Source organism: Chlorocebus sabaeus, chromosome 13 (genome assembly GCF_047675955.1).
Source record: "Chlorocebus sabaeus isolate Y175 chromosome 13, mChlSab1.0.hap1, whole genome shotgun sequence".
Taxonomy (NCBI): Eukaryota; Metazoa; Chordata; class Mammalia; order Primates; family Cercopithecidae; genus Chlorocebus; species Chlorocebus sabaeus.
Window position 1 is genome coordinate 50,502,898 of NC_132916.1, and position 288,358 is coordinate 50,791,255.

Below are 288,358 nucleotides of genomic sequence, written 5' to 3' on the forward strand. Positions count from 1 at the left end.
AATGCATGCAAGTTAACCAGGTGAACACTGATGGGAAATGGTTTGTTAGGCAGAGCAGAAAGACCCAAAGAGTGTTTGAGGAACTGAAAGAGTCAATGTGGCTGGGGCTTATTAGAGAAAGTAGACAGGGTGGTGAGAGATGAAGCTCCAAAGGATGGTAGAAACTAAACAATACAGTGTCTTGCAGGTGATGATAAAACTCTTGAAGGGAAGTGAGTGGAGAGTGATTAAGAAGTACTTTGCCTACATTGGATGGATAACCAGGCCTGACCATTAGTAGAGCGAGGAAGAGAGATGAAAGGACAACACTTATGACTTAAATAAAACTTTGAGATAGTCCATGATTTGTGCTTATTCATTTTATACACATTAGTGAATAATAGTTTTAAATCTTTCAAATTGAACACAACTGTAGTTGTTTTTTTGTTTTTTTGTTTTTACGTAGAATATGGTCTGCCTCTACTTGTGACATATGAATCCCTGTCTGGTTTTTGAATTGAATTCAAAAACCTCCTTTAACTGATACATTTTTGGACTTCACATAAAAGTGAAGGAGGATCAAGAGAATGCTGCAGTACTGTTTGTAGTTCTCTGTTTATAAGAACATATAGCAATCAATGTTTGCACCCCCATGAAAATATGGTTTCAATTTTGTCCTTGAAATAAGAGAGGAGATGCGTTGCCAGCACATATTTATTCCTGCCAAGCATCTTCTTCTTTCTAGAGTGTACAGACATCTTATGAAGTTTTGCTTTCAATTTGTTTCAAGTTTAGTTTCATTTTAAAGTGATGAATACCTGATAAATGACAGCACTTGTTACAATGATGAGACTATTAGCTGGGATGATGTGCCAACAGAGATGGTGGACAGACAGCAATTGCCACAAGTCTGCTAAGAATATCAACTGCTGTCTTATTTATTGGGACTTATACTTGAACATACTGGCTAACTCTCAAATCCAGACTTTGCATTGATTAGAGTCAAAACTAGAGACCAGGATTTTGAGTTGGGTGTTTATAATTTGTTTCATTTTGAAGTTTGTAACTTATCATATTGATTTACATAGCAGAAAAAATGATTAATAATCATGACCTTGCAAAGTCATAATAGATATGTCACGTGTTCATTTACCAATAATGTGAAGTCTTAGAGTTTACTTAGACAGACAATATGGCTTGTGGATGTTCATGACAAATGTTAAACAGAGTTTTATTTTCTCAAACCAATAGTCCTTTGTTGGACTTAATGTTCATACTTTTCTTATTTTATATTTAGCATTCATAGAGAAATAAGAGTATATAACCCAGCATTGCCACAAAGAAAACTGAAATATTAAACACATTATTTTGGTGAATTCACACTGGGATACAAAATTTCCTTCATGATAAAGACTCATTTGAAAGTCATCAGAATTGGCCTTGAATATTTTTACATTTCTTCTTACTGCTATCATATTCACTCTTCCCTTTTCTCTTAGATTAACAACACATTTCATTATTCTTTCACTTTATTTATTAAAGTACTCATATCTTTGGAAGTGCCAAAAGAATGTTCCTTACTGCAAATCCTCAAGTTCTCAATAGCTGTATTAAAGAGATTCAGAGAAGTTTAGAATCTGAGTGCATATGAAGGCTTTGTTAAATTTATGCAACACAGTATTTCTTTTTCTTTTTTTTAGCATCTTTTTAAAAAAATTATTATTATTATACTTTAAGTTCTAGGGTACATGTGCATAACGTGCAGGTTTGTTACATATGTATATTTGTGCCATGTTGCTGTGCTGCACCCATCAACTCGTCAGCACCCATCAACTCGTCATTTACATCAGGTATAACTCCCAACACAGTATTTCTTAATATTCCTCCAAGTGTTATGACATTTATATATCTTCACAACTGGAGACTGATTAGTTAAGATTTTTTAACAAAATTCTCATCAAATCTGGATTCTACTACCATTATGCCACTGAAATTTCTTGTATAAAGTTTATTAATAATATTCAACTGCCAAATCCATTGAATTTCATAATTTTTAGTGGCATTTGTTATTGTTGGCCACTTTCCTACTCATCATTTACTTTTCTTCTGCCTCTGCTTTCTCACTTATAAAATAGGGTTGTTATCAGACTTAAATAAGTTGATATATGTGGAGATTTTAAAGCATGTCTAGGACATAATAAGCATACGTTTTTCAGATATCTTCATGATCATATTACTTGCTTTCCAATTGTGTTCTAGCCCACATTTTTAAAAAGCAGAATGTGTAATAACAGCATGCATGAAGGCAGTTTATTGTAACATGACCTTAGGAAGGAAGTGAGGGACCAGATGAGTAAAACAAGGAAGGAGGAAAAACCAACACAGGGTGCATTGTTAAGTTAGTAATCCCTATGGAACTATATACAATGCATTTTGATACTGACTGCTTTGTTAATTGTCTCTCATACTCCATTAGTCAAAGATGGCTCCATGCACATTAATTCCTTCATACTTTCAGATTGGAAAATTGTTAGTATCAAGCTGGTTCAATTCATGACAGAAGGTTAGAAGTGAGAGGGTATGGCCATGAGCATTTTAGGTAGGGTTCAAGAGGTATCCAATGCACACATCCTCCTGAGTTTTCTCATACCTCCTTGGCCACTTTCTCCCCATCTTCTTCACATTTAACTTCCTTGTTCTAATGCTTTTTACTGTTTCTAAAATCAAATTTTGAGGTATAAGTCACATAAAATAAAATGTACACATTTAAAGTATACAGTTGGATGGTTTTGACAGATGTCTATATGTCTGTGTAATCTCTCTTCTAATTAAAGGCATAAAACATACATAAATTCTCAACTGCCTCTTTGTAATCAAGAATGCCTAGCTCTACCTCTAGGCCAACACTGACAAATAAGGATGATGAGTATTGTTTTGTGTGAATGTTGATTATTTTTCTTCTTTTCTGAAATACCTGTTCAAATATTTTGTACCTTTTTCATTATTTGTCATCTTAGTATTAAGTTATAAGAGGTCTTTATGGATTTTGGATTTCAGTCTTTCATCAGAAATATGTATGGTGAATATTTTTCTAATTCTGTGACTTGCTTTTTATTTATTTTTAGCAATGTCTTTCAAAGAACAGAAGTCTTAAATTTCAATGAAGTCTAATTTATCATTCTTTAATCTTATAATTCTTATCATTCTTTAATCTTATAATTCTTATCATTCTGCTTTTGTGTGCAATCTAAGAAATCCTTTCCTATTGTAATACAGTAAATATTTTTCTCCTGCTTTGTACTAAAAGTTATATGTTTTAGTTGTTACATTTAGGTCTACAATAGACTGAAAAGTAATTTTGTATATGGTGTGAGATCAGGTCAAGTTTTCTTTTTAAAATATCGCTATTCTGGCTGGGCGCGGTGGCTCAAGCCTGTAATCCCAGCACTTTGGGAGGCCGAGATGGTCGGATCACAAGGTCAGGAGATCGAGACCATCCTGGCTAACACAGTGAAACCCCGTCTCTACTAAAAAAATACAAAAAAAAACTAGCCGGGCGAGGTGGCGGGTGCCTGTAGTCCCAGCTACTCGGGAGGCTGAGGCAGGAGAATGGTGTAAACCCAGGAGGCGGAGCTTGCAGTGAGCTGAGATCCGGCCACTGCACTCCAGCCTGGGTGACAGAGCGAGACTCCATCTCAAAAAAAAAAAAAAAAAAAAAAAAAATATATATATATATATATCGCTATTCCATTGTTACAATATTATTTATTGAAAAGATTATCCTTTTCCCCATTGAACTTCCTTGGCATCTTTGTCAAAAATCAATAGACCATGTATATATATATGTACATACATACATACACACACCATTATATATACATCTAAAATCATACATATAATTCATATCTATGTATACACATGTATATGGGTTTATTTTTGGATTTCAAAATTCTATTTAATCAATCTATATATCTAATCTTAAATCAATACTATAAGTATTATTTATACTTATAGTATATATAATCAATACTTAAATCAATACTATTAAGTCTATATTATTGTTGCATTGTCGTGAGTCTAAAAATGATGTACTGTAAATCTTCTTTGTTCATCTTTTTCAAAATTGTTTTGGCTAGTCTGCTTATTTTTTATAAAAATTATAGAATCAACTTATCAATTTTTATGAAAAGCCTGCTGATATTTCATTGAGAATACATTGAACTAGTCCATAAACCAAATTGGGCAGCGTTAACATATTAACAATAACTAGTCTTCCTGTCTATATATATGGTATACTGTATTTGTCCATTCTCACACTGCTATGAAGAAATACCCAAGACTGGGTAATTTAAAAGAAAAGAGGAATTAATTAATTGACTCAGTTCCACATTTTTTGCTGGGGAGGCCTCAGGAAACAGCATCATGGCGGAAGGAAAAGGAGAGGCAGGCACTTTCTTCACAGGGTGGCAGGATGGAGTGAATGCAGGCAGGGGAAATGCCAGACGCTTATAAAACCATCAGATCTCACGAGACTCATTCACTATCACGAGAACAGCATGGGGGAAACCGCCCCCACGATCTGATTGCCTCCACCTGGTGCTATCTTTTTCACGTGGAGACTATGGCGATTTCAATTCAAAATGAGATTCAAGTGGAGACACAGCCAAAACCATATCATATGCTGATCTATTTATTTTGCTCTCTAATTTCTCTCAGCAGCGTTTTGAAATTTTCAGGACAGGTTTTTCACATAGTTTGTTAATATTATGCCTAAGCATTTTATAGGTTTTGCTATGATTACAAATAGTGTTTTGAATTTTCAATTGTTTGTTGATAGCACACATACATACAATTAATTTTATATGTTCTTATACTTTTGTATGGGGCTTGTATTATACGGTCTCACTAAATTCACTTATTAGTTCTCACAGTTTTCTTTGTTGATTCCTTAAGGCTGGGCGCGGTGGCTCACACCTGTAGTCCCGGCACTTTGGGAGGCCGAGGCTGGTGGATCATCTGAGGTCAGGAGTTTGAGACCAGCCTGGCCAACATGGTGAAACCTTCTCTCTGCTAAAAAATACAAAAAACAGCAGGGCGTGGTGGCGGGTGCCTGTAATCCCAGCTCCTCCGGAGGTTGAGGCAGGAGAATTGCTGGAACTCGGGAGGCAGAGGTTGCAGTGAGCCGAGATCATGCCATTGCACTCCAGTCCGGGCCAACAACAGCAAGACACTGTCGAAAGAAAGAGAGAGAGAGAGAGAGAGAGAGAGAGAGAGAGAGAGAGAGAGAAGTGCTCAGTTATTTTATTTGTGAATAAAGATAGTTTTACATCTTGCTTTAATATCTGCATGTCTTATTTCTTTTTCTTGCTTTATTTCCCTGACTAGGACTTTCAGTGCAATGTTAATAAAAGGAATAAGAATGAATGTCCTTGGTTTGTTCCTAATCTTGGTGGGAAGCATTTAGTTTTTCATCATTAATATATACTAGCTGTAAGGTTGTTTCTAGATACTCTTTATCTAGTTGAAAAATTTTCCTTCTATTTCTAGCTTATTGATGGTTTTATTATGAATAGGTGTTGAATTTTGTCAAAAATTCAATGGCAATTTATAGGCAATGCTCAATTTAATTATTGACTTTATTTTTAATTAAAACATATAACATTCACATTAGTCAGATACTATTATAACATTCATATTAGCCAGATATTAAGAAGTGCTAAGTACTCTTTCATCTTCCCAGTTCCCACTCTTTCTCCACAAAGAAGTACATTTCTTAGTTTCCAGTATGAGCTTCCTGAGTTTCCAAAATACAAATACCAGAAAATATCAATATATATTCTAATTTGCTCCACTTTTTAACACATAGCATTTTATAAAATAGTTATGCACTTGCTTTTTTTTTTCATTTAATAGATCTTAGAAAGCTTTCCTTATTAGTGTATAGAGAAATTTCTCATTGTTTCTTATAACTACATTCTATTGCATGGATATACAATCACCTAGAAACTAGTTCCCTTTAATGAAAATCTGGGTTGTTTCCAATCTTTGGTTACTACAAAGATGCTTCAGTGGATATCAATATGTATACATAACTAAGAAAATAGAATAATAACACAGTTTAAAAGGTATATGCCCTCGTAATTTTGATGCCTTATTACCAGAAAATAATGAGACTTGTTCAGATGTGATATAGGAAAGCTCTGTCCTACTCTTATCTAGATTCCATTCTTCCTTTTTTATTCTGGTTCCAAATCATGCACTCTTTCTCTTTTAGTTTCAGAAATATATCTTTGGCTAGACAATGTCAGAGTGGTTGTACTATTATATCATGATTTTGTAGTGACTGCAGATAATTCATAATTGCCTTAGTTGCAACTGCTTAGAGTTTAACATCAGTGACGTTCACTTGTATTTTTGAGACTAAAGCTATTATTTTTATCTAGGTTACTATAGAAAAAATCCATACAAAATTACAACACTAAGCATAATTTTATTCTTCTCCAACTCTTGGACTAGAAAATATTTGCTATATCATTCAGTGTCCCAGAAGGCTTCTTTCTTTCTTTGCACTGCATATTTTCTTTGCACTATTTCTCTCTGTTCTAGTTCATATAGGTTCACCGATGGTATGAGGAGGGGGCATGTGGGTAGGAAGAAAAGAACTTGCAAGTTCAGTACTATCTAATTAATTTTCCACAGTTTAGAAAAGGGACTGACTCTATCTTACTTCTATCAAAAACAACTTTATTGACTGCAGCATCAAAGCATGTTTTATTTTACTGGTTTATATACCATGGGTAGAGACCATACCTGCTTTTGTTGTCTAATAAAAAGGAGTTACGAGAATTTTCACAAGTCTAGTAGATTAGGGTTTCAAATATTACTTGCCTATATGCAAGTATAGGTATATTAAAAATGCCAGCTTCGGCCAGGCGTGGTGTCTCACGCCTGTAATCCCAGCACTTTGGGAGCCTGGGTCAGGTGGATCACGAGGTCAAGATATCCAGACTAACATGGTGAAACCCTGTCTCTACTAAAGACATATAAGTTAGCTGGGCTTGGTGGTGTGTACCTATAGTCTCATCTACTCGGGAGGCTGAGGAAGAAGAACGTGGGAGGTGGAGGTTGCAGTGAGCCGAGACCTCACCACTGCACTCCAGCCTAGCAACAGAGCAAGACTCTGTCTGAAAATAAATAAATAAATAAATAAATAAATAAATAAATAAATAAATAAAAATGCCAACTTCATCTTCTTTGTACTCCCTTTGAGAAAGAGGTAGAAATGGCTTTGCTAGAAATAACCCTTCACATCACCAGTAAATCCAAGCCAAATAACAAAATGTGTTAATATATTATCATGCTTTCTCTGAAGTTTATGATAATAGGCCTTTTGCATTTCATTCCTATCTTTTCTATCTTTAGATACACCTCTGAAGAGAGTACAAAATGCAGAAGGGGAAATATATACCACAAGAGTAGAACTCACTGTACAGAAATTAAAGATATGACAGAGTCTCTTGAATGAATGGCATGCAAAGCAGTCTTGGGCAACTTTGACCCAAGAAATGGCAATGCTGTGGAAGTGTAAGTCATCAAGAACATTTACAGAAATGCTATATAAATGTAAAGTATCAAAATATCTCAGATCCTATGATAGATTTGTATTTCTTGCAAATATTTTTGGATGTTGATGTGACTGTTGGGCTGGAGACTCAGTAGAGCAATAAATTCCCTCCTACTGCCTTTGGTTAGGATGCATGTTTTATTCATTTATTATGATATTTTAAATAAAAAAATACTTAATTGGAATCACTTTTATATTCCTTTTGTGCTAATATATTCAGTTAGTTTACTGGTTAGCTGACTTGAAAGAAATACTTGTTAAGAGCATTGTCTTTAGAGCTAGAGCCTGAATTTAAATTCTGGCCTCCCCACTTACTAACTAGTTGGTTGTCTTACATAGGCCTCAATTTCTGAGAGGCACAATTTCCTCATAGGTGAAACAGATATAAGAATACTTACTTTATAAACCCATTGCAAGGATTAAATGAGATAATCTACGTTAAACATTCAGCGCAGTTTACTGGCAAATAATAAATGCTCAATGAGTGATAGTGAAAATGAAAATTGAATACTAGGAAGTATACTTAAAGATGATTACTTTAACCAGAACAATTACATAGATGACAAAACTTTATGTATGTGGATATGTATGTATTTGTATATATGTGTACACACAAATACACTCACATATGTATATATACAAAGAATGGAGGGAAAAACTTTTGGTAGCAAAAAATCACTATGCTTAATTCACTTTTGTATGTTTTAAATTAGTCTAATATTTGTATCCACCTCTATATTAGTACATTCCAAAGGATAAGCAAAATTTCTAGCACTGTGTATTCGGAAAAAACACATCTGCATGTATTTTAAGAATCCATCACGGTGCTAGCCTCCCTGTAGTATAATGCTGTGAGTATAATTTAGGTTGGAAATCTTTCAGGGATAGCATCATAACACATCCCGTGATTTCATGCATTGCAAGGCTGGCATCGTTCCCGGTGGGGCAGGAGAGACACACACACTAACATGGCTGTCAAAACAGGTTAAGATGAATCATCTGAAAATATTTTAAGACTAGGATTAGTGAGGACAGTCTTCCAATTTTCATTTAAGTATTTTGGTTTGTTTGTTTGTTTGTTTTAATTTATTTATTATTATTATTATACTTTAAGTTCTAGGGTACATGTGCATAATGTGCAGGTTTGTTACATATGTATACTTGTGCCATGTTGGTGTGCTGCAGCCATCAATTCATTAGCACCCATCAACTCATCATTTACATCAGGTATAACTCCCAATGCAATCCCTCCCCCCTCCCCCCTCCCCATGATAGGCCCTGGTGTGTGATGTTCCCCTTCCCGAGTCCAAGTGATCTCATTGTTCAGTTCCCACCTATGAGTGAGAACATGTGGTGTTTGGTTTTCTGTTCTTGTGATAGTTTGCTAAGAATGATGGTTTCCAGCTGCATCCATGTCCCTACAAAGGACACAAACTCATCCTTTTTAATGGCTGCATAGTATTCCATGGTGTATATGTGCCACATTTTCTTAATCCAGTCTGTCACTGATGGACATTTGGGTTGATTCCAAGTCTTTGCTATTGTGAATAGTGCCACAATAAACATACGTGTGCATGTGTCTTTATAGCAGCATGATTTATAATCCTTTGGGTATATCCCCAGTAATGGGATGGCTGGGTCATATGGTACATCTAGTTCTAGATCTTTTGAGGAATCGCCATACTGTTTTCCATAATGGTTGAACTAGTTTACAATCCCACCAACAGTGTAAAAGTGTTCCTATTTCTCCACATCCTCTCCAGCACCTGTTGTTTCCTGACTTTTTAATGATCGCCATTCTAACTGGTGTGAGATGGTATCTCATTGTGGTTTTGATTTGCATTTCTCTGATGGCCAGTGATGATAAGCATTTTTTCATGTGTCTGTTGGCTGTATGAATGTCTTCTTTTGAGAAATGTCTGTTCATATCCTTTGCCCACTTTTTGATGGGGTTGTTTGGTTTTTTCTTGTACATTTGTTTGAGTTCTTTGTAGGTTCTGGATATTACCCCTTTGTCAGATGAGTAGATTGCAAAAATTTTCTCTCATTCTGTAGGTTGCCTGTTCACTCTGGTGGTAGTTTCTTTTGCTGTGCAGAAGCTCTTTAGTTTAATGAGATCCCATTTGTCAATTTTGGCTTTTGCTGCCGTTGCTTTTGGTGTTTTAGACATGAAGTCTTTGCGCATGCCTATGTCCTGAATGGTACTACCTAGGTTTTCTTCTAGGGTTTTTATGGTATTAGGTCTAACATTTAAGTCTCTAATCCATCTTGAATTAATTTTCGTATAAGGAGTAAGGAAAGGATCCAGTTTCAGTTTTCTACTTATGGCTAGCCAATTTTCCCAGCACCATTTATTAAATAGGGAATCCTTTCCCCATTTCTTGTTTCTCTCAGGTTTAACAAAGATCAGATGGCTGTAGATGTGTGGTATTATTTCTGAGGACTTGGTTCTGTTCCATTGGTCTATATCTCTGTTTTGGTACCAGTACCATGCTGTTTTGGTTGCTGTAGCCTTGTAGTATAGTTTGAAGTCAGGTAGTGTGATGCCTCCAGCTTTGTTCTTTTGACTTAGGATTGTCTTGGCAATGCGGGCTCTTTTTTGGTTCCATACGAACTTTAAAGCAGTTTTTTCCAATTCTGTTAAGAAACTCATTGGTAGCTTGATGGGGGATGGCATTGAATCTATAAATAACCTTGGGCAGTATGACCATTTTCCCGATATTGATTCTTCCTATCCATGAGCATGGTATGTTCTTCCATTTGTTTGTGTCCTCTTTTATTTCACTGAGCAGTGGTTTGTAGTTCTCCTTGAAGAGGTCCTTTACGTCCCTAGTAAGTTGGATTCCTAGGTATTTCAATCTCTTCGAAGCAATTGTGAATGGAAGTTCATTCATGATTTGGCTCTCTGTTTGTCTGTTACTGGTGTATAAGAATGCTTGTGATTTTTGTACATTAATTTTGTATCCTGAGACTTTGCTGAAATTGCTTATCAGCTTAAGGAGATTTTGGGCTGAGACAATGGGGTTTTCTAAATATACAATCATGTCATCTGCAAAGAGGGACAATTTGACTTCTTCTTTTCCTAACTGAATACCCTTGATTTCTTTCTCTTGCCTGATTGCCCTAACCAGAACTTCCAACACTATGTTGAATAGGAGTGGTGAGAGAGGGCATCCCTGTCTTGTGCCAGTTTTCAAAGGGAATTTTTCCAGTTTTTGCCCATTCAGTATGATATTGGCTGTGGGTTTGTCATAAATAGCTCTTATTACTTTGAAGTACATTCCATCAATACTGAATTTATTGAGAGTTTTTAGCATGAAGGGCTGTTGAATTTTGTCAAAAGCCTTTTCCGCATCTATTGAGATAATCATGTGGTTCTGGTCTTTGGTTTTGTTTATATGCTGGATTACGTTTATTGATTTGCGAATGTTGAACCAGCCTTGCATCCCAGGGATGAAGCCCACTTGATCATGGTGGATAAGCTTTTTGATGTGCTGCTGAATCTGGTTTGCCAGCATTTTATTGAGGATTTTTGCATCAATGTTCATCAGGGATATTGGTCTAAAATTCTCTTTTTTTTGTTGTGTCTCTGCCAGGCTTTGGTATCAGGACGATGTTGGCCTCATAAAATGAGTTAGGGAGGATTCCCTCTTTTTCTACAGATTGGAATCATTTCAGAAGGAATGGTACCAGCTCCTCCTTGTACGTCTGGTAGAATTCAGCTGTGAATCCATCTGGTCCTGGACTTTTTTTGTTGATAGGCTATTAATTATTGCCTCAATTTCAGAGCCTGCTATTGGTCTATTCAGGGATTCAACTTCTTCCTGGTTTAGTCTTAGAAGAGTGTAAGTGTCCAGGAAATTGTCCATTTCTTCTAGATTTTCTAGTTTATTTGCATAGAGGTGTTTATAATATTCTCTGATGGTAGTTTGTATTTCTGTGGGGTCGGTGGTGATATCCCCTTTATCATTTTTTATTGCGTCTATTTGATTCTTCTCTCTTTTCTTCTTTATTAGTCTTGCTAGCAGTCTGTCAATTTTGTTGATCTTTTCAAAAAACCAACTCCTGGATTCATTGATTTTTTGGAGGGTTTTGTGTCTCTATCTCCTTCAGTTCTGCTCTGATCTTAGTTATTTCTTGCCTTCTGCTAGCTTTTGAATGTGTTTGCTCTTTCTTCTCTAGTTCTTTTAATTGTGATGTTAGAGTGTCAATTTTAGATCTTTCCAGCTTTCACTTGTGGGCATTTAGTGCTATAAATTTCCCTCTACACACTGCTTTAAATATGTCCCAGAGATTCTAGTATGTTGTATCTTTGTTCTCATTGGTTTCAAAGAACATCTTTATTTCTTCCTTCATTTCATTCTGTACCCAGTAGTCATTCAGGAGCAGGTTGTTCAGTTTCCATGTAGTTGAGCAGTTTTGATTGAGCTTCTTAGTCCTGAGTTCTAGTTTGATTGCACTGTGGTCTGAGAGACAGTTTGTTATAATTTCTGTTCTTGTACATTTGCTGAGGAGTGCTTTACTTACAATTATGTGGTCAATTTTGGAATAAGTTCGATGTGGTGCTGAGAAGAATGTATATTCTGTTGATCTGGGGTGGAGAGTTCTATAGATGTCTATTAGGTCTGCTTGCTGCAGAGATGAGTTCAATTCCTGGATATCCTTGTTAATTTTCTGTTTTGTTGATCTGTCTAATTTTGACAGTGGAGTGTTGAAGTCTGCCACCATTATTGTATGGAAGTCTAAGTCTCTTTGTAAGTCTCTAAGGACTTGCTTTATGTATCTGGGTGCTCCTGTATTGGGTGCATATATATTTAGGATAGTTAGCTCTTCCTGTTGAATTGATCCCTTTACCATTATGTAATGGCCTTCTTTGTCTCTTTTGATCTTTGATGGTTTAAAGTCTGTTTTATCAGAGACTAGGATTGCAGCCGCTGCTTTTTTTTTGTTCTCCATTTGCTTGGTAGATCTTTCTCCATCCCTTTATTTTGAGTCTATGTATGTCTTTGCATGTGTGATGGGTCTCCTGAATACAGCAGACTGATGGGTCTTGACTCTTTATCCAGTTTGCCAGTTTGTGTCATTTAATTGGAGCATTTAGTCCATTTACATTTAAGGTTAATATTGTTATGTGTGAACTTGATCCTGCCATTATGATATTAACTGGTTATTTTGCTCGTTAGTTGATGCAGTTTCTTCCTAACCTCGAAGGTCTTTACTTTTTGGCATGTTTTTGCAATGGCTAATCCCGGTTGTTCCTTTCCATATTTAGTGCTTCCTTCAGGGTCTCTTGTAAGGCAGGCCTGGTGGTGACAAAATCTCTAAGCATTTGCTTATCTGTAAAGGATTTTATTTCTCCTTCATTTATGAAACTTAGTTTGGCTGGATATGAAATTCTGGGTTTAAAATTCTTTTCTTTAAGAATGTTGAATATTGGCCCCCACTCTCTTCTGGCTTGAAGAGTTTCTGCCGAGAGATCTGCTGTTAGTCTGATGGGCTTCCCTTTGTGGGTAACCCGACCTTTCTTTCTGGCTGCCCTTAAGATTTTTTCCTTCATTTCAACTTTGGTGAATCCGGCAATTATGTGTCTTGGAGTTGCTCTTCTCGAGGAGTATCTTTGTGGCATTCTCTGTATTTCCTGGATTTGAATGTTGGCCTGCCCTATTAGGTTGGGGAAGTTCTCCTGGATGATATCCTGAAGAGTGTTTTCCAACTTGGTTCCATTTTCCCCCTCACTTTCAGGCATAGATTTGGTGACGTAGATTTGGTGTTTGTACATAATCAGACGTAGATTTGGTGTTTGTACATAATCCCATACTTCTTGCTGGCTTTGTTCATTTCTTTTTCTTCCTTTTTCTTTTGGTTTCTCTTCTCGCTTCATTTCATTGATTTGATCCTCAATCGCTGATACTCTTTCTTCCAGTTGATCGAGTCGGTTACTGAAGCTTGTGCATTTGTCACGTATTTCTTGTGTCATGGTTTTCATCTCTGTCATTTCGTTTATGACCTTCTCTGCATTAATTACTCTAGCTATCAATTCTTCCACTCTTTTTTCAAGATTGTTAGTTTCTTTGCGCTGGGTATGTAATTCCTCCTTTAGCTCTGAGAAGTTTGATGGACTGAAGCCTTCTTCTCTCATCTCGTCAAAGTCATTCTCCGTCCAGCTTTGATCCGTTGCTAGCGATCAGCTGTGCTTCTTTGCAGGGGGAGATGCACTCTTATTTTTTGAATTTCCAGCTTTTCTGCCCTGCTTTTTCCCCATCTTTGTGGTTTTATCTGCCTCTGGTCTTGATGATGATGACGTACTGATGGGGTTTTGGTGCAGGTGTCCTTCCTGTTTGATAGTTTTCCTTCTACCAGTCAGGACCCTCAGCTGTAGGTCTGTTGGAGATTGCTTGTGGTCCACTCCAGACCCTGTTTGCCTGGGTATCAGCAGCAGAGGCTGCAGAAGATACAATATTGCTGAACAGCGAGTGTACCTGTCTGTTTCTTACTTTGGAATCTTCCTCTCAGGCGTGTGCTCCACCCTCTGAGGTGTGGGGTGTCAGACTGCCCCTAGTGGGGGATGTCTTCCAGTTAGGCTACTCAGGGGTCAGGGACCCACTTGAGCAGGTAGTCTGTCCCTTCTCAGATCTCAACCTCTGTGTTGGGAGATCCACCACTCTCTTCAAAGCTGTCAGACATAGTCGTTTGCATCTGCAGAGGTTTCTGCTGCTTTTTGTTGTTGTCGTTTAGCTGTGCCCTGTCCCCAGAGATGGAGTCTCAGTTGAAAATGCAGAAATCACTGGTCTTCTGTGTCACTCGCTCTGGGAGTTGGAGACTGGAGCTGTTCCTATTGGGCCATCTTGCTCCGCCCCCCCATTTAAGTATTTTGTTATATCACTTGATGTTGAACGCTGCCTATTCAGGAACATACTACCTGCAAATTCTATTTTTTATTTAATCTAAATAGCTTAACTTTGGAGTAGACAGTGGTAAGCTGAAAAGGATATTGGGAAAACTAGAAACTCCTAAAGACTATGTTTTAAATGAGATGACTGAAATTATCCAGAGAATATTTTTTATCATCAGTAAATATACTTTTCACCCTTTCCTCTTGATTCACATAAATTTAATAAAGAGAGTTTAAAAAATGTGTGCTGGCCTGCATTTTATTATGTAATAACGTTTGCATGGTACCGCTTTTCTGTTTCTCACTTCATCAGTACTGTTTTTCATTTGGTTGGACCTCCTCAGCTGTGACGGTGTTGGAAAAAAGCATCTGTAGTTGTGCAATCATCAACTGAAAGCTGCTCTGTTTCCATATAACTATATGTCTCTTTGAGACCAAATGGGAGATGCTTAATGTTAATAAATAAGCAGTTTCTGCATAAATAAAGACCAGGCCCTGAAATATACAGACTTGATTATTTTTTTTCTGTCCCAAGCCAAATGGACTCATAAAACAAGCGATACAGCTGTGAATTGTACACTTAGTTACAAATGCATTCAGAATAAATGTGGTTTCTATTTGTAAATACAAATATTATAGTGCTATGGGACTCAACCTTAATCCATTACGATAGAGAAAAATACAAATATATGACCCTTGTGCATAAAACACATTAGTACCAAAGTACTATAGCAATGGATAATACATTTGTTTTTGTTTTAAATGCCAAAAATGTGGTTCAAAGTCCTGGAAGATGTGGTCAATTCACCTTTTTTCTGCCCTTCTACTTAACCCCATAACCTTTAATATTCAATATAACCAAATAGGTACATTACATGGTGATTTTCATACAAGCTGCATGTATTTGCATACCTTTGAGAATGTGACATCAAGGCTGGGTGCGGTGGCTCACGCCTGTAATTGCAGCACTTTGGGAGGCTGAGGGATCACCTGAGGTCAGGAGTTCGAGATCAGTCTGGCCAACATGGCAAAACTCTGTCTCTACTAAAAATTTAAAAATTAGCCAGGCGTGGTGGTGCACACCTGTAGTCCCAGCTACTCGGGAGGCTGAGGCAGGAGAATCGCTTGAACTCCGGTGGCAGAGGTTGCAGTGAGCCGAGATGGTGCCACTGCACTCCAGCCTGGGTGACAGAGCAAGGCACCCTCTCAAAAAACAACAACAAAAAAACAAACAAACAAACAAAAAATGGCCTTTAAAAAAGTAGTCGTGCTATCTTTTTTTATTAAAGAAAACGTTTTATAGTTCTATGAATGCAGAAACTGAGGACTTTTATGAAGAAGAGACTATGTTAGCTATTATTTTCTATTGCCATGAGATTAAATTTTACTACTGTTTGAATAATTTGTACAAATACTCTTTTACCGCAATTTTTTCTCATGTCTGTAAAAGAGACCATAAAGTCATGATTGACCATAGTATCCAAAGGTTATCCTAGATCAGACTTTGATGTTCCAAATTCACTGGTTCAACTTTACTTGACAATCAAAATGATGGAGAATTCAAACTAAGAGGAAGCAAAACACTGTTTAAATACACATAGCTCTGGCAGTTGTCTGGGATAACTATATGGATTATGAAAATCATAGGAAAGGTAATGGATATGTGTTTGACAATAGAGTCGTTCAAAGTTATTTCTGTCCTGAATGATCTACTTTACAAAGAGAAAATATGTTAAAATATAAATCATTATATTTGATTTATGGCCTTTCCCTCTATTTAACAAGAAAAGCCACTTTACAATGATACAATTTTGGCAAGCTATTTTCTTACTTTTAAAAATAAACTCATTTAAAATGTGTGTCTAATAATCTTTTTAATTTTAGCTGTATATTTGGAAAATTAATTTTTCAAGACTATTTATAAATAACATTAAAATATAATTTTTTAAATTAATGCGTTATGAAACATGGGGTCCCTATTAAGAAGACTTATGTGCTTTATGAAGTTCAGATAGATTTCAAGTGCTCCAGCTGGCAACCGTCTTCCACCCAGCCTGTATTTAATACTTATTATATTTAATTATCTCCCTTTCAATCTGAATCCAGCACCTATGTTCTTTAACTATATAAATACAGTAGTTATATAGACCCCTAAAAAGTAGGATGGTGACTAAAGTCACTTATGCACCAGTATTAATTTTTAACACTGAAAATTAGATTATATTATATGCTAACCCAGAAGACTTTAAATGCACTTCTCACAGTCAGCTACAGGAGAAAAATCCAAACGTTGTACTTCATAGTATAGCTATTAATTGACTATATTTTTTACCATTTAACATTCACCTTAGGATTTAGTCATACTAAATTACCTGGTTACTGACTTCATCATGCTTTCTCACATCTTCATGCTTTTGTACCTTATATTCCCTTTGCTTAGAATGCCTTATACTCACTTGGCTACCTGGGAAACTCCAGCTGATTATTCAATTCTGAAATCCAATATTATTTCTTCTGTGAAATTTTCTTATTCAGTTTCCCAATTCCATTTCTGTGGAATTTACATACCTATGTAAATTTAAGTCCTCTTTAATTATATTACATCTTACTTAGACAAGCACATAAGTGCATGCATGCGTACACACACACTCACACACTTCCATTAGAACTATAATGACATTTTAATGGGTGTTCTGAATTTGCCTGGTTATTGCCTCTATTTGATCATAAGACTTTTAAGATGAGGAAAATTTCTTATTATTATACACATGTTAATTTAAAAAAATGTGATAGCAAGTGAGTAAATGAATTTATTAACATAGTTAAAATGTCATTGAAACCCCAGATCGAAGATAAGTTACTCATTCAAAAGACTTTCTTTACTCTACATGAACCTGTTTACACGCTCATACTCTAAATTGCACTCAGTAACAAAATGAAGAATATAATTCAGGTCAGCTTGCTATTTAAATATGAAACTATGTTACCTATGTGACAAATGTTTCTAAATTCTGTTTTTTTCTTCACGTTTTAAGTTCAGGGGTACATGTGCAGGATGGGCAGGTTTGTTATATAGGTAAATGTGTGCCATGGTGGTTTGCTGCACAGATCATAAATCGATTTCACCTTTCTGCTTTCTTTTTTTGTTATTATTGAGACAGAGTCTCACTCTGTCGCCCAGGCTGAAGTGCAGCGGCGTGATCTCCGCTCACTGCAAGCTCCGCCCCCCGGGTTCATGCCATTCTCGGAGTAGCTGGGACTACAGGTGCCCGCTACCACGCCCGGCTAATTTTTTGTAGTTTTAGTAGAGACAGGGTTTCACCGTGTTAGCCAGGATGGCCTCGATCTCCTGACCTCGTGGTCCGCCGGCCTCGGCCTCCCAAAGTGCTGGGATTACAGGCATGAGCCACCGCGCCCGGCCTCACCTTTATGCTTTCTATAAAAAGTATCTAAAACTGAAAGTAAATAATAATGGAGATGATAAGATGATATGAGCACAAGATGTCTCATGTATTTTGGAGACTCTTTGAATGGGGTATTAAATTGTTGGAAGGTGGGCGTCCCAAATGCCCTCTTGCTACTTACAGTCATTTTTCAATGAGGTGATAAATAGATAAAAGCAAACATGTATATTTTGGAATGTTTGGATCTAGGTAAGCCATGTATGATGTGTTAATTTTCCTCCCACTTTAAGTATTCTTTAAAAATTAGTGCTCTCTATATATTCTCTTATGTTGTGCTTTTGTTGAGAAAAGAAATCTACATTTTCATCTTCCGACTATGTGTATTCTGTACTTGAACAAAACGATGTCCTCATTAACCATTAATTAGTCTATTTTGAACTTGCTATATTTGTCTGTAGTCCCACCAAAGCATCTAAAAGAACCAAGAGTTAAAACACTTGGTTGTCACAAAATCAGGGAATTGAAAAGATATGCTTTCTTTATTACTACTGTCAATTTATTCCCTTGAATTTTAAATAGTAGAATGTCTTCTTTTATTCTTTGTTCATGTCTTTAGAAGGATTACAGCTAATTTTAATATCAATGCTATATATAGTTGCTATTAAAGTTAGGCTTACTTTTGTTTATTTGGGTTTAAAACATTTTATGATCTTAGGTACGATATACCTTTTGAGAATTAAAAAATCAAGAGCCCATTCATGTTTGATTGAAAATGATAGAAACTGCTTTTAAACTAACTCAAGTGAAAAATAAGATTCATAGAAGAGATGCTGGAGTGGACCACATAAAGGAAGATATGAGGCACTAGGACAGCCTTAGGGGTTTCAGAGACTCTTCACCTCTAATAGTGCTTCTTTCTGGGTGTCAGGGACATAACCGTGGAAGTTCTAGGGTCTCATGCTTTCAGCTTCATAATCAGGGAGAAAAGATAGCATTTTATCATCTCTAGCAGAAAAATCATAGTGAAGAATATGAATTGACTCACCCGGAAGGATAGACCTATTCCTGCACCAATTCCTGTGTCCAGGACTAAAGCTTTCTCTGAGTGGTACACCCTAGGTCACATGATTCCACCTACTGTCAAGATGTGGAACTGTTTTTCAAAGGAGGGTGACTAGGGTGCCAGACCAACAATGGCACTAGCCACTACAAAGAGAAACTAATTATTTTAGTTTATTAGTACTCCATTCTGTAACATTTTAGAGAATATGGAGAGCTGATTTATATCAGGTGCCAAATATTTGTAATGTTACTATCGTTTTAAAGATGGAAATATTTTCTCTGTACATAATTTAAATGTCCCTTGGCTAAGGATCATTATTTAAAAGAAAAAAAAAAAAAAACAAAAAAAAACACAAAACACTATTAAGGCCAGATACCAAAGTGAAAATTTAATTGAAACATTAGAATGTAATGGGTTATGAAATTCTAAAGTGAGATGCAAGACCAAAATGAAAATTTTCAAAGGAAATGTCTGTGAATGGGCTTCTTGACTAAAAATCCCTTTTACTAAAAACCTTTGACTAAAAAAACCTTGACTAAAAAACCCTCTCACTGGGAATATAAATAGTAAAGAGAGTAGAGGGTGAGGAAAGATTTGTAAAGAGGATTATTTGAACAAACCCATGATTGCCTCTTCATCTTAAGTCAAGGCAGAGGATTTCTAACCAATTACTCTGAGAGGCTGAGCAATGGCCCACAGTTAGGGTGTCCCAGAGAAGTACGGACAACAGTGGAGTGGCTAGCTGCATAGAGGTAGAATGAAGCTCTGCTACTGGGGTTGTCCCATTGCCCCAGATATTGTGGGGGTCAAGGATGCCTGAGTGTTTCCTGTACATCATATATGGCCAAGAGAGAGATTTGACATAGATGCTTTATAAGATACTGTGAATGCAGGTCTACAGAGGGCAAGGGAGCCTCAGGTGAAGTTAGAGATGAAGCACCAGATCCGTTGCAGCAGGAAAAGTGAGCAACCACTGAAATGCCATGCCTTCACCCTACTCAGTGGCACTGCACATCAGAGAGCACCTGGAATGGGACATTCCAAAAAATATACAAAAAATTCCCAGAAGAGAAAGTGCAAACTTTCAACATTTGCCAGCCCTTAAAACACACAAGACAACTTAAGATGGTAGTGGTCAAGTATTTAATAAAACCTTCCTGCCCCCAGCTCATCCCTCTTCCCTCCTCTGACACTGGAGGAAAGGTTCAAAACCTCAGTTAGCACGATGTTGGTGCAGGAGTGAAGGTTTAAGGGGAAGTGCAAGACAGAAAAAAATACAAAAATGTACCCTGCCTCCTTTATTGGCCTTTTACCTACAACAGGCCTATGTAAACCAAAAATAAAATTCTAAGCCCCCCAACTGACTGATGGACTCCTCTATCAGGCAAGGCCATTCAAAAGTTAACCTGAAAAGCTAGTTCAGGCCATGATGGGAAGTAGGGGTTCGACATGACTCATTATACCCTCCTCCCTTAGGAATTCAGGCACAACTCACCAACATTAACAATAAAACAGAGATCTTTAGACAGACAAAACAGACATTTAGACTGGCAAAACAGCAACAAGACACCAAATCCCAACCTAACTCTAGATAGCATCACATGACAGACAGCAGGCCCTGAAAGAAATGGAAGTATTTTATCCCAAAGTATATTTCTTTGACATATTTTGAAATGTCCCTAAAACGTTGTTCTTGTAGGGAAACTGTACATTCTGTAGAGAATCTCTTTCTCTTTCCAGGTCTTTTCCCTGATCCAGGAGATAATTAAGAGTCTGGCAACTTTTTAGGTCTGGTAGGAGCTCTGAAGCATTTCTTTCTATTGATTCCAGGTCTTCAGATAATAACTCAACCAACTGTCAATCAGAAAATATCTGAATCCACCTATGACCTGGAAGCTCCCCAACACTCCCACTTCAAGTTGTCCCACCTCTCTGGGCAGAACCAATGTACATTTTACATGTATTTATTGATGTCTTGTGTCTCCCTAAAATGTTTAAACCAAGTTATAGCCTGAGCACCTTGGGTACATGTTCTTAAGATCTCCTGGGGCTATATCACAGGTAATGGTCCTCATATTTGGCTCAGAATAAATCTCTTCAAATATTTTACAGAGTTTGACTCTTTTCATTGACAACTGTAGGCTCCACCTGGGGAAACAAGAATAGCTCTAATTTTGAGTGGAGTTGGATGCTTTGATTATTATCTGAGACTTAACATTTGAAGCTTTGAAACCCATAGTGTTTCTAGTACTTTTTCTTATTGAAAGCTGAGAGCAGTCATGGGGCTACCTGTGCTTTATTGTAAGGTCAAAAAGAAGAGCTCAGACTGCTGAATAAATTGAAAGGAAAGTGGGTGAAAAAAAGTACTTTCTGATCACAACCTTTGAGTTCTGTGATTTAGTTGTTTGTTCTTTAGTGGATACAGTTCCTTAACTAGATTATGAGGTTTTAGGGTATTCCTAACTAACCAATTCTTGCAAAATGGCGGATATTTTCCCCTATTATCAGTTTGACACATGGAAATTTTGTGTACTAGACTATTTGTGTCTATGTATATCAGTGTATGTATATTTTATATTTTTTAATATTTAAATCATCTGGTGTTCCATATAACATCAATTATAGGAATGGCTTTATTGAACTTAAAAATTATTTGAGTCAGACTCATATTATAAAAGCAATAGAGAAAAATCAACCACTAATTGGAACTTGCAAAATGCATTTTTACAGATTAAAATGAAAAACATAATGTCATTTGAATGCTTTAATTGGTTTCAGTTTTACAACTGCAAGCCAGATGGTTTCTTTTCAAGTAGTTTACAATGTCTTTGCTGAATAACTGAATTACTAAAGCAGCTGTGATTATTAACATTTACCTAAACAGAAAAACATGTCTGCTATTTGTTTGTTAAGAAATTACCTGCTTTGCAGTAGTTTGGGAAACAAATCATGATTCCAATTCCTCTAGATAGCACAGTATTTTCATAAAATGAGAGAAAAGATCAATAAGAGATGCACATATTAATTTGTATCTTAAAATGAATGCTGATTTTAAATTTTTGCTTATTGACCCAGTGTTAACACCTTTTGTGGATTCTTTCAATTTTGTGTTTCTACAATTGCATGATTTATTTATATTTTTGATGTGAAAAAGAAACACTTTTAGATGTAATACTCTGTTAATAATTATCTTTCATTCCTGATTAAAATATTATATTCTGGAAGTAAGTAGTCCTTACAGAAATTTGTTTCTGTTATAAGCTGAGGTGTTCTAACTCTATACTTGTGGGAAGTCAGGGACCCTGAATGGAGGGACCAGCTGAAGCCGCGGCAGAAGAACATAAATTGTGATGATTTCATGGACATTTATTAGTTCCCCAAATTAATACTTTTATAATTTTTTATGCCTGTCTTTACTGCAGTCTCTGAACATAAGTTGTGAAGATTTCATGGACACTTATCACTTCCCCAATGAATACCCTTGTGATTTCCTATGCCTGTCTTTACTTTAATCTCTTAATCCCATCATCTTCATAAGCTGAGGAGGATGAATGTCGCCTTAGGACCCTGTGATGATTGCGTTAACTGCACAAATTGTTCGTAAAGCATGTGTGTTTGAACAAGATGAAATGTGGGCATCTTGAAAAAAGAACAGGATAACAGCAATTTTCAGGGAACAAGAGAGATAAGACTTCTGACTGCCAGTGATCCAGATGGAACAGAGCCACATTTCTCTTCTTTCAAAGGCAAATAGGAAAAATATCACTGAATTCTTTTTCTCAGCAAGGAACATCCATGAGAAAGAGAATGCACCCTGAGGGTAGGTCTATAGACAGCTCCCTTAGGGCAACTACCTTTTACCATCGAAGCCGAGGGGATGAAATAAGTTCCCGTCTCCTGTAGCGCTCCCAGGCTTATTAAATTTTGGTCAGACAGATTGTCTGCTCTCAAACCCTGTTTCCTGATAAGATGTTATCAATGACAATGTGTGCCTGAAACTTCACTAGCAATTTTAATTTCGCCCCATCCGGGGGTTCTGTGATCTCACCCTGCCTCCATTTGCTTTGTGATATTTTATTACCTTGTGAAGTATGTGATCTCTGTGATCCACACCCTATTTGTGCACTCCTTCCCCTTTTGAAAATCACTAATAAAAACCTGCTGGTTTTACGGCTCGGAGAGCATCATGGAACTTGCCAACGTGTGATGTCTCCCCCGGACACCCAGCTTTAAATTTCTCTCTCTTGTGCTCTTTCCCTTTATTTCTCAAACCAGCCAAGACTCCTAGGAAATAGAAAAGAATCCACGATAAATATTGGGGGAGTGGTTTTCCCTGATATATACTCTTAGCAAGAGTAAATTTGATACTAAATGTAATCTAGAGTACTGGATACAAATTCAATTCTTGAGAGAGCCAAATAAGGAAAGAAATATTTAGGGGGAAGTAATGGTGAGGCATACTGTTTCAGTTCTGTTTTCAAAAAGATAAATTATTAGGAAAAATTCTGATTAAGTAATGGCATTTTAAACATTCTATCACATCATTTTCTATTCAGAATTATCCTTACTAATATACTATTTTGGTAAAAGGATTGAAACAACTGAGTTTTGCCTTGGAAGTCTATGATTGTCTTGGCATTTTTGTTGATCTAGGTTTCATTCCATGATCTCAGCTGGGCTGTCCCACGTGTCTGTGTGTAGTCAGCTGCGTGATGGAGGGGGCTGGTGGGTGTAGGATGGTCAACCTAGTGACAACTCAGCTCTGCTCCATGTGCTCTTCACATTTTAGCAAGGTAGCCTGGGCATGTTTCGGTTATGGCAAAGGAGCAAGAGCAGCAAGAGAACAAGTTCCTCTGACCAAGAACTTTTGAAACCTCTGGTTGTGCCATGTTTGATAATACTATGTTTGACTGATGCAAGTCATATAGTCGAGCCCAGAGTCAAAGCATGGGAAAATGCCCTGCCCTTGAGAGGGGACAAAGAATTGGGGTCATTAATTGAATCAATGGGACACACATTCTTATAGGTTTACACTATTCTATAATAGTAATCCTGGGTATGATGTACTATAACTTAATTATTCACTTTCCTATTTGTGGATATTCAGGTTGATTATTTTGCAATTGTAATCAATGTTGCAATAAAAATGTACATACAGGTTTATGCACATGTATTTATTTTAAATATTTAATCATGAAACATTTTAAATATACCAAAAATATGGTCTCCCCACTGAGATTATATAGCTCTTTGTATTTTTTTTGTACTTATTAGAGTCTCTTTGAGTATATTGCTTGTTGCTTGTAAGAACCAGTAACATCTAAAGCCCTATCACTTATCTTTCCCTAGCATTCCAGAGGCAACCACTACCCTCAAGTTGGTATGTGTCATTCCAGTGTTTGCTATTTATGCTTATTATACATGCAAACCTTACTGCTTTTTTACATTTGAACTTTTTACATTTGAAATCAGTGTTACCATACTGCATGTAGGTTTCTGCAGATTTAATTTTTATCCAACATTATGTTTTTAAAATGTATCCATATTAATGCAGGCAGACTTATTTCAATCATTTACACAGCTATATAACATTATTCGGCTGCATGAGCAAGCCAGCTAATGGGAGTCAGTTGTATTTTCTTAAGTTTTATGTTTCAAAGAATGCTCAACGGCAATCCTTGTCCATATTTCTTTGTATCTGAAAGTTTGTCAGGGACAGAAATTCGTAGGAATAATTTGTGTTTAGTACAGTATGTATATCACATTTTGCTTTTTTACAATGCCTCCAGAAATGTATGAATGACTCATCTTTCCTGACATCTCACAAAATTTAGTTATTGTCTAACTAATGATTTGGAAATTTATCCCACTGTTACCTAAATTACATTCCCATGATTTTAAGGATATTTTAATATGTTTATTTTTCAATCCAGTTTCTATGCTTGTCCCTTTACTGTTCCATATAAATTTTTGGATCTGCTTGTCAAGTTCCACAAAAATCCTGTGAGTTGAAATTGCATTGATTTTATAAATTAATTTTGGTGAAAATTGTCATGTTTATATTATTTATAGTTGTTATCCATAAACATGCTATTATATTTAAGACTTTTATATGTCTCTGAGTAATGTTTTAGAGTCTGCTCCACAAAGGTTGTTGTATTTCATTTATTAGATTTATTCTCAGGAAATAAATGGTTTGTGTTATTATTGTAGTACATTTAAAAATAAAAAAGTACATTTAAAGCACATTTTTCTGTTCGTTGCTAAAGTATAAAGTATACTCTTCATTTTGTGTACTGAGCTCATATCAAACAAAATTGCCAAACTCTTTTACTCACTGAAATTATTTTTGCAATACTATTCTCTAAAAAGAATGACAAGTTTTTCTTTTTTTTTTTTTTTCCTTTTTTCTTGCTTTTACTCTTTATCATCTATAATTCTCTTTTGCCCTAGTTTACTTGAAGGTCTTCCAATGTGATGTTGATTAGAAGCAGTGATTGTCTATATCCTCACCTTCCTCTGAATTATAAAGAAATGCTTGTATTGTTTCAAAATTGAGTTTGGTAGCTGTAGTGAGTTTTGATAGACAAAATTCATCAGAAAAGGAAGTTCTCTTCTATTCCTACTTTGCTAATAGTTTTCTTTTTTGTTGTTTTTTGTTTGTTTGTTTGTTTGTTTGTTTTGTTTTGAGATGGAGTCTCGCTCTGTCGCCCAGGCTGGAGTGCAGTGGTGCAATCTTGGTTCACTGCAAGCTTAGCCTCCCGGGTTCATGCCATTCTCCCACCTCAGCCTCCCGAGTAGCTAGGACTACAGGCGCCCGCCACCACGCCTGGCTAATTTTTGTATTTTTAGTAGAGACTGGGTTTTCCGTGATAGCCAGGATGGTCTCAATCTCCTGACCTCGTGATCCGCCTGCCTCAGCCTCCCAAAGTGCTGGAATTACAGGTGTGAGTCATCGCGCCTGACCCGCTAGTGGTTTTCTTAAGTTATAAATGTGTAATAAATTTTATCAAAACTGTTTTACTTCTATTGAAATATTCATTTTTCTCTTTTAATTTGTTATTGTGGTGAATCATAGTAATAGCTTTTCCAAAGTTAATCATCCTTGCATTCCTAGGTTAAATGTATTTCTTAATACATTACTGATTTTTCTTTTTGCTAAGATTTTTATTTATATTTTTTATCTACTTTATAAGTAAAATTCTATCATATTTATTCCTTCCATTATCTTTATGTAGTTTTTATGTGAATGTTATATTTATAAAAAATTTCAAGAACTTCTCTTTCATCTTACTCCTCTTAAGACCTCTCCTCTTTCTCACGTTTCTTCAATTCTTCTATGGTGACTGTGTTGTAAATTAATTTATTTTTCCTGCTTGTATTTTAGGAATCTGAGATTTTATATCTTCTGTTGACCCTGGAAAATTCTAAAATATTTAAAAAAGTATTGCCTCTCCCTTGTTCTTTTTGTTCTTTCCATTTGGAACTCAGCTTCAGTTCATGTTAGACATTCTCATTCTATCCCCAACTTGTCTTAATTTCTCTTTAGTAGTCTCTATGCTTTTATATCTCTGTTCCAAGTTCTAGACAATTTCCCTAAGTCTATTTTTAATTTAATAATTCTGTCTTTGGATTTTATGTATTTGATTATTTTAAGATATCAATTTTTGTTGCATAAGGTACAATAACAGTATTGCATCATTAAGTTTCCTGGTTTTAACCATTGTATTATGGTTATGTAAGTTGTGAACATTAGGGGAAATGGGGTGAAAGATATGCATAAACTCCCTATATTATTTTTGTAATTTTTCTGTAAGTCAAAAATTATCTTAAAATAAAAACAAATGCTGATTTTTCAATTCTCCTTCAGATTTTTTGTTCTATTATCTCTTACTCGTGAGCATAATGTTGCTGTGTATACTTTCTCACTTTGGCTTATTCTGCTCTTTTATGCATTTCTTTTTTTACTGGAAGCTACATCTTCTATTCCTCTTCTTTCCTGAATTTGCTTAATATTTTAATATATATAATTAATAAAATATAAAGTAATCCAATAGTTCTATTTTCCTTCCCTTGATACAAGAACATCACATTATTTTATAATGATTCTTTCCTCCTATCTCACAGGTGATTGTTGTCTAGGATTTAACTCTCTCAAATTTCTCCAAATTGAATATCATTATTATTTTAGAGAATCAATGTTGGTTTAGGTTTACTTGCTGTGTTTTACTTTTTACATCTAATTTCTTCTTTATGGTTTTATATTTTTTCTTCATGAAGGCCATACTTGAGACATCCTTTCTGTCAAGGCTATTGATGATAATGATTACTTCCGTTTGTCTGAAAATGTCTTTTATATTGCCCTCACTTCTGAATGATGGTTTGGTTATAAAATCCCAAGTTGAATGTTGTTAATTTTCAGCAGATTAAGTTTTTATTGCACTGTCTTGTGATTTCTGCTGTTTCTATAGAGAATTATTTTCTCAGTTTATTTTTTCTAAATGCTTTCATGATCTCTTCTTTGTCAATGGTATTTGATAGCTTTTTTTTCTTGACATGTTGTAATTCTACATATTTGAGGAGTACAATTTGGTGTTTTATACACATATGTTGTAAAATGATCAGTTTGGGACGTATAGCATAAGCATCACCTCATGAATTTATCCTTTCTTTGTGATGAGGACATTCAAAAGCTTCTCTTTTAGCTATTTTGTAGTTACAATATTTCACTGTTAGCCATCATCACCCTACTATACAATAGAACACCAGAAGTGATTCTTCCTATTTAATTATAACTTTATATCTGTTGACCAATCTCTTCCCATCCTCCCCTCTCCTCTCTCTCCCTTCTCCCTGATATCTGGTAACCACTGTTCTACTCTTTGTTTCTGTGATATCAACTACTACTCTTCTTTTTTTTTAAGATTCCACATACGATATTATGCGGTATTTGTTTTTCCTTCTGGTGTCTGGCTTATTTCACTTAATGTTATGTCCTCTAGGACCATCCATGTTGTCACAAATGATAGGATTCCATTCTTTTTATGGCTGAATAATATTTCATTGTGAATATATATCATATATTCTTTATCCATGTATTCATTGTTGGATACTTGACTTGATTCCACACCTTAGCTATTGTAAAAACTGCAGCAATAAACATGGGAATGCAGACATTTCTTTGACTTATTGATTTCATTTCCTTTGGCTGCATACCCAGTAGTGGGATTGCTGGTTCATAAGGTAGTTATATTTTTAGCTTTTAAGGGAAAAAATTTTAAGCACAGTTTACATAGTGCTTATACTAACTTACAATCCCACAAACAGTATGTAAGTGTCCCCTTTTCACAGATCATCACCAACAACCTGTTCTTTTGTCTTTTTGATAGTGGCCATTCTAACTGGATTGAGGTCATATCTCATGTAGTTTTGATTTACATTTCTCTCATGATTAGCGATGGTGAGCATTTTTTCATGTACCTGTTGGTATTTGAATATCTTCTTTTCAGAAAGATCTATTAAGGTGTTCTGCCCATTTTAAAAATTGGGTTATTTGGTGGGTTTTGTTTTGTTTTGTGTTGCTGTTAGTCGTTTAAATTCCTGATATATTTTGATATTATCTCTTGCTGGATCTATAGTTTAGAAAAATTTTCTCCCATTCCGTAGGTTGTATCTTCACTCTGCAAATTGTTTCCTTTGTTATGTAAAAGCTTTCTAGTTTGATGTAGTCTAATTTGTTTATTTTTGTTTTTGTTTCCTGTGAATTGAGGTCTTATTTTTAAAATCCTCAGCCAGCCTGTTGTAAAACATTTCCCTTACATTTTCTCCTAGTAGTTTCATAGTTTTGGGTTCTACATTTAAGTCTTTAATCCACTTTGAGCTGATTTTTTTAATATGTTGAGAGATAGGAGGCTATTTTCATTCTTTTGTATGTGGAAATCCAATTTTTCCAACACCATTTCTTGACAAGATTGTCTTTTTCCATTTTGTGTTCTTGGCACCTATGTTGAAAATCAGTTGAATGTGAGTGCATGAATTTATTTCTGGGATCTTTATTTTGTTCCATTTGATTTGGAATTAGGAGCTTTCAGATATCTCAAGTCACCTTTGGTTAGGAGAGAAGATTCTACCTGTGTGTGCTAGGGTTCCAATGGCTACCTTGTGATTTTTAACCCTTTGAATCAAAGGAACTTAAATTACTGAAAAATGATAAAAGAAAAGGAGAACAGTTTGAAATTTTAGGTTGTGCTAAAGTTTGTCAATAGTATACTCTGTGACTCTTTAATAAATGAGGATGAAAGTCCATAAAAATAAAATTTTTAAAAGAAAGCAATTTAGCAAAATTCAGATGCTTCTCTTCCACTTAAAGACAGTATAATATATTGAAAAACTAAAACACCTGGGTTAAGGCCTTAACTTTTCCACACAACCTGTCACACTTTGGGCCTCTCAAACTCTCTGATTATTTCCTTTTGTGTAAAATAGAAATTATAACATTCATCCCAACCCTACCAATATACTTTTATTAAGATCAAATAAGATAAAGTGTAGTTTCATTATGGGGATAAATAAAATTATTCCTTTCCTATCCAACTAAAAGTATTCTTTTAAGTAAATGAACTTTTAAAATACGTGTTAGCGTATTTTCATTGTAAAGGCATAAAAATGCAAATAAATTGTAAGTCCTTTTTGAGTCCTGCTTTCTGCCTCCTACTCACCTCCAAAACTTTCAGAGAGAATTACTTGCTAGAATTACTTGTTAGTTTGTTCTAACCGCACTGTCCCATATGACATGACATTCATGAGCTACATGTGGCTATTAAATGGAAACATAAATTAATTATATTGAATAAAATTATTGTTTTAGTTATACTAGCCATAGTTCAGATATTAGCCATATGGACGGCATTACTGTATTGGAGAGAGAAGATATGGAATATATCTATCACTGTAGAAAGCGCTATTGAACAACATTGCTCTTCAATTGAGTCCAATAAGACAACTTGTGGTAGGTAGAATGACAACTCTCTGATAATGTCTATGTCTTAGTACCCAGAACCTGAAAATACTACGTTATATTGCAAAAAGGACTTTTCGGATATAATTAAGTAAAGGATCTTGGGATGAAAAATTGCCTTGTGTTATCTGAGTAGGCCCAGTGTAATAACTATAATTTCTAGAGGAAGAGGGCATGAGGGTCAGAGTCAGAAGAAAAGAGATGTGAAAGTTGTTAGAGTAAATATGGAGTCGCCTGTGTTTGAAAAAAAAATCCCTGACAAACAGAGCTGGGGAAAGTCATGAAGGGAGAATTGTCATGCACAATTGCCTGATAATAACTATCACAAAAGACTACAAAAACCATAACCTCACACAAAGTCCATTGCAACCTTACACAAAAATTACTTCTGCAAGGATATCTTTTCAGCATCTGCCTGCCCAACCTCTGACTGGCACCATAGCCAAGGATAATTGTCTCAAAACAATTATATAAACTTCTTCATTTTTTCTTAAAAACTTTTGTCTTTCTTTATCTCCTAAATGTGCACATAGTTTACTATGACACATGTATATTCCCAGTATGATGCCCTATTTCTTAATAAATATTGTTTTCTTTTAGAGGGCTTCCCTGTTTATTATTTAGGTTGACATAAATGGTATCCAGAAGCAAGACCTGAAGTGTAATCACTTTGGAAAGGAATTGGCAATTCTTGAATTTAGTGTACAGTACTCACTTGAACCCTCTGAGTGCTCTACTTTCATGGCTTGCCATTTCTGTCCTGGTGAATCCTTCCTCAGGCTGAGCCTCCTTCTTTTTGGTAGAGGTGATTTTTTGTTTTTGTTTGTTTTGTTTTTAACTCTTTTGGGATTTGGTTTGGTTATAAGACAATCTTTGATACCGGCTTATCAAAGGCTTTATATACTTCCTGGCGTGATAAAAAAGAAAAAGTCTCTTCTGGCAAGTCCTTGCTGGTATAAGTGTTCCTCTAGTTTGAATACTCTGGTTTCTACAGAATTTATGTTCTCTCTATAGGACATTCTTTTCTGGTTAATTTAGTTTTGCTCTTTTCTGCATGCTTAATTTAATATTTCATTTGATCTACACACCTGGGTTAAAATATTTATGAGCACTCTGATTTTGGTTTTATTTTGTTTTGGTTACATATGTCTGTAAATAATTTGTCTCTTTTTTCTTGTTTGTTTCTAAAAATCTTCCAAAAGCAACACTAAACATTACAAACGGTGGGTACAGAATGGCTAATTAAAAGCCACTAGGGAAATCACCATCATCTAAAACACTGGTATAAACTCCTGACATTCTATTATAGGATCTGTGGGATTTTCTTTGTTTTGAGAGCTTAATAAGAACTTAAATGGACTTCTCAAACATTAAGGTTTACCAGGGTTTCTGGGACTCCAGCTGGCTATAATATAGCCCATTGCTAATTTTTATGCTCATTTTTAGAGTGATGGGCAAATTACAAGAAAAAATTAGAGACCAGATGGTCATAACTTAAATCTCTTTTTAAAAATCCCTGCAGGCTGGGCTCCGTGGTTCACGCCTGTATTCCCAGCACTTTGGGAAGCTGAGGTGGGCGGATCACGAGATCAGGAGATCAAGACCATCCTGGCTAACATGGTGAAACCCCATCTCTACTAAAAATACAAAAAATTAGCAGGGCATGGTGGCAGGTACCTGTAATCTCAGCTACTCGGGAGCCTGAGGCAGGAGAATCGCTTGAACCCAGGAGGCCGAGGTTGCAGTGAGCCGAGATCACACCACTGCACTCCAGCCTGGGTGACAGAGCAAGACTCCATAACAACAACAACAACAACAACAACAACAACAACAACAACAAACCCCTGCAAATACAGACCTAACCTGTAAAATCTTCTACATTCTCTGTTTCTCTATTTTTTTCTTTCTACTTTGAATCTGCTGATACGTCTTCAGGTGTTCAGATAAAATTCACTGCTTTATGGAACTGTAGCCAAGATAGAAAAAAAAATGTCTTAAAGGGCTTTTAATTATGGCTTTATAATTTACAATAGCTCTATGGCAACCATCAACCTAGACCTCTGAGTCATTCCTTTTAATGTAAATTTAGGTTTTCCTGGCTAACAATTGCTTAGGATGATGGAAAAATTAATTGAAAGATTAATATTTTAAAAGAAAAATAATTGGATAAATGTTTATAAAAGTTACAATTTCAGATCAAACAGGTCAAAATTTTAAGTTCCGAGAGATAATATAAGGTATCTCCGTCTGGCATAAAAATTGCCTTGTGTGCCATGTAGGGACATCAGAAAGGCATTAAAATGTGTTCTCTATTGAAAAAACTAATTTTATTTGTATGATCTTATTACAAGGTTGTTTCGAAACATGGATTTAGAAAGGAAATAGAAAGATGGAAAGGAACCAGTAAGTAGGAGAGAGAGATGTGACGATGTTATGAATATGAAGATGGATGTTTGGTAAGAAAAGTTAAAAAGAAAAGAAACAATTTTGTATGAAAAAGAATCTTGTGTGGTTATTTAAGTATAGGACAAATCAGAATGTCTAAGTATGTTGTTGAAGATCTATGCAGGCTGTAAAATGTTCATTAAGAATGAATTTATGAAAGGAATTTTATGTGTAATCAAATGGGCTACAATCAGAAGGAAATTATTTATCTTTTAAAAGATTGATCTTTAATATTAAAAATACATGGATACAAAACTAAAAATTTGTTTCCCTAAAGTTACAACAATACGTTTTCCTTGAAGTATGGATCTGCTCTTCGTAAAATTGCAAGAGGTTTTGATTTAATTTTGAAATTTGTTTCTTCAACAGCCGTCTTCTAAATTGTAGACATTTTTTATTTCTGCCACTTTTGTTCCTGCGATCTGTTTATTCCCCCAAGTTCAGGTTGGAAATGCTGTCTCTTCCATTTGGAATGGTAACTTCATTTCTTGAAGTAGAGTTTTACTTTTGAAGCTTTTCAGATTCATATCTCAGAAGTTAGACTTTTGCCATATCTTGCACATAATTTACAAGTTGTACATCATTGCCTTCAGCTTTTTCTCCTTTTCAGAAGTTAAATCATTTTGCTTGGCAAGGTAATAACTCTGTCTTTGAACTTTCTCATCAGCGTTTGTAACCCTTTCCTCTAGTTCTAACTCTGATGTCTTAACTGTCAATAAAATGTTCTGTCCTTAAGACCTAGAAAAACAATGTTTTCCCCCAGTAAGACTTGATTCTGTAGTCTTGACTTTTCTTGGTGTGTCTGAATTGTTCCATGGAATGAGGACACTTCCCATGCTGTTACTAAAGCCCTGTATTCTCCTGCTCAAGGTACTAGTTTTCTTGTTTATATTCCTCTTTAATGTGGTACACATTCACAACCTTGGACACATTCTGTATGTGTCCGATTGAATCCAACGACTTTTCCATTATGTTTGACTTACAGGTTGTCTAAATGGGCTTTTCCTAAGAGAAAGCAATCACACTACAGAAGGTTTTCTCTTAACCTTTTTAATTAGCCTAAATAAAACCCAAAATATTTTATATTTATCAAGATATTTTCCTGTGTTGTCTTTATTAGATTTTACTGATTATATAGGAAAACTGAGATTCGAAAAGGTTAAGGCTATTACAGTCAAGTAGCTTTCTTTACATTTTCTGATTATCACTCTGGTTAAATAAATGACTATTATTTCACAGTGACTTGTAATTTTGTTTTTATCTGTGTTTTGAACCTTTTGATATATTTGGCAGACTTTCCTGGAATCAAGATTCTAAATTAGGCTATTTTGACCTAAAATTAATCCTGGGATCTTCCAGTTGGGCCCTTGAAGGACCTCAAAAGATGTATCTCTTGTCTTATAGAGATATTAAATGATTAGGCTTATTTGGTAAATTACATGAGAAGTACTGTCAAATGATAGGTGACACTGGATTTTCTTTCATTTATGCTTATGAATATGTTATTAATATGAATGTTCCAAAATTCAAATAGTTACAACATTATGTTTTAGAAATCTAGTATGTCATCAGCCATAATTCCAGTTATTATGTTGCATGCCAAAAAAAAAGACCGAATTTTCTTGTCAATTTCTGGTGATGGTAAACTTCCATCAGATTTTTAACCATAATTATTCTTAAGTTTTTGTCATCTACAGTTAATGTTTTGAAATTTTTCTAAAGAGACCTGCAACTGGATTCATGGAAAAGACTCTAACAAGTACTGTTAAATACAGGTTTCAAAAAACTTTAAGATAAATGGACTAAATGAAAAGTTTTCAGAACTCTCATAAAGAAATTGATTGACTCATGAAACTGCTAAAAAAAATCAAAAATTCATTATATCAACTTGAATAACTGACAAAAATAATAATAACTTTTATTTGAAGCATTGCTGGTTATTTACTTAAATATCTTTTCCAGATTTAAGAAAATTTGTTATCTAGAGTAATTTATACAGCAGTTTGGTTAAGAATACTTCTGTGAATAAAGGTGGAGACATTTGCTTTTCCTTTCTACTTGGTTCTCCCCAAATTTTGAAACTATTGTTGAGTATTCTTATGGCACTATAGTTACTTGCATAAGTTCAATAAAAAATTTGCTCTCTTTTTATATCAAGATACAATTGGAAATGTTGGTTATGTTATCAAGGTTTTGACTAAAGTGTCATATTTGAGAATATGCATAGAATACCTCACTTCAAGGTTTCCCAGACTTACAGTGAATGAATAAAAACTGTCACTTTTTGGCAGGTCCAGGGATTGAAGACGACAAGTTAAATCTAAAGTCTACCTTGGTTTGGCTTCCTAGCCCCAAGAGGTTTTAAAATCTGATTCCTATGTTATCAATATGGAGAGAAAAAGTTACATTTCTAAAGAAAAGCTATACTACACCTGTTATTAGATTGTAGGTTTGTGCATTGCTTTCAAGTTCTTGTTATCTACCTGTAGACTAGACTAGATTCTAAATTCTTCTAGGTTCCTCCAATCCAATTTTCTTCCGTAGAGTTATTAAAAGAGAAACTACTCTCTTCTTGAAGTTCTATAAGTGGAAAGTAGATGAATTTTAAGGAACAAGTCTCATGCCTAATGCATGGGTTACACAGAAAGTTTACCCTACTACCTGACACTATAGCCAGAGATATTCAAACTACAAAGAAAGACAAGGAGTTTATATTTTCATGTGGTAGACAGCTTTTCCAAGATGACAGAAAATGGCTCCATATCATAATGAGACTTTAATTCCTTTTAATGCCTAGTTTTTTCACTTGGAAGACAATGGTCATCGATTTACTTAAACTGGTTTTCCTTAATCCTAGGTTTGTGGCTCAATACCATTATGCAAACTGAGACTGTCATATTAATACTAATTTACCTTATATTTCCCCTTTTTAAGCTGTGTATCTGTTACTTGTTAAATTTGTGCAGCAGTACAAGTACTAACAGAATAAAGCTGACCCAGCACTTCGAGGTGATAGCAAAAGACTATGGAACAGACAAAAATTGAACTTAATAATGGACCACAGGCTTAGCTGGAGAGCCACTCTCTTTAAACCTTTACGTTGTTCAAATCTGGCTAAACGGATTTTGAAACTGATTTTTAGTAGTCACTCACTCCCTCCAATGTCGGACCAGACCAATAACCCAAGATAAGTCCATCCTGGCACCATGGAACAATCAAAACCGAATTACAGGATGATTTATTAGCAGTGCTTTTAGACAAATGTCTTGATTAAAATTGGGAAATATCAAAGTTGTTGACATCAAAATGGACTAATCCATATTTTTAAAAAGTGACAAATTGAGCTGGGCATGGTGGCTCATACCTGTAATCCCAGTGACTTAGGAAGCTGAGATAGGAGGATCACTTGAGGCCAGGAGTTCAAGGCCAGCTTAGGCAACATAGTGATACTCTGTCATTTAAAAAAATATAAAAAATTGGCTGGGCATGGTGGTGAATGCCTGGAGTCCCAGCTAATTAGGAGGCTGAGGTTGGAGGATCACTTGAACCCAGGAGTTTGAAGCTGCAGTGAGCTATGATTGTGCTACTGCACTTTAACCTGTGTTGACAGAATGTGACACCATCTCAAAGCAAACAAACAAGAAAAACACCTGACAAATAGAGCTGGGGAAGGTCATGAAGTGGGGTGGGAGATTAATAAATGCCTTATAACAAGAACTATCACAAAACGGTCTGCAAAAACCAGAACTTTTCACAAAAGCCATTGCAATCTTAACACAAAAAATATTTCTGCAAGGACATCTGCCCAGCATTTGCCTGTCCAATCTCAGACTGGCACCATAGCCAAGGTTCATTGTCTCAAAACAAGTAATCCTCTTCATTTTTTGTTTTAAAGCCCTTGTCTTTCTTGACCAGGCACGGCGACCCACACCTGTAATTCCAGCACTTTGGGAGGCTGAGGCGGGCAGATCACTTGAGGCCAGGAGTTTGAGACCAGCCAGGGCAACATGGCGAAACCCAATGTCTACTAAAAATACAAAAATTAGGCATGGTGTGTGTGCTTGTAGTCCCAGCTATTTAGGAAACTGAGGCAGAAGAATTGAGGATTGCTTCAACCTGAGAGGCAGAGGTTACAGTGAGCCATGATCATGCCACTGCACTCCAGCCTGGACAACAGAGCAAGACTCTCTCGCAAAAACTAAAACCAAAACCAAAACCAAAATAAACCCCTTTGTCATTCTTTACTTCTCTCAGTATGCACAAATTTTACGATGGCATGCATACTCCCATTACAATGTCCTGTTCCTGAATAAATATTATTTTTAAGAAAACCTCTCTGTCTTTGTTATGTAGATTTACAACGTGATGATGGAAACAAAAGTTAGAGTGATGTGCTTTTAAGAGGGAGGAAGGGACCATGGGCCAATGAATGCAGGTTGCCTCTAGAGGTTGGAAAAGGCAAGGAAACAGTCTTCCTTAGAGTCCGCAGACAGAATGCCACACAGTAATACCTTAGTTTTAGGACTTTTGATCTTCAGAACTGTAAGATAATACATTTTTGTTGTTTTAAGCCATAAGTTTGTGATAATTTGTTACATTGGCAAAAGAAAACTAATACATATGACAACATGTGTCTCTATTACCCTCTTAATAAAAGTTATTTGTCTCAAATTCTATTATAAATAAAGCTACAATAAAATTTTTCTCTATGCAGAAACAAACATTAGATGGCAAAAAGTGTTACAAAGAAAAATGAACCACAGAGACGGTTAGGGATTTCAAGCCATTAGTGATATGTATAATTTATTTTGGTAATTGTTTAATAACTTGCTTTCCAGAAACAACAACAACAACAACAATAATAATATCTGAATTTTGGTATTTGCCAATTTCCATGTTGTAAATACATGTACCATCACCAGTCTCTAGCTACCAACATAATACTACTGAACACAGAGCTGGGATGAGATATCAGATTCTGCACATGACTGAATATGTGTATGTATGTGTGTACATGAGCTTCTAGGCATATACGTAGTTACATGTGTTTATACTGTAAACAGAAGATTTCTCTGATACTTGTCAGAGCAAAAACCTGAAAGAGGTGATGAAGCCACCTATGCAGATAAATGGGAAAAGCATTCTTTTTTCTTTTGAGACAAAGTCTTACTATGTTGCCCAAGCTGGAGTGTACTGGTGCCGTCTTCGCTCGGTGCAACCTCTGCCTCCTGGGTTCAACCAAATCTCCTGCCTCAGCCTCCTGAGTAGCTGGGATTACAGGTGTGCACCACCATGCCCAGTTAATTTTTGTATGTTTAGTAGAGACAGGGTTTCACCATGTTTGCCAGGATGGTCTTGAACTCTTGACCTCAGGTGATTCGCCTACCTTGGCCTCCCAAAGTGCTGGGATTACAGGCATGAGCCACTCTGCCTGGCCAAAAAGCATTCTTAACAGAGGGAATAGTCAGTGCAAACACCTGATGGGTGTGTGAGTGTGTTGTGCTGCATGTACTTGAGGTCTGTCTGAAATATCTTAGTCTGTTTGGGGTGATATAAGAAAAATAACATAGATTGGGGGGCTTATTGTCTAAGTTAATTTTCTCTTGCAATTACAAAATGCTTAAAACTGGGTAATCTACAAGAAATGAACTTTAATTTTTTTCAATTATGGAGGCCAGGAAGTTAAAGGTGAAGGGGCTGCATCTGGTGAGGGCCTTCTTGCCAGTGGGGGCTTTCTGCAAATTCCTGAGATGGTGCATGGTATCACATGGTGAGGAGGCTGAGCATGCTAATGTGTTAGCTCAGGACTCTCTTCCTCGTCTTATAAAGCCACAGTTCCCGTTCCCCTCCCATGATATCCCATTAATCCATTAACCCATGGAGGGATTAAATCATTCATAAAGACGTAACCCTGGGGACCCAATCACGTCCTAAAGGCCTCACCTCTCAATACTGCCACAGTGTGGATTAAGTTTCAGTGTGAGTTTTAAAGGGAACATTCAAACGATAGCACTTATAAACAACAGAAATTTGTTTTTCACAGTTCTGAAGGATGGAAAGTCTGAGATCATGGTGCCAGCAAAGTCAGGTTCTGGTGAGGGCCCTCTTTTGGGGTTCATAGATGGTGTGCCTTCTAGCTATGTTCCCAGCTGGTGGAAAAGGGAATGCAGTTCTCTGGGACCTCTTTTATAAGGAAATTAATCCCATTTATGAGGACTCTGCCCTCCACTCATGATATAATCATCTCCCAAAGCCCTTACCTCTTAATATTAGCATATTGATGATTAGATTTCAAAATATGAATTTTGGGGGGACAAAAACATCTGGACCATTGAATCTATTAAGGAGACTAACACAGTTGGTGGAGAGTGAGTTGCTCCATTGTAGAAGATAAGAAAGTTAATTATATATTTGTAAGTGCATGTGCATTTGTAGAGGGCAGGTAAGGCCTCAGGTCATTATAGGGACTTTGTTTTTGATTTTAAGGGAGACAGGAAACAACTAGTGAGGCCTGAGATGACATAATCTGAACTAAATTTAGCTCTTCTGTTGAGAAAGAATAGAAACAGATTGAGACACTCTCAGGAGGATGTTGCAATAAGCCATGTGAATGATGGTGTCTAGGCCAAGTGCAGCAGCAGTGGAAGTGGTGAGATGTGATCAGATACTGCAAGCAGAACTGACAGAATTTGCTGAAAGATTGAATGTGGGGTGAGATAAAGAGAGGGACTAAGGCAGATTCCAAGATTTTGGCTTAAGTAATTGGAAGGCTGGAAGTTCTAGCAGATAAGAGAGAGGGAGAAACATGTTTGGGGAGCAAGGGCAGATCAAGGCCTAATTTTTGACATGGTGTTAAGATGACTTTTAGAATTCTAGTCCATCAGATGAATGGATATACATGCCTGAAGTTTAGGGGAGAATCAGCTGGAGATGTAAATTTAGTATTTAAAGCCATTATACTGGACAAGATCACATGGGGTATGAGTATAGATAGAGGAGAAATCTCAGGACGTGGTCATGGGGTACTCTAAAATTTAGAGATCAAAAAGAAAAGGAAGAACCAGAAAAGGAGACTGAGGTGCTATCAAGTACAAAGAAAAACAGAAGAGAATCATATCCAATTAAATATATTGCTTTATGGAAGGAAAAATCATGAACTCAACAAATACTTCTGATAAGATGAATAAACTGAAGCCTGAAAATTGGCCATAGGACTTGCAAGTATGATGCTATTGGTCATGTTGACCAAGACAATTTTGGTGAAGAGATAGGTAGAAAAGTCTGATTGTACTGGCTTCAACAGAGAATGAGAGGACAGTATTTGGAGACATTGAATTTAACCAACTGTTTCTAGTTCTGTTTTGTTTTGTAGAAGGACAACAGCAAAAGGTAAGTTTAAAAGAGGGTTTTCAAAAACCCGGAGATATTATAAACTGTGTGGATGCTGATGGAAAAAAATTGGCAAAGAAGGAAAATTCATGAAGCAGAGGAGCAAGGAGAATTGCTACAGAAATTTCCTTAAGAAAGGGGAAGGGGCTTGATCTTGGGCACAAGTGGAGTAGTTGGCATCTCATCCATGGGAGCAGGTGGAGACGGATGGGAAGATAGGGTGGTGAAAGCATACAGAAAGTCTCCATGGATTTTTTAACATTTTATTTTGTTGTTGAAGCAATGTCATCACTGGAGATTGAGAATGGGGTAGGTAAGAAAGAATAGAAGGCATGACATAGCTATTTAAGAGAATGAGTAAATGAATGAATGGCTTTAGGAAATATCAAAGGATTGTTGCAGTACTTAGAGCCCACATGAGTGGTCATGAATTTGAATTGAGATCACACATATACCTGTGAGTGTTGTTTTCTTAAGCCAATATTAATACATAGATGCAAGTGTTGAATAGATTGAGATTTTAACTTAAGCAGAGTTGGAATGTTGCCAGATTAGTATGAGGATTAAAGAGAATGGCTAGAAAGTTGTGGAGAAGTACAGGGGAGTATTATGATGATCGATGCACAATGGGCTACAGGAGGGAAGATAAGGCATAGAGTGGGGTGGCAGGGCTGGGGGGTGTGGTGAGAGGAACTGGAAAAGATAGGACAGTAGTCCCAGTAGCATCGAAGAATTGTTGGAGGGAGTAAGTTCAAAAGATAGAAGATACGGTTGAAGAGAGACAACTAAATTGAAAGTGGCAGATCAAACCGAAGGTAAGGTATTTATTTAGTAGTGACACCACGTAGGGTATGACCACAGGCGTGAATAACTCAAGGGTGTAGGAGAAGATGATCGGCAGAGAGAGGTCTTAGAAATGGGAGGTCAGATAGCAGAATGATCATTTGTGTGGGTGAGATCACAATAATATAATATTGAGATCTCAATAGAGATAGTATTAGAGATAATTATAATTAAAATCACAGCAGATCTCAAAGATTGGTCCGCAGACTAGCAAATGCCAATGTCCCTGACTTGTTAGAATTGCAAATTTTTGAGTACCCCCTAGATCTAGTGAATGAGAAACTCTGGGAGCCCGGCCCTGCAAAGAGTAGTTTAACAAGTCCCCTAGGTGATTTTGATGCACATTAAGGTTTGATAACTATTAATACTTCTATAGTAGGACAGATGATAGATAAATTAACAGCTTGAGGAAGTAACAAAAAGTTCAATAAGTTAGCATTAAACTACACCTGAAAGTTGTTGCAAGGTTAAGTGAGAGGAACCTTAAAATTAAAGGGAGCAGATTTGTAAAGAAAAGCTAGAATCATGAAAAGACCTAAGGTAAGATCAAATGAAATTATGTAGAAGTGTAAAATTCTTAACTGTTAGTATCTGAAAATCATGCATTCCTTGCTAGGAAGGCATTGCATTGGTGCTTTAGGAATCCTGATAAAACGTCACAAACTTCTGTTCATTGGTATTAGGGACAGAATAGAGTGAGTGCTTGAAGAACAGCCTTGGCTTACCAATCTCTCTCTCCACAACTTCCAATCATCTCTAGGGAACCTAGCAGAAATAGTTTCACAGAGCAAAAGTTGTAATCCAGAATGTGATGAAAGGAGGAGGCAGAATCTTAATGACGTCATGTATTCCCGGGACCCGCCCACCGTGGGCGTTTTCCACCCACAGCCAGGCGCCTCCGGGGGCGGGGCTTGCTCAGGGTTGACGTCACTACTGAGCGACGGGCGCGTTCCGTTGGCGGCGGATTCGAAAGTTCTGACCCGGGTTTCTCTGCCTGAAGAAGCGTAAGAGGGACCGGATTGTTATCGCTGGCCCAGTGTCCCCGGAGTTTGTGTGCGATACAGAGAGCACCTCGGAAGCTGAGGCAGCTGGTACTTGACGGAGAGGATGGCGCTGTCGACCATAGTCTCCCAGAAGAAGCAGATAAAGCGGAAGGCTCCCCGTGGCTTTCTAAAGCGAGTCTTCAAGCGACGGAAGCCTCAACTTCGTCTGGAGAAAAGTGGTGACTTACTGGTGAGATTCCATCCCTTCTCTGGCTGGGAATGGGGCACGGGAGAGGTAAGGGCAATAACCTCCAGCCTTTGTTTTTCCGCCCCGTGCCAATTTGTAGCTCTTTCAGGCCCATGTTTAAGGCAGTTCCAGCAATGACAGGATACGTATGCCCTACCCTGGCATGTTAGTTCATATTCCTGGCCCTCAGTTGTACCGGGCCGCGCCGAAACGTAAATATCTGTATCTTCTTAAAGGGAGGCTCTTAGTCACGTGAGCTTAACGTACAGTTACTGCTTACAGTTTTTAAATATTGCTGTTTAGGGACACAATCTGGCACCGTGATTAATGTACTTGCAAAGGGTATGAAAGATTCACCCTTTAAAAAATAGATTTTGGAATTCAGTCTGTGCCATTTTTATTTAGCTATTGTAAAAGGCATTGCTCACATGCCTTTTAAGGGCCTCCCTTCTTGCCTCCCTCCCTTGCGTCCCTCCGTCTCTCCTCTATTTACGCATTTAACCAAACATGTTGCCCTATTTCCTCTAGGTTAGGGTGCTTACTAAAGGACCCTGATGGGAAAGTTTATTTGTAGGAATAATGCTCTCAACTGTTAATTCATTTTACTAGACAAATAATAGAACACCTAGTCAGTTTTTAAGCTAGACTACTAAAGCCTGCTTATCTGACTCATAATACCTGAAGCATAATATTCTCCTAATAAGAAGCCACAATCAACCCACTGTATAATAATGTTTCTGTCTTGAAATAAATTCAGTTTGTGTGTTGAATGCTTGGAACACATATTCCTCTGGCACAATGAACGCTGTTTCTCTAGGTTTAAACCACAGGAGGCATGTTCGGTATCTTGTCCTTGGCTCTTTGAGTAAAGGAGCCATTACAAATGGACACATAATTTCCAGGAGATCAAGGTACAGAATTGTGGATAATAAGAGCATACTGCATGAATAGTCTTGGGAATGCATCATCCTAGCTGTTCTTAAACGACATTGGTTTTTCTACCTCCTCTTTACTCTTTTACTTCCCGGAGTTCTCCACTGCTACCGTATCTGTTTCTTCCTTTTTGCTAAACGGCTATAGAATTATCGCCACTTTTCTCCATATTTGGTCTCTGAAGCCAAAACACAACAAAAACACATTTTCCCCCAGAAAAGTATTACTTCAATCTTCTGCCCTTCTTTTTTGTTACTTTCTTAAATCCTGTGAGAAGAGGCAATACAGGCTGCCTTGTGCTTCGACCCCAATTAACTACCCCATGCTGGTGATAGAGGTGGCACAAATGAACGGAATTAAAATGAAATTCACTTGCAAAACATTTTTATGTAGTATATTATGGAGCTTTCACTGGGGCTTCTAAATGGAGGGAGAGGAAATGTACCTGATCAAAGATATCCAGGAGACTACCAACTGGTGCAAATTGCTTAGTCGAAATTTCTCAAGTAGTTAGCATCCTCCCACATCTACCCTTTTCTTCCTCCGAAGAACCCATGGACAGAGGAGCTCCATAGTGCGGTGGGATCCAGGTGGCATGGGAAAGTGGGTGAGTTGAAATTTCAAGCGGTTGCATTGATGGGGTATAGAATGTTCTTTTGGTCACTAGCTTTTCCCAGGTAGTATGCTCGTCGTCTTTGGCTTTCATTAAACAGTTCCCCTTCACTGTCTTGTATATGGCATGGTTTGTAGCTTTCTGCTCACCTTTGACACTTCATAATCTTACCCAGTTCAATGAGTTATTAGAAAGTTCAATGAGTTAGCATTAAACTACACCTGAAAGTTATTCCAAGGTTAAGTGAGAGGAACCTTAAAATTAAAGGGAGCAGCATTTGTAAAGAAAAGCTAGAATCATGAAAAGACCTAAGGTAAGATAAAATGAGATTATGTGGAAGTGTAATTCACTTGCATCCCACATCATCCACAAAGTTTTCTGTAGTTAAGGCAGTTAGTTTTGATCGGTTCTTTTTTCTGAACTTGGACAGCAGTAAGAATATACATCATACAATTGAGCTGTTGCGACTCTTAACACTGTTGTCTAGGAGTTTCATATGTTGATGCCTCCTAGGGCGGTATGCAGCTTCTTGAGGAGAATGAGTAGCTCCTTTTTTGTCTCCCATTATCTTTAACACAAAATTAATCTACTTTTATGCTGCATTTGTACATGATGTTTCTTTTGCTTGAAGAAGTCTTCCCTCTACTTGGCAACCTACAATTTTTTCAAAATCCAGTTTGTATGTTACTTCAGTGAAGCTTTCCTTAATGTCCTTAGAAAGGATCAATCTTATCCTTCTTTCCATCATCTGTTGTCACACATTTGCCTTTTTCTTTATGGGTTTGATTATCCTACTAGTCTGGGAACTTGAATTTGGAAATTTTTGTATTCCTGGTGTTTTGCATAATAGCTTCAACATTCTGAGTCTACAATTAATTTTGTAAATGCAACTGTATGTGGATTGATGTTATTTCTAGCATTTTATTTATAATTTCTTTGTATTATTTTATCATTTTTTCACTAGCTTTTTGTTATTTTGTTTGTTTTATGCCTTATTTGATTGTTTAGCCCCAGGGATGATACTAGGGAGAGAGTTAACATGTTAAATGTAAAGAAATGCTGTGCAAATATCTGGGTGCTTATAGTTCATGTAAAATTCAAAAGTGCTATGACAAAGGGAGGAGGAAGTCAGACTGGCCCAGTCTTTCTGTCAACTGAGACTGTCAATAAGTATTTCTTTATAAATTTTCCTGTGATTTATTTTTAAGCAAGCGGATTTTTAAAAGTAACTTACTGATGGAATAGCTTACCTTTTTCAAGTTAGAATGCCTAGCTAATACCCTAAAAGTAACTTTTGTTCTGACCATTTTAATAAAAACCTTAGTGCATTGGAGTAAGGTTGCTTGAAAGCATATAGGTTGCTTGAAAAAATTTCTGTGAGATCTGAAAAAGTAATACTAATTTGTCTCAGTATCTGTATTAGGGTTTGCTAGAGGGACAGAACTAATAGGATAGATGTATATATGAAGTGGAGTTTATTGAGGAGTATTGACTCACACAGTCACAAGGTGAAGTCCCACAATAGGCCATCTGCAAGCTGAGGAGCAAGGAAGCCAGTTCCAGTCCCAGTCCCAAAACCTCAAAAGTAGGGAAACCGACAATGCAGCCTTCACTCTGTGGCTGAAGGCCCTAGAGCCACTGGTAAATAAGTGGTATAAGTCCAAGAGTCCAAAAGCTGAAGAACTTGTAGTCTGATGTTCAAAGGCAGGGAGCATCTAGCATGGGAGAAAGATGAAGGCTGGAAGACTCAGCAAGTCAAGTACTTTCACATTCATCTGCCTGCTTTATTCTAGCCATGCTGGCAGTTGATTAGATGGTGCCCACCCAGATTGAGGGTGGGTCTGCCCAGTCCACTGACTCCAATATTATTTTCCTTTGGCAACACCCTTACAGACACACCCAGGAACAATACTTTTCATCCTTCAGTCAAGTTGACACTCAGTATTAACCATCACAATATCCATGGCTCATGACCATGAAGAGGAAAGGGTATTCCATCTAGGTTAGTGAATTAAGTCTTGAGACAGTGTGGTTTAATCAAATCTGATTTAAAAAAACCTTTTTTTTTTGCCTTATTTGGGGAGATGTGGTGGGGTCTTCATGCAATAATAATTATTAGCTACCTACTATGTATTAAAAAATATGTTAAGGGACACTGGGGATAGAGTGTTGAAAAGGCTAGGCATAATTCGTGTCCTTAGAGTACACTGAGGAAGACAGCTAAGTGAGAAATTACAGCATGATGTAGTCTATGCAGTGATAGAAGTTCAGAGTGCTGTGGATCAATATAACCTTACATATTGGGGGAAGATGGACTTTTCAGAGAAGTCTATAAACAAGTAGGATGCCTAGAGGCAAGATTGCATTTGAATTCTCAAAGAAATTCAAAAGGCCTAGTGTAGAACTGGAAGCTTAGAACAGTGAGAGGTGAAGCTAGAACCCCAGTCAAGTGGGATTTAGTGTTAAGGAATTTGGAATTTATGCTGAGGGTATGTGGAAGCTATTTACCTTTAGAAGTACAAAGTATAGATTAACAAATGAAATTGTGCCATATTATGGGGTGTTTTTGCTACCAAAATAAATGGGCTATCATTGAAAGTTTAAAAAATAATTGGCACAGTATAATGTAAATAATTGGTATTGGGTTGCTTTACCTCGGAGTTCTTGTGAGAATCAAAGAAGATAGTGCATCAAAAATGTACCAAAAGATTATCCACCTTTTATAGATTGTTCATCTTGTTTAAATTCCCAAACCTCTGTTTTCTCCACATATCACTAGAACATTATTAAACATCTATATAACAATCTATTAAAGATTTCTGCATTATAGAAAGCATTAAAATACCATATTACTAGTTATTTAACATTTGATGAACTGTGGGAGAGTGTTCAGTACACAAGATAGTGAATATTAAGTATTGTGTATAAATTGTTCTTCTAACTGCAAAGATCACTTGCCATGATGTAAATAACAAATCATGTTAAAGACACTATCTAATTGGATCTAAGTTGGTAGTGCCCTCAGGTACCTGGCAGAAGCAAAGGATGGGGAAGATACATCCAATAATATAAATAAGAGTACTACATATTATCCTAGATTGGAGACTGAGATACAACTTTAGCTCACTTCACATTGTCTTCTGCTTGGATTACATGTACTTTAACTTTTTTCCAAAGAATGTGCTTGTAGATTAGGACTTTTGTTGCTTTGGATGGTGATTTTGAGTAAAATACTTAACAAAATGTTATTTTATATGACATATCAGCGCTTGTTTATACATATATGTAATCAGATAATATTGATGTATTATCTGATGATAAGTACATATGTTTTGCTTATGTAGAGCTTGTTTCTGTAAGAATGTACAAGAAAGTGTCAGCAGTGGTTGACTGGGGGATGAGATGGGGAATAGACTTATTTTTGATAGTCTACCCTTTTATAAACTTTGTTGTTTTATATTTTTAAAATAATTATAGACTCAAAAGAAGGTGCAAAAATAGTACACAGTTTCCATGTATCCTTTACCCAGCTTTCCACAGTTCTCATATCTTACATAACTATAGTTTTTTTATAGACTTTTAAATTTTTCAGTCTGCTTATATTACCTATTTTAAATAATTTTTTAAAAGAGGCTTGAAGATTATTAATAGTAAGTATGGTTATTTTATGATAGTTGTTGGATGACAAATAACTTGACCTTTGTGCATACACTTTTCAATTTAGCAGACTTAAACAATTTCAACTATTAACATGTTTTTAAACAAATATTTCAAATTAAATATATCTGTTTAAAAATCTTTGACTTCAGATTGTAGAATAACAACCTAAAATGTAGTTGTTGGTATGTTTTGATTTAAAAATTTCTGGAAATTTTAAATTATGTTATAAATTAAAATCCATTTGGAATCAGAAGCAGGAATATTTGTTACTAAGTGAATCTTACATACATTTTGATATATAATGATGCTTTACAAAATGGCCTTTGGTCTGCCTTGCATAGCTTGTTTTATGTATTGCAGTGACCAAGTCTCTCTGCAGGGAATCTAAGAGGGACTGAATTCTATGTAATTTTAAATAGACTTAATTTACTTAATCACAATGGTAAATAGTATAACAATACATTTTGAGATAATTAATTTTTAAAAATCATTATTTCAGTGCATCAGTATTTGAACTTAAAAATCCACTTGGATTTTCTGTTTTAAAGGTCCATCTGAACTGCTTACTGTTTGTTCATCGATTAGCAGAAGAGTCCAGGACAAACGCTTGTGAGAGTAAGTGTAGAGTCATTAACAAGGAGCATGTACTGGCTGCAGCAAAGGTAAAATCCAGATTTCTTTTCTTGAGCAAGAATTAAACTTCAAAATTACCACTCGTTTCATCACCTCTCCCTGATTTGTATACCTTACTCAGCTTTGTTGATTGAGTCGATATTTGGCCTTTTATGAGTTAATTATTTTAATTAAGGAGTTAGGTTTCCTCCATACGTATATTATTGATTTCCAATGGTAATATTAATGGCCACTGCTTTAGAGGAAACATTCATGTTCCTACAGACTGCTAATCTGTAGACGGAGAAGATATATCACCTTGAAATTTATCAAAACTTACTTTCTTCTTGATCGTTTAAAATTATCCTAATTACCTCATTATTAGTCCATTTTCACACTGCTATAAAGAAATACCCAAGACTGGGTTATTTATGAAGGAAAGAGAATTCATTCACTATCAGAAGAACAGCATGGGGGAAACCGCCCCCACGATCCAATCACCTCCCTTTCTCGACATGAAGGGATTACAATTCGAGATGAGATTTTGGTGGGGACACAAAGCCAAACTATATCATTATTTGATTTCTTTTAACTTTGTTTTGGCAGAGGTTGCAGTGTGCCGAGATGGCACCATTGCACTCTAGCCTGGGCAACAAGAGCAAAAGTGCATCTCAAAAAAAAAGAAAAAAAATATATACAAGTAGAGATGATTGCTTTTTACTGTTATTTTTATGTAATGTTAAGAATATGTTGTCTACGGCGCAATTTTCCAGGTATGTTCCTGAAAATGTTATTTCCAAATGATATTAATCAAGGCCCTACCTTAAACGCTTCTGTGGTCAAATAAGTGTAGATAACCTGGCGTACTGTACTTCCTTGATTAGTCACAGTATTATTGTAGAACTTGTTTCTATAAGAATATGTAAGAAACTGGCAACCACAGTTGACTGGGGATGATAGAGGAGAGAAACTTATTTTTGACAGTCTACCTTTTTGTAGACGTTTTTGTTTTAAATTTATTTTAAAATAAGAAGGCACAAAAAATAGTTTAGAGTTCCCATGCACCCTGTATCCAGTTTCTCATAATGCTAATGTCTTATATAACTATAGTTTTATAAAGTTATGAAAGGCCAAGAGAGAAATACAACAGTAAGGAAACCTGTTGAACTCCATTTAGTATTTTGTAAGCTTATTTGAGTACATAATATACTCAGCATTTTGTAAATTCGTTTGACTATTCAAACTTTCTTTTGAAGTACACATGATATTATCTTGTAGAACAGAGAAGTACTAACCTAGACACAGATTTATTGGATTGTCTTGTGGAAGTCTAGAAGTGTGCATGTCTTGGCATTTTCTAGGGATTTTAAATTATCTTGCAATTATAAACATTTCGACAAATTTCTAGACTGTTAAAGTCAATGTAAATATTTTTCTGCAGGAAAAACAAGGCTTAAGATATTGAAGAATATACACGTATTTTTTAAATTTAGGATTTGTATTAATAAACTGTAGGTTTATTTACTTAAAATCGTAGATAAGTTTTTTTTTTTTAAAAAAAAAACAGATATTCTGACTAATGCTGTCAGTCTTTTTACAACTAAAAATCTCCTTTTTTTAAAAATTTGTACCACAGACTATATATTTTAAAAATAATCTACTTAACAAGTTGTTCAGCATAAGATGACTAGTTTTAGTCCCAAATGATTATAATTCCAGTCCAAATATAATAAATTTAATGTTGCAGTGGATTTGTCCTACTTTATAGTTGTGAAATGTCTGATTTATAATAGACTTTTTGAGTTTTAGAATATTGTTTAACTCCTTAACTGGTATTATGCAACTCCTAATTTAGATAACTAAATTGTATAAAAATTTCAAGTTCGAAACCATTAATCTGAACACTTTTGGCTTACAGTGGAAGAAATTAACATCTAGAGGTAACTAATAAAGCCAGGTTTTTAGAATCTAGGCATGTTTCATATTCATTGAGATAAGACTATTTTTAGAGAAATCTAAGACTATAAGACAAAAGATTCCCTAATCATCTTCCAAATTCAGTTTTATAAAGTCAGTCTTGCATACTATGCACCCAGGACTATTTAACTTTTTGTTAAGGAATGATGTTTTGTTTTTCATAGATATAATATTAATCTTATTTTTTTCCCTCTTACAGGTAATTCTAAAGAAGAGCAGAGGTTAGAAGTCAAAGAACATATTCTTGAAAGTTATTATGATGCCTTCTTTTGGGTGGTAACAGATCATAAAGACTTTTTTACACATCAATTAATTTGGGATTATTAAATATTGGCTATAAGTGATGTGTGTGTTCGTATTTTTTTTCTGGCATGAAATATCTCAAGTAAATGCATAGGACTATTTAACTCTTTTATGGAAATTACTATTATTTTTATTTTAAATGTCCTCTAGTTCAGTTTGCTTTTGTTTTGTTGCTATTACAAATACTTTCTGTATCAAAAATGAAATCTTAACTATATTAAATACTTTAAAAATGTACTTCTTAGAATTACGTTTATATATTTAGATTTAGCCACAGTTAACTATGGAATTTAATCTCTGAAGAAAGACAAATGCAGTCAAATCTAGGTGCACTTTCAATATTTTAACTTTTAATGTCTTTGCAAAGCAAAGCAATCTACTTTTACATTATGCCAGTAGTAATGTTATAATTTGTCAACTGGACAATGATAAACATCAGGTAGGTTTTTCAAAACCTCTCTCCCTCCCAAAATCAAAATAATAGAAATTATAGAGCAAATGACTTATTTTCTTCAGGTCTCATGGATTTAATAGATAATTTTTCCCCCTAAATAAGATAATTTAGAAGTTTATTGTATATCATCAAATAGTTATTACTTTTAACTTGTTATTTAGAAATAATTATAGATTTCAACATGTAGTTGCAAAGATAGTACAGAGAAGTCCCATGTACGGTACACCCAGTTCCCCCAGTGGTTACATCCTACGTGACTACAGTATAATATCAAAACCAGGAATTTCATATAGGTACAGTGTACGTGTGGTTCTGTTGCCATTTTATGGTGTAGATTTGTTTAACCACTACTGTAATTAGAAATGTTTCATTACCAAAAAGATCTCCTTGTGCTATCCTTTTACAATTACACCTTGTTTAAAATGTGTCCTACCCTAGCACCATTCCTAAACCCTGGCAACCATGAACTCTTCTCCGTCTATAGTCTATACTTTTGTCATTTTGAGAATGTCATATGAATGGAATCATACAGGAAGTGACCTTTGGGCAGTGGATTTTTTTCTTGTTACATGTATCAGTAGTTTGTTCCATTTTATTACTGAGTAGTAGTCTGTAGTATGGAAGTACCACAGTTTGCATAACTATTCACTTAAATTGAGGGGCATTTTGGTTACTTACAGTTTTGGTTATTACAAATTGTTGTGAAGGGTCATCTACAGGATTTTATATGGACATAAATTTTAATTTCCCTGGGAGAAATGCCTGGGAGTTTTATTCTTAGTTCATGGAAAGTATAGGCCTAGTTTTTATTTATTTTTATTTTTTTAAGAGACTGGATCTTGCTGTGTCGCTTAATCTGGAGTGCAGTGGTGTGATCATAACTCATTGCAGTCTCAAACTCCTGGGCTCAAGTTATCCTCCTGCTTTAGCCTCCCGAGTAGCAGGGATCACAGGTGCAACTTGCTGTGCTCAGTTGGCTCAGGTTTAACTTTTTAAAAAGAAATGGCCAAATGATTTTCCAGGGTGGCTGTACCATTTTACATTTCCATTAGCACTGTATGAGAAATCCACTTTCTTAATATTCTCACAAATATTTGGTAATGTTACTATTTTTTAGTTTAGCTGTTCTGACAAGAATATGTAGAATTGTGGTTTTAATTTACATTTTCCTGATGACTGATGTCTTAGTTTAGGCTGCTGTAGTGAAATACCATGCACTGAATAGCTTATAGATAACATAAATTTTTTTCTCACAGTGTTGGTGGGCCAAAAGTCTGAGATTGTGGTGCCAGCATCGTCAGGTTCTGGTGAGGGTCTTCTTCTGAATTTCAGACTGCTAACTTCTCATTCTATCCTCATATGGAGGAAAGAAGGCCAGAGAGCTCTCTGCCTCTTTTTAAAGGACATTAATCTCATTTATGAGGACTTTATTTTCATGACCTAATTACCTCCCAAAGGTCGTACCTCCTAATACCATCACACCGGTAATTAGATTTCAACATAAGAATTTTGGGGGACACATTTAGTCCATAATAGCTGATGATGAACTTATTTTCATATGCTTATTTGCCATCTGTATATTGACTTATACATTTTTATACTGTAATGACATCTAAGGGAAAGAATACCTGTGTGGTCAGTCTTGTACAGAAAGCCTCATGGATTCATAGTTCAGCATAATATAGTAATATATATAATATATGTTACTAAATTAGTAATTTTTTAAAGCATTAATGTGAAAAATTTAAATCTTATTTGTCATGTAAGTATACATGTTTAACATAAAATTATATTCTGAACAAAACTAGTTATAGATAAATAGGACTTCTCAAGAAGTCAAATTTACATTTTTGAAAAATTTGAAAAGAACACACAACTAGAATATGTAGTTAATGCTGAATAGTTCTGTAAATGTAATTAATATCAAAATGTTATTTTTCCTTTAAGAGCTGGACTAGGGAATTTTGGTTTTAAGGTGGTTAGAACGAATGTGCTCAGAAGTAATGTCTTTTTTTTTTTTTTTTTAAATGACGTTTTCCCCATCTTTTCTATCTTTTATATAGTGATAGATCATCATAATTATGCAGTTAATCCTACCGCCTTGTCCCTGAAACAGGCAAGGTGGAAAGGGGAGAGGGAGAAAGAGAGAGATTGTGTGTGTGTGTGTGTGTGTGTGTGTGTGTGTGTGTGTATGTAAGTGGAGTAAGATGAGGGAAGTTGGTAGAGTCAGTAGAAGTTGGTGATGGTATCCGTGTGATACCACACAGCCAAAAGCCTCCTTTTGGAGGCTTTTTTGTAGGTAGGAATTTTGCAGTTTTGGTAAAAAATTATAACTCCGGCATTTTCATGTTGGGGAGTTAGAGACTGAACTAAACCAAAGTCAAAATGAGGATAGTAAAAGTGATACGATAAATGTATTGGCTTGTTTTCTATATTGTCTGGGGTGTTTATATGCTACATATGTCCCTACTTGAGTTAGAAAAGATAAAGAGAATCTAGAATGTGGAGTTCATTAGAGGTGGGGAAAGATGTGTTTGTTAGATTAACTGAATGTTGAAGAGAGTGAGAGCTTGAACAAGTAATTTAACTGGAGCCTCAGTTTCCCCATGTGCACATTTAGTAACTACTGTTTTTGGCCACATATTTTCCTTTTTGGGAAAATCAGGATGACTTCAGTTTTGACTTCATGATTATGGGTGATCTATATGTCAACTGTGGGTTTCATTTTTACTTTAAAATCCTCAACCTCATTTTAGGTCTCGATTGCTGAGCATGAGATGGGTATGAGACCTTAAGATGGATATTTAGTTCTTCCTCCTCAGTATTTTAATCTTGACAATCAATATAGTACCTTGTGGCTCTAGATAAGTTTAATAATAGTATACTCCCTAGATTAGTGGCTTTCAAGCTTTACTAAGCTTCAAAATCACCTGGAAGGTTAAAATACAGATTGCTCATGGGGATTCTGATTCTACTTAGGTGGGAGCTGAGAATCTGTATTTCTAGCAGGTACCCAGGTGATGCTAGTGTTGCCATCCAGGGGCCATGCTTTTGAGAACAACTGCTCTAGATCACAGGTTGGCAATATTTTTGTAAATAAAGCTTTATTGGAACACAGGCACACATGTGCCGCTTATCTGTGGCTGTTTTCATACTACAACTTAGGGTAGTGTTGAGTTGTTGCAGCAAATACTGTGTATCTTACAAGCCAAGTTACTTAGTATCTGCCCCTTTACAAAAGAAGTTTGCTGACCCCTGTTAGATAATTCTTGTCCTATCCTCTGTATTTTGCTTTTACTTGAGCCAAACTGGCAAAAGAGGGATTGCTACTCCAGAGGCTACTTTTTGTTTATATTAGCTACATTGAAGTATGACACTTCTACTGATTGGATTTAGTGAGGGATAGAGTTTTGACATACTCCAGTTATCACCAGCAAAACAACTATTTACATTGTTTTCTTCAGATATTATCATCTCTAATCCATGCTGCTTGTATTTCCTTTTTGAAGGAATCTACCTTACTGAGACTTGGTATTTCCTGTTTCCAACTAGCTATAAGAGTTTTGTTTGGTTAGCATTTGTATGATATATGTCTTCCATCATGATACTTACAAACATCCTGCATTCTTTAAAGTGTGTCTCATAATCAGTGTATATTCGGGTTTTGTGTTTTCATCTTATCTGTTAGTAATTGGAATTTGCAGTCCATTTACATTTAATGTAATTAGTGCTACGTTTGGTTTCTATTATACATTTTACTATTTGCGGGTGTATGTGACCCACCTGCTTTAAGTACCTTTTTCTTTTTGCTATTATTTTCTTTTGAATTAAGTTTTATGATTCATTTTATCCTTTATTACTCTAGTTATAGATTCTTGTGCTACGAATGATAACATGCATCATTGACTTGTTATATCCTCTATCAATCTGCTATTTATATAAACTTTTACTAAAGATTATAATCTGCACTGTTGACTATTTCTAGAACCTTAGAAGGCTTTAATGCCATTTACTTGCTGCATTTGATTATTTTAATTTTACATTTGTTGAACCATATAGACACAAATGTAGTATTACTAGTATCGATTGGTCCTGTCACTACTAAGAGAATATTTATATTATCACATTTACCATTTTCTTGGCTGATCGTTTTTCTTTAACAATTTCATATTTCCCTATGGGATCTAGGTTTTTTTTTAAAAATAATCTGAAGAACACTCTACTATTTTCTTGTAGGGACTGTTTCCTGATAGTACGTTCCCTGTTTTTTTTTTTTTTGTTTTTTTTTTTTCTGATGAAATATTTTACTTTAAACTTCAAAGATATTTTCATTAGATATAAAAGTCTAGATTGCCTATTGTAGCATGTTAAAAATGTCATTTTATGTCTTCAGGCTTCTCACTTTTTTTTTCAGAAGTTAGTGAGGCTTATAGAGAGTAATATGTCTTTTTTAAAAAATGTGTTGCTAAAGGTTTTTCCTTCTGGTTTCCAGCATTCTTACTATGATTCATTTTCCTAGGATTTGTCTTTTTTTTTTTTTTTATTATTATACTTTAAGTTCTAGGGTACATGTGCATAACGTGCAGGTTTGTTACATATGTATACTTATGCCATGTTGCTGTGCTGCACCCATCAACTCGTCAGCACCCATCAACCAGTCATTTACATCAGGTATAACTCCCAGTGCAATCCCTCCCCCTTCCCCCCTCCCCATCATAGGCCCCGGTGTGTGATGTTCCCCTTCCCGAGTCCAAGTGATCTCATTGTTCAGTTCCCACCTATGAGTGAGAACATGTGGTGTTTGGTTTTCTGTTCTTGTGATAGTTTGCTGAGAATGATGGTTTCCAGCTGCATCCATGTCCCTACAAAGGACACAAACTCATCCTTTTTTATGGCTGCATAGTATTCCATGGTGTATATGTGCCACATTTTCTTAATCCAGTCTGTCACTGATGGACATTTTGGTTGATTCCAAGTCTTTGCTATTGTGAGTAGTGCTGCAATGAGCATACATGTGCATGTGTCTTTATAGCAGCATGATTTATAATCCTCTGGGTATATACCCAGTAATGGGATGGGTGGGTCATATGGTACTTCTAGTTCTAGATCCCTGAGGAATCGCCATACTGTTTTCCATAATGGTTGTACTAGTTTACAATCCCATCAACAGTGTAAAAGTGTTCCTGTTTCTCCACATCCTCTCCAGCACCTGTTGTTTCCTTTTTAATGATTGCCATTCTAACTGGTGTGAGATGGTATCTTATTGTGGTTGTGATTTGCATTTCTCTGATGGCCAGTGATGATGAGCATTTTTTCATGTGTCTGTTGGCTGTAAGAATGTCTTCTTTTGAGAAATGTCTGTTCATATCTTTTGCCCACTTTTTGATGAGGTTGTTTGTTTTTTTCATGTAAATTTGTTTGAGTTCTTTGTAGGTTCTGGATATTAGCCCTTTGCCAGATGAGTAGATTGCAAAAATTTTCTCCCATTCTGTAGATTGCCTGTTCACTCTGATGGTAGTTTCTTTTGCTGTGCAGAAGCTCTTTAGTTTAATTAGATCCCATTTGCCAATTTTGGCTTTCATTGTTGTTGCTTTTGGTGTTTTAGACATGAAGTCCTTGCCCATGTCTATGTCCTGAATGGTATTACCTAGGTTTTCTTCTAGGGTTTTCATGGTATTAGGTCTAATATTTAAGTCTCTAATCCATCTTGAATTAATTTTCGTATAAGGAGTAAGGAAAGGATCCAGTTTCAGCTTTCTACTTATGGCTAGCCAATTTTCCCAGCACCATTTATTAAATAGGGAATCCTTTCCCCATGTCTTGTTTTTCTCATGTTTGTCAAAGATCAGATGGCTGTAGATGTGTGGTATTATTTCTGAGGACTCTGTTCTGCTCCATTGGTTTATATCTCTGTTTTGGTACCAGTACCATGCTGTTTTGGTTACTGTAGCCTTGTAGTATAGTTCGAAGTCAGGTAGTGTGATGCCTCCAGCTTTGTTATTTTGACTTAGGATTGTCTTGGCAATGCGGGCTCTTTTTTGGTTCCATATGAACTTTAAAGCAGTTTTTTCCAATTCTGTGAAGAAACTCATTGGTAGCTTGATGGGGATGGCATTGAATCTATAAATTACCTTGGCAGTATGGCCATTTTCACGATATTGATTCTTCCTATCCATGAGCATGGTATGTTCTTCCATTTGTTTGTGTCCTCTTTTATTTCACTGAGCCGTGGTTTGTAGTTCTCCTTGAAGAGGTCCTTAAGATCAGAGCAGAACTGAAGGAGATAGAGACACAAAAAACCCTCCAAAAAATCAATGAATCCAGGAGCTGGTTTTTTGAAAAGATCAACAAAATTGATAGACTGCCAGCAAGACTGATAAAGAAGAAAAGAGAGAAGAATCAAATAGACGCAATAAAAAATTATAAGGGGGATATCACCACTGACCCCACAGAAATACAAACTACCATCAGAGAATACTATGAACACCTCTATGCAAATAAACTGGAAAACCTGGAAGAAATGGGTAATTTCCTGGACACTTACACTCTCCCAAGACTAAACCAGGAAGAAGCTGAATACCTGAATAGACCAATAGCAGGCTCTGAAATTGAGGCAATAATTAATAGCCTGCCAACCAAAAAAAGTCCAGGACCAGATGGATTCACAGCTGAATTCTACCAGAGGTACAAGGAGGAGCTGTTACCATTCCTTCTGAAACTATTCCAATCAATAGAAAAAGAGAGAATCCTCCCTAACTCATTTTATGAGGCCAACATCATCCTGATACCAAAGCCTGGCAGAGACACAACAAAAAAAGAGAATTTTAGACCAATATCCCTGATGAACATCGATGCAAAAATCCTCAATAAAATACTGGCAAACCGAATCCAGCAGCACATCAGAAAGCTTACCCACCATGATCAAGTGGGCTTCATCCCTGGGATGCAAGGCTGGTTCAACATACACAAATCAATAAACATAATCCAGCATATAAACAGAACCAAAGACAAAAACCACATGATTATCTCAATAGATGCAGAAAGCCTTTGACAAAATTCAACAGCCCTTCATGCTAAAAACTCTCAATAAATTCAGTATTGATGGAACGTATCTCAAAATAATAAGATCTATTTTTGACAAACCCACAGCCAGTATCATACTGAATGGGCAAAAACTGGAAGCATTCCCTTTGAAAACTGGCACAAGACAGGGATCCCCTCTATCACTACTCCTATTCAACATAGTGTTGGATGTTCTGGCTAGGGCAGTTAGGCAAGAGAAACAAATAAAGGGTATTTAGTTAGGAAAAGAAGAAGTCAAATTGTCCCTGTTTGCAGATGACATGATTGTATATTTAGAAAACCCCATCATCTCAGCCCAAAATCTCCTTAAGCTGATAAGCAACTTCAGCAAAGTCTCAGGATACAAAATTAATGTGCAAAAATCACATGCATTCTTATACACCTGTAACAGACAGAGCGAAATCATGAATGAACTTCCTTTCACAATTGCTTCAAAGAGAATAAAATACCTAGGAAGCCAACTTACAAGGGATGTAAAGGATTTGTCTTTTTTGTTATTGTTTCCCTTTTTATTCTGCTTGAGCTTCCTGCTGAACTTTCTGATACCATAGGATGGTGTTTTTCTTCAGCTTGGGAGATTCTTGGCCATTATCTTTTCCTGTATTGTTTCTGCCCCATTTTCTCTCTCCTGTTCGAGATTCGAATTATGTATTGTTCTTAGACATTTGATTATGTCCCACATATCTCTTACGCTCTTCCATTTTTCTCATTGAATTTTTTCTTTTTAAGTTTGGCTATTTCTGTTGACTTGTCTTTTGTTTCACTAATTTTGTCATCCGTTTCGTCTACTCTCAAACATCTAATGGGTTGTACATTTCAGATCATGTGTATGTGTATTTTTTTCCTTGCATGCCTACATTTGATTATTAAAAGATTTTTATTTATATTCTCTGAGGAAATTCTTGTTTTATCTATCTTTGTTTCTTAGACATATTAATTATATTTATTTTAAGGTAATTATCAATGAATTCCAATATTTGGAGTATCTGTTTTTTGTTTTCTTGATTTTTGATCATGTAGTCCTGTCTTTTGGCATTACTAATAAAGTTTTTTCAAATAATTGGTATTTTGTTAAATTAAAAAAAGATGTTTGCCTCTACAGAGGGATCATTTTTTTTCCCCGCTGTGCAGATAGATGGCTAAGCACCTTAATGTAATTAGTGACTGTACTAATTTCAAGGCTTAGTTGTATTTCTTATGAGACTCACTCGGCCTCTTTTTACCCTTGGCCTTCCAGGTGTTTTAACTGGGAGCTTGCTGTGTTTTTTTGCAGCCCTTCTTCTGGCATGTACCGAATGAATGCTAATCTTTGACATGTGAGAATGCCAAAAACTCTGCTTTACTCTTCAGAGTCTTTGCATGTAGATATTAGATTGGTGCAAAAGCAATTGCGATTTTTGCCACTGCAATTACTTTTGTACCAACCTAATATCTACATCCAAAAAACTGCAATTACTTTTGCATCCACCTAATACAAAAATTCTATAAATATCCTGAAGGAAAAGCTGACCTTTTAGTTAAAAGTCCTAGGTCTCCATAAAAGCTGTTCTACAGTAGCCTGGAGTCTCAACCTCCATTTGCCTAGAATTGATAAATGTCTCCATGGTAAAATCATCAGTAAACATCAGCCCACCTCTTTAAGTGTCTCCCTTTTGGAGTCTTATTTCCTCCATTTCTTGTCACTGTAGCAGATCTTTGCTGTCTTCAATTAAACGGTTTCTGTATATTATCTAGCTCTTTTTGTTTTCATTGGGAACACAGATTAGCCACACATATACTCCAACTAGGGTGACCAACTGTCCTGCTTTGCTCAATCCACCTAGAAATAAAAGTAAGTTTAATTGAATATGAAACTAATATTCAGAAAGGTACTTTTAATAAAACCCATGTGGAAAAGAATTTTCACATTGAAATTGTGTGTTAAATTATTTACTTTAAAACTCTTATTACCATTTTTTTCATGAATAAAAGTGTTCCAGGAGGCAAATGCAAATAATTACTGTTTTACAAATTGTACCTACTAAAGAGTTTAAAAGAACATTTAATTATTATCTTGTTAATCATTCTTAAGCAAATAATTAGCTCTCATTAGTTTTGTTTTTGAAATAGTTTTGAATGTCTTCCTCCTCCTAAAGTTGGAGTTGTTTTTTATAAAACTTGAATTTTATTTTCCCACTTTTTAAAGTTATTTTTTGACTGTAAATTGTTTGCCTATCAACATCTCAGAAACTTGTGCTGTGTTCAGGCTGGCCAGTTTGCCTTATTTTAAGGCAATAACTCAATACTCTGAGGGATTCATAACTAATGGGTACCTTAGAAAAGTGTTATAAAGGCACATTTTATGCTCTTGGGGACAGAAAACTGTGTTCCATAACCTGAAGACAGTTATTTGTTTCACTTGTAGACAGTGTATCTTGTCCTTCCTGTGTTATACTGATATTTTAAGTTTTTCCATTAAATAATGCTACAAAGGTAGATGTGTTTCTTTAAAATATTGAGTTATAATTTTTTAAAAGGCTGTATTGAATATCAGGTACAAGACCCATTTTATTGGCAATTAATCTGTCTTGTGAGAGTACTTGTGCTGTCTTAAATTATATTTTAACTTATTTTTAACTTTTAATTTCACATTTCTTTGGTATTTTGCCATTCAGAATGGAAGCTCTTCTAGGACAAGAGCTTCTGATTCTTTAGTACTCAAAGTCCATGTACAGATGTTTTATTCACAAAATAAGAACTGAATTTTCAACTAGCAAGACTTAATAGAGAGGGAACATCAATTCTTCCAGTTACATGTAGCCAGTAGTAATGCACCCATTACTTTACTTAACTGTAAGGATAATAATCCAAGAGAAAGAACATTGCTGCATGTTTTAAGAAATCTGGATGCCTGTCTTGATGATTGTCACAAACTACACTTAGGCAAAGTAAGTCCATCTCTCTATATAAAATTAAGGATTTGAAGGAAATGGTATCTAACACCTAACTCTAAAAATAAAAAAGACATTAGTTTTTGAGAAAGCTGACATGGTGAATATCCTACTATTTGGATGTATCCAAGCCCTAACTCATGTTATCTTGAGTTTATAAACCACAACGTGATTATAACACTTTTTGTTTGTTTTTGTGTGCTGTGTGATTTTATTTGTAAAAAGTTCAAGCGTAGGTGAAACTAATAGGTGGAACTTTAAATTAGGATAAGGTTTTTCTCTGGGAAACATGGAGAAGGTAATGATTTGAAAGAGATATGGGACAGCGGGATTTGCTATGCTAGTAATATCAAAGATGCCAAAATAAATGTTTGAGACATTTAATCGTTCCTAATTAAACCCCTTAGTAACCTGAGAATATAATTATGTTTTGTTAACAGTGGCTGAACTAATTTACATTCCCATCAATTGTGTATAAGCATTCCCTTTTCTTTGCAGCTTTGCCAGCATCTAATATTATTTGACTTTTTAGTAATAGTTATTCTGATTGGTATGAGATGGTATCTCATTATGGTTTTGATTTGCATTTCTTTGATGATTAGCGATGATGAATACTTTTCCATATGCTCGTTGGTCACTTGTATATCTCCTGAGAAGTGTCTGTTCATGTTCTTTGCCCATTTTTTAATAGGGTTGTTTTTTTGCTTGTTGGTTTAAGTTCCTTATAGAGTCTGGATATTAAACCTTTGTTAGATACATAGTTTGTAAATATTTTCTCTCATTTCTGTAGGTTGTCTGTTTACTCTGTTGATAGTTTATTTGCTGTGCAGAAACTTTTTACTTTTAATTAGGTCTCACTTGTCAATTTTTGTTGTTGTTGCCCTTGCTTTTGGGGACTTATCCCAAAATTCTTTGCCAAGGCCAATGTTGAGAAGGGTATTTCCTAGGCTGCTTCTATGAATCTTATAGTTTTAGGTCATACATTTAAGTCTTTAGTCCATTTTACTTAATTTTTTATATGGTGTAGGGGTGCAGTTTAATCTTTCTGCATACGGCTAGCCAGTTATCCCAGCATCATTTATTGAATAAGAGTGCGTTCTTCATTGCTTTTGTCAGCTTTGTTGAAGAACATATGGCTGTAGGTGTGCAGCTTTATTTCTGGGTTTTCTATTCTGTCCCATTGGTCTATGTGTCTGTTTTTGTACCATTACCATGCTGTCTTGATTACTGTAGCCTCATAGTATAGTTTGGAATCAGGTGGTATGATGCTTCCAGATTTGTTCTTTTTGCTTAGGATTTCTTTGGCTGTTTGTGTTCTTTTTTGGCTCCATGTGAATGTTTTTTCTAATTCTGTGAAAGATAACATTGTTACTTGTATAGGAATAACATAGAATCTGTAAATTACTTTGGGCGGTATGGCTGTTTTTTATGACATTTATTCTTCCATGAGCATGGAACATTTTTTTTTTTTTTAAATTTATTTATTATTATTATACTTTAAGTTGTAGGGTACATGTGCATAACGTGCAGGTTTGTTACACATGCATACTTGTGCCATGTTGATGTGCTGCACCCATCAACCCGTCATTTAAATCACGCATAACTCCCAATGCAATCCCTCCCCGCTCCCCATGATCTCATTGTTCAGTTCCCACCTATGAGTGAGAACATGCGGTGTTTGGTTTTCTGTTCTTGTGATAGTTTGCTAAGAATGATGGTTTCCAGCTGCATCCATGTCCCTACAAAGGACACAAACTCATCCTTTTTTATGGCTGCATAGTATTCCATGGTGTATATGTGCCACATTTTCTTAATCCAATCTGTCACTGATGGACATTTGGGTTGATTCCAAGTCTTTGCTATTGTGAATAGTGCTGCAATAAACATACGTGTGCATGTGTCTTTATAGCAGCATAATTTATAATCCTTTGGGTATATACCCAGTAATGGGATGGCTGGGTCATATGGTACATCTAGTTCTAGATCCTTGAGGAATCGCCATACTGTTTTCCATAATGGTTGAACTAGTTTACAATCCCACCAACAGTGTAAAAGTGTTCCTATTTCTCCACATCCTCTCCAGCACCTGTTGTTTCCTGACTTTTGAATGATCGCCATTCTAACTGGTGTGAGATGGTATCTCATTGTGGTTTTGATTTGCATTTCTCTGATGGCCAGTGATGATGAGCATTTTTTCATGTGTCTGTTGGCTGTATGAATGTCTTCTTTTGAGAAATGTCTGTTCATATCCTTTGCCCACTTTTGGATGGGGTTGTTTGTTTTTTTCTTGTAAATTTGTTTGAGTTCTTTGTAGGTTCTGGATATTAGCCCTTTGTCAGATGAGTAGATTGCAAAAATTTTCTCCCATTCTGTAGGTTGCCTGTTCACTCTGATGGTAGTTTCTTTTGCTGTGCAGAAGCTCTTTAGTTTAATGAGATCCCATTTGTCAATTTTGGCTTTTGCTGCCGTTGCTTTTGGTGTTTTAGACATGAAGTCTTTGCGCATGCCTATGTCCTGAATGGTACTACCTAGGTTTTCTTCTAGGGTTTTTATGGTATTAGGTCTAACATTTAAGTCTCTAATCCATCTTGAATTAATTTTCGTATAAGGAGTAAGGAAAGGATCCAGTTTCAGCTTTCTACTTATGGCTAGCCAATTTTCCCAGCACCATTTATTAAATAGGGAATGCTTTCCCCATTTCTTGTTTCTCTCAGGTTTGTCAAAGATCAGATGGCTGTAGATGTGTGGTATTATTTCTGAGGACTCTGTTCTGTTCCATTGGTCTATATCTCTGTTTTGGTACCAGTACCATGCTGTTTTGGTTACTGTAGCCTTGTAGTATAGTTTGAAGTCAGGTAGCGTGATGCCTCCAGCTTTGTTCTTTTGACTTAGGATTGTCTTGGAGATGCGGGCTCTTTTTTGTTTCCATATGAACTTTAAAGCAGTTTCTTTCCAATTCTGTGAAGAAGCTCATTGGTAGCTTGATGGGGATGGCATTGAATCTATAAATTACCTTGGGCAGTATGCCCATTTTCACGATATTGATTCTTCCTATCCATGAGCATGGTATGTTCTTCCATTTGTTTGTGTCCTCTTTTATTTCACTGAGCAGTGGTTTGTAGTTCTCCTTGAAGAGGTCCTTTACATCCCTTGTAAGTTGGATTCCTAGGTGTTTTATTCTCTTTGAAGCAATTGTGAATGGAATTTCATTCCTGATTTGGCTCTCTGTTTGTCTGTTACTGGTGTATAAGAATGCTTGTGATTTTTGCACATTAATGTTGTATCCTGAGACTTTGCTGAAGTTGCTTATCAGCTTAAGGAGATTTGGGGCTGAGACAATGGGGTTTTCTAAATATACAATCATGTCATCTGCAAAGAGGGACAATTTGACTTCTTCTTTTCCTAAGTGAATCCCCTTGATTTCTTTCTCTTGCCTGATTGCCCTAGCCAGAACTTCCAACACTATGTTGAATAGGAGTGGTGAGAGAGGGCATCCCTGTCTTGTGCCAGTTTTCAAAGGGAATGCTTCCAGTTTTTGCCCATTCAGTATGATATTGGCTGTGGGTTTGTCATAAATAGCTCTTATTATTTTGAGGTACGTTCCATCAATACCGAATTTATTGAGCGTTTTTAGCATGAAGGGCTGTTGAATTTTGTCAAAAGCCTTTTCTGCATCCATTGAGATAATGATGTGGTTCTTGTCTTTGGTTCTGTTTATATGCTGGATTATGTTTATTGATTTGCGAATGTTGAACCAGCCTTGCATCCCAGGGATGAAGCCCACTTGATCATGGTGGATAAGCTTTTTGATGTGCTGCTGAATCCGGTTTGCCAGTATTTTATTGAGGATTTTTGCATCGATGTTCATCAGGGATATTGGTCTAAAATTCTCTTTTTTTGTTGTGTCTCTGCCAGGCTTTGGTATCAGGATGATGTTGGCCTCATAAAATGAGTTAGGGAGGATTCCCTCCTTTTCTATTGATTGGAATAGTTTCAGAAGGAATGGTACCAACTCCTCCTTGTACCTCTGGTAGAATTCAGCTGTGAATCCATCTGGTCCTGGACTTTTTTTGATTGGCAGGCTATTAATTATTGCCTCAATTTCAGAGCCTACTATTGGTCTATTCAGGAATTCAACTTCTTCCGGTTTAGTCTTGGAAGAGTGTAAGTATCCAGGAAATTATCCATTTCTTCTAGATTTTCCAGTTTATTTGCGTAGAGGTGTTTATAGTATTCTCTGATGGTAGTTTGTATTTCTGTGGGGTCGGTGGTGATATCCCCGTTATCATTTTTAGTTGCGTCGATTTGATTCTTCTCTCTTCTTTATTAGTCTTGCTAGCGGTCTGTGAATTTTGTTGATCTTTTCAAAAAACCAACTCCTGGATTCATTGATTTTTTGGAGGGTTTTTGGTGTCTCTATCTCCTTCAGTTCTGCTCTGATCTTAGTTATTTCTTGCCTTCTGCTAGCTTTCGAATGTGTTTGCTCTTGCTTCTCTAATTCTTTTAATTGCGATGTTAGAGTGTCAATTTTAGATCTTTCCTGCTTTCTCTTGTGGGCATTTAGTGCTATAAATTTCCCTCTACACACTGCTTTAAATGTGTCCCAGAGATTCTGGTATGTTGTATCTTTGTTCTCATTGGTTTCAAAGAACATCTTTATTTCTGCCTTCATTTCGTTATGTACCCAGTAGTCATTCAGGAGCAGGTTGTTCAGTTTCCATGTAGTTGAGCGGTTTTGATTGAGTTTCTTAGTCCTGAGTTCTAGTTTGATTGCACTGTGGTCTGAGAGACAGTTTGTTATAATTTCTGTTCTTGTACATTTGCTGAGGAGTGCTTTACTTACAATTACGTGGTCAATTTTGGAGTAAGTACGATGTGGTGCTGAGAAGAATGTATAGTCTGTTGATTTGGGGTGGAGAGTTCTATAGATGTGTATTAGGTCTGCTTGCTGCAGAGATGAGTTCAATTCCTGGATATCCTTGTTAACTTTCTGTCTCGTTGATCTGTCTAATGTTGACAGTGGAGTGTTGAAGTCTCCCATTATTATTGTATGGGAGTCTAAGTCTCTTTGTAAGTCTCTAAGGACTTGCTTTATGAATCTGGGTGCTCCTGTATTGGGTGCATATATATTTTGGATAGTTAGCTCTTCCTGTTGAATTGATCCCTTTACCATTATGTAATGGCCTTCTTTGTCTCTTTTCATCTTTGATGGTTTAAAGTCTGTTTTATCAGAGACTAGGATTGCAACCCCTGCTTTTTTTTGTTCTCCATTTGCTTGGTAGATCTTCCTCCATCCCTTTATTTTGAGCCTATGTATGTCTCTGCGTGTGAGATGGGTCTCCTGAATACAGCAGACTGATGGGTCTTGACTCTTTATCCAGTTTGCCAGTCTGTGTCTTTTAATTGGAGCATTTAATCCATTTACATTTAAGGTTAAGATTGTTATGTGTGAACTTGATCCTGCCATTATGATATTAACTGGTTATTTTGCTCATTACTTGATGCAGTTTCTTTCTAGCCTTGATGGTCTTTACATTTTGGCATGTTTTTGTAATGGCTGGACCGGTTGTTCCTTTCCATGTTTAGTGCTTCCTTCAGGGTCTCTTGTAAGGCAGGCCTAGTGGTGACAAAATCTCTAAGCATTTGCTTATCTGTAAAGGATTTTATTTCTCCTTCACTTATGAAACTTAGTTTGGCTGGATATAAAATTCTGGGTTTAAAATTCTTTTCTTTAAGAATGTTGAATATTGGCCCCCACTCTCTTCTGGCTTGAAGAGTTTCTGCCGAGAGATCTGCTGTTAGTCTGATGGGCTTCCCTTTGTGGGTAACCCGACCTTTCTCTCTGGCTGCCCTTAAGATTTTTTCCTTCATTTCAACTTTTGTGAATCTGGCAATTATGTGTCTTGGAGTTGCTCTTCTCGAGGAGTATCTTTGTGGTGTTCTCTGTATTTCCTGGATTTGAAAGTTGGCCTGCCCTACTAGGTTGGGGAAGTTCTCCTGGATGATATCCTGAAGAGTGTTTTCCAACTTGGTTCCATTTTCCCCCTCACTTTCAGGCACCCCAATCAGACGTAGATTTGGTCTTTGTACATAATCCCATACTTCTTGCAGGCTTTGTTCATTTCTTTTTCTTCTTTTTTCTTTTGGTTTCTCTTCTCGCTTCATTTCATTCATTTGATCCTCAATCGCTGACATTCTTTCTTCCAGTTGATCGAGTCGGTTACTGAAACTTGTGCATTTGTCACGTATTTCTCGTGTCATGGTTTTCATCTCTTTCATTTCGTTTATGACCTTCTCTGCATTAATTACTCTAGCCATCAATTCTTCCACTTTTTTTTCAACATTTTTAGTTTCTTTGCGCTGGGTACGTAATTCCTCCTTTAGCTCTGAGAAATTTGATGGATTGAAGCCTTCTTCTCTCATCTCGTCGAAGTCATTCTCTGTCCAGCTTTGATCCGTTGCTGGCGATGAGCTGCGCTCCTTTTCCGGGGGAGATGCGCTCTTATTTTTTGAATTTCCAGCTTTTCTGCCCTGCTTTTTCCCCATCTTTGTGGTTTTATCTGCCTCTGGTCTTTGATGATGGTGATTACTGATGGGGTTTTGGTGTAGGTGTCCTTCCTGTTTGATAGTTTTCCTTCTAACAGTCAGGACCCTCAGCTGTAGGTCTGTTGGAGATTGCTTGAGGTCCACTCCAGACCCTGTTTGCCTGGGTATCAGCAGCAGAGGCTGCAGAAGATAGAATATTTCTGAACAGCGAGTGTACCTGTCTGATTCTTGCTTTGGAATCTTCCTCTCAGGGGTGTACTCCACCCTGTGAGCTGTGGGGTGTCAGACTGCCCCTAGTGGGGGATGTCTCCCAGTTAGGCTACTCAGGGGTCAGGGACCCACTTGAGCAGGGAGTCTGTCCCTTCTCAGATCTCAACCTCCGTGTTGGGAGATCCACTGCCCTCTTCAAAGCTGTCAGACAGAGTCGTTTGCGTCTGCAGAGCTTTCTGCTGCGTTTGTTATTGTTTACCTTGCCCTGTCCCCAGAGGTGGAGTCTACAGAGACAGGCAGGTTTCCTTGAGCTGCTGTGAACTCCACCCAGTTCGAGCTTCTCAGCAGCTTTGTTTATCTACTTAAGCCTCAGCAATGGCGGTCGCCCCTCCCCAAGCCTTGCTGCTGCCTTGCCAGTAGATCACAGACTGCTGTGCTAGCAAAGAGGGAGGCTCCGTGGGTGTGGGACCCTCCTGGTCAGGTGTGGGATATGATCTCCTGGTGTGCCTGTTTGCTTAAAGCGCAGTATTGGGGTGGGAGTTACCCGATTTTCCAGGTGTTGTGTGTCTCAGTTCCCCTGGCTAGGAAAAGGGATTCCCTTCCCCCTTGCGCTTCCCAGGTGAGGCAATGCCTCGCCCTTCTTCAGCTCTCGCTGGTCGGGCTGCAGCAGCTGACCAGCACCGATCGTCTGGCACTCCCCAGTGAGATGAACCCAGTACCTCAGTTGAAAATGCAGAAATCACCGGTCTTCTGTGTCGCTCGTGCTGGGAGTTGGAGACTGGAGCTGTTCCTATTCGGCCATCTTGCTCCGCCCCCTCCCAACATCTATTTTTTAAAAAAATTTGATTATGGCCATTCCTACAGGAGTAAGGTGGAATCACATTGTGGATTTGCTTTGCATTTCCCTGATCATTAGTGATGTTGAGCATTATTTCATATGTTTGTTGGCCATTTGTATATCTTCTTTTGAGAATTGTCTATTCATGTCCTTAGCCCACTTTTTGTTGGGATTTTTTTTTTTTCTTGCTTTTTTTGGGGGGGGGGGTTCTTTGTAGATTCTGGATATTAGTCCTTTGTCAGATTTATAGATCGTGAAGATTTTCTCACACTTTGGGGGTTGTCTGTTTACTTTGCTGATTATTTCTTTTGCTGTGCAGAAGCTTTTTAGTTAAAGTCCCATCTATTTATCTTTGTTGCATTTGCATTTGCTTTTGGGTTCTTGGTCATAAAATACTTGCCTAATTCAATGTCAAGAAGGGTTTTTCCGATGTTATCTCCTATAATTTTTATGGTTTCTGGTCTTAGATTTAAATCTATATCCATCTTGAGTTTATTTTTATATAATGTGAGAGATGAGGATCCAGTTTCATTCTTCTACCTGTGGCTTGCCAATTATTCCAGCACCATTTGTTGAATAGGGTGTCCTTTCCCCACTTTATGTTTTTGTTTGCTTTGTCAAAGATCAGTTAGTTGTAAGTATTTGACTTTATTTGTGAGTTCTCTATTCTGTTCCATTGGTCTATGTGACTATTTTTATACCAGTACCGTGATATGTTGGCAACAAGGACCTTATAGTATAGTTTGAAGTTAGGTAATGTGATGGCCTTCAGATTTGTTCTTTTTGCTTAGTTTTGCTTTGACTGCGTGGGATTTTTTTGGTTCCATATGAATTTTAGTATTATATTTTCTAGTTCTGTGAAGAATGATGGTGGTATTTTGATGAGAATTGCATTGAATTTGTAGATTGTTTTTTGCAATGAATTTGTCATTTTCACAGTGTTGAATCTACCCATCCGTGAGCATGGAATGTGTTTCCATGTGTGTCATCTGTGATTTCTTTTATCAGTGTTTTGTAGTTTTCCTTGTAGAGGTCGTTCACCTCTTGGTTAGGTATATTCCTAAGTATTTTATTTTTTACTTTTGCAGATTTTGTAAAACGGGTTGAGTTTTTAATTTTATTCTCAGCTTTGTCACTGTTGGTGTATAGCAGAGCTACTGATTTGTGTACATTAATTGTGTATCCTGAAACTTCGCTGATTTCATTGAGCAGTTCTAGGAGCTTTTTGGGAGAATCTTTAGTGTTTTCTAGGTATACGATCTTATCGTCAGCAAACGACAGTTTGACTTACTCTTAACTGATTTGGATGCAGTTTATTTCCTTTTTTTTGTTTTTTTTTTCTTGAGATGGAGTCTTGCTCCGTCACCCAGGCTGGAGTGCAGTGGCACGATGTTGGCTCACTACAACCTCTACCTCCCAGGTCCAAGCGATTCTCCTGCCTCAGCCTCTCGAGTAGCTGGGATTACAGGCACCTGCCACCACGCCTGGCTAATTTTTTTTTTTTTTGTACTTTTTTAGTAGAGGTGGGGTTTCACCATGTTGGCCAGGCTGGTCTTGAACTCCTGACCTCAGGTAATCCACCTGCCCTGCCTCCCAAAGTGCTGGGATTATAGGCATGAGCCATCATGCCTGGCAGGATGCAGTTTGTTTCTTCCTCTTGTCTGATTGCTCTAGCTAGGACTTCCAGTACTATATTGAATAGAAGTGGCAAGAATGGGTGTCCTTGTCTTGTTCCACTTCTCAGGGGACATGCGTTCAACTTTTTCCTGTTCAGTATTATGTTGGCTGTGGGTTTGTTATAGATAGCTTTTATGATCTTAAGGTAGGTCCCTTTTATGGTGTTTTTGCTGAGCGTTTCAATCATAAATAATAAATAATAAATGCTGGATTTTGTCAATTTTTTTTTTCTGCATCTATTGATACATAGTTTTTGTTTTTAATTCTGTTTATGTGTTGCATCACATTTATTGAATTGTATATATTAAATTGTCCCTGCATCCCTGGTATAAAACCCAGTTGATCATGATGGATTACCTTTTTAATATGCTGTTGGATTTGATTAGCTAATGTTTTGTTAAGGATTTTTATATCTGTATTCATCAAGGATGTTAACCTATAGTTTTCTTTTTTTGTTATGTCCTTCCCTGGTTTTGATATTAGGGTGATACTGGCTTCATAGAATGATTTAGGGAGGATTTCTTCTTTGTCTTATAGCATAATGTCAATAGGATTGGTACCAATTTTTCTTTGAGTGTCTGATAGAATTCAGCTGTGAATTCATCTTGTCCTGGACTTTTTTGTTGATATTTTTTAAATTTGTATTTTAATCTCACTGCCTGTTATTGGTCCATTCAGAGTTTCTATTTCTTCCTAGTTTAATCTGGAAGTGTTGTATATTTCCAAGAATTTCTTATCTCCTGTAGGTTTTCTAGTTTATGTGTGTAAAGGTGTTCATAGTAGCCTTGAACAGTCCTTTTTTTTTTTTTTCCTGTGGTATCGGTTGTAATAAATCTTGTTTCATTTCTAATTGAGCTTATTTGGATCATCTCTCTTCTTTTCTTGGTTAATCTCACAATAATCTATCAATTTTATTTATCTTTTCAAAGAACCAGCTTTTTGTTTCATTTATCTTTTGTATTGTTATTTTGTTTCAATTTCATTTAGTTCTGTTCTGATGTTTGTTATTTCTTTTATTCTGCTGGGTTTGGGTTTAATTTGTTCTTGTTTCTCCAGTTCCTTGAGGTGTGACCTTAAATGGACATTTTTTACTATTATTCTGATCCTATTTCTTTCTCACATTGGGTAACCAGAGGAAACCCAGATGACACCAGCAAGAAAATGTAGAAAATTCATGTGCTTTGAGGACCAATTTATGCATATGAAAAATATTATATAAGTACATAGTTTTAACATCTTTAAATTTAAAATTTTGATTTATATTCTATGTTTATAGTTTCAGCTTCTAACATTTTAAATTATCTTTTCAAAATTGCATATCATTTTATTATCTTGCTTTCTAATACCACTTGTGATCTCAGTTGCAGGTAAGCCTTTAAATTAAATGAATGACCCAGAATACTTATAACACTTCTATAATAGGAAATAAATGTAGCCAGATACATTATCAGGTACATTTAGTACACTTTATTCCTCAGACAATATGTGATATAGGTGCAAAATTGTACAGCTAAAAGTAATTAGCCCATGAGATCATGAAATTGCTGAAATATTCCTGAAGGTTTTAAGAATGAGGCCCTAAAGGTACACAGTTATTTGAAATATTTTTTGAACAAGCCTCCAGTGATTCAGAAGGAGTTATAATGTCTAGCCAAAAGATTGAGTCACTGATGAAGTACAGAAAAAAACAGCAATAAACTTGCTAAGTGTCCTTTCTGGAAATGCAATCATTTCATTGCTACTCACATAAGTCCTCTAAAGTGCTTTGGGATATTACGAGTAATATAGATTCTATGCCCTGGAGTAATAAAATAAAATGTTTTTCTTAGTCGTTTGGAATTTTAAATGTTGCTTTGTTTATGGATGCAACTGAGTCATTTTTCTACTTAGCTTTCTAAGGGAAAGCTCAAAGTTATTTTCTTTTCATATTATTATGGTTGAATAACTACGTATTAATGCTTCTTCACATATGGAAAATAATAAATGTATAAGATATAAATGATAGCATAATAATGTTTCAGATTCTGAAATCTTGTAAATGATTTTGTAACAAAATCTGCATTATTCTGAAGCTTCCAGGAACCAAAAGAAATTAAATGAAACTCTAAGGTATTTATTCTGTGGACAAGATATTAAATATTATTTCATAATGTACTATTTTTAATGCACTATGCTTGAGAATGAGAGGCATATAAAACATTAGAACACATTCTGTGTCCTTAAGAAGTTTACAGTTTGAACAAATAACACAGAAAATAACTTGAAGACATATGACAGTTTGCTAAGATGTTAAGCCCTTCGAGCCATAAAAATTTGTGCTTCTAACACAACTGCTATTTTGTTCTATTTTGTTTGTTTATTGCTGCATAACAAACTACTCTAAAAATGGCTTACAACAACTGCAATTATTTCTGTGGACTGGTTGGGGCTATGCTGGGCAGTGCTTCTGCAGGTTCACTTGAAGTTTCTCATACTCTTGCAATCAAATCAAAGCTAGACTAGAATGTTCAAGACGACTTCTTCACTTGCTTGAGTTCTTAGGATTCCTCCAACTGGACTCAGTTTCCTAGAGATGTCTCATCCTCCAGAAACTCTCCATGTGGCCTCTTTGGCCTGCACCTCTTACATCATGGTTGAGACCTCCAAGAGTTAGAAAGTTAAAGTTGGGTTTCCCAAAATACCCCCTTTTACTACATTCTATTGGGCCAGGCAGTCACAAAATCGGCACTGAGTTTAGGGAACGGGATAGAATAAACCCCACTCTTGATGTGAGAAACAGCAGACGGGGAAGGGAGACATTTTTGGAGGCTGTCTTTGGAGAATAGCTACCACATTGCCTGATTAGTGGTCTAGGCCTTAATTGCTGTGGGAGTTCTAAGAAATAAAGAATTCTCTCAATTTGGGTGACTGAAGTACTCTCCAAAGATTAGCTAAGACTTTTTTTCTGCATCATAAAGGCTGGGCATATAGATCACAGGGATTGGGGGGAGAATTATGGGATCCTCTGTCAGGAAGAATAGCATATGCAAAAATGTGCTGGTAGGAAAACAATGTCATTGGATTAATAAGAACTCTAATAAAAGTTTAAAAATTAACTCAAAGTAATAGAGCTAGTATTGCTAGTGTCAATTACTGCAGAAAGTACTAATGAAATTGCATAGGGAATAGATTTTTTTAAAGATCGATGCAATTCTAAATAGGGACCGTGTTCTTTAACAATAGCAAAGCCAGTGGCTTTTTAAAATTGAGCCATCTTTGAGTTTAGAAATAAAATTGCAAAATTTTATTTGGAAAAATTTTCTGTTCTCGTGAGATTTGAGGTTTTTTTCTGATAGCTTGTTAATGCCAGACTAAACCAGTGTGTTATTCGAATATATGACAAGTAAGAAAAGACAGGCATATACATGGCTTGGGATTTTTGCTTCCTTGATAAGTAGAGAACAGATTTGTGGCAACTGAGGTCACATTCGTCAGCACTCAGGTGAGAGCTGACAGCTTAGAGTGTTACAATACATATCTCCTGTGAACAAGTAAGTCTTGACCTTACAGTAGTTATGGTGTGAAGTAAAAGTCTAGAGTGAACTCTTAATAAAGCAAGTAGTTACAATGGCCTCCACTTTGGAATTTAAAGTCAACTCCAAGTATGTAGGAAATAATTCCATTCATTCATTTAACACCTTTGTCAATTACTAGCTATATGAGTAGCTCAATACAGAGGAAATCCAAAGAAACATAAAACTATTCTAATTCTGAAAGTATTGTATTAGACTGAAACCTATTCTCCTCTTACATACATTGGCATTATTTCTGTCAGAAATATCTAGAAAAAGATATTATTCTTTTTTTCCTACAAGATATCCCTAAATCATCTATATAAACAAGCATTCTCATTGCCCAAGTCATCTTTGCTCCTCAGGTTAATTTTATGACAAAGCTTTTATAAGGCTTATTCATTCATTCATTCAGCAGACATTTATTGAGTTTTACTATGAGATAGATACAGTGAAAGTTTTCAGCTGTGATCTCCAATATGAGAAGCCAGCTTTGAGAAGATCTGATGGGAGAGAGTTTCAACTGAGCACAAAGGCCATGAAGAGAAAATAAACCCAGTGTGTTCAAGAAACAGAAAGTAAGTCAGCCTTGTAGCATGCTGAAGAAGAGCTAAATTAGGCCAGATAATGTGTACACTCTGAAACTGTAATGAGGACTTTGCATTTTATTCTCAGTGGGAAGGGAAGGCATTTGAATGTTCTGAGCAGGCATAATCGCCTTTTTACTTTTTATGAGGGTCATTTTAGATTCTGTGTAGAAAAAACTGTAGAGAAGCAGGGGTCAGAAAGATGACAAGACACTATTGCAGTACTCCATGATGATGATGGCAACGTGGATTAGGTAAAGTGGTGGAGTTGGTGTGAAGTTTGATGTTCTCTGCCTCTCACCTTTTTGTCTTTCCCATCTTTGCTCTCCACATATTGCCTTTTCTTCTCCTAATTCAGTGCAATGGCTGGTGAGGGCCTGTCTTGGGCATCACAGCTCTTCACCGGTTTTGCCTTTGGCCCCCTTTTCTCTCCTATTTTACTTCTTTCTGTAATGCTCCTTGTCCATATTCCTCTTCTGTTTCTTTTATATGTCACTCCTTTCTGCTTTTCTTTTTTCTCTCACTCTTCATTACTTTAGTTATATTCAGGCCTTATATAAAGGCCATCTTATTTCCATTCATAGATAGGCCTGAATTTCTAATCCTTTACTCGTTTGAGGAGGCATATGAAGAAGCTAGTTTTTTATAATTTATCCAGCCTAGGAAATTTAAAAGATTTTGAGCTTGTCTCTCTCTTTCCTATGCAGGGGCCCGTCAAACCTGGTTCTCATTATAGCCTTAGTTGGCCATGGAAAAGTCTCAAAATGTAGTTGCTCATCAAAGGAATATATCAATAAACATGACATGCATGTCTTGAAGATGGAACTGGCTGAGACACTAACCCAGTCTTTATTTGGCTATGCCTTATTAATTCATTCACCTCAGCATCAAGCAAGAGTCTTACTTGATACTGAGTTGAGTGAATGAATAAATTAGTGAATGAATGGAAATAAACACTTGGTTCCATAAAGATATTTTGTGTTTCATATAAGCTGATAGCCATTCATCTCTGCATGCATAGCTGAAAAATTTTTATCTTCCTGATAGTCTTCACATGCCAGGTTATCGCTTGGGACCAAATAAGTGTGTCAGGCAGCCCATCATCCTGCTGAGATAAAATGGGCATCAGGGTCAACATGTTCCTGACTTGGGATTCCAACTGTCTCTAGTCTTGTACTGTTTTAAGGACATACCCCTAATATGGGATTGTATTAAAATGTTAGTAACAGTAGGCCTCTCTTGTCATTTCAGTCATTACTATTTAAAGGTAGCAACTCAGGAGGCAGCTAGATCCCCTAATAATAGTAGTAGGGTTGACAGGGCTGTGATTGAGAACAGCCAGGAGAGCAGAACCAGACTAGGTGTTTCAGCTGAAGTCTTGGAACTGGGCATTACTTAGGAATACACATTTGCTAGAATTTCTGTGGCTAGTCACAAATCATGTTTTTAGATGTATTAAAATGTTAAAATATTCCTTAAAGGCAAACTGAACAGCACATAATACTTTCCCTTAATCATAGAATTTGGCACCAAAAAAAAGTGTTCCACATGGTGAATAATGTGCCATTGATTGATAAAAGGAGAGAAGAGCACAGAAGTGTCTTGTGCTAATGGGGTCACCCTGGTGTTCCAGCATGTCAGGTATGGGGCTGTAGTTAGTATGTCGGTTCTCATTTTGACAAAGTCACTCTGAGATGAATTCATCCTGTGTGCACACATCTTTAGGTAAAGGTGATATTCAACTTATCCAGCACATCAATTAAATCATTTCTTTAATTATTTCATTTGTAGATTCTGGGGGTAAGGAAGAGAGCTATGATAAAAGAATGCAGCATCATCTTCTAGTGGTGTGTGGAGAGTAGAGAGTAGAGAGTAGGGAAATAGGGGAGAGCTAGAGAGTCTTTTGACCTAGACCTCTGTTTACATTGGGCATCAAATTTATACTTCTATTTTTTAAATGGAGTTATATAATTACAGAGATCCTCACAATTTAAATAAAAGGATGTATTCTTTTATGAAAATGTATATACCCTAATTAACTGTTCACTACTTTACATATTTAGCAGTTTACTACCCAGCATCCTATTATGAAGAAAAAAGACCAGAATTAGTCACTATAGAATCGAGTTAGATTTGTGGTGTTGCTATTCAAAAACTTTATTTTAGACCTTGGCAAAATATAGTGGCAAAGTGGTATCACTGTCTACTTAATTTTTAAGATGTGATTCTTAAATAAACTATGCATTTGTTACAAGTTTATGAGGAAGGGAGAAACAGTTTCTGCAGTGTTACTAAACTCAGATTGCAGAATGTGATAGTTAAAGGCCTTGTTAGATTTTTTAGCCAATGTGAGTCTGTTGTACCACAAAATTGGGACTGTTAGGGACTTCAAAAAACTCAGACTTTTAAGAAATATATTTTAAATTCGTCTTTTGACTTGTTTTGCATGAGTAAGCCACATGCTAATATACCACTCACTTTGAGAGCATTATCCAAATATCATAAAGTCTCTTCGAAAGTCCAGATAATTTCCAGTTCCTCTGTCAGAGAGCAAGTAACAACAAAAGACTTATTCCAAACACAAATCAACCAGAACCTTGGAGAACCTTCACAGTAACTTGCTTTGCACAACAACTAGAGGAAGTTTTGTGAATAACCCACAGTGGGGAGCACATAACCCCATAATACTCAGAACATATTGCCCAAGTTACACATGATGACAAGGTAAACATTTACTTAAGAACTCTTTCAAAGGGGGAAATGGTATGAAATAACCAGGGGAAGCTCTCCCATCTTTAAAACTCCAAATTAGCTACAGCTTGGCTTTAGCACCCTCAGGGTCTGAGTGCTACAAATTATCTTCTCCTTTAGTTGAAAGAAAACAGAAACTTAACTTTTCCACCAAAATACTTCCAATTGTTGACCTTGCTAGAATAGGTGATAGGTGCTGTTATTTCTGGTTGGCTTGTGCTTTTTACAGCTCGAGTATTTGTAAACTGGCTACTAATGATTTCATACATTGATACAATTATTTATATATTCATTTAGTACTTTTCTGCCTAAGAGCACAAGATAATTGACCACTTGTAGAGTTTTCTATCATGGATGCAATTCCTAGGTTATTGTTATAGTACCATAAAACCATGGTACGACAACTTCATTTTAGTAGTTTAGCCCTCTGCTATAACCACACATATAAGGACCATTAAAGTTAAAATGTCCCTTGAGTTTTTTTTTTTTTTTAACTAGTATAAACTTCCATCAATATAGGCAGAAATAAAAAAAAAAAAAGTAGTGGTCGTGAGCACTCTATCCCCAAATAATGTAAAGCTGTGATGGTAAGACAGTTTATCATACTGCTTTAGAACTTATTCTAGCTGTGATATATTGCCCGGAGCACCTTGGGTTCATAAAGCAGGGAATAGTAATTAATCTTATGTGCAAGGTATAACCTAAAGTCCAGAACAGGAGGATTAGAGCTGTGTGCATACAGTGAGATCCATAGAATGCAGAATGTCAGACATGTTTATGTGACGATTTGAAAATATTTCTAATTCCCATAGCTGCACTCTATAGAGAAAAAGGAAATACATATCATATTCTTTAAGAAAAAAATCATGTAGAAATAAGCCTAAATAAAAAAGCAGGAAAGATTAGCCACTGGCATTGTAAATGGAAATATTGTATATAGAAATTTAAAGAATTTAACCTTCTATTGCATATAGAAAAAATACTACATTGTAAAACATACATTGTATTGTCTCAGCATATTTTTAGGTAGATAATTGGCACTTCAGTATTTGGCCTTCGTGTACTAGTTATAAAATGTGTGAACTCTTATTCCAATTGAAATTTTTTTAAGTTAATGCTGAAAAAATTAGTAAATTATATTAACCAATACATTTATTCAATAAGCATGGGTAGAACACCCACCTTGGACCAAACCCTTTCTGTGAGGAATGTGTCTTATAGACATAGTTTCTGTCTTTAAGGAGCTCCAAGTGCTTTAAACTCACAGTGGAGGTTTTTGTAATCTCAGGAAATATTTTTTCTTTTATTAAGAAATTTTAAGATTAAATTTTAAATGATGAGGTGGAGGCTTTTTTCTTTAACATATATAAGGCATTCCTTCATGGAAAATGGCTAAATTTATTGGAAGAACGCTAGAGGAAATCTTACTAATACTTGAGTATGAAGCCTATGTTATACATGCTTTGGGAATAAAGGAAAGATATTGGCCTCCAGGGCTGTCAGCCTGGCCCTTTAGGTGAATTTAATGCTCTTGATTTTTATTATGCTACTAACCCTCTGCTTCCCCTGAAACCTAAACTGGTTTATTCCAACCAATGTGGTCTGAATCCCATCCAACATTTTACTAATATCTATCAGTGCTAAACTTAGTATTGCTTGATAAGTCAAAGTTGTTGCAAATCACTTCCAGTTGTACAAGTACATTATTTACGTATAACTGGTAAAAACTCCATGCTGTCATTAAATGAGTTGACATGTTCATGTAATTACCTGGACTGGGAGTCCGGGTACATGTGATTATTCTGGAGAAAGAAAAATCAAATGAATTAAAGTATAATTCCATGAAAAGTATAATCTTTGACAGCTATAAAAGTAGGCATTATCCAAAAATGTGTTTCATTTTATTGCAACAACTTTTATTTTTCTCTTTTTATAAAGTTCCCATAAATTTTCTGAGGCTTGGATGAATTTAAATATTTCAATCAAGGTTTGGCAGCTGATAAATTGAACCAAGCTTCATTACCAGTTCCAAATTACCCATCCAGATTAAGTTCATGGGTTGTGCCACCAACCCCTAGAGTTCATCCTAAAGTGACTTGCCAGGGGAAATGCTTGTGGCACAACTCCAATTTGGAACAGAGACTGGAAGTTCATTTAAGCTCGGGAACAGAAGCAGAGTGGGAACCGAAGTCCAAGCTGAAGCTGGAATAAGGCTGTTACAGTACTGAAACATATCCTCTTAGATTAACTGGCTTGCTTTCAAATTGTGTATTGAATTGAAAGTAATGGGAACCAAAGTCCAAGCTGAAGCTGGAATAAGACTGTCATAGTACTGAAACATATTCTCTCAGATTAATTGGCTTGCTTTCAAATTGTGCATTGAATTGAAAGTAATGAGAACTCAGATCTGGTGTTGACTTAACCCTGAAATTCACCTATGACCTTAGTAATGAGCAATGGCTCTGCTGTTGTGTCTAATGTTGTTTATGGCAGAGGGGTCTCCCTGTGCTTTAGGTTGAGCTGTCCCAGAAGTTGTAGAAAGGCTGATGAGAGGTTGCTGAATTCTACTCTAGCATGTGAATCTTGTCTCTGGTATCCCCTTGAAGCCATGGATAGGGAACACCCACTGTCTTAACTCTAGCTTATCACATATTGCATAGTAGACAAAATAAAAATGTTTTATTCACTAATTTATTTAATAAATATTTTTAAAGATCCTATTGGGCATCAAGTATTCACAGTATATGGTAGTGATCTCCACAGACATGATACCTACATCATGGAAGTTGCAGTTTAGCGTTTGTCAAATTTATTAATTTTTAAAACTTTATTTTCTCCTGAAATAATAACAATGACATAGGAGCCTTTAAGGGTCACTGTTAGTAATGACAAAGATTCTCTGTTGATCGAACTTTAGCCAGAATTCTGAACCTTCTCCTAGGCCTGTGTTTGTACTTTCTTGTAAAATCCAGTTTTAGCAAAGAACACTGCTAAGACAGTTTGGCAAGAACCTCCCACCCTTGATATCTGATCACTGTCAACATTTGATCAAGTTCTTTAATCTTTCACCATTCCCCAGGTGATGTCTAACTACTCTGGCCTGTCTTCATGAAGAATCTCCCTTACCCCAGTTCTCCCCCACTGACAAATCCTGTTGCTGTTGTCCCTCAGTGGTCCTTAATGAATCTTCCTTACCATATTTCAACAGTTATTGTTGAATGTTTTTGTTTTTGTCTAACAATGATATTTATTCTTTTTGTATATGTTGTCTTAGGACCTTTACTGGCATCTGAGTCACTTCCGTTGTTGGCAGCAGTATCACCCTTATTACTAGGCAAGAGGACCTTAGCCTTGGGCCTCACATTTCTTTAGAGATGTAGTTGATGACTAGATATCCCAAATGCATGCACATAAACTTTTATTAAACTGTATGTGAGCACCCACCTTTGTTACTCATGATCTAGTGTCCAGCTCTGATAGTGCAACCAGTAACCTTAAATATCCTGAACATCCACTGTCAACACTAACATTGTTCAAGCCCCAGGGAAGTGCTTTTCTACTTTTTTTGCTCTGTGTTCTTGAAACAAAAGCCAACATTATCTGAATGCTCACATGGAGGCTGTCATCTCAGCACCTTCTAACACCCTGCCGCCAGCCAACCAACATGCACCTTGCTGCACTGCTGCTGCTGCTGACATGTGAATAAATATGGATCCCACTGTCACTGCCCTATGAAGTGCTTTGGCTGCCACCACCCATGATAGTATTGTGACCAGTGGTCCAATAGCATCTTGGTCCTGCCAGTGCAGCAAGTTCCTAACCTCGAGGGGCCAGAGCACAAAACCAGGGCTCAATACCAGTCCCCTAAAGTTAGAGCACACAGTTCAGAAGTCCTGAACTGAACCTTGGCTCCCTAAAATCTTGCAGAAATGAAGCTAGTTGACTGAACCCACCTCAGCACAATTAAACCCTGAAGGTCTGGCTGGGCACAGTGGCTCACACCTGCAGTCACAGCATTTTGGGAGGCCAAGGCAGGTGGATCACCTGAGGTCAGGGGTTTGAGACCAGCCTGACCAACATGGTGAAACCCTGTATCTACTAAAAATACAAAAACAAAAAACAACAAAAAACCCCGGGTGTGGTGGCACATGCCTGTAATTCCAGCTACTTGGGAAGCTGAGGCAGGAGAGTCGCTTGAACTCGGGAGGAGGAGGTTGCAGTGAGCCAAGATCGCATCATTGCACTCCAGCCTGGGTGATGAGTGAAAATCCATCTCAAATAATAATAATAATAATACCTTGAAGGTCATTAAATGGGATTTAAAAATATCTAAAGGGCAGGAGCTGCAAAGAGTGAAGGCACATAAGCCCACAAAAATGAGAAAGAACCAGCACAAGAACTCTGACAACTCAAAAAGCCAGAGTTCCTTCTTTCCTCCAAACAATTGCACCAGCTCTCCAGTAAAAGTTCTTAACTGGGCTGAGATGGCTGAAATGACAGAAATAGAATTCAGTATATAGATAGGAACAAAGATAATTGAAACTTAGGAGAATGTTGAAACTCAATCTAAGACAGTGAAGAATCAATAAAATGATAAAGGACTGACAGAAAAAATCAGTATAGAAAAGAATGTAACTGACCTGATGGAACTGAGAAACACACCACAAGAATTATATAATGCAATCACAAGTATTAACAGCGGAATATACCAAGCTGAGGAAAGAATCTCAGAGCTTGAAGACTAATTTCTGAAATAAGATAGTTAACAAGAATAAAAAAAGAAAAAATGGAATGAAAGAAACCTCCAAGAAGTATGGGATCACGTAAAGAGACCAAGTCAACAACTCATTTGTGTGTCTGAAAGAGATGAAGAGAATGGAAAATACATTTCAGGTTATCCATGAGAATATCCCCAACCAAGCTAGAGAGGCCAACATTCAAATTCAGGAAATGCAGAGGATTCCTGCAAAACACTTTACAAGAAGATCATCCCCAAGATACATAATCTTCAGAATCTATAAAGTTGAAATGAAGGAAGCTGCTAAAGAGAAAGAATGGTTATCTACAAAGGGAAGTCAGTCAGAGTAACAGCAGACCTCAGCAGAAACTCCACAAGTCAGAAGAGATTTGGGGCCTACATTCAACAGTGAAAAAATGAAAAGAAATTCCAACCAAGAATTTTATGTACAGTCAAACAAAGCTTCATAAGTGAATGAGAAATAAGATTCTTTTTAGATAAGCAAATTCTGAGGGAATTTGTTCCCACCAGAAATGCCTTATAAGAGCTCCTTAAAGAAGTACTAAATATGGAAAGAAAAGACCATTACCAGCCACTACAAAAACACACTCAAGTACAGAGACGAGTGACATTGTGATGCAACCACACAAGCAAATCAGCATAATATCCAGCTATTCACTTGATGACAGGATCAAATTCATGCATATCAATACTAACCTTGAATGTAAACAGGCCAAATGCCCCCACTTGGAAGGCATAGAGTAGAAAACTGGATAAAGAAGCAAAACCCAGTGGATGCTGTCTTTAAGAGACCCATCTCACATGCAGTGACATCCATAGGCTTAAAATAAAGGGATGGAGAAAAATCTACCAAGGAAATGGAAAAAAGAAAAAAAAATCAGGGGTTGCAATGCTAATTTCAGACAAAACATACCTTAAACCAAAAAAAATTCAGAAAGGACAAGGGCATTACATAATGAAGGAATCAATTACACAAGAAGATCTGACTATCCTAAATATATATGCACCCAACACAGGAACACCCATATTCATAAAGCAAGTTCTTACAGACCTTCAGAGAGACTTAGACTCTTAGAGGGTAATACTGGGAGGCTTCAACAACCCACTGACAGTATGAGACAGGTTATCAAGGCAAAAAATTAACACAGATATTCAGGACCTGAACCCAACAAATGGACCTGATAGACATCTATAGAGCTCTCCACCCCCAAACAACAGAATATAGATTCTTCTCTTGTGCACATGAAACATACTCTGAAATTGATCACACAATCAGGCATAAAACAATCCTCAGCAAATGCAGAACTGAGATCATAGCAATCACTCTCTTGGACCACAGTGCAATAAAAATAGAATTCAAGGTGAAGAAAATAACTCAAAACCATATAATTATATCAAAATTGAGCAACCTGCTGCTGAGTGACTTTTGAGTACATAATGAAATTAAGGCAGAAATCAAGAAGTTCGTTGAAACTAATGAGAGCAAAGATACAACATACCAGAATTTCTGGGACGCAGCCAAGGCAGTGTTAAGAGGGAAATTTGTAGCACTTAAAAAAAATTTATATGGAACCAAAAAGGAGTCTGAATAGCCAAGGCCATCATAAGCAAAGATAACAAAGCAGGAGGCACCATGCTCCCCAATCAAACTATACTATGGAGCTACAGTAAACAAACATCATGGTACTATTACAAAAACAGACATATAGACCAGTGGAATAGAATAAAGAGCCCAGAAATAAGACTACATACCTACAACCATCTGATCTTCAACAAAGCTGACAAAAACAAGCAATGGGGAAAGCATTCCCTATTCAATAAATGTGCTGGGATAACTGGTTAGCCATATGCAGAAAGTTGAAACTGGACCCCTTTGTTACACCATATACAAAAATCAAGATGGATAAAATTCTTAAATGTAAAACTTAAAACTAAAACCTCTGGAAGACAACCTAGGCAATACCATTCTGGACACAGGACTTGGCAAAGACTTAATCATGAAGACAGCAAAGCAATCACAACAGCAGCAAACACTGACAAATGGAATCTAATTAAATGAAAGATCTGCACAGCCAAAGAAACTATCAATAGAGTAAACAGACAACCTACAGAATGAGAGAATATCTTTGCAAACTATGCATCTGACAAAGGTCTAATATCCAGAATCTATAAGGAACTTAAATTTACAAGAAAAAACAACTCCGTTAAAAAGTGGAGAGAGGACATCAACAGACACTTTTCAAAGGAATGCACACATTTGGTGGAGAAGCATATGAAAAACTCAATGTGAATGATTATTGGAGAAAAGTAAATCAAAACCACCATGAGATGCCATCTCATACCAGTGAGAATGGCTATTATAAAAAGTTAAAAAATAACAGGTGCTGGCAAGGTTGCAAAGAGGGAATGCTTATACACTCTTGGTGGGAGTGTAAATTAGTTTAGCCATTGTGGAAAGGAGTGTGACAATTCCTCAAAGAGCTAAAAACAGAACTACCATTCAACCCAGCATTCCTATTACTGGGTATATACCCAAAGAAATATAAATTGTTCTATCATGAACACATGTACACACATATGTTAATCAGAGTGCTATTCACAATAGCAAAGACATGAAATTAACCTAAATGCCCATTAATAAAAGACTGGATAAGGAAAATGTGGTGCATATGCCATGGAATACTATGCAGCCATAAAAAAGAACAAACTCATGTCCTTTGAGACATACTGTTACTTTGATTAATGCAACAAAGAATAAATGAGTAAATATATTACTTAAACTTTACTAAAGAAGACAAAATATTGCCTATTCATTGGTATGGTTAGGCTTTGTGTCCCCACCCAAATCTCATCTTTAATTGTAATCCCCATAATCCCCATATGTCAAGGGAGAGATCAAGTGAAGGTAATTGAATCATGGGGGCCATTTCGCCTATGCTGTTCTCCTGAAAGTGAGTTCTCATGAGATCTGACAGTTTGATAAGGGGCTCTTCCCCATTTGCTTGGCACTTTTCCTTCCTGCTGCCTATTGAAGAAGGTGCCTTGCTTCCCTTTCGCTTTCTGCCATTGTAAGACTGAGGTTTCCCCAGTCTTGCTGAACTATGAGTCAGCTAAACCTCTTGTCTTTATAAATTACTGAGTCTTGACCAGTTCTTTATAGCAATATGAAAACAGATGAATCCATTCATATTGAAAAAAAGGAGAAGAGATTAGTTCAATAGGTAAGCTAAAATTTCAGATAACTAGAATTCAGTTGATAATGCCTAAAATTCATAAACCAAGAGAGTATAAATGTATTCTTTTGAAATATAGAATATTACAAGAGGTATAAAAGGAATTATCCTTGGGAGTGAGTTTCAAGATTAGTAGGAGTTATTTTAAACCATTCTGTACAATTTTAGCTTTTTAGATATGCAGAGGATCAACATTAAGTCCAATTAATATCCACTTGGCCTTCTGTCATTTAAGAGTAAGAGCTCAAATCTAATCCATATGGTCAGGTAGGAAACAAAGGCTACTTTCTTTCCCACTTGTAACATCTACCTCAGTCAGACTATTTACTGTCTTTCAGTTATAACACAAACTCCCCATGTATATAAATGAAGGGAGAATATCTCTGTGAGGGAAATGTTGTCAATCTGCTGCCATGTTCCATCCTCTCACCAAACTAGCAGTGACTGATCTATAACTCACATAGTAAAGTGCACTATTAAACATGCCCAGTACTATTTGACTATATCAGGCTCCTTGCTTGGAACTTAATGGTCATCAGTTCCATTAGTCAACTTTATTGCTCTTTGGATTATGTACACTGTGCCTTCTGCCATTTTAATGGGTTTGTGTTTTACAGGTTGGCACCAATTAGGGTTTACATCTTTAAAGAGATGAAATAGTTGTGCAGTGTGCACTAGAGAAACAGTCTCCAAACTGACCAGCTTCTTTTGTTTTCAGATTTTTTTTTTTTTTTTTTTTGTATATTCAACAACCTTTTTTATTCCCCCTCCACTACTCTACCAGTTAGCTTTTTCCAGGTAGGCACTAGGGGCACAAAGATGAATAAGACGTGGACTTGATACTAGAAGAACACATAGTCTAATTATAGTAAATATATTTTACCTTGATAAGTACTATAATTGGAATAAAGTAGCATGGGAGTGCCAAGGTAGGAAAAAATATAATTAAAAATTACATTCTGTGCTCTATTAAAGTAGACTTTGGAATTTAGTCCATGTAATACCATTAAACATCACTAATTTAAAAATAATTTACTACAAATAAATGGGTTACTTTTAAATGACTAAGTGATTTATTTAGAGAAACTAAGAGTTAACCAACAAGTGAAGTAATAAATCTAGAGTATAAATACTTAATTTTGATTATAAATTAACTAAATTAATTAAGGGATTTTCTAGTTTTTCTTTTCATAAATTCCAAGCCTTTCTGCTTTTCACTGAGAAGTTGTCCTAATTCATCTTTACCTTTATTGTTATTATTATGATCTTTTTTTGGATATGAAATCTACATATCTGCAGAGCAGACCACATACTAGCTACTCTCAAAAATAAATCACAATGAAAAGTGTAAACTCTGAAGTAAGAAAGAGTGGTTAGAAGTATTCAATAAGTATAAATGTGGTGTTTCATATACAGTGTACCTTGATTTGGGAAATTATATCCCAATTTTACAGAGGAAAGTTGCCGTTTTTTTAAACTGTGGTTTTCTAAAAAGCCATAGTAACATTTTTGCCATCCTCTCTGTAATATGCCTTTCAAGTGCAATTAGTATACTTACCGTTTCCTGAATTGACTTCTGAAGACAGAAAGGAAACACTATTCCTACCTTAAAATTTTAAGCCTAACTGCAATATTGTATGGGCAGATGCAAAGAAGACATGAATCAGTCGATATAATTAATTTGTTTCAGCAAGGGGTTAAGTGTCTTCCTAAATCAGTAACTAAGAAGTTTCTACCTCTTGGTAGGTTTACATAAACCACTTTGAGGTTACCAATTATTGACAGGTACCCTTGTCAAAAAGCCTAAATTGTTTCCAAATCAGAGGATAGGCTTGATCAAGAATGATAGTTTATATATAGGCTGGAAAAACTGCCCATGTCCACTTTCCAAAGTGCCAACTGCATGTGTTTTTCCCTTACTACTCTGATGGAATCCTGAATTCTAGACCTTATGAAACATACTAGCCAGAGCCCGACTGACTTTTAGTAAACATAATTGAGTGTAAATAATATTTATGGCCTTGTAGACTATTTGGTTGAATCCACTTCAAAAGATATCTTCATTCTGCTTATACAATGTTTCACCATCTACAGTAGCACAAAAGGACACTCAGACCAAGCCAAAAGGAAAGACAAAAGTGTAATTCACCAAGGAAAGAAATGTATAATGGAAGGTGACTAAACTGAGACTTTATACAACTGTTTATTTGTCATAAAACCATCTATGAGCTAAGATATAAGCACAAACATTAAGTGAATGACAGTTGTTTTATTGTGTTTTCAACATTTTTAGTTGTATCTTAAAAAATACCAGATGCTATTCATATGATGCCAAACATATGGCTTTTGGCCGTGCTCTTGTAATCTGTAGTAGATTGCTATAATGTACAAGTCAGGGGGAAAAAGGCGATTTACAGATAGCACCAGCCTGAGTGCCTCACAGCTGGATCTAATTTTACTGAATTGATGATCTCTTCCCTCCAGCACCTTCTATTTTATCAAATGCCACATATTGATTTTTGAAGTGGTTCTTGTTGTCATAGTGAATACCACAGATGGATGACACACAGGACATTTGGTTGTCAGTTTTCTGACTAAGGTCAGGACCTACTGTTCATGTTTGGGTGGAGGACGTATTTATAGGACTGCCCAAGGAAACTAATGAGTTTCAGCTGTCTGAGAGATAATGCATGAGACATTGCTTACTTGGTTGATGTACTTGGAGGTCGTTATAGTTATTTAGGCTTTAGGTGTGTCTTTGTATCAGTTGCTAAGCTGACATTTCACCTGGAAAGATGAAAAGGGTAAGAAAGAGAATGAATACATGCTAATAATTATTTTATTGCATTGTGATTGCCTATTTACTTTTCTGGCACTCCTACTAGATTTTAAGCTTCTTGAGGATTGAACACTTCTTGTTTAACATCGAATAGTGTATATATAGCTCTTGGGCTGATACATAATAGGGACTGAAATATCTGTTGAATGACTAGATGAAAAAGCAAGCATTCAAAGGGTTTCCATAGATTTGATGATTATGGAGGAAGAGGATGAGTAATCAATGAAAAAAATTGTAGATCTCATTCTGTTTCCTAATTTTTCCACAAGACCTAATTTTTAAAGATCCATCTATGTTGTTCTTTGACACAATCTGTTTTTTTCTAACTGTAACATAATACTCTTGTATGCATTTGCTACATTTTACCTATCACTTTCTAACTGATAGACACCAAGAAAGCTTCCAACTCATTTCCAACACAGGGTAATTTCTAACTATCTCTACTGCTGCCATGACACAGATGTGGGACCACATAGGAGACAATTGCTATCTACAGTTGCAGATGAGTTGGTCACATTTTTAAATTTTACTGTAAGAATACTTTGTTTTTTTTGTTAATAGGGAACATTTCCAAAGGTTTCTACCTCCTTACGCTTCCTTTAGGAAACTAGGCACTGGTTTCTCCCAAACATTTCTTGGGATTCTTTTGTTCAAAACTGCTTTCTCTAGTTATGTCCCTAGAGAAAAGAATCCTTTTCTTTTCCCTTTCTGCAACTCCATCTCATCCAGCCTGTGAAAAATAATTTACATTGTCAGGGCAATCAAGCCACACACACACACACACACACACGTCCAGTTGTATTCACGGCTTTACTTTTTGAGTTCCATGATACTCAGCTCTAGAAATCAAAACCCTTGTTATCCGTGACCTTTGCTCTATGTGTGTGTGTGTGTGTGTGTGTGTTTGTGCCTTCCTCATGGGGTGAAAACCAGGAATTATGTAAAATCCAGTTAAGATCTCTAAATTTTATTCCCACTATATATACATTATCTAATTCAGTGTACATAAATATTTATAGATTTGGAAGGTGAAACTCAGCTTAAATAATGTGCCCAAGGTTTCGTAGTTACTGGAAAGGGACTTTCAAGTAAAAGTTTGACCCCAAATGCCCAAATTCATTTCACTCTGGTACAACAATGGCCTGCAAGTAAAATGCTGCTGCCACAAATGCAAGTTATGATATATGTGTGCATTATAATGACACATACTAGTCTTTGTAGCCACATTTTCTCAGAGGTGATTCATTTTTTAGAATTCATAGGAAAGGACAACATATTTTTGCAAAAGCCAGAAAGAATGCTGGGTTTCAATCTTGATTCATCACTCTTCTTCACAGTCTATAGTCAACCAGTCATCAAATTCTAAATATATTTCAAATCTGTTACTTTTTTTTCCATCTCTAATGCAACCTGCCTAAAACCATACCATATCATCTTTCCTGGACTACTGCAATAGCTTGTTAACTGATCTCCCCATATCTGTTTTTGCCTTCTTATGATCCATTATCCACATTGCAACTAGAGTGTTCTTTTCTAAAATTTTGTTATTTTAAATTTTCGTGGGTACATAGTAGGTGTATATATGTATGGAGCACAAAAGATATTTTGATACAGGCATCCAATACACAATAATTACACAAAGATAAATGGGATATCCATCCCCTCAAGCATTTATCTGTTGTGTTACAAACTAATTACACTCTTTTAGTTATTTTAAAATGTACAATTACGTTATTATTGACTATAGTTACCCAATTGTGCTATGAAATACTACGTTTTATTCATTCTTTGTAACTTTCTTTGTGTGCCCGTTAATCAGCCCCACTTCCCCTACAAGTCCTACCCCATGCACTACCCTTCCTGACCTCTGTTAACCATACTTCCAACCATCTCCGTGAGTTCACTTGTTTAAATTTTTAGCTCCCACAAATAAGTGACAACAGGTGATGTGATGTTTGTCTTTCTTTGCCTGGCTTATTTCACTTAACATAATAACTTCCAGTGCAATTTATGTTGTCACAAATTACATGATATTATTTTTTATGGCTGAAAAATACTCCATTGTGTATATGTACCTCATTTTGTTTATCCATTCATCTTTTGATGGACACTTAGGTTGTTTCCAAATCTTGGCTGTTGTAAATAGAGCTGCATTTAACATGGGAGTAAAGATATCTCTTCAATATACTGATTTCCTTTCTTTGAGGTATATACCTAGCAGGAGAATTGCTGGATAATATTATAGCTGTATTGCTACTTTGTGGAAACCTCCAAACTGTTCTCCACAGAGGTTGTACTAACATACATTCCCACCAACAGTGTATAAGCGTTCCCTTTTCTCCATATCCTTGCTAGCATTTGTTATTGCCTGTGTTTTGGATATAAGCCATTTTAATTGACGTGAGATTATATCCCTTTGTAGTTTTCAAATGTATTTCTCTGATGATCAGTGATGTTGAGCACCTTTTCATATACCTGTTGGCCATTTGTATGTCTATTGAAAATATCTTTTCAGATCTTTCTCTCATTTTCTAATCAGATTATTAGATTTTTTTCCTACTGAATTGTTTGAGCTCCTTATACATTCTGCTTATTAATGCCTTTTCAGATAGGTGGTTGACAAATATTTTCTCCCATTCTGTGGGTTGTCTTTTTGACTTCATTGACTGTTTCCTTTGCTGTGCAGAAGCTTTTTAACTTGTTGTGATCACATTTGTCCATTTCTGCTTGTGGCATATTACTCAAAAGCCTTTGCCCATTCCAATTACCTGGAGAGTTTTCCCATGTTTTCTTTTAGTACTTTCATAGTTTGAAGTCTTAGATGTAAATCTTTAATATATTTTAATTTGATTTTTGTTATATGGTGAGAAATAGGAGGCTAGTTTCATCCCACCACCACTTATTGAAGAAAAAAACAAACAACCCCATCCAAAAGTGGGCAAAGGATATGAACAGACATTTCTCAAAAGAAGACATTCATACAGCCAACAGACACATGAAAAAATGCTCATCATCACTGGCCATCAGAGAAATGCAAATCAAAACCACAATGAGATACCATCTCACACCAGTTAGAATGGTGATCATTAAAAAGTCAGGAAACAACAGGTGCTGGAGAGGATGTGGAGAAATAGGAACACTTTTACACTGTTGGTGGGATTGTAAACTAGTTCAACCATTATGGAAAACAGTATGGCGATTCCTCAAGGATCTAGAACTAGATGTACCATATGACCCAGCCATCCCATTACTGGGTATATACCCAAAGGATTATAAATTATGCTGCTATAAGGACACATGCACACGTATGTTTATTGCAGCACTATTCACAATAGCAAAGACTTGGAATCAACCCAAATGTCCATCAGTGACAGATTGGGTTAAGGAAATGTGGCACATATACACCATGGAATACTATGCAGCCATAAAAAAGGATGAGTTTGTGTCCTTTGTAGGGACATGGATGCAGCTGGAAACCATCATTCTTAGCAAACTATCACAAGAACAGAAAACCAAACACCGCATGTTCTCACTCGTAGGTGGGAACTGAACAATGAGATCACTTGGACTCGAGAAGGGGAACATCACACACCGGGGCCTATCATGGGGAGGGGGGAGGGGGGAGGGATTGCATTGGGAGTTATACCTGATGTAAATGACGAGTTGATGGGTGCAGCACACCAACATGGCACAAGTATACATATGTAGCAAACCTGCACGTTGTGCACATGTACCCTACAACTTGAAGTTTAATAATAATAAATAAATTAAAAAAAAAAAAAAAAGAAATTGTCCTTTCCCTGGTGTATATTTTTGACACCTTTATAAAAAATGAGTTCACTGTAGATGTATGGATTTATTTCTGGGTTCTCTGTTTTGTTCCACTGGCCCATATGTCTGTTTTTATGCCAGTGCCATGCTGTTTTGGGTACTATAGCTCTGTAGCATTATTTGAAATCGGGTAATGTGATTCCTCCAGTTGTGTTCTTTTTGCCTGGAATAGCTTTGACTATTCTAGGTCTTTTCTGATCCCATATAAATTTTAGGACTTTTTTTCTAATTCTGTGAAGAATGTCATTGGTATTTTGTTAGGGATTGCATTGAATCTGTAGATTGCTTTGGGAAATATGGAAATTGTAATGATATTGATTCTTCCAATCCCCTGGACATGAAATATCTTTCTAGTTTTTGTTTCCTCTTCAATTTCTTTCATCAATGTTTTGTAGATTTTATTGTAGAAACCTTTCACTTCTTTGGTTAAATTATTGGTATTTAATTTTATTTGTGGCTATTATAAAAAAGATTACTTTCTTGATTTCTTTTTCAAATTGTTTGCAGTTGGCATATAAAAATACCACTGATTTTTGAATGTTGATTTGGTATCCTGCGTATTTACTGAATATGTTTATAAGTTCTAATAGTCATTTGGTGGAGTGAGGCTTTTCCCAATATAGGATCCTATCATCTGCAAAGAACGATAATTTGACTCCTTCCTCTTCAATTTGGATGCCCTTTATTTTTTCTCTTGTCTAATTGCTCTAGCTAGGACTTCTGGTACTGTGTTGAATAACAGTGGTGAAACTGGGCATCCTTATTGTTTTCCAGATCTATGATGAAAGACTTTCAGTTTTCTCCCATTCAGTATGATACTAGCTGTGAGTCTGGCATATATAGCTTTTATTATGTTGAGGTAGGTTACTTCTGTACCCAATTTTTTGAGGATTTCATTCGTGAAGAGATGTTGAATTTTATCAAATGCTTTTTCAGCATCAATTGAAATGATCATACAGTTTTAGTCCTTCATTTTGTTAGAAAGATGTATCACATTGATTTGCATATGTTGAACTATCCTTGCATCTCTGGGATAAATCTCACTTGGTCATGGATCTTTTTAGTGTGTTGTTGAATTCTGTTTGCTAGTACTTTGCTGAGGATTTTTGCATTGATATTCATCAGGAATATTAGCCTCTAGTATTCTTTTTCTCACGTGTCTTGGTCTGGCTGTGACATCTGCATAACACTGGTCTCATAGAATGAGTTTGAAAGTATTTTTCTCTTTCTCTATTTTTCAGAATAGTTTGAGTAGGTTTGGTATTAGTACTTCTTTAACTGTTTGGAAAAATTCAGGAGTTAAGCCATTGGGTCCTGGGCTTTTATTTGCTGGGAGACTTTTTATTACAGATTCAATCTTATTATTTGCTGTTGGTCTGCTCAGGCTTTGGATTTCTTCATGGTTCAATCTTGGTAGGTTGTATGTGTCTAGGAATGTATCCATTTCTTTTAGATTTTACAATGTATTGGTATATTGTTGCTTATAGTAGCTACTAATGATCTTTTGAATTTCTGCACTATGGGAAGTAATGTCTCCTTTTTCATCTCTGATTTTATTTATTTGGACCTTCTCATTTTTTTAGTCTTGCTATAGATTTGTCAATTTCGTTTGTTTTCAAAAAATCAACTTTTCATTTCCTTGATCATTTGCATTTTTTGTTTCAATTTTATTTAATTTTGCTCTGATATTGGTTATTTATTTTCTTCTACTAATTTTGAATTTGGTTGGCTTTTGCTTTTCTAGTTCTTTAAGATGCACTGTTAGGTTATTTATTTAGTTTTTCTTCTTTTTTGATGTAGCTTATAGGTATAAACCCCTTCCTCAGTAATGTTTAGCTGTATCCCATAAGTTTTGGTATATTGTGTTTCCATTGTGTTTTATTTCAAGAAATTTTTCTATTTCTTTCTTAATTTCTTCATGACTGACTCATTTTCAGGAGCGTATTGTTTAATTACCATTTGTTTGTGTTGTTTTCAAAATTTCTCTTGTTATTAATTTGTAGTTTTATTCTATTGTGGACTGAGAAGATACTTGATATAATTTCAGGTTTTTGGAATTTTTCATGACTTGTTTTGTGACCTAATATAGTCTGTCCTTGACAGTGATTTACATGTATAAATTATATAAGGAGATACATATATGTATTATATATGGATATATATTTATATATAAATTATATATGCAGATATATATTAGTATATGTGCATCATATATTTATATTTGCTATATCTTATTGCTAAATTGACTCCTTTATCATTATATAATGACATTCTTTGTCTCTTTGTATACTTTTCATCTTGAAATCCATTTTGTCTGCTATACATACAACTACTGCTCTTTTTTGGTTTCCATTGGTGTGGAATATCTTTTTGCATCTCTTCATTTTCTGTCTATATGTGTATTTGTAGGTGAAGTATGTTTCTTGTAGACAACAGATCATTAGGTATTTTTAATCCATTCAGCCACTCTGTGTCTTTTGATTGAAGAGTTTGGTCCATTTACATTGAAGGCAATTATTGATAAGTAAGGACTTACTGCGAGCATTTTGTTATTTGCTCTCTGGATGTTTTGTGATCTTCTTTTCCTTCTTCTATTTTTTTCTATCTTCCTTTTAGTGAAGGTGATTTTTTTCTAGTGGTATGTTTTAATTTTTTGCTTTTTATTTTTTTTCTATCCGTTGTATGTTTTTAGGTTTGAGATTACCATAAGATTTGCAAATAAAATCTTATAACCTATTATTTCAAACTGACGACTAGTTTACACTGATTGCATAAACAAACAATTAATTGGCAAAAAGAAACCAAAATACTCTATAACTTTGCCTGCTTTTTAACTCTTTGTTGTATCTATATCTTATTGTACTATTATGTCTTGAAACATTGTAGTTATTTTTGATCGTTTAGTCTTTTCATTTTTCTACTTAAAATATGAGTAGTTTACACAACACAATTATAGTGTTATAATAATATTCCATGTTTTTCTGTGTACTTCCTATTATCAGTGAGTTTTGTACTTTCACATAATTTCTTATTGATTATTAACACCCCTTTCCTTCAGATTGGAGAACTTCCTTTAGCATTTCTTGTCAGACAAGTCTGGTGTTGATGAAATCCCTCAGATTTTGTTTGTCTGGGAAAGTCTTTATTTCTCCTTCATCTTTGAAGGATTTTTATTTTTTCTTTTAAACCAGATACACTATTCTATACTAAACGTGGTATTTTTTTTTTTAATTTTTATTCAATACTTTAAACATGTCGTGCCACTCTCTCCTAGCCTGTAAGGTTTGTGCTGAAATGTCTGCTGCCAGATGTATTGGAGCTCCATTGTATGTTATTTGCTTCTTTTTCTTGCTGCTTTTATCCTTGACCTTTGCGAGTTTGATTATTAAATGCTTGAGGTAATCTTCTTTGGGTTAAATCATTTTGGTATTCTACAACCTTTTTGTACTGGGATGCTGATATCTTTCTCTAGATTTGGGAAGTCCTCTTTTATTATCCCTTTGAATAAACTTTCTACTCCCCCTTCTACTGTTTAAGGGAAATAACTCTTAGATTTGCCATTTTGAGGCTATTTTCTAGAAGTATGCATGCTTCATTGTTTTTTGTTCTTTTGTCTCTTGTCTCTTCTAACCATGTATTTTTGAATAACCTGTCTTTAAGCTCACTAAATTTTTTCTCCTGCTTTGTCAATTCTGCTATTGAGAGACTGATACATTCTTCAGTATGCCAGTTGCATTTTTCAGTTCCAGAATTTCTGCTTGAGTCTCTTTAATATTTCAAACTTTTTGTTAAATTTATCTCATAGAACTCAGAATCCCTTCTCTTTGTTATCTTAAATTTCTTTGAGTTTCCTCAACACAAGTATTTTGAATTCTCTGTCTGAAAGATCACATATCTTGTCTCTCCAAGATTGGTCTTTGGTGCCTTATTTAGTTTGTTTGATGAGGTAATGTTTTCCTGGATGGTCTTGAGGCTTGCAGATGTTTTTTTATATCTGTACATTGTGAAGAGTTAGGTGTTTATTGTAGTCTTCACAGTTTGATCTTGTCTCTACTTGTCTTTCTTGGGAAGACTTTCCAGGTATTCAGAGGGACTTGGGTGTTGTGATCTATGCTGTATCTGCATCAGGAGGTACTGCTAGCCCAGTAACACTGTTGTTCTTGCAGACTCATAGAGGTACCACCTTGGTGGCCTTGGATAAGATCTGTAAGAATTCTCCGGCTTATCCGGCAAAGACTCTTGTTCTCTTCCCTTACTTTCTCCCAAACAAATGGAGTCCCTCCCTCTGTGCTGGGCCACGTGGAGCTGGGGGTGAGGTAACATAAGGCCACCACCACTGGGACTGTGATAGGTCAGACCTGAAACTAGCACAGAACTGAGTCTCACCCAAGGACCAGTGTAACCACTAACTGGCTACTGCTTTTGCTCACTCAAGAATCTAGGGCTCTACAATCATGAGGTGGTGATGCTAGTTAGATTTGTGTCCTTCCTTTCAGGGCAGTGAGCTCCCCTAGACCCTGAATGTGTCCAGAGATGCTGTCAGGAGCCAAGGACTAGAGGCAGAAGCTTCAGAAATCTATATGGTGCTCTAAGCTACTGTGACTAAGCTGATACTCAAGCCACAAGACAAAATCCTTCCCACTCTTCCCACCCCCCGTACCACCCTGCTTGGAGATGAGCCACTCTTCACCACCACCACCTCCTCAGGCCCACAGGGAGCACTGCCTGTCTACTGCCAATGTTTACTCAAGGGTTAAGTACTCTTCAGTCAGCTTGTGTTGAATGCTGCTAGTCCTGAAACAAGGTAGGGAGCTTCCCTCTGTCCCAGAGGAGGTTCAGAAATGTCATCCAAGAGCCAAGGCCTGGAATCAAGGACTCTAAGAGCTTGCTTGGTGCTCTATCACACTGACCAAGATGGTACCTAAGGTGCAAGACTAAGTTACTTTTACTTTTTTCTCTGCTTTTCTCAAGCAGAAGGAGTCTCTCACCATATCCAGCATAGCTGGGAATGTGCTGGATCTCATCTGAAGCCAACATATCTGAGAGTTCCACCCAAGACCAAAGACATGCTTCCTGGGTGTTACTGCTGGTTATTCAAAGTCCAAGGGCTCTTCAGTTAGCAGATGATGAGGCCTTCCAGGACTGGGTTCTTCCCTTAAAGGCAGCAGGTTTCCTTCTGGCCCAGGGTATGTCTAGAAATGTTGGTTTGGATCTAGGGCCTATAATGGGGTCCTCATGAGTCTGTCTTGTCCCCTATTATATTGTGGCTGAGCTAGTGTCTAAGATGTAACACAAAGTTCTTTTTACTCTTTCCTGTTCTCTCCTCAAGCAGAAAGTGGGAGTCACTTTTGTTTCTGCAAGATGCATACCTGGGGTTGGGGTATCGGTGGTGCAAGTACTTCCTTAGTTACCTTTTCTGGTGTTCACTTGGTGTCTCCAAGTCCACTTGACTCCAAGCCCAGCACAGCGCTAGGACTTGCCCAGGCAATGCAGTTCTTGTAGCCTAGACTGCCTTTCAGGTTTATTTAGGAATCCAGAGTGCTTTAGCCCATGGTGGCAAGGCTTACTGAAACTCAAGTTTTAACCCCAAGGATGGACAATTCTCCTCTCCCTAGGGCCAGCCTAAATGCTCCCTCCATGGGTAGGCATTGACTGAGTTTAGCCTGATTTTGCTTTCTGCTGTGACAGGGAAGCACTGAACTCAGTGCACTGGCTCACAGGACTCTGTGTTCTTCCTCCTCTAAGCACTCAGATTCTCTTTCCACACCATGTGGTTGGTGCCAGGGAATCAGGGAGAGTGACTTCAGTGATTCAAAAATGTCTTTCCTACCCTCTTCAGTGCTTCTTTCAGTAATATAAAATTATTACAAAACCAGGTATTATGATTGCTCATCTTGTTTTTGATTCTTATGAAGGTGATTTTGTGTGTGTGTGTGTGTGTGTAGATGGTTATCAAATTTAGCATTCCTGTGGGAGATAATGGACAATCAGTGGAGGCCTCTATTCAGCCACCTTACTCTGCTCCTAGATTGTTCTTATACAAATACACACATGCTTATATCATTCTGATGTTTAAAACCCTTTAAGGTTCCCCATTGTTCGTGACCTGTTCCCTCTTACATTATCAAACTTACTTATCTCATTACTTTCATTCTAACTCTAAACTTGAGCTACATTGTTCTTGTTTCAATTCCTCAACCTTGCCATACTTTCTCTTGACTCAGACACTTTTCACATCCTATTCCATTTACCTGTGCTGCTCTTAACCCTCTTTTATCTCTGTAGATAAAAGATGTATACCTTCTGCAGAGCTGATTTCATATATTACTTTTTAAAGACCTTTTTTTGTTGACTCATCAAACTAGGTTTGATTTCTTACAAGCCTGCTTGGTCTCCTACACCTTGTGTGTGTATCTGTGCATTCCGGTTTTTCTCAGACAGTCCTGATTTACTCCTATTGTGCAGACATAACTACCAATAGCACCTCTTTTTGATCTTAAAAATGTTGAGGTTTGGATTTCAAATTATGGTTTCCCTACTTGTATATAACCTTTATTGTGCATACACAATTGCAGTTAAACACTTACTTGTATAATTAAATTTTAATTGTCTATCCCATTTCAATTTAGGCTTCATAGGAAAGACCTGTGTCTGTTTTGTTCACTGAAGCATCTTGATCCTTAGCATCATACCTAGTGCTTTGCAGGTGCCAAATAAATATGTGTGAAACCTATTAATAAACAAAATATGCCCTGAATTAAATACAGTTCTCCCTTGGTATCCATTAGGAATTAGTTCCAGGACCGAACTCCCAACATACACCAAAATATAAGGATACACAAGTTCCTTATATAAGATTACATAGTATTTGCATGTAACCTATATACATCCTCTGATATGCTTTAAATCATCTCCTATAAAATTACTTATACTATCTAATACAATGTAAATTCTACATGAATAGTTATACTGTGTTGGTTTTCAGTTCTATTACTTTTATTATTTAAATTATTTTATAAGTGTATTTTTTATTTCAACTTTCATTTTAGGTTCAGGGGATACATGTGCAGATTTGTTACATGGGTATATTGTGTCACACTGAGGTTTGGGGTAGGAATAATACCATAACCGAGATATTAAGCGTAGTACCCAATATATAGTTTATCAACCTTTGCCCTCCTTTTCCTCTAACATCTAGTATCCCCCAATGTCTATTGTCCCCATCTCTATGTCCATGTGTAGTCAGTGGTTAGCTCCCACTTATAAGTGACAACATGCAGTATTTGATTTCCCATTCCTGTGTTAATTTTCTTAGGATAATGGCCTCCAGCTGCATCCATGTTGTTCCAAAGAACATGATTTCATTTATTTTTATGGCTGTGTAGTATTCCGTTGTGTATTTGTACCATATTTTCTTTATCTAATTAACTGCTGATGGGCATCTAGGTTGATTCCATGTCTTTGCTATTGTGAATAATGCTGTGTTGAAGATATGAGTGCATATGTCTTTTTGAAAGAACAATTTATTTTTCCTTTGTGTATATACCTAGTAATGGGATTGCTGGGTCAAATAGTTGTTCTGTTTTAAGTTCTTTGAGAAATCTTCAAACTTCTTTCCATAGTGGCTGAACAATTTACATTCTCATCAACAGGGTATATTATTTTGGTTGAATTCATGGATGGGGACCAGGGTATAGGGAGGGCCAGCTATATCAAATGACAAATGAGAAACAGCAGTTGAAGGAGACTGTGCTGGCACAAGGGCAGAGTGGATGGTATGTAGTATTTCACCAGGTATTGACAGAATAATTATAAGTTTTAACTTTGGCTTTAAATAGAAAATCTACTTTAAGAAGTTGATCTTCATGCTTATTATTATGGCCATTTTACATCTGTTTTTCTTTTTTATTACTTTAAATATATACAATTTTTATTTGTCATTTATATCTTAAACCTTTTAAAAACTATTACAATGGTGCTTTTATGAGTTTCTCTTTTGATTTTTTAGTGTTGAGTATATAATAGAGATTTAATTTATGTAAAGTTCTTAAATTTCAGTGAACAGTTCAATGAATTTTGAGCTATGTAATCATCAACCTGATCGTAAGTTAGAATATTTCAGTCACCTCCAAAGTTTCTTGGTGCCCTTTCTAGTAAATATCCCTTTACTCTTTTCTGATTTTTATTACCATAGGTTAATTTTGCCTATTCTTAAAATTTATAAAAACAGAATCATAAAGTATTACTATTTTATCTAGTTTGTTTAGCCACCAAATGATGTTTTTGTATTTAATTCATGTGGTGGTGTATACCAGTTCTTTTCCATTTTAATGCCGATGGACGTTTGGGTTGCTTCCATTTTGGGGTTCTTAAAAATAGAACTGTTATGAACATTCTTGAACAAGTTATTTTGAAAGATACATATATTCCTTTCTTTTGGTTATATATTTAGGAAGGCAAATGCTTGGATACATCTACGTTTATATTAGAGTGAGTAACAGTTTTTCAAAGTAGTTGTATTATTTTGCACCCCCCACAGAAATGTATGAGAATACCAATTACTCCACATCTGCAACAGCAGTCTTCTCAGTTTTAATCATTCTGTTATCTCATCATGGTTTCAATTTACATTTTCCTGATAGATAATGTTGTTGAGCACCTTTTCTTATTATTAGTTATTCATGTATCTTCTTTTGTGAGTTCTCTATTCAAGTTATCTGCCCATTGTTAAATTTATATTGTCTTTGAAAAATTTTACTTGTAGGATTTATTATTTTACACTTGGGATAGCAGTCCTTTATCAGATATACATCTGTGTTTCTTGTTGTCGTTGTTAACTCAGTGAAGTGACATCAAATTTTTGGTATTTATCCTGTGTGTTGTTCTCTTAGCTACCTGAATCTGTATCTTAGTGTCTACAATTACATTTGAAACTTTCTCAGACATTATCTCTTCAAATATTCTTCATGTTTTATTTTGTTTCTTCTGGAGTTTTGGTTATATATTTATTAAACTATTATTGTAATGCAAATCTTGGATGTTTTGTTATTTTATGTGCTTTTTTCCTCTTTAGGTTTTCACTTTAAGTAATTTCTTTTGAGCTACGTATGAGTTTACTGATTCATTCCTCACTGATGTCACATCTACTGATGATCCCACTGAAGGTACTCTTAATCTCTCTTATTACCTTTCTCATTTCTAGCATTTTCAATTGATTATTTCTAATAGTTTTTAATTCTCTAAATCAGAAATTCTTGATGTGAATATCTGATATTGTCCAACTTTTTCTCTAAAATCTTTAGCATATTATTTTAGCATATTATTTTCAGTTATTTTAAATTCTCTGTCTTGTAGTTTGAAACATCTGGGTTACCTCCAAGTCTGGTTTTGTTGATTGCTTTGTCTCTTTACATCCTGTCGTTTTTCTCTTACTTTTTTTTTGTCCCCAAATTTTTGTCTGATATTCAGAATCTTGTGTAAGAATAACTTAAGTAAAGTTATCTATGCTTGGAAATTGGGGGAGGAAAAGGGTGTTGAATCAGTTTAGCCAGCAATTGAGCTTGGTTTAGGTTTTGTTATTGCTGCAGTCCAGATTCCTCTAGCATTATTTTTAGAGTGCAGGCTGGTTTGCCAGAAGGTTTTTCAATATCTGTGCCACCTCAACTTTAGATTTTTCCTTTGTACTTGGGCTTCAAAGAGGGTGTCTCTCTTGCCTCCTCATGCTTCTACTTGCTACTTTATGCTTGCTAGCCTGGTGAAGTGGGTGTGGTTGGTGGATGGGATTGTCCTGTTTTTCTGTTTTAGCCACAGTCTTAGGTAGGGGGCTATGATACTGAGTTTTAGGAGTGGATCCTAAGTGATTCTTCCCTTTCCCTCATCTTCAGGGATTTCTAATGATATTTCCCACAGGAGCAGAGGAATTGTTTTTTCCCTTGCCTTGCTCTGTTGGATTTTTTAAACTTGTGCCTTGAGGGTGACAGAGTTTGTTGCCCTTCTCTCAGTGGCTTAAGGCTTTTGTTCCATATGTGAGATAAAGGAGATGGATTTGGGGTTGGGCATTTGGGTTTTTCCTGTAGCAGATGCTGAATCCGTCCCCAAGCCCTGTACCACAAAGGAAGTCTTCTCTTTCTCCCTCACTATGTCCTGTTTTTCTGATGAAAACCTAATAAGTTCTGTGGAGAAGAGCCTGAGAATTAGAGTGGATTCCTCTTATGTCTGGGTCTCCCAGGTGTTCTATACTATCAGCTGGTCCCCACTTTACTCTTAGCAATTCATTAAAAAATTTATCGTAATTATTCTTAGCATTTCGTATGCATCCCATGTTAACCCTCAGTAAGCAAGTGCCCTCGTCGCAGCCTCTCATTGGCAGCACCTATTTTCTTTTCAGGTTAGTTGATTGCCCTGGAACCTGGACTCCATGATGGGTTTAAGTTAGTTTGAGATTTTACAGATATCTCAGTTTTTTAATGTTGTTTTCATATTGTAAGTTTTGTACTTCCTATGCAGAAGCCAAAATCTGACACCTATTTTTAACAGGAAAATTGAGCAATTATTTCAACAAATATTCCCATCTAGATTACCCTCTCTTCCCTTTATTTTCTTTGTTCTTTCTTTTCATTTCCCCTTTTATTTCCTCTTTTTCTCTCCCCTTCCTCCATTCCTCTCCATTCTCTCTCCTCCCTTCCTTCCTCTCTCCTTTCTTCTTCTTCCTTCCTTTCTTCCTTCTTTCACAGATTTATTGAGATATAATTCACATACCATAAAATTTTCACATTATTGTACAATAATCACTACCATCAATTTTAGAATATCTTAATCACAGCAAAATAAACCCCTTACCCATTAGCAGTCACTCTCTATTTTCTTCCACCCAGCCGCCCACCCACTTATCTACAGACATAGGCAACTGCCAATCTAGTTACTGTTTCTATGGATTTGCCTGTCCCAGACATTTTATACAAATTGGATCATTTGATGTATAGTCCTTTGTAACTGCTTTATTTAGCATAATGTTGGCAAGGTTCGTGCATAACGTAGGGTATATCAACACTTCATTCTTTTTAATACTGAATAATATTCTATTGTATGGATATACCACATTTTATTTATCATTTGTCAGTTGATGAACGTTTATTTCCTCTTTTTGACTATTATTAATAATGCTGCTATGAATATTCATGTACAAAACAGGCTCACCTTATTTTATTGTGCTTCACTTTATCGTGTATCACAGATATTGCATTGTTTTAAATTAAAGGTTTGTGGCAACCCTGTGTGGAGCAAGTCTATCAATGCCATTTTTTCAAGAGCGTGTGCTTATTTCATGTCTCTGTGTCACATTTTGATAATTCTTGCAGTATTTCATGCACAATATTATTATGTCTTTTATGATGATCTGTAATCAGAAATCTTTGTTGTTATCATAATTGTTTTGGGACACCACAAGTTATGTCCATACAAGATGGCAAATTTCATAAATACGTTCTGACTGCTACATCAATCAACTTAGTGTTTCCCCATTTCTTTCTCTCTCCTTGGGCTTCCTTATTCTCTGAGACATAACAATATTGAAATTAGGCCAATTAATACCTTTACAATGGGCTGTAAGTATTTAAGGAAAAGAGAAGTTGCATATCACTTACTTTAAATCAAAAGCTAAAAATGATTAAGCTTTAGTGAGGAAGGCATGTTGAAAGCTGAGATAAGCTGAAAGCTACGCCTCTTGCACTAAATAGCCAAATTATGGATGCAAAGGAAAAGTTCTTGAAGGAAATTAAAAAGTTCAAGGAAGCAAAACAGCCATATTGCTGATATACAGAAAATTTTAGTGGTCTGAATAGATAAAAGCAGCCACAACATTCTCTTAAGCTAAAGCCCAATCCAGAGCAAGGCTATAACTCTCTTCAATTCAGTGAAGTCAGAGAGGTAAAGAAGCTGTAGAGGAAAAGTTTGAAGACTAGCATAGGTTGATTTGTGAGGTTTAAGGAAATAAGACATCTCTGTCACATCAAAGAACAAGATAAAACAGTAAGTGTTGATATAGAAGCTGAAGTACAAGATGAAACTGTAAGTGCTGATAGAGAAGCTGAAGCAAATTATCCTGAAATCTAGCCAAGATAAGTGATGAAGGTTGTTACACTAAACAAAACATTTTCAATGTAGATGAAATAGATTCACATGGGAAGAAGATGCCATGTAGGACTTTCATAGCTAGAGAGGAGAAGATAATGCCTGACTTCAAGGACAGACTGACTCTTCTGTTAGAGGCTAATACAGCTGGTGACTTTAAATGGAATCCAAGGCTCATTTACAGTTCCAAAAATCCTACGGCCCTTAAGAGCTACGCTACATCTACTCTGTCTGTGCTGTTATAAATGGAACAACAAAGCCTGGATGATGACACATCTGTTGACAGTATGGTTTACTGAGTATTTTAAGCCCAGTGTTGAGACCTACTGCACAGAAAAGATTCCTTTCAAAATCTTATTGCTCCCTGACAATTTACCTGGTCATCCAAGAGCTCTGATAGAGATATAAAAGATTAATGTTGTTTACATACCTGCTAACACAATATCCATTCTGCAGCCCATGGATCAAGGAGTAATTTTGGCTTTCATATGTTATTATTTAAGACAAACATTGAATAAGGCTAGCGTTGACATAGTAATTCTTCTAATGGATCTGAGTAAATCTTTGAAAATCTTCTGGGAAGAAATTTTCCATTCATCTGTTAATGGACACTTAGATTGATTCCATACCTGGCTGCTGTGAACAGTGCTGCAGTGAACACAGGAGTGCAGATAGCTCTTCAACATACTGATTTTCTTTCTTTCTTTTGGATATATAAACACTAGTGAGAGTGCTCAAACATATGATAGTTCTATTTGTAGTTTTTTGAGGAACCTCCATGCTTTTTTCCTAATGGATGTAATAACTTAACATTTCCACCAACAGTGTATAAGAATCCCAGAAGAAGACTGTATGCTCACCAAAAGTTTTAGTTTTTTGTCTTTTTGATAATAGCCTTTCTAACTGCAGTGAGATGATATTGTGTTTGTGATTTGCATTTCCTTGCTTAGTGATGTGAAGCATTTTTCGTATACCTGTTGGCCATTTGTATATTTTCTTTGAGAGCTGTATAGTCAGCTCATTGGTGCATTTTTAAAAGCATTTGGATTTTTTTTTTGTTGTTATTGTTACTGAGTTGTATTTCTTGTTTGAATTTTAATCTTTTCTTGGATAAATATGTTGCCAATATTTCCTCCTATTCTGCAGGTTGTCTTTTCACTCTGTTGACTGTTTCCTTTGCTGTGCAGAAATTTCTTAGTTTGATATAGTCTCATTTATCTATATTTGTTTTTGTTGTCTGTGCTTATGGTGTCGAATAAGACTGGTGTCCTGTTTTCTTCAAGTAGATTTAGAGTTTTAGGTCTTACATTTAAGACTGTATTCAATTTTGGTTGAGTTTTGTATATTGTGAAAGATTGAAGTCTAGTTTTTTCTTCTGCCTATAAATATCCAGTTTTCCCAGCACCATTTTTTAAAAAGACTATCCCTTTCTCAATATATTAATATGTTCTTGTCACCTTTCTCAAAATTAAGTTGGTTGTAGAGACATGGATTTATTTCTGGGTTCTGTATTCTGTTTTATTGGCCTATGTTTCTGTTTCCATGCCAGTACCTTGCTGTTTTGGTTGCTATAGTTTTGTAGTATATTTTGAAGACAGTAGTGTGATGCCTCCAGCTTTGTTCTTTACCTCAGAATTGCTTTATTTGAGGCCTTTTTTACTTCCACACAAATTTATGGATTTTTTTAAATTTTATTTTCATGACAAGTGACATTGATATTTTGATAGAGATTGCATTAAATCTGTTTATTGCTTTTGGTAGTATAATCATTAGAAAAAAAATTTTGTAATACGTGAACATTAGCTGTCTTTTCATTTTTTGTGTGTCTGCTTCAGTTTCTTTAATTGGTGTTTTACAGTTTTCATTATAGAGAATTTTCATCTCCTTAATTGTCTGCTACTAAGTTATTTTTTAGCTGTTTTAAATGGGATGGTTTCTTGATTTCTTTTTCTCCTAGTTCATTATTTGTGTATAGAAATGCTACTGATTTTTGTACATTGATTTTTATATCTTGGAACTTTGTTGATTTTGCTTACCAATTCTAAGATATTTTTGTGGGAGGTCTTTAGGCTTTTCCATATATAAGATTATACCATTTGCAGTCAGGGACAACTTGACTTCCTATTTCTCTGGTTAGGACTTTCAGTATTATGTTGAATAAGAGTGGTGAAAGTGAGCATCCTTGTCTGGTTCTAGTTCCTAGAGGAAAAGCTTTCAACATTTTCTTATTCAGCGTAACGTTAGCTGTGGGTTTGTCATACATGTCCTTAATTGCATTGAAGTACATTCTTTCTATATATAACTTGTTGAATGTTTTTATTATGATGAGATGTTTAATTTTCTCAAATGTTTTTTGTGTCTATTGAGAGGATTATATGGCTTTTTTTCTTTGTTCTGTTGATGTGATATATCACATTTATTGTTTGTAAATGTTAAACCATCCCTGCTCCCTGAGATAAGTCCCACTTGATTATGGTGTATAAACTTAATGATATGTTGTTGAATTTCATACTATTATTTTATTGAGTTTTTTTGATCTATGTTCATCAAGGATATTGAACTGTATTTTTTTCTTTCATGAGTGTATGTGCTTTCTTTTTCTTTCTTTTTTTTTTTTTTCTAATTTGGTTTTGGTATCAGAGTAATGCTTGTGTCATAGAAAGAGACTGAAAAAATTTCCTTCACTTCAATTTTCAAAAATAGTTTGAAAATAATGGGTGTTGGTTGTCTTTTAAAAGTTTGATAGGCCAGATGCAGTGGCTCATGCCTGTAATCCCATCACTTTGGGAGGCTGAGGCAGGAAGATCATAAGGTCAGGAGTTCGAGACCTGCCTGGCTAATATGGTGAAACCCCATCTTTACTAAAAATGCAAAAATTAGACAGGTGTGGTGGTGGGTGCCTGTAATTCCAGCTACTTGGGAGGCTGAGGCAGGAAAATTGCTTGAACCCAGGAGGTGGAGGTTGCAGTGAGCCAAGATTGCACCCCTACACTCCAACCTTGGTGACATAGCAAGTCTCTATCTCGGGAAAAAAAAAAAAAAAAGTTTGATAAAATTCAGCAATGAAACCATTCAGTCCTGGGCTTTCCTTTGCTAGGAGTCTTTTTTTCAACTTTAAGTTCCAGGGTACATGTGCAGGATGTACAGGGTTATTACATAGGTAAATATTTGCCATTGTGGTTTGCTATACAGATCAATTCCCATCACCTAGGTATTAAACCCAGCATCCATTAGCTATTCTTTCTGATGCTATACCCACCACCTCCCCAACAGGTCCCAGTGTGTCTTGTTCCCCACTATGTATTCATGTTTTCTCATTGGTCATCTCTCACTTATAAGTGAGAACAAAGTGGTGTATAGTTTTCTGTTTCTTCATAAGTTTGCTGAGGATAATGGCTTCCAGCTCCATCCATGCCCCTGCAAAGGACATGATCTAGTTCCTTTTTATGGCTGCACAGTATTCTATGGTGTATATGTACCACATTTTCTTTATCCAGTCTATTTTTGATGGGCATTTGGATTGATTTCATGTCTTTGCTATTATGAATAGTGCTGCAATGAACATGTGTGTGCATGTATCTTTATAATAGAATTATTTATTTTCCCTTGGGTATATGCTCAGTAATGGGATGGCTGGGTCAAATGGTATTTCTACTTCTAGATCTTTGAGGAATTACCACACTGTCTTCCAAAATGGTTTAATTAATTTACATACTCCCACCAATAGTGTAAAAGCATTCCTTTTTCTCCGCAACCTTGCCAGCATCTGTTTTCTTGACTTTTTAACAATTGCCATTCTGACTGCCATGAGATGGTATCTCTTTGTGGTTTTGATTTGCATTTCCTTAATGATCAGTGATGTTGAGCTTTTTTCATGTTTTTGGTTGCATGAATGTCTTCTTTTGAGAAGTGTCTGTTCATGTCCTTTGCCCACTTTTTAATGAGGTTGTTTGTTTTATTCTTGTAAATTTGTTTAAGTTACTTGTAGACTCTTGATATTAGACCTTTGTCAGATGAGTAGATTGTAAAAATTTTTTTCCCATTCTGTAGGTTGTCTGTTCACTCTGAGAGGTTTTTTGCTATGCTGAAGCTCTTTAGTTTAATTAGATTCCCTTTGTCAGTTTTTATTTTTGTTGCAATTGCTTTTGGTGTTTTCATCATGAAATCTTTGCCTGTGCTTATGTCCTAAGTGGTATTTGCCTAGATTTTCTTCAGAGTTTTTATAGTTTTGGGTTTTACAAGCAATGGGGAAAAGATTCCCTATTTAATAAATGGTGCTGGGAGAACTGGGTAGCCATATGCAGAAAGTTGAAATTAATAAATGGTGCTGGGAAAACTGGCTAGTCATATGCAGAAAATTGAAACTAGACCCCTGTGTTAGTCTGTTCTCAGCTGCTAATAAAGACATACTCAAGACTGGGTAATTTATAAAGAAAAAGAGATTTAATGGACTCTCAGTTTCATATGGCTGGGGAGGTCTCACAATCAAGGTGGAAGATGTAGGAGGAGCAAAGGCATGTCTTACATGGTGGCAGACAAGAGAATGTGTGTAGAGGAACTCCCCTTTATAAAATCACCAGATCTCATGAGACTTATTCACTATCAAGAGAACAGCATGGGGACCTGCTCCCATGATTCAGTTACTTCCCACTGGACCCCTCCCATGACACTTGGGAATTATGGGAGCTACTCTTCAAGATGAGATTTGGGTGGGGACCTGGCCAAACCATATCAACCCCTTTCTTACACTTTATACAAAAATTAACTCAAGATGGACTACAGAGTGAAATGGGATACTTTTTATTACAGGTTCAATCTCAATAGTCTTATTGATCTGTCCAAGTTTTGTATTTCTTCCTGGTTCAATCTTGTTAGGTTGTATATGTCTAGGGATTTTTTTCTTTTCCTATAGATTTTCCATTTTGTTGTATGGTTATTCATAGTCATCTCTAATGATCCTTTGTATTTCTGTGGTATCAATTATATTTTTTTGTTTCTAATTTATTTGTGTGAGTCTTCTCCCTTTTTTTCTTAGTCTAAGTAAAGATTGTCAATGTTGTTTATGTTTTCAAAAAGTCAACTTTTTTCATTTTCTTGATTTTTTTTTTAGTTTTATTTTATTTATGCTTTTATTTTTAATATTTATTTTTCTACACTAATTTGGGCTTTGGCTTGTTTTTGCTTTCTCTGATTCCTTGAGATACATCATTCGGCTGTTTACTTGAAATCTTTTTACTTTTTTCGTGTAGGTACTTATTGCTATAAACTTCAACTTATTACTATATAATAATATAGTTATATATATAATAATATAGTTTTGCTATATCCCATAGGTTTAGTTGTTTTAAGAACATTTTAAATTTCCTAATTAATTTCTTCGTGGACTCATTGGTTGTTCAGGAGCATATTGGTTAATTTCCATATATTTGTACCTTTCAAAAGTTTCCAATTATTGATTTCAGTTTTAGTTCATTGATACAAGAAAAGATACTTGATAATTTCAATTTTAAAAAGGATTTGTTGAGACTTGTTTTATGACCTAACATGTGGTTTATTCTGGAGAATGTTCCATGTGTTCATGAGAAGAATGTGAATTCTGCAGCTGTTGGATGAACTGCTTTGTAAATGTCTATTAGGTCTAATGTTAAGTTTAAATCCAATGTTTCTTTGTGGATTTTGTTTCTAGATTATCTATCCAATGCTGTGAGTGGCATGTTGAAGTACCAATCTATTAATGGAGTGTGTCTCTTCCTTTATATCTAATAATGTTTGCTTTATATATCCATGTGTTCTGGTGCTTCATGCATATATATTCACAATTGGTATATTGTATTTATTTATTTCTGAATTTATTTCTTAAGTATTATATAATGATCTTTTAGTCTTTTTTTTTTAGTCTTTTACTTAAAGCTTGTTTTATCCAATATAAGTATAGTAGCTACTCTTGATTGCTTTTTGTTTTCATTTGAGTGAAATATTTTTTACTGTCGTTTCACTTTCAATCTGTACGCATCTTTACCAGTGAAGTGAGTTTCTCATAGGTAGCATATAGTTGGGTCATTTAAAAAAATCCATTCAGCTAGACTGTATCTTTTAAGTGGGGGATTTAATCCATTTATAAATTATTATTTTTTGGTGAGCAATTACTCTCATCATCTGTTAATTGTATTCTGGTGGTTTTGTATATTCTTTGGTTCTTTCTTCCTCTCTTATTGTTTTATCATTGTGATATGATGGTTTTTTATGGTGATCAGATTTTATTATTTTGTCCTTTTCTTTTGTGTATTCGTTCTACCAGAGCTTTGTGTATTTCTCCATGTTTTCATGATAGTAATTATCATATTTTTATTTCTAGATACAGGGCTACCTTGAACGCCTCTTGTAAAGCCAGTCTAGTGGTGATGAATTTCTTCATTTATTGCTTGTCTGAGAAAGATTTTATTTTTTCCTCATTTTTGAAGGATGGCTTTTCTAAGTATTGTAATTTAGTTGGCTTCTTTTTTTCTTTCAGCACTTTAAGTGTATCATCATATTTTATCCTGGCTTATAAGGTGTTTACAAAGAAATCTGTCAGTCAAGGAAGAATTTCCTTATATATGAATTGATGCTTTTCTTCTCTTGCAGTTTTTAGAATTCTCCCTTTGTGCTGATTTTTGACAATTTGACTATTTTGTGCCTTTAAGAATCTCTTTTTGGGTTGAATCTATTTTGGAATTTTTGAGTTTTCTGGTTATGGATGTCCAAATTTCTCTTCAAATTTGGGAATTTTTTAAGATGAGATTTGGGAGGGGCCAGGGGAAAAATGATATGGTTTAGCTCTGTCCCCAACCAAATCTCATCTTAAATTCCCACATGTTGTGGGATGGACCCAGTAGGAGGTAATCAAATAATGAGTGTGGGTCTTTCCCGTGCTGTTCTTATGATAGTGAATAAGTCTTATGAGATCTGATGGCTTTATAAGGCAGAGTTTCCCTGCACAAGCTCTCTCTTTGCCTGCTGCTATCCATGTAAGATTGTGAGGCCTCCCCAGGCACTTAGAACAGTAAGTCCATTAAACCTCTTTCTTTTGTATATTGCCCAGTCTTGGGTATGTCTTTATCAGCAGTGTGAAAATGGACTAATACATTTGGCAATATGAAAAGATATCAGATCCGTTTTCTTAGAAGTCATCAATCATACCTAAAACATTTTCAAATCCTTTATGTCTGTTAAAGACATGTATCCAGAATATATAAATAACTTTTAAAATTCAATAATATAGGTGACTCAAATAATAAATGGGCAAAGGACATTTCTCTAAAGAAAATATAAAAATGGCTAGAAGCACATGAAAAATGTTCAACATTGTTAGCTCTCAGGGAAATACAAATAAAACTTTGGGATACCACTTCATACCCAGTAGGACAGCTGTAGTCAAAAAGACAGATAATAGCAAGTGTTGGAAAGGACGTGGGTAAAGTGAAGTTATTATACACTGCCAGTGAGAGTCTAAAATGGTGCATCTACTTTGTGCAGTAGTCTGGCATTCTCTGAAAGTGTTAAATATAGATTGGCCATGTGACCAGACAGTTCACTCTTAGGATAAAATCAAGATACGTAATAATATATGCTCACACAAATACTTTTACGTAAATGCTCATAGCAGTGCTATTCATAATAAAAAGTGGAAACTTAATACTCCATTAATCAGCTGATGAAAGAATAAATAAAACATGGTATGTCCATACCACTGGGAATATTTTCAGCAAAATAATTTTTATATTTTGCTGCAAAAAGTAAAACTACAAAGACAGTAATAAGATCAGTGGTTATCAGGATTTTGGGAGAGGAAGGGGTAAATATAACACAAGAGATTTTTTGGGAAGTAAAATTCTTCTTTATGATACTTAGGGTGGATACATGTCATTGTACATTTGTCAAAACCCACAGGATGTACAACACTAAGTGTGAATCTTAATGTAAACTTTTAAAAAATCCAATAAACTCCAGATAAAGTTAGGGCAACTCCATCATCATTCTTGCTGTTTATAGCTCTAAAAATAATCATGTCACCTCTGGGGTTAATATTATACGTGGAGGTCAAGATAATCCAATTAGTAACCAACAGCATGTGCCTTGGCAAAGAATTACAAATATCAAGGTAGGTCATGTCCTTATGAGAGTGCTAACTCAGGATGAGAACGAACATATTTTTAGTACAGGAGAATCTAAGTTACAACTGTCCTCCGACACTGAGATTAGAATGATCAATGTACTTTTATCTTTATCAAACATTTCTTTTTTCACAATCAGAAAGCATAAAGGTTGTCTAGGGACATAGCTCTTTGACAGACAAAATGCAAAATTTGCACATGATAAACAATTATTCACTCAATTCAACTTATTGAGTGCCTATTATATATTGCTCTAAGAATGTAAACAGTGAGTGTAAAAAAACAAGGCTCTTGTCCTATGGCGTTTACATTCTAGTATGGGTAGACAGATGATAAATAACAAATAAATAAAACAAGAAAAATGTCAGGTAGAGTATTAGTATTCTACCACTGCTATAATTTACACAAACAAATGACTTAAAACAACACAAATTTATTACTTTACAGTTCCGAAGACTAGAAGTCCGAAATTGGTTTCACTGGACTGAAATCAAGGTATTAGCTGGGCTGTGCTTCCTCTGGATTTAGGAGAGAATCCATTTCCTTGCCTTTTCTACCTTCTAGACACCTACTGTATTCTTTTTTTTTTTTTTTTTTTTTTTGAGATGGAGTCTGGCTCTGTTGCCCAGGCTGGAGTGCAGTGGCCGGATCTCAGCTCACTGCAAGCTCCGCCTCCCGGGTTTACGCCATTCTCCTGCCTCAGCCTCCCAAGTAGCTGGGACTACAGGCGCCCGCCACCTCGCCCGGCTAGTTTTTTGTATTTTTTAGTAGAGACGGGGTTTCACCGTGTTCGCCAGGATGGTCTCGATCTCCTGACCTCGTGATCCGCCCGTCTCGGCCTCCCAAAGTGCTGGGATTACAGGCTTGAGCCACCGCGCCCGGCCCTAGACACCTACTGTATTCTTTGGCTTGTGGTCTCTTTCTTCCAACTTATGCTGTCATCGTCATATGTTTTCTCCGTGCCACTGATTATCCTGCTTTTCTGTTATAAGAATCTTAATGATTATATTGAGTCAATCTGGAAAATCCAAGATTATTTCTTCATTTCCAGATCTTTAACCCAGTCACATACGAAGTCTCTTTTGTCATGTAAGGTAACATATTCACTGGTCTAGGAATGAAGATGTGAACATCTTTGGAAACCAGGATTCTGCCTAGCACAAGTGGTTATAAATGAAGTGCAGAAAATGAACACTGTTGATGTCATAAAGAACAGCTGACTTGCTATTTTAGGTGGTCATGAAAAGTCTCTTTGAGCAGGAATATTTAACCTGAGATCCACAGGATATAAAGGAGCCAAACCTGGGATAGTCAGGTAGTATAGCACTCCAGGCAGAAGAAAGGGAAACAAATTTGCTTTGTCAGGAAAATAAAGAGGCCAACGTGGCTGGATGTGAGATGGCCTAAGAGCTAAGTGGTACAAGTAGGAATGGGAGAGATAGGTTGGAGTCAGATTATGTAGGATTTACTGAACTCGGGTAAGCAAGCAGATAAATATCTTTGCATCAGGTATCTTCTTTAAACACATTTCAAAAAAAAAATGGTAGTTGCTGAAAAATAAACTACAAAATTAGGGTTAAAATTATATGTTAAGTAACCTGATGCAGCATAGCTACTGGAAATTGAAGTTGGTGTTGGTATAGATTGAGACAGGTAAACTTACTTTGTCTTGACAAAGAAATGGCATGGCTCCCCAAGTTTATTTACTGGGAGAGTCTGTAGGATCTAGACTAAATTATCTGAAAATATTTTCTGGTTGGTCAGTCAGGAAAGAAGAAATTGACTTTAGAAATAAATACCTGGTGATCTATGTCCTCAATAGGAAGCAGCTTTGAAGGAAAGTTCCTTTTTGAGGTGAAATGGGGAGTATGGTAATTTCTACTGAAGGAAAGGACTTCCAGTCAAATGGGTCCTACAAAGGGAAAGATGCTTAAGTGAAAATTGCATTAAAATAGGGATATGTTGGGGCGCACCCAAGATGGCCGAATAGGAACAGCTCCAGCCTCCAGGTTCCAGCATGAGTGACACAGAAGACGGGTGATTTCTGCATTTTCAACTGAGGTATCGGGTTCATCTCACTGGGGTGTGTTGGACAGTTGGCGCTGGTCCACGGGTGCAGCCCGACTAACGAGAGCTGAAGCAGGGCGAGGCATCCCCTCACCTGGGAAGTGCAAGGGGGAGGGGAATTCTTTTTCCTAGCCAAAGGAAATTGAGACACACAACACCTGGAAACTCGAGTAACTCCCACCCTAATACTGCACTTTATCAAGGGTCTCAGCAAACAGAACACCAGGAGATTATATCCCACACCTGGCCCAGAGGGTCCCATGTACACAGAGCCTCCTTCATTGCTAGCACAGCAGTCTGAGATCTAACTGCAAGGCGGCAGCGAGGCTGGGGGAGGGACGCCCGCCATTGCTGAGGCTTAAGTAGGTAAACAAAGCTGCTGGGAAGCTCAAATTGGGTGAAGTGCACCACAGCTCAGGAGACCGGCCTGCCTCTGTAGACTCCTTCTCTGGGGACAGGGCATAACTAAACAAAAAGCAGCAGAAACCTCGCAGAGGTAAATGCCCCTGTGTGACAGCTTTGAAGAGAGCAGTGGATCTCCCAGCATGGAGGTAGGGATCTGAGAACGGACAGACTGCCGGCTCAAGTGGGTCCCTGACCTCTGAGTAGCCTAACTGGGAGACATCCCCCACTAGGTGCAGACCTACACCTCACACCTCACATGGTGGGGTACACCCCGAGATGAAACTTCCAGTATAAGAATCAGCAACACTTGCTGTTCAGCAATATTCTATCTTCTGCAGCCTCTGCTGCTGATACCCAGGCAAACAGGGTCTGGAGTGGACCTCAAGCAATCTCCAACAGACCTACAGCTGAGGGTCCTGACTGTTAGAAGGAAAATTAACAAACAGAAAGGACACCCACACCAAAACCCCATCAGTACGTCACCATCATCAAAGACCAAAGACAGATAAAACACAAAGATGGGGAAAAAGCAGTGCAGAAAAGCTGGAAATTCAAAAAATCAGAGCACATCTCCCCCTCCAAAGGAATGCAGCTCATCGCCAGCAATGGAACAAAGCTGGACGGAGAATGACTTTGATGAGTTGAGAGAAGAAGGCTTCAGTTGATCAAACTTCTCAGAGCTAAAGGAGGAACTACATAACCAGTGCAAAGAAACTAAAAACCTTGAAAAAAGGATGGATGAATGGATAACTAGAATAATCAGTGCAGAGAGGACCTTAAAAGAACTGATAGAGATGAAAATCATAACATGAGAACTACGTGACAAATGCACAAGTTTAGTAACTGACTCGATCAACTGTAAGAAAGGGTATCAAAATTGAAGATCAAATGAATGAAATGAAGAGAGAAGTGTAGAGAAAAAAAGAGTTAAAGGAAGTGAACAAAGCCTCCAAGAAATATGGGATTATGTGAAAAGACCAAATCTACATCTGATTGGTGTGTCTGAAAGTGACGGGGAAAATGGAACCAACTTGGAAAGCACTCTGCAGGGTATCATCCAGGAGAACTTCCCCAACCTAGTAAGGCAGGCCACCATTCAAATTCAGGAAATACAGAACGCCACTAAGATACTCCTCAAGAAGAGCAACTCCAAGACACGTAATTGTCAGATTCGCCAAAGTTGAAATGAAGGAAAAAATGTTAAGGGCAGCCAGAGAGAAAGGTTGGGTTACACACCAAGGGAAGCCCATCAGACTAACAGCAGATCTCTCAGCAGAAACTCTCCAAGCCAGAAGAGAGTGGGGGCCAATATTCAACATTCTTAAAGGAAAGAATTTTCTTTTCTTTTCTTTTCTTTTCTTTTTTTATTATTATACTTTAAGTTCTAGGGTACATGTGCATAACATGCAGGTTTGTTATCTATGTATACTTGTGCCATGTTGGTGTGCTGCACCCATCAACTCGTCAGCACCCATCAACTCATCATTTACATCAGGTATAACTCCCAATGCAATCCCTCCCCTCCCCCCCCTCCCCATAATAGGCCCTAGTGTGTGATGTTCCCCTTCCAGAGTCCAAGAGATCTCATTGTTCAGTTCCCACCTATGCGTGAGAACATGCGGTGTTTGGTTTTCTGTTCTTGTGATAGTTTGCAGAGAATGATGGTTTCCAGCTGCATCCATGTCCCTACAAAGGACACAAACTCATCCTTTTTTATGGCTGCATAGTATTCCACGATGTATATGTGCCACATTTTCTTAATCCAGTCTGTCACTGATGGACATTTGGGTTGATTCCAAGTCTTTGCTATTGTGAATAGTGCCACAATGAACATACGTGTGTGTATATCTTTACAGCAGCATGATTTATAATCCTTTGGGTATATGCCCAGTAATGGGATGACTGGGTCATATGGTACTTCTAGTTCTAGATCCTTGAGGAATTGCCATACTGTTTTCCATAATGGTTGAACTAGTTCACAATCCCACCAACAGTGTAAAAGTGTTCCTATTTCTCCACATCCTCTCCAGCACCTGTTGTTTCCTGATTTTTTAATGATTGTCATTCTAACTGGTGTGAGATGGTATCTCATTGTGGTTTTGATTTGCATTTCTCTGATGGCCAGTGATGACGAGCATTTTTTCATGTGTCTTTTGGCTGCATGCATGTCTTCTTTTGAGAAATGTCTGCTCATATCCTTTGCCTACTTTTTGATGGGGTGTTTGTTATGTGTGAGCTTGATCCTGTCATTATGATATTAGCTGGTTATTTTGCTCGCTAGTTGATGCAATTTCTTCCTAGCAACGACGGACTTTACATTTTGACATGTTTTTGCAATGGCTGATACCTGTTGTTCCTTTCCATGTTTAGTGCTTCCTTCAGGATCTCTTGTAGGGCAGACCTGGTGGTGACAAAATCTCTAAGCATTTGCTTGTCTGTAAAGGATTTTATTTCTCCTTCACTTAAGAAACTTAGTTTTGCAATAGATTCTTGCAATAGCTGCAATAAAAGAATTTTCAACCAAGAATTTCATATCCAGCATATAAACAAACCCAAAGACAAAAACCACATGATTACCTCAATAGATGCAGAAAAGGACTTTGACAAAATTCAACAGCCCTTCATGCTAAATATGCTCAATAAATTTTGTATTGATGGAATATATCTCAAAATAATAAGAATATTCAACACTCTTAAAGAAAAGAATTTTAAACCCAGAATTTCATATCCAGCCAAACTAAGTTTCATAAGTGAAGAAGAAATAAAATCCTTCACAGATAAGCAAATGCTTAGAGATTTTGTCACCACCAGGCCTGCCTCACAAGAGACCCTGAAGGAAGCACTAAACATGGAAAGGAACAACCGGTATTAGCCATTGCAAAAACATGCCAAAATGTAAAGACCATCGAGGCTACAAAGAAACTGCATCAACTAATGAGCAAAATAACCAGTTAATATCATAATGGCAGGATAAAGTTCACACATAACAATATTAACCTTAAATGTAAATGGACCAAATGCTCCAATTAAAAGACACAGACTGGCAAACTGGATAAAGAGTCAAGACCTATCAGTTTGCTATATTCAGGGGACCCATCTCACATGCAGAGACATACATAGGCTCAAAATAAAGGGATGGAGGAAGATCTACCAAGCAAATGGAGAACAAAAAAAAGCAGGGGTTGCAATCCTAGTCTCTGATAAAACAGACTTTAAACCATCAAAGATCAAAAGAGACAAAGAAGGCCATTACATAATGTTAAAGGGATCAATTCAACAGGAAGAGCTAACTATCCTAAATATAAATGCACCCAATATAGGAGCACCCAGATTCATAAAGCAAGTCCTTAGAGACTTACAAAGAGACTTAGACTCCCATACAATAATAATGGGAGACTTCAACACCCCACTCTCAACATTAGACAGATCAACGAGACAGAAAGTTAACAAGGATATCCAGGAATTGAACTCATCTCTGCAGCAAGCAGACCTAATAGACATCTATAGAACTCTCCACCCCAAATCAACAGAATATACATTCTTCTCAGCACCACATCACACTTATTCCAAAATTGACCACATAATTGGAAGTAAAGCACTCCTCAGCAAATGTACAAGAATAGAAATTATAACAAACTGTCTCTCAGACCACAGTGCAATCAAACTAGAACTCAGGACTAAGAAACTCAATCAAAACCACTCAACTACATGGAAACTGAATAACCTGCTCCTGAATGACTACTGGGTACATAATGAAATGAAGGCGGAAGTAAAGATGTTCTTTGAAACCAATGAGAACAAAGATACAACATACCAGAATCTCTGGGACACATTTAAAGCAGTGTGTAGAGGGAAATTTATAGCACTAAATGCCCACAAGAGAAAGCTGGAAAGAGCTGAAATTAACACTCTAGCATCAAAATTAAAAGAACCAGAGAAGCAAGAGCAAACACATTCAAAAGCTAGCAGAAGGCAAGAAATAACTAAGATCAGAGCAGAACTGAAGGAGATAGAGACACAAAAAACCCTCCAAAAAATCAATGAATCCAGGAGTTGGTTTTTTGAAAAGATCAATAAAATTGATAGACCACTAGCAAGACTAGTAAAGAAGAAAAGAGAGAAGAATCAAATAGACGCAATAAAAAATGATAAAGGGGATATCACCACCAACTCCACAGAAATACAAACTACCATAAGAGAATACTATAAACACCTCTATGCAAATAAACTAGCAATCTAGAAGAAATGGATAATTTCCTGGATACTTACACTCTCCCAAGACTAAACCAGGAAGAAGCTGAATTCCTGAATAGACCAATAGCAGGTTCTGAAATTGAGGCAATAATTAATAGCCTACCAACCAAAAAAAGTCCAGGACCAGATGGATTCACAGCTGAATTCTACCAGAGGTACAAGGAGGAGCTGGTACCATTCCTTCTGAAACTATTCCAATCAATAGAAAAAGAGGGAATCCTCCCTAACTCATTTTATGAGGCCAACATTGTCCTGATACCAAAGCCTGACAGACACAACAAAAAAAGAGAACTTTAGACCAATATCCCGGATGAACATCAATGCAAAAATCCTCAATAAAATACTGGCAAACTAGATTCAGCAGCACATCAAAAAGCTTATCCACCATGATCAGGTGGGCTTCATCCCTGGGATGCAAGGCTGGTTCAACATATGCAAATCAATATACGTAATCCAGAATATAAACAGAACCAAAGACAAAAACCACATGATTATCTCAATAGATGCAGAAAATGATGTTGACAAAATTCAACAGCCCTTCATGCTAAAAACTCTCAATAAATTCAGTATTGATGGAATGTATCTTAAAATAATAAGAGCTATTTATGACAAACACACAGCCAATATCATACTCAATGAGCAAAAACTGGAAGCATTCCCTTTGAAAACTGGCACAAGACAGGGATCCCCTCTCTCACCACTCCTATTCAACATAGTGTTGGAAGTTCTGGCTAGGGCAATCAGGCAAGAGAAAGAAATCAAGGGGATTCAGTTAGGAAAAGAAGAAGTCAAATTGTCCCTGTTTGCAGATGACATGATTGTATATTTAGAAAACCCCATTGTCTCAGCCCAAAGTCTCCTTAAACTGATAAGAAACTCCAGCAAAGTCTCAGGATACAAAATCAATGTGCAGAAATCACAAGCATTCTTATACACCAGTAACAGACAAACAGAGAGCCAAATCAGGAATGAACTTCCATTCACAATTGCTTCAAAGAGAATAAAAGACCTAGGAATCCAACTTACAAGGGATGTAAAGGACCTCTTCAAGGAGAACTACAAACCACTGCTCAGTGAAATAAAAGAGGACACAAACAAATGGAAGAACATACCATGCTCATGGATAGGAAGAATCAATATTGTGAAAATGGCCATACTGCACAAGGTAATTTATAGATTCAATGCCATCCCCATCAAGCTACCAATGAGTTTCTTCACAGAATTGGAAAAAACTGCTTTAAAGTTCCTACGGAACCAAAAAAGAGCCCGCATTGCCAAGACAATCCTAAGTCAAAAGAACAAAGCTGGAGGCATCACGCTACCTGACTTCGAACTATACTCCAAGGCTACAGTAACCAAAACAGCATGGTACTGGTACCAAAACAGAGATATAGACCAATGGAGCAGAACAGAGTCCTCAGAAATAATACCACACATCTACAGCCATCTGATCTTTGACAAACCTGAGAAAAACAAGAAATGGGGAAAGGATTCCCTATTTAATAAATGGTGCTGGGAAAATTGGCTAGCCATAAGTAGAAAGCTGAAACTGGATCCTTTCCTTACTCCTTATACGAAAATTAATTCAAGATGGATTAGAGACTTAAATGTTAGACCTAATACCATGAAAACCCTAGAAGAAAACCTAGGTAATGCCATTCAGGGCATAGGCATGGGCAAGGACTTCATGTCTAAAACACCAAAAGCAATGGCAACAAAAGCCAAAATTGACAAATGGGATCTCATTAAACTAAAGAGTTTCTGCACAGCAAAAGAAACTACCATCAGAGTGAACAGGCAACCTACAGAATGGGAGAAAATTTTTGCCATCTACTCATCTGACAAAGGGCTAATATCCAGAACCTACAAAGAACTCAAACAAATGTACAAGAAAAAAACAAACAACCCCATCAAAAAGTGGGCAAAGGATATGAACAGACATTTCTCAAAAGAAGACATTCATACAGCCAACAGACACATGAAAAAATGCTCATCATCACTGGCCATCAGAGAAATGCAAATCAAAACCACAATGAGATACCATCTCACACCAGTTAGAATGGCAATCATTAAAAAGTCAGGAAACAACAGGTGCTGGAGAGGATGTGGAGAAATAGGAACACTTTTACACTGTTGGTGGGATTGTAAACTAGTTCAACCATTATGGAAAACAGTATGGCGATTCCTCAGGGATCTAGAACTAGAAGTACCATATGACCCAGTCATCCCATTACTGGGTATATACCGAAAGGATTATAAATCATGCTGCTATAAAGACACATGCACACGTATGTTTATTGTGGCACTATTCACAATAGCAAAGACTTGGAATCAACCCAAATGTCCATCAGTGACAGACTGGATTAAGAAAATGTGGCACATATACATCGTGGAATACTATGCAGCCATAAAAAAGGATGAGTTTGTGTCCTTTGTAGGGACATGGATGCAGCTGGAAACCATCATTCTCAGCAAACTATCGCATGATCAGAAAATCAAACACTGCATGTTCTTACTCATAGGTGGGAACTGAACAATGAGATCACTTGGACACAGGAAGGGGATCATCACACACCGGGTCCTATTGTGGGGAGCCGGGAGGGAGAGATAGCATTAGGTGATATGCCTAATGTAAATGACAAGTTAATGGGTGCAGCACACCTACATGGCACATGTATACATATGTAACAAACCTGCACGTAGTGCACATGTACCCTAGAACGTAAAGTATAATGAACAACAACAACAAAAGGAAATTAAAAAAAAAAAAAAAGAAGTGAAGTGAAGGACAACAATGTATATGTGAACTGAAAATGCAACAGACAGGCAGATGAAATTAGGAATACTTCATTATTATAAGGTATTGCACAGTCTGTGAAGTGGTAGTTTTATTATGTTATTTAAAAGCAGTCTTGGACTGCTTGTAAATGTAGATTGCAAACTCCAGGGTAACCACTAAAAAAGTGAAAAAAAAACCGTATAATTGATATGCTAAGAAAAGAAAAAGGTAATCTCATAAAGTGTTCAATTAAAACCACAATGCCGGGCACAGTGGCTCATGCCTGTAATCCCAGCGCTTTGGGAGGCTGGGGTGTGTGGATCACCTGAGGTCAGGAGTTAAAGACCAGCCTGGCCAGCATGGTGAAGCCCCATCTCTACTAAAAATCCAAAGGTTAGCCAGGCAAAGTGGCGGGCATCTGTGATCCCAGCTACTCAGGAGGCTGATGCAGGAAAATCGCTTGAACCCGGAGGTGGAGGTTGCAGTGAACCGAGATCGCGTCATTGCACCCCAGCCTGGAAAACAAGAATGAAACTCATCTCAAAAAACAAACAAACAAACAAACAAAACCAAAAACAAACAAAAAAGAATCTATATGTCCCAGAGAGGTGCCAACAAATCAGACTCATAGGTACTTTCTTTCACAACCACTAGGATTGTTTTTACATATTAAGTTACTTCATCATCCATATTATACATGATGAGATATTAGGATCTCACATTCTAGTTACTCGGTGTCCTATTGTAGAATGCTCTTTCACTTAGACTAGTTTTCCAAAATAAATTTATTTACTTATTTTAAAGATAGGGTCTCACTCTGTCACCCAGAGTGGAGTGCAGTGGCATGAACATGGTTTGCTGTGGCTCCAGACTCCTGGATTCAAGCAATCCTTCTGCCTTAGACTTCTGAGTAGCTAGGATTACAGGTACACGCCATCACACCCTGCTAACTTTTTAAAATTTTTTTGTAGAGATGGGGGTCTTGCTATGTTGCTGAGGCTAATCTCAATCTCCTGGCCTCAGGAGATTCTCTTGCCTAGGCTTCCAAAAGCGCTGGGATTAGAGGTATGAGTCATCTCTCCCAGTTACCCAATAAATTATTTCTTTCATATTTTATTCAAAATTGAACTTTTTCAATAAAAGAAAAATAAGTAATGTTCTTGGGTCCTCTGGGATCTGGATTAATTTCATTAACTCTGAGGAATATACAACAGATTTTGTCCTCTACCACCTATGAGGATATTGTTGGTTCCTTTTTAGCCAAACCTTTCAAATTATTTTTATTCGTCCAATAATCCCTGTGACCCTGAATATGCCTCAATAAAATATATGTTTAAACAACAACAACAAAAATAGGGACACGTCACCACAGTTGAAGGCCAGGTTCAGTTTCTAAAGTCTCCAGCCTTTCTAAAATGTCAGCTTGCTTTTTTTTTTTTTTGAAAATAGGAAAATAATTTAGGAACTTATCATCAGATTCTTTCAGTCAGAAGGCTTCTGTGTGGGGATTATATATGATCAATAATTGAGAAGGTAGTCATTCTTTGTTTAATAAACATTTGATAAGTATCTGTTTGAAAGATCCTTAGAAAGATAAGTGGAAGCTACTTTCCAGTACCAAGGAATTGGGAAGACATGTTCTCTTAACTTTCTGTTACTCTTGTTTTGTATAAAATTGATCCTCCTAAAATCCACGTCATACTGTCAATCCATGTCATACTTATATTGTCCTCTACTCTTCCACACTGTCATATATTGATGATTTACGGATTTCATTAAAACTTTTAGTATATAGCTTGCAGTCTTCCTTTTAAACTCTTATTATGCCATTTTTCTGCCTGTTATTACTGTCTATGTAGATGACAACATTCTTCATGTCTATCTTAAAGACCTTTATTTTCCTCTAATTGAGCCACTATTACCCCTGGCTATATTATGAAATGTGTTGCTACAAGAAACTATTTCATTATTAAATCGTAAACTCTAATGTGCCACTCTGATTACCGCTTTTAGCTGTCATTTCATTTACTTATTCCCTCCACATCCATTCTCCAACTTTATTAAGACTTTTTTTCCCCGCTAATTTTCCCAATTAAATAGCATCTTTTCTAACACTTTCTTTTCTGTTTTTTTTTTTTTTTTTTTTTTTTTTTTTTTAACACCACGTAAACCAGGTTGGATTTGTATTAGTCTCTTGTCAAATTACTTCCATTTTTTTTCCCTAGTCTTTCTGCTGTAATTGCCTAGCAAAACTTCAGTCTTGGGTAAATCTGTCTATTAAGTTGGCATCTCTATCAGTCGAAGATTGTAGCTGAATGAATGCAATAGATAAGTACAATGGCTTAACCAAATAAGATGTTTATTGTTTTAATAACAGTAGCTCTACTACATCATTAATGTTTTGAGCTCATTCTATCTTTCTTCTCCACTATTCTTTTTATTTGGCTTTAATCATCATGGTTATCTAATGAATGCTTCAAGGCCATGAGCGATTTGCCATGTTCTGCCTCACATCCAAAGAGCAGTCAGGAAAAAAAATAAAGGAAGTAACCAGAAAAAAAGTGACAGTACCTATATTTGGAAAGCAAATCTGTTTCAGAAATATCTCAGTGGACTTCTTTGCTGAGAACCAGTGTTAGCTTTAAGAAGAACTGTATATGTGTGTGTATATGTGGGTGTATGTGTGTATGCAAATATATATTTTCTCGCAAGGAAAAGGATGAGAATAAACAAATATTGAGGAGGCCACTAACAGTATTTGCCACAGCATCATTACAAATTAAGTTTTCTATCTTAACTCCACAAGTAATCCTATGTTAACCTAGTTATATACCTCTTTTTATTAGTTGACTAGGGTTGCCATAATATAATACAACGTATTGGATAACTTAAACTACAGAAATTAATTTTCTCATAGTTCTGGAGACTGGAAATCTACGATAAAGGTGCTGGCAGGTTTGATGTCTCCTGGGGCCTTTCTCCTTGGCTTGCCCATGGCCACCTTTGTCTTCATCCTCGTATGGCCTTTTCATTATTTGTGTGCATTGCTGGTGTTTCTTCCTCTTGTTATAAGGACCCAAACTTATTAAATTAGGACCCCACCCTTATGATGACAGGACTTAAACATGGCTTTTGGCGGGACACAATTTAGTCTACCACCGTCTTCCATTACCTGCAAAAGATATTTGAAACTTCATCGCTCTTTACCATTCAGCTACACACTATTTCATGCCAAAAAATTTGATCTGCCTTCACTCTAACTCAGAGGAAGTAGAGACTATTGCATAAGACTTCTTCAACCTTCTCCCTTTTTCCTTTTCACCTGAAAACTTGACTTTAACTGCTTTCACACATCCATTGTTTCTTCCCCTTTTAAGTTAGGTACTTAACAACAGGAGTCTTAATTATTTCAGAATTAAAGCAGGCCTGTAGAATGAATGGGGCCTTCTGAAGTAATAAAGCTAGAACAATGTCAAGTAACCACAATGAATTGTTTTCCCCAGGTTGTTGGATAATCTTTTCAGCAGATCATAAGAACTTTAGCTTGCTAAAGGAGCTGTTTTGTCACCATTTTCAAGGTAATGGTGACATATATATTTTCATCTTCTTGCACAAATCTTTTTTTTTTTTTTTTTCCCCGAGACGGAGTCTCGTGCTGTCGCCCAGGCTAGAGTGCAGTGGCGCTAGCTTGGCTCACTGCAAGCTCCGCCTCCCAGGTTCACGCCATTCTCCTGCCTCTGCCTCCCAAGTAGCTGGGACTATAGGCGCCTGCCACCACGCTCAGCTGATTTTTTTTTGTTTTGTTTTTTTGTTTTTTAAGTAGACACGGGGTTTCACATTGTTAGCCAGGATGGTCTCGATCTCCTGACCTCGTGATCCGCCCGTCTCGGCCTCCCAAAGTGCTGGGATTACAGGCATGAGCCACCGCGCCCGGCCAAGCACAAATCTTTCTTTTGAATTTTATTAGACGTATGGTTGCCCATCAGTATTTGAATGACATCACAATGACATCTAGTGGCTGTAGAAATTTTTTTTAATCTCCAAGAAGTACATCTTTAATTATACAAAGATCTTTCTAAGCTGGAAATAAGAAAGGAGAATGAACCATTGTAAGTTAGTTGTTCTCTTTCCAATATGTGTTGCTTTTGAACCTGATTCTTTTCCTCTCTCTTCTACATTTGTTCTAAACAGAAACAGAAAAAAGCAGAAAAATTTGACACTTGCTTGAAATTGACATATTGATGTTCAGTATGACACTTCAGGGACTCTCTTTTGAGTCTGCAGAAATGAGATGTTTGATACAAAAGCGCTGCCAAATATTCAATAGTATTTTTTAGGCAAGAAGCCAAAGTCTACATCCATATGATTTAGACAATTTTAATAAGAAAACCAGGTCAAAGTTACCTTTCGTGTCTTTGTTTTACATAGACAATGAACAACAGGAAAATGTTGGCAATGGTGAAAGATGTTATGTGTGGTGGATGGTGGTAGTAGTGGTGTGTAACATAAGACTTTTTGGGGATGGCGTGGGGCATATAGAATTTTCCAATTAAGGAGTCATGGGAAGCATTCATAGAACACTGCTATTGGTAAAAGGCAAAATGTATTTGGGGTATTTGTTTAATCACCCTGAAGAAATATGTATTTTAAGTTGTTACTTTTAAATAACTAATACATTTAGATTTTATAGACAAAAATTACGTTGAGACATTTTTTAACTTTAGAAAAAATTTTGTATTAAAAATTTATTTGGATCCTTTTACTTTTTATAGTGTGGACTTAGATTCTTAACCTACCAACATCTATTGTCTCAAAAACACTGACCAAATAAGATATTCTTCAAACTTTGATGTCCTTTTAGAATAAATAATACTTCATTTTATTAGGGTCTTATCCTGAAGACCACACATGGAAAAACTGAATTCCATTTATTTTATAATTTTAGAGAGGCAAGAGGCTGCATTAGTCATGACATATTTGAATATATAGTTTTAGACCACTAAGACCTCTTATTTAGCTAGTATAATATACTAAATTACTGCTCGTTTTTTCCCACTGGAATGTTGAGATTTAGAGTACATGGTGAAAGTAATTGGGTATTTTCTCACAATTCAGAAACATATTTGAAGAATGGACTAGGACATGTAGTGTCCTGTGTGAACTTGAAATAATTTGTGGAGAAGGGATTTAAGACCACACAGTTAGCCTCAATGCTTACTTCTCTTTGTGGCAATTCTTCAGCTTGAGCCGGAGGATAGACCGTTATCATCTGAGGGAAGAAATCGATCGAGATCTGTACCACTGTTCAGGGTGCTGTGCTCATGTATTGCATTTTTGGAGGCAGCTGTTTTTCTGTTCTTTTGTTGGATGGTCATGGGTTGGATCATTTGACTGGATGGTGGCTATGCAACAGCATTTAAGACTCTGAAAGTTATGCATTTGAGCTCTGCATCGAAAACAAAGACTAAGGGAGGAATTATCAGAGTTTGCAGCCCTCATCTAAGCCAGGATCCAAGAACACTAATTACCCCTCAAAACCAGATCCCATTCCCAATCCCTAAGCACCTCTAGCATCTGATACAGCGGTATGAGCTAGTTATCTAATTTCATATTTTCTTTGTTTGTCTCCTGAATCTGCTTAGTAACATCAAAGATCTCAAAAAGGTTTGTAGGAATAAAAGACAGTACATATCTAACATGGCTCTATTTTGAACTACTGCTCATTCAATTTCATGAACATCTTGGGAAAGCAGTTTTATGACTTAAAGATATTTTGTAGTTCTCTTAGTCAATAGCATGTAGGATTCTTCTCACTTCTGGAGTCTTTCATAGAGGATAAAAAAGAAATGCTTGGGGAAGAAGAAAACTGTTTGGAATTCTCTTGCAGAGGTTAAAATTTGTACCCTCCAAATCTATAAAAATACAAAAAAATTATTTGGCAGGAAAAAATTTGGACTTCATTGAGGTCAAAGTTTTTCCTTTCCATCTATAGTTAAATCACCCACATCTTTATTTCTCTCTTCTTTCTTCTCTCACTCTTTTACTCTCTCTCAAGAATAGCCAAGAGCCAAATTGACCCTTATCTTGAAGGTAGACACCAATTTACTGACATAAAAATCCTGTCTGATTTAAGGGCAGTAGCCAATAGGAGTTTGAGCTGAGTAGTAGATTACTAATCATTAAGGACCATAAACTCTTTTGGCCAAAGACTTTTATGACGTTGTCAAATAGTGTTGCAATGGTATTTTTTTTTTCCATTCAATAAGAGTAGTACTGCACCACACAATCCCTTTTTTATTACAGAGATTATCAAAGAAATCTAAAGCAAAAGAGCTTAGTGTTGAGGATAAGTAGTGCTTCTCTTTGTAAGGTATATAAAAGTGAGATAGCCACCAAATATCATCTGTACATGAATTCTTTCCTAGTCTTATTTCTGTAAAAGTTTGGTTATCAAAGCTAGCTGTCAAAACAAAACAAAAGAAAACAAAAAAAAAACCCGTCAAGTTTTGTTTTGGTAGAGACAAAGTTCATCTCTAAGGTACAGCATGAAAAAGGGCCTTAGGATAATTTTTTTTTTTTTAAGTCAGTTATGGTAATTTTTCCCCAAAATTTCTTTTACTGTAAATACCCAGGAAATTACCTTATGTGTTACAAAAAACAGAGACTAAAGCAATGCCACCCAGTTTCCTGTAATACCAGATCCTTATAATACATGACTAAATGTGCATCCTTAGTCACTCCCTGGTAAAAATCCAGTGCCTGGCTAGTTTTCTAAGGATTTGGATAAAACATATAGATAAAACATGAAGTGACTGAGGATGTAAAAACCAATACTAAAGAGAAAGACGATAGTTACATGTTTATTTCAGATATCATAGTTAGATGTTAGCTCTGTTAACAGCTTAGAACCTTAAACTAGCAAAGAGGAAAGGAAAAACAACCAAGAAGGAAAATGGAGAAGGAAAAAGGCAAAGTGTGATAATCTGTAGTTGTGGCCTCTTGTGGGTCTTGAGTGAAAGCTCTTTTTTCCTGTGGTTGTCTACTTGGTCTCAGGCCTTTAAAAGCTACTAGTGCCTCCGGAAAATTGTTTATTTATGAAAGATTCCTAAGAATCTTCACTCTTTTATCTCCCAGTTGGAGACCACTCCATGTATCAGAGGGTAAAATATGGTATCTTTTTTTAGCTGAGAGATATGAATCAATAATCAAGATATACATGTCATAGGATAGATATATAGATCAATGGAGCATACTACATAGTCAGAAATAGCTAACACATATATAATCAATTGATTTTGTACAATGATGCCAAGATAATTTAGTGAGGAAATCAATAAATCATTCAGGACCAATGAGATTTTCATAAGGATAAAATGAACAACCTCTACTGTTACCTCAAACAATATACAAAAATTTAATAGAAATGGGTAATAGACTTCTAAGTCCATTAAGGCTACAAAATGAGCTATTCAAAGGAACCAGTGGCTTATGACCTCCTCCTTGTCACACTTTTACAGTTTTGCTAGGATTATGCTAGTAACAGATGAAGCATGTACCAGTGACATCCACAGTAAGTTTATAAAGCTTTCCTCAGAAGAATTGATGTAATGCAGTTCAACTTTTCATTATTCTGGTGAGTAATTTCACATAAAAAATTGGAAAGCTTTTCTTTAAGTCTTCTGGCATCATGATGCAACTGTGCTGAAACACAGTAGATAATCGCTATACATTTTGCCACCTGATTTGTTTCAGTATATCTTTTCTGACTATGGAGCTAATCATCAATATTCTGTACTCTCCTCTTTGCACATTTCCAAGGCTTTGACCTGTTGGAATATCATGGGAGGTGAGGGTTTTAGTGAGGGTTCGTGTGTGGCATAATCCTCAGCTGGGGCACTGGGCTCACCTTCCAAGTGGTTATGCCTCATCGATTAAACTGTCTCATTGCTTGTATATCATTGATAAGAATTGTGTTACATGGCCATCTTTTGCTTTGAGTGTATTTTATTTTTTTAAAATTTTCTATGGTATAGGTAAGTAAAAATAGGAGGTCAAAATTACATGGCAGAAGAAGCAACTTAGTGTCTGTCACACAAGCTTACTAGCCATAGCCAAATCTCTTTGTTATGAAAGTGTGAATTTGTTCTAAATTGATAGGATTTGAGCACCATATGAATTTTACATTTCCTAATTATGTGGACACCTAAAACATCTACCAGCTACATCAGTTTACTGTGAATTATAAGCCACATCTGTCTACATTTAGTGTTATAACTTCTAGTCCAATTCCAGATAACCCTCCTTCCACTACCTCACAATAACTCACAAGTTGCAACTCTTCAGATATCAACAAGAAAGCTTCAGATCATTTTTCAAAGTAAAATATTATCTTTATTATAATATTATGCATTTTTAATCTATTGAATGAGTGTTACTATTTTTGTTAGGTTTCTGTTTTTTTAATATGCAATCAACAAAGTATTCAACTGTTGTGTGACTAACCCCATTTTCCACAACAAACAAAGTATTCAACTGTTGTGTGACTAACCCCATTTTCCACATAAGTCCTATGTTTGTGATATACAATTCTGCATAGTGAGTGTTAGGAACACAGACGTATGTTACAGCAGAACTGATTGTACACATGATGTCTGGACTTTGTTAAAATCTATGTTTGCTTTCCATGAAACTATCTGGCTCTTTTAACTAGTGAAAGTTAAAAATGAAACTCTGCTTTTTAACTTATCTTCCCTTATTATTCTAAGAGAAGAGCAGAGACCTTTAAAAACTAAACCATATTGGCATGATCTCACCTCTCATAATGGAGTTACCAAATGCTCTGAACTTGCAAAATGATGTCTCACCCAAAAGAAAAGCTTACCTTTTGTTACCTCTTGGCAAACTAAGATTTTTCAGGAAAATCATGTTTTTCCAAAATGATTATTTGTATATTATTTGCCACAAGGCCCTGATCAGAGTTAAATTTATTTTTGCACATATCCACATATAGTACACATGTATCTTGACATTTATTTCTTAGGTGCTAAACCCACTGAAACTATACTTCCTCTGTAATCAGTAAACTACAGGACTTCTTAAATGCTGATAAAATTGCAGAAGTGTTTAAATATCATTAAAAAATACCTTGACTATTATTGTCATTTTCAATGCGTTTTAACGTCATTTCATAAAGAACTGAAAATATTTTCATGACTTTGTTGAATTTGATTTTGTATTTTGCCGTGGTATAGGTGTAGATATACTCTAGCAACTACAAAGATTTAATATGTTCCTTTGTATCCCGAATACAGTGGTCTAGTAGAGGGTAATTTTGCAGAAAAGAGAGCTCCTGGAAGATTCTTTTCAATTCTGGGTTTGGGGGCAACACATTCACATGGGAGCACTCGCTTTCCTGTCTAGAGTGATTGAGAAAATGAAGGAAGACAATAACTTCACACTACAAGTGATTATTCTCCAGGGAAAGAAAGTCTAAAGGTTTCTTCCTCTTTTAAAAATTTTCTTTTACTGGCAGAAAGAAAATTGTGCTCACCACTATAAAGTGCTTTGCTCTTGTTCCAATGTAGGACCATCCAACTGTGCCTTGTTTTTTTTGGTAAAGTTGGATACATAATTTTTCTTGACATAAAATCATTACATGCTCATTTTAGAAAATGCAGATGAACATAAGAAAATAACTATAATTATATATGCCACCTAGAGATAACTTTTACTACTGTTTTTGTATGTATTCTATTAGTTCTGTTTCTGTATACATTGTACATAGACTTCACTTTTTTCAATTAATACAAAGAGCACACATAAACCATCTCCATAATTATTTAATATGTTGAATACATATTTCATTTTATGTTTGTACAATAACTTATTTAACATGTTTCTCATTATTAGACATTTAATTTTTCCCAAGTTTTTTTTACTTGTAAATAATGTCTTGATTAATCTCTTTTGTTATTATATCTTCTTGTAGGCTAATGATTATTCCTTAGGATACATCTCAAGAAATATACAAAAATGTCTATGTCTATCTTTCCACACCCTTGCTAAATCAGAGTGTTATTGTTCTATTTCTTTACTTGGTAAGTGAAAAACAAATATCTTTTTTAAATTTGTGATATAGTTTGGATATTTGTTCCTGCCCAAATCTCATGTTGAATTGTAATCCCCAATGTTAGAGGTGGGACCTGGTGGGAGATGTTTGGGTCATGGGGGTGGATCCTGCATCCCTTGGTGCTGTCCCTTCAATAGTAAGAACTTGAGAGATCTGATTGTTTAAGTGTGTGGCACCTCCCCCCAACTCTCTCTTGTTCCTGCTTTCAACATGTAATGTGCCTACTGCCACTTCACCGCCTGCCATGAGTAAAAGCTCCCTGCTGCTTCCCCAGAAGCTAAGCAGATGCCAGTCAGCACCATGCCTCTTTTCTTTATAAATTACCCAGGCTCAGATATTTCTTTACAACAATGCAAGAATGGCGTAATACAATTTGCATTTCTTTGCTATTCAGTTAGGCTGAGTTTTAAAATATATTTATTAATTATTTAGAGTTTTTCCTTATAGGTGTATTATGTTTTAGACAATTTCTACAGGGATCTAAGAATTCCTTAGAGTACATTGAGAACAAAAAGTCCTCAAATGCCCCTCTACTTTTTCCCCAAAGTTGTTTCCTCTCTTACAAGGCAAACAAGAGACATTTTAATTTTGATACAGTTTTTTTTCATTCCTTTATGCCTTTGTCTGTGTTTGTCCTTCTTCCTCGGATATCCTTCCCCACCTAAGAGAAAACATGTCCTCAGACTCCAAGGTCAGCTCAAATGTCTGTTCTCCCACAGTATTCTGTGGCATCTGTTAGCTCACTTATCATGGAATGCCTGACTTTAGGATTAGTGACCCATGTCTGTGTCTGGAATAGATTCTGAGCTGTTTTGTGTACTGACTGTATCTTATAATTTCTCTCTGTGTCACTCCCCACCCTTGATTTATCCACATCATGTCTTGAACATATCAGGTGTGTGGTACCTAGTAAATTTATATTTACAAACAAGTGATGAAGGGAAATACTCATCATGTCTTGAACATATCAGGTGTGTGGTACCTAATAAATTTATATTTACAAACAAGTGATGAAGGGAAATATAGGTAAAACACAATTTGGCTTTGTAACTCTCTTAAGTGAAATGAGCCAGTGCTCAACATAGAAAAGAATGATTTGCCTTGAATAGATTTAAACTTTAATTTAGTATATACGACTGCTTACATATGATCCATTCAAATAAAATAAAAAAGATATATATATGCCAGCATAATTTAAATAATTACACTTTTCATTGTCTGTATCTTTGCTATACATTGAACAAATGGAGCAGGCAGAGAGTTGTTTTGCACATGGGTCTGACAGATTTCCTCCCCCGTGGGTCCTGGTCTGATGGGGTTGTGATGGTCACTGCTTTGGGAAGAGTTTTGAACTGTTTTCATAGTAGTGGGTGCTAGGAAAGGTCAGTTGTTGATATCTATAAAGATTATTATTGAATCCTGACTGAGCGCAGTGGTTCACGCCTGTAATCCCAGCACTTTGGGAGGCCGAGGTGGGCAGATCACGAGGTCAGGAGATTCAAGACCATCCTGGCCAACATGGTGAAACCCCATCACTACTAAAAAAAAAAAAAAATTACAAAAATTAGCCATGCATGGCGGCGCTTGCCTATAGTCCCAGCTACTAGGGAGGCTGAGGCAGGATAATTGCTTGAACCTGGGAGGCAGAGGCTGCAGTGAGCCAAGGTGGTGCCACTACACTCCAGCCTGGGCGACAGAGCAAGACTCCATCTCAAAAATAAATAAATAAATAAAATAATAATAACATTAAAATTTAAAAAAAGATTATTATTGAATCCAACTAGTGAATGTTTTATAAAATAAGAAAGACCATATTTTCACTTCATCTTCCTCACCACTATCCTACACACATGCATACAGACATAGTCAAGCCAGCTGAAATCATTACTTCAAGGACAGGAGAATTTTCTTCCTATTTTATCCTAAATATCTCTAGGACAGCCAAGGAGGCTGTTAAGTATACTATTTTGATTTTATGAGATAAACACCTGTTGATTTAAAAGTACATAAACTTCTAGTCCATTGGACGATTAGAAGGAAGACCTGTCTTTTTTACCTCCTGAATGCTCTGACCCCAGTGCATTTTTGCTTGTTTGTTTTAATCTGCTAATGTTGGATTGCATTTTAAAAGGACATACAATTGAACAAGTGAAGTAAAGCAGAGCAATGGCTGAGATTCTCTCATCCTTCAAGGATTTTTCCTGTCTAAGCACAATGTATGAGATTTGGGGATTGTTTCTCCAAACATACACTAAACCTGATTATATTGATGAAACCACTTCAAATGCATTTCCTCTTAAGAGTGTTTACATTTTCAAGTAAAGTAAAAGAAGCAGTTTTCTTTACCCCCTGCTTCACAATGAAGCTGGTGAGTTTTATCAAACAATTCGTTATTATGAAATTCTAACAAACTACTTGCTGTGGGTGGAAATGCAAACAATCTGATTTTTCCTGAGTTCTTAATCTAAACTACTTCTAGTCCTATCCTAGCTTATATGTATAATAAATATGCAAATCATGTTATTTCATGCCACAGCAACCTGGAGGAGAGTGTTATGGAGATGGGTTATTAGAAATGAGCAATATTGGCTGGGTGTGGTGGCTCACACCTGTAATCCCAGCACTTTGGGAGGCTGAGGTGGACAGATCATGAGGTCAGGAGTTCAAGAGCAGCCTGGCCAACATAGTGAAACGCCGTCTCTACTAAATATACAAAAATTAGCTGGGCGTGATGGTGCGCACCTGCAATCCCAGCTACTTGGGAGGCTGAGGCAGGAGGATTGCTTGAACCCGGGAGGTGGAGGTTGTGGTGAGCCAAGATTGCACCACTGCACTCCAACCTAGGCAACAGAGTGAGACTCCATCTCAAAAATAAAAAATAAAAAATAAAAATGTTTCCTTGGTTCTCATTTTCATCTCCTGTTTTGAGACTTACTTCAATTCAAAGGTTTTCTTTTATCTGGGAATTATGCTGCGTGGCATTCATGTGCTCTCAAATTCTCAATGTCCATAAATACCCATGGCACCTGTCACCCATACTGTCTACTCCCTACACCCTATGTTCCCAATACCTTTGCTCTTAGAAAATACTGTGAGTATAAACAATTGGCTGTGGGCTGCAACTCACTGCCCATGGAACTGGGGTATGGCTTATATCCTGTACCCTACAATGCTGCAAGGTCATTAGCAAGTATGTCTCTGTTGTCTTCATACTGCTATCCCCTCTCTAGGGGTATATACCAAAGAATTGGCTTGAACCTCAGTATCTTACAGTGTTTTTTTTTTTAATCAACTTTTTAAGGTTTTTTTTTTTCCCCCCATTGTAATTTGCAGTCTCCATCTCCTTAAAACTCAGATATCGGGTTGAGTCAAGAGACTAATCTGATTAGTAGTAGGCTCCTTATTATACTGACTATCACACTTAGTACCACTCCTGCTCATCAACCCAGTTGTTTTTATTGGCCCAAGTCTATGAACCTGATTCTCATCCATTAAAATGATCTGTGTCCATTCTAATGCCTCTCACTCAGATAAACATCTGTCTGGGTTGCCTGTATCTGCCAGACCTGGACACATCTGTCTGAATCCGAGCTGTGCACATCACTTAGACTTGGGACCTTCCACACTATGACAGTCTCTCTCTCCAAACACAGTCATTGCCCTAAATCTAATTCAAACTTCATATCTAAAATACCAGTTTGTTCTACTACCCTAGATCAGGAAGTATTTTTTTTTTAATATGGCCTTCTTATGATTAAAACCCATTTTTAAGAAAACTTTGGGGTAAGGAGTGGCAAGCGCAAACAGTGATTTTGTGCTAGTTGTCCTGGATTTCTGTGAACTGGCCCAGTCTGCTCAGTGGAGGCCTGTCAGTTCTGATTCTTTGATTTGAGGCTTATCTCTATGCAAGTGATATATAGGAGTCCATTGTCTTCAAAAATTTATATTTTTAAAGATTATGCATAACACATTTCATTTAGAAACACATTTTAGTTATTAAAAACTGTTATTTCTACTACATTTAGTAGTTTTAAAGATTCTAGAAAAGGTATTCCTATGTTTAATTCTGTCCTTCCCTCATTTTACTATATGTTAGGCCTTGTGCTAGAATCTATTTATCATGGTAGTTTAAAATGCCCAGGGCTACCTGGTAAGCTGAATAAACCTTGACTGGAGAATACTCTGTATGCATCAGAAACCCAGTGACTGTGTAAGAAGAGAATAAGCATTAGCTGCTTATACGATAACTAAGTTTTTTTCTCAAGTTAACTTGATTTTATCAGACCATTGGTGTAGTATCTCAGAAAGCAGTGGAGCTTTTCTCTCAGCTTTGTTGTTGCTTTTCAGGTATCTTAAAACTGAAGTGTAGAGAATATGTTCAGCAGGGAACAAGAGGATTCTTTTAGAAATAAGAGGTACAAGGTGAGTAAGAAATTGAGCAAGTTGAAAGAAATTTAAATATATGTAAACCAATGTTCTAGTCAGATAGTTTAAGAAAATGCAATGTAAAATAGCTTTTAGCCAAACCTCTTTTTGGGAAAAAGCATAAAATATTAATAGCAAGTTTTAGTCTTAAGTCTCAACCTTGTCTTGATTATGGGATTTATGGGTAAGGGGAATGATTGAATTTAATGAAAATTTGCATAGAGGATGATGATAATTATTTTATCACTCTAATCATTTGCTATTTTGGAAGTATGCCTTTATATATACATAATAAATATGTTTTATTCTGTTTTATATGAAAGAATATATCATTTTAAGCTGACTAGTGAAGTGACCATTTTACTTGAAGTTATTTTCTCTCTGAATCCATCAGGAAACATTTGAATAGACTTTCTTCCAAGATAGGCAAGCACTTGTAGGAGCAAAGCAAAGTGCTGGTATGCAATTTCAGAAATCTGTTGACTACATGTTCCCATATGTGTTCCAGGAAATTCACATTTGGATTTCAGTACAGCTCAGAGTTATGGTAGTGCTATCCAACAACTTTTTTGAGTGGTAGTTTGCTTGATACCAACATGAAACTTGCCAAACCCAGCAGGCCAAATCCTAGTTTTGGAATATGTGGGAATCAAGAAATCAGCAGTTAAATGATGAGGGCTGTATCACTTTCAGTCCTGTAAGGAAACAAATTCTACCTAATGGTGTAGAAGGTCATTTTGAATATAACCAATAATCTTTTAAAAATGAAATGTCTCTTTTGTGGCATATCATAATACATATAACATTTAATAATAAAAACCTACTCTATTACATTTCTTCTTGTGAATACTGTCTGCAATGTTTCAGCTTTTCAGACTTAATTATAGCTGGCTAGACATGTACAATTATGCTTACCTCTAGAAATGAAAACACAGTAGTATTCATTGTGTGTATGAAAACTAAGTTACAAATTCACCTTACAGCTACTCTGTTTCAAAACTGCCCCAGTTAAAGTGAATAGATTGGCATTAAACTCATTGAATACAGAGCTTCACATCTTCTAGTAAAACATTGCTATTAACTTGGCAAAAAAATGATGTGTTAAAATTACAATACATATAATAAAATAAGAAATTATAACCCACAGTTGATCAGCCTGTTTCTGTTCCTGAGAATAAGCTATAAAATCTGAGTTCTGGAGGAGACATCAAAGATCAATGATCAAATGCCCAGGCTTTATTTAGCAAAGGTACAGCCAAGTCATTCAATGTGAATTGCTGTCTGTTCTATTTCTATTTCTGAAGATCCAGATTATGTTGTTTCTTCCTTGTCTGTTTCGATGCCTAACCACATAATGAAAAATTATACAATAACTCTAATTATGGCCCCTCCTGCTAAGGTTTACAAATATTCCTTGTAATGTTTTTAAAATCTTTCATCTTGTCATGACATAGAACAATTGGTTAACATTCTCCTTGTAATAACCTTCCACTCTAAGAGAGTAGATAAAGCATCCACTTCTTTGTCTTAAAACATCCCACTTCTTTGACAGTATGTTGTAATAATTGTTTTTCCTCTTTTTAATAGTTCTTTCTTGGCCTCTGGAAATTTCATTTTAATAACTCTTTCAAAAGTGGAAAAAATATTTTATAATGCTCTTGAATGAAAATGTGAAAAATGGCAGGTACATTATTTTCTGTCCTCTTTACATAAATCTGTACATTTATGGTTATATTATGCTTACTTTTTCCTATTAATAGGTTATTTAGCCTCTCAGCCATTGTGATTGATATATTTTTTTTTTTTTCTACCTTTCTGGTGCTGTAGTAGACTTTATCCATCTTATATCTGTTTATATAGAAGGAGAAATTCTGGATGCTTTAGTAAAACTTTGTGACTTATTAGTATCCTATGTCTGTTGTGAAACTTAGGTAATTTAAGGCTCATATCCTTCTGTTAAGTAAAAATGTGAATTTAGCATCTTTGTAATTCCTACAATCTATGTTACTTATGTAATTAATTTTCTCAGATAACCATTATTATTCCAATTTTACTGCTTAAAAATATTAAATGTAAAGCTGAGTCACTTGCTCAATGTAATGTCTTATTAGATAGAGGCATCTGAAAACCTTTGGACCACTGCCCTTCCCACAAGACCACATTGCTAATATTTCACTTTATTTGTGTGGATAAAGCCTTGGGCTCTTAATGCTTCACGGTTTGTTTTTTTAAAAGTATGCTATCAAATGCAGTGCAAATTTTGGAGAAATAAATATTACATTATATTTTTTAATGAAGTAAAAATAATGTTTCAATGCTGTTATGCTTTCATTAAAAGCTTGGCCTATAAATGATTGTGTGCAGTCAATTGAGGGGATTCCTTTTGGGACCAATCTTATTATCCAGAGTTTAGTGTTCCGGGGTCAGTGTGGGTAAGAAGGTTTATAATGACATAAAAAAATATTGCCTGGCAATGAAACCTCTGAGACTAGAGCTTATCATAATCGATTTGATGTATTTTCTGTATTTTTCTCCCACCAGTTACATTTACTAGATAATCTAGGTGTAATCCTTCCTAGAATCAGGGAAGTGTACTAATCACCTTTGAAAGACTTTTTAGTCTATGGTTTTGTAAAGCTGAGTAATCAAGGACATGATAATTTTAATAAAATGCTTTTCAGTCCACCAAAGTTATTTGTTTCCAGGATGTTAGTATTATGTGACATGATGATAAAAGAAAGTGATCACAAATCTGTTAGTTGAGACATCACTTCTACAGAATCTATAGTGTCTTTTGAGGTCCCAGCTTTAGTGAGGACTGTGGACACAACTCTACTTATTAATATCACCCAGATATGATATTTGCTTCTAAATATGAGACATTGATGGCATTGCAGGGAGATATATTTTAAATACTTCCACGATGTTAAGGATGCAGTTTGGGGTTCAAGCTCCTGAAATATGAAGCACAATACCAAAGATGAAAACTTTTAAAACTATTTTAGATCAATGACCTCACAAAATTTTTCACTTTCCTTCAGAATGTTTAAAATCTATTTATTTTTTGTTAATATCTAATCATAACTCCCCTTTTCACCATGTGTCATTAGGCTAAATAAATAAAAATAAATCAGCTGAATTTTGTTTGCTAATAGAAATAAAAGAAAAATAGAACTTATAGATATGCCATCTGATTTCTTTTAGGCATATGGCCTGGTTTCTTTCTGGCCCTAGATTAATGTATTAGTTCACATGGCTGTTATTTATTAAGATGTATGAATTAATAGTTTACATTGGAGAGTCAGTATTCTAATGCCACATGAGGAAAAGTTCTGTAATGGGCATTGAAGCTTTTTTTTTTTTTTTTGCATTCATAGGGTGTGACTTGCTAATTGGTAAACTACAGTCAACCTGTATATGAGTCATTTAAAAGTTTTCATTGATTACGCACAACAGAAGGAGGTCTATAGACAGTAATTTTTATTTTAATGCCAAACTAAATGGCTTATTTCTTTTAAGCAAAGTTTCTTAAACAAATGTGTTTAAAATTTCCTGGCATGAAAAAAGGAAGCTAAATTTGTCAGAAAATTAAAATAGAAAGTAAAGCCAGTTTACATTTAGATATTTCTCAAAATTAATCTTTCCATACCGTATGTTCTTATATAAAACAATCAGATATATCTGTATCATGCTCATTTTTGACTCTGGCCCAGTTGAAATTGGTTTTCCACCAACTCTGCTGAAGGCCAAGGCCATGGCCCTTATAACTTAAGCCAAATCAGACAACGAGCAGCCTCTTTGGCTCCTTGGTTGGTGGAAAGACTTTGTAACGTTATAACCTCAGTTTGAGCAAAAATACAACTTGAAATTATAGTGTCTTCTGGATTTCTTCACCCAGTTTTGTCTACAAATGGAAATAAATTTATATACTTACTAAGTAATGGAGACATACTTTAAGAATGTGCTTTTTAATGTTTCCAAGAATAAAAAATTAATAATTGTATGGAAGTTACTATAACAATTTCAAGCTCATTGACCTTTTATTTTTTTCAAATTATTAATTTTAGTTTTGTTCTACTCTCATTTTATTCCCATATGGGAGCTAGGGCCTGAAATGCACATTTTCTAGTGTTGAGTGTTTGGTTTATAGTGCTAATATTTCTGCAAGGTCAAAAATAAAGTGAAATCAGTTGATAGTAGAAGGTTAGCTTTAGAAAACATTGTGCTAATTGTCTCTATTTAAGGAGCTAGTGCTGGAGTGTAGATTCCGTAAATAGAATTAAAATATAAAAACACTTTTCTATAGTGAATATTTATTGATCAATTGGAAAACAATGGGAGATTGACTTTTTTTTTTCTTCCAACAGAGAGACCTTTAACATTGCCATGACTTTGTATTATTCTCTCATTATTAGTAATCACCCTGGAAGAAAATGTGATGTTAATGCCCAGTAAAATGTAGTCTCTCCCACTCTCTCTCCCCCCTTTTCAGACATTCTCTTTTTATTTACTTTTCACACTTTATTTTATAAATTGCAAATTAAATACCTTTCTTAAGGGCTTTTCTTATTATATAAACCTAAATTGGGCTTAACAAATTAAGAAACATATATGAAGTATTTCATTTGGATATAAACCTTAAATAAAAATGTTGCTGAATGATATGTGACCGATTGAAAACTAAATAAAGTTAGGGCTCCAAATGACTAAGGTAAAGTATAGAAAGGGAATTATCTGATCTCAACATGACACAGGAAGAAATCTATTTGTTGATAGAAAAAATTAATCACATATTAACATCTGGACTTCATGTGGATACAGTGTTTGTTTAACAATTAGCAACAGTGCCTGTTCAGCTACATTCCTACATCTGGGAACAAAACAACATAGGAACTAAAAATAAAGACAAGGAGAAAATAAAAAATTGCCTGCTGTAAAATAGCACAGTTACTCTACATTATAAATTAAAGGGATCTTGTCACCTTCTTTAGGAGTACAAACACACTTTCTGCAATAGATACACCCCAGATACTACCCAGAGATGCCCTATAAACTGATATTTATTATATATTCAGGGGAAAAGATTATAATTTTATATCATGATGAAATGAGATAGGACTTAAAGATTCATTGAAAATGTTTTAAAGCACTTGCATATTGATGCACTTTTAATTAAACAAAATATAGCAATATCAATTGATAGAATAATTATGTTTCTTTAAGACATAGTACACAAGAACTGTTTAAACTGTATTACATACTTTGAAGAAGGTAGCTTACATAGATACAAAAGAGTATACATTGGTAATTTATGGCTAGCAACATTGGTAATTTATGGTAATTTATGTATTTTTGTTATGTTTACAAGGAGAAAAATTATACCAACTACACTGGATGATCTGGATTTTTTTTTCTCCTATTAAGAAGAGCAAAATAAATATTTACTTATGCCTAAGAACAATCTTATACTGGCAGTTTTCCTGAGACTGTAATGCAGGTTTGTATTCTCTGTTAAATTGTAGATTCTATGGAAGATACATTCTATAGTTTCTCCAAAGTATTGTAGAATATGTACCACATGTTTTCTGATGCTGCTTATCTTTTAATTGGCTGGAGAATAAGCCCATATGGTAAACACAAGCATGGCCTATAGTTCATCGTAGGGATGAAAATATTCTCCAGAGATTTGAACTTTGCTTGTCAGATGCCTCTGGGCCCACTTGAAAGAGGTTGGTTATTGCCTCTGACATTGGCCCAATAACCTTAGAGCAAGAAGGAAGCCTGAAAACTTTGGCCCATAATACTTGGTTATGCATGTATGAGGGTTTTCTCTGGGACTTCTCAGGGAAAGAGGAGTTTTTTCCTCCTCCTTGGTTTTAGCTATTATTTCTTTATTATATTGAAAAGTTTCAGTCTATCAGTCATTACTGTTGTGAACAACTGATCACTAATATTTATACATGAATGTTTGTACCAAATTGATTATTTTTCACTTAAAGATGACTGTAGTTTATCAAAGCTAAGAAACTTTGAAATATACCTGCTTTAGGCCAATGGAGCCAAAGATTTCTAACCACTCTCTCTAGGCTTTCTTATACTTCAGGCCATTTCCGAATTCTATAGCCAAGATCATGGTGTTCCCCTGGAATCATTAAACTACTTGTTCTTCATGACTTTCCATATCATATTCAAACCATTCATCCATAACTTCAAGTAATTCCTAACCTCTACCTTCATCTCTTTCCACACTTCCCTATTCTTCAGCTCATAGACTTTCACAAATTTTATTTTTCCATTTGATTTCTTTACCATTTTGATTGCAAACAGAATTATGAAATGTCTAAGTCAGATCATTTTTGGTAGTCAACCTTTGATGAGCAGATGCATTTATTAACACATCTACTTCTAGAAGACAAAAGTCTCTCACTCTTCATTGGGTCTACTTATATTTAAATGATTTTACATGTATGTATGTATGACTGCCTAGTAAGAAGGAAGAAGAGTTTTAAGGAAGGGGGATTCATTCATAGGTGACAGCGTGAATAAATATAGTTTGTGTAATTTCTTAAGCTCTAAAAGTAGCCATAAGCAATATATAATTTGTATAATTCCTTAAACTCTAAAAGTGGCCATAAACAATGAACATTGAACTAAAAAGAGAAAAGACAGTATACCTTCTGTCTCAAAGAATGGGAATTTCAGAATCTGACTCTTTTGTATTGCAAGTGCCACTGGGGGTTATTATTTCATTAAAAAGTAATTTAGTAACATTTATGTTGTTTTACCCTTTTTAAAAGTAGTATCTAACATATTCTAAATATTCATCAAAAGATAATTATTTTTCTTAATTTTAATGAATTTAAAAGGTAATTTAGAATTCAACTATAGATCTAATTAAAGAGTATATGCTAATATATAGAGAACATGTTATAGATGTCTACAGAAAAGAGCATCATATCAAACAAATTGAACAGGTATCTGCAAAATCAACTTATTTTCATAAAGGTCAGAATATAGTGGGGTATTTTAGCAGATATATACCTTCTAAAAAAGTCATCCTTCTGCTATATTTGGCATTAATTAGATAAATTTGATTGTAGGGCCTAGCTTAATAACGTTTTAATGGAGGATTTGAAAGGACTGGAGAATCCTAGTGAAGATGATTAAAGGTATTCAGAAAGAATGGTCCATTTGAGGAGGGTCAGAAGTGTTAGCTGTATTTGTATTAGAGAGGGAAAACATAGGTTGCTTTTAAGTACTTTGGAACACAATGGAAGATATTTATTTGAGTTTACCTAGTAAGAATTTGACTCCCTTCTAACATAATTTTTGTACAATAGAAACTAGAAGACTAATGTCACACTCCTCAGAATCCTTTGCAGCATGGCAGATTCTGTTCATGGTCTACATTCTACCAAGCAGATATACCCAATTAAGATTGGCAGGTGAAAGTGAGCGGTAGTGGTTATGTAAATGAGATCTGATCAGCTGGCAGTCCTGATGGTGCATTTAGTTCTGTTATGGCTAGCAATGATCTAAGTTTCTGGTAACCAGTCCCTGGTGACTTAGGTGTTAAGCAGCAAGATGATAGCTGTTTAGCTGTCATGTGGACACTAGAATAGCCTATAGAAATTTGGGCATTTTTCCTTGGATGCTCTGTTCCTGACTCTAGTAACCAAACAGAATTTTTTGTTCTTCCAGAGATTCTGTAAACTTCCTAACTTCACTCTATTCCCTGTCACAATAATCCCCTTTCTTCTAAAACTGGGATAGTGGATTACTTAAAAAAAAAGTTTAAAAATTTCTATAGGTTTTGGGGGAACAGGTGGTATTTGGTTACATGAATAAGTTTAGTGGTGATTTCTGAGATTTTGGTGAACCTATCACCCGAGTAGTGTACACTATGCCCAGTTTAGTCTTTTGTCCCTCACCCTTCTCCCACCCTTTCCCCCAAGTTCCTAAAGTCCCTTGTATCATTCTCATGCCTTTGCGTCCTCATAGTTTAGCTCCCACTTATGAGTGAGAAAATATAATGTGTGGTTTTTCCATTCCTGAGTTACTTCACTTAGAATAATTGTCTCCAATTCCATCCAGGTTGCTGTGAATGCCATTATTTCGTTCCTTTCATGGCTGAGTAGTATTCCATGGTATATATATGCCATGATTTCTTTATCTACTCATTGATTAATGGGCATTTGGGCTGATTCCATATTTTTACAGTTGTGAATTGTGCTGCTATAAACATGCATGTGCTAGCATCTTTTTCATATAATGATTTCTTTTCCTCTGGGTAGTACCCAGTAGTAGGACTGCTGGATCAAATAGTAGTTCCACTTTGAGTTCTTTAAGGAATCTCCACAGTATTTTCCTTAGTGGTTGTAGTAGTTTACATACCCCCTAAGTGTAAAAGTGTTCGCTTTTTACCACTTCCATGCCAACATCTATTAATTTTTGAATTTTTGGTTATGGCCACTCTTGCAGGAGTAAGGTGAGATCAAAACCACGTTGTGGTTTTGATTTGCATTTCTCTGACAATTAGCGATGTTGAGCATTTTTTCATATATTTCTTGGCCATTTGTATAGCGTCTTTTGAGTATTGTCTATTCATGATCTTAGCCCTTTTTTTGATGCGATTGTTTGTTTTATTCCTGCTCATTTGTTTTAGTTCCTTATAGATTCTGGATGTTAGTCCTTAAATAGATGGGACATAATTACACTAAAAGCTTTCTGCACAGCAAAAGAAATAATCAGCAGAGTAAACAGACAACCCATAGAGTGGGAGAAAATCTTCACAATCTATACATCCAGCATGGATTACTTTTCCTGTGAGTAAGTTTTCTGCTTGTTACTACCATTAATCAAATTTCTTTGTAATAATAACTAATGAATATTTTTTACATGTCACCATTTAAAATATTATCGCACTTAATCTTTACATCTGCTTTATGAGCTTCTAAGTTTCCCCAAAACACCCAGTGGTTACTTACAAAAAGATAGTCAGATCCAGGTCTCTTTTGATATGACCACTTCTAAGAAGGATGAATAAAGAAAGTGGGTTCAAATGTAAGTCAAAAAGAGGTCATTTTAGGCATAAAAATAAGCAGTTTAATAGAATACTAATTGTATCTATGGAATAGACTAATCAGTGAACTCAAAGTTTTATCACTGAACATCCTTAAAATGACAGGGTTGGGGCCAAGGAATCGTTTGTTAGACTAGACCTCATTTGACATACTTTTTTAGCATTTTGGTTCTTTACTTTTATACATAGAATTTCTAAATTTCTATTTGATCACTGTGATCTGATGTTATTGTCTTCATAGTGACAATGTAATTTTATGACAATACGATTATTTAATAGAATTATGAGATTTTTATAGTCAGCTGTTTATTTTTTCTAAGAAACAGAACTACAAAATATTTAAAATTTTGTAGTAATTCCTTAACATCATTATATATCCAAAAAGTGTTAAAATTTTCTCAATTGCTTCATCAATTTTTTAAGAATTAGTTTTTTCAAATCAGAATTCAAAGTATATATATTACAATGTTTTGACATGTATCTTGAGTCTCTGTTGATCTTTAAGCCTCCTTTACTCCTAATTCCTCCTTGCAATTTATTTGTAGAAGAAACTGCATAATTTGTCCAGAAGAATTTCCCACAGTCTGGATTTTACTCATTGCATTCCTCTAGAATTATTCAATATGTTCTTCTTTTCTCTATGTTTTCTGTAAACTAGTGGGATTTAGAAACTTTTTCAAATTCAGGTTTGATTTATTCTGCATAACAAAAGCACTTCATAGATGGTAATGTGTACTTTTATCAGGAGGCCTGGTTGTTTCTCTTAGATCCTTTATTTCATTAAGGATTGGTGATATTCTAACTCTGTGGTACCTTCATTTATTATCTAACAACTTCTCTAAGGTAACTAGTATGTTTATTCTATTTTCTATATTATCTTTTCTTTCTCCCTGCACTTCTTAATAACTGTGCTATATCAACATTATCATGACATATAGCCATTATATACTATAATGCTTTCCTTGCATTTATTATTTAACCTTGGTTCTATAGGTAAATAAGAATTTAATTATTACTACTGCTCCTTATGTGTGATCCTTATTGCCTGCTCTCCAGTCATTTTGGTATCTGAAGTTTGTTCTGCAGTAGAATACTGTGGACGAGCTCTATGGGGCAATATTTCTTGAGTTCTTGTGTGTTCACAAAAAGTTCAACACTTTTATTTGTAGGTCACTTAAACTGCATATAAAGTCCTTGGCTCACGTTTTCTTTCCTTGAGACTCTCAAATATGTTAAGATATTTCATTATCTTCTATCATAAAGCATTTCTCTTAAAAAACATGACGTCAATCAGGTCTTTTTTTTTTTTTTTTCCCTGTATCAGTGACTTGGTCTTTTTGTTTAGACACTGAAAGGATCTTAATTTTTTCTTAAAAGTTGTTTTTACTAGAATATGTTTCCCTGTGTTCTCTTCTGGTTAATTTTTTTCTAGGTATATGGTTTGTTCTTTCTGTATATATGTAGCTTGAACTTTTTATTTATTTCAGAAAAGTTTTCTTGAATTTACATTTTGGTCTGAATTCTATTCTATTGCTTTAGGTCTCTTCTTTGGAGACTTCTACTACATACGTGTTTGATTTTTTTTTGCCTTCTTCTATCTCTCATTACTTTCTTTTAAGTTGTTTTTCTCTATTTACTTTTATATTTTACTTAAATTTCCCTTTTTCTATATTCTGTTTTATAAGGCATTATCCATGTATCCAAATGCTTTTTTTCACTATTCAAATCCATTTATTTGTTCTTGTATTCCTTTAGGTTTAGTCATCATTTCTGAAATGATTTTTCTTTTATTTCTAAGTCTTTCTTGAGTTTTGTTCCCTTTCTTTACAAGTATATTTTTTTCTTCCCTTCAGCTCATTTCTGTTTCTAATTTTTCTGCTATTCTTTCATAGTTTCTATTATTTTACAAAATTCTTTTAGATTGTTTTGAAATATTAGGAAATATTTTTATCTGTTTTATGGGATGTTTCCTGGCATGCCTCTATTATTTACATGACTATTATCCTTATTTCCTTACAAAAACTTTACATGTGATCTGTCCACAATACATTCCTCTTGCTGATTTTAAGTGAGAAGTGTTTTCTTGTATTCAAAGAGAGGGAGGGTCAGATGAGCCTTCCCAGTTTCATGGCTCTGGACTTCTTCTCCATACTTCTATCCTGGAGCTTCTCTTTTCTTTGCCATTAATGTTTCCACCCTGCTTCTACTTAGATTTTCCTCCAAGGTATTTCTTCTTAGGTTGAGCATTTGTTTTGAAAGGGTCCTTTTACAATAAATTATGTTGGTCGAGACTCCTCTGCATGATCTTTCTGTTCTGTGGTCCCTTGAACTCACTCATGAATTGTAGCCTTTGAATGCCTTCAAATGGACTCACTGAGCTGTCACCACTAGAGAGGACACTTTATTTTGAGGGTAAATATCTGTTAGGAATTTGGTTTCTGGATCTCAAACTCATCAGAAGTACTTTTCTCTTCTCCGCTTTCTCCCATACAGGAGCTGATACCATGTGGGCCTGATACAAGGTCAAGTTTTGGTATTGCAGGAACACCCTTTTTGTGAATTCAGCCATAGATATTGACATAAAATTTTGTTTTGTCATTCTAGCTTCTTTGTTTTATTGAAGGTTTGGAAAGATTAAAATACCAGGCCAGTATAGCCTATACTATCCTGCTAGAAACCAGTAATCAGTTTATTCTTAATCTTATTTCATGACTCTAAGAGGATTTGAACTCTTTTCCTTGAAGATTTAATTAGCAATCATTTTGCATATTCAGGGCAGGAGTCTATAAATTTAACTATCTGCTTTTTTGAGGTCTTTGCCATTGTTATATCCTACTATGCAATTTAGTTACTTCAGAAAAGCAGTTACCTAAATAAATTCTTAATAGAAAATGTGCTCTTTGTAAATGTGTATGTATACACAAAAATTTATAATATATAATACATATCTATGCAGTATGTATGTTAATAAAAACACATTAAAATTGATTTAGTTTACAAATTATTTTAAAGAGTTTCTTTAAATTAAAAAAATGTGAATTTATTTTGCTTATAAAAGACTCAGGAATGCATTCCCATTTTAATCGTTTTGCTTTTATCCTAAATGTTTTCTTCTCACCTAATAAAAAGGGGAAGGAATGTTTTGCCAAGCTCAAGACCCATTTGGATATGTGGTTTCTAAACATCAAGCCCAAATTGAACACTTTGGAGTTTAACCTTGTTTGATTTTAGCTAAAATGGCTTCCTGTTTCTAAGAAAGGATAAAAAAAAAAAAAATTCCAAAACTCTATTGAAACTATGACAATTATTTTCTAAAACCCAGTGGCTCACATGACAAAACACTTTGATGAATTAAGTACAAATGAACTGGAATATGTAAATTAAATTTACCTGTAAAATATAGTTGGTTTTACAAATTCAGAAAGGGAGTAGTAAACTGAGACAAATGTCCTCGGGAAAAAGGCTGCTAGGACTTGGCCAAAGAGTGTTTGAAAAACACTGCTCCTGGAGATATTATAATGAATCCAGAATACGTGCAGTTTTCGTGTTTTTCCTTCGTGTAATTTTGTTGTACTTATTCCCACAGCCAACTTCAAATGACCCCCTCCCTACCCCCCCAAGAAAAAAACAGGGCAGCTGAAAAGTTTGCTTAAACGTCTTAATACTTTTAATCCTTACTTGTTATAATTTGATTACTGAGACAGATTTTCTCTGTGGGCCTCCTATTAAATCACTTTCAAGTTGAAACAAACCAGAAATCCTTTTAAATAACAGAGCTAGTATTCACTTTAAGCTGCTCAGAATTTATACAGAAACTGTAGAATGTCTCTTCTAAAATGTTGTAAATATGCCCAGAGGCTACTGTGATGGGTTTATCCTTCCAACCTAACCAAAAATAAAATAAGTAAATGAAGATACTTGATGTTCTGGGTTATAAAGTAGAGGATGATGTTACTCAGGCTTATATCTGATTTTATTTATTTCCATATTATTAGATATCAACATAGATAAAGTTACTTCAAATTAACATTGTAGGTAGTTTTTTCTCTATGTACTCAATAGTATGTCTGTTTGGTTTGATATTCTGAGGATCTGGTTCAAAACAATCTTTATATTATATATTTTAACATGGAAAATAAACTGTTTAATCATGTTTAAATGATTTTTTTCCTCTCTATTTTGGGGTAGTGTCAGATCAGAATATCCAAGTTTGATATTGATCTTATGCCTCTAAGAAGCTATTTTGAACTATTCACCTGGAAGGAGTAACCCAAACTAGAAAATTTATAACAGCTGAGGCCTACCTGCTGTTATAGGGGGACAGGGTGTGGAGTGGAAAGAACAGTAAGTACAGTAATTCTCAACTTTTTGTGTGCATAGATATTTTCAGGAGGACCTCTTAAAAATACAGAGGCTTAGCTCCAGAGATTCAGATTCAGTAAGCTTAGAATAATGCCCAGGAATCTGCATTTTACATGTGTAATACTGTAAGTTGTCTTCAGACCTTAATTTGATAAATAACTTTATTAGAATTTTAGATGCCAGGTAAAGAATCCAAGCACAATTTGTGAACTTTAGTGGTCAGGAGAGAATTGTTTTTTGAAAAAGAAAATTATCAATTGTGCTGTAAACAGTGGCAAATAGAAAGTTGGGACAAATAGAAGCAAAAATTTTGAAAATGACAGGTAGCTTGATGGTTGAAGAAGACTGATTACATACAGAATGGAAGTATGTATGGTAAACAATAAGGAACTCACACTAATTTCACATGAAACAGAAAGAGGGATTTGTAGGTATTAGTACTGAAATAGATACAGTGTTTTAAATGTCCATGTTCACTTCACTCAGTTCTTCCAGGTATGATGTCAGACCAGCCACTACAATATCCAGTTGGGCCTTTGTCCTGAGCAGCTTGCTCTGACTGCTTTATATTTGGCTTGTCACTCCATGTTTCATTTCTCTACCAACTGCTCTGGCTCTATGATTGCCATCCATTGCCTTGGTCAGATCCTGCTCCCTCTATCCACCACTCCCGAACCAAGTAATACCTTGAAGAGCTAGGCCTCCTGGAACTGGAGTCAAGGTTGGTCCTGTTCCTATGTGTTTACAACTACCTCTTATCTCCACTCACTGTTCTACTTCTTGTGTTGCTCCTCTGGGCATTGACTGAAGGAAAACTTTGCTTTCATGAAAATGTATTATTTGCTTGCTGTTCCAGGGTCAGCCCCCTATATATAGCCAGGCGAGTCTCTATTGAATTTTACGGTCTTCAAATTTTTATGTTCACTATAATTATCAGCAGAGTATGTTAAAAATAAGATTGCTCAGACTAGCAGTTATGGAGAGCAAAGGAGATTAGTGTTACCCCAAGTGTCATCCTTAGACAGGTAGCATCAGCATCACCTGGGAGCTTGTTAGGAATGTAAATTCTTGGGTTTGATCCAAGACTTACTGAATTAGGATCTGTGGGGGTGCAGCCCAGCCATCTATGTTTTATCGAGGTAAGCCCCAGCCTAACTTACTGATTCTGAGTGATACCAGTGCCAGCCTCTGGTACTTAATATGTAGTCTGATCTCAGACCTACTGAAACAGAACCTGTATTTTAACAACGTATGTGGGCTTTCAAAAGTACTGGCCTGATAACTGTGTTTTTAATAAGTTGCTTCCGTGGATTTAGGCATCAGAAAGTTGGAGAACATGTGTACTAACACATGATCTACAACCAAGTGTGGGGCAGTACTGTTCAGTCTCAGCTTGATGTTTCTTGAAACATTTTCTGTTTAAATATATTTATCCTAGTGCCCCATGGTTCATAGCAACAACTCTGGGTAATATCCATGTTTCAGAGCTGATCTGAGGCTTGACTACTTAATACCTATAAAACCTGTGGAGATCTTCCGGTAAATCCTAGGGTCAAGGAAGCATCCATATATTTGAAGCTTTGCTGTCACTGGTACTGTAATAGGTTTTTTACCATGACATTCATATAACTCCCTGCAAAGGATAAATCCACTCTCAAATCAGGTTCTATGACAAAAGAAATAAACCAAAGAAATAGAAATAAAACAACACTAAGCCTATACCCACCTGTCTCCCCCAAAAGTAAGTTAAGAACCAATGAAGTGGTCATATATATTCTTTCATTATTCATTCAAACTAAATATTCAAACTTAATGTTCATTCAAACTATCTTGCTGCTAACCAAGAAGCTCTGCTGTTTGCCATGTCTTATCTGCCATTACCATAAATTCCCAAACACAAACTATAATTTCTGAATAATAGGTCAACTGATGCCATGTTGTCTTTAGAGATATTAATACAAATATTTACCTCACAATGTATGTAAAAAAACAAACCTTCTTTGATCTCTTTTAAAGATATCTAAACCTTTTATTACATTTTCTTAAAAACAGAAATGAGACCAAATATACTCCGTCTCCACTGGGTGCTGTTTGGGTGAGTAGACATATTCATTTCATAAGAGATGATATTAAAGTTATAACCCTTATCACACCATCTACCTTGTAATGTAATTACTTGTGCATGTATCTGTCTTCTCACTAAATTGTTAGCCTCTAGAGAACAAAAACTGGGACTTATTTATATTTGAAATTCCCACTGTCTAGTGGTGCCTTGCAAAATCTTGATAAATATTTATAGAATGAAAAAATGAATGATCTCCTTACTCCTTCCTAATACTGGAAATTGGTTCATTCTGTGTCTCTTTAGTGTATTGCCAACCAAACTTCTGGCTAACCAGTAAGACAACTCAGAGCTCAAATCTTAAGAAGCTACTTGATTGCTATGATAGGGACCAGTTAATTCCTGCAGATTTATCCATTTTTCTCTGCTCTGTCAGAAGAGACTGTGGATTAGGTGAAACTAGTAAATAGGTTCACAAAGAAAATAACTAAAAAAAAAAAAAAAAAAAAAAGAAAGAAAATAACTAACATTGATTTTTATCACCAGCACAAACATAACCTTCTCAACTCTTAAAATTAATGACCTAAAAACCTCATAATAATTTCCTATCCATCAGGCCTTCTATAAATATCCTTGCTCACAACATAGGGAATAGTACAGAAATACTGAAAAGAATTATGCCAACTAATCTATGGGAAAGGGTAAACTAAAAGAAAATGACCTTAGTTAAACAATAGGAAATTGCAGTTTTGTAGTTGAAAAATGATTGAATATTAACAGTTTCCTATGTTTCAACCTAAAAACTTTTTGCACTTCCCAACCACATTGTATTTGAAATTTCCACAGTGCCCAGTAATGTTTTTCAAGTAAAAGTAGTTCTTTCAAGTAAAAGGTTCAATTTCTGTCAACTCTAACTGTTCAGGAGATTCATGAGTTTTGTAAACCAAGGTTTAAAGAACTGATAGTTAAAAGCTCTGTGGATTAAAAATTGAGTTCTGCTTTTATTTGTTTTCTAATAAAAAGGCTCAAGATAAGACCAAATGGAAATTGGAATATTTTACTATATATTCTAAGTTGTAGTTGTTAAACAATAGGTATTAAATCACTTTTGGCATTTGTTAAAATGTAAATTTGTAAGACTGAGTTACTGAATCAGAATCTTGGGGTAAAGCTCCTGAAGTCATAATTTTTACTAAGTATTAAAGATAAATCTTATACCAAATCTGGTGAGAAACACTGAATTATAGAGCAACCTTTCCATCGATGAGATAATTGAAGTCGGAAGACATTAAGTGATATATTCTGATGTCATACAACCAGTAAGTACTAGAGTTGGTTTTCTCATTCAGACCTTTTGATTCATAGTTCCATTTTTTCTTCTACCACATGAACTAAGCAGAAAAAGGTTTTTGACTTACTGATTTTTCAGATATCCTTTGCTTTTTTTTTTTCATTTTGTTGTATTTGTTACACTCTAAATGAAAATGAGAAGCAGCTTACGGAAAGGCATGCTCATGTAGTTATTTTTCCTGTAAAGGCATGGATTTTCCACAGTATTATTCAAGTTTGTTTACTATTAGATTTACAGAATGTTATATATTAATTTACATAATCCACTTTGTAGTTTTAGTGGCTGCATCTAACAATTGTCAAATTTATTTTTCTCCTTAATAGGTAAGGAGAAAAACTTATAGGTAAATTTTAGAAAAACTAACAAGACAACATTTAACCTCGAAAGTTTTAATGGTGAATTCCCATGTTCAGTGAATGAATAATTCATGTTATTTGAACTTCAGAAAAATGAAATATATCAAAAACAGTATACAAAGCTGCCACAATTCTATGTAAGCCAGAAGAAAGAAAAGAAAACTATGGAAGCAATTATACTTAAGAGCATAAATGCAATATTTCTAGTTAATATATTAGTAATTCTGTTTCAGCAAATATTAAGAGAATAAAATGCACCAACTTTGGGATTAATATTAGGAGTATAGTCAAAGTTAAATATTAGAAATTTTTCTACATCTTTCTTTTAAAATTTAATGGATTCTGCTTTGGAGCACAATAGAGTAGGCACACCCTACCTGTCTCTCCCACTGATAGCAACTGTAAAACTTTGATGGAATGCATGGAAAATAATTGAGTACTCAGAAGGAAATATTAGCAAGCAGAGTAGGAAAGAAGACTAGAATTCAATATACTAAGAAAAAGCCTACAGGTTTATCATTTTTCTCCCATTGGTGTTCTCTGGCCTAAATCTACATCCTGAAACCTGGATGTGGGCATATGTGCAGAAAGAGAGATCTCTAGGAAAAGCCCTGTAGTTCCAGCTCAAGGAAAAGGAAATTAAACTTCTTAATCTCAGAAAGATAACGTAAGATTCTTGAGTTATTTGTTCTCTTTTTTCCTGCACACTGGTCCCCAGGCAAGCTTGTAGGGTGGATAAAGAAGCTTCAGTGGGAACCTGCAAGGAGACTAAATTTGGGAGAGAGGAAACTTCTGATCAGTGGAGGCATGACCTCCAAGATGGTGGGATAAACACCCCCCTCCCCTGTTGCTGTCTTCTCCCCTTTCCTCTTGCCACTTAGCTCTACATGTGGTTCAGTCACATAAGTGTGTGACAGAGAGGAGTAAATACAATTTCAGCTTTTTAGTAGGAGGTGTGAAAAGTGGAGCCCAAGAAATTTGGTTAGTATTGTGGCAATCATGGGGAAGATAGAGCTCAGGGAAATTAGTCCACAAGTAGAACATTAATTCCTGAACTCATCTTTGAGATGCACATGTGTGGATCTGACCCTAATAACTATACTAAAGACTTTGAGACACGAACTAACCAATAGACCACTACCCAGGTCATAGACTGATACTGGTTGTTGCACATGTGGAACAGGTACAAATGGAAATGCAAAGGCTTTGACAACTGAAGTGACATTGAAATCATAGACTGCAGAAGATGGGTTAGAACTTACAGCCTAAACTTAACCAAATTGATTTCCTACTGAAAGAAGAATATCAACATTTTCAATAAGATTTAAATAGAACCTACTATCTCATAGTGTATTATTCAGAACATCCAGGATTTAATTCAAAATAACGTGATATATGAGAAACTAAGAATATTTCAACTTGCATGGAGAAGAACTGAGATTCCAGAACAAATGACACAGGTGTTGGAATCATCAGACAAAAATTTAAACATTTTATTGTAGAAATGCTACAGCAAGCAATTGCAAACACTTCTGCAATGAATGGAAAAATAGAAGATTTTACAAAAGAAATAGAAGATATACAGAAGAACCTGTTAGAAATGTTAGAGCTGAGAAAAGGGTAGCAACAACAACAAACCAAACCAAATTCTTAATGAATGGGCTCAAGAACAGAATGAAGATGACAGATGAGAGTCAGTGGACTTGAAAATGGGTCAATAGGAATTATATAAGTAGAACAACACAGGAAAAAGATATTTAAAAAAACTAAGAACAGCCCCAGGAACCTGTGGAACAATGATAAAATGTCTAAAATTTATGCCATCAGAATGCCAAAGAGAGAAAATGTGCAGTACTGAAAAACTTTTTGAAAAGTAATGTCTAAAAAATTATCAAGTTTGGCAAATGACATAAACTTGCAGATTTAAATTTAGGCAACCTCAGGCATGATGAAGCCAGAGAAATCCATGACCAGACACATCATAATCAAGCTGATGAAAACTAAAGACAAAAATTATTAAAATAATCCAGACAAAAATGATCCATTACTTATAGAGGAACAATGATTTGACTCTCTGTAATTTCTCATCAGACACATGACAAGCCATAAAGAAGTGGGACCACTGGTATTTAAAGTGCTAAAAGAAAATAAAGAAAATAATTGTCAACTCAAACTCTTTATTCAGCAAAAACGTCCTTCAGATATGAAATTACAGTAAAATAGACATTCTCAGATAAAGAGAAACTAAGAGGTGAAGAGAAAGCAGGCAACTTAGAAAACATATTTGAAGATATCATTCATAAAAGTTTCCCCAACCTTGCTAGAGAGGTCAAATTCAGGAAATGCAGACAACCCCTGTGACATGATATGGAAGATGACCATCCCCCAGACACACAGTCATCAGATTCTCCAAGGCTGAAATGAAGGAAAAAAATGTTAAAGGCAGATAGAGAGAAGGGACAGGTAGCCTACAAAGGGAACTCCCTTCATGCTAACCATGGACCTTACAGCAGAAATCCTGTAAGTCAAAGAAGATTAAGAACCTATCTTCAGCATTCTTAAGAAATTTCATTCAAGAATTTCAAATCCAGCCAAACTAAGCTTCATAAGGGCAGGAGAAATAAGATCCATTTTAGACAAGCAAGTGCTAAGAGAATTTTCTACCACTATACCTCCCTTGCAAGATGTCCTTAAGGGACTGCTAAATATGGAACAGAAAGACTCTTACTGGTCACCACAAAAACACACTTAAGTACATAGACCAGTGACAGTATAAAGCAATCACACAAATAAGCCAGCATAATGACCAGGTAATGATGTGAGGACAGGATCAAATCTATACATGTTAATATTAAGCTTAAATATAAAGAGCCTAAATGGCTTAATTAAAGGGCACATATTGGAAGGTTGGATAAAGAAGCAAGACCTGATGATATGCTGTCTTCAGTGATCCATGTTACATGCAATGACACCCATAGGCTCAGAGTACAAGGATGAAGAAAAACCAACCTATCGGGGGAACCAGCCCCCAATATTTCAATGTATGTTTTTTCTCTTTTCCCTAAGTGTTGGCTGGTATGAGAAATAAAGAGAAAGAGTACAAAGAGAGGAATTTTACAGCTGGACCTCTGGGGGTGACATCACATATAGGTAGGTCCGTGATGACCCTGAGCTGCAAAACCAGCAAGTTTTTATTAGGGATTTTAAAAGAGAAGGGGGTGTATCAACAGGGAGTAAGTCACAAAGACCACATGCTTCAAAGGGCAATAAAGATCACAAGGCAAAGCCAAAATTAGAATTACTGAAGATCTATGTCCCACTGTGCATGTATTGTCTTGATAAAAGGGCTTGAGAGCAGAGAACTGGTCTGACCAAAATTTACCAAGCTGGAATTTCCCAATCCTAGTAAGCCTGAGGGTACTGCAGGAGACCAGGGTGTATTTCAGTCCTTATCTCAACCGCATAAGACAGACACTCCCAGAGCGGCCATTTATAAACCTCCCCTCAGGAATGCATTCCTTCCCCAGGGTATTCCTTGCTGGGAAAAGAATTCAGCGATATCTCTTTTACTTGCACATCCATTTATAGGCTCTCTGCGATAAGAAAAAATATGGCTGTATTCTGACCGACTCCCAGGCAGTCAGACCTTATGGTTATCTTCCCTTGTTCCCTGAAAATTGCTATTATTCTGTTCTTTTTCATGGTGCACTGATTTCATATTGTTCAAACACATATGTTTTACAATCAATTTGTACAATAGTGGTCCTGAGGTGATGTACATTCTCAGTTTACAAAGAGAACGGGATTAAGAGATTAAAGTAAAGGCAGGCATAAGAAATTATAAGAATATTATTAGGGAAGTGATAAATGTCCATGAAGTCTTCACAATTTATGTTCAGAGACTGCAGTAAAGACAGGCATAAGAAATTATAAAAGTATTAATGTGAGGAACTGATAAATGTCCATGAAATCTTCATAATTTATGTTCTTCTGCCATGGTTCCAGCCAGTCCCTCTGCTTGGGGTCACTGACTTCTTGCAACATCAGCCAAGCAAAGAGAAAACAGAAAAAAGCAAGGGTTGCAAGTCTAACTTCAGAAAAAAGAGACTTTTTAACCAGCAAAGATCAAAAACAACAACAACAAACAAAAACAACATAAAGAAGGGCACTACATAATGGTAAAGTGTTCGATTCAACAAGAAGACCTAACTATCCTAAATAAATATGCATGAGCACAGGAGCACCTAAATTCATAAAGCAAGTTCTTAGAGCCCTACAAAGAGACTTAGATAACCGCACGATAATAGTGGGAGACTTCAACACCCCACTGACAGTATTAGGTACATCATCAAAGCAGAAAACTAACACAGATAATTGAAAACACAGCTCAAAACCTGACCAAATGGACCTAATAGACATCTATAGAACTGTCTACCCCAAACCAACAGAATATAGATTCTTCTCATGTGCACATTGGCACATACTCTAAAATTAACACATGATCAGCCATAAAACAATCTTCAGCAAATTCAAAAACACTGAAATCATACCAAACACACTCTCAGACCACAGCTCAATAAAAATAGAAATTAATCCTAAGAAAGTTGCTCAAAATGCTAGAATTACATGTAAATCAAACAATCTGCTTCTGAATGACTTTCGAGTAAACAATGCAATTAAGAGAGAAATCAAGACATTCTTTGAAATTAATGAGAACAAAGATACAACATACCAGAATCTCAGGGAGACAGCTAAAGCAATGTTAAGAGGGAAGTTTGTTGCACTATATGCCTACATCGAAAAAGTTATAAAGATCTCTAATTGATAACCTAACATTACACCTAGAGGAATGAGAGAAACAAGAGGAAACCAATTCCAAACTTAGTAGAAGAAAAGAAATAACCAGAATCAGAGCTAAACTGAAGGAAAGTGAGACACCAAAAAAAAATCATACAAAAGTTCATCGAATCCATGAGTTGGTGTTTTGATAGAATAAATAAGATTGATAGACCACTAGCTAGACAAATAAAAAAAAGAAAGAAGATCCAAATAAACACAATTATAAATGACGAAGAGGACATTACTATTGACCCCACAGAAATAAAAAACAACCCTCAAAAGTACTATGAATACCTCTAGGCACACACATTTGAAAGCCTAGAAGAAAAGATAAATTCCTGGAAATATACAACCTCCCAAGATTAAATCAGGAAGAAATTGAATCCCTAAACAGACCAATAATGAGTTCCAAAATTGAATCAGTAGTTAAAAAATCTACCAACCAGAAAAAGCCCAGGACCAAATGAATTTACAGCCAAATTCTAGTGGATGTATAAACAAAACTTGGTACCATTCCTATTGAAACTATTCCAAAAAATTAAGGCATGACTCCCCCCTAACTTATTTTATAAGGCTAGCATCATCTTGTTACCTAAACCTGGCAGAGACATAAAAAAAAAAATCAGGAGAATATTCTTGATAAACATAGATGCAAAGATTTTCAACAAAATACTGGCAAACTGAATCCAGCAGCACATCAAAAAGCTAATCCACCATGATCAAGTAGGCTTTACTCTTGTGATGCAAAGTGTTTCAACATATGCAAATTAATAAATGTAATTAATCACAAAACAGAACTAAAACCAGAAACTACACAATCATCTCAATAGACACAGAAAAGACTTTTGATAACATTCAGCATCCATTTTTGTTAAAACCCCTAAACAAACTAGGTATTGAAGGAACACACCTCAAAATAACAAGAGCCATCTGTGAGAGACCTACAGCCAGTATTATACTGAGTGGGAAAAAGCTGAAAGCATTTCCCTTGAAAATCAGCACAAGACAAGGATGCCCACTTTCACTACTCCTATTCAACACAGTACTGGAAGTCAAAGCCAGAGTAATCAGGCAAGAGAAAGAAAGAAAAGCATCCAAATAGAAATATAAGAAGTCAAACTATCTCTTTTTGCAGATGACATGAATCTATACCTAGAAAACCCCATAGTCTCTGCCCCCAAACGCCTAGATCTGATTTAAAAAAAAAACTTCAGCAAAGTTTTTGGATACAAAATTAATATACAAAAATTAGTAGCATTTCTAGATGCCTACAATGTCCAAGCTGAGAGTCAATCAAGAATGCAACCTCATTTACGACAGCCACAAAAAAATAGGAATTTATCAAACTAGGTGAATGAAAGATGTCTACAATGAGAATTACAGAACCCTTCTCAAAGAAATCAGAGATAACACAAATAAATGAAAAACATTTTATGCTCATGGATAGAATCAATATTGTTAAAATGGCCATATTTCCAAAAGCAATATACAGATTCAATCCTATTCCTATCAAACTACAAATGGCATTCTTCACATAATTAGAAAAACTTCTAAAATTCATATAGTACCAAAAAAGAGCCCAAATAGCCAAGGCATTCCTAAGCCAAACAAAGACGGAGGTGTCCTGTTACCTGACTTCAAACTATACTACAAGGCTACAGTAACCAAAAACACATAATAGTGATACAAAAACAGACATATAGACCAATGGAACAGAATAGCGTGCCCAGAAATGAGGACACACACTTACACCCATCTGATCTTTGACAGAGTCAACAAAAACAAACAATGAGGAAACAATTCCCTTTTCAATGAATGGTGCTAGGGTAACTGGCTAACCATATGCAGAAGATTGAAACTGGACCTCTACCTTACATCACACACAAAAATCATTTTGAGATACATTAAATATTTAAATAGTAAACCAAAACCATTAAAATCCTGGAAGATAACCTAGGAAATACCATTCTGAACGTATACCCTGACAAAGATTTCATGACGAAGATACCAAAGCAATTGCACCCAAAACAAAAATTGACAAATAGGACCAATCAAACTAAAGAGCTTCTGCACAGCAAAATAAACTATCAACAGAGTAAGCACACAACCTACAGAATGGGAGAAAATATGCAAACTATGCAACCGTCAAAGGTCTGATATCCAATAGCTATAAGAAACTGAAACAAATTAAAAGCAAAAAACAACCCCATTAAATATGGGCAAAGGACATGAACAGACACTTTCAAAAGAAGACATACCTGTGACCTAGAGGCACATGAAAACGTGTTATGCACTACTAATTTGAGAAATGCAAATGAAAACCACATATGTGATACCATCTCACACCAGTCAGAATGGCTACTATTAAAAGTAAAAATAAAACAAAACAAAACAGAAAAACGGATGCTGGCAAGGTTGCAAAGAAAAAGGAATGTTTATACACTGCTGGTAGTAATGTAAATTAGTTCAGCCGTTGTGGAAAGTAACGTAGTGATCTCAAAAAACTCAAAACAAAATTGCTATTTGACCCAGCAATCCCATCATTGGATATATACCAATATAGGAGTATATACCAATAAAGGTATATAAATCATTTTCTTATAAAGACACATGCACATGTATATTCATCGCAGCACTATTCACAATAGCAAAGACATGGAATTGACCTTAATGCCCACCAATAGTAGACTCAATAAAGAAAATGTGGTACATATACACCATAGAATACTATGTAGCCTTAAAAAGGAACAAGATCATGTCTTTGCAGCAACATGAATGGAACTGGAGGCCATTATCCTAAACAAACTAACATGGGAGCAGAAAACCAAATACTGTATGTTCACATTTGTGAATGGGAGCCAAACACTGATTACACATGAACACGTACAAGGAAACAACAGACACTGGGGCCTACTGTAATTATTCTGCTAATAGCAAGATCTAGCACTCAGAAGAGGCTTTATCAGCTGTCATGACATTCTCTATATTTTTGTGTCTGACCAGGAAGCTCATTTTACCGGAAAGCAAGTACAGCAATGAGCTCATGTCTATGAAGTTAACTGGTATTATCACGAAAACCACCGCTTGGTAGTGGCTGGCCTAATGGAAAAGCAAAATGGCTTATTGAAAACTCAGGGCATCAATAGGAAAACAACACTCTGAAAGGATGGGGTTCTCTCTTACAAGAGGCAATATATACTTTAACTCACGGATCGTTCTATGGTATGGTCCCCCTCATGGTAGAAATATTTGGGCCCCAGAATCAATGATGGAAGTACCATCCAATAATCTAAACTTCAGGCATGGGACTCTGTTTATCACCATCATCTGTCTAGCTCTCACCTTCTAGAACCTTTACCTCAACTTACTTTTGACTTCATTGAGAATGCCAGTCTATATTATCGTCTCATTGTCTTCGATTTCTTCTACTGAGCTTACACTTTCTGATCAATGATAATCATTTCCTTGGATATGCTTTTGGCTTTCTTTCACTTTTACTTTCCGCTTCTGGCAAAACTGAACTCCTGTTTTAATCCAGTTCTCCACCCATTTCCCATCAGCACATGTACAGCTGAATGTGCTGATCTCAGGATAATTAATGGCTATGATCCTCAGAGGGGATCTTACTGCTTTTAGGCAATCATACTATATGTTCCTAGTCAGATTGCTCTCTCACTCTTCCCCCAAAATATTTCATATATTCCCCTCTGTCCTCAAACCACAGCAGTTCTTCTTCCTGTTTTTATTCAACTTTCTAATTTACTGAGAATATTGAAACAATTAAATGAGAATTTTTCCAGGCTTCTACCACCACATCTGCCATTTATCACCATCTAGAGTTTTTCTACCAGCCTGTTACCATTGGTGAGCTTTCCATGCCCCTATTTAAGGGTAATTTCTCTATTTGTGTACTGAGGAAGAAAGTAATGAATTTTCAGGAAGACAATGAGAATCTTTGTGGAATCAACCTACTGAGGGAATAAATTTGCTTATAATGAATACTTATTTATGACATTGCCTATATCATGATAGAAAGGAGGTCCACCTAGAGAAAGGAGTCATCATCAGTTTAAAACAATTATTAAAGACAACTACATGTAATAATGTAGTTTTTGAAGATTTTAAGTAACAGATCTTGATGTCTCAGGGAATTAGAATAATAATAAAATGTACATTATGTGTCTTGCTTAATTGTACATTCCCAGATCCCTTTTGGTCTGTGTAGGAGGTAACAAATGATCTATTTTCTTTACCTGTGTGAAAACCTCCCTACAATTTCTTCATGGACCAGTAAAACTAAGTTCTCTAGGGCATTTTCTCTGATTATTCTAGTATGCAGTCATCTTCATCATGTATAAATTTCAAGTTTTATTATCTGTACCATAATTTTTGTCACTTATTTATAAATAATCTTTCATTGTTATTTAATTATTTCGTATCTCACCTCCAATGCCTATTTCTGTTCTGATTTTCATTGATTCAATGCTAATGGATTTTTTAGCTTCTCTGTGACCTGCTATTCTCCATTCAGATTTTTGATCATTATGTGAAGAAACTTTGCTAGAGAGTCTATATTTTAGATAATTACTAACAATGAAAAAGAAAAGAAAGAATTAATAAACTCCAGAATGATGAGAAGTAAGGATTGAAAGGTTGGTAATAATTTGTAAATGCAAATACGATTTATCTTAAAAGATGATTTACAAAATAAGGTTGGAAAGTATCTATTATAGTTAATGTATTTAAGGCAGAATGACAATTGTTTACCTTACAAAAGGATTTGTAAACACAGAATTCACATAGTAATTTGTGAATTGAGTTATCAAGAAAATATTATCAAAAGTGAAATTATTTTTGAGGTAACACCAGTTGGGTAAAATATGGCATGATGTCTTAAAAAGTATCTTGTATATTAGCTTGCAACATTACGTATTAGAGGAATCAAATGTCTTGGTGTTTTCAAGAGCAAGTCAGTGAATTAGCTGCATTGGAAAGAAAATTAATTTTAAAAATCAGTATTAGAAGAGATCACTCAACATATCATTAAACAGCTTCTTTTTCTCGCTAACTTTGTACTCCTCACTAATTCCCTTGTAATTCGGGGACTTTAGGATGGTTATCTCTTAGAATGAAACACTGTTTGTAGTATTAACAACTGTTAGATGTCTCAAAATAATGTACTGACAATGCTTTTTCTTCCTTTTTTTTTTTTTTTTTTTTTTTTTTTTTAAGGAAAGCCCTCTTTCTTTGGTGATTACATTTTAATTATTTGTTTTTGAACAAATAAATTCTATTCTTGTGGGTAATTTTGTGTTTTAAATAAGCAAAGATGCAGGATTGCTGTTCACATTCAAATTGGGGGGAAAAATGTACTCAAGTGATGACAATTCTCATTTTAAAGCTTACACCAAATTTTCGGTAACTTAGTTCATTATTTATCTTTAAAGTCTCTAAGCCTGCAACCACATGTGTTAATGTGGAAACAATTTGGATCAGGGGGTGACGATTTGTTTTAAATTTACTTGAAGAAGAGAGAATCTTGAATCACATTTGGGACACTTAATTTAAGATTTGTAAGTATTTCCTGTCGAGTACTAATATAAACAATATTGTTCACTAATACTCAAATTAAATTGCTCTCAATTTGATACGCAAATTGATGGTTCTGAGAACTTAGTCTGAAAATCATGGGATTTTTGACTTTATTATTCATGTTTGCACAATTGCTTTCCTGTGTAATGCAAGCACTTTAAAGAAGGAGAGCATTCTATCTTTTTAGACTCAAGTGTCAACGCTGTGCCCTAACATCTTACCCCCTCCTGATTTCAGTGTCCTTAAAAGTGCCATGATTCTCCCTCATCACTTAAGTTATTACTGTGTCCATGTCTTTCTACTTACTAGTGTTAATGAAAACCAGAGCTGGACAGTAGTTAAAGCAGTAAAAATAAATTTTATTCAGAGTTATTGCAATGGGGGAAAAGAGACCTCAGTATAGAACTTGGCTCAGTTTCTAATGCAGCATGGGCAAGTAGGGATTTGTCACCAAGAGAGTGACACGATAGTATCAAGGGTGGGAAATGGTCTGTAAGCTAAGTTGGCAAGATTTGTACTACAACTGGGCCATGCAGGCCCAACAAGGCAGACATAAATGTTGAAGACTAGAGGGCTTAGAGAAGCCTGACTAAAGTTTAGTCAAGGAGAAAGTCTGTGTCACTAGACAGGGGATGACTTAAAGGCACGGAGTATATCTATTTTCTGTATTCCCAGCTCTTAACATAGTGGCTGGCAGAGAGAAGATGTTCACTAAATATTTCTGAAGTTATATATTAGGGGGAGGGTGTCAGGTGATATGACCCAATATGGTTTGACTCTGTATCCCCACCTAAATCTCATTTTGTAGTTCCCATAATTACCACGTGTTGTGGGATGGACCTGGTGGGAAATGATTGAATCACAGGGCGGGCTTTCCCATGCTGTTCTCATGATAGTGAATAAGTCTCATGAGATCCGATTGTTTTAAAAATGGGAGTTTCCCTGCACAAGCTCTCTTGTCTGACCTCCCCAGACATGTGGAACTGTAAGTCCAATAAACCTCTTTCTTTTGTAAATTGCTCATTCTCAGGGATGTCCTTATTAGCAGCATGCAAATGGACTAATACATGTCCCAAATACTAAGTTATTTCAAAGAAAAAGTGCTAGCCTTGGAGTCTTACTGAATGCTAAGTGTGTCCCAAATACTAAGCTATTTCAAAAAAAGAGCGCTGACTTTGGAGTCAGACAGAAATGGGTTTGAATCTTGAATCTAACACCAGTTGTGACCATGTGCAATTTTCTGAGGATTAGTCTTCTCATCTTTAAAATGAGAATAGTAATGTTTAGCTAAAAATTTTGATGTGAGAAATAAATATACATAATGCCTTCCAGTGTCTGTATTCTAGTCACTTTACCATATTATGTCTTTTGGCACATTTTCCATTATGTAAGGCTTCTTCCCAAACAGAGAATGATGATACAGCTTTGATGTATGTTGTAAGTAATAATAGAGAATTATAATGCAATAAAAAGTGTTCAATATGTGACATTAAAATAGTCTCTTAATATATAGATTTTCTCAATTATAAAATTAGAAGGTCCAACTAGATAATCTCTAAGGTTTCTAGTGATAACAATCCTGAATTATACTCTTTAGGAATCATTGTCTAGAAGTAGGTTAATTTCTAACAACATTGTAAGGTGAGTAAATTGATCAGTAAATTACTTCTCACAAAAATATTAGAAACTTAGTATGCTATTCTCCTACAAAAATTTTTCATTTAAAAGGAAAGTTGGAATATTGAAAACATAGATAGAGTGGATTGTTCATAAATATTGAGATATCAGTTGGGGAAATGATTTTGAGCAGGAAGGTCATCTTTCTTTTATCTTTATTTTTTATCATATGTATTTAAGGTGCACAACATGATGCTTTGATGTATTTGTACACAGTAAAATAGTTACAGTCTAGCAAATTAACATATCCATCATCTCACAAGGAAGGACAGCTTTCTAGTGTTCCTGTCATGCCACTTTACTTATGTAACTTATAACGAACTTTAAACTGATAGACATACAACCCAATAATTATTAGCTTTTCTTAATATATATTTTAGTGATTTGGTTTAGATTGTTTAGAAAATTTAAAAACATTGTTCAGCTTTTTTTTTTTTTTTTTTTTTTTTTTAGTTCAAGTAGAAAGCTGAGGAGAAAATGATAACTTTTATCTCTTGTTCCCTCATTTCCTTCACCTCTTCTCTTCTCTCTCCCCCCATCTCACACACACACACACACACACACACACACACACGCGCGCGCGCGCACGCAAGTTCTCTTACTCTCTTGCGTTTTCCATTCCTTTAACTTACATAGATAGTAAATTCCTTTGAGCACTACCACACATAAAATAAGACTGTGTCCCAGACTGAGACTAATATACAAAATACTCTACTACACTCAAAATTATGTATTTTAAAGAAAACAACAATAATTACCCTTCTTTTGTAATATATACAGGCATTGGTGTCTTTGCCTGTGACTGATGTAATGAGCTCAGCTATGTGGCAGACTTGAAAGGACAAGTGCTTATAAAATCAACTGCTGGATTAACTGGCTGATGTGTATTTAAATAGACAGCCTATGAATTGAAGGCATAAAATACAATTTTTAAAATTTGATAAATTTGTATTATTTTGCAAATTAGAATATTGATTTATCTAAAACATGTCATTTTGGAGTAGGATATTACATTTAGTTCATGCTATGACAGCTTAATGGGACAAGTTTAGAAAATAGCATAATATAGTGAAAAGAAGATTAGGTATAAAGTCTGGAATCATGAATTTTAACTGTGGCTCTGTTCCTAATTTACTGCATGACATTATACAGGCACATTCCTCTCTCATGTTAAATTGCATGATCTTTGAATCCTTTTCTTCACTGACATTATTCTACATGGGAGTGCACCCACAAGAAGAGCAAAGTCCTGGATGTTTGTAGAGTGGTTTCGAGACCCTAGGATATACCTAGAGGCAGGGAGGCTTTCTATAAATTATGAAAAATGTGTCTTCTTATTGATGAAATAAGTCTGACTTTTGGAATCACAGTTGAGGAAATAAGGATGAGATAAGCCATTTCGTTTAAAAGACTATAGATTGTTCATTCCCATCTTAAGGAAATGAAAATGTAATAATTAAACCCAAATTAAGCAAAACGAAGAAAATAACATCAGAGAACAAATCAATGAAATAGAAAGCATAAAGACAATAGAGAAAATCAATAAAACCAAAAGCTGATTCCTTGAGGAGGTAAATAAAATTGATAAAGTCAAACTGATCAGGAAAAAAAGGAGAAAACATAAATTACTATTATCAGGAAAGAGAGAGATTATATTACTGTGATTTACAGATCTTAATAGGATAAATACTTGAGCAATTTTATGCCAATAAATTAGACAACTTCAAATGGATGCCTGTGAAAGACACAAATACCAAAAAGTCACTCAAGAAGAAACAGAAAAGAAGAATAGCCTTATACCTATTACACAACTTGATACTGTAGTTAAAAACTTTCCATAAAAACCTTTGGGTCCAGATGGCTTCACTGGTGAATGTCACAGAATATTTAAGTGCCAATTTTTCATAAACGCTTTCAAAAAGTTTTAAATAGAGATACTTTTTAACAGAATTCTGGCCTATTCTATGAAGCCAAAATTACCATTATATCAAAACTAGACAGATATTATAATATCTTTCTTGTAAGAAAAACAAACTACATACTGATAATTCTATCAACATATATGTTATTGTTATCAAATTGCAAACAAAATTTTAGCAAAATCAAATCCAGTGATATGGTAAAAGGATAATATATCACGATAAAGTGGGATTTACCCTAGAAATGTAGGGTTGGTTTAACATTTAAAAACAATCAGTACAACTCTCTATATTAAAAATTATAAAAAGAAAACCACCTGAACATCTCAATAGGTGCTGAAAAAGCAGTTGTGATGTGAAATGTCATATTTATGCCTGATGAAAACTCTCAAAGAATAGAAATGAATTTTATCTGATAAAGGGCACTATGATGGTTAATATTGAGTGTAAACTTGATTGGATTGAAGGATGCAAAGTAATGTTTCTGGGTGTGTCTGTGATTAAAAGAGATTAACATTTGAGTCAGTTCTCTGGGAGAGGTAGACCCACCCTCTGTATGTGTACTAGAATTGAACAATTAAGTAAATCTATGGTGAATAGTGGAGACCAGATTTCTCATTTTTGGAATCGAGATTTATGTATAAGCAGGGCAGGAGATAAGAATTATCCATGTGGTAATGGTATAAAGATGGAGCCATTGGTATGAACTCATGTTTAATTTAATATAGATACAGACATTTTCATATAGATGTATTTATAGGTGTGTGCATGTGTGTGTGTGCGCATCCATATATTCCTTTGGGTTTTACATTTAAGTCTTTTATCCATATTGAGTTGATTTTTGTATGTAATATAGGGAAGGGGTCCAGTTAAACACCATAGTCTTGGCCCAAAATTTCCTTCAGCTGATAAACAAGTTCAGTAAAGTTTCAGGATGCAAAATCAATGTACAAAAATCACTAGCATTTCTATAGACAAACGAGACAAACCAAGAGCCAAATCAGGAACTCAATCCTGTTCACAATTACACAAAAAGAATAAAATACCTAGGAATACAGCTAACCAGACAGGTGAAAGATCTCTACAATGAGAATTACAAAACACTGCTCAAAGAAATCAGAGATGACACAAGTGAAAAAATATTTCATGCTCATGAATTAAAAGAATTAATATAATTAAAATGGCCATAATTCCCAAAGCAATGTACAGATTCAGTGCTATTCCTATCAAACTACTAATGACATTTTCCACAGGCTAGAAAAAAACTATTTTAAAATTCATTTGAAACCATAAATGAACCCAAATAGCTAAGGCAATCCTACACAAAAAGAACAAAGATGAAGGTATTAAGTTACCAGACTTCAAACTATACTACAGGGCTAGAGTAACCAAAACAGCATAGTACTGGTACGAAACCAGATACATAGACCAATGGAACAGAATAGAGAGCCCCAAATCAAGGCTGCACACTTCCAACAATCTGATCTTCAACAAAGCTAACAAAGCAATGGGGAAGGTATCTCTTATTCAATAATGGTGCTGGGAAAACTAGGAAGAAGAAAATGCTAAAAAAAACTTAAAAACAAACAAATAAATACCACAAAACCCAGAAAGATGGGAATATGTCAAAGGGAAACAAGAGCCTACTGAAAAAGTTTCCAGTGGCCAAAGCTGGAACAATTTGATCAGCGAGACAAAGTACATTGGATTATAATGTAAATGTAAATTAAATATTCATGAGTCTATATTGATAAAAATCATTGAATAAATAAATATATGTGGGAGATGAGACAAATCTCCCAGACAGAAAAAATGTAAATAATTTATGCAGATACTCCATCTTCAAGTGGCATAACTTGGTAAGGTGGGTTGCACACAGCGACTTTCTTCCAAAAAGTATAGTATAAAAAGGGGCAAAAATGTAATTTTATAGTGGGGAAATCTGACAAATATTAGCTCAACTGTTGATCAAAATCGACACCAATAGTAAGTATGTTGATAATACACACCCTTGATACAATGTAATGAAAATTGTCCTTTACCTGTGTGATTTTCCTCCCCCAAACTGCAATATAATTATAAGAAAAACATGTGACAAATTCCAATTATGAAACATTGTACAAAATACACAACCAGTACTAAAATGTCAAAATGTCCAGGTCATCAAAATCAAGGACACTCAAAAAGAAGAAACTGTCACAGCCAAGTGGAGTCTAAAGAGATAGGGCAACTAGTAAGAAATGTGGTAACTTGGGCCTGGCACTGTGGCTCATGCCTGTAATCCCTTTGGGGGATTACACTTTGGGAGGCTGAGGGGGGGGTGGGCAGATCACCTGAAGTTGGGAGTTTGAGACCAGCCTGAACAACGTGGAGAAACCCCATCTCTACCAAAAATACAAAATTACCTGGGCATGGTGGTGCATGCCTGTAATCCCAGCTACTTGGGAAGCTGAGGCAGGAGAATCACTTGAACCTGGGAGGCAGAGGTTGCAATGAGCTGAAATAGTGCCATTGCACTCCAGCCTGAGCAACCAGAGCTAAACTCCATCTCAAAAAAAAAAAAAAAAAAAAAAAAAGAAAAAGAAAAAAGAGAAAGAAATGTGGCCACTAAATATGCATTATTTTAAATAGAATCCTGAAACAGAAAAGTAACATTAGAGAAAAACTAAAGAAATCTGAATAAACTATGGGTTTTAATTAGTGATAATATATCATTATTAGTTTATATAATATAATAAATGTACCAAACTAATGTAAAGATATTAATAATAGGGGAAACTGGATGCAGAATGCCTGGTAACTCTCTATACTATTTGCAATTTTTCTGTAAATTTAAAATTGTTCTAAAAATTCTTATTTTAAAAATACAGTGAGATATTGTAAGACTTACATTGGAATAACTATAACGTCAAGATGGAATATGGTATAAATTGTTGCTGAAATATGGAGCATATCCTTTTTTATTTCTTGAGGTGGAGTCTCACTCTGTCACCTAGACTGGAGTGCAGTGGTGCGATCTTGGCTCACTGCAACCTCCACCTCCTGGGTTCAAGTGATTCTCCTCCCTCAGCCTCCTGAGTAGCTGGGACCACAGGCACACACCACCAAGCCTGGCTAATTTTTGTATTTTTAGTAGAGACGAGGTTTCACCAGTCTAGTCTCAAAGTACTGAAATCATGTGAGCCACCCACCTTGGCCCCCCAAAGTGCTGGATTACAGGTGTGAACCACTGCAATCAGCCAAGCATTTCTATATCTATGGCTTTATGATATATCGTTTGGCTCTGTGTCCCCATCCAAATTTCATCTCAAATTTTAATCCCCATATGACAAGGGAGGGACCTGGTGGGAGATGACTGGATCATCTGGGCCATTTCACCCATGCTGCTCTTGTGACAGTGAGGGGGTTCTCACGAGATCTGGAAGTTTAAAAGTGGCAGTTTATACTGCATGCAGGCTCCCTCTCTCTCCTGCTACCTTATGAAGAAGGTGCCTGTTTCCCATCCATCTTCTGCCATGATTGTAGATTTCCTGAGACCTCCCCAGACATGCAGATCTATGAGTCAGTTAAACCTCTTTTGTTTATAAATTATCCAGTCTCAAGTAGTATCTTTATAGCAGTATGAAAACAGACTAATACAGAGTATTGTTACTAACCGAGTGGACTTCTACTACAAAGGTAGCCTGAAAATGTGGAAACAACTTTGGAACTGGGTAATAGCAAGAGGTTGGAACAGTTAGGAGGGATCAGAAGAAGACAGAAAGATGTGGAAAGTTTGGAACTTCCTGGAGACCTGTTGAATGGCTTTGACCAAAATGCTGACAGTGATATGGACAATGAAGTCCAGGCTAAGGTGGTCTCAGATGGAGATGAGAAACTTCTTGGGAACCAGAGCATTCTTGCTACACTTTAGCAAAGACAATGGCAGCATTTTGCCCCTACCCTAGAGATCTGTGTAACTTTGAACTTGAGAGAGGTAATTTAGAGTATTTGTTGGAAGAAAAGTCTAAGAAGCAAAGCATTCAAGAGGTGACCTCACTGATTTGGAAAGTGCTCAGTCATATGCATTCACAAAGAGTTGGTTTGAAATTGGAACTTATATTTCAAAAGAAAGCAGAGCATAAAAGTTTAGAAAATTTGCAGTCTGACCATGAGGTAGAAAGGAAAAACCTATTTTCTGGGGAGAAACTCAAGCTGGCTGCAAAAATTGGTAAAATAAGGAATCAAATGTTAATTGTCAAGGCAATGCAGGAAATGTCTCCAGGGCATTCCAGAGATCTTCAAAGCAACTCCTCCCATCACAGGCCTGGAGGCCTAGGAGGGAAAAATAGTTTCATGGACAGGGCCCAGGTGCCGGCTCCTCTGCGCAGCCTTGGAACTTGATGCCCTTCATCCCAGCCACTACAGCTCCAGCTGTAGCTAAAAGGGGCAAACATACATCTCAGGCCATTGGTTCAGACACTGCAAGCCCCAAACCTTGGCAGCTTCCATGTGGTTTTGGGCCTGTTGGTGTGCAGAAGATAAGAGTTGAGGTTTGGGAACCTCGGCCTAGATTTCACAAGACGTATGGAAATGCCTAGATGTCCAGGAAGAAATCTGCTGCAGGGGTGGAGCCCTCATGGAAAACCTCTACTAGGCAATGCAGAGGGGAAATGTGAGTTTGGAGTCCTCACACAGAGTTGCCACTGGGACACTGCCTAGTGGAGCTGTGAGAAGAGAGCCACTGTCCTCCAGACCCCAGAATGGTCGATACACTGACAACTTGCCCTGTGCATGTGGAAAAGCTGCAGACACTCAACACTAGCCCATAAAAACAGCCACAGGGGCTGTGCCTTGTACAGCCAGAGGGGCAGAGCTGCCGAAGGCCTTGGGAGCCCACCTCTTGCATCACTGTGTCCTAGGTGTGAGACATGGAGTAAAAGGAGATTATTTTGGAGCTTTAAGATTTAATGATGGCCTCACTGAAGTTTGGACTTGCATAGGGCCTGTGGCCCCTTTGTTTTGGCTGATTTCTCCCATTTGTAATGAGAACATTTACCCAATGCCTGTACCATCATTATATCTTGGAAGTGCCCACTTGCTTTTGATTTTACAGGCTCATGGGTGGAAGAGACTTGCCTTGTCTCAGATAAAACTTTGTACTTGGATTTTTGGGTTAATGCTGGAATGAGTTAAGAGTTTGGGGGACTGTTGGGAAGGTATGATTAGTTTTGAAATGTGAAAAGGACATGAGATTTGGAAGGGGCCAGGGACTGAATGATATGATTTGGCTCTGTTTCCCCACCCAAATCTTATCTTGAATTGTAATCCCATGTGTTGATTACTATAAAATTACTACCTGAGACTGTTTTTATAAAGGAAAGTCTCATAGTTCTCCATGGCTGTGGAGGCCTCAAGAAACTTACAATCATGGCTGAAGACAAAGGGGAAGCAGGCACCTTGTGGGAGGTGATTAAATTGTGGGGGCCATTTCCCCCATGGTATTCTTATGATAGTGAGGTAGTTCTCATGAGATCTGATGGTTTAAAAGTGACAGATTCCCTGTGCGCACTCTCTCTCTCTCCTGCCACCATGTGAAGAAGGTGACTGTTTCCCCTTTGTCTTTTGCCATGATTGTAAGTTTCTTGAGGCCTCCCCAGCCATGCAGAATTATGAGACTTTCCTTTATAAAATACAGTCTCAGGTAGTAATTTTATAGCAGTGTGAAAATAAACTAATACACTATGTATCCTGAATACATGTCATCAAAATATGTGTACCAAAATGTACATAGCAGCACTATTTTAAATGTCCAAAAATTGAAAACAATCAAAATGTTCATCAACACTGGAATGGATAAATATATATTCTTACCATTGAAAACACGGTAATCAGAATAAACAGTCTAGAACTAATTACAAAAATATGACGAATCTCAGAAATATAAAGTTGGTAGAGAAAACCGGATATGTGAAAAGGTACATCCCATGTTATTTATATATTGTACAATGGGCAAAACTACTGCATGGGGAAAGGGCGCAATAATTGGGAGGAAGCAAGAGGGGGACCTATGACAGTTTGGTAATGTTCTGTTGCTTGATCTGGGAGTGCTCATCACATGGGTGTGTTCAAGTTTATAAATTTTTTTATCTGTGTAAATTGGAATATAAATATATTTTGCACATGAATCTGATGTCAGTTATTGGGCTATAAATCTCTTTGCTACATTTGTGTTTTCAATTTCTTTATATTTTTCAACAAAAGCTCATTTTAAAGTAACTATTAATAGTAAAATTTTTTCAAATGTACCCAAAGGGAGATAATATGATGAAACCTGTGGACTTATCATAAAGCGTCAATAATTATAACCTTTGCCAATATTATTTAACTTTCCTTTTTCCCTGGTATATTTTTAAAGCTCTTTAGTATGTTACAATTGGCTTACAAGAAATTGCACATAATTATTGTATAAAATTTGATAAGTTTTGACATATGTATACACCCATGAAAGCCATAATACATAATCAAGAAATGTAAGTTTTCCTCACCACCCTAAATTTTCTTGTGCCTGTTTGGAATTTTCTCTGCTCTGGCCCAACCATAACTGTTACTACTGATTTGCTTTCTGTCACTGTAGATGAAATTACATTTTCCACAGGTTTATATGAATGGAATCATATAGTATGTACTCTTTCTTTGTCTGGCTTCTTTTACTCTGCATAATGAATTGTGATTTACCCATGCTAGTGCATGTATCAATAGTTCATTCCTTTAAATTAACAAGTAGCTTTCCATTGTATAGAAATGCCAAAATTTGCTTATCTATTCCTATGCTGAGGGGCATCTGGATTGTTTCCAGTTTGGGCCTATTAGAAATAAAACTACTATGAGCACTTTGTATAGACATAGATTTCCTTTTTTCTTTGATAAACACATAGGAGTAGAATGAGTAGACTATATTTACCATATAAATTTAAATCTATACACATTTAAATCAATAAGAAACTGACAGGCTGTTTGCCAAATGTTTTACCACTTTACCGTTGTTCAGCATATGAGAGTTACAGTTCCTCCACATCCTTGCCAACACTTGGTAAAGTCAGTATTTTATCATATTAGTCATTCTACTAGGGGCACAATGTTATCTCTTCATGATTTTAATTTCTATATCCTTAACTTTAAAAAAATTAACAAAAGATTTGAGTAGAATTTTTACCTAATAGAATATGCTAGTGGCAAATAAAGACAAGAAAGATGCTCAACATTATTAGACATGTAATTGAAATACTGTAATATTCTTCCTTTTCAGATTGGCTTCTTTCACTTAAGCATTATGCATTTGAGATTTCTCTGTGCCTTTTCATAGCTTGATAGTTCATTTATTCTTATTGTTAAATAGTATTTCATTGTATGGTTATGCCAAACTTGCATATTCATTCACCTACTGAAGGACATCTTGGTTGTTTCCAGCTTTTGGGAATTATAAATAAAACAACTATAAATGTTCACATGTAGGCCTTTTTGTTTTGGTGGATGTAAGTTTTTGAATGAGATTGCTGGATTGCATAGTAAAACTATGTTTAGTTCTATAAAAAATTGGCAAACTTTCTTCCATAGTGAATATGATATATGACTTTTAAATTATAGAATTCTAAGTATTTTTATCTTAGCTTTTTTTCCTCTTAAACCCGTGCTATTTAGAAATATCTTTATAGGCCAGGCACAGTGGCTCATTCCTGTAATCTCGGCACTTTGGGAGGCTGAGGCAAGTGGATTATCTGTGGTCAGGAGTTCAAGACCAGCCTGGCCAACATGGTGAAACCCGTCTCTACTAAAAATAAAAAACTAGCTGGGTGGTAGTGGCACATACTTTTAATTCCAGCTACTTGGGAGGCTGAAGCAAGAGAATTGATTGAGCCTGGGAGGCGGAGGTTGCAGTGAGCCAAGGTCACACTACTGCACTCCAGTCTGGATGACAGAGCGAATATCTCTCTCTCTCTCTCTCTACATACACATACACACACACACACACACACACACATACACACACACACACATATGTATTTATGGTCAGTCTTTTATCATTTTAGTCATTCTACTGGGGGTACAATGAGAGTAGAATATTATATATATATATAGAGAGAGAGAGATATATATACACATATATATCTTTATAATTACTATATGGACTTAATTTTTTTCTTTTTCTCATTAATTTTTTATTTAGTTAGATTGTGGCAACAGAACTTGAAGCTTCTTTGAAATTTATTGGGAAATGTTTTACAAAATAGTATGTGGTAAATTTTTATAAATGTTATGTGTGTGTATATTCTAATCATTTATAGAATTTTATATATTCTGATCATTTGGTATAGAATTTCAATACCATGTAGTATATATATATGGTGTTGAATCAAGCTTGGTACTTATACTAAATACCATATAATATATATATGGTGTTGAATCAAGCTTGGTACACCATATAATATTATATGTGTTGTTGAATCAAGCTTGGTACTTACGTGTTTTCATTTTTTATATGCTTACTAATTTCTAAAATCTATGTCATCTATCAATAATCAGGAGATGTGTTTTGAAACCTAATACTATAAAGGTAGATTTTCTAATGTCTCCTTAATGTCTTTTACTATTTCAGTATTAGTAATTTATTTCAAGCTATTTTCACTGGTGCACTCTAGTTTGGAGTTATTATATTTTCTGAGGAGCTGACCTTTAAACATTATATAGTGAGCATATATTTTTCTAATATTTTTTCCTTAGTATTTACTTAGATCAGCAATGTAGCCAGTTTGGCTTTCTTTTTGTTAGTATTTTCCTGTTATATGTTTCCCTACTTATTTACTTTCAAATATTTTATGTCCTTATGTTTAATGTATCATATGAAAGCATATAAATGGATTTTTTCACCTTAACTAATAATTCTTCTTTTCAAATGTAGTCAATTTATAATTTTTGTGGCTATTTACATATTTGGATGTATCTTCTATTTGTTGTTTCTTTCTTTTTTCTTTTCCTTCTTTTTTTTTTTTTGAGACGGAGTCTCGCTCTGTCACCCAGGTTGGAGTGCAGTGGCCGGATCTCAGCTCACTGCAAGCTCTGCCTTCCGGGTTTATGCCATTCTCCTGCCTCAGCCTCCCGAGTAACTGGGACTACAGGCGCCCGCCATCTCGCCCGACTAGTTTTTTTTGTATCTTTTAGTAGAGACGGGGTTTCACCGTGTTAGCCAGGATGGTCTTGATCTGCTGACCTCGCGATCCGCCCATCTCGGCCTCCCAAAGTGCTGGGATTACAAGCTTGAGCCACCGCACCCGGCCTTTGTTGTTTATTTCTATGTTGCTCTCTCTCTGCTACAGTATTGTTGTTTATTTCTTTCCTTTTATTCTGAATCAATTGCATTTTATTTTTATTATGTCTATTCCCTTTTTCCTCCATACTGGTTTAGAATTTGCACTTTATTTCAGTCCTTTCCATGGACACTATTGAAAATTTACTGTCCATATTAAAGACTGGCCTAATCCAGGGGTGTCTCAGGTCCAAGGCTCAGTATCCTAATTGCTCTGTTGCTACAATAACTGTGGTTATTGTTCACTACCCCTAGCTCAGGCCTCAGTTTATAGAATTATCTTGGACTAGTTATGACACATTATTTGCCCAGATTTTTTTTTAAAGAAAAGAGAATATCTTATGAAGGTGAGTATGGGATCTTGCCAATTCCCCTTGAACATTTGATACCATTCAGAAGAACATTTACTCTGAGCAAATGAAAACTCAAGCAACCATACCTCAGCAAAACTGGTAAGCAACATTGCATTCTGCAGTGTTTCATTAGTTAAAGGTAGTTTTATTAGGGACTGACTCTTGGGCAAGCCACCATGTGCTACTAGAGATGGAAGCAATTAGTAGATGCTTTATTACATGGCGTTTGTGCCCTTCTCAATTAACTGTAGACATTCTTGATTGAAGAGAACTTGGTCATTAGCTGTGAAACTACTTGACTTTTTTTCTGCCAATATTTATAGCGTTTATTTCTTTTTCTTGTCTAATTATATTAACATTTCCAAAGCAATGTTAAATATTTGTGTTGATCATGAGTATCTTTGACTTGTTCCAGATTCTAGAATTATCATTGATATATATACTGTTGGCTCTTGGCTTTAAACTAAATATAATATTAAAAATGTATGATTTTTAAGTAGGAGACCATTCTTGACATTTATTTTTGTGCTACTTTGGTTACTTTTTAATTTAAAAAATCAATTAATTGATTATTTTTATTGTGGTAAGAACATTTAACATGAGATCTACCCTTTCAACGTATTTTTAAAAATATAAAACAGTATTGTTAACTATAGGCATGATGTTGTACAATGGATCTCAAAAATTTATTCATCTTACCTAAGTGAAACTTCATACCCACTGCATAGTATCTCCCTGTTTACCCCTCTTTCCAGCCCCCAGCAACACCGCCATTCTACTCTCTCCCCTAATTCTACTCTCAATAGACTCTATGAGTCTATTTTATTTCGCATATAAGTGGAATCACACAGTATGGGTCCTTCTGTGACTAGCTTAGAATCATGTCCTCTAGGTTCATTCATGTTTTTGCATATTATGGGATTTTCTTCACTTTAAGGCTGAATAATATTCCTGCATATGTATGTACCATATTTTTAAAAATCAATTCACGACCAGGTGGTTTCACTGGTAAATCTACCAAACGTTTAAGGAAGAATAAACACCAATCCTTCTCAAATTCTTCTAAAAATATTGAAGGATAGAGAATACTTTCAAACTTATTTTATGAGGCTAGCATTATCCTGATACCAAAGCCAGATAAAGATACTAAAAGAAAACTATAGGTCAATATACCTGACTAACATAGATGCAAAATACTCAACAAAATATTAGCAAACTAAATCCAACTGCACATTAAAATCATTAGGCACCATAATTAAAGAAGATTTATCTGAGGGCAGCAAAGATTCTTCAACATAGGAAAATCAGTTAATATGATATACCACATTAATTGAACCCCAGAACTACTCATTAGCTCAGTATATGCAGAAAACATTTGGAAAAATTCAACACCCATTCATGATAAGAAGGAAAACCTCTCAATAAATGAGAAATGGAAGAAAATTACCTCCACTTATAAAGACCATATATGAAAAGCCCACATCTGACATTATACTCAATGGTGAAAAACTGATAGCTTTTCCTATAAAGATTGGGAACAAGGCAAGAATGCCCATTTTCATCACTTTTATTCAACATGGTACTGGAAGTTCTATCCTAAACAATAAAGCTCTTGTTTTTTTGTTTTGTGTTTACATTTCTTGCTAAGGATTCAGAATAATAATAATTTTCCCCATGTAAACCTTGTGGGTTTAAAGGGTCAGAAATTTAGAGAGGGCTTGAACCAATTACTGGGCACCCACATTGTGACCTGAGGTTCTTTCATATTCCTGAGGACATGGAGGTTTGCTTATATGTGACCAAGGGCAAAGAGGTTTAGAATATTTTAATAACAGGTAGTTCCCAAAAGAATTATTAGGGCCAATGGAAAGTTTTCATCTTTTATCTACTATGACAATTATCTCTCTGAGGTTCTACTTCTGCTGTAAGCCACTATCATTCTTAAATTGACCAGAATATTTTATCACCCTTTGAAGCAAATACTTTATAATGTAAATCATATGCAAACAATATCATTACCCTTCAGCACACCAGATCTATTTCCTCTTATTCACTGGTTTTACTCTCAATTCACCTGTGATCTCTATCCCAGGGTGGAACATCAAGATTTCTAAAAGTAAATGTGGAATCCATTGAAGATTTTATTAGTTTTTGCCAATAAAATAAAGTAGTTTGAAATAACGACACTGTATCATCCAGTTCCATAAATTTTACTTTGCTACATATGAAAGCAGATTTTAGGTGCCTGCTATGAAAAGAAAGGTTGTATTACACCAGCGTGTATGTCTCACAAGGCTCATAATCACATTACATGTGCATGTGGAAGGTAAATACTTTGAAACAGCCACCAGTTAGCTCTTTTAAACTTCTCTTTCTGGAAAAAAAAGTTAAATGTTCTGAATTTAAAGATCTTTAAAATTTCTTATTTTTATTTCTAATTTAAATTTTAATAACTTTTTTTTGAAAATTCAAAACTTGAGTGTCACCCCAAAAATAACCAATTATGTAGACAGTCACCTTTATATTAGTTACAATTATTACCAGGTGATTTTATATCAGGGAACAAAAAGTTGCTTCCAAATCTTAGCTATTGTGAACAGTGTGGATAGTGGATTGTTTGTAACTCAAATTATAAGTGTTTGAGGGGATGAATACCCCATTCTTCATGATTTCACATTGCATGCCTTTATCAAAACATCTCTTGTGCCCCATAGATGCAATTTAAAAATTTTTTAAATAATAAAAAATTATAAAAATGAAAGGTTATATGAATTTATGAATTTCAGTTCATTTTCATTTTCTCAAAATATGAAGGCAATAATATTCATTTTTAGTTAAGTCTTATAAACAAACCATAACCTGGGTAAAATATTTGGTTTGTTGAAAAGAACAATGGCTTTGCATCTAGGAGTCTCAAGTTTAAAGCCTGGTTTTGCTACTTACCAGTCATCTCTGGTAAGTCACTTAACCTTTCTTATGTTTACATTTCCTCATTTGTAAATGTGGATGATGAAAACTACTCTGCAAATAGTTTAAAACTTTATAATAATATATGTAAACATTGACATAGGGTCTTTGAAAACACTGAAAAATACTGTTATTATATATGTGTTTATAATATCTGAGGTTGCTTATGCATTCTTCAGTTTACACCACTCTTGATAAGTTTGACATCTTTATACATGGAATGCCAGCCCTAAAAAAGACCTTCAAAATTATTGAGTTGCCACTAACTCCATAATATTTCAGTTGGGAAAACTGTCTCTATCTCATCAGAGCTATTGAATGCCACTTATAGTGAATTAATGCTACTGCTAGTAGTAGTAGTAGAACTCAAATCCCTGGCTCTAATTTCTCCACCCTTTCTACCTGACTGCCAGTACATTTTTCTAGTTTTCCTATAGAATAAAAAAAAATCAGGTAATTAACTTTTTCCCCTCATAGCCTCCACTCTTCCTACCTAGTGGAATTATGTTCAGGTCACTCAGTAGGGACAGTTGACTATTAGCTAGAAGATAGTTTTGTGTTTGTTTCATTGTTTTGTGTGTTGTGGTCAGTCAAAGCTCAAAGATTACGTTTTGTGATCATTTTCCTAGTTTTACTTTTTCTTAAAATATTAATTTGGAAGAATTTAAACATGACAAAGATCAATATGCCCTCTAGCTTTCTACTGAAAAAGCATTAGTGATCAATTTTCTAAAATTTCACTTTGAACTGAAAATCATGAGAAAATCAGTGCTTTTATTCAAGATCTTTAGTGTGGCTCATCTAGAGATAATACTTTATTACTGTGTGTTTGATTTCATAAAGTTAAACCTGCAATGAAAATACAGTTTGTCCTTTTAGTAGAGAAGTCACATTATGTGTTGAGTATTACAAAATGGCTTTTGTTAGAACCCTATTTCTATTCCGAAAGACCTTGTAATTCTGATTTGAGATTGTAAGGCTTCCCATCTGTTTGCTAACTCATTGGAACACTTGCAATATCTATGTATGAGAGAATATCATTGCATATGAACCTTTTTGAAGGAGACATATCACAATTAGATAATCGTTTCCCATTTATAAAGACAGATGATCTGAGAGGTTGATTGTAGCTGTCCTTATATATCCAACTGTGTGATCATAAAGAGAAGAACTGTGGAAGTGTCCACTAGATGGATTAAAGAATGTGAACTGAGTCTTACCAGTTTAAATGGGTGACTGTTCTAACTTAATTCTCCATATATAGTAAATGAGTAAAGGAAATATACTTCATTAAAAAACAAACAAATCTAAGTTTATTAGAGAAATAAAAGCTAAAGAAATTAATATTACCACATTCAAAACATGAGGATAACACCATATTGGAATTCAGAGAAAATTCAAGTCTACCATTAATAGTTTGGATCATATTTCTTACATTAACCTTAATTTTGCTAACATACTCTGTCTCCAACATATTATTGAAGAAACACCAGTTGCCTATTAACATTAACAATGTTAATATATAGTTTGCTTACTTCCTAATAGTATCACTGATAGAATCAAAAACTAGATCAATGGTAACTATTAACATTAATAATATGACAGAACTGTAAATCATTATAGCCAACAGAGGTTGGCATGAGAACAAATGTAAAAAGAGCTTGAACAAATTAAATTTTAACAGGGTTTTTTAATGCTCTAATTTTAGCCTCTGAACTGATGACAATCACATTCACCTGAGAAAATTTATAATAGATTGTTGAACCAAGCATTTTTAAGAGATCTCTGTCAGCAAATAATGTATTAATCTCATTTAATTCTCACACACTCTGTGATAAGCACTATTCTACTTTACAAATAAAGGAACAGACTCAAAGAGCTCAAATGATTTACTCAATTTTGTGCATGTAGGATTTGAGCAAAGTCTAATGAGCTCTGTAGCCCAAAGAGTAAAAGTTTGAATTATGTGAAGAAAATAACTGTGATAGTAAGATGGCAAGAAGTTTAACTTTTAAGTGATAGCTTTTTAAAATTCCCCCAAATTCCAGCAAATTGTCTTGTTATCTTGAACATTCTTTTTGCATTCTTTTCTTTCACAGCTAAGCTTCTAGATTTCAGAACATGTCCTGTCTAGTGTTGTTTTCACTTCCTCAACCGGTTTACTCCTCTTCTTATTGCCCTCCGTCTTTTTGCTTCTGCCATGACTTGAAACTGCTTCATCTGCAGATGAACAGTGATCATTAATTTCTGAATTCTACCAGCTCTTTTCAATTCTTATTCTTGCCTAACTTGACCCAGGTAGTACTTAACTCTTGAGATCCAACTTCCTCTGGCTTCACCAGACTGTGGACACCAATTGGTCAAATTTATGACAGTAATCTCTATTTCATTTCTATACATTTTATACAGGATTTCTTCTCCCTTATTCTGATTACACCAAAGCTATTTCTTTGGTGGAATAGCTTCTCCCTGACTTCATTGACTTAGGGAGTTAAGTTTACCCAATCAGACAATCACAGTGATTGGTCTAAGAAGTGGGCAATCTGAGTGAACTGGTGTTTTCTTTGAGATTTTTAAATAATGAAGCAAAAAGGCCTCATTTTTCCTCCAGGCCACTAAGCTGGAAAAAAAGTCTAGGTCTGCCAACAGTCATCTGTCACCACTCCCTCCAAATAGAAGTCTCTCTCTCTCTCTCTCTCTCTCTCTCTCTCTCTCTCTCTCTCTCTCTGGGTGTAAGTATAAAGAAAGCCATTTGCAGATAAACAAATTGAAGCCAACATATAGAGAAAGCTGAAACTAGAATTGTAGGGAGAGTAAAAAATGTGCTTTGGACGCAGTATTTGGCCCTGAATCCTTTTCTGTCCATCCCAGTTTTGTCAGTGACAAAGCCCATATTTGTTTAAACTGGCTACAGTTATGTTTCTTTATTTGTATTTTGAAGAGATTTGACTTCCCTACCTACTACTCACTGCTATTGGTGTCCTTCTTAGGCCCTTGATATCTGTAGGAAGGTGATAGTCCCAAATATCCTAGAACACTAGAACTGCTAAAAATGATGCCCCACAGCTATGCTGTGATGTGTGAAGGAGTAGGAGAATCTTCTTGGCTCTTTCCCACTCTCTTATCTAGACACGAAAAAGAAACAGTTGGGTTCTCCTGTTTTAGAGTTCCTAATGAAGAAAACTTTGGCTTCTGTAGCTGCCTCTCTTGATAGGGTGCATTTGTGAAGAAAGACTTCTTTAGCCAAAGTCTTGGATAAGCCTTCCCATATACCTCCCTACCAGACTCCTCAGAGAGTCCTGCATACATTTGAGTCCCGGTCCTGCTACAAAAAAATTTATTCTTTTCTCCTTCTTTAAGCAATCCTCCTTATGTTTATGTGGCACATTACTTGGTTTTATCTCTTTGTTCTCTGGGTTCTTCTTTCTAGAGAACTATAGTCTGTTCTTTCATTGCTTTCCTTTAAAGGCTGTTGTCCCAGGGCTCTGTGTCTTTAATCCATTTTTATTCCCACTTGACCTCCTAGCCAGGCAAACTCATTGTGCTCTGTGTTATTAGATACTACCTATAAACAAATATCTTATACATTTTTATCTACAACTCAGGTCTCTGTCCTGAGCTCCAGACCCTAAAATATACCTACTTGCTGTACATCACTTCCTGAGTATTCTATGAGTACCTTGATTCTACCCTCATTAAAAATGAGATCATCTTCACCTTCTTTCTGTCAAATTCCCCCTCCCACCAGTAGACCACACAATTCATTCGAAACAAAACAAAACTTGAGGGACACATTCTGGATTTTCTTTCTCCCTTCAGATTCGTAGTCTATGTGTCTCAAAAATGCATCTTTTTCCTGACTATTCTTCAGCATATTAAGAAAGGCTGGTGGTGTGGGAGGTAAGGGATCACAGATGTCTTTCACATATATTTTTAAATCCCATTTTCTAGATTAATTTTCTTTTTAGCAAGCAAGTGTTTACATTTGGATCTTTAATTTCTCTCAGTTTTTGCTATAATATATAACCTTCCACTTGTTATATGAGAACACTATAATTTTAAGAGGCATCTTGCAGATTCTATTGTTTTATTTTGCTTTTACTCTTTTTTTTCTTAACATTCTGGGAAAATTTTCCCAATGCTTTTCCTAACTGCTACATAACCACTTAATATATGGCTTTCCATGTCTTAAAAATAACTACTCTTCTAACCAAACTGACCTCCCACCATGCATGGAGGACATGGGTGTGAACCAGAAGCCCAACCCAAGTGTATAACGTTTAGTGCATGTTGTAGTGCTCTTCCCACCCTCCTACTTCCCCTTGCCTTATTTATAGTGCAAAATTTGGGCAAAAGACATAGTTTATTATTTAACTTTGTTTTTAAGAGTCTTTTATCTACACACACACAGAGAGAGAGAGAGGGAGAGAGAGAGAGAGAGAAATAAAATAGGAATAATGTTAATATAAGAAATTCTAGAGGGTCAAGGAAAGGGTTAGAGGAAATAAAAAATGTTATTTTACTTTGCAATACTTAATTTCATCATTTTGGGTTATGAGGCTTGGTGTTGTGGTCAATGAACATCGGACAGAGAATAAGGAAAGTTTCTTAACTAATGCTGGCTTTGAAAATGAACTCTGTGGGTGGCCATGGACAAATTACCTGATATCTTCATTTCACTTACTTTATGACTTCTAGTCTACTTGGAGATCATTAATTTAATTGACAGTGCAGCTAAATAAATAATACACCAAGGGTTAGTTGGAAATCCAAGAAATGCTGAGATTTTTGGAATCATAACATATTTCATTTGTTATTAATAGATCACCTCAAATACCACAAAATGAATGGGAAGATGAACACTATGCAAGTACCCATTAAAAACATCCCAAAATGCTGGAGAAAATGCCATGAAATTAAGGAATAACTTCTTTGTGGTAGAAAATTTTTATTTCAGAGTATAGACACTGCTTGTGCTGGGTTTCTTAATTTTACTGGATATTATAATTTTCTTGGGCTGTTAGATTTTCTCAATGTAACATTTCTGAGAGCAAATATGATCTGCTCAATTAAATATCTTCTAAAGCTAGATAAATACCTTCCAGCAAGCACATTAACATTCAATATGCTATATTTTACCAGAGGTAAAACATTTGTATTCTAAAACATTTTATTCTAAAACTTTTTACCCCAGGGAAAAGAAAATACCAAAAATCTGAACTACCACACACAGCTTTGGAATAAGATCAATGGGCAAATGGAATCAGCTTCAGTTTGCACTAATCCTACATATATGTATTAAGGATATGTCTAATGAACTTTAGTCATAACAAATTATAACTAATTTATTTTATCAGTTCACTACTATTTTTCTTTCTTGTTTGCTTCTCCTCTTGTCTTCTCTTAATATTTGGTAGAGTATAGGTTACTGAATATCTAGTTTCAGATTACCTGAGCTCAAACATGGAATTTTGACTGTTGAATACTTTTGATTGTGTAGTGTATATAACTAAGCACTTGTTTTCTTATTCAGTGCATATTTAGAATGTAATTTCTGGATCTTTTGATAGGCATATTGTTTTAGTTTGTTTTCTGCTGCTATAACATAATACTGTAGACTGGGTAATGTATGAAGAAAAGAAATGTATTTCCCTCAGAGTTCTGTAGGATGAGATGTCCAAGATCAAGGGGCTGCATCTGGTGAAATCTTTCTTGCTGTGTCCTATATGTTGAAAAGCATCACATGGCAAGGAAGCATGCTTGTGACAGAAGGAATGAGAGCTGAACTTCATCTTTTTATCAGCAACTGACTCCAGCAGTAATTAACCCAATCCCACAATAATGGCCTTAATGTATTCATGTGGGCAGAGCCCTTATAACACAATTATCACCTCTTGAAGGTCCAACTCTTAATGCTGTCACAATAGCAATTACATTTCAACATGAGTTTTGGAAGGAGTATTTAAACCATACCATATATGTTTGCTATAAAAATGCCAGTTTTCCAAGTGAATGTACTCATTTTTTAAACACCCACTAGAATCATTTGAGAGATCTAATTGTTCAAAATCTTACTACACTTGGTATACTCAATTATTTTAATTTTAGAACTATAATGAATAGTGATACTAAATTTGGTATTAATTTGTGTTAATGACTAAAAATTAGATAACAAATGATATTGAACTTATTTCCAAATGCTTATTGATCATTTGGATATATTTGTGAAGTTCCTTTTGAAGCCTTTTGACCATTTTTTCTTTGTGTTGTATTTATTTTCCATACTCATCAAAAACGTCCCAAAATGCTGGAGGAAATGTTCTATAATTCAGGAATAACTTCTTTTGTGGTAGAAAATTTTTATTTCAGAGTATAGACACTGCTTGTGCTGGGTTTATTAATTTTACTGGATATCACCATTTTCTTGGGCTGTTTGATCAAGTTTGATTTTCTCAGTGCAATATTTCTGAGAGTAAATATGATCTGCTTAATAAAATATCTTCTAAAGCCAGATAAGTGCTTTCCAGAAAGTACAATTTTCCTTCCAGCAAGTATAATGCCCGGTTTATAGGCATTACATATATTAATATTATTATTTTGTCAGATAGATATAATAAAAGTTTAATATGTCAATCTTTTATGATAAGTGCTATTTATATACTGTTTAAGAAAGAGGCACCCATCATGACAATAATGTTCTATATTTTCCTGTGAAAGTCTTGTTTTACATTTCACATTCAGGTTTTGATTGTCCTTAAATATAACCTTAAATATAAGATTTTTATACATGATATTATATATGGATTTAGGTTAATTTATTTTTATATGGATATCCAATTGACCCAGAACCACTTATCAAAAAGACATCCTTTATACATTGAATTGCAATAGTGTTTTATCAAAACCAGCTAAGTATTTTTGAGTATATTTCTGAACTCTCTGTTTCATTTGTTTACCTTTTGTTGTATTATTTTCTCACCATCTTAATTATTTTTAGCCTTATAAAAGCTTTGAAATTTGGTAGTATAAGTTTTCCTGTTTAGTTTTTCTTCTGTAATATTTTCTTGACTACATAAAGTCCTTGCATTTCTATGTACATTTTAGAATAAAACTGTCAATTTGCACAAAATAACAGGCTGGGATTTGGATAGAGATTATGTTGATTTGAGGGAGATTGGCATTTTATCAATATTGTGTCTTTCAGTCAACGATGCCCAACTTGCCAAATGGTGCATTCTTCATCTTCTACAGGAGGAGTTAATCCTCGAGGATTGGAACCCAATTCTCTTTGGCAAATGGATGTCACACATGTTCCCTCTTTTGGGAGACTAACTTACGTACATGTATGTGTGGACACCTTTTCTCACTTTGTCTGGGCTACATGACAATCAGGAGAGTCTTCTGCCTGTGTTAAACATCACCTTTTGCAGTGTTTTGTGGTTATAAGCATTCCAGCTTCTATTAAAACAGATAATGCCCCAGGCTGTACTAGCCAAGCTCTAGCTACATTTTTCTCTATATGGAATATTAAACACATTACTGGCATCCCATATAATTCTCAAGGACAAGCCATAGTGGAAAGAATGAATCTCTCCTGAAACGACAATTGCAAAAGCAGAGGGGAGAAATAGAGACTATGGGACACCCCAGATGCAACTGAATCTAGCATTATTAACTTTAAATTTTTTGAGCCTGCCTGAAGGCCAGATGTTATCAGCAACTGAACAGCATCTAAAGAGACCAGCTGCAAAGACAGATGCAGAACAACTGGTTTGGTGGAGAGATCTGATAATGAAAAGTTGGTAAATAGGTAAAATAATAATTTGGGGTAGAGGTTATGATTGTTTCTCCAGGACTGAATCAGCAGCCGATTTGGATACCATCAAGACACCTGAAACCTTATCATGAGCCAGATGCCGAGGAAGAGATTCTGGGAGGATTCTGAGGACCCCCCTGGTTGCAACCATGTTGAGACTGACGCTGAGTAGGACGCCAACTGTCACAAGCAAAAACCGTCGAACACAGCCACCCACCTGGGGACAGATCAAGAAGCTGTCCCATATGGTGGAAGAAAACCTGAGGAAAGTGGGACAACCAGTCACAATGAATAATCTAATTGCAGCTATGATAGTGGTGATCACCATTGCCGTGAGTTTTCCTTCAACAAGGGCTGACACAGGGAACAATTGTACTTATTGGGCATATTTATCAGTCTTGGCTGGCAATAATGCCTGGATGTAATCGCTCTATGACACATTTATACATTCTTTCTGATTTGCCATAATAAATCTGCTCCTATAATTGAGGCATACCACCTTCAAAAACCTGTTTGTAAACAGAATTGGACCTGGCCAGAAAAAATGAACATGCTTGTTTAGGAAGATTGCATTGCAGAACAGGCAGAGGTGCTGCACAATGATTCCTATGGAATCATTATTGATGTGTCCCCTAAGGGGATGTAGCTTGAATTGCACCTCTCAGTCTGCATGCCATGGCCACACTATGTTCAGCTGGTCTGAACAAAATGGTCAGATGGCAGAAACGGTAAGAAGTATGGCAAGAGTTTCTGTTACCTGGAAACATGGCGGTATAGTGGCACCTCAACCTCAAATGTTATGGCCCATTGTAGGAGCTAAACATAAGGATTTGTGGAAACAATTAATGACTCTTACTAAGACCAAAATTTGAGAAAGGATAAAAAAGCATCTAGAATGATACTCTACAAATTTGTCTTTGGATATTGCAAAATTAAAAGAACAAATATTTAAAGCATCCCAGGTACACCTGACCTTAATGCCAGGAACTGGAGTGCTTGAAGGAGCTGCAGACAGATTAGCAGTTAGTAACCCATTAAAATGGATAAAAACACTTGGAAGCTCTGTGATTTCAATGATGATTGTGTTATTAATCTGTGTTGTTTGTCTTTATGTAGTCTGCAGATGCAGATCCCAACTCCTGCAAGAAGTAGCTTGCTGTGACAAAGTTGCCTTTGCTTTTATCACTTTACAAAACAAATAAGGGGGACATATTGGGAAAAGTCCCCAAAATATGGCCATAAACTGGCCCCAAAACTGGCCATAAAGAAAATCTCTGCAGAACTGTGACATGCTTGTGATGGCCTTGATGCCCACGCTGGAAGGTCGTCAGTTTACTGGAATGAGGGCAAAGTACACCCAGGGCAGAAAACCGCTTAAGGGGTTCTTAAACTACAAACAATAGCATGAGAGATATATGCCTTAAGAACGTGTTCATGCTGCAGGTAACTAGTCAGAGACCATCCCTTTATTTTGGCCCATCCCTTTATTTCCTGTAAGGAATACTTTTAGTAAATCTTATGACTGGCTTGCTGTCAGTAAATATGTGGGTAAATCTCTGTTCAAGGCTCTCAGCTCTGAAGGCTGTGAAACCCCTGATTTCCTACTCCACACTCTGTATTTCTGTGTGTGTGTCTTTAATTCCTCTAGCACCACTGGGTTAGGGTCTCCAAGAACGAGCTGGTCTCAGGACACACACACACACACACACACATACACACACACATATATATTATTTATTCTTATGTATTTCACAACTTATTATACCAATAATGTAAGGATGGTTCAACTTTAGCAAGCATTTATACTAAAACCCTTCACAATACATTAAACGAGAAAAACCATATGATTCCTTCAATAGATGCAAAATTTAAAAAATAAAGTTCTACATTTGCTTAGATTAGGAAAAAACTTTAAATTAGGATTAAATCAAAACTTTCTTAATCTGATCAAGATTTATCAAAATCTAGGAGAAACCATTATATTTAATGATGAAGCATTAGAAACATTTTCAAGAACAGAGCTCTAGGCAAAAACAAAGGTGGGATTCTTGCTGTCATTTTTTCTATAAATATTGTATTATAGGTCATAGCTAAAATAATAAAAGAAAAACAAAGCAAATAAGGAAACATAGGAAAATACAAGTAAAAGCTACATAGAAGATACAAGAGAACTTACAACAAGTGCAGAAACCTAATAAGGGAGTTCAGCAAGATTGCTATATGTAAGATCAACATTAAAAAGAATCAGGATTCCTAAACACTAGTAATGATTAATTAGAAAATGTTATAGGTAAATACAGTATTCACAGTAACAACAAAACCTCAAGATATTTTATAGAAAAATTTTAAAATACTATTGAGAACATTAAAGAAGACCTGAGCAACTGGAGAGCTATATTATTTTGACAAATTGGAACACTGAATATTCTAAAGATGTTAGTTTTCTCTATATTAATATAAACTTAATGTAATTTCATTTAGATCCCAAAAGGAGTTGTTTGGGAAAAAATGATAAGCTAATTTTAAAGTTTATAGAGCTAAGAATGAGGAATAGCTAAAGAAATTTTGAAAAAAAAAAGAACCAGGTCAGGATACAGCATGATAAAATACCAAGAGTTTTATGAAGGGATTCTTTAAAAAATAATGTGAACCTAAAATATTAAAACTTTTGACAAATACAAGATTAATACCTTTTTAATATTCTGTATTGAGTATGGAAGCACACACTTGAAAAATATCTTGAATTTAAAAAATTTTTAAATGTATTTGATGAAAAATATAATAAACACACTTAAGAGAAAAGCCACAAACTATAGAAATATATTTATAATACATATAACCAAACAGGAACTATTACACAGGATACACAAGGACATTCTTACTGAATTGTCCCTTGGAAAACAGCCAATAATGTGGGGGTTGGGGGTGGGCCAAGATGGCCAACTAGATGCCACAGCAATAGGAGGCTTTCATTGAAAAGAACTGTAACAGCCTGCAAATCCTGCACTGGCAACCAAGGTATCCAGGTTCTGTCATCAGAACTGATTAGGCAGATGACTTGATCCACAGAGAAGAAGGAGGAGCAGCATGGTACAGAGGCCCACCTGAGAGCCACATGGGGCAGGGGAGCCCTCACCACCCAGCCAAGGAAGACAGTGAGTGAGCATGCTACCCAGCCTGGGAAACTGTGCCTTTTCCATGGAACTGTGCAGCCCATGGATTAAAAGATCCCACTTGTGAGCCCATGCCACTTGGGCCTAGGGTCCCAACCATGGAGCCATGCAGATTCTCAACAGCTGCTCAGCTAGAATCTGCTTAATTCTGCAGAGTTCCCAAGAGTGAAGGATGACCAGCACCACAGCTGCAACTGCTTGCTGTCTAAGCCATTTGAGTTCCTTGGGGCAGGGGTAGCAGCCAACACTGGGATTGATAGCTGCCTAAGATCCCAGGGTGGGGAAAGGGTGACAGCCATCTCTACAGCTCCAGGCCATGCTTTTCCCCTGCTGGAGCCAGTGAGGCTAGACAGATTGGTCCCAAGAGGTATCCTCCACAGCCCAACACACTGACTGTGGCAGACTGTGACCAGAGGGCCTCTTCAGGCCCAACCCTGACCCATCCCTCCTTACTGGGCAGGGCCTCCCTGCAGGAACTTCAACAACTCTAGCCAGGGACACAGGGACAGAACTCTGATCTCCCTGGGCATGAGCCTATAGGGGGAAGGTTGGCCATCATATCCACAGACCAGCATAGTTAGTCTTTCCTCCTGCTAGTTCTGAGGAATCTGGGCAGCCCAAATGACTGGGTTTCCCCCCTCCCCACCCCCCCGAGTGAAGCATACCCCCTCCACCAAGGGACAGGCAAAGTGCTTCATTAAATGAGTCCTGCTCCCATGCTACCCACTGGGTAAGACCCTCCAACAGGTGTTGTCAGACACCCTATATAGGAGCATTCCTACTGGCATCAGATCAGTGCCCCTTGAGGTCAGGGATCCCAGAGGAAGGAGCAGGCACCCATCTTTGCTGTTCTCCAGCCTCCTCAAGTGACATATCCACATGCAGGAGTGAACCAGATGAACAGGACCTGAAGTGAACCCCCAGCAAACCAGTAGCTCTACAGAAGAGGGACCTGACCATTGAGAGAAAAACAAACAGCAGCAACAGCAGCATCAACAAAAAAAGTCCCCACCAAAACTAATCCAAGGGTTGGCAGCCTCAAAGATTGAAACTAGACAAACTAATGAAAATGAAAAAGAGTCAACGAAAAAAACACTGAAAACTCAAAAGGCCAGAGTGCCTCTATTCCAAATGATCACAACACCTCTACACAAGGGTGCAGAACTGGACAGAGGATGAGATGGATGAAATGACAGAAGTAGGCTTCAGAAGGTGGGTAATAACAAACTCCACTGAGCTAAAGGAGCATGTTCTAACCCAATGCAAAGAAATTAAGAACCTTGATTAAAGGTTACAGGAGCTGCTAACTAGAATAACCAGTTTAGAGAGGAACATAAATGACTTGATGGAGCTGAAAAACACAGCAAGAAAACATTGTGAAGCATACACATGTATCTATAGCCAAATTGACCAAGCAGAAGAAAGAATATCAGAGTTTAAGACTATCTTGCTGAAATAAGTCATGTAGACAAGATTAGAGAAAAAAATAATGAAAAGGAACAAATGAAACCTCGGAGAAATATGGGACTATGTAAAAGGTCTGAACTTATGATTGATTGTAGTGTCTGAAAGAGACTAGGAGAATGAAACCAAATTGAAATCACATTTCAGGATATTATCCAAGAGAACTTCCCCAAGTGAGAAACACAGGCCAACATTCAAATTTAGGAAATTCAGAGAACACCACTAATACTCCACAAGAAGATCAAACCCAAGACACATAATCATCAGATTTTTTAAGGTCAAAATGAAGGAAAAAATGGTAAGCACAGCCAGAGAGAAAGACCAGGTCACCTACAAAAGGAAGCCCATCAGGCTAACAGCAGACCTCTCTGCAGAAACCTACAGCCAGAAGTTAATGCAGGCCAATCTTCAACATTCTTTATTTATTTTTTTTTTTTTTTGTAGCTCAGAAATTTATTTTTCTCTCAGTTATTCTATATATTTTATACAGCATTAACTGAGAAAATGTTGATCTCAGTAAATGACAAGTAAAAATTAAAATATATTCTATTTTTTTTCACATGAAAATATAAAATATATTTTATAACTGACTATACAGTATACAAAATTATTTAACTTTTGAAATGTTTAGTTCTACTAATCAGATGGTATTATTTGATAGCAATAGGAATAATATAATAAAGTTCATAGTTTTTTCTGTAATATGATGCTATTACTTATTTATAAAGAAATTTACACACGTTTTCAAGAAAGATACGGTGTGAGCTTGCATAGATACAGGCAAGAAACGGGTGGTCATATAATTCAATATTAGAAAAGGCTAAACTCTTAAACAATTAATGTGTGCCCTAACTTACAGATTATATTTTTCAGAAATCAAAATAGAAGGTATGCTAAATAATATTTTTATCTACTGACAATAGATTTAAACACAATGTGTATTTATGTCTATTTTCCTTTCTATTTTTTCCCTTGAAAAGCTCAGGAGAGAGCCAATACAAATTTTGTACAAGTTTTATGGAAATCACAGAAATGTCTATCTTCACGAAAGTCTCCTGATATTTGTAGTTTAATATTTATTGGGCATGTTAGGTACATATTCAATTATTCATTTTAAATAATAGTTTATTTTGATTTTATACCAAATAAATATTTCAAGTTAGACAATTTGTGAAAATTTAATGTATCAATCATTAATACATCATAGTTTTATGTTATTATTTTTTCCTTTTAATTAACTTTTTTCAGTAATTTTTACCAGCATTTATTCTATTTACTAAGTTGACAAAAATTCTAAGACTTTTAAAAATCACATATTTTCAAAAACACAATTGTAAAAATAATCAATTGCTATTAGTACCCTAAAATAATATTCTTTGTAAAAGTGCAGTTTTCTTTATTGTTTCTTTAAGGTTTTGGAATGTAATATATAATAATGCATGAGTATCAATTTGGAAGTGTTAGTGGCTCCTGGCAATCTTGATAATGAATTATGCTTCATTGTTCTCCATAATCCAGAGAAAAACTGAACACTGAAGCAAAAGAATGGAACCTAGTACCTGTTCACACAGATATGATCTATTTTTCCTCTTTTCTGTAACAATAAATTCTCATGTAAAAACCTGCTATAGGGGCTGTGTGCAGTGGCCCATGCCTGTAATCCCATCACTTTGGGAGGCCAAGGCAGGTAGATCACCTGAGATCAGGAGTTTGAGACCAGCATGGACAACATGGTGAAATCCCATCTCTACTAAAAATACAAAAATTAATCGGGTGTGGTGGCACGCACCTGTAATCTGCTCAGTAGGCTGAGGCAGGAGAATCACCTGAACCTGGGAGGCAGAGGTTACAGCAGTGAGCTGAGATCATGCCATTGCACTCCAGCCTGGGCAACAAGAGTGAAATTTTGTTAAAAAAAAAAAAAAAAAAAAAAAAAAAAAAAAACACCTGCTATAAGTTTAGTATCATTCTTCATAGAATCTTTTAACTGAAAATATTTCATGCTCTTTATCCTTTTCACATTACAAGCAGCCTATTTGCACTTCATATGAACTGAGGGTAAGCTATATTTTCCTCTGAGGATATTTAAGTTTATATATTAATATATTTGCATATTACCAAATAATAAAACAGTTTTATAAATTAGCAAGCATATAATTAATAAAGTAAAAATATCTTAGTAAATTATACAATGACAATCCCATAAAACATTAAGAGGATGGTAATTGCATAATAAATGTGATTTTACTTTTTGTTTTTACTGAATATGAATGAAATTGTACTGTATTATACACTCATGGTTTCATTACATCAATATTCTGCAAGTACAGAAGTAAAAAATCTAGTTTGCAGTTGGTTTGTACTGTTTTTTTTTTCTTGCATAAATGCAGGTTATATATGTATACTTGTGTCATGTTGGTGTGCTGCACCCATCAACTCGTCAGCACCCATCACCTCATCATTTACATCAGGTACAACTCCCAATGCAATCCCTCCCCCCTGCCCCCTCCCCATGATAGGCCCCAGTGTGTGATGTTCCCCTTCCCGAGTCCAAGTGATCTCATTGTTCAGTTCCCACCTATGAGTGAGAACATGCGGTGTTTGGTTTTCTGTTCTTGTGATAGTTTGCTGAGAATGATGGTTTCCAGCTGCATCCATGTCCCTACAAAGGACACAAACTCATCTTTTATTATGGCTGCATAGATTTCCACGATGTATATGTGCCACATTTTCTTAATCCAGTCTGTCACTGATGGATATTTGGGATGATTCCAAGTCTTTGCTATTATGAATAGTGCCGCAATAAACATACGTGTGCAGGTGTCTTTATAACAGCATGATTTATAATCCTTTGGGTATATACCCAGTAATGGGATGGCTGGGTCATATGGTACTTCTAGTTCTAGATCCTTGAGGAATCACCATACTGTTGTCCATAATGGTTGAACTAGTTTACAATCCCATCAACAGTGTAAAAGTGTTCCTATTTCTCCACATCCTCTCCAGCACCTGTTGTTTCCTGACTTTTTAATGATTGCCATTCTAACTGGTGTGAGATGGTATCTCATTGTGGTTTTGATTTGCATTTCTCTGATGGCCAGTGATGATAAGCATTTTTTCATGTGTCTGTTGGCTGTAAGAATGTCTTCTTTTGAGAAATGTCTGTTCATATCCTTTGCCCACTTTTTGATGGGGTTGTTTGGTTTTTTCTTGTACATTTGTTTGAGTTCTTTGTAGGTTCTGGATTAGCCCTTTGTCAGATGAGTAGATTGCAAAAATTTTCTCCCATTCTGTAGGTTGCCTGTTCACTCTGATGGTAGTTTCTTTTGCTGTGCAGAAGCTCTTTAGTTTAATGAAATCCCATTTGTCAATTTTGGCTTTTGTTGCCGTTGCTTTTGGTGTTTTAGACGTGAAGTCCTTGCCCATGTCTATGTCCTGAATGGTATTACCTAGGTTTTCTTCTCGGGTTTTTATGGTATTAGGTCTAACATTTAAGTCTCTAATCCATCTTGAATTAATTTTCGTATAAGGAGTAAGGAAAGGATCCAGTTTCAGCTTTCTACTTATGGCTAGCCAATTTTCCCAGCACCATTTATTAAATAGGGAATCGTTTCCCAATATGTTGTTTTTGTCAGGTTTGTCAAAGATCAGATAGCTGCAGATGTGTGGTATTATTTCTGAGGACTCTGTTCTGTTCCATTGGTCTATATCTCTGTTTTGGTACCAGTACCATGCTGTTTTGGTTACTGTAGCCTTGGAGTATAGTTCGAAGTCAGGTAGTGTGATGCCTCCAGCTTTGTTCTTTTGACTTAGGATTGTTTTGGAGATGCGGGCTCTTTTTTGGTTCCATATGAACTTTAAAGCAGTTTTTTTCCAATTCTGTGAAGAAAGTCATTGGTAGCTTGATGGGGATGGCATTGAATCTATAAATTACCTTGGGCAGTATGGCCATTTTCACGATATTGATTCTTCCTATCCATGAGCATGGTATGTTCTTCCATTTGTTTGTGTCCTCTTTGATTTCACTGAGCAGTATTTTGTAGTTCTCCTTGAAGAGGTCCTTTACATCCCTTGTAAGTTGGATTCCTAGGTATTTTATTCTCTTTGAAGCAATTGCGAATGGAAGTTCATTCATGATTTGGCTCTCTGTTTGTGTGTTACTGGTGTATAAGAATGCTTGTGATTTTTGCACATTAATTTTGTATCCTGAGACTTTGCTGAAATTGCTTATCAGCTTAAGGAGATTTTGGGCTGAGACAATGGGGTTTTCTAAATATACAATCATGTCATCTGCAAAGAGGGACAATTTGACTTCTTCTTTTCCTAACTAAATACCCTTTATTTCTTTCTCTTGCTTGATTGCCCTAGCCAGAACTTCCAACACTATGTTGAATAGGAGTGGTGAGAGAGGGGATCCCTGTCTTGTGCCAGTTTTCAAAGGGAATTTTTCCAGTTTTTGCCCATTCAGTATGATATTGGCTGTGTGTTTGTCAAAAATAGCTCTTATTATTTTGAGATACATTCCATCAATACTGAATTTATTGGGAGTTTTTAACATGAAGGGCTGTTGAATTTTGTCAAAGGCCTTTTCTGCATCTATTGAGATAATCATGTGGTTTTTGTCTTTGGTTCTGTTTATATGCTGGATTACCTTTATTGATTTGCATATGTTGAACCAGGCTTGCATCCCAGTGATGAAGCCCACTTGATCATGGTGGATAAGCTTTTTGATGTGCTGCTGGATCTGGTTTGCCAGTATTTTATTGAGGATTTTTGCATCGATGTTCATCAGGGATATTGGTCTAAAATTCTCCTTTTTTGTTGTGTCTCTGCCAGGCTTTGGTATCAGGATGATGTTGGCCTCATAAAATGAGTTAGGGAGGATTCCCTCTTTTTCTATTGATTGGAATCGTTTCAGAAGGAATGGTACCAGCTCCTCCTTGTACGTCTGGTAGAATTCAGCTGTGAATCCATGTGGTCCTGGACTTTTTTTGGTTGGTAGGCTATTAATTATTGCCTCAATTTCAGAGCCTGCTATTGGTCTATTCAGGGATTCAGCTTCTTCCTGGTTTAGTCTTGGGAGAGTGTAAGTGTCCAGGAAATTATCCATTTCTTCTAGATTTTCTAGTTTATTTGTGTAGAGGTGTTTATAGTATTCTCTGATGGTAGTTTATATTTCTGTGGAGTTGGTGGTGATATCCCCTTTATCATTTTTAATTGCGTCTATTTGATTCTTCTCTCTTTTCTTCTTTACTAGTCTTGCTAGCGGTCTATCAATTTTGTTGATCTTTTCAAAAAACCAACTCCTGGATTCATTGATTTTTTGGAGGGTTTTTTGTGTCTCTATCTCCTTCAGTTCTGCTCTGATCTTAGTTATTTCTTGCCTTCTGCTAGCTTTTGAATGTGTTTGCTCTTGCTTCTCTAGTTCTTTTAATTGTGATGTTAGAGTGTCAATTTTAGATCTTTCCTGCTTTCTCTTGTGGGCATTTAGTGCTATAAATTTCCCTCTACACACTGCTTTAAATGTGTCCCAGAGATTCTGGTATGTTGTATCTTTGTTCTCATTGGTTTCAAAGAACATCTTTCCTTCTGCCTTCATTTCGTTATGTACCCAGTAGTCATTCAGGAGCAGGTTATTCAGTTTCCATGTAGTTGAGCATTTTTGATTGAGTTTTTTAGTCCTGAGTTCTAATTTGATTGCACTGTGATCTGAGAGACAGTTTGCTATAATTTCTGTTCTTGTACATTTGCTGAGGAATGCTTTACTTACAATTATGTGGTCAATTTTGGAATAAGTGTGATGTGGTGCTGAGAAGAATGTATATTCTGTTGATTTGGGGTGGAGAGTTCTATAGATGTCTATTAGGTCTGCTTGCTGCAGAGATGAGTTCAATTCCTGGATATCCTTGTTAACTTTCTGTCTCGTTGATCTGTCTAATGTTGAGAGTGGGGTGTTGAAGTCTCCCATTATTATTGTATGGGAGTCTAAGTCTCTTTGTAAGTCTCTAAAGACTTGCTTTATGAATCTGGGTGCCTCTATATTGGGTGCATATGTATTTAGGATAGTTACCTCTTCCTGTTGAATTGATCCCTTTACCATTATGTAATGGCCTTCTTTGTCTCTTTTGATCTTTGATGGTTTAAAGTCTGTTTTATCAGAGACTAGGATTGCAACCCCTGCTTTTTTTTTGTTCTCCATTTGCTTGGTAGATCTTCCTCCATCCCTTTATTTTGAGCCTATGTATGTCTCTGCATGTGAGATGGGTCTCCTGAATACAGTTTCTTCATAGCCTCGATGGTCTTTGCATTTTGGCATGTTTTTGCAATGGCTAATACCGGTTGTTCCTTTCCATGTTTAGTGCTTCCTTCAGGGTCTCTTGTGAGGCAGGCTTGGTGGTGACAAAATCTCTAAGCATTTGCTTATCTGTGAAGGATTTTATTTCTCCTTCACTCATGAAACTTAGTTTGGCTGGATATGAAATTCTGGGTTTAAAATTCTTTTCTTTAAGAGTGTTGAATATTCTTAAAGAAAAAATTTTTCAATCCAGAAGCTTCATAAGCAAAGGAGAAATACAATCCTTTTCAGACAAGCAAATACTGAGGAATTTCATCACCTCTAGGCCTGCCTTGCAAGATATCCTGAAGGAAGCAATAAATATGCAAATAAAAACCAGTACCAGCCACTGCAAAAACATACCTCAGTTTAAAGACCAAAGATATTGTAAAGAAACTGCATCAACTAGTGTGCAAAATAATCAGATAACATCATAATGACAGAATCAAATTCACACATAACAATATTAACCTTAAATGTAAATGGTCTAAATGGTCCAATTAAAAGATACAGACTGGAAAATTGCTTTAAGAATCATGATCCACTGGTGTGCTGTATTCAGGATAGCCATCTCATGTGCAAATACACACATTGGCTCAAAATGAAGGGATGGAGGTAAATTTGCCAAGGAAATGGAAAGCAGAAAAAAGCAGGGGTTGCAATCCTAGTTTCTGACAAAACAGGCTTTAAACCAAGAAACATAAAAATAGACAAAGAAGGGCCTTACGTATTGGCAAAAGGATCTATTCAACCACAAGAGCTAACTATCCTAAATATATATGCATGCAACACAGGAGCACAATTGAAAGAGCTAGAGAAGCAAGAGCAAACAAATCCAAAAGCTAGCAAAAGACAACAAATAACTAAGATCAGAGCACAACTAAAGGAGAGAGATACACAAAAAACCCTTCAAAAAAATCAATGAATACAGGAGCTAGTTTTTGAAAAAAATAACAAAATAGACACTAGCTAGAATAATAAAAAAAGAAAACACAGAAGAATCAAGTAGACACAATGAAAATGATAAAGGAGATACCACCACGGGTCCCACATAAATACAACATACCATCAGAGAATACTCTAAAAACCTGTGTGCAAATAAACTAGAAAATCTAGAAGAAATGAATAAATTCCTGGACCCATACATTTTCCCAAGACTAAGGAATAAGTTGAATCCCTGAATAGACCAATAAGAAGTTCTGAAATTGAAGCAGTAATTAATAGCCTACCAGCAAAAAATGCCCAGGACCAGACAGATTCACAGCTGAATTCTACCAGAGGTACAATGAGGAGCTGGTACCACTCCTTCTGAAACTGTTGCAAACAATTGAAAAGGAGGGACTCTTCTCTAACTCTTACTATGAGGCCAACCTCATACTGATACCAACACCTGGCAGAGACACAACAAAAAAGAAAACTTTAGGCCAGTATCCCTGATGAACATTGATGTGAAAATCCTCAATAAAATAGTGGCAAACTGAATCCAGCAGCACATCAAAAAGCTTATGCACCACGATCAAGTTGGCTTCATCCCTGGCAAGGCTGGGTAACATATACAAATCAGTAAATGTAATCCATCACATAAACAGAACCAATAACAAAAACCACATGATTATCTCAATAGATGCAGAAAAAGCCTTTGATAAAATTCAACATCTATTCATGTTATTAAAAAAACTCTCAATAAACTAGGTATTGATGGAACATATATCAGAATAATGAGTTGTTTATGACAAACCCACAGCCAGTATCATACAGAATGGGCAAAAGCTGGAAGCATTCCCTTTGAAAACTGGCACAAGACAAGGATGTCCTCTCTCACCACTCCTATTAAATATAGTATTGGAAGTTCTGGCTAGGGCAGACAGGTAAGGGAAAGACCTAAAATGTATTTAATAGGAAGAAAGGAAGTAAAACTGTTTCTATTTGCAGATGACATGATTCCATATTTAGAAAACCACATGGTCTCAGCTGAAAAACTCCTTAAGCTGATAAGCAACTTCAGCAATGTCTCAGGATACAAAATCAATGTGCAAAAATCACAAGCATTCCTTTTCGCAAACAATAGACAAGTAGAGAGTGAAATCATGAATGAACTCCTATTCACAATTGCTTCCAATGGAATAAAATACCTCAGAATATAGCTAACAGGGATGTGAAGGACCTCTTCATGGAGAACTACAAACCACTCCTCAGGGAAATAAGAGAGGAAACAAACAATTGTAAAAACAATCCATCCCCATGGATAGGAAGAATCAATATAAAAATGGCCATACTGCCCAAAGTAATTTATAGATTCAATGCTATTCCCATCAAACTACCATTAACTTTCTTCATAGAAGTAGAAAAACTTTAAATATCATATAGAACCGAGAAAGAGCCTATATAGCCATGAAAATTCTAAGCAAAAAGAACAAAGCTGGAGGGATCATGCTACCTGATTTCGAAGTATACTACAAGGCTACACTAACCAAAGCAGCATTGTATTGGTACCAAAACAGATATGTAGATCAATGAAACAGAATAGAGACCTCATAAACAATACCACACATCTACAGCCACCTGATCTTCCACAAACCTGACAAAAACAAGCAATGGGGAAAGGATTGCCAATTTAATAAATGATGCTGGGAAAACTGGCTAGCCATATGCAGAAAACTGAAACTGGTCCCCTTCCTTACATCTTATACAAAAATTAACTCAAGATGGATTAAAGACTTAAATGTAAAACCCCAAACCATTAAAACCTAGAAGAATACCTAGGCAATTCCATTCAGGCCATAGGCATGGGCAAAGACTTCATGACTAAAACACCAAAAGCAATAGCAACGAAAGTCAAAATTAACAAATGAGATCTAATTAAACTAAAGAACTTCTGCACAACAAAAGAAGCTATCATCAGAGTGAACAGACAACCTACAGAAAGGGAGAAAATTTTTGCAAGCTACCCACATTACAAAGGGCTAATATCCAGAATCTACAAGGAACTTAAACAAATTTAGAATAAGTAAACAACCCCATCAAAAAATGGGCAAAGGATGTGAACAGACACTTCTCAAAAGAAGACATTTATGCAGCCAATAAACATATGAAGAAAAGCTCAGCATCACTGATCATTAGAGAAGTGCAAATCAAAGCCACATCATTCTTAGCAAACTATCACAAGAACAGAAAACCAAACACCGCATGTTCTCACTCATAGGTGGGAACTGAACAATGAGATCACTTGGACTCGGGAAGGGGAACATCACACACTAGGGCCTATCATGGGGAGGGGGGAGGGGGAAGGGATTGCAATGGGAGTTATACCTGATGTAAATGACGAGTTGATGGGTGCTGACGAGTTGATGGGTGCAGCACAGCAACATGGCACAAGTATACATATGTAACAAACCTGCACGTTATGCACATGTACCCTAGAACTTAAAGTATAATAATAATAATTTAAAAAAAAGAAAATTGTCAGCCCTGGAAAAAAAAAAAAAGATACCATCTCATGTCAGTCAGAACAGCAATAATTAAACAGTCAAGTAACAATAGATACTGTCGAGGCTGTGGAGAAATAGAAACACTTGAACATTGTTGGTGGAAATGTAAATTAATTCAACCATCGTGGAAGACAGTGTGGCAATTCCTCCAGTATCTAGAACCAGAAATACCATTTGACACAGCAATCCCATTACTGGGTATATACCCAAAGAAATAGAAATCATTCTGCTGTGAAGACACATGCACACGTATGTTTACTGCAGCAGTATTTACAACAGCAAAGACATGGAACCAACCCAAATGCCCATCAATGATACACTGGGTAAAGATAATGTGGTACATTCATACCATATAATACTATGCAGCCATAAAAAGGAATGAGATCATGTCCTTTGCAGGGACATGGATGAGCCTGGAAGCCACCATTGTCAGCAAACTAACACAGGAACAGAAAACCAAACACCACATGTTCTCACTCATAAGTGGGAGTTGAACAATGAAAACACATGGACACAGGGAGGGGAAAAACACACACAGGTGCCATTCAGAGGGTGAGGCTGGAGGGGAGGGAGAACATTAGGACAAATAGCTAATGTATGTGAGGATTAAAATCTAGATGATGGGTTGATAGGTGCAGCAAACCACCATGGCACACGTATACCTATGTAACAAACCTACATGTTCTGCATTTGTCTCTTGTAACTTGAAAAACATTTTGTTTAAATGGGCAAAAGTATATGAGCAAGCAATTCACAAAGAAAAAATCTGGAAAGCTAATAATTATATTAAAATATACTTAATTTCATTGGTAATCAGGAAAAGACTAATTTATTTATTTATTTATTTTTTAAAATTTATTTATTATTATTATACTTTAAGTTGTAGGGTACATGTGCATAACGTGCAGGTTTGTTACATATGTATACTTGTGCCATGTTGGTGTGCTGCACCCATCAACTCGTCATTTACATCAGGTATAACTCCCAATGCAATCCCTTCCCCCTCCCACCTCCCCATGATAGGCCCCGGTGTGTGATGTTCCCCTTCCCGAGTCCAAGTGATCTCATTGTTCAGTTCCCACCTATGAGTGAGAACATGCAGTGTTTGGTTTTCTGTTCTTGTGATAGTTTGCTAAGAATGATGGTTTCCAGCTGCATCCATGTCCCTACAAAGGACACAAACTCATCCTTTTTTATGGCTGCATAGTATTCCATGGTGTATATGTGCCACATTTTCTTAATCCAATCTGTCACTGATGGACATTTGGGTTGATTCCAAGTCTTTGCTATTGTGAATAGTGCTGCAATAAACATACGTGAGCATGTGTCTTTATAGCAGCATAATTTATAATCCTTTGGGTATATACCCAGTAATGGGATGGCTGGGTCATATGGTACATCTAGTTCTAGATCCTCAGAGCAGAACTGAAGGAGATAGAGACACAAAAAACCCTCCAAAAAATCAATGAATCCAGGAGTTGGTTTTTTGAAAAGATCAACAAAATTGACAGACCGCTAGCAAGACTAATAAAGAAGAAAAGAGAGAAGAATCAAATTGACGCAATTAAAAATGATAAAGGGGATATCACCACCGACCCCACAGAAATACAAACTACCATCAGAGAATACTATAAACACCTCTACGCAAATAAACTGGAAAATCTAGAAGAAATGGATAATTTCCTGGACACTTACACTCTCCCAAGACTAAACCAGGAAGAAGTTGAATTCCTGAATAGACCAATAGCAGGCTCTGAAATTGAGGCAATAATTAATAGCCTACCAACCAAAAAAAGTCCAGGACCAGATGGATTCACAGCTGAATTCTACCAGACATACAAGGAGGAGTTGGTACCATTCCTTCTGAAACTATTCCAATCAATAGAAAAAGAGGGAATCCTCCCTAACTCATTTTATGAGGCCAACATCATCCTGATACCAAAGCCTGGCAGAGACACAACAAAAAAAGAGAATTTTAGACCAATATCCCTGATGAACATCGATGCAAAAATCCTCAATAAAATACTGGCAAACCGGATTCAGCAACACATCAAAAAGCTTGTCCACCATGATCAAGTGGGCTTCATCCCTGGGATGCAAGGCTGGTTCAACATTCGCAAATCAATGAACATAATCCAGCATATAAACAGAACCAAAGACAAGAACCACATCATTATCTTAATAGATGCAGAAAAGGCTTTTGACAAAATTCAACAGCCCTTAATGCTAAAAACGCTCAAGAAATTCGGTATTGATGGAACGTACCTCAAAATAATAAGAGCTATTTATGACAAACCCACAGCCAATATCATACTGAATGGGCAAAAACTGGAAAAATTCCCTTTGAAAACTGGCACAAGACAGGGATGCCCTCTCTCACCACTCCTATTCAACATAGTGTTGGAAGTTCTGGCTAGGGCAATTAGACAAGAGAAAGAAATCAAGGGTATTCAGCTAGGAAAAGAAGAAGTCAAATTGTCCCTCTTTGCAGATGACATGATTGTATATTTAGAAAACCCAATCATCTCAGCCCAAAATCTCCTTAAGCTGATAAGCAACTTCAGCAAAGTCTCAGGATACAAAATTAATGTGCAAAAATCACAAGCATTCTTATACACCAGTAACAGACAAACAGAGAGCCAAATCATGAATGAACTTCCATTCGCAATTGCTTCAAAGAGAATAAAATACCTAGGAATCCAACTTACAAGGGATGTAAAGGACCTCTTCAAGGAGAACTACAAAATACTGCTCAGTGAAATCAAAGAGGACACAAACAAATGGAAGAACATACCATGCTCATGGATAGGAAGAATCAATATCGTGAAAATGGCCATACTGCCCAAGGTAATTTATAGATTCAATGCCATCCCCATCAAGCTACCAATGACTTTCTTCACAGAATTGGAAAAAACTGCTTTAAAGTTCATATGGAACCAAAAAAGAGCCCGCATCTCCAAGACAATCCTAAGTCAAAAGAACAAAGCTGGAGGCATCACACTACCTGACTTCGAACTATACTCCAAGGCTACAGTAACCAAAACAGCATGGTACTGGTACCAAAACAGAGATATAGACCAATGGAACAGAACAGAGTCCTCAGAAATAATACCACACATCTACAGCCATCTGATCTTTGACAAACCTGAGAGAAACAAGAAATGGGGAAAGGATTCCCTATTTAATAAATGGTGCTGGGAAAATTGGCTAGCCATAAGTAGAAAGCTGAAACTGGATCCTTTCCTTACTCCTTATACGAAAATTAATTCAAGATGGATTAGAGACTTAAATGTTAGACTTAATACCATAAAAGTCCTAGGGGAAAACCTAGGTAGTACCATTCAGGACATAGACATGGGCAACGACTTCATATCTAAAACACCAAAAGCAACAGCAGCAAAAGCCAAAATTGACAAATGGGATCTCATTAAACTAAAGAGCTTCTGCACAGCAAAAGAAACTACCATCAGAGTGAACAGGCAACCTACAGAATGGGAGAAATTTTTTGCAATCTACTCATCTGACAAAGGGCTAATATCCAGAACCTACAAAGAACTCAAACAAATTTACAAGAAAAAAACAAACATGAAAAAATGCTCATCATCACTGGCCATCAGAGAAATGCAAATCAAAACCACAATGAGATACCATCTCACACCAGTTAGAATGGCGATCATTAAAAAGTCAGGAAACAACAGGTGCTGGAGAGGATGTGGAGAAATAGGAACACTTTTACACTGTTGGTGGGATTGTAAACTAGTTCAACCATTATGGAAAACAGTATGGCGATTCCTCAAGGAAAAGACTAATTTAAATGATTGGCGAGACTAATATGTCCATTAACTTCACTTATTGGTAAAAAATATAAAGTATCTCACACTCAGAGTAAGATTCTGATTTAATAAACCAAATATACACAGAAATAAGTCAGTTTTTCTGAAGTTAATATTAGGACACTAATTTAATATGCTTGTACCTTTTGTTATTTTGAGTTGAAGCTCAGGCATATAGTTACAACTATTTTCCGAAATAAAATGTCATGTATCAGTTAGAATTCATATATTCAAGATGTAAGATTCAACCTGGAAAATAATAAAATTATAACATGTACAAAAATTACAAAATAAAGTTGAAGAAATTATATAGTTTACTGAAAATTCACAAATGTATAAGCATGCAGAGGGTCACACTATTAGGCTGAGAAATGCAAATAACTCTGTGTAACTGGTATATCCCTCCATTTATTCAGATCCACTTCTATGCCATTTTTAAGATTTTAAATTTTTTCTCCATTAATATTTTTGCTAGATCAGTTTGCAGATATTTTTGTTGCACTAGAGGGTGGTATAATATTTTCTGTTCTATTTTTAGGTGATAGAAAGGGGCATTAATAATTGTGACTGGATTTTTTTAAGCTATCTGCACTATCTCTGTTGATTCACTTTAATTTCCCCAAATCAACTTTCACTTGTATTTGTTTCATTAGATTTATTATTCTTTTAATGACTGTGTTTGTAGACATCTTCTGGTTTTTCATTTTGTATTTTGTTAATTTGGATTATTTTGTTCTCTATTTCTAAAGTACATTGTTTAGTTTTCAGTGATTGTAATTAATGGCAAACAGTCTTTATTAAAAATATTTTAATTTTGCATTCAATAGTAGATGATAATTTATTTGGCTACAGAATTCTAGGTTGATAGGGATTTTATTTCATTGCTATAAAGCTACTTTTATTATCTTCTGGTCTATAGTGTTGCTATAAGGAATTGGTTATTAGTTTAAATGTTATTTTTAATGTATAACCTTTCTTTTATCTTGGCCTTGTTTTTAGACCTTTTTATTTTTGGTCTAGAAAGAAATGTATTTATTATTACACTATGTCTAGAAAGAAATTTAGTTGTGTTTATCTTATTTAGAGCTTATGATTCATCTCAAAACCAGGCTATTATCTAATTGTGTACTGTCTTTCCTACCATTTGTCTATGCTCTCCTTCTGTAAGTCCTATCCAAAGCTGGCCATCTTGTCTTACCCTTTATATCTCGCAAACTCTTCTTTTTGCTTATCATTTATTAATCTTTCTATACTTCATTCTGTGTAAATTTTCTGATACTTTTTTTCTAGTTTATTAACCCTCATTTTACCCACATCCATTCTTCTATTTGTCCTTACATTTCAATGACCATATCTTTCTTTTGTAGAGTTTTCTTAGTTCTTTTCACATCATATTGCACCAATGTCTGACTCACGTTATGCGTGTGTACTTTATTTTGCTATTTACTTACTTAAAACATATTTTATATCAGATTATTTTGCCTCCTTAAATTCTTGGGTGTGTAATCCTCTTGTTTGTTTTTTCTGCTAACTCTAGCTTCTGATAAATTGTTTCTTCATACATTTTGTAACTTTTGATTGTGAACTCATCTTCATGGTGACTCTATCAGTAGAATTTGTGATTTAAGTTAATGGTTTACCCTGCCGATGTGGTTGCACATTCTGCCAAGTGCTTCATGGAATAATCAACCAAAGATAAATTCTTAAATTTATTTCTTGACTTGAGGGCTTTCAGATCATAAACAGGTTAAAATTTAAAATGTACATGAGGCAAAAGGTAGAATCTTTAGGGAAGCTTTTAAAAATTTGTTTGTTTTTGCTCATCCAGAGTTCTGACAGAAATATTTACATCAGGAACTCTCCGTGGTGGTGGACAGAATTTTTCTGTTCCTAAAACAAGAGCATGGCCGTTTGAGGGTCCTGACTTTATTCGTTTGTGCCAACTGCCCCTTTATGAGAGGAGACGTTCCCCTCTATTTCCACACAGAGTTTAAAACTAGAGTCCTTGGGTTATAAATATTGGCTGCCCCCTCAGAGCTAACCTTTTCACCCTGCATTTCACCTTGTATTCACAGAAGTCACAGATTTAGCTAATTTCTATTGCGTTCAGGTCTCTTTTCCTCTAAATCTCCAACTTATTTCCCTTTATTTATTGAAAACTCTGTAAAATACTCAAAATCCTTTTTATATTACTGTTTTTCACATTTTTATGTAGTTTTAGCAGAATAGTTTTAGGGACAGTTCTGTTTTGCCATAAATGGAAACTAGGAATTTTCCATCATACCTTTCCTTGAACTTTGTTGATCCTCAATTTTTAAATAAATCTTCATCATAATATCACATTTCTCCACTTACAAATGTTTTGGCTTTGATTATTTTCTCTTTCTGCCTCTGAATTTTCTGTTCTTTGACTTCCTTCTTGGTTTGTTTTTCCATTTGTATTTAAAAATGTTTTGTTTTTCTCAAAACAAAGATTAGAAAGATGTTTTCCAAATTACTGTACTATCTTCAACAATAAAGATTTTTTAAAGCATTTAACAAATGTTTGTTTGATGGCTTGTGTGGGAATTGAAACAGCATATATCTGCAGTGCACAGGACCAGTACTTTAATTTCAATACTTTCATGACTTTAAAAGAAATTACCTTTGTAATTCTTCTTAGGAAAAATGCCTGCCAAGCTGTGGTGGCTAAATGGTTAATTTATTTGGCCCTACAGTGGGACACTTTGTTTTTCAGGGATTCCCAGGAATACCAGCTTTAAGTTAATTGGTCTATTTCCTTCTTTATTCTTGACAATTTCTGTGAATTATTTTTATTTTTATTTTTTTATTTTAATTTTTGTTGCTACAAAGTAGATGTGTATTTTTATGGAGTACCTAGAAAGTTTTGATACAAGAATGCAATGCTTAATAATCACATCATGTAAAATGAGATACCCATCTTCTCAAGCATTTATCCTTATCCTTTGTGTTACAAACAATCCAATTATACTCTTTTAGTTATTTTAAAATATACAATTAAATTATTATTGACTATAGACACTCTGTTATGCTATCAAATACTAGGTCTTATTCATTATTTCTAACTATTTTTGTACTCATTAACCATCCTTACCTACCCCCCTACCTCTACTACCCTTCCCAGCCTCCGGTAACTATCATTCTATTGTTTATCTCCATGAGTTCAATTGTTTTGATTTTTAGATCCCACAAATAAATGAGAACATGTGATACCTGATTTTCTGTGCCAGGCTTATTTCACTTAACGTAACGACATCCAGTGCCATCCACGTTGTTGCAGATGACAAGATCTCATTCTTTTTTTTCTTTTTTTTTAAGACTGACTAGTACTTCATTGTGTGTAAGTACCACATTTTCTTTATATATTCATCTGTTGGGGAACACTTAGTTGCTTCCAAATTGTTGCTATTGTGAACAGTGCTGCAACAAACATGGGAATGCAGATATCTGTTCAATATACTGATTTCCTTTGGTTTTATACCCAGCAGTGGGATTGCTAGATCATATGATAGTTGTATTTTTTTTTTTTTTTGAGGAAATTACAAACTCTTCTCCATAGTGGTTGTAATAATTTACATTCCCACCAACAGTATACGAAGGTTACTTTTTTTCCACATACTCGCCAGTAATTGTTACTGCCTGTCTTTTGGAAGTAAGCCATTTTAGCTGGGCTGAGATAATATCTCAATGTAGTTTTGATTTGCATTTCTCTGATGATCGATGATGATGAGCACCTTTTCGTGGGCCTCTTTGCCATTTGTGTGTCTTCTTTTAATAAACATCTATTCTAATTATTTGCCCATTTTAAAATCTGATTATTAGACTTTTTCCTACAGAGTTGGTTGAGCTTCTTATATATTGTGGTTATTAATCCCTTGTTAGATGGGTAGTTTGTAAATATTTCCTCCAGTTCTGTGAGTTGTCTTTTGACATTTGACAAATACTTTTAGTATTTGTTTATTGTTTCCTTTGCTGTGCAGAAGCTTTTTATATTAATGTGATCCTATTTGTCCCATTTTGCTTTGGTTGTCTGTGCTTGTGAAATATTACTGAAGAAATTTTTGCCCAGGCCAATGTCCTGGAGAGCTTCCTCGAAGTTTTCTTCTGGTGGATTCATAGTTTGAGGTCTTAGATTTAAGTCTTTAATCCATTTTGATTTGATTTTTGTATATGGCGAGAGATAGGGATATAGTTTCATTCTTATGTGTGTGAGTATATCAAGTTTCCCTTCGTGATTCATATTGGTAGGTTGTATATGTCTAATCATTTGTCTAGTTCTTTTAGATTTTTCATTTTATTGGCATATTGTTCGTCATAGTAGCCACTAATGATCCCTTGAATTTCTTCAGTGTCAGCAGTAATGTCTCCTTTTTCATCTCTGATTTTATTTGGATCTTCTTTTTTCTTAGTTTTGCTAAAGCTTTGTCAATTTTAACTTTTCATAAAATCCAAGGTTTTTTTCATTGATCTTTTGTATTGTTTTCTTCATTTCAATTTCATTTATTTCAATGAAATAAATTTTAATTTCTGCTTTGATCTTTATTATTTATTTTATTCTACCAATTTTAGGTTTGGTTTCCTCTTGCTTTTCTAGTTTTTAAAGATGCATTAGCATTGTTAGGTTGATCCTTTGAAACTTTTCCTCTTTTTTGATGTAAGCACTTTTAGCTATGAACTTCCCTCTTAGCACTGCTTTAACTCTTTTTCATAAGTTTTGGTATGGTATATGCCCATTATCATTTATTTCAAGAAATGTTTCAATTTTCTTGTTAATTCCTTCATTGACCCACTAGTCATTCAGAAGGACATTGTTTAACTTCCATGTGTTTGTGTATTTTCCAAAATTCTTCTTGTTTTTGATTTCTACTTTTAGTTCATTGTGGTTGGAGAAAATATTTGGTATTATTTCAATTTCTTAAAATGTTTTAAGACTTATTTCGTGACTTAATACATGGTCTATCCTTTAGAATGATCCTTGTGCTAAGGAAATCGATGTGTATTCTGCAGCCATTGGATGAAATGTTCTGTAAATATCTGTTAGATTCATTTGGTCTATAGTGCAGATTAAGTTTGATGTTTCTTTGTTGAGTTTTCTCTCTCAATGATTTGTCCAATTCTAAAATTGGAGTGTTGAAGTCTCTAACTATTATTGTATTGGGATTTATCTCTTTTTAGCATAATAATATTTGCTTTAAATATATGGATGCTGCAATGTTGGGGTGCATATATATTTACAATTGTTACATCCTCTTGCTGAATTGACCTCTTTATCTTTCTTTTTGAGACAGAGTCTCACTCCGTCACCCAGGCTGGAGTGCAATGGCATGATCTTGGCTCACTGCAACCTCTGCCTCCTGGGTAAAAGCAATTCTCCTGCCTCAGCCTCCCAAGAAGCTGGGATTACAGGTGCCCATGACCACGCCCAGCTAATTTTTTGTACATTTAGTAGAGATGGAGTTCTGCCACATTGGCCAGGCTCGTCTCGAGCTCCTGACCCCAGGTGATCCACCCACCTCAGCCTCCCAAAGTGCTGGGATTACATGCATGAGCCACCATGCCCGACCTGACCCCTTTATCATTATATAGTAACCTTCTTTGTCTCTGGTTATTAGGTTAGTGAAAAGTAATTGCAATTTCAGAATATGAATCTTAAATCATTAAAACTAGGCTCAAGTACATCTTTATTAATCAAAATAGAAACCATTGCAATCAACGTATTTTTGCCAGTGAAAAATAAGTTTATTTACTCTTATAGCATAAAGATTCATGCTTCAGGATTTGACAAACTATTGGAAAGCATTTTCTTCATCCTGCTGGTTGTGGAAGCATTTTCCCTGCAAGAAGTTGTTGCAATGCTTGAAGAAGTGATAGTTCCTTGGTAAGAGATCAGATGAATACAGCAGATGAGGCAAAACTTCATAGGCCAATTTGTTCAACTTTTGAAGTGTTGGTTGTGCGATGTGCGATCGGGCATTGTCCTGCAGAATTGGGCCCTTTCTGTTGATCAATACCAGCGCAGGCATTGCAGTTTTGGGTGCATCTCATTGATTTGCTGATCACATTTCTCAGATGTGATGATCTCACCAAGATTCAGAAAGCTGTAGTAGATCAGACTGGCAGTAGACCGTCAAACAGTGACCATGACCTTTTTGTGGTGCAAGTTTGGCTTTGGGAAGTGCTTTGGAGCTTCTTCTCAGTCTAACCATTGAGCTGGTCATCAGCAATTTTCATATAAAATCCACTTTTTATCATATGTCACAATCTGGTTGAGGAAATGGTTTGTTGTTGTGTAGAATAAGAGAAGATGACATTTCAAAAGGATGATTTTTAAAATTTTCAGTCAGCTCATGAGTCACCCAGTTATCAGGCCTTTTCACCTTTCCAATTTGCTTCAAATGCTAAACAACTGCAAAATGGTTGGCCTTGAGTTCTTTGGCAACATCTTGTGTAGTTGTAAGAGGATCAGCATCGATGATTACTCTCAACTAGTCGTTGTCAATTTGTGATGGCCAGTCACTATACTTGTCATCTTCAAGGTTCTCATCTCTGCAAAACTTCTTGAACCACCACTGCACTGTACATTTGTTAGCAGTTCCTGGGACAAATGCATTGTTGATACTGCTAGTTGACTCCTCTACTTTATGACCTATTTTGAACTTGAATAAGAAAATCACTCGAATTTGCTTCTTATCTAAGATAATTTCAATAGTCTAAAATAAACAGCAAGTAATAAGTCATTAGAAAAAAAACAAGAAATGGCCATTAAAATAATGTATAACCTAATCACATTTATTTAAGAATGTATTCCAATATCAAACAGCAAGTCCCAACAACGCAAAAACTGCAATTCCTCCTGTACCAACCCATTTTTGTCTTGAAATCTATTTAATCTGATATGAATGTAGCTACTCTTGCTCTTTTGTGGATCCATTGGCATGAAATATCTTTTTCCATTCCTTTATTTCTCATCTATGTGTCTTTATATGTGAAGTGGTTTTCTCGTAGGCAACAGGGCAACAGATCATTGAGTCTTTTTTAAAAAAATTCATTCAGTTGTATATGTTTTGATTGGAGAGTTTAGTCAATTTTCATTCAATATTATTATTGATAAGTAAGGACTTACTGCTGCCATTTTATTACTTGTTTTCTGGTCTTCTCTTCCTTTTTTTCTTTCTTCCTGTCTTCCTTTTAGTGGAAGTGATATGGTTTAGTTTCTTACTTTTTATTTCCTGTCTATCTGCTTTATGATTTTTAGTTGTGGTTACTATAAGCCTTGCAAATACTACCTTATAACCCATCATTTTAAGATGATAACAACTTTCTATTCATGTAAACAAACAAGCAAATAGAAAACTAAACTAATAAAGACTCTATGCCTTACTTCATCCCCCTGCTTTTTAAGTTTTATTGTTTGTATTTACATCTTCTTCTACTTTCTATTTCTTAAAAAGTTGTTGTAGTTGTTATTTTTTACTGGTTCATTATTTTTACTTAAGGGTACTTATTTTACACACCACAGTTACAGTGTTAAAATATTCTATGTTTTTCTGTGTATTTACTATTACCAGTGAGTTTTGTACCTTTAGATGATTTATTATTGCTGATAATGTCATTTTCTTTCTGATTGAAATACTTCATTTAGCACTTCTTACAGGAGAGGTCTGATGTTGATGAAATATCTCAGCTTTTATTTGTCTGGGAAAGTCTTTATTTCTCCTTTATATTTGAAGGACATTGCCACCAGATATACTATTCTAGGGTAAAACACATTTTCCATTAACACTTCAAATATGTTATGCTACTTTATCCTGTCCTGTAAAGTTTCCACTGAAAAGTCTGCTGCCAAGTGTATTGAAGCTGCATTGTATATTATTCGTTTCTTTTCTCTTATTGCTTTTAGAGTTATTTCTTTATCCGTGACCTTTGTGAGCTTGATTATTCAATGCCTTGAGGTAGTGTTCTTGGGTTAAATCTGCTTGCTGTTCTATATAACCTTCTTGCACTTGAATATTCATATCTCTCTCTTGGTTTGGGACATTCTCTGTTATTATCCCTTTGAATAAACTCTACCCCATCTCTTTTTGTACCTACTCCCCAATCTTTAAGGCCAACAAATTTTATGTTAGCCCTTCTGAGTCTATTTTCCAGATCCTGTAGACATGCTTCATTGTTTTTAATTTTTTTCTTTTATCTCCTCTGACTGTGTATTTTCAAGTACCTGTCTTCAAACTCACTAATTCTTTCTTCTGCTTCATCAATTTTGCTATTAAAAGACTGATGCATTCTTCAATGTGCCAATTGAATTTTTCAGCTCCAGAATTTCTGCTTGTTTTTAAATATGTTAATCTCTTTATTAAATTTGTCTGCTAGAATTCTGAATTCCTCCTCTGTGTTATCTTTAATTTCTTTGAATTTCTTTACAATAGCTATTTTGAATATTCTGTACAAAGGTCACTTATCTTTGTTTCTCCAGTATTGGTCTCTGGTGCTGTAATCAGTTCATTTGTTAAGGTCATGTTTTCCTGGATGGTCTTGATACTTGTAGATGTTTCTCTGTGTCTGGGCATTGAAGAGTTAGGTATTTATTGTTGTCTTCTCAGTCTGGGCTTATTTGTATCCATCCTTCTTGGGAAGGCTTTCCAGATATGCAAAAGGAGTTGTGTCTTGTGATCTAAGCTGTATCTGCTTTTGGGAGCACCCTAACCTCATTAACATTGTGGTTCTTGCAGACTTGTTAAAATACCACCTCGATGGTCTTGTACAACATCCAGAAGAATTATCTGGATTACCAGGCAGAGACTCTTGTTCTCCTCCCTTACTTTCTCCCAAACAAATGGAATTTGTTCTGAGCCACCTGGACCGAGTGGTGAAGTGACATAAGCACCCCTGTGGCCACCACTATTATGATTGTGCTGGGTTAGGCCTGAATCCAACAGAGCACTGGGTCTTGCCCAAAGTCTCCTATAACCACTCCCTGGCTATCACCTACGTTCACTCAAGGCCTTGGGGCCCTACAATCAGCAGGTAACAAAGCCAGTCAGTGCTGTGTCCTTCTCTTCAGGGTGGCAAGGTTCCTTAGGCCCTGGGTACATCCAGAGATGCTGTCTGGGAGCCTGGGACTAGACCAAAAAACCTTAGAAGTCCCTCTGATGTTCTAGTGTACTTAGTCTGACCTGGGACTCACACCACAAGATGTAGTTCTTCTCATTCTTCCATCCACTTTCCAAAAGCAGAGGAGCCTCATCCTGTGGCCACCTCTACCACAGGCCCATGGGGATTACTGCCAGACTACGGCTGATGTTCCCTTAAGGCCCAAGTGCTCTTCAGTCAGCTCGTGGTGAATGCTTTCTGTCCTGGGATTTTACCTTCAGGGAAGTGGGTTCCCCTCTGGCCCAGGGCAGGTCCAGAAATGCCATCCAAGATCCATGTCCCGGAATTGAAAACCCTCAAAGCCCACTTGATGCTCTATTCACCTGTGGTTGTGCTGGTACCTAAGGTAAAAGACAAAGTACCTCTTACTTTTCCCTCCAGTTTTCTCAAGTGGAAGTTATCTCACCCCATAGCTACAGCTGGAAATTTGCTGAGTCTCACCTAAAACCAGCAAGTCTCAAAGTCTCCCTCAAGGCCATCTACATAGTACTTGGGTATTGCTGCTGGTTATTCAGGGCCTAAGGGTTCTTCACTTAGCAAGTGATGAATCCTGCCAGGATTGGGTTCTTTTCTTCCAAGAAGCAGATTCCCTTCTGGTGCAGGTCATGTTTAAAAATGTTGTTTGGAAGCAATGGCCTGGAAGGAAAACTGCATGACTCTGACTGGTGCCCTATCCTGTTGTGGCTGAGCTGATATTCAAGATGCAGGATGCAGTCCTCCCCACTCTTCCTTCTCCTCTCCACAGGTGGAAGGAAGGGGTTGTTTTAGGAGCCACAAGCTGCGTAGCTTGGGGTTATGGGAAAGGTAATGCCAGAACTCTCTTAGCTGCCCTCTGCTGGTGTCTCAGTAGGCTGAGCTTGCCCCAGTCCACTGGCTGGGAGTGGCACTAGGACTCACTTAGGCATTGCAGTACTTGTGGCCTAGACTGCCTTTCAAGTTTAGTTAGAGCCCCAGAACACTTTAGCCCATATTGATGAGACTTGCAGAACTCAAGTTCAGATCACTGGGATGGCAATTATCCTCAGACTAGGGCTGGTTTAAATGCTTCCTCCCTAGGAGGGCATTGGCTGAGTTTGGTCTGGTTTTGTTTTCTACTACAACAGGGGAGTTTCATACCTTAAAATTGTTGTTCTCCATCTCCTCAGTGCACAAAAACACTCTGCGCCAGCCACTGATGCTGAGAGGGATGGAGAAGACGTGGTGTTGGAGACTCAAGACTGTTTTTCCTACCTCTTCAGTGCCTCTTTCAGCAACATGAAGTTAAAACCTGGTGCTGTGAGTGTTCACCTAATTTTTGGTTCTTATGAAGGTTCTTTTTTTGTGTGTAGATAGTTGTTAAATTGGAGTGTCTTGGTATGGGGGGATGATAGGTAGAACTTTCTATTCTGCTGTGTTGCTCTGCCCCCAAATATTTTTAGATATATGCATTTACCTTAGTTCCATATATAAAGAATCCTCTTCAAATTATACCATCACAATCACAAAACATACTAACATCTGAACTGGAATGTTAAAAGACAAACAACAAAAAAACCCTACATCCTATTTTCTCTTAATGCCTCTCTCTGGGCTGCTAGACTGGTTGGATCATACATAATAGTTCAGTATTTTAGAATGACACACTATAATTAAACTTTAATAATTCTTTAATAGCTGTGCAAAATGCATGACTGAAAGATAATGATATTGAGGTAATGATAAGATAAATATTGAGATAATGATAAGAGATAATGACTAAGAGATAATGATATTTGATTCTGTGAACTTATGATTAAATTAAATACTACATGTTATTGGGTTCCCTATAGAAGACAATTCAATAATGGGTGATCAAATGATAAAGAAGTGAATGCAAATAATAGTTTCTAAAATACAGTATACACTTTCACAAGGACAAAAGGTTAAAGCTGTTTGTATTGATAGAAAGTACAAAAATTTAAAAGGACATTTATTTCAAAGGTAAAAGAAAAATGAGCTTTACCTTGAATTCCCATGCTTGACAGAGAAATGTACAACGAGAAATTTTAAAAGCAGCATGTGCTTCAGAGCTTGGTTATATTATTTAAAAATAATTAATTAAATATTTTAATTGACAAGCAACAATTGTACATATTTATTATGTACAATATGGTGTTTTGAAATATGTATACCTTATGAAATGGCTAAATCTAACTAATTCACATATGTATCACCTCACACACATCATTTTCTTGTGATAAGAACATCTAAAACCTATCCTCTTAGTGAAATTTAAGAATATAATACATTGTTATCGACTATAGTATCTATGTTATATAATAGATCTTTTGAACTCATTCCTCCTACATAAGAATATTTTGTATTATTTGACCAACATCTCCCCAAAACCCTCTGCTAGATTCTACTAACCACCATTCTACTCTCTGCTTCTATGAGTTTAATATTTTTATATTCCACATATAAGTGAGATCATGTGATACTTGTCTTTCTATGGAGATTTCCCCTATGTTCTAGGAGTTTTACAGTTTCAGATCTTATGTTTAACTTTTCAATTCATTTTAAATTTATTTTTATATATGTGTTAGATAAAGGTCTAATTTCATTCTGCATGTTGATATCCATTTATCCAAAAACCATTTATTGAAGAAAATGTCCTTTTCCCATTATATGTATACCTGAAAGCTTTGTCAAATATCAATTGACCATAAATGCATAGTTTTGTTTATAGGCTCTCTATTTTGTTCCACTGGTCTATGTGCCTGTTTTTACACCAATATAATGCTATATTGATTACGATAGTTTTGTAGTATATTTTAAAGTCAGGTGGTATGATGCCTCTTTGTTCTTTTTGATCAAGATTGCTTTGGATACTTTGGAATCTTTTGTGGTTCTATACAAATTTTAGGTTTGTTTTCTTCTATTTCTATGAAAAATGTCATTGGTATTCTGATAGGGATTACATTAAATCTGTAGATAGCTTTGAGTATATTACCATTTAAAAAATATTAATTCTTCCAATCCATGAATACAGGATATCTTTCCATTCCAGGACTTGTTTTTAAAAGTGTTGTAATTACTGCCATGTCTTTGGTAAAACCTTGCTCAATGATTGCTATGCCATGTCCCAAACATTGTTCTTATAAAATGAAGGAATTATTTTATTTCATATTATATTTTTACAGACAAAACAATAACAGCTTAACCCAGTAAATGCTGAATATTAAATCATATGGTGCACATTGTTATAAGTTTATGTAACTGTAACACATTTAATTTGTTTGGTTTTATTTTGTGAGTGACAATGATTGCTTAAATTCTACTATGGATTGATCAAAGATAGTGAAACATGATGTTTACAATTCTCCCTCAATCAACATCAGACTTTTGGTAAAAGACATAAAACTGAATTATTTCATTCATAAAATTAGATTCAACTTATACAGTTTGAATTTAGAAATCCTTTACAAGAGACATGACTGATTATATGTGAACATTATCTTGTTCTTAATAAGTTAATTTTTAAAATTAGTTATTCAGATGGACATTTGAGGACTCTTTTTATCAAAACTGCCTTTAAAAATGTTGTCTTCGTCAGGTATAAGCTTCAGTTATATAGAAAATTCAACTAGATATTAAACACTTATTTTTCCAGGAGTGCTTGGGAGATTGAAGCAATACTTTATGCCTGGCCGGGGGGCAGGGCGGGGGGGAACAAAAACAAAACTGTTTCTTAAAATGAATTCCTGTTTGCAAGAATGAAGAGAAAACAAATCATAGGAAATGCAGCCAGTGTTGATCCCATTTCTTAGTCATTAAGCTGTTTTTGAGACTGTCTAATGAGAAAATATGTCAAACATATTTAATTTTTCTCCATATGAACAACCAGAATACCAAATAATTAAACCTCTGTGGTGGGCCTTGCACACAGATCAAGTTTTCACATCATTTTTTAAGAGAGCACCTTCCCCCAAAATGTTTTTTGAGCGAAATAGTCAAGGTAAGGAAAATTTCCTTGCCAGCCTTCCGTGAGCATACTGAAGGAGCAGTAACAGAAATGATTGTACCAGCCCTTTCAATGTGTAAATTCAAGCTGTAGTTCAGAGAACATCAAAGGGGTCAAAGGGATAGTAGGGGTTTTTGTGTCCCAACTTGTCCCTATTCTTTTTGTGGTAGCTGATCCCATCTGTCTCCAAGAGCTGATTGTAGCTTATTCTTTGTGAGTGTTGTTCACAAGTCACCTAACTAAAGATTAAAGTTGTGGCTCCTTTCCCATATGTTCAGTCCAGTGTTAAAATGTAAAAACAGCTATCTATTTGTACAAGCACACAGTCATAAATAATGTGAATCTGTAATACAGAATAAATTATTTAAATTTAATATATGAATATTTGAGATATTTTATGTTTTTATACTTTCTAATGATTTTAGAGATTTAGGTAGCCAAATTAGGCAAATAAAAGCTACTCTGCAGGGTGGTTATGAAGCTGGAGGTTTCATCAACCTGCAGAAAATACTGAGTATAGTGAATGACAACCAACAAATAATATTTATGAATGATCATTACTGAACTTCAGGCCATAATGAGATTCATTAGCTGAAGAAAGCTGCTTTCAATGGGAGAGGATATATATTTTTATATTTTCTAAAATCTTTATCTATTTTCTAATTTCTCCTTAAGCATAAGGATGACAACTTCTATATGAGCAACGCCCATGTCTAACATTTTGTTGTTATTGCTTTACATTCATGATGTTGTGACAGATAGCTTATAATACAATTCCCCACACCAGAGAATCCAGATACTTAACAAAAAAAAAGCAACATGTATAATTGAGAAACAATTGATCATTAATTCTTAGGCTTGGTTTTAGGGGAAACAGAGTTAACGCACTTTAATAAGTCTTCCTGTGGTACATATGTGTTGTAAGAGAGCTCTAGAGACTTAAAGCACATAGGAGGTGTCTAGTGTGAATTAAACTACATTTCTAAACATCATTTTTCTGACTTATTTATAATGATTAAATATACTCGATTATTTTGCCCATAACCCAAGAATTGATTGACCTGGGCATTTAAAAAATACACACACACACACACACACACACACACACACACACACACATATATATGTATTTTTTTTTTCAATTAAACAAAACAGATAAGTTAAATTGTTTTTATGTTCTGTGAACACTCTAGCTTTGTTCATTATAGCAAATGGGGGAAGTACAAGTCATTTGATTGTTCTTTAACCTTCCATTATATCGACAATCTGTTATTGCCTAGCATCAATCCCATCCTTCTCAGAAGGTGGCTTGGCATTTTTGTGGTATTTTCAATCTAGGGAAATAAATCTGCATCTCCATCTGGATTGACCAGATGAGGCTCCCTTCAGAGCCAATTAACACTTTACCAATGGGGTCACCTCAGCATGGTAGGAGGTGCTTTGCACCTCCAGGGCGACCATAAACTGTCTCCACAATGCCTCCAGATGCTCCAGGTCTGGAAACCAATCAATCTTTTACATAAGTGGTTAGTACACCTACCCCAGGGCCCTAGAAAGACACACCAAAAGATCTGTATAGCTTTCCAAGACAGAACTTTTTGTATATTCTTTTGTTTGGCTCTTCATGTATTTACAATGACTGAGAAGAATACTCATGACACACAGAAAAGCAAATCAAGCTTGGTACGCAAGGCACAAGCCCCACTCCTGTTAAATTTTATAGTCACACATATGTTTATCACTTCTTAGCTAGTTTGACTAGAGATTTCTCAATAACCTCATTTGTGACCATTGAAAAGCCATAAATCCATATGACAAGTCTTCCAGTGCCCCGTTCAGGGAGAGAGTTACAGGTCACACACCTGTAAAAATGTTTAAAGCATGGCCAGGGCAGCTTTGATGCCACTGTGGACTGCCTAAGGCACCTCTTTGTGGTACCTGGTGATACCTGAGAGATCTGTGGTTAATTTTTTTAGGAGCCCAGACTTAGTTCACAGATATCTTCAGCTTTTCTGCATAGGCATCTCATTTAATGAAGCAATTTCGTTAACTCTGGTTTAGCTGGGAAAGAATGCAAATTAAATATTCTTTACTAGAAAGAATGGGAGGGGTGACAAGTGAAGGAGAAAAAAGAAAAAAAAGACACGGGGAGCACAGTGGAGCCACGAAGTTCCCTCAGGTGGCTGGCTAACTAGCTTGGCCCTTTGTGTAGACACTGTCTGCCTGTGGGATGGAGCTAAAAGACAGAAGAATGACAGTCTGGAGGAAGAAAGAAGACAATAATTATGGGATGCGTGCGATTAGTGCGGTAGCCAGAGAAATTAAGCCACAAGTCCTAGGAATCTTCCTTTCTGTATGGTACCTGCAGGGGAAGAGAAAAGACCTCACTACAGAGTTCAGTTGGAATCTACTCCCTGCCAGCTCAGCTTGATTGCTTTCTGGGTTACCTACTGTGGAGGTTCAGCAGCTCGACCTTCCTTTCAGTAGAGCTATATTGTCCTGCTCTGAAAAAAGGCAGATTAAGAATTTACAGGGATCCCTCCATCACTGGCCTCTGACAGGAACACTCAGGGAGCTGATTTTTCATGGTTCAATTTGCCTGGGGCCAAGATTCTAATCGAAATGTATTCTATTAATGTAAAGTGCCACTGCAGTTTTAAGAAATATCTAACTTTCTATTAAACTTTCTCTCTCATTTCTTTACTCTTCCTCCTTTTGTTTTAGTGTTGGAAATCTTTCCTACTTTATTTATTATTATTTTTATACTTGGAGGAATATTTGCATTTGAATTCAGGTTTGTAGGTGAAGAATAAATCATGTCAGTTGAGAAGTTTATAATTATTTTGTAGGTAGGTAAACTGTATTCTAACTGCCTCTTGAATCTGAGATATTCCCAGCTATAATTCAGATCATCCTTCAGTTGTCTATTTTGATTTAAATACCTTAATTAAAAACTATATGTTTGCAGAATAATTGAAAAGGACTCTTTGGTAACATGAAAGCTATTTAATTTTGTCAAGCCAACAAGAAAGAAAAGATATTCAATCTCTTCTTAGTTTAATACATATTTTTGAGAGCTGTTTCAAATGGAGGAGGGGAGAGGTTAGTCAGATTTTGAGCCAACAATCTTTTCAGCCTCTGCATGTGTATTATCTTAGATAGTTCTTATTAGGTCTGAGTATTGCTATCATTTTTATTGCTTCTTTTTTATTATGAGTGACTTGAGATTAACCTTTTTAGCATATATAATTATATTAATATCTCTGCTAAAAATTTGAGGTTATGCTGGTAAATGAAATAATTGTACTATACTTGGTTTTGTGACTTCAAAAACAAGAAGTTCTTTAATGCTGTATGTTTTGTTAACAGGGCAAGTGAAAAACTGGAAATCACGTTTATTCTACTAGAGATGAGAAAGCTTAGCAGATGGACTGTAATGATTTTCCAGGAGGAGGAAAGGAAACATCTTTGTCTCCTATTCAGATTAGTTTCACCTGGCATAGTCAGACTCAGCACAGAAGCCTCCACTAGTTCACTGAGCAACAATGCCTCTTGCCTATTTGTGATGTTTGATATAATAATTTTTGATGCACTGTATTTTGTTATATATTTTACATCTTTAAAATAAGTAGTTTTGAGAGTTACTCATTGAAGACCATTTGTTTAAAATGTTCAGTATAAAACATATACATGCTCCTGTTCTATGTAGGCTTACCTTATTCTAGAGAGATCTATCTCATGTTCTGTCCTATTACAAAATCCTTAAAAAAGATCTCCACCCCTATTACGAGATTCTGGTAATGTTGGGTCTAGGAAATGTACTCTGGAAATGCAGAATGATGATTCCATTGCCCTACCATTTCTTCTAGCATCTTATCTCTTTAATCCTCGTTCTCCTCCTCACAATCTTACAGAAATAAAAGGGAGGAAGATTGATGCATTGTTTGATATCTCTGAATGACTTTATTTTTAGAGCTATTTATTAGTGGTTTATAGTAACTTCAAATGAAAGATCTGTATTCTTCATTTTAGTTATTTTCTAATATTCAAATAATAATATATCTCAGAGATGCAATATGTATTCTCAATAAGTAACATTTTATTTTTTGCAACAAAACTCTATCAATAGGTCAGGTTATCCTTCTCATTACCCTCTGGCAGGCAGAATTTCTAAGACCTTACTCTTTTCAGTGGAAAATTTTCAATTTTATTCTCTTGATATTATTAGAAGAAAATTTTGTTTTAAAACTTTCCAAAGCATCCAGCTATGGCATTCTTCTAGCAATGGTTTCTTAAATGGGATGGATGGGGTGGGGAATCTACTAAATAAGAGGACAGGATAAGATTTGAAACTGAAAGTGAGTTGGTTGTAGTATATCCCATTAAGAAGACAAAATAGGCGAGGTACGGTGGCTCACACCTGTAATCCCAGCACTTTGGGAGGCCGAGGCGGGTGAATTGCTTGAGGCCAGGAGTTCAAGATCAGCCTGGCCAACATGGTAAAACCTCATCTCTACTAAAAATGCAAAAAGTAGCCAGGCATGGTGGCACATGCCTGTAATCCCAGCTACTTAGTAGACTGAGGCAGGAGAATTGCTTGAACTCAGGAGGCAGAGGTTGCAGTGAGTGAAGATTATGCCACTGCACTCGAGCAAGACTCTATCTCCAAAAAAAAAAAAAAAAAAAGAAAAGAAAAAAAGAAAAGAAAAGACAAAATAAGTAAGGTGGTTAAAAAGACCAAAATGACTTGAAGACATCTGTCTGATGCTAAAGAATCATGTTAGGAAAACTATCCAAAAATCAAGTTAGAAAAAGTTATAGGAAATGATCAATTGGCTAGAAAAAAGAAAGGTGAATGAATTGCTGCCAAGGCTAAGTGAAGGATGACTATCACCTCCAGATTAATTACCTGGGACAGGAAACTATGTTGAGATGCACAACAATGTCAAAGAGAGTACTGAGCATGTTGTGATGTTACCACTGTACAGCAGAGTGTGCTAGCATCATTAGGACCAAACTACACAGTAAGCTTAAGTCTGTGTTAATGTAATAAGCAAGGAAATCAAAAGCACCAAGGGAGAAAGGACAAGTAAGGAAACTGGCTGTTGATAGCTTGCACACACTTGTATGCCATAAGGATCTTTTGAAGTCGCAGCAGAAACAGTCCCTGTGGACCAATGATAACAGGAGAGACAGACATTGATGTGTAAATGACATCATCACCCAAAGCCACTTCCACTCAAGCAGAGTCCCAGATCATATTGGGGTTCAAAAGGACTCTAATCTTACCCTACTCATTTTTTTTTCCTCCTAAACTCTTGCCAGAAATGAGGGAAACACAGAGATGCTTGTTCATGTTAGCTTTTCTAACTTGACCTGGAAAATGAGAGTCATGTAACAAGACAAGGGCTGCCCAGAGTTCACAGATTTAAGGATCAAGTTTGTGAAGACATTGGCTTAGATAAAAGGACAGTAGTTAACATTAGCATTACATAAGCTTGAACTACTATCTCTAGAGATATCCAGTACTTTAAGAGAAACATGAAATTGTATCAACAGTTTATAAATAATTGTGAATTTATAATAATACTGCTAGAACTGTCTGTGAAAGAAAAAGGCTGACCTTCCTGTCTTGAAAATATTTTTCCTTTCTGAATAATTTACGGCTGGACAATTTGATCTTTTATAGGTCATACTAATCAACATTTTGCCATTCTTCACTAGACGATAAGCTTGTTTAGCAATATGAGGAGGGTGCCTCCACTTTCTGAGGGCCATTAGTTAGAATTCCTAGGGATAATCATGGTTCAAAGAACTGGATATTAATGATAGTTTCACATAACATTATATATAGTATAAATAACATGCCTACTCACTGAGAGTGGTACAGAAATCAAGAGTCATGAAACCCAGTATGGGAAAATTAACATTGAAAGTACAAATCAAACAATGATATGGCCAAATCTTATCCCCTGTAATAAGAACCATAGATTTGTGAGAAGTCCCTAAATGCAAATGATAAAGCCCTTTCTCAGTATAAAGTGTTTATATAGCACAAGCTAATTAGTATTAGAAATATCTGCTTTATTTCCTTTTCTGTGGAGCTTAGACATCTATCTGGGAGGAGGCTGAGTACATCAAGTGTTCCTTTCAGTGTAAGCAATAAGTAGTTCACTTCCTGTACTTTCCATGAACTTTGTAATGGTTAAATAAAGCTATATTCAACATGAACTTGTGAATACCTCCCTTTCAATTTTTTTTTTTTTTTGGCTAGGATTGAAACTTCAATATAAAATAGAAACTCTTTGACTTTCTGTTCTAACACCATAACAGATTCTTTAGTAGGGTGGTAATATTAATCAGATGTGGCAAATTATTACCATTATAAGTTAAGTGAGCACTTTGTCACTGTAGAATGTTGCATTAGGTTCATGCTGTTACATATTCCTCAGCTGTTAAAATATTGTAGGATATTTGTGGAGGTCTTTAGAAAACTTTTCACAGTAATTATTTAAATATTAGACTGGCTTTAGTTTATTCAGTGAGAGTCTCTGGGGTGCTGTCCTTGGTTATATTCTGAAGAAGACTGCCCTATAAAGTGAACGTGTTTATATATGCTAATTTGAAATGGGTATATGTTTGGCCAGAATTCTGGTTGGCAATTTGACAATAAGATAAAGGCAAGACACAAGGTTTATGTGTAACAACTGGTGAACAAAGATATTAAAAGGGGAAGCTGAAAGTTAGCATAGAGTAGTTGGAGGAAGCTAGCTTTGATAAGTCCCAAAGGGATTGTATTAGTCGGGGTTCTCCAGAGAAGCAGAGATAATAAGATATATAGATATATAAGAGAAAATATAGGAATTGGTTCTTACAGATATGAAGGCCAATGAAGTCCCATGATACGTCATCTGCAAGTCAGAGATCCAGGAAAGCTGGTATAATTCAGTCTCAGCCAGAAGGCCTGAGAAACAAGAGTTCTGATGTCTGAGGGCAGGAGAAGATAGATATCCCAGCTTAAGGAGAGAGAGAGAGAGAGAGAGAGAGAGAGAGAGAGAGAGAGAGAGAGAACAAAATTCACATGTCCTCCACCTTTTGTTCTATTTGGGCCCTCAACAGATTGAATGATGACCACTCTTATTGGTGAAGGTGATCTTCACTCAGTCTACTGATTCAAATGTTAATCTCTTCTGGAAATAACCTCACAGACACACCAGGAAATAATGTTTGCCAGCTATCTAGGCTCCCCTTAGCTAAGTCAAGTTGAAATATACTATTAACCATTACATGAGTGATGTGTGCAAACATGATCCCTTGCCTCTCCCACTTATTCCTTCACCCTTTGACCTGTACTATCTTCGCTTCTGTATCATCTTTTGCATTTTTCCTGTTAATGAGCTTATCCATGATACCACTACTTCCAGGATATTCTCCCACTCTCTCTTCTCATTGGCTCTCCTTTACTCTCCCTTCTTCATCCGTGTTCTGCCAGATTTAACCCCTAAAACATTCCTTGAATCCCTGTACTCATCTGCAAGTCTTCTCTCAGTGCCTTAATTCAGCCACATCTTTCTGTTCTTGTCTAGGCAAAGTTAGTTAAGCCCTAGTCTCCCTATTTTATTTATTTATTTATTTGGAGAAAAGTCTCACTCTTTACCTAGGCTGGACCACAGTGGCATGATCATGGTTCACTGCAGCCCCAATTGCCCAGGCTCAAGTAATCCTTCCACCTCAGCCTTCCGAGTAACTGGGACTATAGGCATGTGACACCACTCTCGGCTAATTTGTGTGTGTGTGTGTGTGTGTATCTATATATATAGTAGAGATGGAGTTTCACCATGTTGCCCAGGTCTTGAACTCCTGAGCTCAAGTGCTATCCACCCACCTTAGCCTCCCAAAGTGCTGTGATTATGGGCATGAGCCACCATGCCCAGCCTAGTCTCCCTATCTTTAGTCTGTCTACTACGCAACAGACAAAATGTTCTATCTATTCCGTCCCTGTCACTTTCTTTTCTAAAATAGTTCTTCATTGTCTAGAAGATAAAATCCAGTCTCTGTTGTTATATTTTAAGGCCCTCCATAATCTGGTTATTGCCAATCATTCTAGCCTCATCTCTGCCTATTCCTGCCTTCAAACATCCCTGCTTGCAAAACACTTCTCCACAGGGCATAGATAGATAAATAATTGAAGTGGGCTGGGTGGAAGAAACCAGGAGTTGTGGGAACTGTGACACTCTGAAATATATAAGGCCCACCTAAAGAATTCAACTTTATTTGTATTAGGGCAATAAGACAAGTCTTCAGGACACGTGGGCCCTGGATTACCTGTTTATGACCTGTGCTAGTAGTATCAAATATTTGTCTGCTCTGGCATCATGGTATTCTTTTTCCTTCCACAAGTCATTTGCCTATGCTGTTCTCCTTTGAGGGTAGTGCTCATCCACAGTATGTTCCCCCGCCACTTACCTCATCCTTCTCAAGTTATCACTTCTCCTTACTTAAGATTTAAACCAAATAGTAGTCATCTTCTTCAAAAATCCGTGCATGATCTCTATTTATTTCCTACATGTTTCTGTAAATTTTCTATAGCACCTACTGTGTTTATTTTAATTAAATACTTACCTCTCCCACTATATTAAATGGAAAAAGATATATTGTATTAATTTCTGTATCCTCAGGGTATCGTGGAGAGCCAGGTTATATAGTTAGTACATAGTTAGTACTCAACAAAGGCATAAAAACAATGGTGAGTCAAATAGAATTGTGGTTCAACATCTTAGCTTTGCCTTAGAGTCTATGGCTATGGAAATCTATGGAAGTCTTGAGGAGTCATTTGACACCAGCAAGGGAAGAAAATGGCAAATTCCATCTTATTAATCTTTCTACCAGTGGAACCTAGACTTTCATCTATCACACTGTGGAAAGAAAAGGAGAAGGATGAAAGACAGGAAGAAAATAAAGAAGGAAGGGAAATATTTATGTTCTTAATGCAGAAGTGCTATGGAAGAGGGAGTGGAGAGGTAGGAAGATGACTTGAGCTGAAGTGAAGAACTGAAACAAGGTCCATTTTACAAGAATTAGAAGTTTCGAGATAGCCACACAAGAGCAAGTCTGTACTGAGAATGGGTTGAACCCAGAAAGTGTTCAACTGCTCTGAGTTATACTTCATAACACCCAGGACCTAGCTAGATTTTCTTTCAATTCTTTAAAACAATCTCCCCTGGAATAAAATGTGTGATCAGATATATTTTATTCATGTAGCAACTTTTTGATTTTTCCCTATTCTTACTTTGAAAGATGATGTATGAGAAAGGAGAGGGGATGTTCTCAAAGGACATAGTCTCTAGGAAGGTGTTCACAGCATTTGGCAATAGGAATAACAGTGAAGATAAGTCATCTAAACATGGCATTTTACCACAGTGGCATTGCTCGTTTGCCTGGTCATCCCCTAACATCAACCAGGATCACACTTCGGATGTTTCTGACAGATATATCCTACAATCACCCTTGGTAAATCCAAAATTCTTAGCAATATGCCACCATTTAAGGATCTAACTTTAAGTTCTGAAGGCTGTATGTCTGTTCAATTAAGTGTACATAGTACTAACAGCAGGTGGTGGCTTAAAAATGTCATATGATATTTCTGGTTTGAGTGGAGTGATTTTATAGGTCTGCCTGCAAAACACACAAAATAATGCTTTTTCCCTATTATGGCAAACACAATGAGAATGGACAAGACAGAAAGCACCTAAAAGTCTTTCCTCGGAAGAGATAAATGCAAAGGAGAAGCTTCTTCCAATTTTCTTGTAATCTTTTTTTCACAGGGCTGCCAGATGACTGTACTGTTTGCCTCACACCAGGGGTGTGTCTATGATGTATTTTCACAAGTGCTTCAATACTGAGATAAAAAGTGTAGTGTGAGTGTCAAAGGTGGACTAAAATATAAAACTCCATTACTTGCCAGTTTTCACTGAAGATAAAATAGTTTTGATTTGTTATAACAAAGGAAATCCATATCTCCAAGTTGGTTACTTTACAAATCAGGAAATGGTTCTCAAGGAGGCCCCAGATCAGAGCTAACGTGGCCTGATGGTGGGTGAGTGGTGTCATTCTGGTACAGAAGACAATGTATTATATAATTCTAGCATTTTAAATAAACTTTTGCAGCTTGGCTACCCTTACCAATCTGGTTTAGGAATATAGTCTTAACTGAACTCTCTTCAGTATAGAATGACCATTTTATTTTCCACCCTCAATTCACTTCAGGCCTTAGATTTGAATAGTAAATAGATAGCAAAATATTATTATGAGTTAAAACTCATGGCAAAATATTTTCATTATTTAAGTGCTCAGAATTGCTGTAGAGTTATAGGCTATAAAGACATAAACTTTGTAATTTGAGGCCCATAAAGGGATAAAAATTAAAAAGAAAACTCTTGGAATTCAGAAGAATACAAGAACAACGAATCCTTTGATAGTGAATGTTATCTAAAGGGGTTAAAAGAAATCAGACTTCCCTGTGGGCTGTGCATGGGGTATGCATTATGTGCTGTCATTAAAGTATTCTTTTCTCTGTTAAGCAAGCATCCCCTGCTGGGACATCTCTTTGATTTTGTGGGAGTCTGGAGTTATACATGAAGTGTGTGCTATCAGCTAGAAATTACTCCCACATAAAAATTTAACCTTATTGTTCGAGTTATTTTTCAATTAGTGCATATGTTCTATTCACATGATTTGAATTATTAAATACATGAATTATAACTCTGCAGTAAAATATGATCAGAGTTGTTTTTTTGCTATATTATGACTAATGAAAAACTATGAACAACAACAAAAATGAATATAGTTGAAAGAAATCAAACCTTACTGTTGGCAATAATTCTGAGATGCTGAATATCTCAGATTGGTTAGTTTAAGGCTTTTATTTGAATCACCTTGAAATTCTATTCATAGTGTTCAATCACCACACCTTCCTTTTTGCTTCCAGTCCCGTGTTTAAATCCATCAATGTCATGGAGCAGTGCGGTTTAAAAAAGTATTTGGAAGGACACCAAGCCTGAATGTTTTGAGAGCGCTAACCAAGATACACACACAGGACTAAATGTATTTTCATGGAGATTGAAACAGATTTTTTCTTTTTTAAGAACATTATTAAAGAAGAATTCTGGCTACTTTCAGAGGACAGTGGAGCCAGTCAATATGTAGGGTGTCTTTGCTTAATTAAATTCATATCTCTTTTTAAGGCTTCTAAAACATAGTAATCACTGAAAAGTCCTTGCAGTCTCTTTTGTGGTATGGTATATTTATTTCCTTCGTTGTAAGACAAGCTATAACTGTTTTTTCATAGCATATGTATCTTTAAAGGGAAGTAAGGCTGTGAAATTTAAAAATGAAATTGGGTAATCTGTTGGAGGTTATGCTGAAATCAGACCCAACATTTAGTTACATTTGTGCCACTCTTTCTGTTCTAGTCTAATTCATGCTTTTGTTCAGAATTGGTATATTAAATATCTCTGGGAAAAATATAATTTTTGTAACAGGTAACTCCTTTGTTTCACATTTCTCAGAATACTTTAAGACTATTGAATGTTTTTCAACAGCTAGAATTTAATCTAAAACTAGTTTTAGGCAAATTTATTTTTCTTAGTTTTCCACAAGTCAAATGAATAATAGCTGGATATTTGGATCTTTTTATTTCTTCAGAATTCGCTTTGCAAAGAGACAGATTAATTAAAGAGGGAATCCTCCAGAGATATATTATTCCAATATCTCTCTCAGCACCCCGTATATTGATCTATTTAACATCTTCTTCACGTATAACCAAGAATAACAATTTTGAGTCTCTAATAATATAACATCAATCAATGCTGCAATTAGAATTTTGTCAAATGAATTGATAGACAGATGCAGACCTAGATATGGTTTATGATAAAGTATTTTAAAATTGATCAACTCAAATTGATTATCTCCCCCAATATATGATTACACATACTCTTTTGTCCTTCTTGCATAATTATCAGTGACTAAAATGTGTGTGTGTGTAATGTGTGTGTTTTGTGTTAGATGTGTGCAGGTATTGGGAAGGCAATGTATTATTCTTTCTTTCTTTTTATTTAAATGTTCTTTTATTTCTTTTGAGAAATTAAATACAGAGGAGTACAAAAGTAATTTAAGAAACATGCTACTACTGTCCCAAATTACCAACTGAGTATTGCTTTTTTGGTTCAGATAAAGTTTCAATTTTCTAAAATATGGATTCTATAAGCACAAATTAATAATAAGTGAATTCTAGCTTTTCATCCCATATTTCCTTACTCATGAATATTGAGATTTAATGAGAGATCTAGAAGAGTCTATAATATGAATCCTAATAGATTTCTGCAAGGAAAATTCAATAAAATTGGTCATGTTGGTAGATTTGGGAGCACTTCCTTGGAAGATAACACAGAGAGCTCTTAATTTGGAAAGTTTAGCACACTGGCATAGAAGAAAATGTAAATCAGTTTGCATGTTGCCACATGTCTTCATGATTTTATTTCTTTCACATACTTTGCTATATTTTTGGAAGAATTTTTCTATATTGCTTCACTTTACTTTTTCTGGTGAATCTATGTCTTACTTAAAATATAAAAGTACTCAAATAAATATGATACCTTTTAATCCTTAATAAGATAATTCTGGTAGTTAGGTGGTGGGAAACTAGTCTGAATTTAAAAAAAAAAAAAAAAAAACAAGAGTCTGTGAGACTACTGGTCCAAGTCAAATTTCATTGTTCTCTATTTGGAAGAAGAGAGAAGTAATTTTGCCAACTTTATAATACAGTACACTCAAAAATTGTCAGCTCTAGATTTGGAGCACATCTCAGAATTACTTTGGCTCAACTCAGCTATGTGACTTTTGGTTTGCTTTTACATTCAATTCTCATGGTAGTTTTGAAGGAAAGAATGAATTTCACGAAAGGAATCTTGTTTTCACATTGTAAGCTACCTTTTTATAACAAAAAGTAGTTGCGTGATTTATGTTTTCCCAGAAAAGAAGAGACCTAAGTTAAAACTGCAAAAAAAGTTAAAAGTTATAAAAATATATAGTGGTTTTATATGGAATTATAAAGATAGTTCAAATATGCTATTTAATTGCCATTATTTTAAGCATTCAAATTCTCAGTGTTGTCCCTTATATTTACAATGGCTGTGCAGCTGCTGCTGTTATTATTGCTGCAGCTGACATTATTTTTCATTTGTATGAGGGAAAGAGATTGGAGAATCTCCTTTCCAGTTTGAACATAAATAAATGAACATGTCCTTTGGTTCCTTCTCTGTAATTTTTATAGTGGGTCACAGGACTTTTTTACCTGATTAGATCTCCCTCATCTTCCCCACCCTCCCCCAAGGCAGGTGGTTTCCTATGTTTCAACAAAACTGAACGAAAACCTAATCTTGTTGTCAGCTGCTAGATCATTAAAAATAGTTTTTGATGATAGATCACCATGTGATTTTTGGCATGAAACGCTGACAGAGTTCAAAGAATTTTGTGACAGTTCTATAAAAATAGCCTTTCCCTTCCTACGTCCTTATTTTAGCAACAACTTTTCCTAGTGCTACACTTATAAAAGTGAAAATAAGATAGAATTATGATGTTCCCTGTTTTATCCTAGCAAAACTGATGTTTATTTATGTAATAATATACCAATCGAAAAAACCTATCTTATCTATGACACTGAGAGAGTCATTTCCAGAAAAGATTTATGTTTAATATTTTTTGTTAAAATTTGTAATATAAATATGATTTTTGCCAAATTTCATACTACTCTTAGTATTAACTCAATATATAACATTTATTTTAATATTAGAGACTTTAAAGACAAGGGAAATAGATTTCATTACTTTCTATTTATATACTTTTTGTCAAAGAAGTGTTATAGTAACAGGAGACTTCCACACATACAAATAGATGAGGTAAAATTATGTTGTGGAAGTGGGATCAAAATAAGCTCTACACAAAATACTAGCAATGTGAAACTTAAATATGAGCCTATCTACCTTTATGTAAACAGATGATAGTTGGTATTTGTCAAAGCATATATAGGTTCTAGTAGAGAACAAAGTATGCTAGGTTCTACTGTATATGTTTAAAAGAGTGATGCAACAACTTTATTTTAAAAACCATATTCTATTTTCCAGAAATCATATTCTTTGCAAATATTTAAATTTATCATGACTACTTTAGATCTTAAAAATATGTGAAGGGGGTCATTTTCAACATTCTTTGGGGTTTATAAACAAAAGAATGCTTGAGTACTACTATTCTGTACTAAATTCCAATCAACTTGCCTGGAGTTTTGCTATTTGCTTCACTCTTGTCCATCCTTTTCATTCCATCACCATAGATCATGACTCAGGCCTGAATCACTGTGGATTAATCACCCTTCTTTGGACATTGAAATTGGTAATTTCTCGTATTGTCTCTTCAGTTCATACCTATCCCTCAGCTATAAGGTGCTGTCCTCTGTTCAAAGTCTAGCCCTCTTTTAAGCCCAAGCTAAAAGTCTGCCTCTTCTTTGATACTGCTCATAGTTATCCCAGCTGGAAGAAATTTTTTTTCCTCTGCACCTTTTAAAGAACTAGTTTGTATCGGTTGTATAACTCTTATCTTACACTGCCCTTTAGATAGAGCCTAAACATTTTTCTCTTCTACGTGAGTATAAACTTTTACGTGAAAAGACCATGTCTTTTGTGAGCTAATTATGCTCCACAGTGCAAAGTACAGAACCTCATACCTAGTAGGCTCATTTGTTGAATGTATGCCTGAATGAGTTAGATATATTAAAAGGAAAACATTTTCTATTATTTCAAAGATTCTTTGATGTGGCTTTCTTGTAACTTCTGCCTTAGAAGTCCTGGGTGGGGGATATTGAAATCAGCCCAATGAGGGAGATGGGATTAATGCTGAGGAAGCCATATTGGGAAAATTTTTCTAGATAGTTAAATATTCTGGGAAGAAATGAAAACAGGCAAAGTATGAATGGAAACAAATAGAAACATTTTAAATTTTATATGCTACAAAATCCTGTAGGAGTGATTTTGAACATGATGGGAGAAAAAATGAAGCACTGACCCCTTAAGTAAACATATTGGGGGAAACAACATCAAAGGGGATGGAAGGAAGCAAGAGACTATGTCAACAGAATTTTTGTTTTTTGTTTTTGATTCAGCTTGTAGAAATCTTAGGAACTGTACGGCCAGAACAGCTGTACCTTTAATTATTTTATTAGTGTTTTTTTTTTTTTTTTTTTTTTTTTTACATCATGAGTTCCAAAATAATCAAATTACTTAGACAAATATAAAGGGTTTTTTTCCATCCTATTTTATCATAAATTTTTTGTTTTGTTTAGTTTTTATTGGAGGATAAAATATTTCCTAACTTTCTTAAATTTTAAAATAATGTTTCAGAGGACAACTATCTATAATTTAGAACCTATGAGTTATTTCATTCCTCAAGTAGTGCTTTTAATGGTCTCATAACGCTTGAGCCCATGTGATTCCCAGAGCCAGAAGTCCAGTGTTGCTTAGTAATGTCTTCAGGAAACCTATTGATGTTGGGTTTTATGTTTTAACACATAGGGCCTAACATTCTGATGTGAAGAGTGTATTTTGGGAGCTACCCTGTAATACATTCTTACATTTTTTTTTGTTTTGTTTTGGAAGAGGGTAGTGATTATCTTAGGATCAGTTTTGCTTTCTTACTGATAATGTATTCTTGAAATGCAGTATAGTTGGCAGCTGTTAGCAAAAACCCAAGAATTTCAACAGAAAATTTAATTATAAAAATGGCTAAATAGAACAAAATCTTGTGAGGCGTTTCCAGCAATTATATAACTCTTATAAGGAAGCAATAACAATTAACTACTAATTTCTGAGAGGAAAAATTGCCTTGGAAAAATATATTTAAGTTAAACTCTGCCTTTCCTGGAATATGTAGAATTTATACTGAGATTTCAAGGTTTTAAAGATCTGTATTTTAATAGAGAAGCATACGTTCCCCTCTTTGCCATACCCCTGCAGAAATGGAAGACCAAGAAGAGGGAGAAATGTATTTATTAATAAATGGAAGACCAAGAAGAGGGAGAAATGTATTTATTAATTATTATTTATAATGTATTTATTATAATATATTTACTTAATATTTAAAATGAAAATATTTAAATCTATACTAATCTATCATCTCTCTATATAATACATGTACACATGCACAATTCTGTCTCTATGAACAACTTTTAGTTTAGATGATGGAATGATAGAAATCAAAGTGTCCCATGCATTTGGATATAACTAGAACTTCACACATGCATTTGGGTATGACTACTAAGTTATGGACACTCATCAAGATAGTCTTGTTCTAATAACATACATCAGTTTGGCATGATTATGAGAAACAGTCTTTCTAGGAGGATTGTATCAGGAAAAATAAAATATATAGGCAACATTTTTATTAATTTAAAATAACAATAGCTTAACTGAACCCTAGCAGGGGGGTTGGAGATTATACTCATAACTAATAATACTTGATTTATTTAATAGAAGAATGTAAATAACAACTGATATTCTTAAAGATCATTGATGAATTTAAAAATGATTAATTGAGCACCTACATATACAGTATTATATGTTGGATGCTGTTTTAGTCACTGAACAAAACTGACACTATCTCTGTTCTTTGTAGCCTATATTCTGGATTCCAGGTATTAAACAGATATAAGTCAAGTGCAGTGGTAATAAACACTATGAAGAATTAAAAAATCAGGACAAGGAGGTAGTAAGTTATGGTACCAAATGAATAGTTTTTTTCCTATGGGTTTCATCAGGGAAGGTGTCCTCCTATCTGTGGACAGGATGAAAATCAAAGTCTTGGAAATATCTGGGGGCCAAGATTTCAGCAAGCAGTAGTGAGGGCATACCTGAGTCTGTATTCTGGAAAAAAACCCAAGAGGCCAGTAAGTTTGGAGTCAAGTAGCAAAGGAGAGAACTAAAGGAGTTAAGGCCAGAGTGGGAGCCAGGAGGAAGATCACAGGTGCCTTAAAGGAAGTGAGTAGGGCTTTAGAGTTTATTTAGAATGCACTGGAATCATTGAAGAATTGTGAACAGACGAGTGACTTGATCAAACTCCTTGCTGTGTAAAAAATAGACTATGAAGCAAAACGAAAGCAAGATACTTGTGTAGGAGCCATTATAATTATTCATATGAGAGATGACAGGGACACTGGCCAGGATGACTGCAGCAGAGGCAGTAAAAAGTGATAGCATCTGGATAGATTTTGAAGGTTCAGCCAGTGTAATTTTGAGGATGTGAGAGAATACAAAGATTATTTTACTTATGTGCTACTTCTGAGGAAAATATGCCTCTTCTGAGGCATACTTGGGATAAACTCTAACAAGCAATAAATAAAATCACTATGGCTGCTCTGAGAAGAGTGACTTAAGAGAGACAGGTGAAATAGGATGACTCATTAGGAAGTTACTAAGATTAACCTGGTGAGAAATAAAGGTTACAAAGATCAGGATTTCAGTGATAAGTATGGTAAATAGTATGCAGATGCAATTATATTTTGAAATGAGTGTTAACAGGAATTCTGATGGAATGGCTGTGAAAGATAGAATCAAATTCATGCCAAAAATTTTGTTTAAAGAATGATGTTGAAATCTTAACAGATTGATAATATTTTCCCTAAATTAGGTATCTCTCCATTTCTGAAAGCTTGAATGCCTACCGATTATTCATTACTGCATCTTAACACAGCTGTACATTGAATAACTTTCCATACATAATACGACTTTTGACTCTTGAAACAACTGTGTAAAGCAGGAAGGAGAGATATTTTATTTCAGTTTTGGAGATAAAGGTGATAGATTTGGGAGAGAATACGCATCTTGCCCAAGAGTACAGTTCTAATAATGGGCAGCGTGTGAGTAAGAATCCAGACTGGTTGACCATAGTCATAAAGGACATATATTGTCTAAAAAACTAACACTGTGTTTTTGAATCTGTGCCATTTGTAAGATATTAGATATCTCACTGGGTCTATTTTGTTCTCTGATGAATCCCAAGAGCCTAGAATAGTGCCTGGTACAGAGTAGTTTGACACTGAATCAGTATTTCTTGAATGAAAACAAAAACTGCAACCTTGCCTTATATTGTTGCTATGCTTAGATCAAATGAAATTTGATAATTAAACTCAGTCAGAAGTGGTTCTCTCTTTAAAGGAGAAATTAAAGGAGATTAATTGTTTTCATAAGGAAATTAAAATAGTTTTTAGTCACAGATTAGAAAGGCCCCAGTACATAGACCTCTGCTCTAACCTTCTAGTTCTTGTTTTAATAAGTTATTTTATAATAATTATATTAGTGCTATGAATTATATGTGAAAAAGGAAGTCATTTGATTACAAAAACTTTATACACCTCATTCTATAAGGTAGGTTATACTGGAAGATAGCTGCCCAGCCAGTAATTCACATTTACTATTGTATCCAGGTATGGCCATGTGACTTGTTCTTACCATTGGAATATGAGAGGAAATAGTGTGTGCCATACCGGGCCTGGGTTTTAAGGAGCTGGTAGGGCATCTTCGTATTGTCTTGTCCTGCCTGCTAAGAGAACCACTTGATTGATAAGATCAGTATAAAGATTTCCCATCTACAAGGAATTGGAAAAAGAGTGGGAAATGAATATCTACTGTCAGTAAAATTATTTTTTATTATAGCTACTAGTATTACCAAACCAAATTGGCATTGGAAGTGGGATTGCAGCTTCCAAAAAGCATAAATATGTAACATTGACCTCAAGACTGGATGATGATAAAACAGATATTGGAGATTGGGAAAATGAAGATCCATGTTTTACAGTGGCAGACCATTGATAAAACAGTTGCCAGTGATAACTTTGAAGTTAGGCCATATGCTTCCAAGGCTGTGACTCTAGAAGCAGGAGTTGGAAAACAGTATTATGTTTTGTGTTTATTGTTACTTGCTACATTTTATAAGATATTACAAGAAAGAGATGAATTTAGGCAAGAATTGACTGCTTTGAGAGCATAAATAAAAGGAAGTAGATTAAATGTAAGGCCTCACAAGGTTGAAAAAGCTCAAGGTCTGGACCACAACTGGATGAGATTGAAAAAAATTCTCATTAAGTCTTCAGTTAAACAGTGGGCTCAACTCTGTAATGAAGATAAAAAAAACCTTTGGGTGTCATTATTGACACTTGGAATTCACTAGCAGCAAACAGCTCAGAAGCCTCGTAACTTTGAAATAATTGATTGGCAAGGAAATTTTGATCCCAAGTCTAAGAAGAGAGCTTCTATCATGGTGTGGGTAAATAAAGATCTTCACCATGTCTGCCTGACAGAATTTCATTATTGCTGTGGACCAGGGACTGACATATGTTTCCTATTCTTTCCCTCTCCCAGTGGGAGTGTTTATGGTGATTATTCTATTTCTGCTGCCACATTGTATGTTGGGTGTCAGAAGAGTCAGGGAAAGACAACTTGACTTTTAGTTCATGGGTCACTGGACTATAAGGTGCCACATATGGCTAGAGGAAATAACTGTGTATCACTCAGGACTCCTGGATTTTGAGAGGGATGCCATAACTGGATGGAACTTTTTGAATACAGTCTGGGGCAAGAGTGAGTGTATATTGTGGGAAAGAAGAGTGCACAAAGATATTTAATGGCCAAAGGAAGTGACTGTGGCACAGATAGGTAGCTGTCCACATAGAATTTGTTACCTCTTCTATATTGTTGAGTTATCACTAGAAAAAAAGGTATTTCACCAGGAACTACATTGCCAGGTACCTTTACACCCACATGTGTCAGCTGATTAGTTTTATATTAGGGAATATCTATAAAAGTGATCATTGTTACCATGAGACCGGGTTTTTAAAATAGTGGCTAAGGCGTTTCAACTCTCTATTTCCTTTTTTGATTTTTGACATAGGTTCTTGCTCTGTTGCCCAGGCTGGAGTGCAGTGATGTGATCTCAGCTCACTGCAACCTTTGCCTCCTGGGTTCAAGCAATTCTCATGGCTCAGCCTCCTGAGTAGCTGGGACTAAAGGTGCACACCACACCTGGCTAATTCTTTGTGTTTTTAGTAGAGACAGGGTTTCTCCATGTTGGCCAGGTGGTTCCAACTCTTGGCCTCAAGTGACCCATCCGTCTTGGCTTCCCAAAGTGCTGGGATTACAGTCATGAGCCACTATTTTCCTTTTAGATTGGTTAGGGCAGGGGACTCATCAACCGTATAATAATTGAGCCACAAAATTGAAATAACTTGGGTTATGAAGTTACCATAATGAGAAAATCCACTCTCTAACAAGGAAATTTGCATTGGATAGTGCAACATAAGCTTCCATATGTTAAGCCACTAAATTTTCAGGCTTACCTGTTACTACAGTTAATATAACCATAATTTATTCAGTATATTATTGATTATAAAAAACTACTTTTTATTTGGTGCTTATTATGTGCCAGATATTCTAAGGAATGTCATATATAGTCACAAATGAGATAATTTTCTTTTTAAAGGCTGTATAGCATTCCATTATATATATACCACATTTTCTTTATCTATTCTTCCATTGGTGGACAATTATGTTGCCTTTAGATCTTGGCTGTTTTGAACAATGCTGAAATTAACATAGGAGTGCAGAAATTTTTTCAACATATCAGTGTCAGTTCCTTTAGATATATACCCAGAAGTGGGATTGTTGGATCATATGGTAATTCAATTTTTAGTTTTTTGAGAAATCGCCACACTATTTTCCAAAATGGCTGTACTAATTTACATTCTCACCAACAGTGGATGTAGAAGAGTTCCCTTTTCTCTGCATCCTTACAAACACTTGTTATTTTTCATCTTTTTGATAACAGTGTTGAATAAACCTTTGATTTTTAAATAACACAGGAAAGATTTATCAGATAATTTTATATAAAAATCATCCTACTAAAATTATGTTACTTTTCAAAATCTAATTTTTTTCAAACACTATATTTTCTCAATGACAGGTGCAAAAGATATACCCAACTAAAACACAAATGACATGGAATAAAGTAATTCTTGATAATGCCTTACATGTTCTGTTTAAAAACAGTTCTGAAATAAACTATCAATTAAAAACCGACATTCTGCTCTCCAAAAACTTTGAAATGGTTGCCTCTCCTGAGTTCCATTAAATTTGCTGAGAGACTTATCTTTAATGAGGCTCTCTAAATTAGATTTAGATGATAACCTTGGCAGTGAACCTGAGACTGTGTATGCCTTTTCTTGCTTTCCTGTTTTGACCCTCAAAATTATTTATTAGCACTCATATTGTTTAATACATTTGGCAGCCATGGGTTTGAAAAAAAATATTTAATTAGGAATTTGCAAACACAGATCAACAGTGTTAAAAATAAGTTACACATTGACATATAAGCACATTACATTGAAACATAGGAACATTACATGATTATGATTTACTTTGTTAGAAGAAATAATTATGACTTACTTATAGGAAATGGTAGTGTGAAAGGAAAATAAATCTTGGAACTCCTAACTCATTAAGCCAAAGGGAAAAGTTAAGCTAGGAGCTGAGTTACACAAACTTGCCTCCCTTTGGTTCCTAAATAAGATGGCTACTAGATGGAAAGCTACATGCCTCCCCCATATTTTGCCCACAGTGGAGTTCCTAGTGAGCTCCAAGACCTTTACCCTAAGGTGTTTCTGTTAAAATTTCACCACAGCAATATTATTGATAGCTTATCTTTACAGGTGCATTTACTCCCCTGCCCACCAGACACGAATGCATGTCTGATTGTTCCTCTGCCCCATTTGTCTATGTCATCTTATGTAAAAAAAAAAATAATAATAATAAAATAAAATAAAATACAGATTCACTGAGCCAGACAACGGCATGAATGACTATTTTTCTCTACCTACCTCTTCATGAAAATTGTATACTACTCAATATGCCACCCTTTTCCCTTTAAATCTGGAGTCCTCAAAATTATCTTTGGAGAAAGACATAGGCCTGTCTCCTAGGCACACATCCTTAACTTTGGCAAATAAACCTCCTAAAATGATCAAGACTAGTCTTGTCGTTTTTCTCTACTGACAGTGGTTTTAAAAATTTCTTTACTTTTTGCCAGGTAGAACAATGTTTTCAACTTTTCTGGACTTGCCTTCTATGGGTAGGTTCTCTATTCTTGCATGGTGTTTGCGAGAAGAGAAATATTTCCATGGAAGTTTCAGCAACTGAATATGGCTCATACTGCATACCTTTCCTGAAAGTTGATTACTTTTTACCATTCAAAAGTTATTTTGTTTTGAAGTAGCCATCACAATGCAACCTTCAGCACATTGTGCTAACACAAGTATTTCTGTTGTTTTTTTCAGCTCTTATGGGAACTGCCATGTCCCACAGAATCAACATATGTGTGTTCTGAGAATGTTATATCACTGATTACAAAAATTGCCAGTACTCCTAGGAAATTTACTGTCTTTGTTTTCAGAAATTTTCCTGATTTTTTGTTATGAGGTTTTTTTAAAAAATGAGGCTGGTTTGGGCTGAGTTTGGTTTAAGGCTTTGGATACCAACGATATAATGTGGGGAGGAGTTTCCTTTTTGTTGTTATATATTACACTACAAAAGTTATCCTGTTTATAGCAAATCTGTATTTTGTTTGGTGTATGTTGGGAGAACAGCCGGATAAAATGTTTCCAAAATGAATGGATTTTGGCAAGCACATGACCTGAATATCATTACTAGAGAAGGAAGAACTTACTCTGATATTACACTGCTTTTTATGAGAGTCCTGTTCTTCCTAGTCACCTTTTGTACGTGTCAAAGTAGCCCTGTTTGAGACATTGAATGGAAACTTTGGGTCATAAAAAGCAGAAATTCCTTTCTCCACTTGTTAGATATGTTTATGAAGTAAAATTATTTAGTGGGCTGCTAGTTTTCATTACATATAACATATAACTTACTCGAATTGATACATGAACTTAAATAGCACTTGGGTGATTGCCCAGGTGTGATGAATCCTTTGGGATTAAGGGTGGATGATGCTAAATTCACAGTAAGCTTTGTCAGTTGAAAGGAAGTGTTAATGCCTCAGGATGCATTCCTAAGTCTGGTTAGGAACTAGTTTGTCTTGTTAATAAACAACTTCAACAGATTCAGAGGTTACACTTGAAAAACAACTCCCCAAATTTAGCACTCTTTATCTTAACACTGATCTAATCTTCAGATTTGTCTGAAGCAATCATTTCTGCTTCTTCCTAAGTCCACAAAGTATTATTAAAGTTCTTTAAAAAGTGAACCTCTTGAGGCACAATTAAAGTTTTCTTGACAATTCTGTCCTTGCTCAAGAATCAGTGAGATTAGAATGACAATGAGGACAGAATTCATCTATGAAGCAGAGCCCCACTGAGTTTTTCAACATATGTGATTCTTTCTAATTCATATTGTTATGTGACCTCTGTATCTTGCTTTTGTGGGCAGAAATCATCTGTGTTCTTTTTTAAATGACTAGCTTATTTTCTTTTGGGCATTTTCTTCACCAAAATTCAAATTAAAACATACTAAAAATTGTGTTTTATTAAATCCAACATTGCTTCTTTTTTTGTAACATCTATAGGGATACCAGTCTGCCAGGACCATAGTTTCTTTTTGGTAAAACTGTACCAAATAAATGAATAAATAAATAGAACTAAAAGAAAAGGTGTGGTAGTCGGGCAGTTTATGTGTGGTTTAGATGTGGGGAAAGCTCAGAGGTCAATGTGAAGAATGTGAAGAGAGAAATGCCCCTCTGTAGTGGCAGGGTCAGCAGCTTTTTGGTAGATGGTATAGTAGCTGGCACAGGGCCAGCAGTAAAGATTCAGATAGCTGAGAAGGTAGCCGTGACATAGTAGAAGGAGTTGAGGCCAGTGTCCAAAAGGATAGAATGTAGTGGGGTTTGAACAGACAGTGGTAGAAGTGCCGAGGGTGTTATAGCAATGGTGGTAGCTAAAAAAAGCTTAAGATAATGACGAAGAAACCAATGCTTCTGCCATAAGCCTATTATGCCACTGGTATTTCTTAAAAAAAAAAAAAAAAAATCTGTCAGTGAATTGGACCACTGTTGAAGTTTGCTGCAGAGAGCCAATCATAGAAATAGTCGTGGAGAGCTCAGAGTAATAGTTCCCATTGGCTCATATGGAAATCCCTGGTTTACTCTGCAGAAGTAGATCATCCTCTCCAGGGAGACAGGAAGAATGTCTGGTTCATAGAAAACATTTCTTTTGCCTTCAACGGTCCAATTCTCTTTAAGACTAGATGAGACCATGTGACCTGAGGCAATCAAAGGATGTTCTGAGCTACTGTGAGAGAATTAGGCAGAAAAGTGCTTGTTACACCGTTTTTTCTCTCTGGGAAAAATCCCTGGCAATAAAGACCAATCCTGTTGCTTTTGAGCTACTGTCTGAGGACTCCTTTTTCTTCTATTTTCGTTTGTCCCTCAGGTTGTTGTGTTTTTACCCCCAGTGTTTTCACAGCTGATAGTTTCTTAGCTTAGCTCACCACTTCTGGTTACTTGCTGCTGACACTTAGTTATTGAACCAATGTTCATTTGACATCTGTAGACTGCAACATCCCTCACTTTATAGAAATGAGAAAAAAAGGTTTTTGATTCACTTACTGTATCAATGATAATTATTAAACATTTCAAATTGGTTCCAAAGAAAAACATTCAAGGCAAATAAATTTTGAATCTAGATATCTTTTGAACATTTTATTTTGATCACATTTTGACTATAATTATAGTCCTGTAGGCATCATCATGGTTTGAATATCAAAGCACTTTCAAGATATTATGAATCTGATAATTGAAAACTCTTAGAATCTCAGAAACAGAAGCTAGTCATGAGATTTCATTGTAGCTTATTAAATTTTTAGAAAGTTCTATTTTTAGAAGTTCTTTATTTCCTTTGAGCCTAAATCTATCTTTAAAACTTTATACATTAATTCTGTTTTAGCTTTTGGAATACACAGAATCTAATCGCAGGATTAATTTTCAAATATTTGAAATTTTCATATTCTCCAGGATATTTTCCCCTAAACTTAATAATCTATACTTCAGACATTTATTTTGTGACGTATTTTTTTCAGGAGTTTTACCTACATTTACTCTTAAAATCACTCCAGTCTATTATTTTTTTCTAAATATATTTCAACAGAACTGAATGCCATGTTTTAGTCAGTGTAACATCACATCCCTTGTTCTGGATATTCCTATTAATATTAGGGATGAAGCCTAACCTTGCATTTATTAGTTTGTTCTGGTTCTCAGGAGCAATACTATTATTTGGCTCATGTTGATCTTGTAGCAAATTTTGTATTTTTGGAAGCGCATTCAATCAGTTGGACTTTCTTCATCTTCAAGAGATGTTATTGTGCTTTTCAAAATATAAGCTCAGAACTGGTGTTTTAATCAATTATTCGCTCGTTCATTTCTCTATTCAATAAATGTCTACTATGTCTCAAGCACAGAACGTAAAAAGTTAAGCCAGAAAGATAGTGCATTCTTTACCTCACGAAGCATTTATACTTGTTTCATGTGGTTCGGTTCACTTCCTGACTCTAGCCCAGGAGTTCTCAACTCAGGGAGATTTTGCTCCCAGGAGACATCTGGCAATGTCTGGGAACATTTTTGATTATCAAAATAGAGGAGAGGGGAGGCGATGTATGTCAGTAGCTTGTCTCGGAAAATGTACCTCCTTATATTTTATCGGCAAATATAATGGACCTGTCTCCTATGTCTTTTCTCAAGTAGCTGATAAAAATGCTTACCAGAAAACCATAAGCACGAAACTGAGTGACAAACACTAGACAGTTCATTCCCCTGAGTTTTCTCCACTAATCAATACTCATAGGGCACTGCCTGCAATCAGACCCCAGTTTAGTATTGAAACAGAAGAGTTCCCCTATACCCTTTGCAGGTCCTGTGACAGGGGTGTGGCTGCTCCTTTGGTCATCCTGCTGCCCTCAAATCCCCAGGGGGGAGCATGCAGATGGGCAGGTGCAGAGGCCATAGGGATCGCTTTTGAGCTCTGGACCCACAGCAGTGTCTAGGGGTGGGTGTCTGTGACTCCTAAAGCCCAAGAAGGTGTGTGTGACAGTGTGCTCTTTCAGCTTTTCCATCTACAGATGGCTTGTGTTGATCAGCTCACTAGACCTTCTGCTTTATCACAAGGACAGAGGGCCAGTGCAACAGCTTTCTATATCCCAAGCTCTTTCCTAGTGTACCAGAAGAATTGGATCACGCATGGGCTCAAAGGATGATTGCAAGGTTTTATTGAGTGGTGAAAGTTGCTCTCAGTGAGATGGATGGGGAGGTGTAAAGCGGGGGATGGAGTGGGAAAGTGGTCTTTCCCTGGAGTCAGGCCGCACAGCTGCCAGGCTCTTCTCCGACTGCCTCTGGCTGAACTCCCCTCATTCAGATGTCCTTCCTCTTCTCTCTTTCTCTGCTGTGTTGTTCTGTTGTTGCTGGTCAGCTGGTGTCTGCTGGTCTGCTCCTCTGCTCCTTTTGATGTTCAGCCACTTGTGTCTGTGCCCCCTAAGGTCTTGTGTTTATATGGACACAGGATGGGGGCATGGTGGGCCAGAGTGATCTTGGAAAATGCAACATTTGGGCATGAAAACAGGAGTGCCTATTCTCACTTAGGTCCATGGGCCCAGGTTCGAGGGTTGAGCCTTTGCTAGGGACCCTGCTCTTCTCTACCTAGCACCTCCCTGCCCCCTTCCCATGTCAGTATCATCATCATCCTGGCCACATTTCTTCCTTTTGTCAGTTACATCTTAAAAATCTTTTTCAAACTCTTCCTAAAATCAAGATATGTGGAGTTTACCCTCTTAAAGAGCAGTAATAATAAAATGTAGTTTGTATACACCATTCTTTTGTAGTGAGCTTGTAAGTTCCTGGTGACCACAGTGTTCTTTAGAAGTGCCCTAAAGGTGTTTATTCCAGAATCTCCAATGGACTAATGCAGAATTTACTGATCTAGAAATATCTTTTATATCTTCTGAAAATATTTAATCACTTTCCATATTTTGGTAAGCTTTCATTTCTCAAAGATTTCCACTGATTACTTACAGTATTTTTCCAGTGTCGGTTCCTGAACTGACATATATGCCTGGCTCAGTGCTTGGTTTTAGAAAAAGATAATTAATACGGGGTCTTTATTTCCACACCATCTATGAAACAGTCAACAACATTTTAACAACTAACAAAAGGGAATAATGACAAGTGTTGTAACATACATATAAATTAACAGTGGAAGTCCAGAGATAGAAAATTTTCTGAGACTATCAAGCAAAGTCCCTAGAGGAGAAGATAGTTGAGTAGATCATTAAAAGAGGAGTGGATTTCTTTAGGTGAAGAAGTCTTTTTGCATTTCATGGATAACAAATGCCACAAACAAAATTAGAATGGCATGATGTTGTAAGATATGTTTGGGAAGTATCAGACAATCCAATGTGGCTAGAGGATGTGGGTTGCAGAGATGGTGGGAAATGCAAATGTGGTTGTGACACATTCATGAATGGTCTTGATGGCAAGCCAAGGAGTTTGAGCATTATTCTGTAATGTGCCATTTCATTTTGTGATCAGTAAAGGATCAAGGCAGTTAAATTTACATGTAACTCCAATCTTCAAACCAACACTTTAAAGTCATTAGCCTCAGTTGTATAGATATATAAGCCAGAATTCAGTAAGAGTGATGGACTTTCGTTTTTGTTGTTGTTGTTGTTGTTGTTGTTTTGGAAGGCGGGAGGAGGAAAGAGGTTCACTCTTGTTGCCCAGGCTGGAGTGCAATGGCACGATCTCAGCTCACCACAACCTCTGCCTCCCAGGTTCAAGCGATTCTCCTGCCTCAGCCTTCCGAGTAGCCGGGATTGCAAGCATGCACCACCACAGCTGGCTAATTTTGTATTTTTAGTAGAGACAGTGTTTCTCCATGTTGGTCAGGCTGGTCTCGAACTCCCGAGCTCAGGTGATCTGCCCACCTCAGCCTCCCAAAGTGCTGCGATTACAGATGTGCTGCGATTACAGATGTGAGCCACTGTGCCCAGTCAGTGATGGACTTCCTAAATTTATGTAAGTTTTAATGATATATTGAAAAGTTAGGTTTATCTAACCAAAAGCCTGTCGATTTGACTAGATTTTCTTTCTGGGAAGATAATTTTGATAAGGATGTTTGGGTAAACTAGAAAATATTTTAGCGTCAAGTAGGAAAAGGTCACATTTTTATTTAAAAATATATGTATAAAACACTGAACAAATGTTTCAGTTTTGATGCTCATTTTGTAAATATTTAAATAGTTTTAGTTGGAGGAAATTGATCCAAAATCTACTCCTTAGAAAAAGTTTGGATTATATTTTGGAGAAAATATCAGGTAAAGTTTATAGTAAAAGCATCAAAATTTATTGCCTCCCCATTTTCTTACTCCAGAGCAACACTTAGAAAAAATATAAACATAATACTTTTTAAATAAAAGGTATAAAGGCTCCAATACCTAGACAATATAGAGAGAAATATGGAAAAAAAATTTCTTTATTTTTGATATCAAATCCTATATTTAAATGTTAGTATTTCTGATAAAGTAACATTCTGTCCTAAATGGTACAATAATAGGAGCTTGTGAAACCTTTTGAATAAATACTGAAATTCAGAATCAGGGCCCCTGGAAAAAGATGGTCATGTATATTTTGGGAAATTTGCCTAGATGCCCGTAAAGGTGACACATTGGAGGACACATTCAGATAAATACAGTGCCTTCAACAGCTTGATGTGTATTAACTTATAAATGCATTTGAATGGTAATTTGATGTGTAATAGACTAGCACAAGCCTAAATTTATTCCCATTCTTGCTAGTTAAGGTGTCTCTTTATTCTATATGTCCACTGGTATGGTAGCCAGCCTTCAAATGACCCCCAAAAATCCTGAATGTTTTCTGATATTTACAACCTCGTGTTGTTCCTTTCTACAGTAAATATGGTTGACCTATGTAATAAAAGGATATTGACAAAATTAGAGTTTGTGATTTTTGAAGCTGGCCGTAAAAGACACTGCAGCTTCTGCTTTGCTCCTTTGGATCAGTTTTTTTGGGGAAACCAGCTGCCAGGCCATGAGGACACTCAAAAAGCCCTGTGGAAAGGTTTACATGATGAGAAACTGATGCTTTCTACTAGCAACCAGCACTAACTTGCCAGGCATGTTGAGTGAGCCGCCTTGAAAATGACCCCTCAGCCCCAGTCAAACCTTCAGATGTCTGCAACCCTGGCAGACATCTTGTCTACAGCCTAAAGAGAATAAGAGACCCTGAGCCACAAACACCTATGTAAGCCGTCCCCACTTGCCTGACACGCAGAAACTGTGAGCTAATAAAAGTTTCTTATTTGTAATCTGTTAAATTTGAGGGTAATTTGTTGTGCAGCAATAGATAACAAATACAACTCTTCTAACTTTTTGGGCTAGAACCTTGCACAGAGGTATTCACTTTATACTAAAAGGGTTTAATATTAAATTAAAGTTGTTCACTGCTTCCAAGTTTGTATTTTATGTAGAAAATGACTCAGATCAGCCAACAGTCTCCTAACTGCTTCAATCTGTTTCTCAATAATAATAATAATGCCATTTGCTAAGGTGTTATTATTACTTAAAATTTCATTATGTTTTATGTGATGATGGATTTAAAGCAAAAATATTACTCTTATATTTAGAAAATGTGGTCCCTGTTTTCATGTTATTCTAATCATTATATCATGGATATTTCCATACAAGTCTTATAAACAGATGCTGAATGCCTTCTTCACTCTTATGGGTCCTTCTTGACTTATAAATTATTTCACCTTTCTTTTTCTTGGATTAGGCCCAGATCACAGTATGTATGTTAGAAAAAGAGATATGATTTTCTTTGTACTATTTCCAGTGAATATACATCTATACACACACACACACACACACACATACATACATATTTATAAAAAATGCTCTGAAATGGCTTGTTACTTTAGAATTGTTCCAAAAACAAAGGAAAACATACACACACATCTGTGTGTGTGGGTGTGCATGTGTACGTGTGTGTGTGTATGAGTGTGCACACAGGCAGGCGTGTATGCGCACATGCACATACACACTCCCATAGAATTGTGAATCACCAGAGCCTACCTATTTAGTTTTACAAATGATCAGCCCTCAAGTCCAGGAAGGTAAAAGTTACTTTGGAAAATATCATGAAACTAATTAAAACCATTAATAAAAAAATTATGTGGGTAGCATTCTGATAATGGTAGAAGAAACTAGGTGGTTTTTTTTTTTTTTTTTTTTTTTTTTGAGACAGAGTCTTGCTGTGTCACCCAGGCTGGAGTGCTTGGAGTGCAGTGTTGTGATCTCTGCTTACTGCAACCTCTACCTCCTGGGTTCAAGCGTTTCCCCTGCCTCAGCCTCCTGAGTAGCTGGGACTATAGGCGTGTACCACCTGCCTGGCTAATTTTTGTATTTTTAGTAGGGATGGGGTTTTGCCATGTTGGCCAGGCTGGTCTTGAACTCCTGACCTCAGGTGATCCACTGGCTTGGCCTCCAAAAGTGCTGGGATTACAGGCATAAGCCACTACACACAGCCAGGAACTAGCTTTAATAACCTATAATTAAACATTAGTTTGAGTGAAAGGAAAGATTTAATGTGGTCTGAAACAAAAGTCTCTTTCTCTGTAGTCTTTGGTTTCCATTTTGGCTAAGGAGGGTATGGAAGAGAGATGGGTTGGGTTCAGCCAGGTATTTCATTCAGTACTTATAATTTCCGGTAACAAGGTACTCACAGTGTGCAGTATGGGAAGGAGCTGAAACGCTCAAATGTCTGCATCTCTCACTCCATGAAATGCCCCGAGGACTGACTCCTGGAGCATTCTACTCACAATGTTACAGGAGCTTTGTCCCTGACTGCATGCTGATTGGAAGCAGATCCATGGTTCAGCATCAATGTCCATTTTTTGGCTATTGCTACTAATGTAACACCAATAAAATAGAAAGATAAATGACAGGGCAGCTGTCTAATGCAGTGAAGATTAAGGAGTGTTAAACTGTGGTAGATATCTCTATTTGCTGGTGTCAAATTATGCTGCCTGCTCCAAGTGCTCTCCTCATTAAAGGCTCATGCACTGTGTTGTTCTTAGGCAATTTATGGAATCTAAGAATGGCCTGTATGCCTGTTCTTCTGTGAGGTGGGCTGTTTGCAGCCCTGTCAATAGCAGCCCCATAATAAACTACGATTAGCAGCAGTCCAAACAATTCGTCTTCCCCATTTGCCCCCTTGCAGAGACCCCATAATCTTTTTCTTTCCAGTCAGCCATGACTTGTCATATTGTTGGTTGACATGTCCCTAAAACAACAAAGAGTCTGGTACAGATGTGTTGAAACAGATTTCTCCCACAGCATTCTTTCTTCTTCACCATAGACCTGACTGGAGGGGAGAGAAGCATTACATATATTTTTCTCCTGTATCAAAGATGAGAAGAACAGTCATCATTCCTGTTAGCAAGTTGCCAAATAAGGAGGAGTTTATTTTTATTATTCAACATGTATTTATTGAGCTTCTATAATATGTCAGGTGTTCTGTATGTAGTGTTTAAATGACACATATGGTCCCTGTTTTTTTAAGTTTTGAGGTGGTAGAAGAGACATAGTACAGGTCTAATAAGTTGACAGAAAAATTTAGGATGCTATGTGAATAGATGTCAAAGGGCAAAACCTATGCTAGGAGATTCCAGCATAGGAATATTAAGTCCAGATATTAAGTCAAGTGCTACCTCTTTCATTTTTATTTGATTTCTTCCTTGTTTTTACACATGCAAGGGAATCACAATGGGGTGGTGATATGATGGTTACGAATATGCCAATTGATATGTTTTATAAAAGACTTTGAAATGATTAAGAATGCCATCCTATGTTTGGAAATGTTTATTCAAACCAAGGGGCAGTGCGGCATGCTTCCAGTAACAGTTTTAGTAATGATTCTCAATCTTGGCTGCACTTAAGAATTATCTGGGGAGCTTTAAAAAATCTGATGCCTAGGCCACCCCCAAAAGCAATTAAAAAAGAATCTCTAGGGGTGAGACCCAGACACCACTGCTCTTTAAAACTCCCCAGGTGATTCCAATGTGCAGCCAATTTAAGAACCACTGTGTTATAGGCTTCCTATGTTTTCCAAATTCCCTACAAGGACTACAGCTGCCAATTTTACCACTTACAGAGGAAAAAAAAATTACCAGGTGCAGGAAGCTTCTCTTTCTCATCCTAAGAAGTTTTTAACTTCATTTTTAAAAATGAAAATATAGTTACATAACAAAATGTACAAATCTTCAGTACAGAGTTCTGTGAGTTTTGACAAAGTATGTACCCAAGTAACCAGCATGTCAATTGATATATAGAACATCATCATCACCTTAGAATGTCCCATAGTGTCCCTTTACATTGTTGCTCTCCACTGAATGCAGAAATTACTCTAATTTCTGTTCCATAAATTAGTCTGGGCCATAATTGGGCTTCATAAAAATTAAGTCACACAGTATGCAGTCTTTTATTCTGCCTTATTTCCCTAAGAATAATGTTTTTGAGATTCATCTATGAGATTGGATGTATCAGTAGTTTGTTCCTCTTTTTTGCTGAGTAATATTCCATGGTATGGATATACCACAATTTGTTTATTCTCCTGTTGATGGACATTTGGTTTGTTTCCAATTTTTGTTAATATAAATTAACTACAGTGACCATTCTAATACAAGCTTTTGTGGACATACATTTTAAAAAAAATTATAAATAGCCAAGAGTGAAATTACTGTGTCATAAGGTAGTTGCATATTTAACTTAAACTGCCAGTTTTTCCATACACATTTTATACTCCTGCTAGCAGCAATGAATAAGAGATCCTAGCTGTTTTGCATCTTTACTAATGGTTGGTGTTGTAAATTTCTTTTAATTATTGTTTAAATTTTAGTCATTCTCTCAAGCATGTAGTAGTAACTAACTGGTTTGATTTGCAGTCCCCTGGTGGCTAATGATGTTGAGCATTTTCATGTGCATTTATTGGCCATTTATACATTTTTTTTTTTTTTTTTGTGAAATGTCTGTATAACACTTTTTCTTATTTTTGTATTTGTTTGCTTGTCTTTTTATTATAATTTTTATAATTTCTTTAATCTTGATATGAGTTGCTTTTCTGAATATATTTTCATCTTGTCTGGGGATTGCTTTTCATTTCTTTCAAGGTGTTTTAATTAATAGTAGTTTTTAATTTTAATGAAGTCTAATTTATATTTTTTTCTTTTATAATTATAGATATTTGTGTCTGTCTAGGAAATCTTTGCCTATCTCCAGGATAAAAAGATGTGTTCCTATGTTTTCTTTTAGAAGCATGTATATTTTTTGTCTTTACAATTAGGTCTGTAAGCCATTTAGCATTAATTTTGTGTATGACATTAGGTGTGAATCAAGTTTCTGTTTATTATTTATCTAGTTTTCAACATCTAGTGGTCTACCACCCCTCATTTAAAAGATTTTTCTTTCTCTATTGAATTATGTTAGAAGTTTTGGCAAGAAAAACATTTGTTTGTATATGTATGATTCTTTTTCATTTCTATTCTGTTCCATTGATCTATTTATTTATTATCTATCTTTATGCCATGTTGTATGAATCACTATAACTTTATAGTAAGTATTGAAATCAATTGGTACAAGTTTTCCAAATTTGTTCTTCTTTTACAAAATTGTTTAGACAAATTGAGACCAATAGATCTTTATATAAATGTTGGTATGAGCTTGTCAATATCTAAAAAAAGCCTGCTGGGATTTTTATCTTAATTGCATTATGAGTAGTTTAGGAATAATTGACATCTTTACAATATTGAAACTTCCAACAACACTAAACTTTCTCAACAATGCTTTGTTCCTTTATATATTTTTCTAAATTTATCCCATATATTTTATTTACTTTTGATGCTTTTATGAATGAAATTAATTTTTTAAATTACATGTTCTATTTGTTACTCATGTATGGAAATAAAAATAACTTTTGGACAGTGGGTGGCAATATGGCTAAACAGGAACAGATCTGGTCTGCAGCTCCCAGTGAGATCAATGCAGAAGGAAGGTGATTTCTGCATTTCCAACTGAGGTACCTGGCTCATCTCATTGGAACTGGTTAGACAGTGGGTGCAACCCACTGAGAGCCAGCCGAAGCAGGGTGGGGTGTCGCCTCACCCGGGAAGTGCAAGGGGTTGGGGAACTTCCTCCCTTTACCAACAGAAGACGTGAGGGACTGTGCCCTGAGGAACGGTGCATTCTGGCCCAGATATTATGCTTTTCCCATGGTCTTGGCAACCCACGGACCAGAAGATTCCCCAGGCTGCTTACACCACCAGGGTCAGCTCTGTAGAGAGCAACAGATCTCCCAGCACAGCACGTGAGCTGTGCTAAGGCACAGACAGCCTCCTCAAGTGGGTCCCTGACCCCATGCCTCCTGACTGGGAGACACCTCCCAGTAGAAGTAGACAGATACCTTATACAGGAGAGCTCTGACTGGTATCTGGCAGGTGTTCCTCTGGGACAAAGCTTCCAGAGGAAGGAACAGGCAGCAATCTTTGCTTTTCTGCAGCCTCTGCTGGTGATACCCAGGCAAACAGGGTCTGAAGTGGACCTCTAGCACACTCCAGGGGACCTTTAGCAGAGGGGCCGGACTGTTAGAAGAAAAACTAACAAACAGAAAGGAATAGCATCAATATCAACAAAAAGGACAACCACACAAAAACCCCATCCAAAGGTCACCAACATCAAAGACTAAAGGTAGATAAATCCATGAAGAAAAGGAAAAACTCGCACAAAAACTCTGAAAATTCCAAAAACCAGAACACCTCTTCTCCTCTAAAGGATCAGAACTCCTTACCATCAAGGGAACAAAACTGGATGGAGAATGAGTTTGATGAATTGACAGAAGTAGGCTTCAGATGGTGGGTAATAGCAAACTCCTCCGAGCTACAGGAACACATTCTAATCCCATGCAAAAAGCTAAGAACCTTGAAAAAAGCTTAGATGAATTGCTAACTAGTATAACCAGTTAGAGAAGAACATAAATGACCTGATGGAGCTGAAAAACACAGCACGAGAACTTCGTGAAGCATACACAAGTATCAATAGATGAATTGATCGACCAAGAAATATGGGACTATGTGAAAAGACCAAACCTACGTTTGGTTGGTGTACCAGAAGGTGACAGGGAGAATGGAACCAAGTTAGAAAACACTTTTCAGGATATTATCCAGGAGAAGTTCCCCATCCTAGCAAGATAGGCCAACATTCAAATTCAGGAAATACAGAGAATACCACAAAGATACTCCTCGAGAAGAGCAACCCCAAGACACATAATCATCAGATTCACCAAGGTTGAAATGAAGGAAAAAATGTTAAGGGCAGCCAAAGAGAAAGGTTAGGTTATCCACAAAGAAAAGCCCATCAGACTAACAGCAGATCTCTCTGCAGAAATCCTACAACCAGAAGAGAGTAGAGCCAATATTCAACATTCTTAAAGAAAAGAATTTTCAACCCAAAATTTCATATCCAGCCACACCAAGTTTCATAAGCAAAGGAAAAATAAAATCCTTTACAGACAAGCAAATGCTGAGAGATTTTATCACCACCAGGCCTGCCTTACAAGAGCTCCTGAAGGAAGCACTAAACAGGAAAAGGAAAAACCGGTACCAGCCACTGCAAAAACATGCCAAATAGTAAAGACCATCGACACTATGAAGGAACTGCATCAACTAATGGGCAAAATAACCAGCTAGCATCATAATGACAGGATAAAATTCACACATAACAATGTTAATCTTAAATGTAAATGGGCTAAATGCCCCAATTAAAAGACAAGGAATGCCAACTTCGATAAAGAGTCAAGACCCATCAGTGTGCTGTATTCAGATGACTCATCTCGTGTGCAAAGATAAACATCGACTGAAAATAAAGGCATGGAGGAATATTCACCAAGCAAATGGAAAGCAAAAAGAAGTACAGGCCGGGCGCGGTGGCTCAAGCCTGTAATCCCAGCACTTTGGGAGGCCGAGACGGGCAGATCACGAGGTCAGGAGATCGAGATCATCCTGGCTAACACAGTGAAACCCAGTCTCTACTAAAAAATACAAAAAACTAGCCAGGCGAGGTGGCGGGCGCCTGTAGTCCCAGCTACTTGGGAGGCTGAGGCAGGAGAATGGCGTAAACCTGGGAGGCGGAGCTTGCAGTGAGCTGAGATCCGGCCACTGCACTCCAGCCTGGGCGACAGAGCGAGACTCCATCTCAAAAAAAAAAAAAAAAAAAAAAAAAAAAAAAGAGGTACAGATGGCAATCCTAGTCTTGGATAAAGCAGACTTTAAACTAACAAACATCAAAAGAGACAAAGAGGGTTATTGCATAATGGTAAGGGGATCAATGCAACAAGAATAGCTAACTCTCCTAAATATATATGCACCCAACACAGGAGCACCCAGATTCATAAAGCAAGTTCTTAGAGACCTACAAATAGACTTAGACGCTCACATAATAATGGTGGGAGACTTTAATACCTCACTGTCAATATTAGATAGATTACGGAGACAGAAAATTAACAAGGATATTCAGGACATGAACTCAGCTCTGCACCAAGCAGATCTAATAGACATCTACTAACTCTCCACCCCAAATCAACAGAATATATGTTTTTCTTAGCACCACACTGCGCTTTTTCTAGAATTGACCACATAATTGGAAGTAAAACACTCCCCAGCAAATGGAAAAGAATGGAAATCATAACACACAGTTTCTCAGACCACAGTGCAAATTAATTAGAAATCAGGATTAAGAAACTTACTGAAAACCACACAACTATATGGAAACTGAACAACCTACTCCTGAATGACTGCTGTGTAAATAACGAAAACAAGGCAGAAATAAATAAGTTCTTTGAAACCAATGAGAACAAAGAAACAATGTACCAGAATCTCTGGGACACAGCTGAAGCAGTGATTAGAGGGAAATTTGTAGCACTAAATGCCCACAGGAGACAGCAGGAAAGATCTAAAATCAACACCCTAACATCACAATTAAAAGAACTAGAGAAGCAAGAGCAAACAAATTCAAAAGCTGGCAGAAGACAAGAAATAACTAAGACCAGAGCAGAACTGAAGGAGATAGAGACACAAAAATACCTTCAAAAAATCAATGAAACCAGGAGCTGTTTTTTTGAAAAGATTAACAAAGTAGACTGCTAGCCAGACTAATAAAGAAGAAAAGAGAGAAGAATCAAATATACACAATAAAAATGATAAAGGGTATATCACCACTGATCCCACAGAAGTACAAACTACTATCAGAGAAAACTATAATCACATCTACTCAAATAAACTGGAAAATCTAGAAGCAATGGATACATTCCTGGACACCTACACCCTCTCATGACTAAACCAGGAAAAAGTGGAATCCCTGAATAGACCAATAACAATTTCTGAAATTGAGGAAGTAATTAATAGCCTACCAACCAAAAAAAGCCCAGGACCCATACAGATTCACAGCCAAATTCCACAAGAGGTACAAACAGGAGCTGGTACCATTCCTTCTGAAACTATTCCAAACAACAGAAAAAGAGGGACTCCTCCTTAACTCATTTTTTGAGGCCAGCATCATCCTGAAACCAAAATCTGACAGAGACATAACAACAACAACAACAAAAATTTCAGGAGAATATCCCTTACCAACATCGATGCGAAAATCCTCAGTAAAATACTGGCAAACCAAATCCAGCAGCACATCAAAAAGCTTATCCACCACGATCAAGCCAGCTTCATTCCTGGGATGCAAGGCTGGTTCAACATATGCAAATCAATAAACGTCATCCATCACATAACAGAACCAATGACAAAAACCACATGATTATCTCAGATGCAGAAAGGGCCATTGATAAAATTCAACACCCCTTCATGCTAAAAACTTGCAATAAACTAGGTATTGATGGAACGTATCTAAAAATAATTAGAGCTATTTATAACGAACCCATAGCCAATATCATACTGAATGAGCAAAAGCTGGAAACATTCCCTTTGAAAACCGGGACAAGACAAGGATGCCCTGTCTCACCACTCCTATTCAACATGGTATTGGACGTTCCATCCAGGGCAATCAGGCAAGAGAAATAAATAAAGGTATTCATATACGAAGACAGGAAGTCAAATTGTCTCTTTTTGCAGATGACATGATTGTATATTTAGAAAATCCCATTATTTCAGCCCAAAATCTCTTTAAACTGATAAGCAACTTCAGCAGTCTCAGGATAAAAAATCAATGTGCAAAAATCACAAGCATTCCTATACACAAAAAATAAAGAGCTAAATCATGAGTAATTCCCTTTCACAATTGCTACAAAGAGAATAAAACACCTAGGAATAAAACTTACAAGGGATGTGAAGGATCTCTTCAAGGAGAGCTACAAACCACTGCTCAAGGAAATAAGAGAGGACACAGACAAATGGAAAAACATCCCATGTACATGGACAGGAAGAATCAATATCATGAAAATGACTATATTGCCCAAAGTAATTTATAGATTCAGTGCTATCCCCATCAAGCTACCATTGACTTTCTTCACAGAATTAGAAAAAACTTCTTTAATTTTCATATGAAACCACAAAAGAGCCCATATAGCCAAGCCAGTCCTAAGCAAAAAGAACAAAACTGGATGCATCATACTACCTGACTTCAAACTATGCTACAAGGCTCCAGTAACCAAAACAGCATGATACTGGTACCAAAACAGATATATAGACCAATGGAACAGAATAGAGGCCTCAGAAATAACACCACACATTCACAACCATCTGATCTTTGGCAAACCTGACAAAAACAAGCAATGGGGAAATGATTCCCCATTTAATAAATGGTGTCGGGAAAACTGGCTAACCATATGCAGAAAGCTGAAACTGGATCCCTTCCTTACACCTTATACAAAAATTAACTAAAGATGGATTAAAGACTTAAATGTAAGAGCTAAAACCATAAAAACCCTAGAAGAAAACCTAGGCAATACTTTTCAGGACATAGGCATGGGCAAAGACATCATGACTAAAACACCAAATGCAACAGTAACAAAAGCCAAAATTTACAAATGGAATCTAATTAAATTAAAGAGCTTCTGCACAGCTAAAGAAACTATCATCAGAGTGAAAAGGCAACCTACAGAATGGTAGAAAATTGTTACAATCTATCCATCTGACAAAGGGCTAATATCCATAACCTCCAAAGAACATAAACAAATTTACAAGAAAAAAACAACCCCATCAAAAAGTAGGTGAAGGGTATGAACAGATACTTCTCAAAAGAAGACATTTAAGCAGCCAGCAAACATGAAAACAAAACAAAACAAAACAAAACAAAACTCATCATCATTGGTCATTAGAGAAATGCAAATCAAAACCACAGTGAGATACCATCTCATGCCAGTTAGAATGCCAATCATTAAAAAGTCAGGAAACAACAGATGCTATAGAGGATGTGGAGAAATAGGAACGCTTTTACGCTGTTGGTGGGAGTGTAAATTAGTGTCAACCATTCTGGAAGACAGTGTAGTGATTCCTCAAGGAACTAGAACTAGAAATACCATTTGACCCAGCAATTCCATTACTGGGTATATACCCAAAGGATTATAAATCATGCTACTATAAAGACACACGCACACATATGTTTATTGTGGCACTATTCACAATAGCAAAGACTTGGAACCAACCCAAATGCCCATCAATAATAGACTGGATAAAGAAAATGTGGCACATATGCATCGTGGAATACTATGCATCCATAAAAAAGGATGAGTTCATGTCCTTTGCAGGGACATGGATGAAACTGGCAACCATCATTCTGAGTAAATTATCGCAAGGACAGAAAACCAAACACCGGATGTTCTCATTCATAAGTGGGAGTTGAACAATGAGAACACATGGACACAGGGAGGGGAACATCACACATCAAGGCCTGTCAGGGGTTGGGGTGCTAGGGGAGGGATAGCATTAGGAGAAATACCTAATGTAGATGACGGGTTGAGGAGTACAGCAAACCACCATGGCACATGTATACCTATGTAACAAACCTGCACATTCTGCACATGTATTTTCAGAACTTAAAGTATAATAATAATAATAATAATTTTTCTACAGCATGTGCCACATAACCATATTTTGGTCAAGGATGGACCACACCTAAGAGACTGATCACATAAGATTCTAATACAGTATTTTAATTGCATCTTTTCTATGTTTACAAGTGTTTACATACACAAATACCATTGTGTTACAATTGCTTGCAGTATCTAGCATAATATTATGCTTGCTCTACAGGTTGTAGCCTAGGAGCACTAGGCTATACCACATAGCTTAGGTATGTAGCATGCTATATTATCTAGGTTTACGTTAAGTACACTCTTTGATGTTTGCATAATGATGCAATAATCTAACAATGCATTTCTCAGAACATACACTTGTTGTTAAGTGACTTGTAACTGTATTTGATCATGTATCCTGAGACCTTCATGAATTCACTCACTGGATCTGTGAGAAGTGAGAAGTATGTTTGTTTGTTGGACAAATTCCCTTGTATTGTACATATGCTGTCACATAATCTATGAATAAAAGTAGTTTAGCTTCATTTTTGTGATATTTATGTCTTTTATTTCTTTTTCTTGCCTTATTTCATTAAGTGGACCCACACAGACAGTGTCAAATGTAACAGAAACAAAGTACACGCATACCTTGTCTGATTTCCAATTTTTGAAATTAAAAATTTTAGACATTTTAACAGTTCACCATTAAATATGATGTTCACTGTACATTTTTTCAGATTAAGTTCCATTCTTGGTTTGCTGAGAGGTTTTGAAAACCATGAATAAATGTGGGATATAATAAAATACTGATTTGTATCTATTCAAAGTTATATAATTTTTCTTCTGTAATCTTATAAAGGTATGTTTTTTTTTTTTTTAATAACCACAAACTTCCTACTTTAAAATTCTAGATTATGCTTGTTTTCTTACCAGAAGGAATTAAGTAGTCAAAACAAAACAGAACAAAAACAACTAAAAAAAACACAACAAAAATCCCTGTGGAACTGAACTTCAATTTTCCACATAGTAAGTCTCCCAGCAGGATCAGTCTAAGGCCTGTTTCTGCGGTAGGAAAAAGTGAGACCTGTGCATGGACCATGTGTTTTATAGATAAATTTTTATGTAGAGAAACCATAAAGTGTACCATATCTAAGTAAAAAGTTGTATTTAAGGAAAATATATTCATAAGTTAAATATCAGAGATATTTAAGGGAATCACTTATTTCCTTTCCGTTCCCTGCTGTTCTCAAACCACTGTCTGTGCATTGTAAGTTTGGGATGTGTAGAAACTCTTACTGAATTATGTTCAATTTTCAATTTGGGGAGCATTTGCATTTAGGACCTACAGATTTTATCAGATTAGCAAAGGAATATATAACTCCAAACAGCATATAGCCCTTTTCTAAAAGATTCAAATCCAGCCAAGAGGAAGTTGATCTTGCTTTGCATAGCTCAGGATTTGTTTGATCTGAAGCATCTATAAATGTCCTGGATTATCACTCATTGGAATTATTTTAGGTATCAGTAAACTAATAGGGGGGAAAGTAGGCTTAAATTAGACTTAAAATTGTCTCAGTTCTCTGCTATGCATTCTAATTGTAGACAGAGAGAAACATCTATCATTGGTTATAAAATTTTCAAGAGTCTCAGCCTGGCCAAAGAGTAGCAGAAGTAGAAGCCTTCACAATGATTATTGTGGAGAAGATCAGAGTTGAAGTTCAGAGCTTATTAGCTGCTTCCTTGATCTGATACATTGCATTTTATTAGCCATATCAAAACTGTATCATTTTTGGTTCCTATTTGCTATTGAACAGTTTCTGGTATAAACCCTTGAAAGTTGATTCCTGGGAGCATTTAAAAATCTCTAAATGAATAATTATTATGTAGTGGTTATTTTCTCACTTCAATTATGACAATAATTTTATTAAATTTTAGATATAATTTTTATTATAATTCTAGAAATACTGTAATAAAATCACCTAAACAAGTTTTCTAGGTGATTAAGAAGATTGGCTAACCAATGTGAGGCTAAGATGTTATTAGATTTGCCTTTATTTCCTGTTTTGACCTAGTTACAGAATCTAAGTTACATTCCATCTCCAAAAGGTCTTTTATTATATATTGTGTTTTATATCAAAATAGATTTGAAAACATTAGATACATTTTCTATTTTTGTTTTCTTTTGTTTTAAAGTTGAGGTCTCACTCTGCTGCCCATGCTAGAGTGTAGTGGTGCAATCATAGCTCACTGCAGCATCAAACTCCTGGGCTCAAGCAATGCTCCTGTGTCAGTCTCCCAAGTAGGGATTACAAGTGCAACCACTGCACTCAGCTTATTCTTCTAGGTTTTAAATTTGATCCTAACACTAAAGGATAGAGAATAAAATTTGAAGCAGAGGTGAAAAAATAAGGACTGCAGAGGAGAAATTTACTCTGGGGAACAAATTTTGGAAAAGAGCTAATGAATGATTTTTTAAGGAAAATAAAACAGATGAAATGTTAATAGACAATATTTTCAGATAGGAAAAATCAGTTGAGATGACAAGTCAAAACAAGGCTTAATGGACTATTTTACTTTGCCAGATTTGCTATGTAATAATATTAAAAATTAACAAATGGCATAAAAGGGTTTTTTTCTTTATGTTAAGCTAAAGATTCCCATTAAAACAACAACAGCAGATACAAAAATCAGTAGCATTTCTATATGATAACAACAAACAATCTTAAAAATATAGAAAACAATTTCATTTACTATAGCAGCCAAAAAATACTTTGAAATGAATTTAACCAAAGGAGTGAAAGACCTGTGCATTGAAAACTATAAAATATTGATGGAAGAAATAGAAGATACAAATAAATGGAAGATATCTCATGTTTGTGGATTGGAAGAGGTAACATTGTTAAAATGATCATACTACCCAAAGCTATGTACAGATTCAATGCAATCCCTATCAAAGTACCAATGGTATCTTTTACCGAAATAGAAAAAAAAATTCTAAAATTCACATGAAAACCCAGAAGACTCCAAATACCCAAAGCAATCTTGACCCAAAATAAAAAAACTAGAGATATCACACTATCTGACTTCAAAATATGCTAGAGAGTAATCAATACAGCATTGCACTGGTTTAAAAATATGCCATAGTAATCAATGCAGCATTGCACTGGTTTAAAAACAGACCTATGGATTAATGAAACAGAAGAGAGAGCCCAGAAATAAATGCATGCAGTTACAGTCTGTTGATTTTCAACAAAGGTGACAAGAACAAACAATGGGGATGGACAGTCTCTTCAACAAATGGTATTGAAACAACTGGATATTCACATGCAAAAGAATTAAATTAGTCCCTTTTCTCACACCACGCATAAGACTCAACTAAAAATGAATTAGAGACATAAACATAAAAAGATCTGAAACCACAAAAATTACTAAAAGAAAACAGGGGAAAGCTGCATGACATTGGTTTGGGTAATAATCTGTCTGAATGTGACCCAAAAAGTACAGTTGACAGGAACAAAAATAGACAAATAGCATTGTATCAAACTAAAATGCTTCTTCACTTCCAAGGAAATAACAGAGTGATGAGACAACTTATGGTATGGGAGAAAACATCTGCAAACCATACATTTCATAAAGGGTTAATACCCAAAATATACAAGGAGTTAATATCTAAAATATATAACTCAAACAATTCAATAGCATTAAAACAAATAACCCCATTTTTTAAATGGGCAAAGGGCTTGAACAGCTATTTCTCAAAAGAGGACATACAAATGGACAACAGGCATATGAAAATATACTCAATATCACTAGTCATCAGGGAAATGCAAATTAAAACTATAATGAGATATCACTTTACACTTGTCAGGATGGCTAAGATAGTAAGTTTTGGAGAGGATGTGGAGAAAAGGGAATACTTGCATATTGTTGCTGGGAATGCTAACTAGTGCAACCATGGTGGAAAAGAGTATGGAGGTTCCTCAAAAAGTTAAAAATAGAGCTACCATATGAGCCAGGAATCCTGCTACTGGATTTATATCTAAAGGAAATCAAAACAGTATGTGAAAGATATATCTGCATTCCCATGTTCATTGCAACATTATTCACAATAGCCAAAATGTGGAATTACCCAAAGTGTCCATTAATGGAAGAATGGATAAAGAAAATGTGTATATATACACAAAGGAATACTATTCAGCCCTTAAAAAGAAGGAAATATGTCATTTGCTAAACCATGGTGAACATGAAGGATATACGTTAAACGAAATAAGCCAGACACAGAAAGATAAATATTGTATGATCTCACCATGTGTTATCTCAAAAAGTTAAACTCATATAAGTAGAGAGTAGAATGGAGGTCACTAGGGGTAAGAGGTTTGGAGAGGATTGGGGAGATTTTGATTAAAAGACACAAAATTTCAGTTAGAAGGAATAAGTTCAAGAGATGTGTTGTAAAATATGATGACCATAGTTAATAACAATGCATTGTATTCTTGAAACGTGAAGCTAAGAGTATAGATTCTAAATGTTTTCATCACAAAAAATAAGTAAGGTAACACATATGTTAATTACCTTAATTTAGCCATTCCACAACGTCTACATATTTCAAAACAACATGCTGTATATGATACATATATATTTTATTTTTCACTAAATCAATAAATGAAAGTAAAGCAAAAACTTAAAACAACAACCAGAGATGATTGGGTAAAAATGATGAGACTACTGATTGCCTGAGATGTTAGACAGTTTTTCTTTAATTGTTTTCTGCTATTAACTAGTTATTTTATTTACTATTGGTCTATGACAGTGACTCCCCTTTGTAAAAACAAAAGCAGATAGATATCAATGTTCTTAATGTGAGAACAGTAATAACTGCCCTTTTAACCTTTGCATCTTTTCTTTAAGGATGTAAATAAAACTAAGGAAAGAAATAGGATCTTTGGTATTTTGGTAACATAGGACAGGTTTAGACAATAGGATAATCCTTTTTAAAACTTCTTTGCCTGGTGTTTCACTAATGGGTGGGTGAAATACCTTTAGTGTGAGAGGAAACAAGATAAACCCTTTTAAGCTTTTGTAAATCTATACTGAATGCCTATGTTAAATAACATAATAGATTAAGAAAAGCTGGCTTGGGAAATATAAACACTACATAAGTGTAAGGTATTCTTATTATATCAAGTCTTAAATTATGGATTATAATTGTTGCGATAGCCTGAAGTAAAATACCTATACTTTCAAAGTAAGTAACTTAGTATATATGTGTCCTATTTTGTCACATCCAAAAGAAGACATTGTTAATCTGGCCAAAAAAATGAAAAACAATATGCCCCCCACAGAAAATTTAACAGAACCAAGAGTAAGTAAATCATATCAATACAAGTATTTATAACCTGATATCAGTAGAAGTATTCATAATCAGTTGGCATTAATTTGTACTCAGAAGTCATCATCAAAGGTAGACCAAAAACTTAAGTATTGCAAAAAAGATTCAGGACAATCTTTCTTCATGTGCATAACATGCTCAAATTATAAAAGAAATTCAATTCTATAAACTAGAATCAAATCATATTTATAGTTAATATAAAACCCATCTACATTAACTACTTTTGTTATCTGGTTCTGCCAAATGTAAGTACTACATCATTTTTTGATATGTAAGAGGATTTATGTTCTGATGAAAACACCAAGAAAGAGTCTTGCTAGTGTGAGAGGTAAAGGATTTATGTTAGAAAGCCTTTATCTGGCATCAATAAAAAATTAACTAGGTATCAATAAAGCCCTATGGGGCCTTATAAGAACTATGGATTCTCAAGTGTTCCTGAGACCTATGTAGAATAAACATTTCTTTTTCACATAGACATTGAAATATTGCAATCAGCAATTGTCTTCCCTAACATCTTTTTCATGCCATCTTCTCCAAGAAAAAAAATGGTAACATCTATTTCTTAATTTAAATATAATCCAGAAGGTATCAAAACAAGGGATTTTTTAAGAAGAAAAAAATTATAAGCAAGCAGGTTAGAAATGTATATACATCATCAAGTTGTAGTGGGCTAGGGAATGGCTATCCAAGGACACTGTTCTCATTAAAAATAAGTAACTCAGCTAGAGTGGTGTGTATAAATTATGTAAGTTTTTATGGTAGGTGGGGATATTTTTATGTAAGTAAAATCAATGAAAATTAATTGGTACCTACTATATTGATAGTTTAAGTCAGAAAAAAATCCTTACATGAAATAAACTATGATTATCCAATGGAACGTGCAGAAACCAACATCATCCGCATCATCTGGGTGCTCATTGGAAATGCCAAAGGAAAAAAAGTAAGGCACTATCCCATGCCTATTGAATCAGAACCTGCATTTAAACAAGATCCTTAGGTGATTTGTACACTCTAATGTCTGAGAAGCAAGGCTTTCACTTTCTTATTTGCATTGGACAAGACTTTCAAGCCTTCTACTCAACTCTCAAACCTTCCTCATAAACTCAATTTGTATGGCCAAATTTGGAAAGTTCGTGCAATGTATTTACTTTAGAAAAAAATTTAGCTTGCCTTGTTTCAAAGGGAAATTAGACCTCTGGGAGTAATGAGCTTTTATTCTGTAGAATAACAAGGGTTCACCATCAGAGCAGAAGAAGGCAAGGACCCAAAGGTCAGAGAAAATTTGTGCTTACTTTCCAGTCCATGTCTCAGCCCCATAATTCATCATTTGGATCAAGAACATGGTTCTGCACACTCTAGTAACTCAGGTAATCCCCACTTTAAGAAATGACTGTGGTCCATTTAAAAGTTGGTGATTTGAAACTCTGAATGTGTTTACACATAGAAATAGTGTTATACATAGTAGGTAGGTTTCTAGGCAGTTTTCAGAAATCTGTTTAATTTATAATCTACTAAGAAGTAAAGTGTTGGGAGGCATTGGGTTAAAGCAAGCATATTAGAATGACACATACCCAAGTTCAAATTTTGGCTCTATCACTATCCAATGCTTCACCTCGAACATTTATTTAACCTATTTATCACACGTAAATATAATAATAATTGCCTCACAAAGTTTTTGTAAGAAATGAAATGTGTATTAAGTCATCTGATGTTGAACTAAGTCATTTTGCCTGGCTGGCCATGTAATAAGAATTTAAAATAAATTTTGTCAAAAAGCACTGTTGAATATGGATTAGGATACTTGATCCATGAGGAACGGGAGTATGAATCTCAGGGAGGACTTGCTTAGAGAAAATGATGCCTGGAAGAGTGAGAGCATCCGTATGTGGCATTAGCTAGAAGTTTCAAAGAGGATATTCTAGGCAGGAATCATGACTTAGAATTAAAGATGTATATGGGGTGCAGAGTAGCAAGGAGGGTGTTCAATGGATTTGGGCTAGAGACTTTAAGAAAAGAAGTACTGCTGGCATTTGCCTTTCTTTTTTTTTTTTCCTTTTCTTCCTTGCCTCCATATCTTTTGATATTGCTAATCTACAAAAAGCACATAGTAAGATCAATAAGAAGTGAGACCAGTATGAAGTGCCCAGCAGCAAGGAAAAAAGTAGGGATAAAGAAAACAACTGTCAAGAGCAGAACATACATAGGCTCAAAATAAAGGGATGGAGGAAGATTTACCAAGCAAATGGAGAACAAAAAAAAGCGGGGGTTGCAATACTAGTCTCTGATAAAACAGACTTTAAACCATCAAAGATCAAAAGAGACAAAGAAGGCCATTACATAATGGTAAAGGGATCAATTCAACAGGAAGAGCTAACTATCCTAAATATATATGCACCCAATACAGGAGCACCCAGATTCATAAAGCAAGTCCTTAGAGACTTACAAAGAGACTTAGACTCCCATACAATAATAATGGGAGACTTCAACACTCCACTGTCAACATTAGACAGATCAACAAGACAGAAAGTTAACAAGGATATCCAGGAATTGAACTCATCTCTGCAGCAAGCAGACCTAATAGACATCTATAGAACTCTCCACCCCAAATCAACAGAATATACATTCTTCTCAGCACCACATCGTACTTACTCCAAAATTGACCACGTAATTGGAAGTAAAGCACTCCTCAGCAAATGTACAAGAACAGAAATTATAAAAAACTGTCTCTCAGACCACAGTGCAATCAAACTAGAACTCAGGACTAAGAAACTCAATCAAAACCGCTCAACTACATGGAAACTGAATAACCTGCTCCTGAATGACTACTGGGTACATAACGAAATGAAGGCAGAAATAAAGATGTTCTTTGAAACCAATGAGAACAAAGATACAACATACCAGAATCTCTGGGACACATTTAAAGCAGTGTGTAGAGGGAAATTTATAGCACTAAATGCCCACAAGAGAAAGCAGGAAAGATCTAAAATTGACACTCTAACATCGCAATTAAAAGAATTAGAGAAGCAAGAGCAAACACATTCGAAAGCTAGCAGAAGGCAAGAAATAACTAAGATCAGAGCAGAACTGAAGGAGATAGAGACACCAAAAACCCTCCAAAAAATCAATGAATCCAGGAGTTGGTTTTTTGAAAAGATCAACAAAATTGACAGACCGCTAGCAAAACTAATAAAGAAGAGAAGAGAGAAGAATCAAATCGACACAATTAAAAATGATAAAGGGGATATCACCACCGACCCCACAGAAATACAAACTACCATCAGAGAATACTATAAACACCTCTACGCAAATAAACTGGAAAATCTAGAAGAAATGGATAATTTCCTGGACACTTACACTCTCCCAAGACTAAACCAGGAAGAAGTTGAATCCCTGAATAGACCAATAGCAGGCTCTGAAATTGAGGCAATAATTAATAGCCTACCAACCAAAAAAAGTCTGAATGGGCAAAAACTGGAAAAATTCCCTTTGAAAACTGGCACAAGACAAAGATGCCCTCTCTCACCACTCCTGTTCAACATAGTGTTGGAAGTTCTGGCTAGGGAAATCAGGCAAGAGAAAGAAATCAAGGGTATTCTGTTAGGAAAAGGAGAAGTCAAATTGTCCTTCTTTGCAGATGACATGATTGTTTATTTAGAAAACCCCATTGTCTCAGCCCAAAATCTCCTTAAGCTGATAAGAAACTTCAGCAAAGTCTCAGGATACAAAATCCATGTGCAAAAATCACAAGCATTCTTATATACCAGTAACAGACAAACAGAGAGCCAAATCAGGAATGAACTTCCATTCACAATTGCTTCAAAGAGAATAAAAGACCTAGGAATCCAACTTACAAGGGATGTAAAGGACCTCTTCAAGGAGAACTACAAACCACTGCTCAGTGAAATCAAAGAGGACACAAACAAATGGAAGAACATACCATGCTCATGGATAGGAAGAATCAATATCGGGAAAATGGCCATACTGCCCAAGGTAATTTATAGATTCAATGCCATCCCCATCAAGCTACCAATGAGCTTCTTCACAGAATTGGAAAAAACTGCTTTAAAGTTCATATGGAACCAAAAAAGAGCCCGCATCTCCAAGACAATCCTAAGTCAAAAGAACAAAGCTGGAGGCATCACGCTACCTGACTTCAAACTATACTACAAGGCTACAGTAACCAAAACAGCATGGTACTGGTACCAAAACAGAGATATAGACCAATGGAACAGAACAGAGTCCTCAGAAATAATACCACACACCTACAGCCATCTGATCTTTGGCAAACCTGAGAGAAACAAGAAATGGGGAAAGCATTCCCTATTTAATAAATGGTGCTGGGAAAATTGGCTAGCCATAAGTAGAAAGCTGAAACTGGATCCTTTCCTTACTCCTTATACGAAAATTAATTCAAGATGGATTAGAGACTTAAATGTTAGACCTAATACCATAAAAATCCTAGAGGAAAACCTAGGTAGTACCATTCAGGACATAGGCATGGGCAAAGACTTCATGTCTAAAACACCAAAAGCAACAGCAGCAAAAGCCAAAATCGACAAATGGGTTTTTATAGTATTACGTGTTAGCCAGGATGATCTCAATCTGCTGACCTTGTGATCTGCCCACCTCAACCTCCCAAAGTGCCGGGATTACAGGCGTGAGCCACTGCGTCCGGCCAAGACAATTATCTTTATATCAACTGTCTTTGAGTGAGGAACTTGACCCAAAATGAGAATGTAAAACGTTGATTGGTAATTGTTTTTTGTGTGTTCTCTAATGCATTAAAATTTGGTATTTTAGACAACACCAATATGAAAACATATGTTTAAATTGTATTAAGCCATACAATGTACTGGAAAGTAAAATATTTAATTTCACACATCAAATCACAGTGACAGATCTATATACCCAGGGACATTCATTTTATATATATATATACACACACACACACACATACACATATATATATATGTATATATATATATTTGAGACAGAGTCCCACTGTATCTCTCAGGCTGGAGTACAGTGAAATGATCTCGGCTCACTGCAAACTCTGCCTCCCGATTCAAGCGATTCTCCTGCTTCAGCCAACTGAGTAGCTAGGATTACAAGTGTGTGCCACCACACCCGGCTAATTTTTTTGTTTTTAGTAGAGACGGGGTTTCACCATGTTGGCCAGGCTGGTCTGAAACTCCTGAGCTCAGGTGATCCACCCACCTTGGCCTCCTGAAGTGCTAGGATTGCAGGTGTGAACCACCATGCCCAACCTCAATAAAGATTTGATAACTGACAAAGGAAAACATCAAAAACAAATAGAGAGTTTTCTATGAAGTTTCTTTAAGCATATTTGAACAAAAATACTGGATTCTTTTGGTTAAGATTTAAGAAAATCAAATACCATTGATGGTTATGGTCTTACCTGAGAGAATGACTGAGGGTGCCATAAGATTGTTTATATCTACCTGAAAGTAAAATGGCAATATTTGTGTGTGTGTGATTTTTTCCCCTAAAACTCTCATGTAATTTTCTCTTATGGAATGCATGAGGTAAGATCATTTTATTTTGTGACACCAGTATTTATTCATATTAATAATTAGAGTTTGTATTTAGATAATGTAACAGCTTTGATGAAGCACTTTGACATACATATTTATTATTGGCATGTATTATTACTGAGTGAGTTATACTTAACAGATATTGTTTTCCTCTTTTTATCTATACATAAACCTCAAAAAAGTTTAATGACTCACCTAAGGTAATATAGGGGCTCAGTGGTGGATTGAAAACTCAGACTTTCTATTTCCCAGTTCAGTATACTTTCCATGGTACCACATTGCCTTTCAGTGTTTCTACAAGAAGACAAGAAAAAATATACTATCATTTATTGATAAACAATGTTAAGTAAAAAGCTACATCAGGTAATGGACACTGTTAAGCACACCAAGTTCCTACTTTAGGATAATAGTAAATTTTATTTCTGGTAAAATGGAAGACTAAGTAGCCTAGTTACATACAAATACTGAAAAAATTAATTGAACTTTGGTTTTTAAATGTATAGCAAAAGAGTAAGCAGATTTTCAGACTTAATAAGAAAGCACAAATTCAGAGTGGTAACATGAAAGATGTGAGTTTCTCTCAGCCCATTCTTAATAGGCAAGATTTTTAGTTTTAATTAACCATGCTTAAGTAACAGGAGAAAAACTAGATTCTGAGTGAGGTGAAAAGTCATATCAGAGAAACCTGTGTAAATCTAGCCCTTCTGAAAGGGTAAATGACTTAGCAATCAAATAAACAAATATACAACATAAAACTCCACCTCCCGAAGAAAGAAACTTGTGTTTATCATGGCTGAGATGTAGGAGCAGGGTAGAGTTTCCCAGAGAATTTGGAGTATAAAACAGGCTTTCAGTCAGGCTTCCTGCATGATTCCAAAGTCTAAGCAATAAATTCAGCATGATAGTTCTGTCCTTGGGCATCTAGAAGGCACTAACACAAATCCCCTTTAGAGGGATATAACATAAAGCCAGTACTAAAAATTGCTGTATGTAATATTCAAATAAACTTGAACTCACAGTCAAAAATCACAACACAAAAAAGGAAACAAAAAACTATAAATAAGAGTCAGAAGAAACAAATGCCAGAATCAGACCACAACAAAGAATATATTAATAGTTATAGAGACTTCCAGATAGAAAATACAATACAAATATACTTAGTAGGCTTAAAGAAATGATATATCAGAAATAGGACTAAGAACAGGAAACCATCAAATATAAGCACACATATTTTTAAAAATCCAGCAAATGGAATTTTTGTAAAACCTGTATAATTGGGTTTAAAAACTAGGTGGAGAAGTAAAGTGTCAGATTAAAACAGCTAAAAAGATATTAAGAGACTTAGAAGATACAATGAAGATATTTTTATAATCAGAAAACCAGAGATATGTAATAGAAAAAGTGAGGGGAGATAATACTTTAAGAAAAAAAAAAAAAAGCTGAGAATTTTCCAGAAGTGATGGAGGACATGAATCATCAGAAACAGAATGCTAAGAAAAACCAAGCCAAAGGAAATCGGTACTTAGCCAACTTGTGAAACTGTAAAGCAACAAATTTAAAAACAGATTATCTTTGTAGTGGACATTGTTATGTGCCACAGGGTCCCTCTTTAGGATTAAAAAATTTATTCCCTGTTGGTGTGCTGTTGGCTGTAACTATCTTTGGAAATTTTTATTCACTGAAGAGAAAGTTTTTTACCCACAGTCCAATTTCTGCTCAATCCTACAGCATTTCCTTCTCTTCCAAAAGCATTGGTCCCAAGAGTATTCCTTAATAAACTTCCTGCACACTGACTATATATCAGAGTTTGCATGCTGGGACACCCAACATACAATGGTTGGTTTGAAAGTCCAGCTGTATAGAACATTTATGAAATTATCTGGAAATTTTTGAATATAAACTGAATATTAGATGATTTGAAGGACTTTTTATTAATTTTACAGGTGTTATAATGTTATTTTGGACATAAACAATTTTTATTTCTGATAGATGCATACTGAGTTAAAGGGAAAATAATCTTGTCCGTCTGCATTTTATTTTAAAATACTTCATCAGAAAAAAAAAAGTTAATTTTTAAAAATTGAGTGCTACCAAAATTAAATCATGTGTTTAAGTATCAGTGTATTTAAGTCAATGTGTTTAAGTCGTGCATGTGTGTGTGTGTGTGCATGCCTGGGTATACATAGCTTATTGGTTCTGTCTCTCTGAAAAACTCTTGACTAACACAAAAGCAATACAAAAGTTTCCAGGGGGCAATTACATAGTTTTATAGGTTAAGTCAATTTAACTAGATTAAGTAGCTATTAATATCTCTTTTTTTTGTAAAAAATTTGTCTATCCTGGACATTTTATATAAATAAAAGAATATAATTTATAAACTTTTGTGATAATTTTATTGAGATATATTTTATATAAGAATATTTAATCCTAATATTTAAGAAAAACACATTTCTGAAAGTGAGGGGTTTTGACATTATCATTTTCCTATATGTACTCATTTTTTTTCTGTATCAGTCCTGTGTGACAATAACTAAAGTAGAGAGTTCATACATATTGTCCTAAATTTTGAGTTCAGAAGAACTAATCAATGAGATTGAGTATTGTTATAGTATGCTTGGAACACTGAGAGATACAGAAGCCTTAGGATTTCTGCGTTTCAAGTCACTCCTTTCTTCTGCCTCTGTTTTATGTGGACTACTGTGGTGTGATCCGCTGATACCTCACCACCTGCAATCTCAGTCTTACCCCAATTTCCTGACCCATTTGATCAAGATAGGATGGAGATACATTACCTTGGTTCCAAATGCTAAGAATAGTCACTCACACTTGTATATGGTTTTCAATGTCTCTTTGCTGTCTCTCAGTTCCTGTGTCCCAAGTGTGGCTACTTGGGTACTTTATTACCCCATTCCCATGGGATGGCTCACCCTTCAGGAACAGGATACCACCTCAATACCTACTTCTAGCTGTTGGCTACATACCCAGAATTCTTAGTTCCTCCTGAGATTGGAGCTGTTTGAGGGCCCCAGACTGTAGAATATAGCCAGTCCTTTTTCCTACGGGAACTGGAAATAAACAACATAGATGTTTACGAAATATAAATGAATTTACTTTCTAACTAAGTCAGATGTACTAAAGAAACAGGGTACCTAGTGTGCTTGATGGTCCATCTTTTCAGGGATAGTATTTGCATAAAAAGTACAGAAATAACAGAAGGTCATACTTGAGTAATTAGACCATGTTTCAGCTACTATTCATAATAGCTTACAACGTCTTATTCTCATTTTATTCTATAATGCCCAAAGTGATCTCACTTTTTATTTATCTAGTCTCCTGATTAACTTTCAGAAATACGTGGCATCCTTTAATAACTGCCAGCTGATCTTGTAAACTAAACAATAAAGTTAAAGTAAAAGATCTACATGATGTATTGCATGGTATATCCTCTCTTCCAATTTATGTAATAAGTAGGAGATAAAGTCTTAATTGTAATTTTAAAAATTGGTTTTAAATTAGACTTTTAAAATGATATAATGATCATTATTTTAAAATTCACTGCACAATTTTGGGTCCACTGAATTTGCTGAGTTTAGTGACTCAACATTCTTCCACATCCTACCTCCATTACTTGGGAGTAGGGAGGCTGCCCTGTCACATCCAGGGTCAACTGGAACCAGCTCTGTTTGCTCACTATTCTTAATAAAAGTGATTAATACAAAATTTTGCTTCAGAGATCTATCAGTTTATGGAGGTAACTATTTATTCATTAAGTAATATTATAAGTACACTTTTGCACAACTCCATTTTTGTTAGACATTAGGCTAAGCTCTTTGGGAGTGAAAAAATTAATTAGAGGGAAAAAGTTCCTTTCTTCAAGGACCTTAAAATATGATGGGAGTGATTAGACAATACTCTTAAATAATTATAGTTATAAAGCTAACTATAATTAGTTTTATATTTGCTTGATGCTTGATGAATTGAAGCTAGGCTTCAACCTCAACATGAGGATGCAGCATGCTATTTAGTTCTGCTATACAGTTTTAGTGTCATTTTTACCATCTTGTATATTATTAGTATAGATTGATCCAGTGGTTTACAGCTATATCTAATTAGCATAACACTACAGTAATACAAATAAAGCATATCATTCAAATCAATTGTTAAGTGTTAAAGAATCATTTTAAAATACAGGTAAGGATTCCATATACAACTTTGAGTATAAATTTCTGCATGTGCTTTATATGTTTAAATGCTGTCATTCAACAAAAATATAAATACTATTTTATTAGTGCAATGAAAAACTGGTGCAGTTACTGATGATTAAAACTATTAAACATATATATATAAGCAATTATTAAAAATTGACAAAAAATAAAATGTGTGAAAATAACTTCACAGGATATATCATAAGAAAAGCAACATTAGATAGTTTTGTAAACATATTTGAACCAAAAACGTTTTACAAAATTACATTTTAATATAAGGCAGAATAAGAGAGACTGTGGTATTAAAATCTTATAAAAATTGTGTATTCATATTTATATGAATGATTTCAATTTTTAATTGTAGAGTTTCTTTTTTGGATACGAGTAACTCAAGTTTTATCTGAGATTGTGTCATATCATGTAAGGATGAATTAAAAGCTGAACATCAACATTGCCACCTCAAAGTTTAATTTTTAAAAAATCTCAAAATTGGGGGCGGAGCAAGATGGCCCAATTGGAACAGCTTCAGTCTTTAGCTCCCAGCGCGAGTGACACAGAAGACAGGTGATTTCTGCATTATCAACTGAGGTACTGGGTTCATCTCACTGGGGAGTGCTGGACAATCAGTGCTGGTCAGCTGCTGCAGGACGACCAGTGAGAACTGAAGCAGGGTGAGGCATCGCCTCACCTAGGAAGCGCAAGGGGGAAGGGAATCCCTTTTCCTAGCCAGGGGAACAGAGACACACAACACCTGGAAAATCGGGTAACTTCCAACCCAATACTGCGCTTTAAGCAAACAGGCACACCAGGAGATTATATCCCACACCTGGCCGGGAGGGTCCCATGCCCACAGAGCCTTCCTCATTGCTAGCACAGCAGTCTGTGATCTCGCGGCAAGGCAGCAGCGAGGTTGGGGGAGGGCCGCCCACCATTGCTGAGGCTTAAGTAGGTAAACAAAGCCCTGGGAAGCTCGAACTGGGTGGAGTTCACAGCAGCTCAAGGAGGCCTGCCAGTCTCTGTAGACTCCACCTCTGGGGACAGGACACAGCTAAACAACAACAACAACAACAAGAAAAAGCAGCAGAAACCTCTGCAGACGCAAGCAACTCTGTCTGACAGCTTTGAAGAGAGCCGTGGATCTCCCAACATGGAGGTTGAGATCTGAGAATGGACAGATTGCCTGCTCAAGTGGGTCCCTGACACCTGAGTAGCCTAACCGGGAGACATCCTCCACTAGGGGCAGACTGACACCCCACACCTCACACGGTGGAGTACACCCCTGAGAGGAAGCTTCCAAAGCAAGAATCAGAGAGGTACACTCGCTGTTCAGCAGTATCTATCTTCTGCAGTCTCTGCTGCTGACACTCAGGTAAACAGGGGCTGGAGTGGACCTCAAACAATCTCCAACAGACCTACAGCTGAGGTTCCTAACTGTTAGAAGGAAAACTAACAAACAGGAAGGACACCCACACCAAAACCCCATCAGTGCGTCACCATCATCAAAGACCAGAGGCAGATAAAACCACAAAGATGGGGAAAAAGCAGGGCAGAAAAGCTGGAAATTCAAAAAATAAGAGCGCATCTCCTTCTCCAAAGGAACGCAGCTCATCGCCAGCAACGGATCAAAGCTGGACAGAGAATGACTTTGATGAGATGAGAGAAGAAGGCTTCAGTCCATCAAACTTCTCAGAGCTAAAGGAGGCATTATGTACCCAGCACAAAGAAACTAAAAATCTTGAAAAAAGAGTGGAAGAATTGATAAACAGAATAATTAATGCAGAGAAGGCCATAAACGAACGGATAGAGATGAAAATCATGACACGAGAAATACGTGACAAATGCACAAGCTTCAGTAACCGACTCAATCAACTGGAAGAAAGAGTATCAGCGATTGAGGATCAAATGAATGAAATGAAGCGAGAAGAGAAACCAAAAGAAAAAAGAAGAAAAAGAAATGAACAAAGCCTGCAAGAAGTATGGGATTATGTAAAAAGACCAAATCTACATCTGATTGGGGTGCCTGAAAGTGAGTGGGAAAATGGAACCAAGTTTGAAAACACTCTTCAGGATATCATCCAGGAGAAATTCCCCAACCTAGTAGGGCAGGCCAACATTCAAATCCAGGAAATACAGAGAACGCCACAAAGATACTCCTCGAGAAGAGCAACTCCAAGACACATAATTGCCAGATTCACCAAAGTTGAAATGAAGGAAAAAATCTTAAGGGCAGCCAGAGAGAAAGGTCGGGTTACCCACAAAGGGAAGCCCATCAGACTAACAGCAGATCTCTCGGCAGAAACTCTACAAGCCAGAAGAGAGTGGGGGCCAATATTCGACATTCTTAAAGAAAAGAATTTTAAACCCAGGATTTCATATCCAGCCAAATTAAGTTTCATAAGTGAAGGAGAAATAAAATCCGTTACAGATAAGCAAATGCTTAGAGATTTTGTCACCACCAGGCCTGCCTCACAAGAGACCCTGAAGGAAGCACTAAACATGGAAAGGAACAACCGGTACCAGCCATTGCAAAAACATGCCAAAATGTAAAGACCATCGAGGCTAGGAAGAAACTGCATCAACTAACGAGCAAAATAACCAGTTAATATCATAATGGCAGGATCAAGTTCACACATAACAATATTAACCTTAAATGTAAATGGACTAAATGCTCCAATTAAAAGACACAGACTAGCAAACTGGATAAAGGGTCAAGACCCATCACTCTGCTGTATTCAGGAGACCCATCTCACAAGCAGAGACATACATAGGCTCAAAATAAAGGGATGGAGGAAGATCTACCAAGCAAATGGAGAACAAAAAAAAGCAGCGGTTGCGATCCTAGTCTCTGATAAAACAGACTTTAAACCATCAAAGATCAAAAGAGACAAAGAAGGCCATTACATAATGGTAAAGGGATCAATTCAACAGGAAGAGCTAACTATCCTAAATATATATGCACCCAATACAGGAGCACCCAGATTCATAAAGCAAGTCCTTAGAGACTTACAAAGAGACTTAGACTCCCACACAATAATAATGGGAGACTTCAACACCCCACTGTCAACATTAGACAGATCAACAAGACAGAAAGTTAACAAGGATATCCAGGAATTGAACTCATCTCTGCAGCAAGCAGACCTAATAGACATCTGCAGAACTCTCCACCCCAAATCAACAGAATATACATTCTTCTCAGCACCACATCACACTTATTCCAAAATTGACCACATAATTGGAAGTAAAGCACTCCTCAGCAAATGTACAAGAACAGAAATTATAAAAAACTGTCTCTCAGACCACAGTGCAATCAAACTAGAACTCAGGACTAAGAAACTCAATCAAAACCGCTCAACTACATGGAAACTGAATAACCTGCTCCTGAATGACTACTGGGTACATAACGAAATGAAGGCAGAAGTAAAGATGTTCTTTGAAACCAATGAGAACAAAGATACAACATACCAGAATCTCTGGGACACATTTAAAGCAGTGTGTAGAGGGAAATTTATAGCACTAAATGCCCACAAGAGAAAGCAGGAAAGATCTAAAATTGACACTCTAACATCACAATTAAATGAACTTGAGAAGCAAGAACAAACACATTCAAAAGCTAGCAGAAGGCAAAAAATAACTAAGATCAGAGCAGAACTGAAGGAGATAGAGACACCAAAAACCCTCCAAAAAATCAATGAATCCAGGAGTTGGTTTTTTGAAAAGATCAACAAAATTGATAGACAGCTAGCAAGACTAATAAAGAAGAAAAGGGAGAAGAATCAAATAGATGCAATAAAAAAAGATAAAGGGGATATCACCACCAACTCCACAGAAATACAAACTACCGTCAGAGAATACTATAAACACCTCTATGAAAATAAACTAGAAAACCTAGAAGAAATGGATAATTTCCTGGACACTTACACTCTCCCAAGACTAAACCAGGAAGAAGTTGAATCCCTGAATAGACCAATAACAGGCTCTGAAATTGAGGCAATAATTAATAGCCTACCAACCAAAAAAAGTCCAGGACCAGAAGAATTCACAGCTGAATTCTACCAGACGTAAAAGGAGGAGCTGGTACCATTCCTTCTGAAACTATTCCAATCAATAGAAAAAGAGGGAATCCTCCCTAACTCATTTTATGAGGCCAGCATCATCCTGATACCAAAGCCTGGCAGAGACACAACAAAAAAAGAGAATTTTAGACCAATATCCCTGATTAACATCGATGCAAAAATCCTCAATAAAATACTGGCAAACCGAATCCAGCAGCACATCAAAAAGCTTATCCACCATGATGAAGTGGGCTTCATCCCTGGGATCAAGGCTAGTTCAACATATGCAAATCAATAAACATAATCCATCATATAAACAAACCAAAGACAAAAGCCACATGATTATCTCAATAGATGCGGAAAAGGCCTTTGACAAAATTCAACAGCACTTCATGCTAAAAAGTCTCAATAAATTCAGTATTGATGGAACGTATCTCAAAATCATAAGAGCTATTTATGACAAACCCACAGCCAATATCATACTGAATGGGCAAAAACTGGAAAAATTCCCTTTGAAAACTGGCACAAGACAGGGATGCCCTCTCCCACCACTCCTATTCAACATAGTGTTGGAAGTTCTGGTTAGGGCAATCAGGCAAGAGAAAGAAATCAAGGGTATTCAGTTAGGAAAAGAAGAAGTCAAATTGTCCCTCTTTGCAGATGACATGATTGTATATTTAGAAAACCCCATTGTCTCAGCCCAAAATCTCCTTAAGCTGATAAGAAACTTCAGCAAAGTCTCAGGATACAAAATCCATGTGCAAAAATCACAAGCATTCTTATATACCAGTAAGAATCAAACAGAGAGCCAAATCAGGAATGAACTTCCATTCACAATTGCTTCAAAGAGAATAAAATACCTAGAATTCCTACTTACAAGGGATGTAAAGGACCTCTTCAAGGAGAACTACAAACCACTGCTCAGTGAAATCAAAGAGGACATAAACAAATGGAGGAACATACCATGCTCATGGATAGGAAGAATCAATATCGGGAAAATGGCCATACTGCCCAAAGTAATTTATAGATTCAATGCCATCCCCATCAAGCTACCAATGTTTCTTCACAGAATTGGAAAAAATTGCTTTAAGGTTCATATGGAACCAAAAAAGAGCCTGCATCTCCAAGACAATCCTAAGTCAAAAGAACATAGCTGCAGGCATCACGCTACCTGACTTCAAACTATACTCCAAGGCTACCATAACCAAAACAGCATGGTACTGGTACCAAAACAGAGATATAGACCAATGGAACAGAACAGAGTCCTCAGAAATAATACCACACATCTACAGCCATCTTATCTTTGTTAAACCTGAGAAAAACAAGAAATGGGGAAAGGATTTCCTATTTAATAAATGGTGCTGGGAAAATTGGCTAGCCTTAAGTAGAAAGCTGAAAGTGGATCCTTTCCTTACTCCTTATACGAAAATTAATTCAAGATGGATTAGAGACTTAAATGTTAGACCTAATACCATAAAAATCCTAGAGGAAAACCTAGGTAGTACCATTCAGGACATAGGCATGGGCAAGGACTTCATGTCTAAAACACCAAAAGCAATGGCAACAAAAGCCAAAATTGACAATTGGGATCTAATTAAACTAAAGAGCTTCTGCACAGCAAAAGAAACTACCATCAGAGTGAACCGGCAACCTACAGAATGGGAGAAAATTTTTGCAATCCACTCATCAGACAAAGGGCTAATATCCAGAACCTACAAAGAACTCAAACAAATTTACAAGAAAAAAACAACCCCATCAAAAGTGGGCAAAGTATATGAATAGACATTTCTCAAAAGAGGACATTCATACAGCCAACAGACACATGAAAAAATGCTCATCATCACTGGCCATCAGGGAAATGCAAATCAAAACCACAATGAGATACCATCTCACTCCAGTTAGAATGGCGATCATTAAAAAGTCAGGAAACAATAGGTGTTGGAGAGGATGTGGAGAAATAGGAACACTTTTACACTGTTGATGGGACTGTAAACTAGTTCAACCATTATGGAAAACAGTATGGTGATTCCTCAAGGATCTAGAATTAGAAGTACCATGTGACCCAGCCATCCCATTACTGGTTATATACCCAAAGGATTATAAATCATGCTGTTATAAAGACACATGCACACATATGTTTATTGCAGCACTATTCACAATAGCAAAGACTTGGAATCAACCCAAATGTCCATCAGAAACAGACTGGATTAAGAAAATGTGGCACATATACACCATGGAATACTACGTAGCCATAAAAAAGGATGAGTTTGTGTCCTTTGTAGGGACATGAATGCAGCTGGAAACCATCATTCTTAGCAAACTATCACCAGTACAGAAAACCAAACACCACATGTTCTCACTCATAGGTGGGAACTGAACAATGAGATCACTTGGACTCGGGAAGGGGAACATCACACACTGGGGCCTATCACGGGGAGGGGGCAGGGGAGAGGGATTGCATTGGGAGTTACCTGATGTAAATGATGAGTTGATGGATGCTGACGAGTTGATGGGTGCAGCACACCAACATGGCACAAGTATACATATGTAACAAACCTGCATATTATGCACATGTACCCTTGAATTTAAAGTATAATAAAAAAAATCTCAAAATTATATACAATAATATCCATAATAAATTATCATGATTTCAAACATAAGGAGTTTGAAGAAAAGAAAAATAGAAAAATGTATTAAAAATACCTTTTGTTCCTACTAATTGAAACTAAAAACAGATACAAGAGGGATTATTTGAGATATATTTTATTAGTTTTGAATCTATAGAGGCTAAATTTTTAAACAGAAACCTATGTAAATGTTTGCTATAGAATGGCAACCAGGAACCATATTAAGCAGGCACTATAAAGATGGAATGAGATTTTTTACCTTGAGGATATACAGTATAGTAACAAACCTGCACATTGTACACATGTACCCTAGAACTTAAAGTATAATAATAAAATATATAGATAGATAGATAGATAGATAGATAGTTAGATAGATAGATAGATAGATAGATAAGGTAAAGAAGCATAGAAAAGTGCTAAATACCATAAGGAGAGACAGAGCATTAGAAACTTCATGGAATATATGGTCATTTATATGAACCTACAATGTGTTCTTATATGTTATGTAATTAATATTATTCACAACAAAAATATAAGAAAAAATTATTTTAAAAGGAAGTATTAATTACTCTTGCTTCCACTGCTATTGCACTGATTCTTAAAGACTGAAAAACAGCTAGGAAAGAGAGTTTCAAGCAGAGGACACTGTATGAAGGTAGGAACGATCATGATAACATTAGGAAGCCGTAAATGTATTGTGAAGACCGGATATGCAAAGGGTACCTGTTGTCTAAATTGGTAGACCAGCTTATAAAGGTAGACAAGAGCCAGATTTTGAAGGAAATTATAAGTCATGCCATGAAATTTGGACCTAAACTTTATAGTTTATTGGCCATAATTAAATTATTTTAGTTGAAGGAGCAGTAAAATATACTGGTTTAGAATTGTTTTTCTTTCTAAAATGAGGTCTAAGGTCTAGATTTCATAAATTTTAGTTCAATGCTTTGCTAATATATGTAGTTCATGGGAGAGATTTGGATTGATAATATAAATTTGAGAGTTTAAATACTACATATGTTTGAGGCAATGAGACTGAAAGACATGACCAAAGCAGAGAAAAACAATGAGGTCTGCAAAATACGTCCTGGTTACTCCAACATCATAAGGTAAGGGGAAAAAAAGATACTACAGAGAAGGAGAATAAGAGTCTTGAAAATTATAGATATTTTCCTTCAATATGGGCATAATGAAATATTAAATATGATTGTAGATTTTTTATTGAAGTAAAACAATTTAACATGAGATCTACCCTTTTTAAAAATGAATTGTTACAGATTTAATTCTTCCCAGTCTTCATTTACCTTGAATATCCTTCTACCATTATTCAACAAGTGAATGTCTTCAATCTGACTTTTTAAAAAAACATCTTTTGGGCTATTAAAAAGGAACGTCATTTTCTGTATTCCTTAGATATGTCTTTACAGATTTGTTTTCTTCAACTTTTATTTTAAGTTCTGGGTTATATGTTCAGGATGTGCCCTTTTGTTACATAGGTAAAGGTGTGATATGGTGGTTTGCTGCACGGATCAATCCATCACCTAAGTATTATGCCCAGCATCCATTAGCTATTCTTCCTGATCCTCTCCCTTCCCTCACACCTCCTGACAGGTCCCAGTGTGTGTTTCCCCCCCTCTCCATGTGTCCATGTGTTCTCATCATTCATCTCCCACTTATAAGCACTTATAAGTGAGAATATGTGGTATTTGGTTTTCTGTTCCTGTTAGTTTGCTGAGGATAATGGCTTCCAGCTCCATCTGTGTCCCTGCAAAAGACATGATCTTGTTTCTTTTTACGGCTGCATAGTATTCCATGATGTATATGTACCACATTTTCTTCATTGATGGGCATTTGGATTGATTCCATGTCTTTGCTATTGTGAATTGTGCTGCAATGAACATACACATACATGTATCTTTATAATGGAATTACTTACATTCCTTTGGGTAAATACCTAGTAATGGGATTCCTAGGTCAAATGGTATTTCTGCTTCTAGATCTTTCAGGAATCACCACACTGTCTTCCACAATGGTTGAACTAATTTACACTCCCAACAGTGTAAAAGCATTTTTTTCCACAACCTCCCCAGCATCTGTTGTTTCTTGACTTTTTAATCTCCATTCTGACTGGCATGAGATCTACCCTTTTAACATATTTTCCAGTGCACAATACAGTGTTGTTAACTATAAGCATAATGTTGTATAGCAGCTCTCTAGAACTTATTCATTGTGTATAACTGAAATTTTGCCATTCAGTAGATATAATGACTTTATTCAACTATTGCTCAGGGTTCTTCAGCAAAATTTGGGTTCACGTGCATCTCCTCAATAATAATACAGTTCACATTAGTATCTACATACACAGTATAATTTAAAGACAGAGGGCTACTATTTTCTTCTAACTCTAACTGTGGCTGGAATGGTGATGTTATCCTTGTTGTCATCAAGTACATAGTTGGTAGCCTCAAGACCAACCACAGGTTTGTCATAATCCTTGATGATCTCAAATTGTTCTGTATTTCTCTAATTATCTTGTTTACTTTTTCTAATTTTAAGTTTATGCTTCAGGCTTTCTGATTTTAACCACTTTGAACCAAAAATCCATGTTTTCTTTGGTTCCAAGTGTTTTATATATGTGATATATATATATATCACATTTACATATATATCACATATATATACATAGACACTTTAGGCAACTAAAGAATATTTTATACTTTAGGCATATATACTTTAGGCAACTAAAGAATATTTCTAAGATCATGAAGAAAACCAGAATTTTTATTATTTGGGGTGATTTTGTTACTTGTGGTGAGAAATAGAATTAAGTGCATTTTCATAGTTATAAATAGAGCAATTTATGGAGAGCAGAAAGTTGTAGTAATTTGTGAGAGCTATTTTTTTTCTTATAAAAAATTAAGCTAGGTGTGATGGCATACATCTGTAGTCCCAGCTACTCAGGAAGCTGAGGCAAGAAGATTGCTTGAGGCCGGGAGTTTAAGGCTACAGTGGGTTATGATAATTATACCATGTATTGCCCTTGCACACCAGCCTGAGCAACATGGCAAGACTCCAGCTCTTAAAAAAATAATTAATTTAAAAAATTACACAAAACTAACAAATCGCATCCACTGATTCCTAAAGTGGTGCTTTGTTTCCCTCCCTCCTTTTCTCCTTCCCACTCTGTCTCTTTCTCTCTCACCTTCCTTCCTTTCCTTCCTCTTTCCTTCCTTTTGTTTTTCAGCTCACTTTCTTTCTCTCTCTGTCTCTCCTTCCTTCCTTCCTTTCTTCCTTTTCTTTGTTTCTCTTTCTCTTTCTTTCTTTCTTTCTTTCTTTCTTTCTTTCTTTCTTTCTTTCTTTCTTTCTTTCTTCTTCCTTCCTTCCTTCCTTCCTTCCTTCCTTCCTTCCTTCCTTCCTTCCTTTCTTCCTTCCTTCTCTCATTTCCTCTCTCCCTCCCTCTATCTTTCTCTCATATATATATGAGTGATGAAGTATATATAGCACTGGTGTGTGTGTATATATATATATACAGACACACACACATATATATACACTATACATCATGAAGTATATATATGAGTGATGAAGTATGTATACTAGGTTATAAACTTAGAAGATATAATGAATTTCATCAAGTTGTGGTATTAACTAAAATTTTGTTGCTTAGTACATTATTTATTAGGTATTACATATGTCTAATAAATGGTGTTTCAGATTTCTTGAGTCTAGACTGTCTTCTTGATTTGAATTCCTCCTCCTCTTCTTCCTCCTCATCCTTCTTCTTCCTCTTGTTCTTTTTTTGTGCACTGGCTCTTTCAGTCCAAGTCTACAGTTCTATTATTTTATTCCCTTATGATTCATAGTTTTTAGTCACGGATGCTCTAAAAACTTATTTTTCTTTTTTGTCAGCTTGCATTGGGCTCTCCACACTCCCCAACTTTTGTAATAAAGCCTGAGTGCCTTAACTCACTGGTAAGTGCAGCCTTTTGGAAACAATGATAGATAAAAATCACAAAGCAGACATGTTATGCTTGAATATAAGTAAAAAAGTTAGCTGGGAAAGTACTTTTTATTTACCTTAAAGCAGTATCCAAAAAAAAAGAACTACATTTTTCTTGATAATTCTTTGTTTTAAACTCATTAGTTTGAAGCATAGTGTTTTGTAATGTAAATCGATTCATTATGTGTTAATACTTTCCCAATGTGTGGTTAAGGACAACTGACTACTTAATTTATCTTTCCTCATTGCTGGCTCTTTCTCACTGGCTTTTGCTGATAACTCTTCTCTCTGACCTCTACATTTTACAGTGTTCTAGTCTCAGTCCTTTTGACCTCTTCTCTCCTGTCTTCATTTGCTATTTTGTCAACTCATCTAGTCTCATGGTTTTAAACATCTTATATAAATCCTTATATATGCTGACAAATCCCAGTATCTTCAGCATAGTCTCTGTCCTAAACTGGATTTCATATCAACTGCCCATTTATAATCTTCCCTGAATTTCAACAGACATTTCAAACCCAATAATGAGCTTCAGAATTTTTCCTCACAAAACCAGTTCCAGTTTTTCCTTTCTTAGTATGCGTTGACTCAATCTTCCCAAGTTCCAGTCCAAAAAATACCTTGGGATTCACTCTTGATTCCTCTTTTTCATACTTCGCAGTCTATCCACCAGCAAATCTCTTTAGCTTTATATTAAATATTGTGTATATTATACTATAGCGTCTTCTCATCTCTTCCACTATTTCCACTTTCATCTCCTACCTGGATTACCACTATAACCTCTAAGCAGGTCTCCTGGCTTATACTCTTGCCCTTCTACTACCTATAATCAACAAAAGTGCTAGAGTGAAGCTTTCAAAAATGATATCATATAATGCCATTTCTCTAATCAAAATTGTCACATGGCTCTCTATTTCACTGAAGTCCTATAATGGCCTATAAGATCCTTAGCTGCATCTTCATGTCTTAGTATTTACATCATAACCTAAAAGTGAAGAAGTTTTAAAATAAGGTGTGTAGCTGGGGACATATATGCACAAATACCCTCCAACATTATATGTAGGTAGGCAAGATGAATATATAAATACATAATTATATATAATATAAAAATTATATATTTTAAAATTTTATATAAAGTTTACATATTAAAAATTTTTAATTATATATAATTTAAAATATAAAAATCTGATTGGCTAAGTTTTATGTGAACTAATATCTATCATTTTTATTACTTAGCTTTTCTTTATTTGAAATTTTATGCTACTTTGTGTCAGCTCTTTAAAATAGGATTTTTTTTCACCCTCAGACTCTATCAATAGTTGCATAATTTAACACAGATAAGCAGCCCCTTTTTCCTCTTTCTTTTGTCTAAATTATTCATATAATTAGAATAGTGATTAATATACCTCCTGAATTTCTCAGATTGGGTAGAAATTTGAAATCTATCAAATATTTTCAACTTCATTTTTTACTGGCATAATTTTCTCTTGGTAGTATAACTTAGATAAAACAATACAGATCCTCAGCAACCTCCTAAAAGCCATCAGCATCTTTATATAAAAATCTGTAATTCCAGGGTCATTTTCTGTTTAATGTTATCTAAGTAAGTGACTAAGTGAATCATTTCCCTTCTCAGAAATAGTAATGGTTTGTAATTCTCTATTGTCTCAAATACAATGCCTTTAAATTAATGCACTAAAGACCACCATCAGTTGATTTTTCTCTTTCAGCTACCCTATTTACCTTTCAACTTTCGACTCAGATTTTCTAATATGTGTAGAGAAAGCCATCCTACTTTCTGTTCCTTGCACACAAAACAATTCTCCTCAGCATTTAAATTCATCTAAGTACTCAGCACTGCACCTAGAGTGAAATCCAAGCTCATGTTTGGTTATAGAGGTCCTCAGGATCCATGCCTGCCTACTCTCCTTCCTAAGTTTTGACTAGTCTACCCATTACTGGCTTTCTCTTCTTCAAAATATGCCATAATCATTTCCCCCTTTAGTTTTGCCTTAGCATTCTCTTTGTCTGGAATATCATTTCCTCATATAGTAGCACTAGTAGGTAAGATAATATTTATTTAGCAGACACTATTTGCCAGACATGTTTCTAAATTATATACATACACACACAAACACACACACACATATACATACACACACACACACATACACACATAACTTCTAGCAGCCTGGATAGATAATATTGTTTTGATTTCACAAATAAATAAATAATAAACTGAGGCATAGATACCTAAGTATCTTTCCAAAGATATATATTTGGTACATAATGGGAGTGGAATTCAAGTAGATGCTTCAAACCTGGGAATTTAACTAATATACCATACTGTGTGATATTCACATACCTGGCAACATCATTGATATCCACATTATCCTAGCTATAGTTTCTGCCACTAGGAACCTTAAAAAAAACTTTATGAAGTCTATTTTTACCTGTATTGAATTTTAGGGATCTAAATGTTGCCAAAGACTTTATTATACCTTACATTTTGGTTGATAATAATGTTAACTTTTTCATTTTTAGCTATTGCCAACTTTATTTTGTATTGAATTATTTCTAGTGGTTAAAGCATGCTTTGGATTCATTTGTTTTTATAGATTTAGTCAGTACAAGTGTTGTTTTGTTACGTGGATATGTTGCATAGTGGTCAACTCTGAGCTTTTAGTATAGTCATCACCTAAGTAATGAACATTGTACACATTAAGTAACGTCTTATCCCTCACCCCTGTTCCTAACCTCCCACCCTTCTGAGTTTCCATTGTCTATCATTCCACTTTCTATGTCCATATGTACAAATTAGCTCCCATATATGAGATCATGAAGGATTTTCTGAGTTATTTCACTTAAGATAATGTCCTTCAGTTTCATTTATGTTGCTGCAAAATACATGATGGCTGAATAGTACTGGTGTGTGTGTGTATGTGTGTGTGTGCGCGTGCACGTGCACGCGTATTTAATAACTTTATCCAATCATTCATTGATGGACACTTACATAGATTCTGTATTCTTGCTGTTATAAGTAGTGCTGTGATAAACAAACAGGTACAGGTATCTTTTTGATATAATGATTTATTTTTCTTTGGACATATACCCAGTAGTGGGATTGCTGGACTGAATGATAGATCTATTTTTAGTTCTTTGAGAAATGTCCATACTGTTTTCCATAGAGAGTGCACTAATTTACATTCCCACCAATCATGTATAAGTGTTCTCTTTTCTCCACATCCTCACCAACATCCTTTTTTTTTTCTGCCATTTAGTAAGTGACTGATGTAAGATGGTCTCTCATGGTGGTTTGCATTTGCATTTCTCTGATGATTAGTGATGTTGAACATTTTTTCATCTGCTTCTTGCTCATTTCTGTGTCTTCTTTTTCAAAATGTCTGTGTGTGTTTGTCCACTTTTTAAGGAGTTTGATTTGTTATTGTTGAGTGGTTTGAGTTCCATGTAGATTATGGATATTAGTTTTTTGTAAGATGTATAGTTTGCACGTATTTAATC

The 288,358-nt window shown here is 35.9% G+C and overlaps 1 protein-coding gene and 1 long non-coding RNA gene across 5 annotated transcripts; both read left to right on the plus strand.

Annotated features, from left to right (window-relative positions):
* Positions 1-41,567: 41,567 nt before the first annotated feature.
* CENPW (centromere protein W) lies at positions 41,568-186,726 on the plus strand. Of its 4 annotated transcripts, XR_012095039.1 has the most exons (4): positions 41,575-41,889; positions 47,641-47,754; positions 135,537-135,611; positions 184,341-186,726. XR_012095039.1 is itself a non-coding variant. In XM_008007142.3 (3 exons), the coding sequence occupies exons 1-3, from the start codon at positions 41,764-41,766 to the stop codon at positions 49,905-49,907; spliced, it is 312 nt and encodes a 103-aa protein (XP_008005333.1). In that variant the 5' UTR covers positions 41,572-41,763; the 3' UTR covers positions 49,908-50,025. The 4 variants fall into 4 exon arrangements, 3 of the variants coding, with proteins under 3 accessions (XP_037856878.1, XP_008005333.1, XP_008005335.1); XM_008007142.3 differs by lacking the exons at positions 135,537-135,611; positions 184,341-186,726 and adding an exon at positions 49,881-50,025 and having other exon boundaries at positions 41,572-41,934; XM_008007144.3 differs by lacking the exons at positions 135,537-135,611; positions 184,341-186,726 and adding an exon at positions 49,881-50,025 and having other exon boundaries at positions 41,577-41,889.
* On the plus strand, positions 148,891-151,153 carry LOC140713242 (uncharacterized). The gene is made up of 3 exons (XR_012095134.1): positions 148,891-149,040; positions 149,545-149,779; positions 151,111-151,153. It is a non-coding gene; the product is annotated as an uncharacterized lncRNA (long non-coding RNA).
* Positions 186,727-288,358: the final 101,632 nt, after the last annotated feature.

Excerpts from the sequence above, each read along its gene's own strand:
- CENPW (XM_008007142.3), top strand. The coding sequence starts at position 41,764 with ATGGCGCTGTCGACCATAGTCTCCCAGAAGAAGCAGATAAAGCGGAAG. Across the intron at positions 41,935-47,640 it reads GGGAATGGGGCACGGGAGAG|GTCCATCTGAACTGCTTACT; the intron begins GTAAGGGCAATA and ends TCTGTTTTAAAG. Across the intron at positions 47,755-49,880 it reads ATGTACTGGCTGCAGCAAAG|GTAATTCTAAAGAAGAGCAG; the intron begins GTAAAATCCAGA and ends TCCCTCTTACAG.